Source organism: Ascidia mentula, chromosome 4, assembly GCF_947561715.1.
Source record: "Ascidia mentula chromosome 4, kaAscMent1.1, whole genome shotgun sequence".
Lineage (NCBI taxonomy): Eukaryota > Metazoa > Chordata > Ascidiacea > Phlebobranchia > Ascidiidae > Ascidia > Ascidia mentula.
The window spans coordinates 9,735,448-10,002,500 of record NC_138569.1 but is presented as its reverse complement, the minus strand read 5'-3'; the positions used below and the strand labels follow the sequence as shown (position 1 = coordinate 10,002,500).

Genomic DNA, 267,053 nt, shown 5'->3' with positions numbered 1-267,053 from the left:
AGCTTTACTTATCTTTGTGTTTGCTAGGCTCATTCGATATGTCAACTTATGCAATATCCACTTTTAATTTTGAAGGAAACTTGCATCCTGCCACGTCAAAACCTTGATTTTCCTTCCAACACTCCCGCTAGTCACCAAAGTTGTCAATCCACAAACGGATGGAAATCGCTAAAAGCGCACTGTGAAGATTTTCAAACCGACCATGATGTTGTAAATTCAACAGATATGACAATACTGGATATGGAATGCAAGTTGAATTCATTTGGTGAGAGACAAAACTCGGAGACAAATAAACGTGTATAAACTTTAAACTTTTGACTCTTCTTCAGGACAAATGAACAAAAACCCACTTTCAATGACTCAAATATCGAAATTCCAACCCTTGCTGTCAGACTCGCTGTTGGTGATTGAGAAATTGAGCAAAGTTACTGAGCTCGTGGGGCGTTCGCTAGTTTTACTGAATAATCACAACAAACCCTGTGTACATCAACCTACCCAGGCAGGCATGAAATCGGATGAGGCCCAAAAAATCTCAGAGCTTAATCCGAGCCCCGCCATAGAAATCACCGATAGAATTGAAAGCAATTTACATGAAGACAAGGAAGATCCTGCAACAGGCGATAATCAAAGCGAGAATAAATGCCTGGAATCTCGCAATGCAGAAAAAACGCTTTTTGACTCATCAACAGAAGGATGTTTTTCTTTGGACAGAAAGGAATTTCCTTCTTCCGTTCCATCCAGAAATATGGTGAGTATTTTAGGAATATTTGAAATTAAATAATAGGATCTACGCAAAATGTCATGTTTGAATTGATGTACGAATGGTCATTTCGTTTTGTTGGGTTTTGCTTTGACTATGATTTAGCAAACTTATTTTGCGAAGGAAAATCCCGTTCAACGGCATATGAAACCTGAAGAAAATATCAGCGCACCACTGGAAACCGACACACTTATATCCATCTATAATACCTTAGGTGAGCATCTAAAATACAAGGTTATGTAATAAATTATTTGTGAAAAAGCCCTAATAGTAATTTCCTTGCAAGGTTTTCACTGGAAGAATGCGGCTGACATAAAAATCCCTACAGTGGCAGATTTTCTATGTCAAGATAGCTGGTTTACGAGTAATGTTCAATGCAGGAATGGTATATATATAGCTGTTATCATGAACCAAAAAATAACAAAATACTTACAACCGTCATACGTTTTTTCAGGACATGTTGTGTATCCACCATTAATAAACATGTTCCAGATCCAATCGGTTTGGAACCAACCTATATTGTTGCCGATGTCGTTGGTTATATTCTGGCAGACTGGGCGCCCACCCCGACACCCGGCCATGTTACTCACATCCGAGTTTTTCGGCGAGCAAATGTTTCGGATAATATCTCCGATAATTAGGTGGAAACAACGATTCCCACATCGATTAATATTTAAAGTTCGAAAAGCTGATTTTGATGAACTTGAACCCGATGGCCAGAGACTGATGGATGAGATTCCCGTCCCCAGGTACTTGATTGAAAAAGTGTGCGTAGAAGGTGCAGACCTCATGAAAAATGTCCAAATTCTGCTGAGGAATCGCGACAAACTCTGCGTGCATCGATCCACGCAGACAAACGAAGTTCAACTACATTCACGCACCAATAGCACACAGACGTGTGACAATTTACAGGTCTTAATTGCGCACCCTGCGTCGATGGCTGGTTCTGTTCACCACAAGAAATGTCTCCTACACTGTAAATCCCGTACTGAATCAAACCACATAACGGCAGCTGATGATTTCGCTGAGAACAAACATGAAGGAGGAGTTGTGACTCATCCGTTATGCTCAGTCCATATCCCACTGAATTGGGACCAACCATTATTGCTGCCAGTTTCATTGGTTGTTTTCTATCAAACGGGACGACCAACCCGACAGCCGACTATATTTATTAGACCTGAATATTTCGGCGAACAAATGTTTGGGATATTATCTTCGATCATTAGGAAGCAACAACATGGATTTACCGACGAATTTTCTGTTGAACCGAATCGAAATAGTTGGCTAGAGGAGGTTCTTGTTCCCAGGTACTTGGTTGGAAAAGTGTGCAAAGAAGTTAAAGAGCTTATTGGCCACGCCCAGGTTTTACTGATTGATTGCGATAAACCCTGTGAGCACCAATCTACACAGACAGATGATGGTGTGACAACGATAGACAACAATGTGCAGTTTCACAACATTTGTACGCAGACCTTGATGGGTGACGCGTTACAAGAATTCCGAGATGTTAGTGCGAAACTATCGAGTGTTTCTGTTGACGATGAGGCTTGTACTTCATGTGAGCAAGATACTGAACAAAAGGGTTTTCCAAACAACTTCACAAAAGTGTTACAGGTCGAAGCAAACACAACAAACCAAGTTACTACACAAGAGTCTATTGCTGAGCAAAAACACCAACTTGGCAACTCCTTAATCGAAATGTTGAAAGATCCACTCGACATTGCAATCGCTGACAGAACTGAAATCAATCTGCATGAAGACGATGTTACTTCAAGCGGCCCACGTGTTCAACTTAAATCGCCACGATCTGTTTCTGTTGATACTAAGGGTTTATCATACAGAAAGTCGCCTTCTGCACAGAATGTTTCTAAAACGAATCTCAAAGCAGTGCCACTTGCAGAAGCAAACAAGTCAAACCAACCTACAGTCAAAGAGAATATTGTCAATGTCATTTCTGAAGTTAAGCACTTCAATACCTCTAGTTTCAATACACTGCCAAAAATGTTACATGATGATGGAGCCAGTGATTGGGAACGAGGCTATCGTAAAGCGGACGAATGTTGGCCAGGATATCGAAAAGAGAAGATAGTTCTGCAGCTTTCTTACCCATCAACAGCAGTATGGTTCTGGCCACGACCAAAAGAATTATCTTGTCTTGCCTCGTCCAAAAATAAGGTAAAGTATTTATCGAAATGTTTGAGTGAAAATATTATTTGCAAACGGATTGTGAGGTGTTAAAATCTTTTTCGCAACAAACTCTAAAAAAATTATAAAAAACAGAGAGGATTAAAATTATAAATATATTTTTTTTGTTTTATCTTGTAACTTGTTTCAAATTAAACCCATTTATGCACATGTAAAGGAAACTCACGTTCAAAAACAGGAAGGATTTGAAAATAATTTCGGTGCTTTGGCAAATGACACCCTGCCTTCTGACTTTAACAATTTTGGTAAGTAAAATAATCTTACATTTTAGAGAAGGTTGTTAAAGTAAGCAAAATAAAAATCACGATGCTTGCAACCATTATATGTTTGTCAGGGCAAGTTGGGAATCAACAAAAGAAGAAAAACAAGTTTCTGTTTCGACTGCTTTGGAACCAACGTTCATTGCTGCCTGTTTCTTTGGTTGTGTTTTATCAGACAGGACGTCCACCCCAACAACCGGTCATTTTTATTTCCAAGGAGTTTTTTGGCGAGCAAACCTTCGGGATATTATCGCTGATCATAAGATCGCAAGAAGAATTTTCAAAACCATTGACATTAAGTGGAGTTCTGAAACCTGATTGTCATTCAGCTGAATCTAGTGGTCTGAATCCCTCAGATGATGAGGTCCTGGTGCCCACGTACTTGATAGATCAAGTTTGCACGCAAGTTGCAGAATTTATTGGAAACGTGGGGATTCTGTTAAGTCTTCGCGACAAACCCAGTTTTCATCAACATACACAGACAACTGATAATATGACGACGACAAACCTCGTTAATTGTAAACACAAGTTACGACTGGGCCATTCTCCGATCACAATTACCAGCTACCCACACCCGGTGAATATCAATACAGCTTCCAACGATAAAAGTTACAAGGCCAACGAAGTTCAACAAACTTCGGATACTTCGTCCGCAGGATGTAGAAGCTCCACGGTAAAGAAACAATCGCGTCCCATTTTTTCCAGAAAATTGATAAAATATTTCCCGAAACGTAAATGTTAAGTGCATTTTGAGATGTTTTTGGTTACAACCAACAACTTTTCTATTCTGTTAAACTTATTGCACTAAAATTTTGATCTACACCAGAACAGTTTTACATTATACTGTTTACTTAATGTTTTTTTTCAGCAATAATGATCATTTTGATGTGGTCTTTTTCAGAAAAACAAACACATTTTATTGGTAAAGGAAACTCGGGAATGTGCACAACGTGAAGAAAATATCGCCATTCAATTTGTATCAGAAACTTTTCTTTCTGTTTACAACACTCCCGGTAAGCAGCCAAACTACAATATTCCGATATAAATTAATGACAATACCGCTAAGTAATTTACAAACCCGATTAGGGAATTCAAGTGCTTCGGGTCACATTTGCGTACAAATAAATTCAAACCACAAACACATTACAATCATTTTGTATTTCGCAGAACATGCGGTGTCCCAGAAAATGGGCCGAAACATGTTGCAGCTTCCGAGGCCCTGGAATAAACGTTTACTGCTGCCAGTCTCGATGGTGATTTACTTTCAGACGGGAAATCCAACCCGACAACCCGCCATGTTTATTATACCCGAGTTTTTTGGGGCGGAAACATTTGGGATGATTTCTGCGATCATCAGTTCACAAGGGCAAGGATTTTGTAAAGCATTTCAACACCGAACAATCGCAACGACTGACAGTTGTCATATCCCAGTGGGCGAGGTTCGAGTTTCCAGGCGCCTTATTGATGCATTGTACACACAAGGAATGGAGTTTTTAGAAAACTCTAAACTTCTGGAAAGTGAATTTGACAAGCCCAGTGAGAACAAATACACTCAAACGTGTGAAGTTCCTCATAGCTTCCCTGGGAAACAAGTGGAAGGGTCACAAGACAAACTCACTCTACTGTCATCTAGTGGCGCAAGCACGTCAAACCACCTTTCTGCTACAAAGTCGTTCCCAAAGCTGAAACTCAGTCGATCTCCAACTAAAATTGTCAGTTACGTACCTTGCGTAAAAAGCAACAAGATTTTTAAACCCCTAAGTCCTCGGAGTTTGATGGCAATGATCAAAAGAGTTGGATCAAAGACTGAGGAGAAGGAAGAACGATGTGGAGGTCCAACCGACGAAGATTGGTTGGAATATTTTAAAGCGGAAAGAGCTCGACAATCTTTAAACACAGAAGCAGGTCCATCAAAATTGTGGGGCGACGCGACTGTTTGTAAATCTTCGCAGCGAAAAGAAAAACACTCCGCGAAGATTGTCAGAGATAAAACACGACAAAAGAAGAAAAGAAGTGTGCGCTTCACACTCCCTTCTGGTCAAGTCGTGGCCCCTTGCAAAACCAATTTCTCACATGACTCCCAGCTGAAGATAAACCCAAACAAAGCGCGGAAGGCTGGTTACGTTGAGAAATAGGAAGAGTTTGCTGTTGCAAGGATTTGATAATTGTGATCGAAAACGTGTGCAAAATAGCCATAATGTTACGTCGCTGGCGACGACTGTGCTAATGCTAAGGCAAACGCAGTAGTGCTTCATAAGCTGTTCACACGCTCCGCTGGCTATGCCGTTTTCTTTCTATCGTTCGCTTTGCAAGGCTTGTGATTGGCATTTTATTCTATTGGTTATCACGTCAACTACATTTCGATTGTATTCCTTGCCGCGTCTAATTCTATTCGATCCGCTTAACACGTTCACTGCTGACTGGAAGAGATTGAAGTTTTAACGTTGCCTGCCTTAGTCCACATTTAGGACCGGGGTGAGGCATAATTTGAGAAAAGACAGTAATTTGTTCAGCAAATTATGCCTCACTCCGGTCCTTAATCTGGACAGAGGCAGGCAACGTTTAAACTTCAGTCTCTTCCAGTTGGCAGTGAACTTATCAAGCGAATGGAATAGAATTAGACATTGCAACGAATCGAATCTAATAGTAGTTGATGTGAAAACCAATAGAATAGAATGCCAGGCACGAGCCTCGCGAAGCGAACGATAGAAACGAAATGACATAGCCAGCGGAGTGTGTGAACAGCTTATGAAACACCAAATTGTGACTGCCTTAGCATTAGCACAGTTGTCGCCAGCGACGTAACATTATGGCTATTTTCCGCACGTTTATGATGATAATTATCAAATCCTTGCACAGTCAAAACTTTCCGCATAAAAAACACTCGTTGAAGTTTCGGCGCAGACAACAACTTGCGTGAAACTACATTTACCTGATAAGCATAAAATCACTCCGTGTGATGAGGACAAAAACATGTGCTGTGTAACGTTGCTATCTTTGTGCAATTTTACTCGCCTTGTTCTGTTTCGAAATAATAATAAATGTACTTTTCAGTTTACAGGAATTCCCCTCATTATAAGCATTTCGTTGTACACAGTGCTTAAAAATAAAAAAGATTGGATCAAAATAGTTAAAGCTGATTGTTACAATGTAATGACATACAGTTGACACAAACTGAAAATGTGCCAACAACATTGTCACAAACCACAATTATGACAGGCGGCGTTTTTCCCAAAATATTGGACTCCCAATCGTAATTCGTGCGCAGGAAACTGAGATTTCAATCCCGGAGCGGTAAAAAGTTAAATTATGAAAAAATAACAACTTCCCTAACCCTTATTTTTGTTTATTATACCCGATCAGGCAGAAACACGCCTAAACAACTAAAACAAATAAATTCTGCAAATACCGTGCGTTGCTTTACGCGTGCCATATTTTTCCTGTTGTGATTGGACCGACTTGATTTGTTAACTTCCTTTTTTCTGCGATCCTTCTCTTTGCCAAGTTTTGCCGTTTCCTTTGATTCTATTTGAATAAGGTCAACGGGGAGCTCTTGAATAAGAATTTGCATAAGGTTATAGACATCAATGCAATGGCACCTCAATCTGTTGCTGCTTTGTCCGTCAAAGTGGACAATTTGCTAACTGAAGTGTTAGGCAACAAACAACTTATTCAAGAAAAGTTAAACACAGTTCTCACAGAACTTGGAAGCATTAAAGAAAGTCAGCTGTATTTGTCAAAGAAATATGATGAACTGGAAAAAAACTAAACAATAAAGAGGAAGAAATAAACCAAAGAGACGCTAGTCGACAAAACTTTTTTTCCAGTCGACAAAACTTCAAACGCACATAACTCTGCCGTTTCTCAATGGATTCCGATAATTTTTTTGGCAAGATTCATAGATTGACACAAAATTTATGGAAATGTAAAAAGAAATATTAATTTCGAACGAATTTTGTAACGCATATTAATATGCATGGTCATAAATCCGCTATAACTTTTTTCATAGGTCGACAGGAAAGATAATTCTACCACTGTTGGAAAGCTCATTAAAATCCCTTTACAGCGATACCTAACTTGTGCGCGATTTCTTGGAGGAAATATGTTTACCGACCGAATATTAATTATGACCGTCATAAAAAAATCAATCTTTCACTTGTAACTTTGGCTACAGTTCGACAGGAAAGACAATTCTACTACCATTGCAAAGCTTACACAAATACCTTTCCAACGATACCAAACTTGTCTTTTCATTCGTGGGAGAAATATGTTTACCGGGCGAATATTGTTCATAACCACGGCCCCCAAAAAACAGTTTTTCGCTCATAACTTTTTTTCTAGGCACAGCAGGAAAAATAATTACACCACCATTGCAAAGCTCATTGAAAAACCTTTCCAACGATACCAAACTTGTCTTCTCATTTGTGGGGGAAATATGTTTACCGACCGAATATTAATTATGACCGTCATAAAAAAATCAATCTTTCACTTGTAACTTTGGCTACAGTTCGACAGGAAAGACAATTCTACCACCATCATTATATTTGTGTAATATGTATAAAAGTTTTATTTCTGCAAAAATATTTATGTAACTTGTGTGTAGCAAAGTTGTTTTTGAAGCACGTACTTTTTCGCTTGCACCTTTCACTCAGCAAGGATGCCAGCGATGTCGGCAACGTGAGTGATCGGCCTCATTACCCGCAGACTTGAGCGGCCGCGCATCTGATCGGAGGTGAAAAGGCTCAAAGTCGTGCGGCAAGTGTTCCAATCAGAGTTAATCAACTATTTTTTTGTTTTTTTAAGAAACTCTATATAAACCTAGGCAAAATGCTGCTTCGATCCATTTCGTTTTTACAACGAAGTACTGCCAAAGTTTACAGCAATATTCTTTGCAAGTTTTCGAAAAAGTTTTGAAATGTCTTCTTCCATGTTCAATGGTTTTAAGATCGTCTGCAGCCAGAGAAAGGTATGTGATATGCTTAATCTTTTGTTGATAAATTGTTGCGGTTGCTGACGTTGGATCGTTTTACAGTCTTGTGGAGTCGAGAGGTACAAAACGGGTATCTCTGGCAAGCAGACAAAGTGGAGGATTCCGGAGAAGAGTGTTCGGAATCGGTTGCTGTTCCTCTCGGACAGCAACGCCAGGCGGTTTGTATCTCCGTATACAGTTAAACCAAGCGATGACTTTTGTTTAGACTTTGCGGCTCTGAGTATGCCCGGAGGAAGGATTGACCACGCGTTCGTTGAGTTATCCAACACTCCCATTGTTGAGGATGTCGAAGCTGTCGTCGTAAGCTTCGGTACAAACAACATCCTCAACATGCACGGGAGCTACCAAAGCATTGCTCAAGTCGTGGAGCTCACAAAGGAGCTCATGAACTTGGTTAATGTTCTTTACCCCAAGGCCAAAGTAAGTTTATAGGCTATTAATGAACTTTGACATTGTTGTTGTTTTGCTTTGTAACTTGTTGCAACCAAATGAAAACAAACTAATCAAAAAAACGATCTTCTAACAAATGATTTTATCGTCTAACTACAAAGGAAACCTCTTATCACAAAACTTGTGGGACTAATGTGTTTAGTCTTATCGCCGTCGTCCGTCACAATATTTATCTCCGCTATCGGTTATGGTAACTACAAGGATAAGTATAAAGTTTTAAAAAAAACGTATGGGGAAAGTGGATAAGTATATGAAACATATTGATGGGTTGATTTTGGTTTTAACTATTTATCTGTATTTTACAGGTTTACCACTGTGGTATACTGCCACTTGCTGGAAGACGAGGGTTTTGCGTTGGTGATTTGAACAGGAAACTGCAACAAATCGCCGCGGAAATGAACTTTACGTTGATAGAAACTGCGGTTCCAATGCATTTTCTTGCAAAGGATGGTATTCACTTAACAGAGGAAGGTTCAAAACTGTTTCTTTCACAGGTGGAGGAGAAAGTTTAAAGAGGCATTGTACGAGTTCCCGAGAAGAACGAGTTCCCGGCTTTAGGGTTTCAAGCGACACCAGTGGAACTTAAAAGACCGACGCTACCAGAGGTTGAGAAAAATGGAGGAACAGAGAAACATGAAGATGTTCCGAATGTGGTGGGTCGCGGTGTGTTTAAATATTGATCTAAAATGTACAACTCTTGGTATTGTTTAGAAAAGTGATCGTGGCTTCCTTCCTTCGTTTGCTGAAATTATAGAGAATTCTTCCCTGGTAACTGATCTTGTTTTGTGTGTACTGTCGCGTACAAGTGGCGGATGTGTTGCATATGTTTGTATGCAGGGGCCAAAAACGATACCATATACTCGCATGCGAGGAGGGGCTGCGGAAACGAGGTCACTCCGCATTTCTGCAACGCAAAAGCGTCAAAGAAACATCGAAGAGGGAGAAGCTCCAAAGACTAAATTCGGTCGATTTAGAAAGTGTCAAGCACCGTCACAAACACCACCACCGAATAACAAATCTCGGCCACGACGTGGAAAAGTCACCACTCTCCCATCAGCACTACGTAACACACAAAAACCTTCACCACCAGCACTACGTAACACACAAAAACTTTCACCACCAGCACTACGTAACACACAAAAACCTTCACCACCAGCACTACGTAACACACAAAAACCTTCACCACCAACACTACGTAACTGTAGCCAAAGTTATAAGCAAAAGACTGATTTTTGTTATGACGGTCATAATTAATATTCGGTCGGTAAACATATTTCCCCCACTAATGAGAAGACAAGTTTGGTATCGTTGGAAAGGTTTTTCAATTAGCTTTGCAATGGTGGTGAAATTATTTTTCCTGCTGTGCCTAGAAAAAAAGTTATGAGCGAAAAACTGTTTTTTGGGGGCCGTGGTTATGAACAATATTCGCCCGGTAAACATATTTCTCCCACGAATGAAAAGACAAGTTTGGTATCGTTGGAAAGGTATTTGTGTAAGCTTTGCAATGGTAGTAGAATTGTCTTTCCTGTCGAACTGTAGCCAAAGTTATAAGCAAAAGACTGATTTTTGTTATGACGGTCATATTTAATATTCGGTCGGGAAACATATTTCCTTCAAGAAATCGCGCACAAGTTAGAGATCGCTGTAAAGGGATTTTAAAGCTTTCCTGCAGTGGTAGAATTATCTTTCCTGTCGACCCATGAAAAAAGTTATAGCGGATTTATGACCATGCATATTAATATGCGTTACAAAATTCGTTCGAAATTGATATTTCTTTTTACATTTCCATAAATTTTGTGTCAATCTATGGATCTTGCCAAAAAAATTATCGGAATCCATTGAGAAACAGCAGAGTTATGTGCGTTTGAAGTTTTGTCGACTGGAAAAAAAGTTTTGTCGACTAGCGTCTCTTTGGTAGAAATAAAGGTTTTAAAAAAAGAAAATCAATCACTACAGCATGATGTATCACAAATGAAAAAGGAAACGATTGCAAATGAGGAACAATTGAACTCTCTAGAGCAATATGGAAGGCGTGAATGTCTTGAAATTAAAGGGATTCCTAAAACAGACACAGAAAATACTGATGACATTGTCATAGCTGTAGCGATTAATAAAAATGACGTAAGTATTTCCCACCGACTGGGAACAAAGTCATCACTCAATGGAAGACCTCCAACAATAATCGCCAAATTTACTTACAGAAAAATTAGAGATAATATATACAACAACAGAAGAGAGCTGTCCAAAAGCAAACAGTCTGAATCACAGAATTTTGTGTTCATTAACGAAAGTTTAACACAGCAAAACAGGAAAATTTTTAATGCTTGTCTAAAATACAAAAGGCAGCATGGTTACAAATACATATGGACAAAAAATGGTACGACTTTGCTCAAAAAAGATGAATCCTCCATGACATTGGCTATACACAACCAAGATGAGCTGCAAAAGCACAACATCCCAATGGACATATAGGTACACTAACTAAATATATTAAACTTGGCAATGTACTTCACTACTTTTAATATGTTCAGTAAGTTTTTTATGCCTGCCCTTATTGGTAGCAAATGTTTGGGTAAAAATGTAAATATTTACTTGTGTACATTAATTTTATTCCTGCAGTGTAATGTATGTCACTACAGCATTTCTTGTCCTGTTTCTTTATTTTGAAACACTATTAAGTCGCTATGACTAATGTGAAAGAGACCCAATACTTTGACACTAGTGAATTTACTTTTCTGCTAGAAAAAACAAAGGGACATGATCTAATAATGTTACATTTAAATGTGAGAAGTCTCCCACACAACTTACCCATTTTGGAAGAATTGCTTGCAGCATGTAAATCACCTCCAGATATAATAGCTATATCTGAAACTAGGCTTAGCACAAATACTTCCACCAACATTAGTATTCCCGGGTACAATTTCTTGCAAGACAATTCAGTGACTCATGCTGGTGGAGTGGGATTATATATTAGAGATTCTTTGCAATATTGCAGCCTAGATACATACCATATTGACATCCAAAAATGTGAAAATTTGTGGATAAAACTGTATGTCGACCATGGTGCCTCTGTTATAGTCGGTGTAATTTATCGACATCCTGACTATGATATTGAAACATTCTCCACAAAAATGGAAAATAACTTTTTCATGCTGAACAAGAATAAAGCAAAATATTACATACTAGGTGATTTAAACATTAACATTACAGACAACAACTTCAAAATTAGGTCATACAAATTAATGATTGAAAGCCTAAATGGGAAACACATTATCAACAAACCAACACACACAGCACCCTCGTCTAACATGTCAACACTCGACCACATTTACACCAATGATTTTTTACACAACATCACCCCAGGAATATTAACTTACGACATATCTGATCACATGCCAATATTTGCAATAGTACACACCGCCATCAAAATTATAACCAAACCATACAAATCAGTTAAAAACTACAAAAATTTTGACTTGGAACAGTTCATGCAAGACATTTATCACATTAGAGACACTGTATTATCCATATCAAATGTAGACACTCAATGGGAAACGTTTACTACCCACCTCAAAAACATAGTTGATCACCATGCTCCATATACAACTTTCAAAAAAGCACCAAAACTCCACAAACCTTGGCTGACAAAGGGAATACTAAAATCTGTGAAAAGGAAAAATCACCTTTACAAGCAATGCATCAACAACAACAACATAACAAGTAAATACAAAACTAAGCACATGAACTTAAAAACATTATTAGAGCTGCAAAACAACATCACTACAAAATTTGATAGAAACGCAGGGAATGCCAAGGCAGTATGGAAAATAATAAATAATCTCACCTCGTGCAACAGCAAGCAACCACAGTTCACATCTCCCATTCTTGACAACAATATTTTAATAAGCAAACCTATCGATATAGCAAATGCATTCAATGAATATTTCTCACATATTGGAAATGTTATGGCATCAACAATTCCTACCACCTTAAAATCACCATTAGACTACCTGAAAAATCCCATTTCAAACTCGTTTGTTTTTCTGGATATAGAAGAATTGGAGGTATATAATACAATAACACTATTAAACTCAAATAAAGCCACTGGTCCTCACGACTTGCCAATTAAACTTGTAAAATTAGCAGCTCCTGTGCTTGCACCAATTTTGTGCCAGCTGTACAACAACTGCATTGCCACATCTACCTTTCCAAATATCCTAAAAGTGGGAAAGGTGATTCCCCTTCATAAAGGAGGCAATGTGCAACTAAAAAAAAACTAACGGCCAATCTCCATTTTGCCAGTACTAGCCAAAATTTTTGAAAAGCTTATATATAAACGAATGATAAATTATTTGGAGAAGTTCAAACTGTTATTAAAGTGTCAAAATGGTTTCCGGGCATCCCACTCCACCAGCATGACCGTAGCAGAAATTCATGAACACTTGTTACAGCCAAAGACAAAAATTGCACATCATGCACAATTTTTCTTGACCTTGCCAAAGCTTTCGACACGGTCAATCATCAAATCCTCCTGCAGAAATTAGAGTTTTACAGATTTAGAAGCCACACATTCCAATTTTTCAAAAGTTACTTACAATGCTGACAACAATACACTATCATTTCTCAAGCTATGTCAAAAGTGCAAAAAATTTCTTGTGGTGTTCCTCAGGGCTCAATTCTCGGACCTCTACTGTTTTTAATTTACATCAATGATCTGCCAAACTCCACAAGCTTTAATACCAGGCTATTCGCCAATGACACATGTCTATGAATGTCAGGAAAAAACTTACAAATACTGCAAGAGTTGGCAAGCAAAGAAACGAAAAGAGTTGGTATTTGGCTGAAATCAAACAGGCTCTCACTTAATTGCCAGAAAACTAAATACATTTTATTTGGAAGCAACAACAAAGGACCACTACCTACCTTCCACCTCAATCTCAAAGGCCAAGAGCTAGAAGAAGTCGTAACCACCAAATATCTCGGAATTACAATTGACAGACATCTCACTTGGAAAAATCACATTGAATCGGTTAGTAGCAAAGTGGCAAGGAATACTGGTGTTCTGGCAAGACTTTAGTACATCTTCAATCAAACAACACTTCAAGCTGTTTACTATGCTCTCATTCATCCACACCTATCATATGGTTTATTATCATGGGGTCTTGCAAATAAGACACACTTACATCATCTTCAAGTTCTGCAAAACAGAGCCATTAAAATAGTAACGCACAGTCCTCAGACAAAAACGTTACAAATTGCTGGAATGCATCATTTGGAACTTGCAAAATTTGTTTAAAAAAAAATAAACGACTACCGGAAGTATTTGACAATTACTTTGCTCTTGCAATTGAGGTACATGGCCACAGCACAAGACATTGCACAGCAAATAACCTCTTCTTACCCCGTGTCCGGACCAAACGCGCCCAACGGACATTGCAATATTCTTGCGTTACTGTGTGGAATGACCTACCACAAAACATTAAATGTTTCAGTTTAATTGGTTTCAAACGTGCTGCAAGAGAGTACCTACTTTCGAAATTGTCCCACGTAATTTCCTGGTAAACAATTTCCGAGGTCTATTTACATTGTGCGACACCGTCCAATCCCAAACCAATTACTGCAACAATGCTTTGGGCGTCATTTAATTCTCCCTTCCAGACTATTTGCTTGCCTGGTTTTGCCAGTATAATCACGTGCTTACGCATTCACAATGATTGGGTAATTACAATTTTTGTCCATCGACATTGCTTTCCTCATACAATTCTGCTTACCGTATATTGCGTTTTCATTTTCATGTTCGTGTGTTTGACTTTTTACACATTACCGCTACATCCGACTTAGTTCAGCCTCCCATCCGGTCAGCTACTCGACAACCATTATTTGGTTCTTAGCTGTACAGTTCGTCTCACATATAATGTTTGAAAAATTGTGCAATTTATGATGACGAAAAATAAACAAATCTTAAATCTTAAAATCTCCTTTGGTCTGTGGACGTTGATTCTGCCTTTCTTGGTGATGATTTTTTTCCTCGTATTTCTTCTTTTGAATTCCTCTTGCTTCCTTTGTCTGGCAGCTTCTTTTCGAGCTCTCAGCACTTCAGGATTTTCAATGAAATTTTGGCAGTCGTGTTGCTCTGTCAAATTTCTTATTTTACAACTTTATATTTCAAATTTGTACCTTTTTGTGTTTCATTTTTAATGTCATATGCTTACAAAGCTGGTTTACGAGCTATATGGCTTTATGATGCACTACAATAGATTAAAGTGATTAAATATATTGTATGGATAAAATTTTTTTTCAAACGTCTGATATATAAGGACAGAGAACCACCCTGGATTACAAACAAATCAATGCAAAAACATTGTGTTTGAAAAAAAAACTGAGGATGCCAGTTCAGGCGAAATCGATTTTTTACTGATAAATCAGCTGACTCAATTCGAAACTTCTACTAGTTTCATTGAATTCTTAATACTAAATAGGAGATTGGTGTCGCTGATTAGTAAACTATGCCAACCAGAGGGCTAGATTCGGAAAAAACTAAGGGAACAGTGTTTGAATTTTTTGATGCTTTTTGTAGTTTTGTCAAATATCTGATTTCAAAGCTTATATTTCTTCATATCGAAGTCGTTGTCGCGTAATTGGGCAAGGCAAACAAACCCAGTGAATCGGATTACTTTTATGTTCTCCAGAAAGAGAAACTAGTTGCCAGACACAGCTTAGGTAGCAGACGTTTTGGTGCTCAAGGATATTTGCCTTCTAATTGCGCAGTTGACTACAGTTAAAGTTCATCGCAGTATAGTGGAGGGTATTTATGTTGACGACGTCAACGATAGTAATAAATCTGGTAGCTATTAGGACTTAAACAAAGAAAGAGACGCGCCACAAGTGTTTCTTTGGCGATAAGCTATTAATTAAAGATTACTTCTTACTCTGCTTCCATAGGCATTTGTAAGGTTTGAACCTCACCAGGAAACCGTTGTATCCGAATAAACAGTTTATTATCAGGCTGTGGGAATAAATCCCAAGCCGGCGAATAGCTTGTAGAGTCTCAGTAATATTAGCAGTGTAACAGTAATACGATAAAACAAGTAGAATTGAATAGAATCAAATAGAATCAAGCAGAATCAAATAGAATGAATCAGAATCAAATGGAATCAAATAGAATGAATTTACCGGTTTAACATGGGCTTTTTAACGCTTTCCATTATGAGAGCTAATTGGTCAATCATGTCACGTGATTTCATGAGGCGCTTGAAGTAATATATTACAAGAACATAGGCCTAGGTGTGATGTGACATTAGCATAGGAGAACATTTTATGTGGTAAACAGGATGTTGAATGACTCACTTTACTCGAGAACATTCGATGAATTTATCATATGGGCCGCAGTATGGGATTATGCAGTACATGTGCAAAGCGCTGGCCTCTGTGACGTATGTTACACACGCAAAACATTACGCAATACAAGCACTGTTTTCTGTGACGTATGTTACACATTCGCGTTTGTATATCAATATGTCCCAAGCCTTTTTATTTGTGCCTATATCGCAAGAAAAGTTGCAAGTTTGTATTTTTGGGATTTAGGAAAACGAAAAAACTCCCTAAAGGGTTACTTCAGGCTTGCCGCCGTTTGCATTAGTATACAGAAGTGTTTGTAACGAGATTTCAACTCACAATCCCGATACCAGAAAACACAATTATAAGTGGACTATTTTAAGCAACATTACTACAATTAAACTATATTGACAGCTCTGTTGAACAACTTTTTGTTTACCATAATATAAACTTCAACACCCTCCTGCGTATAACATTTCATACGATAATACACTTGTGTGCGATGTGTTTATCTTGTCAAGCACATTTAGAAAGGGCGCCGCGGATTACTAGGGAGACCAAAAAATGGTGTGGGTAGCAAATACGTTTCAAGTTTTTTTATGGTTAATTGCGCGGGGAAAACATACTCAGTCAAGCGGTTTCTCATGTCCTCCAGAAAGAGGAACTATTGTTGCCAGACACAGCATAGGTAGCGGGCGTTTTGGTGCTGAACATTTGCATTTTAATGGCGCAGTTCACCATAGTTGAAGACAATCGCAGCACAAAGGAGGATAATTATGAGGCAGTAACTTTCGTGCTTAAACGAATATTCACAAACGCGGTATAAGCTTTAGGCGAAGAAAAGTCACGACACAACTGTTACATATATTAGGGCTACTGATATCACTTAAACTTGTGTTTCACGTTGTCACTAGGCATGGCATGGCAACAGCGTTTGTTTTAGTTTTGTCTAAAAAATAAAATATAATAAAATTTTATACGATAAAACACTCGTGTTCGATGTGTTTCTCTTGTCAAGCGCATTTAGAAAGGGCGCCGCGGTTTACCAGGGAGACCAAAAAAGGGTGTGGGTTTAGTTTTGAGTAATTGTCGACGTTGAGCAAATACGTTTCCAGTTTTGTGGGGGACTTTATGATCAAATAGCGCGAGAAACTCCAGAAAGAGAAACTAGTTGCCAAACACAGCATAGGTAGCAGACGTTTTTGTGCTGGGCATTACACAACTGTTACATATATTTTGGACCCACTTAAACCTGTTTTGTCTTAAAATAAGATATATCAAGAAACTGTGCTTATTCTGTTGCTGAAAGTCAATGATGGCCAACAATCCCTGGGACACCGACGAAGATAGTAACAATTCCTACAGCGAAAGCCATGAAACTTTGACCACATTAGAGGAGATGGGATTTAAAGAACCGAATATAAGACAAGTTGCTAAAAACCTTGGTATAAAAGTTAACGTTTAGCGATATGCTATTGATTAAGATAACTCTTTGCTCCTGTTGAAAAAATGCGTCCTTGCGCATTCGCATAAATTATTCCAAAATACAAAAGGCATTGTCATTTGATAACAACTTTTATTTAATAAAAGTACGTCACAAACTTTTTTATTTGTGCCCACGCACCAAGCCTGGCATACCTCCGAATCAAACAGTAGAGCAACCGCTTTTCATCCCTTTGTTTCTTTTTTATCTTGGGCCTGACGTTACAATGTTGCGGGCAAAGATTGGCTGAAAATGCATCGGTTTAGATCAGTGGTTCCCAACCTTTTGTGGTTGGTGACCCCCTATATTGATTTAAACTAACTTGCGACCCCCACCATTTTTTTTCCAACAGCAATATCAATCAAAGTGCATTTTACAGTATATCATTTATTGGCAATCACTTTGCTCCATAAGACGGCTGACTTGCAACTTCATAGCCACGTTTGAAATCCGTGGTTGAGTATTTGACAACGCTAAAATCTGAAAACTACCTCCCAAGTCAAATCTCTGACGTTTCAAACTGGCTTCATGACGTTTGAAAGTGTTGGGGGTGCATGGTGTGTAAATGGCGGTTTAATTTAGACGGCTTGATTCAGCACTGCACCACGTTGCACAAGACACACGGAGGCTTTTCAGTGCAAGTGCAGATTATGCGGGTAAATCCAAACTTCAAATATTCTTCAACATATTTACGCTTCTTCTCCATGACCAGAGTTAAAGAAAAACACTGCACCTTGATATCTCACTGCTACTTACAACTGAACGCCCTAAACTGCTTTTTGATACATTCATTGTTGATGACAATAATTGCTGTGATGTTTCAATGACAATGCCTGTGCACAATGTTAGTGGCACATAGCCTACTGCTTATCGTCCCTGACAAGACAAAGCGATAGTAGGCCCAACTAGTTGTAGCCTACCGGTATGTGTTGTAACAAGTTATGAAAACATCACATATATGTCGCGACCCACAGATAGCCTTCCCGCGACCCCCTTAGGGGTCGCGACCCCCAGGTTGGGAACCACTGGTTTAGATAGATAGGAGTTATTTACTAAAACTCGTGTAGCGCAGCCCGAAATTCTTTTGCGGGAAAAAAATTGCATTTAGGCAAAACAGAAACTGTCGAAGAATGTAAGTACCAGGCACCAAAAATAAGATAGCATTGTGGCGTCAGACCAAATGTTAACGCTTGACAAAAAACGTAAAAACCTGATTGTCAGTTTGTGAGTTTTTATGTATGTTTGTTTTATATTGTATTGTTGTATGACTTTAGCGATATTAAAGATGTCTGCAAGTAAGCGAAATGTAGCAAACAATACTTTGTGTGACGAACGACTGATGATTTGCATAATAGTTGTTGACACTAATGTTTGTTGTGGGATGTCATAACACATCATGCACCAGCAAACAAACTTTGCTCATATAATGAAATATTATAGTCTAAAACTGCGATTATCCCTTGTTGATAGTCTTATGTACTGCCATGCTTTGTTGCTTCTTTACAACAATTGAATATGCTACTGCGTGTACAGCAATTATGCGTTGTAAAGGCAATAGTAATATGGTTGCAGTATCGTTAATATTTAATATTTCTGTTTTTAATGTTATATTTTATACCAGGTGTTGATATCAACAACTCAACTTTGAATTTACTCATTGAAGTGCTGAGTAATAGTGACATCGGACACATTCCAGGTAGATTTTAAAGACAATACAATGAATTGAGTTTGAGTGAGAAACTACCGGTAAGTTTCCCGTAAGCCTGAGGAAGTAAACACAGCGTACATTAATATTACAGGGCTCCCAGCAACCAGCAGTATATGTCACCATGCAAATTTGTTTCCACATCGCAATGTTGAGTCGTAAGATGTGTTTGGTAAATTTGTATTTGTATATCTTTTCTGTTGCCCTATCTTTCCAGAAAATTTGTTGCTCGTTTTTCAATTGGTCATTTTTGGATCATATGTTTAGGTTTGCCAAGATTCGATGGCGGTTCACAACAACCCATGCGCCACAAAGCTGTACAAATTGTTTCACCACAAATTGGGGGGAGAGGGTATTGCATTAACCAACATGAAATCCAAAACATCTTCGAACATCGAGATGTAGTCAATACACCTGTTGCAATTTATTCCGTTGCCGGGGCTTTTCGACAAGGAAAATCTTTTATTTTAAACTTTTTCTTACGATTTCTGTGGGCCAACAAAAAAGGAGCGGTACGTATTTTTTTTTTTGTTAGTAGAACTCATACAACTTTTACCATTTAATCATAGACTGATAAATGGCTGGATGCGAAACAGGATGAACTCAACAAAGGATTCGTTTGGCGGGGAGGAGCAAATAAACATACTCAGGGAATATGGATTTGGGACGAACCGTTTTTCATTGAAACGCCGGATGGAAAAGTAAAAAAATCTAGACTGTGTCTAATTAGTCGCATGAAGCATTAAACAAAATATTTCTGGATGTCTAGCTTTATCGTACATGTTCGTCCGTCTATAGCATGTATATGTAAGAGATGACTTCTAATTTCGAGTATGGGGACCAAAACCACATGTACAGATGATTTCCCAGCGATCAATGCCTCTTTAGTAATAGAATAATGCACACACACTACATAGGCCTATAACATATTTATCTACATAGTAGCGGGTGATTCTGTTTCAAGCGATGTGTGTGTGAATATATGTATCACTAAATGTTTTTTAAAGCACAACTGTTTCAATACTTTTGTTAATATTTTTTTAAAGGTGGCACTGTTTCTAATGGACACACAAGGGTCATTTGACCCAACGTCTAACGTAAATGACTGCTCTGTTATATTTGGACTCAGTACTTTAATAAGCTCTGTCCAAATTTACAACGTGTCTAAACAGTTGCAAGAAGACAAACTGCAGCATCTCCAGGTCAGTTCCTAGTTTATTTTGATATTTTCATCGGTGAAGCAGCAAGCATTTATTTTGCAGCTTTTTACTGAATATGGAAAAGCAGCCAAAAGAAATCCAAATCGTAGTGAAAAGCCATTTCAGGTTGGTACACCTTGTTACATTCAACAAGTTTATACCATTTGAAAGCCATTAGTTTCCGATTTTTTTGCCACCAAGTAACCTTTTATTCGAACATTATAAAATTGCACAACCATGCTGACATTGCGTTTTCACCGGACCACAAGGCAATAAAAGGTCCGCAGGCACCAATGAATTGGAATTACTCGTCTATATAGTCGTTTATCGACACTTTAAACAACTTATAACATATTGAATTTGCCTTATAAAGTAGGACCACTCTGACCAAATAGAATTTCCGTGTAGGTACATGCTGTTTTTGTTCTAATTTCAAAGTAGCCTACATTGAAATGCATTTAAGGATTTGATGTTCCTTATTCGAGATTGGCCTGATCCTTCTTACACATATGACTTCAATGGCGGTGAAAAAGTATTGAAAGATGTACTGCACACACAACTCGAACACAAAGATACAGAATCTGTTCGAAAAAATCTTCTTCAATCTTTTGAACGAGTTTCGTGTTGTCTGATGCCTTATCCTGGCAAGGAAGTTGCAGTTAGAAGTGAAGAACAAAAAAACTTTCTTCACTTAAAGGGTACGCGTATGCTCGTTATGCAAACAATTCAATCATTGATTAATTTTGAGTACATTTACTGCAATCTTTAGATATCGAAGAAGAGTTTTTGGGAGCAGTTGACATTTTGGTGCATACACTCTTCTCTCCCAAACAAATTGTGTTGAAAAAAATCAACAACAAAATTGTCACCGGTAGAGAACTTGTTGATTATACCCTTGCATATTTTAAAGTGTTTGCCAGTGGAGATATGCCTGAAGTTGGCACCATTTTGCAGGTTAGTTCTCAAAACCTTGCATAAGGTCAAAAAGATATCCCTACACATTCATATTTCTTTGATAAGTAAAGTAACGTTTGTGGTGTTGCAAAGGCAACGGCCAAAGCTGCCATCTTGACAACTCTCCAGGAGTGCAAAGCTGCATATAAGGATGAAATGAACAAGGTAGATCTATGTGGTATTATTTTTCTAACCAAACTGTTAACGTTGTTCTGATATTTATTGGATTTATGTTACTGTACATCATAAATTCATGTGTTTCTTTTAGAGATGCAAGGACAAGTTCATCAGTGAAGGAGACTTGAGAAAAACTCACAACGCTTGCCTGACAAAAGCGTTAGAAATATTCGACCAAAAACCCAAATTTGGGGACGAAAAGTTTATTCAGCAATATCGAAGTAATTTGAAAGAGCTCATTGAACAGGAGTTTGCTGTATTTGAACAAATCAACAAAACTCAAAAGGTTTAAAATTAGTTGTAACAACATATGAATATTTGCGTTGCATTATTATGAGGCAACATCTTCTAATGCCTATTAAATGATTATTGATTGATTCCATTTCAATAACACACTGACGATTGATTTACACGAAAGTCAACAGATTTTAACTTTTGAAATACATGTTTGTATAAATTCAACAATTTTGAAAGTCTATTCTGTACAAAGCAAGAAAACAATTATCATTTTAGGAACGAAGTAAATTTACAGCTCGAGAAGCTGCATCGGAAGCTGAGGAAATTTATGTGAAGGGTCTTGATGACGTAAGTTACAGATGATATTTATGTTATGTGATGCATAAATTTCCAATTGTGAATCGCTTTTTAGTGCAGTGGTGGTCAACACATGGACGAACAAACATTGAAGGAGATTTCTCAAACTTGCCGTCAAGAAGCTTTACAACTATACAAAGAAAAAACAAACGATCTTCCACTAGAAATTGTGGAAAAATATCGTGTAAAACTGCATGACTTGATCGCCCAAGCCCTGAGGAGGTTCCAGGAAACCAATAATCACAAAAAGGTCGGGTATACAATATACTAAGTGCTTTGTTGTGTGTAAATATATATGTTGTTTTTTGTGGATATTATTTTGTAATGCGATGTTTTGTATTATGCACAGGAAGACTTGAGGCGTCATCTGGAAAAAGAATCCCTTGTTGCAATTCGAAAATATATTCAATTAATGGATGTGGTGAGTGATATTACACTGTTTAACTAAATTTCTTGAAGTTTGCATCCCGAGGTTTTGATACTTCTGTTTTAAACAAATGACATGTGTTGAATTTGCGATATACATATGCTGTACGCGTAATACTAAACCAAACCAAACTGTCTATTTCTCTTCCCTTGGTGATAAATATTGGAATGATCTTCATTGCTGTTACTCTGTTGCGGTAATAAAACTTTTTCTCGTATCATCTTTCATTGGAAACAAAGTTAACAGCACAGTAAAAACTTAAGTAAAAAAGTATTGATTCTCCAAGAAATGCAATGATGTGGTGATGAGGAAAGACCAGTTTGATGAAGTCCATGAAATTGCCAAGACTGATGCTTTGAACAACTTTGACTCCAAATGTGATAACTCATCACGGCAAAGCAAAGAAGAACGAGATCTCCTGGATTCGAGAATTGAAATAGAGAAAACAAATTACAAAAGAGCCAACGACATGAACGAAGTAATCTTTCTTCGATATATCTAAGAATTTTGTGTTTGGTAGAGTGTTCATAACTTCGTCGAAATTTCAGAAATTTGCACAGACACAAACTCTAGAAGCCATGAAAGAAGCAAAAAGTATGTATAAGTCCGCTATGGAAGAGGTAGGTAATTATCAGTGGAATAGTTATGTGGTGTCGCTACTCATAGGTGTAGGATATTTACCTTTGTGCTCCGTTTAATGTTTTCCTTTTTACTCAACTTCATAATCCTGCGAAAACAGTTTTTTTTGATGACGCTGTGGCGTAGTTATGCATTATGTTGTTCTAAGGCTTTATTGTTTTGCTTGAAGTGGATAGAAACAGTACTTTACAATTCTTCAGGTGTGTGGTCATGGCTTTGTGGATGACAAAAATCTAAGAGAAGCACATGCTGACAGCAAGCAAAGTGCCATGGTTGTCATTTCATCGCTTGAACATCACAAAGAAATTGGCTTCGTGCAAAAGTGCCTATCTCAATTTGATGAATTTATGGAAAATGAGTACGAAAAGATAAAAAGGAAAAACGCAAATCGGAAAGTAAGTTTGTTTTTTGTTGGAATTGTCATCCATGCAGACAGACATATATTATGACTGAAAATTAATTAGTGAAGTCTCGGTTGATAATGTGACTGGTTATATCTGGTTATGTCTGGTTGTATTTTGTTGTGGTTTCGTGATGTGATTCGTTTTGCAGATAGATTGTTTGAATATGTTACATCAAAGAAAAATTGAAGTATACACAAATTATACTAAGGAAGTTGACAAAGTGAGTTGAAATGATAGTAATTCCAATTTAAAAATTATTTAACATTAATGGTAAATACACTTTTCATGTGGAAAGTTCTTTAACAGCATTTTCCTTAATTTTGAAATTTTCATGACATTGCTATTGTTTTTTCGTTGACGAATGGTTCGAAAATCTTTAAATTGTCGCAGGCAACAGTGAGATACGTGGATGAAAGTCGTCTAGACAGGTTGCATAGCAATGAAAAGGAAAAAGCAATAAACGACTTCAGTAAAACTGACACAAATATTCCGAAACAAGATCGTGACAATGTACTGAACAAGCTGAAAAATGATATCATTGATCATTACAAGTTGATCTGCGAAAAGAATGAAGAGCTTAAGGTTGGCAGCAATGAAAAATCAAACGAATAATTATTGTTTCTAGAAGTACAAATACGTGTCCCCCTCGAGGTATTTACAGTCTACAAAAGGATTTAATCAAAATTTTTGCAATCCTACTAAACCAAAGCGTGTTGCTATTCCACAGATGCAATTGCAACAAACAGCGGAAAAAGTTCTGCAGGAAATTAAAGAGGGCTACATGAAGCACATGACCAACGTGAGACCGATTTGTTTTTGTTTGTCCAAATGTTAAGTTTGTTTCACTAGGTATTTTTTTAATATGATTTCGGATTCCTATGCACAACTTTTTATGCTCTAAATTAGTGAATAACAACATAGTAGCGTTTTTTTAACTGTGATTTTGTTTGTTCGACTCATGTGCATTATTTAGGGAAATGCAATACTGCAGGTTGAATTTATTACCTAAATCGGAGCCTATGAACTATAGTTCAATAATACACAAACACAAGTATAGCAAGATTTGGCATGTTGCCCATAACCTTTGCAATGTCGATTTTATCTAACATGAGGATCATTACTTCCGAAACCCTTTTTCTTAAATGCTACTCACTCCTGTTGCTTAAACAAACAAGTGATATTTGCAAGCGCTGTGCGGTGAATGTCGATTTGTGGTTTTCTTTAGTTATGTGATGGGCAGTACGTTGACCCAGTGGCGCTGGAAAAAGAAAATGATTCCTTGTGTCGGGATATTCAGAGCAAGATTAGGGAAAACATTCCTGCCCCAGAAGTTGCCGATCGAATGTCAGACCAATTTCGGCAATACGCAAATGAAAGATTTCAATCCATTTCCCTCTTGAACGAAAAGAATAAAAATCTTTGGTACAAACAAGTTCTGCCTAAAATAGGCGAGGCTCTTCTCTATGGTGCAACAGCATTTTTTACCAACCTAAGCCACCCAAGACGTTGGATTATGGCCGGAATTTCAGGACTTTCTAGATTACTTACCAGCTTTCATGACGACAAAGAAGGTTCTTCACTCAAGCAAGATTGTGAAACTTTTCGGGACAAAAAATTTTCATTTCTTAGCATGCAACCTTCAAGTTCTGTTGATCCTCGTCCAAATCCTTCCCCTCCCCCAAGCCCTCCACCACCTTACACCAAAACAACCCCTAAAGAATGAAAGAATATAAGCGAACACCCTGTAGAAATAACGTTTGCAAGCCTTCTTATTTGCTTATTTTTTTTACATGTTACATGGAAAGCTTTGTCTACATTGAATAGGTGTATGTTATTTGCGTCCTTAGGACAAAAATACTGTTGTCCTTTAACTACTTTGCTACCTATGACACTTATATTGTTTACCAAATATTGCTTTAGTTGTGCGACCGTGGTTATGTAAACCCAGAAGATCTGGATCGTGCGCACGAGCAATGTAAATCGGAATTACTACAAAACATCCGTTTTCGGTCGTTTGGTGAAGATATTTCATTCCAACGAACACAAACATATGAAAGGGAAATGGAAGAAATGTTTAAAACAATAAAGAAAAACAACGAGGCAAAGAAAGGAGTTTGGGATTATGTTAAACAAGGGTGGAAGATTGTGCGAAGTCTTTTTTAACTGAATCTTTAAACCCTTTTCCTTCTGCATTCCACGCTTCGTGCTTCTGCAAAAATGTAAAATCATTGACAATCCTACAACTAGGTTTGATTATATTGGATTTGCATATAGTTGAATCAGAACTTTTACTAACTTGTCCCTTAAATGTGTATATTCGAAATCTGGCGTACTTTGACTCATGTGAACAAAACTGACACTTCGCTATAGCATTTTCTCTTTTTTATCACCAAACTTAATAATTTTGAAAACATTACGTTGATTATTGTGTTTAGGAATGTACTGTGTATTATTACTATATTATTCGTAGCATTTGTAAATAAACCCGCATAGCAGCATGACAAAACCCTTTGTGTTATAAATTGGTGTAAGTATTAGAAAACAGGATTCCCAGGACAGGAATTGTTTACATAACCTCGAATTACATCTAAAAGGGTAACCTGAATTTATTGCGTCACATTTACATTTGGCAGTTGTGTGATTCCAAGTACATTGACCCCAATGACCTTGACAAGGCGCACGAGCAGTTGAAGACACAACTCAAGAATAATTTTGCTCAACAAGCAGATGCAAATGAATATCCGTTTTGGGGAGAATTTCAAGAAACTTGCATGCAGGAACTGGACAATCTCTACAAAAACATACAAAAAAACAACGGTAAAAATAGGTGGATATGGGTACGTCGTATAGGTGGTGTGGTGGTAAATGCTGCGCTTGGTGCTGCGGCCGGATTTTTTTCGGGGAGTTATATAGGGGCGGGTATTGGACTTTTGGCCGGGATGTTTCGTGGCCTACAAACAAAATTAAGTGAATGACAAGTTTTAAATCGCTTTTCGATTGAGATGTCTCATCTGAAAAATTTATACATATACAATTTTGATTTAGAATTAGCAAGCGTAACCTTATCAGGCAATAATTTGACGTAGCCTATATCACGTGAAAAATAGATTTTAGAGAGAAAATATTATTACCAAACATGCAATGGTTTGCTGCACTTGAGTTAAAAATAAAAAGGTTGTTACAGTGCATATTGTTTTCATTCACTGCCTGTTTTCTCAATGTTTATTTCTATACCTGCAAATTTGCACTGATATCTGTGGCTTTAGTTTCACAATAGAAATATACTTGTTTATGATTACTGTAGCCTTGAAACTATAATTGTGTTGTGTTGCTTTGTCAAAGTCCTGCCTTTTTTTATCTATGCCGTCATTGCAGCAAACTTGCTCCTGAAAGTTTCAATGTGCCATATTTTATGCCATTCATCATTACTAATGCAGTTTGTGTTCGCAAATAAAACTTCTGAAGTCGCCAATTGCGTGGGTCATGTCTTTTCACAGATCGTCAAATATGAGGACGGACATGGACAGATATTTATTACAAAACAAAGTTCATACAAAATGAAACACACAGGCCTACATTTAAATCCAGATTTCAGTGCTAATAAAGTGGTTTAATTCAACAAAACAGTGAGCTTGGTCATCGCAATGTTTCGTTTGGAAATGCTTTGATCAACTGAGATGAGATGTGATAACTTAATCGAAAGAAACAATGGTGTAATAGGATAATCGATTATATATATCTATAATAATTCCTCACAAGATTAAGCATCTCAACAGCAATGCATGGTAATTGAATGAAACAGTTGTATAACCACAGATATTTCATTATAGTGTGCAGCTGATTTAATGAACGTTGCACAAACGACAAGACCCAAGTGTATATGTTGTTTTCATCTCATTACAATCCTATATTTCTTTTAGCAAAAATAATTTTTCATGTTTGAGTAACCTCTGAGCGTTATATACGTTAAATAAGTCATACGAGAAATAAAGTATGAAATCATTTCGATGGAGTTTGTAAGGTTTGAACCTCACCTCACCCCGATTAAACAGTTTATTATCAGGCTGTGGGAATAAATCCCAAGCCGGCGAATAGCTTGTAGAGTCTCAGTAATAATAGCAGTGTAACAGTAATACGATAGAACAAGTAGAATCGAATGGAATCAAATAGAATTAAATAGAATGAATTTACCGGTCCAACCTGGGCTTTTTAAAGCTCCCCATACTGAGAGCTGATTGGTCAATAATGTCACGTGATATCATGAGCCAGTCGAAGTAATATAATACAAGAACATAGGTGTGATGTGACCTGAGCATAGGAGAACATTTTATGTGGCAAACAGGATGTTGAATGAATCACTTTACTCGAGAATATTCGATGGCTAAATCATTTGGGTCACATTATGGGATTACGCAGTACATGTGCAAAGCTGCACGCAAAACATTACGCAATTCAAGCACTGGTTTCTGTGACGTATGTAACAAGGTACAATGCGACCAATGAGTTATGTCGTACAGGGACATAGTCCAATTCATACACAATAACATAACGAAACTAATTGGTTGTTTGATGTCAAACATACCACTTAACTTTAAAGCACACAAAGTGGCCCCTCTGTTGGCTATTTTCTTGGTGTCGGGCACAATATTGCACCAACACCAATATATATTTCACGCGATAACGTTGTGAGTAAACTTACAGCGTCACAGGAAAGTTTTATTGTCTGTGGACTCAGGAATAAGGTTTTCATTTCTCAAAAAATAGAACGATCACATTATAAATAGCATTTTTTGGTTGGTAACATAGTATCTTAATTTGTGGCGGACGCAGTTGTCTACAAAGTAGCACTACATTGCAGCATAGGGAAGGACACTTGATAAACTGTAAATTGCTCGCAGCTCGGCCTTTGACTTTAAGTAGGGTTATGAAACAAGCGTTACGTTATTTACGGATCCACTTAAATTTATGACAAGTTTTCTTGGAAGTGGTGGTTAACCTGCTATCGAAAGTCAATGATGGCTAACAACCGCTGGGACACGGACGAAGATAGTAACAATTCCTACAGCGAAAGCCATGAAGCGTTGACCACATTAAAGGACATGGGCTTCAAAGAACCGAATATAAGACGTGCTGCCGAGAGTGTTGGTATGGTGACTTACTGTATTAGTGATGCTGACAAATAATTTCTCAAAACTGTGTCTGTGAGCATCACAAATATCATTTGCGGGTTTTGTTTATCGATACTTGGCCAGTGTTGTTTTTATTTGTGTCCACACATTATACCGAGTAGCCCACACCAGCAGCACTGAATGAAAAAGTAGAGCCTTTTATCTCTTTGTTTATTTGTTAAGCAAACATTCAAAAACAGCATTTTGACTATTGTTTGTACAACGTAAAAATTTAATCACATTAACACATAATTAAAAGTGTTATAGCACATAAATAAAAGGACTTAATTATGCCCCAGTAAGTGTTATGAAGGCAATATAAACTATTTAGTCTCGGCTACTTAAGCATTGAAACAGAATGGTTTGTAACATTTTCTTCTACACCAGGTATCGCCATTAGCAACTCAAATTTGGGTTTGATTATTGACATCCTCAAAAATGTTGACACCGGATATATTACAGGTAGCACACAGTTTAAATGAAAGCTGGGTTTGTACTTTCAAATAAGTTTGTGAGCCTTGCTTTTAAATTGGTCCGTTTTAAATCATTTATTAAGGTTCGCATAGATTCGATGGCGGTTCACAACAACCCAAGCGCCACAAAGCTGTACAAATTGTTTCACCACAAATTGGGGGGAGAGGGTATTGCATTAACCAACATGAAATCCAAACAATCTTCGAACATCGAGATGTAGTCAATACACCTGTTGCAATTTATTCCGTTGCCGGGGCTTTTCGACAAGGAAAATCTTTCGTGTTAAATTTTTTCTTACGATTTCTGTGGGCGAGCAATAAAGGAAAGGTACGTATTGTATCACAGATCATATAAAACCTTACACAACTCCACTTAATCACAGACTGATAAATGGATAGATGCAAAACAGGACGAACTCAACAAAGGATTCGTTTGGCGGGGAGGAGCAAATAAACATACTCAAGGAATATGGATTTGGGACGAACCGTTTTTTATTAAAACGCCACAAGGAAAAGTAACTAGATTCTTAATATACGATTGTAAAATATTTTGCAACAAAAATTACTGTTGTTTTCTATTATTTTTTCAATATTTACCGTTTGTTAATAATTTAAAGGTGGCACTGTTTCTAATGGACACACAAGGGTCATTTGATCCAACGTGTAACGTAAAAGACTGCTCTGTTATATTTGGACTCAGTACTTTAATAAGCTCTGTCCAAATTTACAACGTGTCTAAACAGTTGCAAGAAGACAAACTGCAGCATCTCCAGGTCAGTCTCTAGTTTATTTTCATTTTTTCCATCGATGACGCAACATGTCATTTATTTTGCAGCTTTTCACTGAATATGGAAAAGCAGCCAAAAGAATGCAAAAACGTGACGAAAAGCCGTTTCAGGTTGGTACATCTTGATATTCAACTTTTTACCATTTTCCAAAATATTAGCTGTAACGTGCTTTTTCAACGGATCGCCGTCGTTACACGCTACACAGCAGTTTTGACCTTTAACCCAAATGTGTTAAAAACGCGTCCCAGTTCTCCTAGGTAGTGGCGAAGCCCGCAGAACACAACAGACACTTGTATTCAATACAACGAAAATGACCAACACAACACCAACGGAACAGGAACGGTTTCTATAAACAAAAAGAAACACAATTGTACATACGGTTTGCAAACATTCTAGTACTCTCACCAAACCGTTTGCGACCGATCTATCAGATGCCGGCAAAACTTCAAAATGTCACACAGTTTTCAGAGATAAACACAGCTATCAGACGTAAACACTACCCACGCCTTCAAATGTGATCCTTATTGAAATAGAATCAGGATAAAGCACATGAAAAAAAAAAACTGGCAACACACGTACAAGCAAACCTAACCACCCACGCGGTCTGCACGCGCAGAGCTACTGCGCAGCCTTTGTTATGAATGTTGCGTCAAACATAGAAATCACAACAATAACGAAAAGAAATAATCAATTTTGGTTTAGGAATCTACATTAGTTATGCAATTAATTTGCTGTTGATGGCCGAGTTAAGTGGCATCCAACGACCAATCGATTTCACTATGGCATTATATTCGAATTAGTCTATGTCCCTGTACAACAATCCGGATTGGTTGCATTGTACCTTCATTGACAAAAGTCCAATTCAATTTAAAACGCGCAGAAGCTTTTCCAATTAGAGAAACCCTATACAATGTGATTTGTATAGACATAGAAACAATCATCAAGTATCCATAAACATTGAGCTTTCTTCGGCAACCAACAAACTCTTACGGTGCCCTTTTCGAAAATAAATTGATCTACGTTTAAGGATTTGATGTTCCTTATTCGGGATTGGGCTGATCCTTCTTACACATATGACTTCAATGGAGGTGAAAAAGTATTGAAAGAAGTACTGCACACACAACTTAAACACCAAGACACCGAGTCAGTTAGAAAACACCTGCTTGAATCTTTTGAACGAGTTTCGTGTTGTCTGATGCCTTATCCTGGCGAGAAAGTTGCTGTTAGAAGTGAAGAACAAAAAAACTTTCTTTGTCTAAAGGGTATGCGTGCGATTTTTATGCAAAAATTATGAACATTAATATATCACTCATTATACGCTTCAAGACATCGGAGAAAAGTTTTTAGTATCTGTCGACATTTTGGTGCGTACACTCTTCTCTCCCGATCAAATTGTGTTGAAACGAATCAACAACAAAATTGTCACCGGAAGAGAACTTGTTGATTACACTCTTGCATATTTTGAAGTGTTTGCCAGTGGAGATATGCCTGAAGTTGGCACCATTATGCAGGTTAGTTCCTAAAACATTTACATAGCTGAATAATAACTGTATTTTAATGTTAAATTCAATACCACCGTAATTGTTATTGCATAGGCAACGGCAAAAGTCGCCATCATGACAACTCTACAGGAGAGCAAAGCTACATATAAGGACGAAATGAACAAGGTAGCATGGCTGGTTACATTTTGTATAACTAAAGGTTGCCTGCAGTGAAGGCCATAGTCTATAGACTATACATAATGTTGTTAGGCTACACATTACTGTGATGTTAATGTATTCATGTTACTGTACAACAAGATCCATGTTGCATTTATTTTAGAGATGCAAGAACAAGTTTATCAGTGAAAGAGACTTTATGGAAACTCACAGCACTTGCCTGTCAACAGCGTTGCGAAAATTTGACCAAAAATCCAAGTTTGGAGACAATCAATTTATTCAGCAATATCGGAGTGATTTAAAAGACCTCATTGAACAGGAGTTTGTTGTATTTAAACAAATCAATCAAGCTCAAAAGGTTTAACTTTTATACAAGTCCTGTCCTCGTAACGAATTTGCATCATATTTATCTGTATATTTTGACTGACAGTTGTCATGAAATATCATTTTAGGAACGAAGCAAACTTAAAGCTCGAGAAGCTGCATCGGAAGCTGAAGATATATATGTGAAGGGCCTTGATGACGTAAGTTACAGATGATATTTATGTTATTTGATGCATAAATTTCCAATTGTGAATCGGTTTATAGCGAAGTGGTGGTCAACACATGGACGAACAAACATTGAAGGAGATTTCTCACACTTACCGCCAAGAAGCTTTACAATTATACAAAGAAAAAACAGCCAAACTGCCACTAGAAATTGTGGAAAAATATCGTGTAAAACTTCATGACTTGATCGTCCAAGCACTGAGGAGGTTTCAGGAAACCAATAATCACAAAAAGGTCAGGTGCAATATGCAAAGTAGTTTTGTTGTGTGCTAATATATGTTGTTTTTTGTGGAAATTTGTTGTAATGCGATGTTTTGTGTTATGCACAGGAAGACTTGAGGCGTAATCTGGAAAAAGAATCGCTTGCTGCAATTCGCAAATATATTCAATTAATGGATGTGGTGAGTGATATTACACTGTTTAACTAAATTTTCTATTTACCTCGCTAAACAATGTAGTTCAAAGTTTGAGCTTAAGGAGATAGCGTGAATAAAAGACTTCCAGTTGCAGCGGTGTTTTGTGTGTATTTTATTGCTTTCATTATTACTACTACGTATTTTTTGCTGAAACTGACGATGCTGATGGTAACTTACATCTGCTAAATCGATTTTTCACAATAAAATCTGCTGACGTAAATCACAAGGGTGTTGCTTCATTCATTATATAAACCAACTAAAGTAATTTGCTGTCGCAGATAAATAAACAATGCCTGACCGAGGGTTAGATTCCTCTACAGCTATTAAGCAAGTCCCACCTTGTTTATTACTTTATTTCTTCTAGAAATGTAACGATATGGTGATGAGGAAAGACAACTTTATCAAAATCCATGAAATTGCCAAGAGTGATGCTTTGGACAGTTTTGACTCTAGCTGTGATAACTCATCACGGCAAAGCAAGAAAGAAGAACGAGCTTTCTTGGTTTCAAAAATTGAAACAGAGAAAATGAATTATAAAAAGGCCAACGAGATGAACGAAGTAATCTTTCTTAGCGAAAATCTAATGCGTTTGTAAATTATATAGCCAATCGCGTATTGAGAGCAGGTCACCCTTTGATACACACTGTCCACATCTACAACTTATGTTAAAATTTCAGAAACTTGCACAGACCCAAACTCTAGAGACTTTAAGGGAGGCAAAAAACTTGTACAAATCCGAAATGGAAGAGGTAATTAATTAGTAATATTTGGAAACAATATCAGAACTTCTCTCTCATACAACCAACAATTTTTCCATGAATTATACTTCAACGTTGTTTAACTATGCGTTGGGTTACGACTTTCAGGTCTGTGGTCGAGGCTTTGTAGACGAAGAAAATCTAAAAATAGCACATCGTAAGAGCAAGGCAATCGCCATGGTTGTCATATCATCCCTTGAACATCACAAAGAAATGGACTTTGTGCAAAAGTGCCGGTCACAATTTGATGAGTTTATGGACAAAGAGTACGGAAGTCTGAAACGACGAAATGAAACTCAACAAGTTAGTTCCTTAATTTTTGCATTGCTGGAACGATTTTTCACGCTAGCCGATGACGGTGAAAACATAAAATTTAAATACAAAAAATAAGAAAGTGAAATATGTGGGCCAAACTGTTTCGAAGAGATGCAACTATAATCGAATTTTGAAAAACTGCTTCTGAAGCACTGATGATAACTTTTTTCCAGAAAGATGCAGTTAATCGATTACATCGAAAAAAGATTGAAGTATACAAATATTACTCCAGAGAAATTGACAAAGTAAGTTGAAATACAGTATATGATTGGACTTTATCAATTTTCACGATTGCGTAGCCGTTAATGAAGTAAAATAATTGTAGGCATCAGTGAGGTACGTCGATGAAATTCTCCTACGTAATCTGCATACCAATGAAATGGAAAAAGCAATAAACGACTTCAGTGAAACTAACAGAGATATTCCGAAACAAGATCGTGACAATATATTGAAGGAGCTGAAAAGTGACATCATTGATCATTACAAGTTGATCTGCGAAAAAAATGAAGAGCTTAAGGTTAGCAGCAACGAAAAGTTAAACAGTCTAAGTAAAAAATGCCGAATTTAATGGATTTTTAGGTGTATAATTTATTATGTATATTCTTATTAAAACACAATATTTTTTTGCTTTCAAACCATTGCATTTTATGATTAAAAGTATCTGAGAAATATTCCCCTTCAAACTTGCGTATATCTGCCACAGATGCAAATGCAACAAACAGCGGAAAAACTTCTGCAGGAAATTAAAGAAAGCTACATGAAGCAGATGACCAACGTAAGACTTAATAACGAACTTTTCCTTGCGTAGTTTTTTTATTATATTTTATCACGCATAATTTACGGTCCGTTAAACTTCATACATTTTGTAAAAGAAATAGTGGCTGTACAAGCAATCTAATCGCCCACCTTTTACCGATACTTGAACGTATACCACAGATTGAGTAGCACCGACATAGGAGCAAATAATTTCCACCGAATATCTCCGGCAATTCTTATCGCACAATCAGCTGTTCTGCAATAAGTTTTGTGCGGCACAGCTAGCAAATAACATACAAAATGAGTACATACATAAAAGGTCTAACTGTATGTAAGTAATTTTGGCCACAAATATTAGGTTTTGTTTTAGATAAAACTTGTAATGTGATCATAGAATTATCAAAGTTACATTTTATCATTGTCGTAGACTTCTTTACACTTTAATGTGTGAAAATAAGTTGGTCAATTTTATTTCAGTTTCATGCATGTGTGGAAAGCGTGACAAAATAGTTTTACGCCTTTAAAGATAAATAATTTAATTTCGTGGCATGTATCTTTTGCTCATCTAAATCGTACCCCTTCCCCCAGCTTTCCACATCCTTACACCAAAAACTTGAATAATGTACCGCGCACCATATACACATTGTTGCTATAAGTAAACGTTTATAATTGTTCAAGCAAAGTTTAATACATAGAGTGCTGTAAATATCTACTTTCAGCGTATTTGCGTCCGTTGTCAAATCTTGTTTAACCGCTAAACATGCAGTGTTGTTATCAGTAAAACTGCTTTTGCTGCCTATTACACACTGTTCATATACATAAACTTACTTTAGTATTGCGACCGTGGTTATGTAAACCCAAAAGATTTGGATCGTGCGCACGAGCAATGTAGATCGGAATTACTACGAAACATCCGTTTTCGATCGTTCGGTGAAGATATTTCATTCCAACGAACACAAACGTATGCAAGGGAAATGGAAGAAATGTTTGAAACAATAAAGAAAAACAACGAGGCAAAGAAAGGAATTGTTGTGAAAGTAAAGGACGGGCTTAAGTCTGTATTGAAATTTTTACTTTAATATTTTTTCAATTTATTTGTTACACTGTACTCAAAAACTTTTCGGTTCTATACGAGGTGCCCACATGCAACTACAGGCGAACCCACAACTAATTGTTTTTATTGCATGTTTTTTTTTATTTTTAAGTGATTTTGCATCTGTTTACACGTATTCGCTGCGTAGAAAAAATTTGCATTCGACATGGATTAGTTTTTGACCCACAGATATATTTCCTTTACATGTACAAAGCTTGGTGCAAAGAACACCAATTGTTAAATTATTGTACACATTTTGTAATTGTATTGTGTTTTAGGAAAGCGCTGCATATTATTTCTACTTGCAATTTTTTTCCTATGTAAAGAAGTTTCTAATTTTCGACATCTGCTGATGTATGACTGGGATTGCAAACTGTTTTTCAAACGTTATTACAATTACAGCATGTACTGTGCAGTGCAAAACAAAACACTTTTGTGTTTAATTGAGTGATCATTTACGTAGATGATACCAGGCAGGAATTTTTTACGACTTCGTCATTCTTAACATACCTAAAATATTGAAATGTTAGTATTTTCGGGCATGGGATGATTTACTGCTGTTCACATTTCCATTTGGCAGTTGTGTGATTCCAAGTACATTGACCCAAAAGGCCTCGAGAAGGCGCACGAGGAGTTGAAGACACAACTCAAGAATGATTTTGCTCAACATGCAGAAGCAAATGAATTTCCTTTTTGGAGAGAATTTCAAGAAACTTGCTTGCAGGAACTGGACAATCTCTACAAAACCGTACAAGAAAACAACGGTAAAAATAGGTGGATATGGGTACGTCGTATAGGTGGTGTGGTGTTAAGCACTACCGCTGGTGCTGTGCGAGGACTTTTTTCTTGGGGACCTATTGGAGCGGGAATTGGCGCTATGGGCGGATTTCTTCGTGGATTTACAAATAACGATTTCTGTGATTAGGCTATTTCTAATTGATACTTTAATTTGTAATTTCTAATTTGTAACAAAACTCTTGAGAAGTTCAAGTTTTGTAAACTTACCGATGCACAATTTTCGTTTAGTGTTACCCAATCAAAAGGAATAATTTAACTATCATAAACAAAGATTTTCGTCTATGCGTCTTAACATCATTTATTTTAATTGCTTTGTACTGCGCTAGGAACTTTTATGCCTTTATACACTGACATTTCTAATGTCCGGATTATTTTGAAAATTATTTTAACGTTAATTTGGGCAATGTGTTTTTACACTTTAATAAAAGTACATTTCTGAAAAATATGCCTTGGCTGCGATGCCAGCGAACCTAATGATCTTGATACAATAGCTGATGTGATCACCGAGTATAAGGACCCATGCTCGGTGGGCGATCCTGTCTCGTCGATGGCATATAAAACACTTCTGTGTTACTTAATACTATTTACGTATTTTTTTGTTTCGTATGTGGTTTTAAACTGCATAAAATCTTAACCTTCCGTAATTGAGCTTACCCTACATGAACTCGCGAGTTAAACTATTCACTGTTTTCCTTGGGATGCATTGCATGCAACCGCTGTCGGACATTCTTTGGACTTTGACACACGGCATAACTTTCAAAAAGTGTTCTACTTTTTGTCAATCCCACATTGTTTAAGAAACTATGGAAAAAAATTTGATTGACAGGCTGTCGATATAACAGGGATTAGAAACCTTTTAAACATCGCGTGTCAGTTTTCAGATTGTATCAAAATTTGAATGACTTCACATGTCTTCATATATTTGCACACAAAAATATGTTGACCTTCTATAATCACCACAGCGGCTCTATGCCCCCATATACCGCTACCTTCCAATACTGCAGGTCGGCTTGGTCAATTCTTATAATACTAAAGTACTCAAAACAGAGCACGCGTTAAGTGTACCAATTATAGCATTAGAAAGTGGGTCCTACACTTTTGGAAGGTACCCTTCAGACCTGTTGTATTAGTAGGCTAGACCTAGAGCACGTGCAGTGTTAAAAGGCACCTAGCGCACCCATCCCACCTAGCGGACTACTAGAAGACCCAATAAACAAAGTTGTTGCTCGCTGCCGTATAACATAAAATCTGAACTGAACTTCTCTGGCTGAATTGTACTTCAGCCTTTTCTTTTATGGCTGAAGTACAATTGTCGACTGTACTCCAACATAAAAGTGTTTGTGCCCGTTCGAGATTTTTTCGCTAAAAATGTAACCTAGTTGGAAGGGGAGAAACTACACTTTCAGAAAAAAAATTCGTGAAACACATTGCAACAACTTTATCAAATAAGCAAAAAATACATTGAAAAATATTGTAAAAAATAAAAAGAACATTTCGATCAAATAACAGATCATATGAATACCTGACATGTTGCAAAGTTTAAAAACGTTTTTCAAAATTAAAACAAGGCACAACTTCAGTCTATCCATATTGCACATAACAATGATTTAGATGTTAACATTCTCCTTACATGGTAGTGAGGAAAAGACATGTTTACATTGAAACAAACTGGCATCACAGAACAGAGTAGTGAACTTTTAAAGAACAAAAAAAACAAAACATCTGAAAAACTCACAAAAAAGGTCAGAGAATTGCCAAAGAAAACAACCCACAAAGATACAGTTTGAAAAGGTTGTTATTGTCAAAGAAAAGCTTGGTAGTAAAAAAGCTTCAACCTTTTGTCACTTTTTTCATTCATGAGAGTTTTTTCGAAGTATCTCCCGTGACCTCATGTCTGCCTGCAAAAAATACAACAAGAATTAAAATAATCAGTTTTGACTCGCACCAAAATCATTGTACCTGTCGGATAGGTTCAGGTATTCGAAACATAGAGCACTTGAGCACAATTTTAACTGCAGTTTCAATTGAGCATTTGTTGCCTGCTGAAACATACACTGGGTTTTTACCATTTATGGATGTTCTCAAAGCCACAGCAATTGTTTCACCACCATTGGTGGTTATAGGAAATTGGTGACCTTTATCAAGCAGTCCTTCAATCTAAAAAAATACCACAACTGTAATAAACAATTTCTCTGAATCATCAGCAAAATGGCCACATGTTACGATGTTATCATTTACAGCATGATGTAGCTTATAAAGTAAAAGTTTACTGCAGCAACAAACAGATCACACCTTACTTTTGTGTTCTTCATCACGATTCACTCCCTCGTCATGAAGGCACTGCAAATTTTTTGCAACTCCAATCGTTGGAATGTCACATTCAACACCAAGATGAGAAGCAGAACCACAACGTCTAACATGAAACTGACCATTTCCATCAACAAGGAATACCTTCAGAAAACAAAAGCGAAAAGTGCCCAAATTTAAAATAAATGACAGCCCAGTCCCAGCAACACCCATGCATTGCAGCCTAGCTTGATCAGCCACTTTTTCCTGACAAATCTGAAAAAAGCTCCCGGTAGATTTAAACTCAACACCCTGGGCTAACCAGGCCCATTGCTCTACCAACAGAGCTACTGCGAATCCTGGTAACCTAATGATCTTAATACAATGGCCATGATCGCCAAGTAAGCACCTGTGCAGTGGGGCGACCCTGTCAATCATGCAATTGCATGAAACGTTACTACATTGTTTGATTATAGTGGTAGAGATCCCCTACGTACATGTGAAGGTTTGCCTGATAAGTTGTGCGTTGCACACAGTGTATCTCGACCACAATATGCCCAGTGAAATCGCTGAGCTTCTGTTGCTCAATCAGTAGAGTGATGGGCCTGGATGGCACACATTTGCAAGTTCAAACCTCCCTGTAAGCTTGATTTTGAAAATATGTCAGGAAAAAGCGGTTGATCCAGCTAGACTGCAAAACACAAACATATTTTCCCTTGAGGAATTATTACCTGTGGCATAATACTGGGCTTCATTTTAAGTTGTTCCACTCTTTTTTTGAACAGTGGCACTTCTCGGAATCCAAGAAACCCAGGTTTGTATGGGATAGTTAACTCTTCCAGTTGACTGTCTTCATACAAAACCTGTTATTTGATTTTTTAAATGTTAATTAAGCTCAAACACAAAAGATGTACTTCCAAACATCACAAAAGTTCATCAATATGAATTATCTATAAACTATGATTCATAAAAGTGTCGCTTAATTTCACCTTAAGTGACGCAAAATCAAGTACAACGAGTGTAACACATGCAATGTTTGAATCCCCATTCTTTGGTACTGATATGTCAAGTCCACCCACTCGAGTAATGTTACATAATAATTCATCATCAGTATTGCTAAGTTGTTGGCGAAGGTTGTTCTGCTCCCTGTAAATATGGAAGTCTTTATGTTTTGTTTTAGCCTACTGAAAACAAGTTCTTAATGTTTATTATGGCAGGATACTCTTCATTGTCTGCAGGGTGGATTGGAAAGTTTGCAATTTGTAAGGATGATTTCTTTCGAATGAATGCACGGATAATGTGTACATTACATTATTATCAAAATGTTCACATACAGGAAACATAATTTCTGAAATTTTTTGCACAAAAACATATTTGCTGCACAATTGTATTAGCATTCAACTAAGAATGCTTGGTAATTAATTAAGCATACAAAAGATAAACACACTTACTTGGCCCAATCTAGAAGCATGGTTTCTGACAATACTTTCGTCATTTCAGTTATGGCTACCAAACTAGTAGCAGATGAATAAAATCTTTGAATTTCTATTTTAAAGTGCCGTTTTCGTATCTATTTATTACCACCCTCATTCTGGCAGAATTCTGGCAGAATAATTTTGCAAATTTGCCACATTCTACAAGGCACAACAGGCATTTACTCAAAAATTGTTTTTTTGGGGATTAGAATCAAATTACAGAGATGAGCAAGCAGATCAAACCTCAAAAAACATTTAAACAACATTTTCCGCAGCTGTATCAATCAAAAAAATCGCGAATTAAAAAAATCGCCTGGTTTTGCGATTCAGCATAATGGCGGCATGCGAAAAACTAGTCTAATACAAAGAATTCTGCTCGGCGTTCTCGCAATAGGTGCCAATATTGACCAATATCAAGGGAACGGAAATTTAATGCTCTACAACATGCAATTAACAAATTTGAAATTAAGGTGCCGGATGACCTTCAAATCACCCATTGAAGACGACCCGCTTTGAGCGAATCAGCAGCATAATGGCGTAATGTCGGCATGCGAAAAACTTCCCTATTAAAACAATTCTGCTCGGCGTTCTAGCAATAGGTGCCAATATTGAGCAATATCAAGGGCACGGAAATTTAATTCTCTACAACATGCAATTAACAAATTTGAAATTAAGGTGCCGGATGACCTTCAAATCGCCGATTGAAGACGACCCGCTTTGAGCGAATCAGCAGCGTAATGGCGTAATGTCGGCATGCGAAAAACTTCCCTATTAAAACAATTCTGCTCGGCGTTCTAGCAATAGGTGCCAATATTGACCAATATCAAGGGCACGGAAATTTAATTCTCTACAACATGCAATTAACAAATTTGAAATTAAGGTGCCGGATGACCTTCAAATCGCCGATTGAAGACGACCCGCTTTGAGCGAATCAGCAGCGTAATGGCGTAATGTCGGCATGCGAAAAACTTCCCTATTAAAACAATTCTGCTCGGCGTTCTAGCAATAGGTGCCAATATTGACCAATATCAAGGGCACGGAAATTTAATTCTCTACAACATGCAATTAACAAATTTGAAATTAAGGTGCCGGATGACCTTCAAATCGCCCATTGAAGACGACCCGCTTTGAGCGAATCAGCAGCATAATGGCGTAATGTCAATAAAAACTTCCTTATTACAACAATTCTGATCGGCGTTCTTGTAGTAGGTGCCAATATTGACCAATATCAAGAGAACGGAAACTTAATCAGGTAGAATATCTATTCACAATGTAAAGGAGTTGTCACCCTGTTTCCTAATAGTGGGAAAGGTTTTCTATATTCCCAAATTATCGCCCGATACCTTTGCTAAACATGGACTACAAGATCTCCTTAAAAGTCGTCAACGCAAGATACGTGGTTTTCTATCGAAGGACCGACACGGCTTCCAACCGCACCGATATATAGGGTCAAATATCCGGTTGCTGTTCGACATTATTGACATTAGGGACCATTACCATGCATGTTTCCACATTGGCCTACATGCAAATTTTCGACACCATATTTCTTGGAATCGTTTGACATAGAACGTGGCCTCAGACAAGATGACCCACTCTCCTTAACTTTGTTCGTGGTCTGCATGAATAAAAATCATCCCTGTTTGCATTGTTTTTACAAAAGGTTCGGATACTGATTTCTCAAAAATCTTAAAAAAATAATTGAATTAAACTTTCTCCCTTCCCTGAAAAAGCCAACATAGTTATGAACCTTTGGGCGACCAGAGGAATAACCCTTATCGGGAAGATAACTATAGCCATAATAGGAAAGAAATAAAAGCGTTACCATATCTTAAATTTTGCATGGGCGGGGGTATGATAGATAATGAGAATCATATGTTGCCTCTTAATTTAAAGCGCTGTTATCCAAACCTTTTAACCAAACAAAACCAATCTCCAAACACGATTTCTGCACCAAAACAGATTTGAGGTGCTCTTAAATTCGTCGGTTGTTCCATAGCAAAATATTGAAGACTCTTATTTCTTTGAAAACCTTACATTGTGGTCGCCTATTAGCGTATTTGTTGGTCGCCTATTAGCGTATTGCATCTGTACATTACATGCCAACAACAACGAAGTGCACACTCAAAAAAACATTACAAAATAGTATGAAATACTATTTTACAATATCACAATATGACTATAGTAAGAATTAAAACCGTTTCATAGGCAAAAGACGCACGATACAGTTTTGCTAGCTTAAATTCCTTTGATTGTTTGTTGGTCATGATAGCCATGGGGTTCGGTTTAAATTGGGAGCTTATTAGTTTCCTCTCCACTGCAGCTTTTTTTGGAGATTAGCCTCCAGGGTAACCTATCCGCTAATAAGAAGTCCCATAAACCTTGTGCTTTGGCTGGATTTGTATTACCATTCTGCTGTAACCAAGTATAGAAGGTCTTTGTGTACCCAAAGTGTTGTAAGATATTTTAGACACGTATGTTGGCTTTTTTTGTTTGCGAAGGAACTGTGTCCCACTCCTCATGTAGACTTGCTACAAGCTTTAGAAACTTGAAGAAAAATGTTGTATTTGGCTCAAAACCAAACTCTGTAACGAATATACCAACAGGTCAACAAGAGCAAATACTCACTCTTCGTGAAAATTTTCTAAAAAATGGTTTACTGCGCTTTTTTATAATTTTGTCCAAGCTGTTGCGCATGTGGTTGGATTTTTGGCTGAGAATTGACATCGCCATACTTTTGACACACTGTAAGGTTTTCAAAGAAATAAGAGTCTTCAATATTTTGCTATGGAACAACCGACGAATTTAAGAGCACCTCAAATCTGTTTTGGTGCAGAAATCGTGTTTGGAGATTGGTTTTGTTTGGTTAAAAGGTTTGGATAACAGCGCTTTAAATTAAGAGGCAACATATGATTCTCATTATCTATCATACCCCCGCCAATGCAAAATTTAAGATATGGTAACGCTTTTATTTCTTTCCTATTATGGCTATAGTTATCTTCCCGATAAGGGTTATTCCTCTGGTCGCCCAAAGGTTCATAACTATGTTGGCTTTTTCAGGGAAGGGAGAAAGTTTAATTCAATTATTTTTTTAAGATTTTTGAGAAATCAGTATCCGAACCTTTTGTAAAAACAATGCAAACAGGGATGATTTTTATTCATGCAGACCACGAACAAAGTTAAGGAGAGTGGGTCATCTTGTCTGAGGCCACGTTCTATGTCAAACGATTCCAAGAAATATGGTGTCGAAAATTTGCATGTAGGCCAATGTGGAAACATGCATGGTAATGGTCCCTAATGTCAATAATGTCGAACAGCAACCGGATATTTGACCCTATATATCGGTGCGGTTGGAAGCCGTGTCGGTCCTTCGATAGAAAACCACGTATCTTGCGTTGACGACTTTTAAGGAGATCTTGTAGTCCATGTTTAGCAAAGGTATCGGGCGATAATTTGGGAATATAGAAAACCTTTCCCACTATTAGGAAACAGGGTGACAACTCCTTTACATTGTGAATAGATATTCTACCTGATTAAGTTTCCGTTCTCTTGATATTGGTCAATATTGGCACCTACTACAAGAACGCCGATCAGAATTGTTGTAATAAGGAAGTTTTTATTGACATTACGCCATTATGCTGCTGATTCGCTCAAAGCGGGTCGTCTTCAATGGGCGATTTGAAGGTCATCCGGCACCTTAATTTCAAATTTGTTAATTGCATGTTGTAGAGAATTAAATTTCCGTTCTCTTGATATTGGTCAATATTGGCACCTATTGCGAGAACGCCGAGCAGAATTATTTTAATAGGGAAGTTTTTCGCATGCCGACATTACGCCATTACGCTGCTGATTCGCTCAAAGCGGGTCGTCTTCAATCGGCGATTTGAAGGTCATCCGGCACCTTAATTTCAAATTTGTTAATTGCATGTTGTAGAGAATTAAATTTCCGTGCCCTTGATATTGGTCAATATTTGCACCTATTGCTAGAACGCCGAGCAGAATTGTTTTAATAGGGAAGTTTTTCGCATGCCGACATTACGCCATTATGCTGCTGATTCGCTCAAAGCGGGTCGTCTTCAATGGGCGATTTGAAGGTCATCCGGCACCTTAATTTCAAATTTGTTAATTGCATGTTGTAGAGAATTAAATTTCCGTGCCCTTGATATTGGTCAATATTGGCACCTATTGCTAGAACGCCGAGCAGAATTGTTTTAATAGGGAAGTTTTTCGCATGCCGACATTACGCCATTACGCTGCTGATTCGCTCAAAGCGGGTCGTCTTCAATCGGCGATTTGAAGGTCATCCGGCACCTTAATTTCAAATTTGTTAATTGCATGTTGTAGAGAATTAAATTTCCGTGCCCTTGATATTGCTCAATATTGGCACCTATGGCTAGAACGCCGAGCAGAATTGTTTTAATAGGGAAGTTTTTCGCATGCCGACATTACGCCATTACGCTGCTGATTCGCTCAAAGCGGGTCGTCTTCAATCGGCGATTTGAAGGTCATCCGGCACCTTAATTTCAAATTTGTTAATTGCATGTTGTAGAGCATTAAATTTCCGTTCCCTTGATATTGGTCAATATTGGCACCTATTGCGAGAACGCCGAGCAGAATTCTTTGTATTAGACTAGTTTTTCGCATGCCGCCATTATGCTGAATCGCAAAACCAGGCGATTTTTTTAATTCGCGATTTTTTTGATTGATACAGCTGCGGAAAATGTTGTTTAAATGTTTTTTGAGGTTTGATCTGCTTGCTCATCTCTGTAATTTGATTCTAATCCCAAATAAAAAAATTTTTAGTAAATGCCTGTTGTGCCTTGTAGAATGTGGCAAATTTGCAAAATTATTCTGCCAGAATTCTGCCAGAATGAGGGTGGTTATTTATTCTAGACTATTCACAAACATAAGGTGCTTTAGGTTTTTGGGACTTTGGGATGGGGCTTTCCCAATGATACAAGGCCATTTGGAAAAAGTGCGTGTTTTGTAACATAACAATAATAAAATATAAGTGATACAAAACCAAACAAGGTGAAACAACAGCGTATGGTTTCATGCTCGCATAAGATGTAGCTAACTGGTTAAGGTTTTTATAATTGAAAAAATAAATCCCACACCAGTCAGCCTAAAAAAAAAAAAACCAAAAATATTTTACAAAAGTGCGCTAACGGGATCACACGACTTTCGACAAAAACTTCTATTGCTAACAAATATACTTATTTCAGTGCGTAAACAAATTGAATACGGTAAACAAAGCATGGTGGCAAAATCGTACTGAACTACACAGTACACACGTACAAGTAGTGTCATGAAATGAACTCTATGACGTCACATTGGCCGAATATATCTCTTGGCAGCAGCCACATATATGTTGGCTACAAGATAGTGGTAATAATTTATCATAAAATAAAAATGATGTTCGCTTATAAGAAGTTAGTTTCTGCAATTGGGAACCTTGTTCCATTTGAAGGTATCAAATACCTCAAGGAATTGTTCGGCTTCACAAAACCTGAAGAAAAAGTCCTTGACTGCCGTCAATTTTCCAACTTGTGGCAGTGTGTCGCTCAGTACACTGGCGTTTTTGTCCAACCCGACGAACACGGCTTTGGAGCGACTCTTCACCTCGTTCTTGACCGCATGAGAAGTAATTTGGCTATCTATCTAGTTATTTTGATGTTGGGAATGATCTTATTGATCTTGGGCAAACAGATCTTCTTCTTTGTGAAAAGGTGAGCTGGTAACTATGAAAAGCTTAGTAGTTAGGGTTTAATTATTCACTTTTCCATACCGATATTCAGTTTCAGCGTAACTTGGATACATGTAGCCGACGCAATCGTCTTTATTGCGAAGTATGGGTCTGTTCACGTATTACATATCTGTGTTGAACTTTCGATAAGCACACCTTCAGTTTATTATCCAACGCTTGCCATGGTTGCATACAAGAGCCATGTTCTCATATTTACAATTTCACACAAAGAATTCATAAATTGGTGATCATTTCACGCACAACTGTGCCCGTTATACGTTTGACAAACCTTGCTATACAACCAACTTACATATTTCGTTGCGTGTTTTTCCCACGGGCAAAGATGTACAGAACCTAGCACCCATAAATATGCACTGGTACGAAAAATGATTACTTTTCTAGTATAAGGTTCACAGACTTCGCAGTTAAGGCATACCAGCCAAGCTGGATTTTTCCCGACAATTTGGCGCGATTTGCAAAATCAATCTCTCGGTATGGTTTGAACTCACGACCATGGGCTAACGAGGCCCAACACTCCACCAACTGAGCCACAGGTGCTCAGTGGTTTTACGCGTTAGGTATATTGTGGCCAAGGTACACCGGTGCGCAAACGCACAACTTGCCAGGCGACCTTCACATATATAGGGGATCTTCATGCATTCGCATAACAAGACATGATCGCCCCACTGCGCAGTCCCTTCATTTGCAAACCCTGTGAACTCTATGATCAAAGTACGGGAGATGAGATCGCCAAATAGAAACGGCCCGCGCAGTGGGGCCATCCTTCCTTGCTATGCAAAGACATGGTGATACTTCTGTGTTTCTTAGTATAACCTCATAAGTTAAGCGACCTGCGCAAAACCATAGCAAATCTCTAAATTTTAAAACAACAAAAACCTACAGTGCTTTTATTGCACCAACAACTACATTCATTTTAGATGAGTGTTGATCTTGAATCGTTTCAAACTGTACATTCGCATATGATGTTAAACGGATAATAGAATAATTGCCTTTACAGAAATATCTGGAAATTCTCGTTGGCAACTCAACTTGAAAATGCAGCTCCAGTAAATTCATCAGATATTCCAATACGAGATATGGAAGGCATGTGGAATTCATCAACCATATTTGGTGAGAGAATATGGCAGCAATCGGAGACAAAAAAGTGTATAAACTTTTGACTCTTTTTCAGGACAAGCAATGTCCCAGGAAATTCACAAAAATCCATTTCCGTATTTACAAACTTCGAAGTTCCAACCCTTGCTGTTAGACTCGTTGGCGGTGATGGAGAAATTTTGTGAAGTCACAGAACTCCTGGGGCGTGTGCAGATTTTACTGAATAATCGCAACAAACACTGTGTACACCAATCTACACAAACAGAGTCTAATCCGGGCCCCGCCATAGAAATCGCCGATAGAATTGATAACAACTTGCATGAAGAGAAGGAAGATCATGCAGCAGGCGATAATCAAAGCAAGGAAAATTGCCTGGGATCTCGCAATGCAGAGAAATCCCACCAGGCTTTTGACTCGTCAACAGAAGGATGTTTTTCGGTGAACAGCAAGGATTTACCTCACTCCGTTTCAGTCACAAACATGGTAAAGCATAAATGAATATGTATGTCCAAATTCTGCCAACTTTTGCCGCATTTAAGCTTTACTTATCTTTGTGTTTGCTAGGCTCATTCGATATGTCAACTTATGCAATATCCACTTTTAATTTTGAAGGAAACTTGCATCCTGCCACGTCAAAACCTTGATTTTCCTTCCAACACTCCCGCTAGTCACAAAATATGTCAATCCACAAACGGATGGAAATCGCTAAAAGCGCACTGTGAAGATTTTCAAACCGACCATGATGTTGTAAATTCAACAGATATTACAATACTGGATATGGAATGCAAGTTGAATTCATCAGCCATATTTGGTGAGAGACAAAACTCGGAGACAAATAAACGTGTATAAACTTTAAACTTTTGACTCTTCTTCAGGACAAATGAACAAAAACCCACTTTCAATGACTCAAATATCGAAATTCCAACCCTTGCTGTCAGACTCGCTGTTGGTGATTGAGAAATTGAGCAAAGTTACTGAGCTCGTGGGGCGTTCGCTAGTTTTACTGAATAATCACAACAAACCCTATGTACATCAACCTACCCAGGCAGGCATGAAATCGGATGAGGCCCAAAAAATCTCAGAGCTTAATCCGAGCCCCGCCATAGAAATCGCCGATAGAATTGAAAGCAATTTACATGAAGACAAGGAAGATCCTGCAACAGGCGATAATCAAAGCGAGAATAATTGCCTGGGATCTCGCAATGCAGAAAAAACGCTTTTTGACTCATCAACAGAAAGATGTTTTTCTTTGGACAGAAAGGAATTTCCTTCTTCCGTTCCATCCAGAAATATGGTGAGTATTTTAGGAATATTTGAAATTAAATAATAGGATCTACGCAAAATGTCATGTTTGAATTGATGTGCGAATGTTCATTACGTTTTGTTAGGTTTTAGTTTGACTATGATTTAACAAACTTATTTTGCGAAGGAAAATCCCGTTCAACGGCATAAGAAACATGAAGAGAGTATCAGCGCACCACTGGAAACCGACACTCTTATATCCATCTCTAAAACCTATGGTGAGCATCTAAAATACAAGGTTATGTAATAAATCATTTGTGAAAAAGCGTTAATAGTAATTTCCTTGAAAGGTTTCCACTGGAAGAATGCGGCTGACATAAAAATCCCTACAGTGGCAGATTTCCTATGTCAAGAAAAATGGTTTGCGAGTAATTTTCAATGCGGGATTGGTAAGAAAATGTCGCTGTGACCATGGACCAAATATAACCATGGATTTACAAGCATTGTTTGTTTTTTAGGACAAGTTGTGTATCCTCCATTAATCGACATGTTCCAGATCCAATCGGTTTGGAACCAAACTATTTTGTTGCCGGTGTCGTTGGTAATATTCTGGCAGACTGGGCGCCCACCCCGACACCCGGCCATGTTCCTCACACCCGAGTTTCTCGGCGAGCAAATGTTTCGGATAATATCTCCGATGATTAGGTGGAAACAACGATTCCCACATCGATTAATATTTAAAGTTCCAAAAGCTGATTTTGATGAACTTGAACCCGATGGCCAGAGTCTGTTGGATGAGATTCCCGTCCCCAAGTATTTGATTGAAAAAGTGTGCGTAGAAGGTGCAGATCTCATGAAAAATGTCCAAATTCTGCTGAGAAATCGCGACAAACTCTGCGTGCATCGATCCACGCAGACGAACGAAGTTCAACTACATTCACGCACCAATAGCACACAGACGTGTGACAATTTACAGGCCTTAATTGCGCACCCAGCGTCGATGGATAGTTCTGTTCACCACAAGGGATGTCTCCCATACTGTGAGTCCCGTACTGAATCAAACCACATAACGGCAGCAGATGATTTCGCTGAGAACAAACATGAAGGAGGAGTTGTGACTCATCCATTATGCTCAGTCCATATCCCACTGAATTGGGACCAACCATTATCGCTGCCAGTTTCATTGGTTGTTTTCTGTCAAACGGGACGACCAACCCGACAGCCGACTATATTTATTAGACCAGAATATTTTGGCGACCAAATGTTTGGGATATTATCTTCGATTATTAGGGAGCAACAACATCGATTTACCGACGAATTTTCTGTTGAACCGAATCGAAATAGTTGGCTAGAGGAGGTTCTTGTTCCCAGGTACTTGGTTGGAAAAGTGTGCAAAGAAGTTACAGAGCTTATTGACCACGCCCAGATTTTACTGATTGATTGCGACAAACCCTGTGAGCACCAATTTACACAGACAGATGAAGGTGTGACAACGATAGACAGCAATGTGCAGTTTCACAACATTTGTACGCAGACCTTGATGGGTGACGCGTTACAAGAATTCCAAGATGTTAGTGCGAAACTATCGAGTGTTTCTGTTGACGATGAGGCTTGTACTTCATGTGAGCAAGATACTGAACAAAAGGGTTTTCCAGACAACTTCACAAAAGTGTTACAGGTCGAAGCAAGCACAACAAACCAAGTTACTGCAGAAGAGTCTATTGCTGAGCAAAAACACCAACTTGGAAACTCCTTAATTGAAATGTTGAAAGATCCACTCGACATTGCAATCGCTGACAGAACTAAAATCAATCTGCATGAAGACGATGTTACTTCAGGCGGCCCACGTGTTGAACTTGAATCGCCACGATCTGTTTCTGTTGATACTAAGGGTTTATTATTCAGAAAGTCGCCTTCTGCACGGACTGTTTCTGAAACTAATCTCACTGCAGTGCCACTTGCAGAAGCAAGCAAGTCAAACCAACCTACAGTCAAAGAGAATATTTCCAATGTCATTTCTGAAGTTAAGCACTTCAATACCTCTAGTTTCAATACACTGCCAAAAATGTTACATGATGATGGAGGCAGTGATTGGGAACGAGGCTATAGTAAAGCGGACAAATGTTGGCCAGGATATCGAAAAGAGAAGATAGTTCTGCAGCTTTCTTACCCATCAACAGCAGTATGGTTCTGGCCACGACCAAAAGAATTATCTTGTCTTGCCTCGTCCAAAAATAAGGTAAAGTATTTATCGAAATGTTTGTGTGAAAATATTATTTGGACAAAGATTGTGAAGTGTTAAAATCTTTTTCGCCACAAACGCAAAAAAAAATTATAAAAAACAGAGAGGATTAAAATTATAAATATATTTCTTTTGTTTAATCTTGTAACTTGTTTCAAATTAAACCCATTTATACACATGTAAAGGAAACTCACGTTCAAAAACACGAAGGATTTGAAAATAATTTCGGTGCTTTGGCAAATGACACCCTTGGACACAAACAAAAGAAGAAAAACAAGTTTCTCTTTCGACTGTTATGGAACCAACGTTCATTGCTGCCTGTTTCTTTGGTTGTGTTTTATCAGACAGGACGTCCACCCCAACAACCGGTCATTTTTATTTCCAAGGAGTTTTTTGGCGAGCAAACCTTCGGGATATTATCGCTGATCATAAGATCGCAAGAAGAATTTTCAAAACCATTGACATTAAGTGGAGTTCTGAAGCCTGATTGTCATTCAGTTGAATCTTGTGGTCTGAATCCCTCAGATGAGGTTCTGGTGCCCACGTACTTGATAGATCAAGTTTGCACGCAAGTTGCGGAATTCATTGAAAACGTGGGGATTCTGTTAAGTCTTCGCGACAAACCCAGTTTTCATCAACATACACAGACAACTGATAATATGACGACGACAAACCTCATTAATTGTAAACACAAGTTACGACTGGGCCATTCTCCGATCACAATTACCAGCTTCCCACACCCGGTGAATATCAATACAGCTTCCAACGATGAAAGTTACAAGGCCAACGAAGTTCAACAAACCTCGGATACTTCGTCCGCAGGATGTAGAAGCTCCACGGTAAAGAAACAATCGCGTCCCATTTTTTCCAGAAAATTGATAAAATATTTCCCGAAACGTAAATGTTAAGTGCATTTTGAGATGTTTTTGGTTACAACCAACAACTTTTCTATTCTGTTAAACTTATTGCACTAAAATTTTGATCTACACCAGAACAGTTTTACATTATACTGTTTACTTAATTTGTTTTTCAGCAATAATGATCATTTTGATGTGGTCTTTTTCAGAAAACCAAACACACTTTATTGGTAAAGGAAACTCGGGAATGTGCACAACGTGAAGAAAATATCGGCATTCAATTTGTATCAGAAACTTTTCTTTCTGTTTACAACACTCCCGGTAAGCAGCCAAAGTACAATATTCCGATATAAATTAATGACAATACCGCTAAGTAATTTACAAACCCGATTAGGGAATTCAAGTGTTTCGCGTCACATTTGCGTACAAATAAATTCAAACCACAAACACATTACAATCATTTTGTATTTCGCAGAACATGCTGTGTCCCAGAAAATGGGCCGAAACATGTTGCAGCTTCCGAGGCCCTGGAATAAACGTTTACTGCTTCCAGTCTCGATGGTGATTTACTTTCAGACGGGAAATCCAACCCGACAACCCGCCATGTTTATTATACCCGAGTTTTTTGGGGCGGAAACATTTGGGATGATTTCTGCGATCATCAGTTCACAAGGGCAAGGATTTTGTAAAGCATTTCAACACCGAACAATCGCAACGACTGACAGTTGTCATATCCCAGTGGGCGAGGTTCGAGTTTCCAGGCGCCTTATTGATGCATTGTACACTCAAGGAATGGAGTTTTTAGAAAACTCTAAACTTCTGGAAAGTGAATTTGACAAGCCCAGTGAAAACAAATACACTCAAACGTGTGAAGTTCCTCATAGCTTCCCTGGGAAACAAGTGGAAGGGCCACAAGCCAAACTCACTCTACTGTCATCTAGTGGCGCAAGCACGTCAAACCACCTTTCCGCAACAAAGTCGTTCCCAAAGCTTAAACTCAGTCGATCTCCAACTAAAATATCCAGTTACGTACCTTGCGTGAAAAGCAACAAGATTTTTAAACCCCTCAGTCCTCGGAGTTTGATGGCAATGATCAAAAGAGTTGGATCAAAGACTGAGGAGAAGGAAGAACGATGCGGAGGTCCAACCGACGAAGATTGGTTGGAATATTTTAAAGCGGAAAGAGCTCGACAATCTTCAAACACAGAAGCAGGTCCATCAAAATTGTGGGACGACGCGACTGTTTGTAAATCTTCGCAGCGAAAAGAAAAACACTCCGCGAAGATTGTCAGAGATAAAACACGACAAAAGAAGAAAAGACGTGTGCGCTTCACACTCCCTTCTGGTCAAGTCGTGGCCCCATGCAAAACCAATTTCTCACATGACTCCCAGCTAAAGATAAACCCAAACAAATCGCGGAAGGCTGGTTACGTTGGGTAATAGGAAGAGTTTGCTGTTGCTAGGATTTGATGATTGTCGTCGAAAACGTGTGCAAAATAGCCATAATGTTACGTCGCTGGCGACGACTGTGCTAATGCTAAGGCAAACGCAGTAGTGCTTCATAAGCTGTTCACACGCTCCGCTGGCTATGCCGTTTTCTTTCTATCGTTCGCTTTGCAGGGCTTGTGATTGGCATTTTATTCTATTGGTTATCACGTCAACTACATTTCGATTGTATTCCTTGCCGCGTCTAATTCTATTCGATCCACTTAACACGTTCACTGCTGACTGGAAGAGCCTGAAGTTTAAACGTTGCCTGCCTCAGTCCACATTTAGGACCGGAGTGAGGCATAATTTGCTTTACAAATTATTGTCTTTTCTCAAATTATGCCTTACCGGTCCTTAATCTAGACTGAGGCAGGCAACGTTTAAACTTCAGTCTCTTCCAGTTGGCAGTGAACTTATCAAGCGAATGGAATAGAATTAGACATTGCAACGAATAGAATCTAATAGTAGTTGACGTGATAACCAACAGAATAGAATGCCAGGCACAGGTCTTGCGAAGCGAACGATAGAGAGGAAATGACATGGCCAGCGGAGCGTGTGGACAGTTTATGAAACACCAAACTGTAACTGCCTTAGCATTAGCACAGTCGTCGCCAGCAACGCAACAGCATCGCTATTTCCCACACGTTTTGATGCCAATTATTAAATCCTTGCACAGTTAAACCTTTCCTCACAAAAAAAACACTTGTTGAAGTTTCGGCGCAAATAACAACTTGCGTGAAACTACATTTACCTGATAAGCATAAAATCACTCCGTGTGATAAGGACAAAAACGTGTGCTGTGTAGCGTTGCTTATCTTTGTGCAATTTTATTCTTCTTGTTCTGTTTCGCAATAATAATAAATGTACTTTTCAGTTTACAGGAATTCTCCTCATTATAAGCATTTAGTTGTACAGAGTGCTCAAAATGAAAATCAAAAAAGTAAAAGCTGATTGTTACAATTCAATGACATACAGTTGAACAGAAACAAAAACATGTGCCAACAACATTGCCACAAACCACAACTATGACAGGTGGCGCTTCGCCAAAAATATTGAACACCCGATCGTAACTCGTGCGCAGGGAACTATAGTGTTTGAATCCTGGAGCGAGGAAAAGTTAAATTAGGAAAAAAATACAACTTCCCCAACCCTTAGTTTTCCAGCAATTTTTACTAACTGGCACAAATGAAGAGCTTAAGGTTGGCAGCAATAAAAAGTAAAACAGTCAAGGTTAAAGATGCCAAAATTAATGGAGCATGATATTTTAAAATTATATTTTCTATCTCTTACTTTTTTTTGTAATCTCATGAGATTTAATGCAGTTATGAAATCATTTCAAAATGTTTTGGTTTATTGCACGAAATTTTATCCCGGATCAATCACATTAAAAACAATTATTTTTGTTTTCAAACTATTGTGTTTTATTATCAAAATTATCTTAGAAATATCCCACCTTCAAATTCGCATAAATCTGCCACACATGCAAATGCAACAAACAGCAGAAAAAATTCTACAGGAAATTAAAGAAAGCTACATAAAGCAGATGACCAGCGTAAGACATAATAACATACTTTTCATTGCGTAGTTTTCTATTACATTGTATAATATGCGTAGTTTCTATCAAATAAATTTACGGTCCGTTAAACCTCACACATTTTGTTGAAGAAATAGTGGATATACCAGCAGTTTAATCGGCCACCTTTAACTTAGCGGTTTCAATTTGGTAATGATATCATTAGAATTATGAAAGTTACATTTTATCTTTATCGTATAGAATAAGTTGCGCAATTTTATTTCAGTTTCATTCATGCGTGGAAAGCGTGACAAGGTGGTTTTACGCCTTTAGAGATTAATAATTTAATTTCGTGGCATGTATCTTTCAAGACCTGTCGATATCTTTCAAGCCCTCATGTAAATCGTACCCCTTCCCCCCAGCTTTCCACATCCTTACACCCAAAACTTGAATAATGTACCGCGCACCATATACACATTGTTGCTATAAGTAAAAGTTATAATTGTTCTAGCAATGTTTAATACATAGAGTGCTGTACATATCTACTTTCAGCGTATTTGGGTCCTTGGCTAAATCTTCTTTATACTGGTAAACATGCAGTGTTGTTATCGGTAAAACTACTTTTGCCGCCTTTTACACACTGTTCATATACATAAACTTACTTTAGTATTGCGACCGTGGTTATGTAAACCCAAAAGATTTGGATCGTGCGCACGAGCAATGTAGATCGGAATTACTACGAAACATCCGTTTTCGATCGTTCGGTGAAGATATTTCATTCCAACGAACACAAACGTATGAAAGGGAAATGGAAGAAATGTTTGAAACAATAAAGAAAAACAACGAGACAAAGAAAGGAGTTTTTGTGAAAGTAAAGGGCGGGTTTAAGTCTGTATTAAAATTTTTATTTTAATATTTGTGCATTTTGCTTGTTACACTTTCCTAAAATAATTTTGGTTCTATGCGAGGTGCCCACATGCAACTATACAGGCGAACCCACAACTAATTGTTTTTATTGCATGTTTTTTTATTTTTAAGTGATTTTGCATCTGTTTACACGTATTCGCCGCGTAGAAAAAATTTGCATTCGACATGGTTTAGTTTGACCCACAGATATATTTCCTTTACGTGTACAAAGCTTGGTGCAAAGAAAAGCAATTGTTAAATTATTGTACACATTTTGTAATTGTTTTGTGTTTTAGGAATGCGCTGCATATTATTTCTACTTCAAATTTGTTTCCTATGTAAAGAAGTTTCTAATTTCCTCATTTTCGATATTACTGGGATTGCAAACAGTTTTCGAATATTATTACAATTACAGCACGTACTATGCAGTGCAAAACAAAACACTTTTGTGTTTAATTGAGTGATCATTTACGAAGATGATACCAGGCAGGAATTATTTACGACCTCGTTATTCTTAACATATCTAAAATATTAAAATGTCATCAATTTCATGCATGGGATGATTTACTGCTGTTCACATTTCCATTTGGCAGTTGTGTGATTCCAAGTACATTGACCCAAAAGACCTCGAGAAGGCGCACGAGGAGTTGAAGACACAACTCAAGAATGATTTTAATCAACATGCAGAAGCAAATGAATTTCCTTTTTGGAGAGAATTTCAAGAAAGGAATAATTTAACTATCATAAACAAAGATTTTCGTCTATGCGTCCTAACATCATTTATTTTAATTGCTTCTGTACTGCGCTAGGAATTTTGTGCCTTTATACACTGACATTTCTAATGTCCGGATTATTTTGAAAATTATTCTACGTTAATTTTGGCAATGTGTTTTTACACTTTAATAAAAGTAAATTTCTGAAAAATATGCCTTGGCTGCGATGCCAGCGAACCTAATGATCTTGACACAATAGCTGTGATCACCAAGTATAAGGACCCATGCTCGGTGGGCGATCCTGCTGTCTGAATCCTGTAAATCTAACAATGTTGATACAATGGCTATGATCGTAAAGTGAGGGCCTGCACAGTGGGGCGAACCTGTCAATCATACAATTGCATGAAACGTTACTGCATTGTTTGATTAGTGGTGGAGATCCCTACATACATGCGAAGGTTTACCTGGCAAGTTGTGCATTGAAATCTAGCTAGACTGCAAAACACAAACATATTTTCCTTTGAGGAATCATTACCTGGGGCATAATACTGGGCTTCATTTTAAGTTGTTCCACTCTTTTTTTGAACAGTGGCACTTCTCTGAATCCAAGAAACCCAGGTTTGTATGGGATAGTTAACTCTTCTAGTTGACTGTCTTCATACAAAACCTGTTATTTGATTTGTTAAATGTTAATTAAGCTCAAACACAAAACATGTACTTCCAAACATCACAAAAGTTCATCAATATGAATTATCTATAAAATACGATTCATAAAGTGTCGCTTAATTTCACCTTAAGTGACGCAAAATCAAGTACGATGAGTGTAACACATGCAATGTTCGAATTCCCATTCTTTGGTACTGATATGTCAAGCCCACCCACTTGAGTAATGTTACATAATAATTCATCATCAGTATTGCTAAGTTGCTGGCGAAGGTTGTTCTGCTCCCTGTAAATATGGAAGTCTTTATGTTTTGTTTTAGCCAAATGAAAACAAGTTCTTGCTTTTTATTACGGAAGGACACTCTTCATTGTCTGCAGGGTGGATTGGAAAGTTTGTAATTAGTAAGGATGATTTTTTTTGATGAATGCGCAGATAATGTGTAGATTATCAAAATGTTCACATACTAAACAACATAATTTCTGACAATTTTACACAAAATCCTATTTACTGCACAATTGTATTAGCATTCAACTAAAAATGCTTCGTAATTAATTAAGCATACTAAAGATGAACACACTTACTTGGCCCAATCTAGAAGCATGGTTTCTGACAATACTTTCGCCATTTCAGTTATTGCTACCAAACTAGTAGCAGATGAATAAAATCTTTGAATTTCTATTTTAAAGTGCTGTTTTCGTATCTATTTATTCTAGACTATTCACAAACATAAGGTGCTTTGGGTTTTTGGAACTTGGGGATGGGGCTTCCCCAATGATACAAGGCCATTTGGAAAAGTGCGTGTTTTGAAACATGACAATAATAAAATATGTAGGCCGCATCTCTGTATTTCTATGAAAAAGACTTTCCCGGTTGGGAAATGCCCTTCTCGAACTCTGTCCTGCGTAACAGAGTAAAATTATGTGTAACAATGCAATGGGTCATGCATGGGCGCCAGTGTTTTGGTTGAATGAGCGCAGATGAACAGCATGTTGCCAGGGCGATTTTCAGCGTGTTTGGGGCAGTTTTACTATGGTTTTCAGGGTTATTAGTCAGGCAGTAAATTGGTAGAGGGTGCTGTTGAACATGTAGCTGAAAAACTACCCAAATATTGAGGTTGATTTTGTGAAAAAATGAATCACAGAAAGTATGGTCAATTTGTGATTTTCTGTTAGTGCCGACCCTTGCCTAGAAATTCTGGCCAAATTTATAATCGAAATAACTACTTTAACTGCTCCCCCGGGGGAATTTTGACCCTCTGTTGGCCATCATTTTGGCCAAAAAAGCAGAAAAAAGTGTAGGTTTGTTTTGTGAAAAAATGAATCACAGAAAGTACCCTCCATTTGCGATTAAGTGAAGCCACCAACCCTCCTCTACACAATTCATTAAGAATTAGATGTCTTGTAACTGTCTTGGGGCCCCAGCGGGGCTGTTTGTACACCCCCTAGGACTGACAATTTAGCAGTTAGCCTTTGCAAACCCCCCAAATGTGCTGTCTTAATGCAGCTGCAATCAATTTTTTTTCTGTTCAGCAATAGTAGTCCCCCTTCATGAGTCATCAGACCCGGCAATTGTTTTTGGCAAACAAGAGAAACTGTAACCAGGTGCACAATGACAAATGACTTCTAAAACTCAATTTTTAGGATTTAATTGTGAGATGCGGCCTGTGGTGATACAAAACCAAACAAGGTGAAGCAACAGCGTATGGTTTCATGCTCCCATAAGATGTGGCTATCTGGTTAAGGTTTTTACAATTGAAAAAATAAATCCCACACCAGTCAGCCTGAAAAAACACCAAAAATATTTTACAAAAGTGCGCTAACGGGATCACGCGACTTTCGACAAAAATTTCTATTGCTAACAAATATACTTATTTCAGTGCGTAAACAAATTGAATACGGTAAACAAAGCATGGTGGCAAAATGGTACTGAACTACACAGTACACACGTACAAGTAGTGTCATGAAATGAACTCTATGACGTCACATTGGCCGAAAATATCTCTTGGCAGCAGCGACATATATGTTGGCTACATGTTAGCAAGATAGTGGTAATAGTTTATCATAAAATAAAAATGATGTACGCTTATAAGAAGTTAGTTTCTGCAATTGGGAACTTTGTTCCATTTGAAGGTATCAAATACCTCAAGGAGTTGTTCGGCTTCACAAAACCTGAAGAAAAAGTCCTTGACTGCCGTCAATTTTCCAACTTGTGGCAGTGTGTCGCTCAGTACACTGGCGTTTTTGTCCAACCCGAAGAACACGGCTTTGGAGCGACTCTTCACCTCGTTCTTGACCGCATGAGAAGTAATTTGGCTATCTATCTAGTTATTTTGATGTTGGGAATGATCATATTGATCTTGGGCAAACATATCTTCTTCTTTGTAAAAAGGTGAGTGGGTAACTATTATAAGCTTTGTAGTTTGGGTTTAATTATTCACGTTTCCAAGCCGATAGTTCAGTTTCAGTGTCACTCGGATACATGTAGCCGACGCAATCGTCTTTATTGCGAAATATGGGTCTATTCATGTATTACATATCTGTGTTGAACTTTCGATAAGCACACCTTCAGTTTATTGTCCAACCCTTGCCATGGTTGCATACAAGAGCCATTTTATGTTCTCATATTTACAATTTCACACAAAGAATTCATAAATTGGTGATCATTTCACGCACAACTGAGACATGGTGATACTTCTGTGTTTCTTAGTATAACCTTAAAAGTTAAGCGACCTGTGCAAAACCATACCAAATCTTTAAATATTAAAGCTACAAAAACCTAGAGTGCTTTTATTGCACCAACAACTACATTCATTTTAGATGAGTGTTGATCTTGAATCGTTTCAAACTGTACATTCGCATATGATGTTAAACGGCTAATAGAATAATTGCCTTTACAGAAATATCTGGAAATTCTCGTTGGCAGCTCAACTTGAAAATGCAGCCCCAGTAAATTCATCAGATATTCCATTACGAGATATGGAATGCATGTGGAATTCATCAACCATATTTGGTGAGAGAATATGGCAGCAATCGGAGACAAAAAAAAGTGTATAAACTTTTGGCTCTTTTTCAGGACAAGCAATGTCCCAGGAAATTCATACAAATCCATTTCCGTATTTACAAACTTCGAAGTTCCAACCCTTGCTGTTAGACTCGTTGGCGGTGATGGAGAAATTTTGTGAAGTCACGGAACTCCTGGGGCGTGTGCAGATTTTACTGAATAATCGCAACAAACACTGTGTACACCAATCTACACAAACAGAGTCTAATCCGGGCCCCGCCATTGAAATCGCCGATAGAATTGATAACAACTTGCATGAAGAGAAGGAAGAACATGCAGCAGGCGATAATCAAAGCAAGGAAAATTGCCTAGGATCTCGCAATGCAGAGAAATCCCACGAGGCCTTTGACTTGTCAACAGAAGGATGTATTTCGGTGAACAACAAGGATTTACCTCACTCCGTTTCAGTCACAAACATGGTAAAGCATAAATAAATATGTATGTCCAAATACTGCCAATTTTTGCCACATTTAAGCTTTACTTATCTTTGTGTTGCGTATCTGTTATTCTGTTTGCTAGGCTCATTCGATATGTCAACTTATGCAATATCCACTTTTAATTTTGAAGGAAACTTGCATCCTGCCACGTCAAAACCTTGATTTTCCTTCCAACACTCCCGCTAGTCACAAAAGTTGTCAATCCACAAACGGATGGAAATCGCTAAAAACGCACTGTGAAGATTTTCAAACCGACCATGATGTTGTAAATTCAACAGATATGACAATACTGGATATGGAATGCAAGTTGAATTCATCAGCCATATTTGGTGAGAGACAAAACTCGGAGACAAATAAACGTGTATAAACTTTAAACTTTTGACTCTTCTTCAGGACAAATGAACAAAAACCCACTTTCAATGACTCAAATATCGAAATTCCAACCCTTGCTGTCAGACTCGCTGTTGGTGATTGAGAAATTGAGCAAAGTTACTGAGCTCGTGGGGCGTTCGCTAGTTTTACTGAATAATCACAACAAACCCTGTGTACATCAACCTACCCAGGCAGGCATGAAATCGGATGAGGCCCAAAAAATCTCAGAGCTTAATCCGAGCCCCGCCATAGAAATCGCCGATAGAATTGAAAGCAATTTACATGAAGACAAGGAAGATCCTGCAACAGGCGATAATCAAAGCGAGAATAAATGCCTGGAATCTCGCAATGCAGAAAAAACGCTTTTTGACTCATCAACAGAACGATGTTTTTCTTTGGACAGAAAGGAATTTCCTTCTTCCGTTCCATCCAGAAATATGGTGAGTATTTTAGAAATATTTGAAATTAAGTAATAGGATCTACGCAAAATGTCATGGTTGAATTGATGTACGAATGGTCATTTCGTTTTGTTGGGTTTTGCTTTGACTATGATTTAGCAAACTTATTTTGCGAAGGAAAATCCCGTTCAACGGCATATGAAACCTGAAGAAAATATCAGCGCACCACTGGAAACCGACACACTTATATCCATCTATAATACCTTCGGTGAGCATCTAAAATACAAGGTTATGTAATAAATTATTTGTGAAAAAGCCCTAATAGTAATTTCCTTGCAAGGTTTTCACTGGAAGAATGCGGCTGACATAAAAATCCCTACAGTGGCAGATTTTCTATGTCAAGATAGCTGGTTTACGAGTAATGTTCAATGCAGGAATGGTATATATATAGCTGTTATCATGAACCAAAAAATAACAAAATACTTACAACCGTCATACGTTTTTTCAGGACAAGTTGTGTATCCACCATTAATAAACATGTTCCAGATCCAATCGGTTTGGAACCAACCTATATTGTTGCCGATGTCGTTGGTTATATTCTGGCAGACTGGGCGCCCACCCCGACACCCGGCCATGTTCCTCACACCCGAGTTTTTCGGCGAGCAAATGTTTCGGATAATATCTCCGATAATTAGGTGGAAACAACGATTCCCACATCGATTAATATTTAAAGTTCCAAAAGCTGATTTTGATGAACTTGAACCCGATGGCCAAAGACTGCTGGATGAGATTCCCGTCCCCAGGTACTTGATTGAAAAAGTGTGCGTAGAAGGTGCAGACCTCATGAAAAATGTCCAAATTCTCCTGAGAAATCGCGACAAACTCTGCGTGCATCGATCCACGCAGACAAACGAAGTTCAACTACATTCACGCACCAATAGCACACAGACGTGTGACAATTTGCAGGTCTTAATTGCGCACCAACCGTTGATGGCTGGTTCTGTTCACCACAAGAAATGTCTCCTACACTGTAAATCCCGTACTGAATCAAACCACATAACGGCAGCTGATGATTTCGCTGAGAACAAACATGAAGGAGGAGTTGTGACTCATCCGTTATGCTCAGTCCATATCCCACTGAATTGGGACCAACCATTATTGCTGCCAGTTTCATTGGTTGTTTTCTATCAAACGGGACGACCAACCCGACAGCCGACTATATTTATTAGACCTGAATATTTCGGCGACCAAATGTTTGGGATATTATCTTCGATCATTAGGAAGCAACAACATGGATTTACCGACGAATTTTCTGTTGAACCGAATCGAAATAGTTGGCTAGAGGAGGTTCTTGTTCCCAGGTACTTGGTTGGAAAAGTGTGCAAAGAAGTTACAGAGCTTATTGGCCACGCCCAGGTTTTACTGATTGATTGCGATAAACCCTGTGAGCACCAATCTACACAGACAGATGATTGTGTGACAACGATAGACAACAATGTGCAGTTTCACAATATTTGTACGCAGACCTTGATGGGTGACGCGTTACAAGAATTCCAAGATGTTAGTGCGAAACTATCGAGTGTTTCTGTTGACGATGAGGCTTGTACTTCATGTGAGCAAGATACTGAACAAAAGGGTTTTCCAAACAACTTCACAAAAGTGTTACAGGTCGAAGCAAGCACAACAAACCAAGTTACTGCACAAGAGTCTATTGCTGAGCAAAAACACCAACTTGGCAATTCCTTAAATGAAATGTTGATAGATCCACTCGACATTGCAATCGCTGACAGAACTGAAATCAATCTGCATGAAGACGATGTTACTTCAAGCGGCCCACGTGTTCAACTTAAATCGCCACGATCTGTTTCTGTTGATACTAAGGGTTTATCATACAGAAAGTCGCCTTCTGCACAGAATGTTTCTAAAACTAATCTCAAAGCAGTGCCACTTGCAGAAGCAAGCAAGTCAAACCAACCTACAGTCAAAGAGAATATTTCCAATGTCATTTCTGAAGTTAAGCACTTCAATACCTCTAGTTTCAATACACTGCCAAAAATGTTACATGATGATGGAGGCAGTGATTGGGAACGAGGCTATAGTAAAGCGGACAAATGTTGGCCAGGATATCGAAAAGAGAAGATAGTTCTGCAGCTTTCTTACCCATCAACAGCAGTATGGTTCTGGCCACGACCAAAAGAATTATCTTGTCTTGCCTCGTCCAAAAATAAGGTAAAGTATTTATCGAAATGTTTGAGTGAAAATATTATTTGCACAAAGATTGTGAGGAGTTAAAATCTTTTTCGCAACAAACTCTAAAAAAATTATAAAAAACAGAGAGGATTAAAATTATAAATATATTTTTTTTGTTTTATCTTGTAACTTGTTTCAAATTAAACCCATTTATGCACATGTAAAGGAAACTCACGTTCAAAAACAGAAAGGATTTGAAAATAATTTCGGTGCTTTGGCAAATGACACCCTGCCTTCTGACTTTAACAATTTTGGTAAGTAAAATAAGGTTACATTACAGAGAAGTTTGTTAAAGTAAGCAAAATAAAAATCACGATGCTTGCAACCATTATATGTTTGTCAGGGCAAGTTGGGTATCAACAAAAGAAGAAAAACAAGTTTCTGTTTCGACTGCTTTGGAACCAACGTTCATTGCTGCCTGTTTCTTTGGCTGTGTTTTATCAGACAGGACGTCCACCCCAACAACCGGTCATTTTTATTTCCAAGGAGTTTTTTGGCGAGCAAACCTTCGGGATATTATCGCTGATCATAAGATCGCAAGAAGAATTTTCAAAACCGTTGACATTAAGTGGAGTTCTGAAACCTGATTGTCATTCAGCTGAATCTAGTGGTCTGAATCCCTCAGATGATGAGGTCCTGGTGCCCACGTACTTGATAGATCAAGTTTGCACGCAAGTTGCAGAATTTATTGAAAACGTGGGGATTTTGTTAAGTCTTCGCGACAAACCCAGTTTTCATCAACATACACAGACAACTGATAATATGACGACGACAAACCTCGTTAATTGCAAACACAAGTTACGACTGGGCCATTCTCCGATTACAATTACCAGCTACCCATACCCGGTGAATATCAATACAGCTTCCAACGATAAAAGTTACAAGGCCAACGGAGTTCAACAAACTTCGAATGCTTCGTCCGCAGGATGTAGAAGCTCCACGGTAAAGAAACAATCGCGTCCCATTTTTTCCAGAAAATTGATAAAATATTTCCCGAAACGTAAATGTTAAGTGCATTTTGAGATGTTTTTGGTTACAACCAACAACTTTTCTATTCTGTTAAACTTATTGCACTAAAATTTTGATCTACACCAGAACAGTTTTACATTATACTGTTTACTTAATCTTTTTTTCAGCAATAATGATCATTTTGATGTGGTCTTTTTCAGAAAAACAAGCACATTTTATTGGTAAAGGAAACTCGGGAATGTGCACAACGTGAAGAAAACATCGGCATTCAATTTGTATCAGAAACTTTTCTTTCTGTTTACAACACTCCCGGTAAGCAGCCAAAGTACAATATTCCGATAAATTAATGACAATACCGCTAAGTAATTTACAAACCCGATTAGGAAATTCAAGTGTTTCGCGTCACATTTGCGTACAAATAAATTCAAACCACAAACACAAAACAATCATTTTGTATTTCGCAGAACATGCTGTGTCCCAGAAAATGGGCCGAAACATGTTGCAGCTTCCGAGGCCCTGGAATAAACGTTTACTGCTGCCAGTCTCGATGGTGATTTACTTTCAGACGGGAAATCCAACCCGACAACCCGCCATGTTTATTATACCTGAGTTTTTTGGGGCGGAAACATTTGGGATGATTTCTGCGATCATCAGTTCACAAGGGCAAGGATTTTGTAAAGCATTTCAACACCGAACAATCGCAACGACTGACAGTTGTCATATCCCAGTGGGCGAGGTTCGAGTTTCCAGGCGCCTTATTGATGCATTGTACACACAAGGAATGGAGTTTTTAGAAAATGCTAAACTTCTGGAAAGTGAATTTGACAAGCCCAGTGAGAACAAATACACTCAAACGTGTGAAGTTCCTCCCAGCTTCCCTGGGAAACAAGTGGAAGGGTCACAAGCCAAACTCACTCTACTGTCATCTAGTGGCGCAAGCACGTCAAACCACCTTTCCGCAACAAAGTCGTTCCCAAAGCTGAAACTCAGTCGATCTCCAACTAAAATTGTCAGTTACGTACCTTGCGTGAAAAGCAACAAGATTTTTAAACCCCTCAGTCCTCGGAGTTTGATGGCAATGATTAAAAGAGTTGGATCAAAGACTGAGGAGAAGGAAGAACGATGCGGAGGTCCAACCGACGAAGATTGGTTGGAATATTTTAAAGCGGAAAGAGCTCGACAATCTTTAAACACAGAAGCAGGTCCATCAAAATTGTGGGACGACACGACCGTTTGCAAATCTTCGCAGCGAAAAGAAAAACACTCCGCGAAGATTGTCAGAGATAAAACACGACAAAAGAAGAAAAGAAGTGTGCGCTTCACACTCCCTTCTGGTCAAGTCGTGGCCCCATGCAAAACCAATTTCTCACATGACTCCCAGCTAAAGTTAAACCCAAACAAAGCGCGGAAGGCTGGTTACGTTGAGAAATAGGAAGAGTTTGCTGTTGCTAGGATTTGATGATTGTGATCGAAAACGTGTGCAAAATAGCCATAATGTTACCTCGCTGGCGACGACTGTGCTAATGCTAAGGCAAACGCAGTAGTGCTTCATAAGCTGTTCACACGCTCCGCTGGCTATGCCGTTTTCTTTCTATCGTTCGCTTTGCAGGGCTTGTGATTGGCATTTATTCTATTGGTTATCACGTCAACTACATTTCGATTGTATTCCTTGCCGCGTCTAATTCTATTCGATCCGCTGAACACGTTCACTGCTGACTGGAAGAGATTGAAGTTTTAACGTTGCCTGTCTTAGTCCACATTTAGGACCGGGGTGAGGCATAATTTGAGAAAAGACAGTAATTTGTTCAGCAAATTATGCCTCACTCCGGTTCTTAATCTAAACTGAGGCAGGCAACGTTTAAACTTCAGTCTCTTCCAGTTGGCAGTGAACTTATCAAGCGAATGGAATAGAATTAGACATTGCAACGAATAGAATCTAATAGTAGTTGATGTGAAAACCAATAGAATAGAATGCCAGGCACAAGCCTTGCGAAGCGAACGATAGAAAGAAAATGACATAGCCAGCGGAGCGTGTGAACAGTTAATGAAACACCAAACTGTAACTGCCTTAGCATTAGCACAGTCGTCGCCAGCGACGTAACAGCATCGCTATTCTCCACACGTTTTTGATGATAATTATCAAATCCTTGCACAGTTAAACATTTCCGCACAAAAAACACTTGTTGAAGTTTCGGCGCAGACAACAACTTGTGTGAAACTACATTTACCTGATAAGCATAAAATCACTCCGTGTGATAAAGACAAAAACATGGTCTGTGCAAACGTTGCTTATCTTTGTGCAATTTTACTCGCCTTGTTCTGTTTCGCAATAATAATAAATGTACTTTTCAGTTTTCAGGAATTCTCTTCATTATTAGCATCTTGTTATTGTGCAGAGTGCTCAAAATGAAAAGACTGAATCAAAAAGTTAAAGCTGATTGTTACAATTCATACAGTTGAACACAAACTGAAAATGTGACAACAACATTGCCACAAACCACAACTACAGCTCTTCGCCAAAAACATTAAACACCCGACAGTAATTCGTGCGCAGGAAACTGAGATTCGAACCCCGGAGCGGAATCAGTTAAATTTGAAAAAAATTACCACTTCCCCAACCCTTTGTGTTACAACATTTTTTTACGAACGGGATAAAACAAATAAATTCGTCACATGCCCTGCATTGCTTTACGGGTAGCCATATTTTTCCTGTTGTGATTGGACCGGCTTGATTTGTTAACTTCCTTTTTTCTGCGATCCTTCTCTTGACCACGTTTTCCCGTTTCCTTGCTTTCCCCTTCGGTTTGTGGACGTTGATTCTGCCTTTCTGGTTGATAGTTTTTTTTCCTTGTATTTCTTCTTTGGAATTCCTCTTGCTTCCGTTGTCTGGCAGCTTCTTTTCGAGCCCTCACCACTTCAGGATTTTCAATGAAATTTTGACGGTTCATTTGGGATTTGTTAGACCTGTCAAACAAAAGCAGTTTTATGCAATAAAAACATTAGGTTGTATGTTAAATGTAGTGCAAGGTAATTTACTTCCTTTAGCGATCCTTTATCGTTCATTGTGCATATCTGCCAACATTTAAATTATGTATTAATTATGTACTTCCTAGTGCCAAGCATTATAGGGGTAGATGAAAATTCGCACCAGGATTTCAAACCTCACATTGTACTTAATATTACGTTCAGTTTAAGAGAGTTACGCTGCCAATTTTTGCTTCCCCAAAGGCCAAAAAGCAAAACCCAAGCATTGGGAACACTCACTGTTGTTCATCTGAGTCATCTTCAGAATCCTCTTGTCGCACCATTTGCTGTGCACGTAGTCGCCTTGCATGTAGATCATCAGCATTGTCCAGATCATTGGCGGCAACTTTTACATCGTCATAAGTGTCATCATACTCATCCTCGTACATCTCAGACTTAAGCACTGCATATTAAAAGCCATTGCAAAAGCATATTTTAGGTATAAAAATATCATAATTCAAGCAATGACTCAATTATGCACAATTAGTGAGCTGCAGAAAGTATACACTGATTATACCTAGTCGTCAACACCCTGGTCCGTCACCAGCTGTACAGATAGGATAAAACAGCGTATACTGTCTGAAGCTTATTTACTTAAACAACATTATTAAAACATAAAAAATAAAGTTTTACAAAGTGATGCATTGTACTTCATCAAAAACCTTTGCCTCAATTAATTTGGAAACTTGTCATATATATGTTACTGAATTATTTGAAAAAAACTGCTGCTTTTCTTTACCTGGAACAGAAAACTCTTCCTCTTCACTTTCCCCTTCCCTAACAAGATCATATTTGTTGTAGAGTTCCTTCAATCTTTCAAACTCAGCTTCTTCCCCCCAATGTTTAATATTGGAACTTTCCCGTTTGCCTCGGTGAATCCTTGAAGTTTCAAACACATTTTGTGCCTGAGGTGCCATTATGTCAAATTCATCATTGTCAAAAACATTTTTTCTTTCTGTTATGATGTCGCCCAATCCTGAAGTTCCAGGTATTTCCTCCAAATCATGTGGCTCCACTTCAATTTTGCTGTGATCTTCTTCGAGCACTACTTCAGATTTGCCGGTGGTGCTAAACACAATACTAAATTACACAAAAATTTAAACAAAACGGGTTAAAATATTTTTCTGTAAAATACCTTTTCATTTCTTGAATATCAGGTGGCAGGTTGTCATCCAGTATCATTTGAATTACCTTTTCTGGATTCATATCAAACCGTTTTAAACATGCCTCAATAAAGGGTGTTTCAAGGTCATGGAAAAGGTCTTGAACGGATGACACAAGCAACATCATTTGAATGTCTTTGTCCTTCTCTTCACCCAGAGATTCCTCTTTTGTTTTTGCTGCCGTATTTGTTTGCTTTGTCATTTTAGTTGCAGGTTTCTGTTTGGAAATCTGATGTTTTTCTTTGGGTTTTGGTGAATCTTCTTTGAGGCTGTTTAAAATGAATGTGGTTTGGGTTCCATTCATCTCCGGACAAGTCTATAAAGTTATATGTCAGATAGCACATATGAGCAATACAAGGCCAACCTGAATAACAGCAGTAACATCCTTCGACAAATCATATTTTTGATGAAGTGCTCGAATAAACACTTGCTGAGATAACAGAGATGTGAGAGCCTAAAAACAAATGTTTTGTAAATGCCTAATTGACAGATGTGTAAAAAAATCACAATGACAAGAAATCACGATCTCTATTTACAAAAACTTTGCAAGCAGAACGACCTAAGATTCAAGATCTGTTTATTTTTTTCATCATCATATACTACACACATTTTATAACAGTAACATAGGCCTATATGAAATCGGTCCAGGTCCATTGAAGAACCAAAAATGGTTATTGAGGACAATTTGGACAATTACTGGACAAAATTTACATCCACCTTAAATATTTATCAATGTTGTTGATAATTTAAACAAATTTTGTGTGAGCACAAACCTCAAAATATTTTTCAGCTAATGTTTCCTTGTTTTCTGGACTTTCTTTGTATGATTTTATTACTGGGTCAAGTAAGCACAGTTTAATAATATGGTAAACAATAGTCAGTATTGCATCTTCTGTCAATCGTATGTGTGTTTTGAGCTCGCAAAACACTGGAAAAGATATTGAAGATTTCCGTACACGCAGATTGGTCTTTAATGATTTTAAAACTTCACAATAAACTGTTGAAAGTTTGCCGATCAAGTCAACCTAGATCAACACAAACATCAAACCATTACAAAACACAAATACAGCATATATTATTCATAATTATTTTTACCACAACAAGCAATACCTCAAAAAACTTTGATGTTGATCGTGGATAAACTTCAACCATAAAGGATTTTAAGGTAAACATAATATCAGACAAAAACCTAATTAAATCAGCAAAGTCAAGATCAGTTATTTCTTCAAGGTGAGTTCCAGGCAAACCATCATTTAATGATGCTGGACTATTTTCATCTTTCCCGCCACAGCATTTCTGCTCAGTTTGCGAAAGAACCTTAAAACACAAATATAACATTGGTCTAAGCTGTGATAATGTTTTTTTGTTACCGATGTCACAAAAAGTAATTTATCACTATAATTAGCTACGTATAAGCGTAATGGTAACAAGTTAAAATAAACAACAGGAAGTCAATGCTTATCTAAAATCCTCTTTAATAATATGTACATTTTTTTACTGAAATACCGGCAGTTTGTTGAAGCACCCAAATAGTACATACCTCATGCATATTTAACAATGTTTATTGTTTATCATACAACTGTATACCTGGATGACTGTTTTTGCAGCCAGGCTAAGATCAGTCACATATGATGGCTGACTTTCAAATACAGAGTGTACAAGCTTTCTGACTAGCTTAATGTTGTTCTGGTTGCCATACAATGCACAGATATCCATCAATCGTGGAATGTCAAAGAGAAAGTTGTCATAGATCAGGTTACCAAAGTAGTCTTTGCTCATAAAATCACTTTTAGTTTCTTTTAAAGTTGACATCCTAAAAACATTTTTATTTTGAATACAAAATTGTTTTTAATTGCAAAGTTACAAAGATCTATAATCTTGTTAAATGTGTTTCAATCAAATAAAAAAACATTATCATACCTAAGAAATACCAAGAACACCAAGCGATGAACAAGGCTGTGTTTTCTCTGTAGGTTTTCTGCAAGGTTCAATTGTTTATATCTTGGAGCTCTCCTCAGGTAAGAATTCAGCAAAGCATGAACTGAGTCATCATTTACTACCTGTATAAATATATTGTAAAATGCACTGCCAAAAAAATTTAAGTAAGTCAAGTTTAATTTGAATAAGGCTGTAAACAATTCAGTACATATGCTCTATGTAGAGATATTCCATGTCAAACCACCCTGGCCTGAACCAGACATGGGCAAGCAAATAAAGTTTTGTCCACTTTGGACACACCCCTGGCCTAAACTCTCTTGGATTTTGAAAAAAACTTAGCATGTGTGTTCTGCTAAGTTCCCTCAGAGGCACATGCAAAACTTCAGCTCAAATGGACGATGGATGTAGAAATTACATCTCCCCAAAGTTTCAGTTCATATATGTTGAAAGAATCTTATCATTTTTTTTTATTGTTAACATCTTATTAGGTTAATTGGTAGCATGGAAACATATACACAAGTTTGTTGTTTTTTGTTTACCTGACACCAAAATTTAGCATGGTTGAGCATCAAGAGCCATTGAAGATCTGCTATGATGTCATCCAACACAGGAATGTACTGTTTAAGCTCAAGTGCATTTTCATTAAAATGGTGTGGAGGTGCATAATATTCAACACCAGATAGTGTCTTTACACAAAGCTCATGGTGCAATGCTTTGCGGTAAACTATCTCATCTGCACCAAATAGCCACACATTAAATCACTACCCTAGAATTAAAGCATCAGGTTTAATTCATGTTTTTCCATATCATTTGTTTATAAAATACATTGTTTTTTATTATTTTTTTACCGAATGGTGTGAAAGTCTTACCGGTTTTGGCATCAATTACAGGAAATTCCAGGTGTTCCAGGGAAATTGCTTTAGTCTTGGACATTATTTTTGTGGCCGAACAAATTAGTTTTACTTTTCTGCTAATCAGTACATTCCGTTGATGACGTATATTGCAATGATATCTCCACAACGGGGAATCCCCGTTGTTACCCAATAGTGATGCAACTTAATTTTTCAAAAATGTTGGGAATAACAAAAAGTCGCAAAACTTACATGGACGACGTAGTCTACATTGTCCTTTTTATTACCAGAGTATAGAGTATACTGTTTTATTACAGTTTATTTCCCGCCCGCAATGCCAAATCAAGGTTATTTAAGGTTTCACATAGAAATCAAACGTCCGGCACGTTGCCATTTTAATCGTTTTTGATCTTTATTTTACGGACAAATAAAATTGCGCCGATTACTTTTCGTATTCTCAAAGTGGTCAAGTGCGAAAACAACAGCAGCCAAAACAAAAAAAAATTCATTGAGGTTCGTTTGCTACGAAATATAAAGTGTGAAATTGAAATAAGTAGTATACATAAGTGCAGTCAAATCTTGCATTTTCAAATCAAATTTAGACCGTTGCATCTGGTAACTTGGGTGTTGGTAACATAATAACCCCGTAACAGCCACTTTTTGATATTACAACACACTCAATTTTATGCACATTCTTACTGTAGCAGTGGCTGGTGCCATTGGAAATGGGTATTTTGTATATCTGAAATGGAACGCTCCAATAACAACACAAGTGCAAACGTATGCTCGGCGTAACCTTCGAAACCTAAACAAAAAGTGTTTGGTCATGGCGGGCACATGTCATACAATGAATGATCAGTAGCACACAGGCTTACGTGCACGTTTGAACAAACCCACGCTTGGACACAATGCTTTACGCGAACCATTGTTGTCACGCAGACCTCGTGAAAACAAAGATGCTAAATCGATGTCAGCGGTGTACATTCACCTAGCGTTACTACTTGCGTATGAATAGGTTTTACGACCAAGAGCAAGGGTTTTATGGTGTGATTTGAAGTTATACATGACACTGCCTTGGTACAACGTTGGAGATTAAATAGTTGCCGCTTTCCGCAATTACAGCATGACGTCAAATATATTTTAGTATTGAACTTTATTCCTAAATTAATACGAGCAAAAGGGATAGAAAAAGAATGGATCCATTTTCGAAGAGCAAAGTTGGTAAGTAGACATACAAAATGTTTTTTTCCTGCTGTATAAGTTATAACGTGCAAACGGAAATGTAGCCTATTGTAACACCATATGTTGTCCGGAAACAGTCTGTTATTTTTGCACTGCAACAAGAAGCATGTGGAAAAAGTCAAGCAAATGTTCCTATTTAAATGTTCAATGACAGAGGCAGCTTAGCGGAATGTTGTCAAGAGAAAGGAAAATCATTTTTTAAAGAAATCGGTGACTCAAATAAAATGTTGGGTAACACGTACGAGAAATTGAAAGGAGGGATGAAGTAAAGCAAATATTTGTCTTGGATTTACAATCCGCCTATTATACTTGTAGGAGTGGCTTTTCAAACATTCAAACCGGTAAAACTTGCTGTAATTTCGCCTCGTGTCGGGTTGTGTAATTCGACACGTTTACCCTTTGTCCTGATTAGAAGCTATAATATACCGAACTGTATTGGATATAATCCGTTTTAGAATGTTATGTTTCAGTGAAGTTCCAACATTTTGATAAACGCCGGGTTGTACCATACTGGGTATGGTATACTGGGTCAAAAAAGAAAGTTTATGGAAAATTAATGTGGAAAGTCATAATAGTCTTGGAAACTATTTTTGGCAGAAGTATTGACACAAGTTGGAACATAACAAAGATCCGTGTTTCACGTTGTTATTCCTCTATACGCTAAAACCTTTCGATGGGTGTCAGTTATAATATAGGTAATCACCATGACAACGCGTGCCAACTCCAGCGCCGCTTTTTGTGATCGTTACGGTTGAATACTTTTTGTGGGCTATTGACGATGCGTGGCAAAACTGTCGCTGGAAAACGTACTGTATATCTTACTATAAACTAGGAAGCATATAGTGATATGTTTTGTACACCTATTACTATCAATTGAAATATGGTTTCCAAAAAAGTTTAGTTCTGGGAGCTTTGATGTAAGCTGAGATGTCTGTTTAAGCATCAAGGCATTCAAATTTCTGTAACTATAGAGGCTGTTAAGCAATTGAGTTGTTGGCTGGTTCTGTTTTACTATTTTTATTTATTTTGTGGCTATTCTTGGACTGTGGAAAAACATGAAGACATTGTAAAGTAGGGCTGTGTGTTGTTCTGAACAATGTTTAGCCACAAATACGATGCCGCGAATACAGAAAGTAATTCAGATTCCGATGAACAAAAGAATCCGAAAACAATCAACTTGTTCGAAAATCCTGAATTGACTCTGGGTGTTGGCGGCCAGAATCTTCCCAATTACGGAGCAGTTTCTGAAAGCCAAAAAGCCAATACCTCTGTAAGCGGAAACAAGTGGGCAGCGGAAAGGCCTTCTTCCCCCCAGGGTCCCTCCTCCAATTACCCACCCGGATTTTCTGAAAGTGGGGATTTCCCTCAACCTCAAATTTCGTCGCCGCATCTGCTTCCAATCACTTCAAGTCAAACTCAGAAAAAGAAGCGCAAAAGAAAGAAAGTGGCGCCTGTGGGCTCTCAAGGCCAAATCGAGAGAAATGAATGTAGGTGCCATTCACGCAATTTTCAAGTAAACCGTATCATTATTACCTATGTGAGAAAAGTCAAAAAGCAGTTACGGTTTAGAAATTGGCAAGGCAGGTTTGTAATAAACTGTGAGTAGTAATTTATTGTTGATCTGATTGTGGGGCATATATCTTACTCTGCTGTTGAAGGACTTTTGAATGGCCCTTAATTATGCGCTGAACCATGGTACTGGGTTGGATGACCGCAAGCGATGTATGAAAGTTATTGTGTTCATACTGCGATGAAATATGATTTTCCTGCCGTTTTGGCATAACCGCTGATGAGATAATAATTTAAAACAGTGGTTTGTGAGCTTTTTTAATTAGTCAAATGTGAAACCTGTGGTTTGTGTATAGGGTCGCATGAAACAGAAATAGTTGTTAAAACGAACTTTGAAAAGTAAAACAAATAACAAGAACGTTAAAGTAAAAAAAGTTTGTTGTGACTTTCGTCAAAATAATCAAACAATGCATTCACATTTTTGTTGATTGACAACATACTGTGCTCGAAATGCCAACAGTAGTTTAGAAATGCACCAACATGTTGTTTACGGAAACAACTGCGACAGTGCTGCGTTTCGAAATGTTGTTTTGATGATGTTTTTCTTCCGTAATTAGTAATTGTTAAACACAAAAGGCCAGAGCATTTCTCTTTTAAGGTCCTCGTTATAACATAACAAGGCATTGGGTAATTACTTGTACAATTCGTACCTCAGTATCAACGTATAATGAATGATTTCGCGTCAAGTGCATCAGGCGAGCAGTTTAGCATATAATGCTGTTGTAAACATTGGTAAATCATAAGTACATGCTTGATTGTTTAGGGCGCTCCTCTCAAAATGCTATGCACGTTTTCTTGATTGGTCGGGTAAATGTTGACTTTGAAATAATAATATTCCTTGAATAATTCATTGCTGATGTTGCCTGGCACATTTCTTTCTGGCAAAAATATTTGTAATTTTAACATTTCAGTTGCTATATGCAGCAACCTTCAGCAGGATATGAAATGTACAAAAACACAGCGTGTTATTGTCGTGGCGCATAAACTTTTTGTTTAAAGAGGTGCAAGGGCAGAAGTGTCGGTAAACTGCGGAAAACATCGTTTGTTGTTTGTCATTTAGTAATGACGCATGCGCATTTATGTTCAACGACTCCAAAAACATTCTTTTGTACCAATCAGTTTCTCAGTCTAAAATCACCACAGTTAAAAGTCCACTGTGTACTCCCGTTTTTGGTGAGTTAGGATATTGGCACATTTCGTTACATCCTGATAAATGCTGCTGTATAGCAACCAAAACGTTACAATTAAAATTATGTAGGCCGGAAGGGTAATTATAAGGGCCGTCTTATAATAATTCTATTCCTTTCAACTGATTGTTGTTTACTCCTTGTTACATCATTCCTCGGTCAACAATGGGAAGGGTTTCACAATCACGCTTTTAATGAATAACTATAACGACAAAGCCCGGATCTAGCACACGCGTTTGCGTTCGTGCACACAACGCATCCTTTCTTGCCTTGAAGGTGCGTGTTCCTTGTGCAAAGTCTTTGAAGGTAAACTTACCGCACATTAGTTGTAGTGTAAGTGTTGGGTGAGAAGAAATCACGCAGAAAAAGTTTATTTCACTGTTGCTGCTTCAGCAGACATAAACTTACGTTACTGTCAGAACATATTTCGGTAGATTCCGTAACCATTGAGAAATTTCCCATTTGGGTTTGAGTTTACCAAAAAAGAAACAATATTTGTACAAACTGCTATCATAAAGCAATAACGTTCTGTAACTAAGCAAGCATGCGAGCGCATAAAAAGCCGTAACACAAACCCACATTGCGTGCAAAACGTCAATTGCGTTTCCAGGTTAATATTTTACAATACAGGGATATTATAACGCCCCTGTCGAGAGGATTCGCAAACATGTGACAAGACATCAGTTCTGTTTTGTGGTTGTTACAGCAGAAATGTGATTTTTTTATTGCCTGTTTTTTAACAGAATAGCATCGTTTGGTACTTTTGTTGGGGTACATCAGCAGAGCAAATATGATTTAAGTTACAAGCAGCATACTGTATTTTCAACGACCGTGGAAACAGAACACAGTTGTTGAAGGTATCTGCGATAAACAGTGCACAAAGAGAGTGGATTAGTTTGATGCTAACCTTAAATACCACCTGCAAAACTACTTTGCGTATTGTTCGCATGCAAACTATAGTTTTAGGAAATTTACCGCGCAGAAGACATTTTACTGTATTTTTATTATTCAGCTCCCCTCGACGCGTCTGAAAACGAACTCACTGGTGCTGAGTACGCGCATCGCGCCCTCACGCGGCCAGATTACGTCGAACCACTTCCAAGGGCGTTGCCACCGATTAACGCAAAAACCGCAGCATTTACTGGAACAGCAACTGCTTTACTAGGTCCTGTTGTTCCCCAACTAGACGAGACAAAACGACCAAAGAACAACCACGAAATGTCGATTACCAACGTAAGTTTGATGCAAATTGACTTGCCATATTACTAAAATGTCAACGTCTTTGATGAATCATCTGCTAAAATGTAAAAAAAAATATCAGAATAATTAGCTGGTGTTTTCAACAAGGTTAAGAAAACTATAGCAGATGATGCATCTGATCAAAGTATACTGTACAGTAAACAAGTATGGATAAAACTAGGGCATATAGCTATAATAATTATAAATAAATTCAGTTTCTTTGCTTAATTGTCAATGCAAAGTATCGTTTAGTTACGTTGCTGTATCTTTTTTACTTCGAAACAACTTCCACGTATTTCTCACTGTGGATTTCGCGTTTATTCAATCGTTGGTCATGCCTGGGTGAACAATAATATATTTGTTTTCTGCAGGGAAATTACAATCCTGCATTTGACGGCACCGCAGGTTTTGTGTCAGGAATCGAATCTAGTGAATTAAAACAAGACAAACCAACTAATTTCAACGACGAATCACGTGACCAAATTTTTGTGAGTATGCCACGTGGGTGCTAACAAAAATTGTGGGTCGCTCTTGATACACCTACTCACAAAACCCATCTTGTTAGGCCTAGTGCGGATTTGTGAACCAAACCATTTCCAGTCGATCGAGGTTAAATTTGTAGATTCATTCATTTGTGTGGTGACTCTTCGGATGTGCCAGACCGACTGCAAATCCTCCATACCATGTGCTTTAATTTAAAATTTGCAACGACGCTTGGAATGGTTAGCATTAACGCACAAAACTGGCATCGCACGAAGCATTATGCGAACTTAGCCCACAAATAAGGAAACAAATTTCGCGTATTGCAGCGTACGGTGCCAGTTTTGTGCGGAAATCAAAACGGCCTGACCATTCCCAGTGTCGTTGCAAATTCAAAGTAAAGCACATTCGGTATGTAGGATTTGCTGTCAACAGATGTAGGTTCTACTTTTGTTTCCTTATTTGTGAGCAAGTAGAATTTAAGTCTCCAAGACGAAAATGCCAACTGTTCTTTCGTAGACAAACCTTTTTTGTGGTATATAGCACATCCCGAGTCATGGTATTTGTAAAACCTAAACCCTGAAAATGACAGTACTGGATTGAAGTAGTGCGTGACAACGGTCTTTGCAAAGATTTCATGTAATTACTTCCTGATTTGAGGCACACGCAAGTAATTGCGGTTACGTCATAAAGGTCGGAGTGTTCGAGGAAAATACGTTTTGTGTGGGGCCTGCTGTGGTTATGACTGAAAATATTGTTAAACAGTCGTAATTTTAGGAAAATCAAATTATACATTCATTCTTACCGTTTGCGTATCATCAATCAAATGTGCTTGTTCAAACACGGTATGTCAATACAGGAACGCTAGAATGTGGCAGTTACTGCTTGCTATAGTCGTTGAGATAATACAGGTTTGTTCGTAGCACTTATAGCGAGTAGTTGTAGTACATTTTACTTTCCGCAGGAGTGCTTGAGTCACTAGGATGGTCAGTCGATATTGCGCACAATGCTTTCACTCCCTGGGGAATGTACACTGAACCTACTACTTCGTCTGGTCTTAGAAATGCTGAAGAGGTTGCCAATTGCAATGTTACAGGCGCTTTATAGCTTTCAATTGCATTAAAGGAACGGTCATGAATGTACTTTAGAGAATATAATTATCATTTTATGAAAAGCAATGTCTACATGGAAAACGAAAAAGATGCTTTACATAAGAAGGCATTTCGTGTACAGTTTCAGGTATTGATTTTTTGAAGGGGCGGCTATCTAGCTTTCAGCATAATCGGACAGAAAGAAACATGCAGCCTATTTGTCAAAAAATGTAACCTTGTTGCAAAGAAAGGCGTTTTAAGGATACTGTGTTGCAGCATTTGTCAAACTGAGCCGCACAGCACACGTAACACATGTTTACATGAGTCTATTCTCGTATTCTGAGTTCATTTTAAATCGCAGTCTGCCTTTGGTCAGAAGAGAGTTGGTGTGTTGTTGCATAATGCATTGGAAAGCCAGGGTAATAAATGTGCTGTTTGTCAGTGGGAGTCCCGTCGTTCGTTACACCGTTACGTATTTGTAGCGGACAACACAACGCAAAACATTAAACATGAACGATATTTACATATATGCATTTTTTGTGTGAGGCCTGACTTGCCAAAGTCAATATTGGCAAGCAGAATGAAAGACAAGGATATTTATAGTTGTAACATAGGTATAGGTAGTCTGTTTTGAAGAAAAACACACGGTGATGTTGCTGTCAGTTGAGTTAAATTAGTAACTTAAGTTCTTCGAGTACATAAAATAGTTACTTTTTGTGTAAAGTTAAGTGCATTAATTCGATGCAGCAATAGTTATTCGGGATCGTGGAATGGATGTCAATGCTGAAAAAGTTAGTCTTCAAAATCACAGCGACATTGAACAAGAAATAAACGTTGAAGTGGAAATTTTACATCCACATAGTGTCGTTAAACAAGATAGTCCAGAGCTTTGTGGATCAACTACCAGTTTGGTGTCCAAAGGTGACCAGCCGGTCACTAAAACAGTAAGTAGATTTCATTAGTCGACACTGAATAAACTAGTAAATAGAGTACTCTGGAGTCAAATAAAGCTGTTAATGTAGTTACGAGTTTTCTGGTAGGCTAGTATTTTTTGCCATAATCCTTTGTTGCACACGAAACAGCACTGTCGAAATAGAAAAAATCCCCCCACGCAATCTGTATGTTGGCATCTCCGCGACAACGTAAACAAGGACTTCTCTAAAAGCATCATTACTAACAGATGACAATTATTGTGTCAGTCGGCCAATTGAAAGCTCCCCTGAGGAGCTAGCAAATGGCGGTGCCTGCAAATGCATTGCCACCATTCGCTACTGACAGGCGTGCGCAATGTGTTCACTGTGCCAGTTGTTTCATTCAGTAGAGAACGGAAATGCTGTGAAATGTTGTTCGATGTAGGAAGTGAATTGCTAATACAGCTGCTATTGCGAGATTTTGATGCATTTCGGACTACAGTATTTTGAAAACTGAGCAAAACATCATGAATGTGACATCTTACTACAAAATAGTAGAAGCATATTTGTAGAGTTTTCAAAGTGGTTTACATCTAGTCTAATAGCGGTTTTATTCCGCCCGAGTCTACGTATTTAAATGAGTTAGTTAAAGTTTTTGTTGCGTCCGGTTCATCTAGTAATGTACAAACCATTTTCCGCAATCTAAACTTGTTATGCGCCTTTCCTTTTGATACGTAATATGACCTTCAAGCTGTTGAAAGTGGAACATACGCTTTTGTCTGCAATAATCAATTGCAACCAAAAAATAGTTTACGGCCTGGAAAGGTTTAAGACTCCGTCAGTCATTGAGCACTGCCACTGCATCAGAGTTAGCTTGAAAAAACTCCGAAATAGTTACTAGTTATGATGTCATAACCGCTCGATGAATTGCAATCTAACATTCAACAATCACGCGCATTATTCAGTGTTATCGAGCTAGAAAGAGATCTGAAGTAAAGTTGTGTGTGCTAACACTTTTCAGCAAATGCCATGTCGAAGTTTAATTGTTGTGACTTTTTAGCAAGTCTGTGTCGCAACGTTGATGAAGAGGTATTGTATTTTAACAATATAAATATAGACTGTATAAAAGTTTAAACCGCTTCTTTTTGTCACAGGCCCCAAAAGCAACTCTGTACTTCAAAGATGGCGTTCACTACATTGACTACATAATCGCTTACGAAGAAGATGAAGAGGACACGAAAGCAAGCGAGAAAAGGGAAGTGTTTGAAAAAAATCTTCATAAAAAAGGATTACTATTGGAAAGAGAACCAAAAGAGGCAAGTACCTATGCTTAGATACAATGTCGTGTATTGCAGAGCCAGAGCGGCGTCTGTCAACGCCATTTAATTGGAAAAGCGCAGATGTTGTCACACTTCCGCACCGTCCTGCCATATATATCTGTCACGTGTGTTTATCTGTAATTAGCTGCATGAAACTGTTATGAAGCCTAAGATAACTGTACCCCAATGGAATTTACAAAATAAACTATTTTTTTGTTGGCAGCAATCCCAAGATCAGAAAACATGTTTCGTAAAGGTCCACGTACCATGGGAAGTGTGCCTGAAAAATGCAGAACGAATGAAAATGAAAATGCCACTTAAAGAAGACAGGATTAAGGAACCGGTTGAAAAGGAAGATGATGACATCGATTGCTCCTGTTTCACCAGAGCCTGGAAAAAACTTGTTGCGCCGTGCACTCTTAACAGTGCGGAAGTTGTTGAAAAAGTATGACATAATTTTGGTTTTCACATTTTTGGTATCAGTAAATTTAAAGTAAAACTTTCAGACAGAGCCTGACTGTTATACCGCCGAGTTTACGAAAGAAAAAATGGATTTTTTTGATATCAAAGATGAGAAAACATTTTTCAGCACATCTGAGCGTTCCAGAATCGTGAGTTCATATATATCACCCGGATTGCCAGTAACCCTTAATGAATCTTGTATATTAGCAAAAAAATGGACTAAGCTTCCAAAGATAACAATCTTTTTTAAATGAAACGGATTGTTTGTCTTTTCTATACGTATATACCTCTAAAAAAAAGTTTTGTTTATAATATAGACTTGATTGATGTCACGTATTATTTAGGCGTACCGCATCATGAGCGAAACGCGATTTGGGCCAAAACCTATTCAAGTTGGCATAATGCAACTAATCGGCGTTGGAGGTTACCAGGCCGCTTACCCATTGCACGAGGTGAGCAATTGCCGTCAGTCTACATCCCGTTAAGTCACTGGAAAATATGTGACATTGCCAATTTATCTGTTTTTATTCATTTACAAACATTGTATTGAAATGATCATTGTGGGAGCATAGTATTTTAAATAATAGACGCTTCCACATCTTTGTTGTTATTTATACATACAAATGAACTCCTTTACATGTAACATTCAACCTGGCTAACATCCTACCTTAGGATGTTGCCACACTTGTAATTTCGTTGCTACCGTTTCTGGTTAATTTGATAATTTAGGTAAATTAGTCGTTTGGTGTTGCAAAGTTTATTTATAAATGTATCAGGAGCTATATACACTTTGTTTAACGGAAATAATCAATCTGCATTAATATGAGTTACAAAAGTTGCAAACAGTGTTGTGTTTAATAAACGCAGGGCCAACATACAAGCAGTCAGTCTAAGTTGAAGACAGATGAAAATATGCGACGTCTTCTCTATTGGGAGTGGGCAAGATGGGGTCGTTGGTACAAATTCCAACCCCTCGACTTAATCCGGTATGGTTTGGTCCTTTGAAATTTAACTTGCTAATATACTTCATGAAACCTCTCTGAACGACGTCAATTACGGATTTTTAATAGAAAATGTAGCCTACATACATTCTCTCTTCGCGAAATAAAAGTTTATAAAAACACTATTTTGTTTCGATAAACCAAAGCACAAGAACACACTAAGTAAACAAAAAATAAGTTTTGAAAAACACAATTATATTGCACTGTAGTTAAACATTGACATCATTATACCATTCGCTTGCAGGCGTTATCTAGGCGACAAAATAGCTCTTTATTTTGCCTTCGTGGGATTTTACACCCGCATGCTGTGGGTAGCCAGTTTTTTGGGCCTGGGTGCCTTCGTCTATGGTCTGGTTACCCTCATAATGTGGGAGAATGTGAGGTAAAAACCGTCGAGCGCCCAACACGCTTTTCTTCATTTTAAGCTCACTGTTGGTGCTTTTAACAAGTGTTTAGTTGGTGGCATGTCGATCGGTTGCTCTTTGTTACGCAAAAGCATTTCTGTTTTAATCTGTAAACCAGTTTTCGCTGTAAAAGGATGTGTGAGACATGCGTAGGTGAAACATACTACAAGCCGGGGACTGCGACAATTCACTTTGTGAGCCAGCGTAAAAAACACGTATAAGTAGTTATGGCGAATTTGAATGAATTTGAAAAAATTTCATTCAAGACAAACAATGTTCGTTCACTTATGAATGCGTTGCCTACGTTTACACGTTTTTTGTAGACCAATGCATGTTTACCTATATCTAACGCGGCGCTTACTGTATTTTGTTGCTATTGGCGACCATCGACCGACCAATGAACAGCCAGTATCTGGGTGACAAGGTGGCGCTCTACTTTGCATGGCTGGGTTACTACACCGAGATGCTCGTCTACCCAACACTGGTGGGATTCATTGTGTTCATATACAGCATAGCCACGTTGTGGACCTACCCACCAACGTACGTGTTGTCCTGTTGTTTATTTGTTGCATGCAAGTAGTGTAGACTGCTGATATTTAACCACTAATTTTGTGTCGTAGTAACGTTCTGATTTTTTAACCACAAAAGGTGGCACCAAATGTCGATTAATAAACTGAAGCGAAACTGGAAAACGTATCACTTAAATCTATACAAGGAGTTGCATAAAGTGTCCTTGTGTATTTGGTGGCATCTTTTGAAACATTGATATTATCATTTAATATTAAACGTTTCTGACAAAATTAACATAGTATTTAGTTGTTATCTAACACTTTTGTTTTTACCGCTTACTTCACGATGTTGTGTAGCCGACTGTAAGTATGTGGATAAGGGTGTTTTTGTTGAGCACTTAGGCAGCGACATTTGCATCGATTTGCTGCTGCTGTGCATGTAGCGTTGTGCTTTACTTTGGTGCTCAAACGCATAATTGCTACCAAATTGATTTTGACTATTCTGGTTTCCTTTTTTTTGAGGTTTGCGTTTTAAAGAAGTCTTGATGGCTTGCGTTGGCAGTTTGAATCAAAGAGAATGATAAACGTAGCTTGTCCATAAGTTTGTGTTGAAATCTGTTTTGATGACCAATGTAGACCGCATTCTTACCAGTTTATTAACATTTTTATATTCTTATAAACGTTATAGCCAAGAAGTTTGCGATGAGTCCTATCCAACATACGCCGGTAACCTCACCATGTGTCCAGTGTGTGATAAAAATTGTGGTTATTGGCAATTGGGTTCAACTTGTCTGTCGGCGCAGGTAAGTGCAAACTTTTAAGCTTCTTTTTCACCCACAGAACAATCTCTTATTTTTGTTTACAGATAACCCACGTATTTGACAACGAAGCTACGATTTTCTTTGCCGTGTTCATGTCATTATGGGGTGAGTGTCCGCACTTTTTAACTTTTCCGCAATATTTTGAATTTTTCAATATTCTTTTCATTTTTCCAAAATCCTCTTGCAAAAAAACTACAATTTAATAGTGCTTTATTTTGATAAGATTTTCTATTTGCTAAGAGTTTTGCAACAAGCCTTTTGAAAAAAATAAGTGCATTTTACTGAAACGCATAAAAACGTCAATATCACTTATAACTTGCAGTGAAGCGTAAAGGTATCTATATATTTTTTACAGCAACCATGTTTCTGGAGCTGTGGAAACGGAAGCAATTTCGTCTGGCATACGACTGGGACTTGGTTGATTACGACGAGGACCGCGATCTCATTCGACCCGAATTTGAGGCTCAAGTAACCAGAGAAAGACTAAACCCCGTTACTGGGCAACGGGAACCTTACTTGTCGGCAAGGGATAGATACACCCGGGCCTGTCTCTCGATCACAACGGTTTTCTTCTGGGTAAATAGCTTTGCACAAAACATGTATTTTGTGTTAAAAGACTAATTCTAAATTGATTTTAATACGTTTTGTTTATTGGTCTTGTCTCAGGGCATAAAAAGATTGTTATTGTTAGGTGCTCGTCGTCATAGCTGCAGTGTTCGCCATCATCGTCTACAGATTGGTGATTGCAGCCGTATTCGCTTCCAGTGTCGACCTTTCGTCTCTTGGCTCCCTCTCATCAGTTGCAACACCTTCAATGCTGACCACGATCACCGCATCTCTACTTTCACTCGTCATTATTATGTGTCTTAACTTCGTAAGATTTTGAACAGTTTTAATGTTGACTAATGTAATTTAGGTGTTGATAAATTATTTGTATTTTGTACTTGACGTGCATTTCTTTGAATCTGTTTTTATTTGCAAGTTGCAGTGGTTTGGTTGTAACCGGTATGAGCAAAACGTTTTGAAAATACCTCGATTTAAAAACCCCAATTTAAACGTTTGTGATTTCAGGTGTATGAAAAAATGGCGTTACTTCTAACCAACATGGGTGAGTTGTCAAATGTTAAATCAAGAACAAAATTACGTTGTATGAATACGAGTAATAGAGATAAATACTTAAACCGACCATCAACATCACTCATACTCATGATATAAACTTTCAGAGTTGCCACGAACCCAGATCGAGTTTGACGACAGTTTTACCTTCAAAATGTTTTGTTTTCAATTCGTGAACTTCTACTCCTACCTTTTCTACGTTGCCTTCTTCAAGCAGACGTTCGCTGGTTATCCAGCGAACTACACGTACCTGTTCGGCGAATACAGATGGGATGAGGTGTGTATTTGTTTTCCAGTTGCTTATATAAGTTGTTAGTTGGTGCACACATATGTGCGGGTGCTGCTTGATGGAAGCCAGAACTTGTACATAAGCGAGTTCGTCCCAAAAGGTGAACATTTGTGTGCGTTGCCATAACATTTTGTATAAGGGCTGGGCGACACTGGTTCATAAAAGTTTGCACCACTGATGTAAGCAACAAAGTAAAACTGCAGAATGCTGCCTTATATGGACAAGACTAAAAGTAACTATAAGTACAAACCGACATCCATTAAAGTGCAACGGTCAATCAGGGTCCTGGTAATAGTATTGTTAAGACCGTATGTTACAGTGCGATGCGGGAGGTTGTATGTACGAGCTCTCCATTCAACTTATTATCATCATGCTGGGGAAACAAATATGGAACAACGTTCTGGAGCTTGTCATGCCCTGGGTGATCAATAAATACAGGTTATTGCCGATAATGATCAAAAACATGTTACAAATTGCAACAAAAATTACTCCTTGTTAAAAAATGTTGTGTAGACAATACAAATCAACCAAGGTTTCCGAGGAAATGGAAAACAATGAATACACGAGGTGGGAACAAGATTACGATTTAACTGCCTTCCGACAGATGGGACTCTTCTACGAATACTTAGAAATGGGCAAGTCTTTTGGCAATATCACATAAAATTGGAATTATCAGTTAAAAAGACCAACAGTTGTTGGTTTAAAGCATTATTGTACTTCAACTATATTTAGATTTGTTTAGTTTGTTTGGTTTCCTGAAACAAAGTTTTGTAACTGTTGATTTTGTTGTAGTGATCCAGTTTGGCTTTGTGACGTTGTTTGTTGCTGCTTTTCCACTGGCCCCTGTGCTGGCCCTCATCAACAATATTATAGAAATACGTCTCGACGCCAACAAGTTTATCTGCGAATTAAGGTTTTTTTCCTTTACTTTTGCTTCACGTAAGATACCTCATGAGCTTATGTAAATACACTCTTTTGTGCGCAGACGTCCATTGTCACAGAAATGTTCCGATATCGGTGCTTGGTATTATCTCCTGGAGTTTCTTGGAACCTTATCTGTCGTTACAAATGTGAGTTATGATATTTTGTGTCTGTGAAAGACCCTTTTTTTCCTAGTAGTAAGTGCGTATGACGGGCTAACATGCACAAATTCCTACTTACACAACTAGGAAATCACTTGGAATATAATTATAACCGTACAATGTACACAAATCTACAATAGGACAATAGCACAATGCCTTAAAGTAGGACAGTATTTTTTTCGTCAAAGTAAAATTCTGTTGTAGCTTTGGTTAAATAACATTCGTACAATTGCAGGCTTTCACCATAGCGTTCACTTCTGACGCCATTCCTAAGATGGTTTATTACTATGGCTATTCAGCAGGGACATATGGACACAACACTTTTCAGGTAACACAGTAAATATTGCTACATGTCAATGATTGAACAGTGTGCATACAAATGCCTTATTTTCCAACGTTCTTGCGTCGAAACGTAGCCTGCACGTTTAGCCCTGTGGTCGCACCAGTCTGCGCATTGACTTAAAACAACAATTGTGGGTGTGTGTGTGTGTGCGTGTGTATCAGTTAAGCCTAATTACCGGCTTAGTACGTAAGAGCAACAATACTATAGTAACTACAAAATACGTTCCTGAATTCAGTCATATGTTAGCTTGGTGATTTAAAATGCGAGCTGTACAACAGCCAGTATCCTATTGGCTAATGTCAACTAAGCAAACACAAGGTGCGCAATAACATGCCTGTCTGTGACGCCTGCACGTGTCGTCTCTGTGGCGCAATGGATTAGCGCGCTGGACTTCTAATCCAGAGGTTCCGGGTTCGAGTCCCGGCAGGGATGCCTTGTATTTTGGTTTTATATATTTATTGCCTCAATTTGTGGAAACATTTTTAACGATTTTGTTGTTAATAATGGAAAATAATCATATTTCACCCCATTTAGTTGAGGCATTGCTTTTTTACGTTTAAATGGTTTGTGACGCAAGAAATATTTGATGCGTTAATTTGCAACGACGTTAATTGTAAACAATCAACCCATAATGTTGCATCGAATTGCCAACTTCATAACTCTCCAATTTGTTTGGCAGGGTTTCACGAACAACAGTTTATCAGTGTTCAATGTCGCAGATTTCAACAACAGAAGCAAACCAACCGACCCGTCTGAAAGCATAACTGAATGCAGGTCAGACTTATATATGTCTCATCTTTGCCATAGATACGACATATTACTTTTTACACGATGTTTTTGTTACTTACGTTAGTTGTCTTGCATGAGTAAAAAATATTAGCCACTGAAGTTACAGTATCGCGATACTGATACGACGACATTACGTGTTTGCAGATATCGCGATTATCGGTCTCCACCTGATGCGACGCCACCTTATGAGCTTACATTACAATACTGGCACGTGGCAGCTTCTCGCCTTGCATTCGTTATCGTTATGGAGGTGAGTTGCTCGCGGTAATATCAACATTTTTCTGCCACAAGAAAAAAAACAGTCTTCTCCATTACAAACAAATAGCCCGTATACTTCTTTTAAAATGAAGGTACAACTTCATATTGTTGCAAAACACGGTGTTATGTAATCACTGTAGAATTTATTTGTTGGATGTTGTTCGACAGCATGTCGTCTTCTTCTTGAAACGGTTCATTGATTACATTGTTCCTGACCGTCCCACAGAACTGAAGCAGAAAATCAAACGGGAACATTTTCTTGTTCAACAGATGCTGTTGACTGGCGGTGAGTTTATTTTGGAAATAGAAAGATTTAAGTGGTTAATCGAAATTTAATGGACGTGTTTTGTAACTGCTCAGTCCTTTCTCCAACGTAAAGCACAACTTGGCTTTCCGTATAAGTATTCACATTATTTGCAGAGGAACTTTCAAGTTTACTCACTCCCAAGACGTCAAGTCCCAGCAAGACATCGAATAATACGTTCTTCGTGGTAGACGAGAAAAAGCAAGTGACTCCTCTATGACGTGGTGTGACGTAGCAAACCAACCCATAATTTTACCTTCGTCATATGTAAATTTCACCTTTAAAGGAATTTTCTGTGTGTAAGAAGGTACATTTTTTTGATGCACCATACGAAATGACCAGAACGATTACTGCACAGTGTATTTAATTTCTGTTTAATTTTGTGTCTGCCTATGTTGGAGAGTAAAGAAAAAAACAATTCGAGTACATGACCCTCCTTGTCGTATGTTATTAAAACCTTTTCTTATTTGCAGTTGACGTATGTTCAGCTAAATCGCACGAGCAATGTGCTTTTACTTCTATGTCAATGCTCAAACTGTTATTGCGGAAATGCAAATCTTATTATACTCGTTTATGTACGGGCCCAAACGTAGCGTTTGCGGATCCGGACAGATACTGTGATTAAACTGTACAGTGTACAAACGTCTATAATTGCAGTATGTCTTGCACGGCGTCCGTCCTAATTTGTTGCATTTGAAAAATTGCGTTAAGGGTCAATAAGTATTTGGCCGAACAATTTAGTTCACCAGTTAAGTAATCGCTTCTTCAGTTGCAAAGTTTATTGATCATAGTTAATAAATCATCTATAAGAAACTGTGATGGTGGTCATGTACAGATTATTAGCGCATGTTTGGAAACCGGCATTAGTTGCTAGTACTGTGCTAAAGAGATAAGCTCCTAATTGCTAAATTTTGTATTCGGCTTTTATAGCAGTGTTAGTTACCTAGTCATGTGGGCTTATTCTGAAACATTTAGGATTTTAACGGGCGTAGTTTCGAAAAACAGTTGCACAGAGTTCATTATAAAACTATTTGTTCGACAAAATAGTCCTCAGGTTGGGTTCGAAGGCGTTTTCCTCATTTATGTACAAAGTACATCAGAAGAGGGAGCCTCGTTTATCGTCACGGGACCACGGGTTAATTTCTCCGCCTTGTCAAGAAAAAGGCGCATTTCCTTACGTTTGTGGTGAGCGCGTGGAGGCGTCTTAAGACTTGTATGCACTTGACTGTGTTGCAGTTCTAGCGAAGAAAGCTGCTTAGCTATGATTATTAATCACCCGATTCCATTAATTGCTTAGCAAATCACGTGCGCGTTTACACACAATATAAGGCCGTTGGTGATATGTATGTATGCAGTCTGTTAGGAAAAGGTTTGAAATGTATTGAAAAGCAACTACAGGAAAACATATGAAGATTTGTTTATTGATCAGAGTTGTGCCTCGCACGAACCAATCCAGTTATTTCTGTTTCGCTTATGTTCAGCCCATATTTTAAGCCTATTACGTTAGTTTGTATATGTATTATGGATGTATGTTTGACATATTGCAGTTATCTGTGTGAATATTGTTTATGCGTACAATTTGCAGACTGTGCACATTGTAGTAGTTCACCATGAACACATCAGATTGCCAAAATCTAAGCATATTTGACTTCGGAATGGCGAAGTTTCTTCGAACATCAGGAAACGTAGCTGGACAAAACAAAGACTTTCGAACTGCCGCCATTTATTATCAAGAAAGTTTGGACATATGCGAGACCCTTGATGTAAAATCCAATGAAAGAAACAAGAACCGCAACCTGCAAATGCGGAACATTCTCGACTTGATCAAAATTCACCGTGCTTCTGCCAACGATGGTGAAATCGCAAGGTTGCTGATTCAAGCCTTGAAAATGCAACCGTACAGTTCGGAGTCAAATATTTTAACCAAAAAGCAGCCTCAAATATCCAGGCTTGCCGCAACGACTGCACACGTTGTCATGGAAATCGGTGACGTCAAAACAGCTATTAGGTATGCAAAAATGGCATTGGTGATTGCCGAAGAAAAACTGGACAACGAGTGCAGGAGCGCGATTCTCGTAGCGCTGGGCAGAATGTATTTTACCTCCGGTGCTACGCAGAAAGCAGTGCGGTATCACAAGGAAGCAATGGTTGCTCTTTATGGAGGAGAAGTGTAAGGAAATTGGTCAAAATCAGCGAATAAAAAACGACATGAAACGGTCTTGTTTGATTATTTTTTAATATATAACCAATGTTACAATTCGGTAAAGCTATCCCAGGTTCATGTGGTCCCACTGAGACTCGTAGTCATAGTATATTTTTATTGTCCGTTGCAAACAACATTTTTGTTGAGAAACCACAAAAAATCCTACCAGGCAAGTCATACAATAACTTTCAATTTTTATAATATATCTACCAACCATTTCTTTATTGCAGCGTAACTTTTTACAAGGCAATTATGCATTTCAACAGTAATACAAACATTAAAAAACAAAATGCGTTTAGTTACGTCCACAATGAACAGTTAACGACGAACTGAAAAACAGCAGGCCAAAATAGATAGGCATGCAACAAATAAAAAATCTTTTAATACGTCACAAGCCTTGCCTCCAGCCAGGTACAGCTCTGTAATCACAAATACAAATGTTCAATGAACAAATTTTCCCCAATAACCTATATTTATTTGCATTTCACACGTGCTGCAAAATTTTTTTTTTGGTCACTGATAACAAGTAAGGAGCTGACTCAAAAACGGACACTCTCGAATGCAAAACAAAGCAAAACACCGCCTGTCAGAAGCTTTAATTCAACGCGCCTCACCTGTGTGGCATGTTTAACACAGGGCCTTGATGCGTGTTGTCGCTTTCTCTTTGCCTTTTACGGTGAATCCAAGCATCGGTCGGTCGGTACAGGCGGTTGCGGTCTGCTTCCACATTCACCTTAACCTGGTGTTAATATGTACGATGAGTACGCTAAATAAACTTTTACAGTTGTGAACATAAGCATGGTACTGGAATTCTACCAGAGATGTCCCATAAGAGATATCTGTAGCAGGCAAGACGAACCAAAGTTATAAAATTTCACACATCTTTTCCATCAGGCTTGTTTTTATCGAGATATACTAAATAGTTTTTTACCTCTTTCTTGACTTTTTCCAGTCTCACTTCCTTCATTTTCTCGAGTTCTTCCTTTCTCACTTTCTCTTGCTTTTTCGATTCCAACATTTGATGATCCTATAACCAACATAAATGTAGAATTACAATATAAAATAACCTTGTGTCAAACGCATTTACAGTTTTGCAAACGTGAAGTTTCCACCTGTGTCACGCACAAGAAGTTGCGCTAGAAAAGGTCGATTTCGGAATGAAAATATTGAATGTTGCAACATAAATGTAGTACTATCAAAAAAAAGAGAAACTTGCAAGACACCAATTCAAAAAACATCATTAACCACTATTTAAGATGAGAAATATTGTTAAGCTATAGATGATACACAACTAAATATAAACATCTATGCTAATAAAAATAACTCCCAGGGCAGACATACTCAGCTGTTGTGCATAAACTGGTAAATACTGACCCGTAGCTGAAATCTTCCTATTTCACGGAGAGCTTGTTCATTTCTGACAGAACGAACTTCTTCCTGTTCCGCTTCAATTCTCCATCTTTCGCGTTCGCGCTCTTCTTTTTTGTCTTTCAGACGTGCACGAGCTTCATCACGAACTTGTTTCTATATATTAATGGCCAACATTAAGTATTCTTAAATTATTTTACATTAATTCCATATCCACCATCCTTGAATGCAAATCAAAGATTCTAACACATTTCCAACCAACCATTGTCAGTTGCTCTTTTTCTTTTAATCTTTGCTTTCTTATTTCTTCATTTTTCTTTTTTTCAGCTTCCTCCAATGCTTTCTGAGCCTTTGCAGCCTAATAAAGACATATTTCTTACCAAACCAACCTTACATATCAATTTTGAATGCATGGAAACATGTCTTGCCTTCCATTCGTTGAGTTCTTGTTTTCTTTTCTCCCTTTCTGCTTGCTCCAGTTTATCTTTTTCCCTTTTCAAAGCTTCCTGTTGTCTTGTTTCTTCCTTATTTGTTTCCACGCTTGCACAATCTCTGGCTTCCTGCTAAAAATAAAAAATGAATTAATTCACTACAAATTCACCCAGCAGTGCATACAGCTGGAGTTATATCCTTACTTCCTTCTTTAACTTCCATTCGGCAATTGCAGTCTTCTTGTCAGCTTGCAGTTCCAGAAACTTCTTGTACCACTTTTCATGTTCCAAAATATATTCCTTTGGTCTACCAGGTATTCCTTCCACTGCAGCTTTAATAAACGAGTCTTTTGCCTTTGGATTAGAATTGTTATAATTACACTACATATATATTCTTGTAAAATTGAATGACTTGACACTACCTTAAACTTGTTTCTTAATTTTACAAATGTACTGTGATCATAATCATCCCAACCACCTTGGGGTCCAAATTGAGCCAAGTATTTCTGCAAAAGTAAATAAATGATATAAATTAAACATATTTGGTTTTATCCTTACACAGAAACTCCTGATACAGTTATCAATCAATAACATGCCAGGGAAGCTTGGTTCAAACACAGATCCAGTGTTGTTTATATTAATCTTTTCATCTATAAATAAAACTTTAATAACAAAACTTCATGCTCTTACTAATGGTGTCCCCTTAAGATAAAAAAAGTGTTATTGGTGATGTTGAATAATAAAAATGCTGCTACATTACTTGTAACTTAGTTGCATTATACTTAAAACACACTAGCTAAAAGCCAAAGCTAAAAATCTGCTCATTAGCACGGCACTAATGCACATGTTTCAAACACAGTTACTTGTAACTGTGAGTTATGAACAAACAATACTACAATGTATATACTGTATTCACTGAAGTCAGTCAGTTTATTCCTGTTTACTGTGACATCAAAAAATTTAATTCACATCTGGTCCTACCTCAAAAGTTTTAACTTCTTGTGGAAGACTTGAGGAAGTATTTGCTTTGTATGGGTGAGGTTTGAAAGCAGTCGAAAGCGATTCATTAGCAGTTGCCATTGTTTCCAAACGATTTTGTATTATTTCTATGTCCCTATCAAGTCCTGTTTCATCTGTCAGCAATTCCTCAAACCTGTTCATATAATTTATGTCACGATTCTGCTTTAAAAATTGTGGTTAAGACATTGTTTTTACATTTTTCGCTGATCTTCTTTAAAGCTGCTGATGGTGGATTCAATATCTTCCATGATGGTCTTCAACTTTTTTACATCTAATTGTTAAACATCTCTGTTTTATCTTTACTTATATTTTTTTCAAACACAATCTTACATTCAGGATTAGGATCTGCATCTTTCAGTTGATTTTGAAATTTGTTAACTTTATCCTTCATGCTGTACAAATGTTGGTCAATTTTTAATCCTACATAAAGGTTTTTCCAAATTTTATCCGGTGAATACTTGATTAAGTAATAATAATAATAATATCACTACTTTTTCGAGCTAGATCACAATGTTAGATTTTTATCAACACAACATAACTAAGAGTATTTTTATTTATCAAATCTATTGAAACAATGTCCTCAATAAAAATACACTAAATTTTGATTAATGGTGTTTTTGTAAAATAACCCCAACATGCTAAAACACAGAATAACTTCCTGTAATAGAAATTTTAAACGTTCAAGATCAAAAAATAAGCTTTACATTTAAAGTAATAAATATGTTACAAATAGGAAAACAAGTTTTCGTTTCAATTTACTTTCTGCTTGTAGTTCTTCATTGACATTATTTTCAATTTTTTCCAGTTCAGCAAACATTCTTTTACTTTCTCCATTTTTCAAACGGATTTGGGTAGAAAGTTCTCGATTGATGGTTTTTGATCTGTAAAAATATCCATGTCCATAAAGCAATACATAGTACAGAACATTAATAGTTTTACACAAATAGACCACATCACATAGGCTACCACATGTAGAATTCACTGCTATAGTATTTTAGTAATGGTTCAGAATAGGCTAAGCCATAAAGTTAGACTGTTTAAAATTTTGCTTACTGAAACTTCAGTTGGTTCCATTCTTTTAGATATTTAATGCGTTCTGCTTTTTCAGCGCTCCTTTTCCATTTCTGCATTTCCATGCTGGACATATTTGTTAAATTTCAGACCCTTCAACCGCGTCACTTGGCGGTTGCCGTTGCTGCGGAATTTCCAACTTTGACGCATCACTTTTAAGGTTAGTATTTTATAGCATGCTCATTTTTTGAATATATTTCAGGAATTTAAAAATTAATTAGGCTTTCAGTCGCAAATATCAACGAAGCATATTCAATGACAAGGAAGTTTTTTAGTTTTAATTTGGTCAGCTTTCAGAAACGTTGTCAAGGTCGATGCCATGTTGTGTGTCTACTGAGTCATCATTTTTTTTCAACTTATTAAACGCTACAATAGAAACCTTGGGTGTGCTGTGCTGCTAGTTTTCTGGAAATAAGTCTGTTGCCAGCCCACAGCCACGGTGATCAATTATGATCACAGCAAAAAGGCACTCAATATACCGTCACTGTGGTCTGGCAACAGACTTATTTCCGGAAAACTAACAACACAGCTCAACCACGGTTTTTATTGCAGCGTTCAATTCGTTTTCGCCAAGGTACTATATATAACTAAAACAAAGTTTGCTTTGCGTGTTGTTGCTGCAGGCTACTAAATAGACTCTATGAGCAGACATATATTACTTAATAAAAAAACGTTGCAATTATCAGGCGGCGTAACATTAAATTGTCCCAAGCGCGAGAGCGGATTGAGACAGAATTGTGGTGGGTGCGCAACAGCGCGATGACGAGAAATGCCAGACTGATTGAGCGAGTAACTGCATTGCTAGTTCTAGTTGGCTTTCAAAGTCTAGTTGGGTGGCCGAGTGAAATACAAACGGGTAACACGTATTTATAAGAATTGTCATGATAAAGGTCTGTCGTCGAGCCAAATGTCGTTCTACAGGAAAGCCCAACTCCGTTTGCACCTTTCGTTCCGTCTGTGCTCCAGTTGAGTGAGGAACTAAATCGTGAAGGATGTTTGGTGCTACGTCACCTTTAAAAAAATTAACTTGCTGAAAGATGTTTTCAACCTTCGATCGGTATATATTGGCAGGGACACGGATTTGTGGTGTATTGTTATGTGGTGTAATGTGGAGTCAAAAACCTGTCAATATTTTATCCTATACTGATCTGCTTTGTAGTTGCGCTGGTTACTAACATGCTATGTATTCAAAATGAGTTAGTGGTTGTCCGACCAAATGCCAGATTGATTTAGAAGCGCTTTTGGAAGGTGGATCTGCTGTTGTTCAGGGACTTCGGCCAAAAATGTTTGTATGCGCCGACACCACTGGCAAATGGAGGTTTTTGAATAGTTTAATTTGAAATCGGACCCTGTGACAATGGTTAAAAGCCAATGAGAACTCCAAAACAATTAAAATAAACAAAGAGTACCCGTGTTTACTTCGACGCGTTGTGGTTTCCCAACAACATACAGGTTATAGGGTTACAAGCCGGCAACTGTGAAAAGTCAAAAGAGTTGATGACGTTACTTTATTTGTGTTCTTGCGCTAGAGCTTGGCAATATATTTAAAAATGTCTGGTCGGCATTACACTGACTTAGAGAATGAAGAAAAAGAAACGATTAAAAAACTTCAGGCCATGGGATTTTCTCTACATCGTATAAAAGAAGCTGCTTTGAGCGTTGGTAAATAAGTTGAAATTAAGTATTGTGAGGCAACGTTATTTGATTATAAAAACATTTCTCTTATTAAGGTGCTACAGTGAATGAAGACAGCTTTGAACTAATTGTTGACATACTGACATCTGACCCAACTGAAGATTACGACCGGGGAAACAGCAGTGGTAAATAAAATTGCTGAAAATGGTTGAAAACGCATTTTACTTTAGATGTGATCACATTATTTTCACATAATCTGTGCAGGATATTTTTTGCCAGATGACAACGATTCCCTGTCGGAAAGCGACCATAAAGCCGCACAAATTGTTCTACCAAACCCAAATGGTGGATATCGTATCCACGTTCAGGAGCTTGAACGGATTTTTAAACATGAAAATGTTGCCAGAAAACGAGTAGCTTTGTACTCCCTGGCGGGAGCATTTAGAAAGGGGAAATCATTCATGCTCAATCTCTTCCTTCTTTTTTTGTGGGCAAAGAAAAAAGGAGAGGTGGATTAATTGCACACAAAGAATTTTTTGAATACAAAAATCTCCATTAAAAATATTTTCTTATTATCTCATTTTTATCTTATGAAAACAAAATTACAAAAACTACCACATCAAAAAAAACATTATTTATTTCATAGTCTAAAAATTGGCTGAAATCGAAGCAAAAAGAATTGAACAAGGGGTTTGGTTGGCGAGGTGGATCAGAAAGACATACTCAGGGAATCTGGATTTGGGATGAGCCGTTTTTCTTTGATACACCCCATGGAGAGGTGAAAGAGATATGCTACACATTTACATATATCCTGTTTTATGCATGTGCTTTGTAATGCAGGTTGCAGTATTTCTCATGGACACACAAGGATCGTTTGACCCTGGCTGCAGTGTAAAAAACTGCTCCGTTATCTTTGGACTAAGCACTTTGATAAGTTCAATGCAAATTTTCAACGTTCACGGTCAAATACAGGAAGATACCCTACAGCACCTCCAGGTAGGCATATATGATACAAATTAAATACAAATATCAATGCTAGTATAGAACGCTCAATAACTTGTTTTTGGTCCAAGTTGTTTACTGAATATGGAAAGGCAGCCAAGCAAACTAAAAAGCACACAATAGGAAAACCATTTCAGGTTTGTTGCATGATTTTAAAAGTAAATATTTTTAAAAATGTTTTAAAACGCAAATATTTCAAAAAAAAGGATCTGATGTTTCTGATTCGCGACTGGTCTGACACCGACATTCCATACGGGCTACAAGGCGGTGAGCAAGTTTTAAAAACGGCTATGGAAGTTCACCTGCAACACGAAGATACTCGTTCGGTTCGAAAACACATTCAGAAATGTTTCGAAAACCTGTCATGTTGTTTGATGCCTTATCCAGGAGAAAAAGTCTCAGTTAGAAAAAAAAATCAAGGATGTCAATTACGTTTGGGCGGTAAGCAACACGACAGAACTACCTAAGACATGGGTAACTTAGAATCGGTTGTTTTGTTACTAAACTGACTTTGCGCCACCTTAACAACAATTTTGTGTTTGCTTTAGCTGATACATATACGCAACGTGACAAATGACATGGGATTCATGCAAACAAACAAAAGGCTTAACTTTTTAAAGCTATTTCTGATATTTTCATAATTTGATGTTTAGACGTAAGCGATGAGTTTCTTCAAACGGTCCATTCTTTGGTGCAAACACTTTTCTCTCGCGAAAGAATTGTGATTAAAAAAGTGAACAATAAGGAAGTGACTGGAAGAGATTTGGTTAACATTACTTTGGCTTATTTTCAAGTTTTTCAAAGTGGAAAAATGCCGGAAGTTACCACTGTATTGCAGGTGAAACAGTTATAGTTGTTAAAAAGTACGTAGTATATGGTCTAAAGCAGTGGTTCTCAACCGAGTACTATGGTGTAGTACATATGATATGATTGTCATGAGATTAACCACAGCAAGCAATTCTCTGTAGGCAACCGCCAGAGCTGATTTAATGACGTTGGTCCAACAATGCCGTGATTTGTACACTAGAGAAATTAACGAGGTACGTTCCTAATGCAAACAACGAATATTTACAGTTAGAAGTAAAATATATATTAGACCATATGGATCCTAAACCAAGAACCAACAATGCGTAGTCTAATGTGTAAATTGCCAATAGGCAATCACACCAAAATAGTAAAATGTGGGCTGGTTATTCTGATCAGGTCCTATGTATGTATGATACAATGGTATAGTCTAGTAATAAAGGGTGAAAATAATTAAATCCCAAGCGTTGTTGGTCTAGATCATGTGTTTCACATTTTAAAGGAAATACTAAATTGCAGAAATGTGCAGAAGGATTTAAAACGGATTGCGAACTACGAACAAATCACAATCAATGCAATCTTAAAGCAATTGAAAAATTTAATAAACAGCAAAAATTTGGTGATGACGAACTTGTTGAAAAATATTTGACAAACTTGACAAATGCTATTGATCAAGAATTTGACCGCGTTAAAGCTACAAACGCAGTCAAACTGGTAGGTTACTTGCTCTTGCAATTATTATTACTGAGAGAAGATTTGATGTTGTTTGATACGAATGCAAATAACAACTGATCCCATTTACACAAATTGAAACATAATTGGTGTAGATACGATCACAGAACGTCAGGACAGGTTGTATATCACAAAAGATATTTAAACAACTTTTAATATACCATGTAACAGTGATAGGAGGCTGTTTTTATATGAGTTTACATCAAGCACTCGTAATCTGACCTTAACACAATAAACAACTAATTACAACACCTTCCTCTTTTAGGAACAACTGAAAGTAATGATAAAAAACGAAGCTAAGAAAGCAGAAAAAAACTACACAAAGGCTCTCAAAGATGTATGGTGATTTTTTGTGTTACAGGTTGCGATAAATTAACTCAAAAACAAAAAATTGTTGACTTGAAATGACGCCCAAGAAATTTATTAAATTCATATTATGACTACATTACCAATTAAACGGAGAAGTTGTAATGGTCTACAATATATTTAAAAAAATTACAGTGCTGCGGTGAGGGCTACACGGATGAAAATTCCTTAAACGAAATTCAATCCTTGTGTCTTGAACAAACTATGAGTGATTTCAAAAATCAAACTTCGAAATATCCTCCTGACATCGTCCAGAAGAAAATAACAAAGCTGGAAAGTGATTTACAACAAGCATTTGAGACATTTAAAGGAAACAATACTAGAAAATTGGTAATCATTACGCATAACAACACTTTTTTCAATATCGAAAAACGACCTGATGATTGATACTTCTTCTTACGCTCAAATCGCAAAATGCTCGTATTCTGGTTTATTTCGTAACGTCTAATTTTATGATAGGATCAACTGAAGAGACAAATCGAGTTTGAATCTAATGCTGCTTTGCACAAATACAACAGCACTATGGAAAAGGTATGCATCACAATCTAATTGAATTAATTAAATAATTTGATGTCTGTATTCACGTTTATGATAGTTTTTCAGAGCAGCGTTTACCCGGGATATTAAAAAAAATTCTCAGAAGGGTGTTTTTCGTTCCAGAAATGCAGCAACAAATTTATAAACAGCAGAGCGTTTGATGAAGCTCACCGTGACGCCCGGGACGCAGCTATGCAACTGTTTAGGAGATCAAATGTTGGTTGCAACACCACTGAAAAGGCAAATGAGGAAAAAAATCTCGCCGCACAAATTACTGAGGCACAAAAGTCGTTCCTAAAAACCAACGAGTTAAACGAAAACATCACAAAGGCCAAACAGGATGCGAAAGACACTTACGTGTCAGCAATGAAACAAGTAAGCAGAGTTTGGCGAATCTTTAAGTTAAAGTAAAGGGAATTCCAAACTTTACTGTGTACAGGTATGTGGCGAAGTGTACGTGAATGAGGAAACGCTCGAGCAGGTTCACTTGGAATGCAGGAGACAAGCCGAAAAAGCATTTTTAGAAGCTAAGGGTATTAGTGATGCTGACAATGGTCACAATGACAGAGGTCAGATGGATGACATCATCAACAACGAATTTGATGCAATTAAAAGAGAAAATAAACTCCTAAAGGTATTTATTTGAATCAAATTTTACCTTTAAATTTTTTATTTTGTCTTTTCACAGAAATTTGCCATAAATCAACTTAAACAAAGGAAACAGGAGGCATTTGCAAAATACCGAGAAAACATTAAAGAAGTAAAATCGTGCGAGAAACAGCTTTTAACTCAAACTAACACTCAATCATTTTCAGGTAAGAAACAAATACGTGGATGAAAGCCGTTTGGAAGTACTACAGGAGGATGCGAAGGAGATAGCAGAAGAATATTACTGCAGTCCAAATGAAATTAACGAGCCTGAGGACGAATATACCTCGCTTAAAGAACAATTGGAAAATGAAATTGATGACTGTTATACAAGGGTTCGCAAAAGAAACACAAGCAACAAAGTAAGTCCAGCACAAACAAAACCTGTTATTATCTTATTGCCTTCACCCATGCCTCGTGTGAAAAATCGCACGACAAAGTCTACAGCTTCCTAACATTAATTATTAAAACAAAATAAATTTTTGGACAAAGCTGCTTTAATAAACGTAACAACACAATAACGTCCATTTATTTTGGTAATTTAATGGATTTTGCCACATTAGAGTTTTACCAAGACCCAGATACAACTTAAATTTTACATGCGGAATTTAATATTTATATGTAGAAAGAAGTGGAGGATGTGGCAGAGGGACTTTTGCAGAAACTAAAGGAAGAATATTTGAAGTACATGAATGAGGTGGGTTATAAAAGCTTTCCTGTTTGATAATGACCAACTTTTTAAACATTTCGCGCACACTGCGAAGAAAGTTCTATTTAAAGTATGCCTTCTCATTATTATGTTACCGTTGATACAGTTATTGATTTACTTAAAGTATTGTTTAACGCCATCGTAAAGTGAAACAAAACTGTCGTTTCGTTTAGTTGTGTGACGGAAAGTACGTTGAAACAAATGAATTAAGGAAAGGTCACGAAACATTCTGTGGAGAAATTAGAAGGAACGTCGAAAATCAGATTCAAATTCAAGAAGTAGCCAACCAAACATACCTAAGTTTCTTGGTATATGCGCAAGAAAAATTTGACGAAATTCAGACCCGCAATGAAAATAACAAACCATCGTGGCTTTGGAATCTGGCACCAGTATTACTGGATGGTGTAACCGCCTATATTACCAATCAAAACCACCCCAAAAAATTGTTGATTGCAGCAACGGCAACCATATCCAAATTTGTGACTATGTTTGGCAAGAAAGACCAACCAGAGCATTTGACAGCAAAATCCGAAATGTCTAGTTCTGTCGATCCTGAAGAGTTTCAGTGACCTTGTAGCGCAGAGTACGATTATAACCCAAAATTTAAAGCTCCACAAAAACTTTCACTTCACATACAGTGTGTTGCGTGTTATTGGATAGTTTTTGTGTAAAATATGATCCGGGCCTGAGGTCGGCAACCTTTGGCATGCAAAAACCCAGTTGCACTCTTTTTGCACCAAGCTAAAACCTATGTTGGTACGGATTATTTGACCCTTCATCGCACACATAACATAATCAGCACAACAATGATCTAATAAAGCCTACAGGAACAGCCGAGATCACTATAACTTTGTCATGTTTTGCATTTATTTACATCGCTGTTTTCTTTATGTGCTTGTCGTCTCTATGGAGCAGAGGGTGAAAGAGGTACGTGTGGCTTCAAAACCATAAGTTGCCGACCTCTGGTATAAACAATAACGGCCTTCTTGTTTTAAGTGCAGGTAACCGTAATGTTTTTGTAGGTAGTCTTTAGTAACTTTTTGCGTATTTTGTCCCATGTATTAGAACGTTTACTGTGATAATATTTGCGACTGTCCATATTATAAAAGTTTTGTACTTTGGTGAAAAGTCGAATTTTTACCCACATTGGCAGCGGTGCGACGGAAATTACGTTGAACCGGAAGATCTCGACACTCAACACGCTGAGTGGAAAATCAAAATTGCTGCAGAATTTTCACAAGATAAAGAACGCAACACTTTGAGGTTGTGGCATGATATCCAAACCCAATGCATGAACGAGTTGGATGATCTGTACCAAGTTATCAAGGAAAGAAACGCCAAAAACGAACCCACTGCCCTTGTGCGCTTTGGTGGAACCGTATGGAACGCAGTTACTGGAGCAGCCAAGGGATTTTTATGTTCTCCTCCCGGGTTTCAGCTTATTGGAACAGGGCTCGGGGCCATTTCTGGCCTTATACATGGTTCCAAAAAGTGAACAAAATATCGTATATCTGTGAGTCGCATGTGGCAACGATGCAAACAAAAAGTATTTTACATTCCATGTGCTTTTCGGACATTTGGTATTAATGACATAACAACTTGTTCAAAACATATAAATTCCGCTGCAAACACACAAAGTTGTATTTTTAATGTATATAGTTACCTAATACTTACATTAGCAATTTTGTTTGGTTGTGCGTTAGATCATGTAAATTATAGTGTATTGTCGTGTTGATTTTTCGAATGCTTCCTTGTGTATATTTAGAAATATAACTAAATTGCTTTTCTCCTAAAACCAGGTTCTGTCGTTCGGAGTTCGACAACTTTCCAACATGAGTTTGCTAAACAAATGCAGCATAGCTTAATATAATATTAATTATTCTTGTCTGGTTTCTTGGCATCCCGCGCTTCACAACAACATTCATCCCACTTGAATAATGTTGCAACACATTAAAATGTGGGTAGGTGATATTATTGTAATTGCAGTGCTATGAAACCACCTGCGGTTGAAATTTTTAAAAATCGGACTTTCTCAAGAAGTGACAAGATACATAAGCACGGGAGTTCAATTAATGTTACGCTACCAAATTCAAGAAGTAGCCAACTAAACACACCAAAGTTTCTTTCTATACGCGCAAGAAAAATTTGACGAAATTCAGACCCGCAATAAAAATAACAAACCATCGTGGCTTTGGAATCTGGCACCAATATTACTGGATGGTGTAACCGCCTATATTACAAATCCCAACCACTCCCCAAAAATGTTGATGGCAGCAACGGCAGCCATATCCAAATTTGTGACTGTGTTTGTCAAGAAAGACCAACCAGATCATTTGACAGCAAAACCCGAAATGTCTATAGTTCTGTCGATCCTGATGTGTTTCAGTGACCTTGTAACGCGGAGTACAATTATAACCAAAAATTTAAAGCTTCACAAAAATTATGAAAAAGGTACTTTCGTTTCACATATACGTGCGTAGTGTTGGACAGTTTTTCTATGTGAAATATGGCATGGACTACAGGTCGGTAACCTTTGCCATTCAAAAACCCAGTTACTCCCTTTTTGCAGTATGTTTGGAACCGTAAAACGCCAAGTTGGTAGGGATTATTTTTACCTTTTAACGTACAAAAATCAGAATGATCTTGCAAAACCTACAGGAACAGCCAGGTGCACCATAACTTTTTAATTTATTTACATTATAGTTGTTTTCTAAATGTGCCTGTCTCTATGGAGTTATAACAGAGGGTGAAAAAGACACATGTGTCTACGACATCATAGGTTGCCGATCTCTGGCATAGACTTTACGGCATTTTTGTTTAAATGTATGTTTTGGGGTAACCGTAGTCTTAAGCAACTTTTTGCGTCTTTCGTTTACTGTGAAAATATTTGCGACTGTCGATACTGTGAAACGTTTTATATTTTGGTGAAAATTCGAATTTTTAACCATCTTGGCAGATGTACGACGGAAATTACGTTGAACCGGAAGATCTCGACACTCAACACGCTGAGTGGAAAATCAAAAGTGCTGCAGAATTTTTACAAGATAAAGAACGCAAAACTTGGTTGGTTGTGGCATGACATCCAATCCCAATGCATGAACAAGTTGTCAAGAAAAGAAACGCCAAAAACGAACCAACTGCCCTTGGGCGCTTTGGTGGAACCGTATGGAACGCAGTTACTGGAGCAGCCAAGGGATTTTTATTTTCTCCTCCTGGGTTTCAGCTAATTGGAACAGGACTACGAAACATCGTCAAAAACTACAGTTTCGGGTTGCTCTCACAATTTTAATTCATTCATTGCTTAACAGGTAAACTTTACGAACTACACTTTAAATCTAATCATCTATGTTAAAGCAAGCTACACGTGGCACAAACCTAAACAAAAAACATATTGTTTCTGTTGCTGCCAGGGATAATATATTTTAATAGTCTGTTCTTCTGGCAAGTAAGTTTGCCAATGGTAGAGAGAAAAGAAGTTCTTTAACATTATGATGTCACATATGTCAAATTGGAATTGTGTTGAAGTTCAATCATTTATATACTTCATGCAAATACGAGTTTTAAAAATTGTGTAGATTTTATAAATAAGTTTGTATTTTGTGATGTTTGGTAGTTTGCTATACTCTTTAGAGCTTTCCCTTGTAACTTTCTATTTTACCAAGCAATTGCACCACGATTTCGTCATTTGCAAATGTTACACATACTCTGGTTGAACATTAACCGTTGGACAAATAGGTTACATTGCTCGATCAACAATGGCGTAATATCATTGACAGTTGATCTGCCACGACAATGGGTAATGTGTTTACTTTCCATGAAGTTCTTGCTGAAGACTATACTTGATTTGAAACTCCATGGCAGACTTGTTTATTAATCGAAAGGCACGATTGCAATTACCAGGTGGCTTAAGTTTAATTTGTTTCAAGCGCGTTTAACATGTGACTGAATTGCAGCGAATTAACAATTAAAAGAACGTGCGAACGTTTACAGCGCGATGGCGAGAATAACAACAGGGCCGAGATAGGTCGAGGAGAGTAGACAAGACTAGACTAGACTATCGAAGGATTACGAAATGGGCGTTTTATAACAAAGTATCAGAAAAAATGTGTTGTCTAGTAGGATGCCAGAAAGCTTGTGGGAGCTCCAGCAGGAAAGCTTAGCACCGTCTGCAGTCTTCGGGCCGTATGTGTTCCAAATGTGTAAAGAATTAAGTAGGGAAACATGCGTGTTGCTACACATGTCCCTTCCTTGTGAAGATTGACAGTTTCTATCCGAAATCCAATGTCGTCTTGACCTTTGGCTGTTGCGAATTGGGTTGCATTGAATTCGGTGACTTGTGGTGGTTATCGGCCGCATTATCGTCTTGGTTTTGCTGTCACGGTGATTCTTTTTTTTTTCTGTGTACAAAAGAAAACCGGCAGTAAAATGCTCAAACAATTTAAAATATTAAGCTTTTATGGAAATTGCGTGCTGCATGACAAATAAAAAGGTTTGTAGTAGTAAAAAAAATATGATTTTGGATTAGACAGCAACAAACACCATAAAACGTTAAAAGTGGTAGTTTAGTTTAAGATAAATTCATGTCACAAAAAAAATGGGCCAAAACTTAAAATCATACGTGAGTTAGGTTAATCAGCAGTTTCCTGCTTCAACCAGTCATAACAACCCTAGCTAAAATAGTGCAAGGATTTATCCTAAAGGAACGTCAGTCGTGCTTAACTAAATGCCATAGGCATAGAAGTCATGTCGTCAAGACCAGGGAAGGTCTAAGGTATTCTGACATAATAACTGAAAATTGTATCTGTGTGACCTTGCTACACGAAAGACGTCAGGTCCCTTAACTGCGCCGCGCCTCTGCTGTTGTGCATATGGAGGACTTTCTAAGCAGACAAAATGTTTAGGCTAGGGTCCACAATTCACCATTAAGTAACGTCAAATACGTATACCAATATAACTAACGTTTTAGTTACATGAGTTACTTCAACTAAAGAACCCCCTTCTCGAAACAAAAAGAGTATAATACACGCATGCATACTGACATAACCTTGAAGGATAGGCGTTTACTTGCATAGCATGCTGTTATAGACAAAACATGCTTTAGAGCAATTCGGCTTTTAAACGAAGTGACTTGTTAATATTGCGTTAAGACTTATAAGTTACAATTACAGTACCGGGTTATAAATGGTGTTCGGTCATTACGTCCAGCTCTTTTCTTGCGTCCGTCATGGTTATAGAGCGAAGATTCATTCTCTATGATCCACCACGAAAACAAGTAAAATTTCGTGAGAATCTTAAAGTATAATGCAATAGAATATTACCAAAAATAAACGGAACAAACCAACCTGGCATAAACAAAAGTGATCACGTCGGGGTCACCAGTGCAGCGTACAAATAGGATTCCCTGTGTCGCTGCTTTGCTGAATCTAAAGTCTGCTTGCGTGTTCTTGCTGAAGACTATACTTGATTTGAAACTCCGTGGCAGACTTGTTTATTATATTGAAACACACGATTGCAATTACCAGGTGGCTTAAGTTTAATTTGTTTCAAGCGCGTTTAACACGTGACTGAATTGCAGCGAATTAACTAAGAAAAGAACGTGCGAACGTTTACAGCGCGATGGCGAGAAGGTCGAGCGACTAAGAGAGTAGACAAGACTAGACTAGACTATCGAAGGATTACGAAATTGGGCGTTTTATTACAAAGTGTCAGAAAAAATGTGTTGTCCAGCAGGATGCCAGAAAGCCTGTGGGAGCTCCGGCAGGAAAGCTTAACACCGTCTGCAGTCTTCGGGCCGTATGTGTTCCATATGTGTAAAGAATTAAGTAGGGAAACATGCCTGTTGCTACAGTACTTTACTTCAAGTGCACTGTGAATTTATAGAGCACATAAATCTAAACACAGATATTTCGGGTTGCTCTCACAATTTTAATTCATTCATTGCTTAACTGGTAAACTTTACGAACTACACTTTAAATCTAATCATCTATGTTAAAGCAAGCTACACGTGGCACAAACCTAAACAAAAAACATATTGTTTCTGTTGCTGCCAGGGATAATATATTTTAATAGTCTGTTCTTCTGGCAAGTAAGTTTGCCAATGGTAGAGAGAAAAGAAGTTCTTTAACATTATGATGTCACATATGTCAAATTGGAATTGTGTTGAAGTTCAATCATTTATATACTTCATGCAAATACGAGTTTTAAAAATTGTGTAGATTTTATAAATAAGTTTGTATTTTGTGATGTTTGGTAGTTTGCTATACTCTTTAGAGCTTTCCCTTGTAACTTTCTATTTGACCAAGCAATTGCACCACGATTTCGTCATTTGCAAATGTTACACATACTCTGGTTGAACATTAACCGTTGGACAAATAGGTTACATTGCTCGATCAACAATGGCGTAATATCATTGACAGTTGATCTGCCACGACAATGGGTAATGTGTTTACTTTCCATGAAGTTCTTGCTGAAGACTATACTTGATTTGAAACTCCATGGCAGACTTGTTTATTAATCGAAAGGCACGATTGCAATTACCAGGTGGCTTAAGTTTAATTTGTTTCAAGCGCGTTTAACATGTGACTGAATTGCAGCGAATTAACAATTAAAAGAACGTGCGAACGTTTACAGCGCGATGGCGAGAATAACAACAGGGCCGAGATAGGTCGAGGAGAGTAGACAAGACTAGACTAGACTAACGAAGGATTACGAAATGGGCGTTTTATAACAAAGTGTCAGAAAAAATGTGTTGTCTAGTAGGATGCCAGAAAGCTTGTGGGAGCTCCAGCAGGAAAGCTTAGCACCGTCTGCAGTCTTCGGGCCGTATGTGTTCCAAATGTGTAAAGAATTAAGTAGGGAAACATGCGTGTTGCTACACATGTCCCTTCCTTGTGAAGATTGACAGTTTCTATCCGAAATCCAATGTCGTCTTGACCTTTGGCTGTTGCGAATTGGGTTGCATTGAATTCGGTGACTTGTGGTGGTTATCGGCCGCATTATCGTCTTGGTTTTGCTGTCACGGTGATTCTTTTTTTTTTCTGTGTACAAAAGAAAACCGGCAGTAAAATGCTCAAACAATTTAAAATATTAAGCTTTTATGGAAATTGCGTGCTGCATGACAAATAAAAAGGTTTGTAGTAGTAAAAAAAATATGATTTTGGATTAGACAGCAACAAACACCATAAAACGTTAAAAGTGGTAGTTTAGTTTAAGATAAATTCATGTCACAAAAAAAATGGGCCAAAACTTAAAATCATACGTGAGTTAGGTTAATCAGCAGTTTCCTGCTTCAACCAGCCATAACAACCCTAGCTAAAATAGTGCAAGGATTTATCCTAAAGGAACGTCAGTCGTGCTTGACTAAATGCCATAGGCATAGAAGTCATGTCGTCAAGACCAGGGAAGGTCTAAGGTATTCCGACATAATAACTGAAAATTGTATCTGTGTGACCTTGCTACACGAAAGACGTCAGGTCCCTTAACTGCGCCGCGCCTCTGCTGTTGTGCATATGGAGGACTTTCTAAGCAGACAAAATGTTTAGGCTAGGGTCCACAATTCACCATTAAGTAACGTCAAATACGTATACCAATATAACTAACGTTTTAGTTACATGAGTTACTTCAACTAAAGAACCCCCTTCTCGAAACAAAAAGAGTATAATACACGCATGCATACTGACATAACCTTGAAGGATAGGCGTTTACTTGCATAGCATGCTGTTATAGACAAAACATGCTTTAGAGCAATTCGGCTTTTAAACGAAGTGACTTGTTAATATTGCGTTAAGACTTATAAGTTACAATTACAGTACCGGGTTATAAATGGTGTTCGGTCATTACGTCCAGCTCTTTTCTTGCGTCCGTCATGGTTATAGAGCGAAGATTCATTCTCTATGATCCACCACGAAAACAAGTAAAATTTCGTGAGAATCTTAAAGTATAATGCAATAGAATATTACCAAAAATAAACGGAACAAACCAACCTGGCATAAACAAAAGTGATCACGTCGGGGTCACCAGTGCAGCGTACAAATAGGATTCCCTGTGTCGCTGCTTTGCTGAATCTAAAGTCTGCTTGCGTGTTCTTGCTGAAGACTATACTTGATTTGAAACTCCGTGGCAGACTTGTTTATTATATTGAAACACACGATTGCAATTACCAGGTGGCTTAAGTTTAATTTGTTTCAAGCGCGTTTAACACGTGACTGAATTGCAGCGAATTAACTAAGAAAAGAACGTGCGAACGTTTACAGCGCGATGGCGAGAAGGTCGAGCGACTAAGAGAGTAGACAAGACTAGACTAGACTATCGAAGGATTACGAAATTGGGCGTTTTATTACAAAGTGTCAGAAAAAATGTGTTGTCCAGCAGGATGCCAGAAAGCCTGTGGGAGCTCCGGCAGGAAAGCTTAACACCGTCTGCAGTCTTCGGGCCGTATGTGTTCCATATGTGTAAAGAATTAAGTAGGGAAACATGCCTGTTACTACAGTACTTTACTTCAAGTGCACTGTGAATTTATAGAGCACATAAATCTAAACACAGATATTGGATTAGTAATATTTGATTTAGTTCGCCTGTTATTTTACGCGGAAATGTATTTGAAAAGAAACCAACACATGTTGGTTTTGTTGGGCTACAGTGAGTCATTATTGGTGGATGTTTTATGTTATGGAAGTTGAGGCGAACGTTTGACTTCACGGAAATCTGTAACCGACTTACATCAAGTAAAATTACTAGATTAAAATTTGTGAAACAAAACTCTTTTGTTTACATCCATAATATGTCCACATGTTTTGTAGATTACACTTAACGATGGCTAAAAATCTGGAAAGCGAATTGTTAGTAAGTATTCCAATATATACATCCCTAGTCCAGCAGCAGAAGTATAGAGAGGCAAATGAATATGTTCCTACGATCAGTTGCAACATGAGCGAAACCAAGGTCGAAGAGCTTTGCCAAAACTATGTAAAGAAGCAAAACTTTGTTGAAGCCTTGCTGATGTACAGTTGCTTATTGAAGAAAAGCACCCAACTAGATTCATTGAAGAAACAAATGGAATCCTTGTCAAACACTGCTCAGAAAATGTACGAAACGGATCCAATAAACGCCGAGATAATATTGGAATGCGTGATACCAATGCTGAGAGAGGGGCTTAACCAAATGCTTAAACTGGCGTCGCCTAATGGCTGTCTAGAAATAGCTTGGTCATTTTTCTATCTACAGCAAACTGCGGGTTGCGTAAAAGACCTAAAACAACAGAAAACGTACTTGGATGAATGTCTTGCAACTATACAAAAACAATTTGGGGTTAATTCAAAAAAGATCCAACTGTACGTAAAATGCAAAAAGATTTTAGAAAAAATGCCCAGTGTTGACGAACCAGCTGGAAACAGTCAAACTTACGCATCAGCATCTTCTGGTCAAAGTATATATTTTGGCAGTTAAAAGTTCAAAAAGTACAGACTTTCAATGAAATTTAAATATTTTTAGTTGCTTCTGATCATGTTTACCAACGATTGGAAAATATATCTTTACAAGAAGGAAAAAAATATGTGGATCAACCGCCGGTACGGAAAAATTTAATGCAAGATGCGTCCTCGGCAAAACAAAACAGCGCACACACGAAGGTGACGCTCCCAAAATGTAGTGAAAAAAAAACACAATAAAATCTTTTGTAACAAGTGTTTTTGAATATTTGGGTGTTTTTAAATATTTGTGAAGAAAACAAAAACACAGTTTTTTTTACAGATGATTAAAGTTAGTCCACAAAGAGTTTCATCTATATTACCGTCAAGCAATTCACTTGCGTACCCAATGTATGATGGAAATGCATCCTTGTCATGGACATATCTTTGTGATGTAAAAAGAGGGGCTTTGGCAAAACCCACAAACTACCGTAAACTATCAGAAAATTCGTGGAAAACCTTGGAACGATGTATTTCCAAACAGTCAGTAGACTTTCATGGGTTTACGGATGAATGGACAGAGTTCTGGCCTGCAGTTTGGGTTTTTCATTTTAGCAGCTTTCAGCACTTTGATGCTCATAGTCTGTTGCTTTTCGACTCACGATTAAAAAACTATGCCAACTTTATTTTCGGGTTTTGCAATTCTCGCGTTCGTGGTGTCATGGAAATAATGTTCGGCCCAGGCACTGACATTCACTACAAATTAGAAAAGCTGCCGCATTATCTTCAGTGCCATGCATTCCAACACGGACCAAACGAAACTACGCACAGAATCTGCAAGTGGCTTAAACAAGCTAACGATCAGACGTTCAGCAAATTAATATTGGAAAGTTTACCTACAGACATTTTGTCGGATTGCCGTTACCTGCTGGATGCTGCGGATGAGGTAGTTTCATGTTAAATCAAAGAAAATTGTATTTTGAATTGAAAAAATGAAAAAAAAAATGGTGTGTAAACAAAAAATGTTTTTCTACATATTAAAAATGAAAAAACGTTTTAGGAACACCGGCACCAAAATCATTCTTCAGGTAAGAGCCATTCTACGTTTGCCATGAGCACCGATTGTTGATTTGTTTTTCGTTGCCATACAGAGAGGACAAGCGTGGGGTTTGATTACACAGAGAGTCGGGAAATATCTAAAGGAACCTATGGCGTTAGAATTGTCACGTAAGCCTAACACAAAACACAATTTCACAGCACGTACGAAGAGGCGCCATTGTACGGGTGTGCCAAAAGAAAATAGATTTGGATTCGAATACCTGCGCTCAGTATTCGGCCAATTCCGTACCGAATCCCACTTGATGACGCCATAAAGTTATATCCGGGCCATAAAAAATCACACGAGTCCCACGTTCGCTTCGTCTAAACCAATTTTCGTATATAAATGCGCGATTTCTAAGTATCATTGTTTAAATTTGCGTAAAACACGATAAATGTAGGATTCGAAGTGAACATTCGGATTCGGTGCCGATATTCGGATTCGGTACAGCACATCCCTACGACATTGAAACAATGTTTCCTTCTCCAAAACGTGCCATGTTTTCTTTTGAATTGTTGATGAACATCGCATGTAAATTTTTGTTTGCAGATGTCGAAGGCGCAATGACGGAAAATTGTTTGCGGTAAAAAGTATTGATCCACATTTTTACTCGGATGTGAAAAAAGAAATACTCAACCTTGTTAAATGTGATTCCCATTTTGTTGTAAGCTACGTAGGAACAATTCAAAAGGTGGAGTGCAACATGTGGTATTAGTTACAGGGTAATTCCCGTGTGTTTTCGCAGGAACGTTTCATAGACCTTATAATGGAACTGTGCAGTGGAGATGTTTCTCAGGTAAAAATTGCTCAAGAAATATATGTCGCTTGGAAAGAATTTGTTGCACTTGTTTCAGTGGGTATCATGTCGCATTGCGAGACTAGATGGAAAAGAAGCAGACAAAAAACCAATCAACCCAGACACCGGGTTGCAGCTTGATGTAGACTTTGTCAATTATTTCAATATCACCGCTCATGAAATTCTCCGCCAGTCGGTGAAAGGACTTAAGTACTTACATGACGTGAACATTGGTAAATATGATGTTGTTGATGGCAAACAAAGAATCAAAACTAAAATAAGTACAGAAATCTCTTCTGCCTTTTTCATTCATTTGCAGTAAAATTTAAGTTTACCTTTTATTTCCAGTTCATCGGGACATCAAACCAGCAAACTTTTTGTTGAAGAAAACAAACGACAACCGAACAAGAGTTAAACTTGGAGACTTTGGACTTAGCCGAATTATTATGAGCGGCAACTCGTCACATCACACAAGATCTGCAGGAACTGAATCATTTATGGCTCCTGAATGTCACAGTACAAACGATCAAAATACAGTCAAAGTGGTAAGACTTTACCTCTGAAAGTATTTAATAATAAGGCTTGACTGTACAGAGACCGATGTTTTTAAATCTGTTTCGAACCCAGTTAATCCTGGGCATGAATCCCCATCAGTTTGCGCCAAGCGCTTTGTGTATATTAATATAACTTACCTCCATCTTTTGTGTAGAAACCAAGTGGTGACATTTTTGCAATGGGTGGTTACATTTACTATGTACTTACCCTTGGCTGCTACTTGTTCGGCAAAGAAACTTATAAGCACCAAGCCAAAATTCGTTCGAAAAAGCCACCCACATTTCAATATTTGATTCCACACTGCACAAAAAGTCGGGTCATTGATTTAACGAAAGAGCAAATGATTACTGCCTGTGACCTGGTGAAGAAAATGGTTGTTTATGATCCTGATCTTCGTCCTACGATTGATTCTGTGGCCCGGCACCCGACACTATGGTTAACTGAAAGGAAAATTGCATTTTTAAAGGTATCGCGCAAAAACAATAGCGTATATAAACATCAGCTGTTTATCTCAAAGAAAACCCTTACATAAATAAGCTAAACAACAAATAAAAGCAGGTTGCACATTTTGACACGCTACATATGTAATCTTGAATATGTAGCTGTAAACTATTAAAATGACTGTTGGAAGTGATGCATATGCTTTGTTTCTATTGGTGGTTGGCTGCTTTAGACAACACATAATGTAAAGTATCAACAATAGTCATCAACCGCAACATTCATGATTGTTGACTATGCAGGAGGTTTCGGGTGTTTTGGAAATAACTGGAACTCGTTCGATTGACCGACGGATTTTCAACAAGTACAAAAGGACGTTTTTGGAAGACTCTCCATATGAAGGTCAATCAGAAAAGGTTACTTTCAATGTCGACGGTGTACTACCAACAACCAACACTCGTAGCTGGGGTGACAAAACTTGCAACGGTATTGAAGACCTTATTCGTATCATGAGGAACAAGGTTTGTTCAAAATACTTTTCATGCAATTTGGTCAGTTAACTATTATCCCAGTAGGACTCACGACCCTTTGATATATGTTACACTGCAATCATCTTTGTTTAAAATGCCGTAACACTACATGAACTTATCTCTTTCATGGTACTGCAAATAACTTAAAGTTGTAGTTTTGCTGAATTACATCGGTTTCACCAAACGTTATTGTACTATGTTGCATTTGTTTAGCACACTCATGTTGGAAAGTTGTCGAAGTCCGAACGACGGAACCTGGGTTTAGGAGAAAATGAAAGATTTTCTGATGGGTTCTTTCAGTTGTTTACAGAAAATGTTCCCCATCTCATCATTCACTGCCACGATTTTTTCTGCGAAAATAAGGAACTTCATCACTACTATGACTAAATTATCACACTGCTATATTTCAACGCTATTCACTGCTACTAAATATAGCAGGAATGTGCGGTTGTATTTCTATTCGTTCTTGACTAGAAACACATATAGCTGGTTTAAAAATTTTTTTGTTGACGTTCAAACAAAAAAATAGTAGAAAGGGTGTCGTAAACTTTTTAAAGCTTTGTTTTGCATCAAAACTTTTGAGTTGCCTTTTTCGCTTTTAGCAACGTAGATTTAAATTTTCATATGATTTTTTTCATACAATTTTTACATTTTTACTTTCCATTGGCCCTGGCACTTACACTTATTATGTTGTAGTTACACACCTGTTTTTCCACATGTTATGCCATTTATGCATTAGTTTTATATATGCATTAATTTGTTTCCTGCCTATACGCTATTTGTCAAATCTAGGACAAAGTTTCTATGAGCACTTATCGAACAACGCATGTCAGTGTGGATCTAGGGCGGAATCGTACGTACCTAGGTTCCAGACATTTAATAAATGCTTTCATTGAAGTAGATTTCGACTTGGAAACAATTAAAGACTGCAATAAACAGTTACAGCCCTGTGGCGTGACCAACAGGTTTAGTAAGCGTAGATTAGTGGCCCGTTACACTGCCCAAAACACCCAAAGCGACACACAAACGGCCTAATAAACCAAAAGGCAGTGACGCAGTCATGCGATAATATTTGCTAATTTGAAAAAACACACACAGAACACAAGATTGTGATGGCCATAAACGACGAAAGGGGCGCAAAATACGTCATTTTTTGCAGGGAAAACCATGGGCTGAATATTTATTGACGCCCTAAGATCATTTATACCAACCATTTATCCTCACAAATATCTAAAGAACCATTGGAGGTTCTTCGAGGAAAATTACAGTGAAACAATCTGCAATGTCCGGTTTGCTTTTGAATAAGATAGGGTGTACACTTTGATAGTGCTTTACCAACTCCATCTTATCCCCTTTGGACTCTTTGAAACTTCTTGTTCACCATGTGAAACGGTGAGAATGCCACCATATGCTAAATCGATTTTTGGTTTGGCCCACATATTGTTCTTTTGCACGTGGTACAGGTAGCCGTTATTACATTCATAATAAAAAGTTGTTCTGATATGAACTGATATGTAATCGAGTATTGTATATGCCATTATGATACTAGGTTACTCTGTAGACCACTACTAGACAGCACGGCACATTATTTGCGGATAATGATTAATTTTATTTTCACCTTTTTAGGCCTATTGTGTGATATGGAATAACTTCTCACGGCACAGCAGACAATATCTTGTGGCACTCTAGTGTGCCGCGGCAAAGTGGTTAAAAAACAGTGGTTCAACACACAACTAAAAAACGGTTAATATAAGGATTACATAACTATAGTTATGACTATAGTCAATAATGTGAAACTTTAATTGTCGCTGGTAGAAAAACAATGTCTAGTAAAGGGACAGATTCTCGGAAAATTAACTATATACAATTTTGAACTATATACATTGAAAATATAATCTTGGGTGTTGGCAGCGGAACTTATGTTCTGAAAAAGTTATGATGTAATTACTAACGTATGTCCGAAAAACCCATAAAAACATAAATTACCTTTTGTTTGCAGCATTGCCATATGAGACTTTCTGATATACGAACCATGGATCATACCAGAAACTAACCCTACTCCTGTTCCAATTAGCTTTAAACCCTGGAGGAGAACATAAAAATGCCTTGGCTGCTCCAGTAACTGCGTTCCATACGGTTCCACCAAAGCGCCCAAGGGCAGTGGGTTCGTTTATGGCGTTTCTTTTTATGACAACTTTGTACATATTATCCAACTCGTCCATGCAATGGGTTTTGATATCAACGTATTTTCCGTCGCACAGCTGTGGTTAAATTTACCGTTTGGAGATGCACTTAACGTTCGAAACACTTAAGTTTGTACCTTTCGACGTGTTTAAAATGGATCACTGCAAGTTAAACTTTCGTTTGTTTTTTCATTTGTTTTTATAACTATAATTATTGAAAATCAGTAAGTGCCAACATAAAATAGTTATTCGTGAGACACACAAAGATACAGGACTGGAAAGAATTTGTTTCATGCTCAGTAGTGACGTACAGAATTACCATGCACCATTACTCTGCTTACAAACGACGAATATCTTCACGTTCAGTCACATAGAAAAATATTTGGTTTCTTGGTGATTTGTCATGTGCTCAATTCGTTGCGCTTTTAATGTTTAAAAAATTTATACCCCCAAATGTCAGCGTAGAACGGTGTAAGCTTACGAATTCCTTGTCGTCGCGTGGAATTGCATTTACAGAATTCAGAACAGAACCTTTGAAATTTAACGAAACGTCAAGTCTCGGTGACGTTCCGCATGACAAAGCGCAAAAGGGAAGTCGCATTCCGAAAAAACGTCAATAATAAGCTCGTTTACATGAAGTGAGATGAATTGAAACATCCCAATCCAATCCATAATTCGCATGTGTTTACATGATGAGGTTTGGTAATTTTTTTGACTAATAAATGTAACGAATTTTATTGCCTCCACGTCACCTTACACTTTTGTTAGTTATTGTTTGTATTTCATTGTTTTCACCTTTCTTCCTGACACCTTATAATTTCACTGTTTTCTTTCGTTGTTACCACTTTATTTATTATATTGTTTTACCCACGTATATCGCTTTTAAGGCTCGCACTTCACTTTCACCACACTATTTTATTACCTTCGTCTCCCCTCCCTTCCCTATTATTTAACGCTCCACTTATGTTTGTATGCCCTGGATGTGCCGCTTGTCGGGAAGGCGCATCCTGATTGGTTGGTGCTTTTAGTGTAACGAACGATCTCCCTAAAACGGGCGAGTCTTCTTCTGGGCGTCGCGTTAGTAACACCTCTGGTACAGTGTTATCTTTGTGTAATCGAGATCTTGGCCAGTAACGTTTCGTATTGTTTTTATTCGTCTTAATTTAACACGACGTCCAATAAGTTAAATCAGCCTGGGTTACTTTGGCTTTGTGGTGAGCCGTTATTGCAGGGTTCTGGGCAGTACCAGAATTAGGGAGGCAGTTTTGTGCAAAGTACCGAATGAGGTAGAAGGGTTAATTGGGGGATAACATCGCCACCCAAAAACATCTAACCGCTTAATTGCAAAGCTGCCGAAATAATTTCGTAACAACTTGGCCAGCACGCCAGGACCCTGTCACCACACCCGGCTGGTTTTACTGGGAAGACTCCATACGTGTATTTTGGTTTTATGCTATTTTAAAGGTTGGTTTTTCTTAACAATGACTTTTAATGTTTTAATGCAACCTCCGCCTTTACGGCCGGGAGATGACCTAGGACCGTATTTTAATGTATTTGAGTCCGATTGTACGAGCGTCGAGGCCTCAGAAGAAATGAAACGACACCTGTTCCTGGCAAGCATTGACAACGACTTGAATGGGACAATACAAGAAAAAGACGCAAACTTGTTCGAGGTTTCGTACAAGGACCTCAAAGAACGCGCATTGCGCCAAAGGGCTACCGGTCAACACGCCGAGCGCCAACGCGCAGAGCCGATAAGGCGCGTGCAATTACCTGGCGAATCCGCACGCGAATTCGTTTACGGCCCACAGGCACTGGGCGATGGTGCCTACAGCAACTCCGCTGAAGCTGCCCTTAAAAATGAGGTTCTGTACATTACCTTATTGCAAGGCTTGCAAGACCGGCGCCTCGCGGACACTATCCCGAATACCATCAAATATGAGCGATCATTCAGAGCCGCAGCTCAAGTCGTTGTCAATACGCAAACACCGAGCTTTGTCCAAGTCGATACAGTAAACACAAAAGCATCAGAGATGGAATTAGTACTAAAAAAGTTAGAAGATATGGAGAAACGTTCCAAGGAAAAGAACGCACAACTCGAGGACACCTTAGCGGCGTTACAAGCTCAAGTGGATGCCATAAAGCGCGAACGACCACAATACAACAACGTGCGAGCACGGACTTGCTATGGTTGCGGTGGACTGGGCCATATGCGGCGCAACTGCCCGCATACGGGTATGCGCGCAAAGGACGTCGACACGAGGCGTCAAAACATACCATGTACACCTGCGTTTTCCAGATCGATTCGTCGCGCATCGGAGATAAAATGTCACTTCGACCAAAAACGTATAACTCGGGATGCACCCAAATGCTTGGCGCCAAAATCGGTACAAAAACCCTCTACACCCGCAGCGCCGTTGCGGTTTGTCAACTTACTGGTCGGCCAGACGAGGATGTGTGCGTTGTTGGACACCGGCTCCAGTGTCTGCTTAATTAATACCCTAAAGTGGCATTCCTTAAGCGCCGAGCATCACGACCGGGTAAACAGGTGCTCAAAGAAGAACTTGGTCGGGACCGGCGGAGAGCAATTGGCGGTAAAAGGCTGCGTCGAGCTTCCCCTCCGAGTGGGAGGATTGATGACTCACGCGAGTTTTTACATTGTAGACAATCTTACGCACGACCTTATTCTAGGATTAGATTTCCTCCAGTCGAACAAATGCCAGATCTGCTACGAAGCCAACGTGCTAACTATGCCAGATCTGCTACGAAGCCAACGTTCTAACTGCAGGGGGTGCAAGCGTGCCACTCTTGCATTCTCCGGTGCCGTTGCCACCACCTTCCGAGGTGTACGTCGTCGACGATGTCACCATCCCCGCGTTTACCGAGGTATGTGTAACAGCAAACTTTTGCCAAAAGCCGCACACCAGGGAAACCCCTTTTCTAACTGAGAAGATAGACGGGTTTGTGGAAAAATATGGGTTGTTGTCGGCTACGAGTATAACGATGGCCCAGAGTAACACTGTTGGGGTCTATGTCGCGAATTTGGGGACGAAGCGGTTGAAATACCAAGCGGGTCAAGGATCGCCCAGGCATCGCCTGTGTATGCCTTTTGCAATGTCGAATGTCCAATGTCTGGCGCATGTGTGGTAGTCGATGGATCGTCGGCGAAATGTAAACACCCGGATTGTTTTGGCGGCTGCGCAGAAATTTGTTCGGTGTCGCCACACGAAACGGCGGATAACCGTGACCCGTTTAAGTACATTATAGAGCAAGCTCAGATCGGAAACCACCTAACTGAAGAACAAAGAGAAGAGCTGTTTGCCCTTCTTCGCGCCAACCAGAACGCCTCAACATCTGACATTGACCTTGGACGCACGGACGTGGTGCGTCACGTGATCGACACAGGAAATAACGCTCCAGTGCGACAGCCACCCCGCCGCATTCCCCACCACAACAAGGCGAAAGTGGAAGAGATTTTGGCAGAAATGGACAAACAAGGACTGATCCGGCCGTCTAAATCGCCGTGGAGCAGTCCGATCGTGTTGGTTCGGAAGAAAACCGGTGTGACTCGTTTTTGTGTCGATTACCGCAAGCTAAACGAGCTAACTAAAAAGAACAGTTACCCGATCCCCCGGATAGACGACAGCCTTGACCAAATGTCGAACGCGGCGTATTTTTCTACGCTAGACCTGAAATCTGGCTATTGGCAGGTCGCTATGGATGCCTCTTCGCAAGAGAAAACTGCGTTTACCAGTCACGTCGGCCTGTTTGAATTTAAAGTAATGCCTATGGGTCTATGCAATTCGGCAGCGACCTTTCAACGCTCAATGCGCATGGTATTAAGCGGGATCGAGTGGCGGGGTGCCTTAGTGTATCTGGATGACACTATTGTTTACTCCAATACTTTCGAGCAACACTTAAATCGACTAGCTGACGTCCTAGAGAGAATTTAAACCCGCGGGGCTGACGTTAAAGCCGTCTAAGTGTTCGCTTTTCAAAGAGGAGGTGGCTTTTTTAGGTCACGTATTGTCGAAGGACGGAATACGATGCGACCCCAACAAAGTACAGTCAGTTTCCGAATGACCAACACCGCGTAATGTGAAGGAGATCCGGCAGTTTTTAGGCCTAACATCTTACTATCGCAAATTTATTCGTGACTATGCGAAGATCGCAGGTACCCTCCACAGGCAGACAGAAAAAGGAAGCGGTTCCAGTGGGACGACCAATGCCAGGAGGCCTTCGCTCAGTTGAAACGGTACCTTACGACCGCTTCGATCCTTTGCTACCCTAACTTCAATAAGTCATTCATACTTGACACGGACGCATCCGATACTGCCGTGGGATGCGTCCTTTCCCAGGAAGTTGACGGTAAGGAGTGTGTTGTGGCATATGGCAGCCGTACCCTAAATAGGTCAGAGTGCAACTACTCGACAACGCGAAAAGAGCTGCTCGCCGTAATATTTGCGACCAAGCTTTACCGATGCTATGTCCTAGGTCAAAAATTTATGTTTACGGACTGACCATTCCTCGTTGAGGTGGCTGTGGAAGTCAAAAGAATTATACGGGCAATGCGCGGGCTGGGTCGAACATCTCTCCGCTTATGATTTTGATATACATCACAGGGAGGGAAGCAAACATCGTAACGCGGACGCACTTTCCCGTCTAGACTCCCTGGAGGATGATCCAGAATGTCCATACAAGATAGCGGATGAAGGCCGAGGGATTGAACAGGTTAACGCCGTGGACTTGAAAGCAACCATCGGATATGAACAGAACGAGCTGCTGGAGCGGCAGAGTAACGACCCGGAGCTAGCTGCCGTAAGAGAATGGGTCAAGAGAGGTATACGCCCGAAATTTAAAGCGGTCAAGCGAGAATCCGCCGCGATTCGCCACTACTGGTCCCGCTATAGTGGCTTGTTACTGAAGGTGGACATTCTTTGTTGCCGCGGAAACTCCTCTTGGGAGGATGATTTAAAAATCGTTTTGCCGACAAGCCTTGTCGGGGAAGCGACGTCCAGCTTACATGATGATGTACATGGAGGGGGACATTTGGGCATTGCCAAAACGTTAGCAAAAGTTTCCGAGCGGTTTTATTGACATAAATGGCGCGAATCCGTCGAGACGTTTTGTCGCAACTGTATAACGTGCCAATACAACAAAAAAGCCGACGCAACATTTTCAAGCGCCGCTTATACCTTCGCATGAGGATAAACCCATGCAAAGGATTGAAGTAGATGTTATTGGGCCACTACCACTTACCCGTTCGGGTTATCAATTTATACTGGTTGCCTGCGACCTTTTCACCAATACGTTAGAGCGTGGCCGATGCGACACCAAACCGCAAATGAGACCGCTAGCTTGCTTTACCGCAATTGGTTTACGGTGCACGGCGTCCCGGAAACGGTCCATTCTGACAGAGGGACAAATTTTGAATGTCACCTGTTTTCCGAGCTGTTGCGCCTGATGGGCTGTAAGAAAAGCCGAACTACGTCATATCACGCGCCCGGGAATGGCGGTGTCGAACGCAACAATAAGACCATAATAACAATGATAAGAAACTACATACAGAAAGAAGAACGACGATGGGACGAGGCGTTGCCGGGAGTAGTCGCAGCTTACAACGCGAGCGCCCATGAAGCAACGGGGGAAGCTCCGCACACCCTTTTGACCGGCCGACCGTTGCGCCTTCCGACAGATTTAATGGGATCCCTCCGAGAAGATTCAAGACGATCTTACGGAGTGGAGATGGACCAGTTACGCGACGGCCTAGAGCTGGCCGAAGAAATTGTCAGGGAAAGTCTCACGACACAGCGCAAGCGTATGGAAGACCGCTACAACCTGCGACAACGGGGACAGCCATACTCGATGGGAGACTATGCGCTGTTAACGAACCCGGTCGTTCCTGTAGGTCGGTGCAAGAAATTACAGTATCCCTACAAAGGTCCGTATACCGAGTGGTCGAAGTACGCGGGCCTGTGAACTATGTCATTGAAGATAGGACTGGTAAACAACAGACTTTCCATTTCAATCGGCTTAAACCGACCACAGAAACATTCCCAATGCCCGCTGAGCAAACGGCAGAACCTCCGCAGGCTGAGGATCAACAACCTACGTTGGTGTATGTATTTAGGCCAAATACAACCCGAGTGGACAATGGAGAGGTATCGAGTTCACCGGATAATTTGGGCGGATGCAGAAGGTCTACACGGACCCGACGCCGGTCAGTTCGATTCTCGTCGGAGACACACGTGTAGTCCAATGGCCAACAGGAGTAGGACAATTCTTGGGTTGGGGGGAGTGTAACGAATTTTATTGCCTCCACGTCACCTTACACTTTTGTTAGTTATTGTTTGTATTTCATTGTTTTCACCTTTCTTCCTGACACCTTATAATTTCACTGTTTTCTTTCGTTGTTACCACTTTATTTATTATACTGTTTTACCCACGTATATCGCTTTTAAGGCTCGCACTTCACTTTCACCACACTATTTTATTACCTTCGTCTCCCCCTCCCTTCCCTATTATTTAACGCTCCACTTATGTTTGTATGCCCCGGATGTGCCGCTTGTCGGGAAGGCGCATCCTGATTGGTTGGTGCTTTTAGTGTAACGAACGATTTCCCTAAAACGGGCGAGTCTTCTTCTGGGCGTCGCGTTAGTAACACCTCTAGTACAGTGTTATCTTTGTGTAATCGAGATCTTGGCCAGTAACGTTTCGTATGGTTTTTATTCGTCTTAATTTAACACGACGTCCAATAAGTTAAATCAGCCTGGGTTACTTTGGCTTTGTGGTGAGCCGTTATTGCAGGGTTCTGGGCAGTATCAGAATTAGGGAGGCAGTTATGTGTAAAGTACCGAATGAGGTAGAAGGGTTAATTGGGGGATAACATCGCCACCCAAAAACATCTAACCGCTTAATTGCGAAGCTGCCGAAATAATTCCGTAACAAAAACGTGGTAAACTAAACAAACATCTTAAACTAAAAACAGTGTGCTGGAATCCATTACACTGCGTGCAATGCGGACGGTCTACACCTAAAACAACTTCGAAACCTGTCAATCACTTAACTTTTACTGTTTATCATTTCAACACAACAAAATTAAAAAAACGCTCACTGAAAACCCTTCGCATTCAAGCGAAGCGAATTCAATACACCTCCTTCGAACGGATTGAGCGCGAGAGCGATTGAGCGCTCCGTCACTCCTCTTACGCAAACAACGGGAGGAGCGATTGAGCCAAACCCATTCGAATTAAAAAAAATTGATTAAGCTGCACACCAGAGAACAAATCGTAAACTTATATTTAATTAACTGAAATATAGTTTTACGACAAACAGATACAGAAGATGACGAATTTTAAAAGGGCACAAATATATTTTCATTATTGTCCTTTCGTGTTGACATTTTACTGCTTTTTTCCTTTGAAAGTAGTTTCGTGTATTTCGCCGACTGCAGCCATACTTCCCTTAATAGTTGCCCCTTTTAAGTTGTAGTGCCCTCCAGCATGTCCAACATCACCTGAAAAAATGCCAAGGATATAAATAAAATTTAAGGTTTCGTACTTTAAAACACTGCAGTTACACTGACTTAGTTTTAAGTAAAGTTTAAGTATGAAAATGGAGCAAAAGGCATACAGGTTACTAAAACACATGATAAACTTCTCACCCCCACTTGAGCTACTTGCAGCCAGAAGCTCTGCAACAAAAATGATTTTTGTAAACAAGGATTATATGCATGCTATAGGAAAATGATTGCGTATGTGTTTTCGGTACCTGGGGTTACATCAGCACCATATTCGATCACCCGATTTGAAATTTTTCCAACAGCAACCTTGCAATTTTCGATGTTTGCGTTTTCCAAATTATACGTCTTATGTTGTTCACCTGCAAACACAATTTCAAGACATTTTGAAACGTAAAACTTTGATGTCAATTTCTATCAAAGAGAGGAATATATACAAATGTTTTGAAATACTCATGTGTTCAAACACTCATACATATAAATTAGATTAGTTAGAAATAAGTTTTATAGATAAGACTAGCACTTTATAAGAATACTTTAACTTGGTTCAAAGTATCTCGGATATGCAACGGAGATTTGTCGGTCTCAGTAAATTTATTGTATAATACCCAACGTCGGTAACAAAAAATATTACGGAATCGTTTTCATCAATGTGCTGGGAAACACAATGTTTTCGACAAAAGTGCAACTACATAGATCACATACTTAAATTTAATCCTTGAAGGTGGGAAACATGGAATTCTTTGCAGATATCTCCAAATTCTTCAGAAATGATTTGGAGATATTTTCCTGATTCAATTTGTTCCATCTTGCGTTTTGCTTCGTCCGGGGAGAACTCTATTGTGAAAGTTAGACTGCCCGGCCTGAAGTTGTAAGCTCTAGCACCAAGTCTGAAAACAGCGAAACAGACTGCAGCCACTGAGCCTCCAACTGTAACAAGCCTCTTAGGATCAAACTTTGAAAACAAATCAGTACATAACGGCCAAAGCCTGCCTTCCACGTGTAAACAGTATTGCCCATCTTTTATTTCAAGCTTGGCTCTTGCATCCCTAAATTCACCTTGAATTACAAATGGCGTGGCAACAACTTGCTCGGTGGCAGGGACTATTTGTTGTGTTGATTCGTCCATTTTGTAAAACCCTATACTTCTGAAAATGAAAAAGCGACATCAATTCCAATGAGAAGACTATGAACGAATAATAGGTATTAGTTTGAACGTTTGGTGTAAGCACCAAACACTCAGTTTTCACACTAAATATAGTTTGCATCAGGTGAAGAAAATAGAAAGACATGAGTACTATGTGTCCAACATATGCCTATAGCTTGTGTTCAACATAGTTGGATTCAGTGCGATCCAACGACCGAAACTCATAAAACAAGGGACACGCGTTTTGGTAAACTACAGGCCGCGCAAAATGTTAACATTGTTACCTCAGCAAATATAATAAATGTTTGTTTTCTCAGGTGCGAAGAGGGAAAACTATGTTCAGTCGACAAGATCGTCATATGTCACCAAAGCTGCACTAAAAGACCAAGTGTTGGTCAAAACAGTGGTAGGTCTGCAACAATTTTTAATATTTTTGACTCTAATGCTTGAACAACTATAACGTGCTGTAGGCATCGGAGGTGAAATATATTCCCAAACTTTAATGAGGATAGTGTACAATTAACTCCGGTTAATCATTGACACTTTTCAGGAAGTCTGATGGCATAAGGAAGTTTTTCACCATGGGCTTATCGAACCTGTACATTGAGTAATGGGTGTGAAGGTTTCTATCAACTTTTTATGATTCATTGCACGATAATTCGTATGTGGATTTGCTCACTCTCCCTCTTTTTTCTCTCCTTATTGTTACCGATAGCAGTACGTCCTATGCCTCCCTGCAGAAATCGAATGCCTACTGCACATACACATTGAAAGTCATATCATACAGCGGAAACAGTATATTATCAAAAAAAGGCAAACTCGAGATTGTTATGAAGCGATAATACTGTCCATCTCAACATTGAACATAATAAATTTACCACGCAACATTATGCCAATGTTATCTATTTACATACTATGGCTACACACTTGCTGACACCTGCTACAAAAAAATTACAGGTCGCCTTCTCTTGGTTGCACAAAAAAGCAATGAACTTATTGATAATATATCACAAGAATTACAACCCAGGCTAGTGTTTTTCGAATTTTTGTCTTCTGTGATTCAGATTTATTTTGGTGATAGCTGCTACCTCAATAGTTTGCGTACACGTTCTTTGTTAACATATTGTACCGCAGCCTGCTGGAAAACAACGCTATTGTTCATCATTACGCTATACAACACTGGTTTAGAAGCAAAGACCCAGACCAGCTACTTGCGTTAGGATTGTAACATTTTAGAGAAGCACAACAAAGATAATGTTTTTTGGGATGCTTGGGCACTCAAATACATCTTAAAACGTCAACCACGCTACTCCATACAACTAACAATCCGCATTTGTACAAAATAAGAACGTTACAACTAGGCATGCTAATCAGAACAAAAGTTAGAAATAAGCATATTAGTATTGTCTAAGACACTGCTTCCATAAATAAGCACAAATCTTATGACTAACCTCAGTATTTAGACAACCCTGCATATAACTAAGTACAAAATGAAGTTCGATCAAAAATGGGTCACCGCACTCCCGTTTGAAACAAAAACAGGTTCCATCAATCAAAAAAGTAGGCACCGAGTCAAAATAGAGTTCTCGTCTGCTTTTGAGATGGCGTTAATGAACGTTATTTGTATAACATATTGTATCGCGGCCGGCTGGAAAACAACGCCATTGTTCATCATTACGCTATAGCACACTGGTTGTGACGCACAGACACAGACCACAGCTACTTCCGTCAGGTACAAAATAACCACATTTTGAAACATGCCAATCAGAGAAAATTTAGAAACGAACGTATTTTTATTTCCGAAGTCACTGCATTAGAAAATTGCACAAATCTTATAAGTAAACTGAGTATGGAAACCCTTACATATAACTAAGTACAAAATCAACACTGATCACAAATGTGTCACTGAACTTCCGTGAAAACATTTCGTCTCCTATAAAATGAAAACTCAACTCGCAAGGTAAATGCGTTACGTCAAATTCCAACACCGCAGTCAAAATGGAGTTCTCGACTCGCGATCTCCGCATGTGTTGGACGCGACCTGTTTTCGAAAACGAATGTTTTGTTGAGAAATATTTTCCTTCAAACCCTTCAATACAACTTGTTTGAGGATCCCTGTTCTGACGAGTTCATGTTATTTGATAGATCATATTTTTTCGAGCCAAGCTTTAAAAATAGAAGTTGACAGATTAAAACATGCAGTATTTTTTTACTACGGTTGTGTAAATTCCGAGACCGCGATATTTTAACACATGTTGTATGTGTAAACGCTTTAATCTTTTGTCAATATTACAGAATGTAATGAATGTATTTTTTTTACTACATAGAGCGGACCAACCTGGCACATATGTCTCATGTCGGACTTATGTAACTATGTGTATTGCCTCGAAAAATACCAGTACAAGTAAGATCTGTGCAAAGGCAAAATGCGTGGTAATTTGTTTATTAAACCAATTTTGAACAGATAAATACAGCTGAATGGCAACATGCAAGTATAATTAAAATGACAAAGTTACAAAACGCAGATTACAATTTCATTTACTCGTGTGTCTCAACATTATGCCCGGGCAAAGTAACATTGGATCTCATAAAATATTACGTCCAGTGTTCGTGACAAAATCATGCAAAGTACACAATATAAAACAGATGAAACACACACCACGCCTCTTTTGTAATTACAACGCTACATTTGTACACAAGAGATTCGCCCAAGTGCTTTGAGACCAACATATCGTCAATCGACCGAGCGATGGACGCCGTAATCCGCGCGGTGGCGCTAATTGTGCCTTTATCATACCGGATTTTGAAAGGCTTGCTGCGAATTTATTAAACACGCTTAGATTTGCACCATTTTCATTGTTTTTCACTTAGGAACGCCCTATGAGCGCCAAAATTACATCACTTCTTATTAGAATTCATGTTCATTTATTCAGTTTGTCGATAGGTTTGTGATTATCTGCAAATAATGATCAAAAACGCCGCACAGTCGGAAAAACTGCATTTTGTAAAACCGCTGTGTTAAAATCTTCGCTCAGTTTTAATAAAACGTGCGTCCATCGTCTCGACCGAAGAAGCTTGTTTTGCAAGCGCATGTTGGTTTCGTGTATCTTCCGTTTCACTCATCCGCTCTCTCAGATGGTCGATGCTCCTTGGGCTCTCGTACCCCATCTAGCGTTAAATGTTTTTAAGTTAGGTATGACAAGAAAAACTGCAAAAGTGTGTAGAAAACAACAAGTTTGGAATGATTATGTCGTAAACTTCAGAGTACGTAAAGTAATGGCTTAACTAGCAGTAATGTAAGGTGATTGGACTGCCACCAGTTTTGTTTAAAAAACGAAACGAATTAATTGCTTTTTAAGTATAATCCTGTCCGTAGTCCGGACTAACATCGGCTTCAGACTAATAACCAAGAACACAGGATATTACCGACTCGTTAAAAATTCTGTAATAAAAGATCTTACGCAATGGTTCTGGAAGTTTCTGCAAAATACTTTAAATTAACTTCACAATGGTGAAGCAGATTTTCTAGGAATTCGGCACATAAACCGAAAATAGAAAGGATTCTTAGCAAATAAGCAAGATTATATGTTGTAGTCATCGTTGACGTCATGCTGTAAGTAAATCGTCATACTTCGTAGTAAATCGCAGAATATTAATTGTGTTAAGGATCAATGTAAAATGACAGCATATGTTATTGAGATCAAAGATTTTGCAAAGTTTCTGCAATGTCATGTGAAGCGGAATTTATCGGCGAGTGAATATGCAGCGGTGTTGCGCGAATCACAACAAGTGTAATAGGTTGTAGAAAAAGGTCCTGACATGTTGATCAACCTACAGGCTAACAGATAAGCGAATAAATACACATTCACAAATCAAACTTACATGTTGCTTTTAATATTGTGAGAAGTTTAGTCCTTGTCCCGCATAAGCTCTTTCTCCTTGGTAAGTTGAATCTTGTGAAAGAGCTGCGTCAACTTGCGACCTGAACTCGTCGCCCATGTAACTATCCTACATGGAGAATATTATGTTGTTAGTTGAGAATTCTAAACCCACACATATGTGAAGTTATTTTAGATGTAAAAAACACAAAACAAGAAAGACATATACAGTTCATTACAGTAGACGCGAACATTTATTGTATATACGGGTGTGGTAAGTATTTGCAGTTATCGTACTTGGGACAAATCCGCTTGAGATAGACCGAGTTGACTCATTCCCTGACTTATTGGTTGACTCATGGACAATCCGGCTCCGTAATTCTGCGTCAACGCCCCTGGAATTTAAACAAATCAACACACATAAAAGTTTTTGGTTGATGTGATTTAAATTTACATTTATTGGAGAAAGCTAACAGGGTTTTCCCCATGTTGATGATTTAAGTAAACTTGTCTGCGAAATTTAAGAACATTTTCCAGGAACATAATACACAAACACAATATTTGAAACCTTACTGATAATAAATTACAAACATTCCTAATGAAAGTTGAGTGCATTCTTAACTCTCGTCCACTGACGCCAGTTACGCTGGATGGCGATAGTGAGACACCTCTGACTCCAATTCACTTGCTGCGAGTGAATCCAGCTGCAGGTTTGCCGTCGACTATGACGAGCAGTCACGATTGCTTCGCCCGTCGTGGATGGCGTCACGTTCAGTACATGAAGATTGAAGATTGCGAGGATCGCGTCAATGACCAAGCTGCGAAGGGCACTTCCCATATACATTTCACGGACTGTGATGCGAGAGGCGGAATTGTAAATAGTTGTGTTATGTCGCATTATTGACGCTTTACGAAAAAGTGTTGTGAAATTGAAAGTAAAAAAAAAACTTGTCAAATTGGGGGGAGTGTAAGAGTTTCTCGTGCACTCGCTCCCAACTCAATTCAATAAGTTGCTAAATATGTCACACTACTTATGTTGTTTGTGCCCAGCTGACATCCTGTGCTTTGAATGTGTACTAGTTTTGTGTTTAACCCGGTTTCCACGAATTGAATAAATGCTTTCATTGAGGAAGATTTCCACTTGGAAACGAGTAAAGACTGCAATAAACAGTTACAGACCTCTGGCGTGGCCAACAGGTTTAGCCAGCCTTGATTAGTGGCCCGTTACACTGCCCAAAACACCCAAAGGCCTAATAAACCAAAAGGTAGCGACGCAGTCATGCGATAAAACAGTCCCTTTGAAATTCAATGAAACGTCAAGTCTCGATTACGAGACGTTCCGCATGACAAAGCGCTAAGAGGGAAGTCGCTTCAATCTTTTCGTTTTTTGAGTTTAATATCATATGTTGCTCACTTGGGCCAAACAACTTTAACATATTTATTCTATTTTATCACGTTACTAACACAAACACACATTACGGATCAGTTTGTTTCAACCACAAATGACAAAGCTTGTTCATTATCAAAAACAATTAACCAAGCTGCACACCAGAGAACTAAAACGTAAACCCATATTTAATCAACTGAAATATAGTTTTACGACAAACAGATTCAGAAGTTGGGCACAAATATATTTACGACAAACAGATTTAAAAGGGCACAAATATATATATTATTGTCCTTTCGTGTTAAAATTTTACTGTTTTTTTCCTTTGAAAGTAGTTTCGTGTATTTCGCCGACTGCAGCCATACTTTTTTTAATAGTTGCTCCATCGAAGTGGTATTGCACTCCAGCATGTCCAACATCACCTGAAAAAATGCCATTTTTACTGTTTCGAAGGATATAAATAAAATTTAAGGTTTTGTACTTTAAAACACTGCAGTTACACTGACTTAGTTTTAAGTAAAGTTTAAGTATGAAAATGGAGCAAAATGCAGGTTACCAAAACACATGATAAACTTCTCACCCCCACTTGAGCTACTTGCAGCCAGAAGCTCTGCAACAAAAATGATTTTTGTAAACAAGGATTATATGCATGCTAAAGGAAAATGATTGCGTATGTGTTTTCGGTACCTGGGGTTACATCAGCACCATATTCGATCACCCGATTTGAAATTTTTCCAACAGCAACCTTGCTTTTTTCGATGTTTGCGTTTTTGAAATTATACGTCTTATGTTGTTCACCTGCAAAACCAATTTCAAGACATTTTGAAACGTAAAATTTTGATATTAATTTCTATTAAAGGGAGGCGTATACCTAACTGTTTTTAAATACTCATGTGTTCAAACACTCATACATATAAATTAGATTAGTTAGAAATAAGTTTGTGGATAAGATTAGAACTTTATAAGAATACTTTAACTTGGTTCAAAGTATCTCGGATATGGAACGGAGATTTGTCGGTCTCAGTAAATTTATTGTATAATACCCAACGTCGGTAACAAAAAATATTACGGAATCGTTTTCATCAATGTGCTGGGAAACACAATGTTTTCGACAAAAGTGCAACTACATACATCACATACTTAAATTTAATCCTTGAAGGTGGGAAACATGGAATTCTTTGCAGATATCCCTAAATTCGTCAGAAATGATTTGGAGATATTTTCCTGATTCAATTTGTTCCATCTTGCGCTTTGCTTCGTCCGGAGAGAACTCTATTGTGAAAGCTAGACTGCCCGGCCTGAAGTTGTAAGCTCTAGCGCCAAGTCTGAAAACAGCGAAACAGACTGCAGCCACTGAGCCTCCAATTGTAACAAGCCTCTTAGGATCAAACTTTGAAAACAAATCGGTACATAACGGCCAAAGCCTGCCTTCCACGTGTAAACAATATTGCCCATCTTTTATTTCAAGCTTGGCTCTTGCATCCCTAAATTCACCTTGAATTACAAATGGCGTGGCAACAACTTGCTCGGTGGCAGGAACTATTTGTTGTGTTGATTCGTCCATTTTGTTAAACCCTATACTTCTGAAAATGTAAAAGCGACATCAATTCCAATGAGAAGACTATGAACGAATAATAGGTATTAGTTTGAACGTTTGGTGTGAGCACCAAACACTCAGTTTTCACACTAAATATAGTTTGCATCAGGTCAAGAAAATAGAAAGACATGAGTACTATGTGTCCAACATATGCCTATAGCTTGTGTTCAACAAAGTTGGATTCAGTGCGATCCAACGACCGAAACTCATAAAACAAGGGACACGTGTTTTGGTAAACTACAGGCCGCGCAAAATGTTAACCTTGTTACCTCAGTAAATATAATAAATGTTTGTTTTCTCAGGTACGAGGAGGGAATTTGTTGTTCTGTGATGATAATATAAAAGTCATGCAGATTTTTTTGGTATTACGCAATTCAAACGAACTTTACAATAATTTTAAATACTGAGATATACTGTTGTTATCAATGCATTGGTTTCTTATACAATATAATAAAATCTACGCGATTCAAACAGTAATTATACGTTTTTTAGGCAATAACAAAATCAACACTTGCTCAGTTTTTATTAAATTCATTTTCACAATAGAAGACAAAAACTATGTTCAGTCGGCAATATCGTCAAAAGTCACCAAAGCTGCACTGAAAGACCCAGTAGCTATTGGTCAAAACAGTGGTAGGTCTGCAACAATTTCAAATATCTATTGAATCTAATGCTTGAACAAATATAACGTGCTGTGGGCGATAATACTGTCCATCTCAACATTGAACATAATAAATTTACCACGCAACATTATGCCAATGTTATCCATTTACATACTATGGCTACACACTTGCTGACACCTGCTACAAAAAAATTACAGGTCGCCTTCTCTTAGTTGCACAATAAAGCAATGAACTCATTGATAATATATCACAAGAATTACAACCAGGGTAACCATAGACCCAGGCTCGTGTTTCTCGAATTTTTGTCTTCTGTGATTCAGATTTATTTTGGTGATAGCTGCTACCTCAATAGTTTGCGTACACGTTCTTTGTTAACATATTGTATCGCAGCCTGCTGGAAAACAACGCTATTGTTCATCATTACGCTATACAACACTGGTTTAGAAGCAAAGACCCAGACCAGCTTCTTGCGTTAGGATTGTAACATTTTAGAGAAGCACAACAAAGATAATGTTTTTTGGGATGCTTGGGCACTCAAATACATCTTAAAACGTCAACCACGCTACTCCATACAACTAACAATCCGCATTTGAACAAAATAAGAACGTTACAACTAGGCATGCCAATCAGAACAAAAGTTAGAAATAAGCACATTAGTATTGTCTAAGACACTGCTTCCATAAATAAGCACAAATCTTATGACTAACGTCAGTATTTAGACAACCCTGCATATAACTAAGTACAAAATGAAGTCCGATCAAAAATGGGTCATTGCACTCCTGAGAAAACATTTTGCCTCCCGTTTGAGACAAAACAGGTTCCAAAAATCCAAGTAAAAAGTATGCGTTACAACGACTCAAAAAGTAGGCACCGAGTCAAAATGGAGTTCTCGTCTGCCTTTGAGATGGCGTTAATGAACGTTATTTGTATAACATATTGTATCGCGGCCGGCTGGAAAACAACGCCATTGTTCATCTTTACACTGGTTCATTACATAGCACACTGGTTGTGACGCAAAGACGCAGACCACAGCTACTTGCGTCAGGTACAAAATAAGCACTTGTTAAAACTAAGCATGCCAATCAGAAAAAATTTAGAAACGAACGTATTTTTATTTCCGAAGTCACTGCATTCGAAAATTGCACAAATCTTATAAGTAAACTGAGTATGGAAACCCTTGCATATAACTAAGTACAAAATCAACTCCGATCACAAATGTGTCACTGAACTTCCGTGAAAACATTTCGTCTCCTATAAAAGGAAAACTCAACTCGCAAGGTGAATGCGTTACGTCAAATTCCAACACCGCAGTCAAAATGGAGTTCTCGACTCGCGATCTCCGCATGTGTTGGACACGCCCTGTTTTCGAAAACGAATGTTTCGATGAGAAATATTCTCCTTCAAACCCTTTAATACAACTTGTTTGAGGATCCCTGTTCTGACGAGTTCATGTTATTTGATAGATCATATTTTTTCGAGCCAAGCTTTAAAAATAGAAGTTGACTGAATAAAACATGCAGTATTTTCTCACCACGGTTATTACACAGTCCAGTAAATTCCGAGACCGCGATATTTTAAAGACATGTTGTACGTGTAAGCGCTTTATAAACTTGTGTCAATATTACAAAATGTGATGAATGTATTTTTTACTTCATAGAGCGGACAAAACTGACACACAAGTCTCAAGTCGGCTTTATGTAACTATGTGTATTGCCTCGAAAAATACCAGCACAAGTAGAATGATGAAAGAAAATGTCCAATTAATTGATCATCTTTTCCAGCTACCCTTGGCTTGGCGTCATGACTATCAAATTGTTCCGATAATTTGAAGATGGATCGTAAACGCCTCGAGTGCTTGAAGCTTCGTCTTGCAAAGGATGAAGACATACGCACAAGGTATGCAGAGCAAGTACAGGCGACCATCGACAAGGGTTTGGGGAAAGGCTGCAGCCCACTGAGTTGGTCGCAAACTGTCGAACTTGGTATGTTCCGCGTGGTTGCCGATATCGAGGCGATGTTTTATCAAGAGCGTGTTGCCCCTCGTGATCGGGACAGTCTACGTTTCCTTTGGTGGCCCGGAGGAAATTTGTCGAGATACCCGGAGTCTTATAGAATGAAGGTGCACCTTTGGAGCAACCTCGTCGCCAAGTTGCGCTGCCTTCTCCATGCGGCAAACTGCTGAGTACTTGAGTTTAGTGAGTAGTGAGTTTAAACCTGTAAGGATTACGTTCACAACTGACCAAGAGGGGTTTTCGTTTGACAAACAGCGCTGAAATCCTCAATAGCCTTTCAAAAGAAGAACTGAGCAAGTCAATGCAATTGCATCCGACAGATACAGAGTTGCAGGAGCGTTTTGGGGTGTGCATTTGAACGTGCACGTTTTCCGTGAATTTGCATATGAAACCCCGCACCCGTCGTGGCCTACTCTCCACGATGAAGGATCTCAGGAGCTGGGAAGGATGACTGACAGGGCTTGCCAAATTGCGCGAAGTCATCATTTCCCGTTTTTTCAAACTAACTACACACGATACAGAAAGTCCTCAATTGCATGTGTTTGGGCATTGACAACATGGGCATACTGACACAAAACATACATTACAGATCAGTTTGCTTCAACCACAAATGACAAAGCTTGTTCATTATCAAAAACAAATAACCAAGCTGCACACCAGAGAACTAAAACGTAAACCCATATTTAATCAACTGAAATATAGTTTTATGACAAACAAATTCAGCAGTTGACGAACTTCAAAAGGGCACAAATATATTTTCATTATTGTCCTTTCGTGTTAACATTTTACTGCTTTTTTCCTTTGAAAGTAGTTTCGTGTATCGTGTTAAAATTTTACTGCTTTTTTCCTTTGAAAGTAGTTTCGTGTATTTCGCCGACTGCAGCCATACTTCCCTTAATAGTTGCCCCTTTTAAGTTGTAGTGCCCTCCAGCATGTCCAACATCACCTGAAAAAATGCCAAGGATATAAATAAAATTTAAGGTTTCGTACTTTAAAACACTGCAGTTACACTGACTTAGTTTTAAGTAAAGTTTAAGTATGAAAATGGAGCAAAAGGCATACAGGTTACTAAAACACATGATAAACTTCTCACCCCCACTTGAGCTACTTGCAGCCAGAAGCTCTGCAACAAAAATGATTTTTGTAAACAAGGATTATATGCATGCTATAGGAAAATGATTGCGTATGTGTTTTCGGTACCTGGGGTTACATCAGCACCATATTCGATCACCCGATTTGAAATTTTTCCAACAGCAACCTTGCAATTTTCGATGTTTGCGTTTTCCAAATTATACGTCTTATGTTGTTCACCTGCAAACACAATTTCAAGACATTTTGAAACGTAAAACTTTGATGTCAATTTCTATCAAAGAGAGGAATATATACAAATGTTTTTAAATACTCATGTGTTCAAACACTCATACATATAAATTAGATTAGTCAGAAATAAGTTTGTAGATAAGACTAGCACTTTATAAGAATACTTTAACTTGGTTCAAAGTATCTCGGATATGCAACGGAGATTTGTCGGTCTCAGTAAATTTATTGTATAATACCCAACGTCGGTAACAAAAAATTTTAGGGAATCGTTTTCATCAATGTGCTGGGAAACACAATGTTTTCGACAAAAGTGCAACTACATACATCACATACTTAAATTTAATCCTTGAAGGTGGGAAACATGGAATTCTTTGCAGATATCTCCAAATTCTTCAGAAATGATTTGGAGATATTTTCCTGATTCAATTTGTTCCATCTTGCGTTTTGCTTCGTCCGGGGAGAACTCTATTGTGAAAGTTAGACTGCCCGGCCTGAAGTTGTAAGCTCTAGCACCAAGTCTGAAAACAGCGAAACAGACTGCAGCCACTGAGCCTCCAACTGTAACAAGCCTCTTAGGATCAAACTTTGAAAACAAATCAGTACATAACGGCCAAAGCCTGCCTTCCACGTGTAAACAATATTGCCCATCTTTTATTTCAAGCTTGGCTCTTGCATCCCTAAATTCACCTTGAATTACAAATGGCGTGGCAACAACTTGCTCGGTGGCAGGAACTATTTGTTGTGTTGATTCGTCCATTTTGTTAAACCCTATACTTCTGAAAATGAAAAAGCGACATCAATTCCAATGAGAAGACTATGAACGAATAATAGGTATTAGTTTGAACGTTTGGTGTAAGCACCAAACACTCAGTTTTCACACTAAATATAGTTTGCATCAGGTCAAGAAAATAGAAAGACATGAGTCCTATGTGTCCAACATATGCCTATAGCTTGTGTTCAACAAAGTTGGATTCAGTGCGATCCAACGACCGAAACTCAAAAAACAAGGGACACGCGTTTTGGTAAACTACAGGCCGCGCAAAATGTTAACATTGTTACCTCAGCAAATATAATAAATGTTTGTTTTCTCAGGTACGAAGAGGGAAAACTATGTTCAGTCGACAAGATCGTCATATGTCACCAAAACTGCACTAAAAGACCAAGTGTTGGTCAAAACAGTGGTAGGTCTGCAACAATTTTTAATATTTTTGACTCTAATGCTTGAACAACTATAACGTGCTGTAGGCATCGGAGGTGAAATATATTCCCAAACTTTAATGAGGATAGTGTACAATTAACTCCGGTTAATCATTGACACTTTTCAGGAAGTCTGATGGCATAAGGAAGTTTTTCACCATGGGCTTATCGAACCTGTACATTGAGTAATGGGTGTGAAGGTTTCTATCAACTTTTTATGACTCATTGCACGATAATTCGTATGTGGATTTGCTCACTCTCCCTCTTTTTTTCTCTCCTTATTGTTACCGATAGCAGTACGTCCTATGCCTCCCTGCAGAAATCGAATGCCTACTGCACACACACATTGAAAGTCATATCATACAGCGGAAACAGTATATTATCAAAAAAAGGCAAACTCGAGATTGTTATGAAGCAATAATACTGTCCATCTCAACATTGAACATAATAAATTTACCACGCAACATTATGCTAATGTTATCCATTTACATACTATGGCTACACACTTGCTGACACCTGCTACAAAAAAATTACAGGTCGCCTTCTCTTGGTTGCACAAAAAAGCAATGAACTCATTGATAATATATCACAAGAATTACAACCCAGGCTAGTGTTTTTCGAATTTTTGTCTTCTGTGATTCAGATTTATTTTGGTGATAGCTGCTACCTCAATAGCTTGCGTACACGTTCTTTGTTAACATATTGTATCGCAGCCTGCTGGAAAACAACGCTATTGTTCATCATTACGCTATACAACACTGGTTTAGAAGCAAAGACCCAGACCAGCTACTTGCGTTAGGATTGTAACATTTTAGAGAAGCACAACAAAGATAATGTTTTTTGGGATGCTTGGGCACTCAAATACATCTTAAAACGTCAACCACGCTACTCCATACAACTAACAATCCGCATTGGTACAAAATAAGAACGTTACAACTAGGCATGCTAATCAGAACAAAAGTTAGAAATAAGCACATTAGTATTGTCTAAGACACTGCTTCCATAAATAAGCACAAATCTTATGACTAACCTCAGTATTTAGACAACCCTGCATATAACTAAGTACAAAATGAAGTTCGATCAAAAATGGGTCACCGCACTCCCGTTTGAAACAAAAACAGGTTCCATCAATCAAAAAAGTAGGCACCGAGTCAAAATAGAGTTCTCGTCTGCTTTTGAGATGGCGTTAATGAACGTTATTTGTATAACATATTGTATCGCGGCCGGCTGGAAAACAACGCCATTGTTCATCATTACGCTATAGCACACTGGTTGTGACGCACAGACACAGACCACAGCTACTTCCGTCAGGTACAAAATAACCACATTTTGAAACATGCCAATCAGAGAAAATTTAGAAACGAACGTATTTTTATTTCCGAAGTCACTGCATTAGAAAATTGCACAAATCTTATAAGTAAACTGAGTATGGAAACCCTTACATATAACTAAGTACAAAATCAACACTGATCACAAATGTGTCACTGAACTTCCGTGAAAACATTTCGTCTCCTATAAAATGAAAACTCAACTCGCAAGGTAAATGCGTTACGTCAAATTCCAACACCGCAGTGAAAATGGAGTTCTCGACTCGCGATCTCCGCATGTGTTGGACGCGACCTGTTTTCGAAAACGAATGTTTTGATGAGTTTTTCCTTCAAACCCTTCAATACAACTTGTTTGAGGATCCCTGTTCTGACGAGTTCATGTTATTTGATAGATCATATTTTTTCGAGCCAAGCTTTAAAAATAGAAGTTGACAGATTAAAACATGCAGTATTTTTTTACTACGGTTGTGTAAATTCCGAGACCGCGATATTTTAACACATGTTGTATGTGTAAACGCTTTAATCTTTTGTCAATATTACAGAATGTAATGAATGTATTTTTTTACTACATAGAGCGGACCAACCTGGCACATATGTCTCATGTCGGACTTATGTAACTATGTGTATTGCCTCGAAAAATACCAGTACAAGTAAGATCTGTGTAAAGGCAAAATGCGTGGTAATTTGTTTATTAAACCAATTTTAAACAGATAAATACAGCTGAATGGCAACATGCAAGTATAATTAAAATGACAAAGTTACAAAACGCAGATTACAATTTCATTTACTCGTGTGTCTCAACATTATGCCCGGGCAAAGTAACATTGGATCTCATAAAATATTACGTCCAGTGTTCGTGACAAAATCATGCAAAGTACACAATATAAAACAGATCAAACACACACCACGCCTCTTTTGTAATTACAACGCTACATTTGTACACAAGAGATTCGCCCAAGTGCATCGAGACCAACATATCGTCAATCGACCGAGCGATGGACGCCGTAATCCGCGCGGTGGCGCTATTTGTGCCTTTATCAAACCGGATTTTGAAAGGCTTGCTGCGAATTTATTAAACACGCTTAGATTTGCACCATTTTCATTGTTTTTCACTTAGGAACGCCCTATGAGCGCCAAAATTACATCACTTCTTATTAGAATTCATGTTCATTTATTCAGTTTGTCGATAGGTTTGTGATTATCTGCAAAAAATGATCAAAAACGCCGCACAGTCGGAAAAACTGCATTTTGTAAAACCGATCTGTTAAAATCTTCGCTCAGTTTTAATAAAACGTGCGTCCATCGTCTCGACCGAAGAAGCTTGTTTTGCAAGCGCATGTTGGTTTCGTGTATCTTCCGTTTCACTCATCCGCTCTCTCAGATGGTCGATGCTCCTTGGGCTCTCGTACCCCATCTAGCGTTAAATGTTTTTAAGTTAGGTATGACAAGAAAAACTGCAAAAGTGTGTACAAAACAACAAGTTTGGAATGAGTATGTTGCAAACTTCAGAGTACGTAAAGTAATGGCTCAACTAGCAGAAATGTAAGGTGATTGGACTGCCACCAGTTTTGTTTAAAAAACATACGAATCATCAGGTACTCGAAAAGAACTAATTGCTTTTTAAGTATAATCCTGTCCGTAGTCCGGACTATCATTGGCTTTAGACTAATAACCAAGAACACAGGAGATTACCGACTCATTAAAAATTCTGTAATAAAAGATCTTACGCAATAGTTCTGGAAGTTTCTGCAAAATACTTCAAATTTGCATTGAAAATGATTGTAGAAAACAATCGAAACGTCTGCATGAAGTTCTCTACCATTGTATGGGCTATCTTGTTTATATTAAAGATGTACAAAACCGTGAGTAATGTTCCTAACTTTAAATTAATTTCACAATGGTGAAGCAGATTTTCTAAGAATTCGGCACATAAACCGAAAATAGAAAGGATTCTTAGCAAATAAGCAAGATTTTTATGTTGTAGTCATCGTTGACGTCATGCTGTGAGTAAATCGTCATACTTCGTAGTAAATCGCAGAATATTAATTGTGTTAAGGATCGATGTAAAATGACAGCATATGTTATTGAGATCAAAGATTTTGCAAAGTTTCTGCAATGTCATGTGAAGCGGAATTTATCGGCGAGTGAATATGCAGCGGTGTTGCGCGAATCACAACAAGTGTAATAGGTTGTAGAAAAAGGTCCTGACATGTTGATCAACCTACAGGCTAACAGAGAAGCGAATAAATACACATTCACAAATCAAACTTACATGTTGCTTTTAATATTGTGAGAAGTTTAGTCCTTGTCCCGCATAAGCTCTTTCCCCTTGGTAAGTTGAATCTTGTGAAAGAGCTGCGTCAACTTGCGACCTGAACTCGTCGCCCATGTAACTATCCTACATGGAGAATATTATGTTGTTAGCTGAGAATTCCAAACCCACACATATGTGATTGATTGTCAACCGGGTCAGATTGATTTGTTGAAGTTATTTTAGAATATAAAAAACACAAAACAAGACATATACAGTTCATTACAGTACACGCGAATATTTATTGTATATACGCGTGTGGTAAGTATTTGCAGTTATCGTACTTGGGACAAATCCGCTTGGGATAGACCGAGTTGACTCATTCCCTGACTTATTGGTTGACTCATGGACAATCCGGCTCCGTAATTCTGCGTCAACGCCCCTGGAATTTAAACAAATAAACACACATGAAGTTCCTGTGCGATATTTTGGTCGATTTTGGTTGATGTGATTTACATTTATTGGAGAAAGCTAAGAGGGTTTTCCCCATGTTGATGATTTAAGAAAATTTGTCTGCGAAATTTAAGAACATTTTCCAGGAACATTAAACAAAAGCTCAACATTTTAGAGGATGCAGCTAACTGCAATGTTATACTTAATTAAGATAAAGCTTGTAACAAGTTTATCATCAGTATTTCTCGTATTCGGGTCGATAGAAATAATGAACACTTTTTTTGGCATTGAGAAGTCCGCAAATGTTGAGTGGCAAAAGATCATTTACCTTGCGAGAAGTTCTGTGTCATGTCTTGAGATTGGGTGCCTTGTTGGCTCGCACCTTGCGACTGACGCTGGATGTTGCGACTCAAACGCGGAGCTCGGCCCTTTGCTGGTGGACGACCTAACATGATGTTTTAATAGTGGAAATTTTTCAAATATATTACAGAAAATACTACATAAGCAATGTACAAAGCTGCACTGATCGAACCCGGTTGGTTGAAACAGTGGCACTGCCTGCAGCTCACCAGAAAATACTTTTGAGCAAACGAAAAAACATACTACTTAAAAAATAAAAAAAGCACAAACAACACAACTGCCATCAAACTCATCAGTCTTAGTTTACCTTGTGGTTGTCCATTCTGGTAGTAGTTGGGTGGGATGGTCGGGTTCATGTACATATTAACAGGTACTGGAAGGTTGGCGACGGCTTGCTGAGCTTGCAAGGCTGGGTTGGCATTAATCATTCCCATCTGATCGTGGGTGCGAATGTATTGGTGACGCGGAGGCAAGTTTCCTGATGCACGAAAGAAATAAGTAAAAAATAAATCGTTCACGTTTCACAAAATTGTTTCATGTGAAAATTACAAATATTTTTGTATTGGTGACGTGAAGGCAAGTTTCGGGTTTGGGGGTTTACCTTTTTTGATAAAATTATTTTGACACGAGAAGAACGAAAGTTGTTTTGGATCAGTCATAATTCTATTAATAAGCATTACAGTTACGCTACCATGGCGATAATGCGTTGACGACTACAAACATGAGAAATTGGGGAGATCACCCGACCCACCATTGAATGGAGTTGCTCTGTCGTAAGCTCCACCGGGAATCAATGCCTCTCTCGCATCCCACATAGCATTGCTCATATACCTCCCGCCCTGGAGAAAATTTTATTATTCGCTTATTTAAATGCGTCATTGTACATAATAACTGGGTTGGATAAACACAAAAAAAAATACATACAAGGAACAGAAACAATATAAGATTGCCTAATAAGTAAACATTTTCTTCGATACCAAATTCCTTGCACTTACAGGGTTAAGAACGTTGGTGAGTTTACGTGGTTTTGAGAATTGCATGAGACTTTCCTTGAGGTTGCCGAGTGGGCCTTCAACCAAAGCACGCTGCTCCTTGAAATAAGTTAGGAGATGATTCCACAGCGGTTGTTTGGAAAGAGCTTTAGGACTTCCCACAATAATCACTCCAAATCTAAAGAAAAAATATGTTTGTTTTTTGCGGGTTTTTATTTCTGTAAAGTTTTTCAACTTCATATTTAGCAAAAAAAAGTTAAGGCTGTTGAGTTTTTTTCACGGCAAACCTAAAGTTCAAGAGATATTATTCTAATCAAATATCAAAAAAATGTTTTCACATACCGTGCCCGCGTGAGGGCGACGTTGAGACGTCTCGGGTCGTTCAAGAAACCAATTCCCTGATGTTCATTCGCTCTCACACAAGACAAGATGATGAAATCCTTCTCACGACCTTGGAATGCATCCACACTTGCTATCTCAACTTCCTAAAATCGAAAGAAATTATTTCGGGAAAGGAAGTCTAAATCGATTTCTGGAATCCATGTTAATTAAACTAAGTAAGTCTTTCTGTTGAATTCCTCCCAACTTACGCACTACATGCGCTCACACCCAAATTGGTTGGAAGTGTGAAAAGTGACACTTAATAATGTTGTTCGTTTGTTCGATTTGTGATGAAGAGTTTCAGCAAAATTTACCATTATTGTGTTGCAAATGTTTTTAAAACCACACAAACTTCAATAAGGTGTTACACTATGCCTAGAAGAAGCTATATGCGTTTTCCTGCATAATGAATTGGCCTTGGAACTGACTACTAGCGCATAGGCATTTACCATGTAGAGTTTGGAGTGTAGGGATCCAGAATACTGCATGTATTGTACGAGATATGACCTCTGTCCTTCGTAGGGGGTGATGATACCGATTTGTTCGGGTTTGATGCCCGACTTGAGAAACTTGGTCGTGATTCTTTCCACTACTGCCGCCTCCGTTCTGTTAAATATTAACAATGTTCGTATAATTGACTTCGTGAAAAACAAATTGGAATCCGTATCACTGTTTTATACGACTTCGTTAGCAAACCATTTGATAATAAGTGCTTTAAGTGTTACACCAACATTAGTAAAAACTATTCCGAAACATGTGTGCTGAGATTAATACATTACCTGTTGAGGTATGATGTACCAGAACTTGCGATTTCCTCCTGTCCAGATGTTTTATAGAAGAACATGGGTTTGTCCGGTGATGGCCAAGAAAAGCTTAGACCCTTTCTCATTCGCTCACCTTTTTGGAAAAGTACAAAGTTAAACGTTAAAATTATGCTAATTGAAACTTGTATCAGACAACATTATAAGGTATACGAACTTTTAAACATCTGCGCACGCACTTTTTAGTTTATTTTGTTTTGTTTTTAAACGGCGTAAATAACAAAATCGGATGAATTATGAATTTTGGACGATTTAATAGAATAAGCAAGCCAATATATATGAATCGTGTATAAGCTGCAGACTGCACTGATGAGACCTTTTAGGTCGAAACAGTGGCCATCTGTCTGCAGCTTATACACGATTTAATAGAAGTTAAGTGCAAGCAGATGTTTAAGTTTGTAAAGTACTTATTATTAAAGGCAAAAGATCAACTTAAAAACCAACCTGCTGTGACTCCGTTCTGGAGGGAACCCTCATAGAATATATTGGATGGGAAAGCAGACAGAGCGGGATGCATACGATACTGAACCTGCACAAAAACGATAATAAAATTAGAAGAACCGGAAATAGAAAACCCGACAAATGAAGTTTGCATCGAACCTGGAGTCTGATTGGTCTTATTCCGAGCACAACGAGACGTTCGAAAAGTGATTGAGCCAATCCAGCATTTGCAGCTTTCTTACACATCACTACAGGGCCAAGTTGACAGTGATCACCGACCAAAATGAGCTGAAATAAATGTGACATGATATTACAATGAATCGTTGAAAACAAATCTTTGTTTTTTCAAGTTGAGTATCTCGTCTTAAACGGGTGCATGATTATATTTAGCGATGCACCGAAACATCATTTTTTTTTATTTTGCCGAATAAACCGAAACTAATTTTGGAATCTATCTGTTTAAACGTATTAAATTTAAACAAATCATGTGCTGGATTGGATCTAATCCTATCATACAGCCTTTTGTTGGCACTTAAAAAATAACCCCGACTGCTGTACCACCTGCCTAAAGTTGATTTTCATCATTTCGGTGACAATAAACAAATAAAACGAACACATTCGTGCAGTTTGAACAATGATTCTAATCTATACTAAACTTTGCGTACCAGTGTTGCATGCAGTAAAAAAGTTCGGCCGAAACCCAATAATTATAAAAATCTTAGTTTCGGCCGAATAAATTCGGCAAACCCGAACTTTCGGTTCATCCCTAATTATGTTCACAGTCAAATTGTTTCCGAAGTTTTACAACATCATAGGAACAAATGCAATAAATCACCAAAGTTAAAACGACAACCAACGAATTTTGTAGTTAAGCAATCACTCGTGGGTTACCTGCTTGGCGCCCAACACCACAGGAACCATACATTCAGGTTCGGTGGCTTGTGTACTTTCGTCGATAAGAATTGATCGGAATCTGAACCTCACTAACCTCGGGTCTCCGGCACCAACACAAGTTGAACAAATTACGTCAGCATGCTGTTGACAAAAATACCCTTATTCGAGGATTTTCTCCGATTTAACACAAAAACCGTTTCACAAGTCTTGATCATTTTACAAATGGATGACCAATGTTTAAATAGCTGCAATTTTTTTTCGCGAAGTAATTTAAAACTGTAAATTTTGGATAATAATACAATGTTAAAACGTTACATTTAAAAATATCTTACTTGGAGTAACTCTCTTTCTGCATTTCTCTTCAGGGCTCTGTATCTTTTCTCGTCGTTGGAGGACAGTTCACCAGTTTCATCTTTCAATTGCTGCAGTTTCTGCAACTCTGGTAAACTGAAAAAAATTATCAAAATATATATTTTCAGTTTCTAAAGAGCCAAAATCTTGCCTCAAAACTGATTGCAAATTTATTTATTTTTAAGGTTTTGCAACTTTCTGACAGACAATCAGACATGATAATATTTAATACAATTGTAGTGATAAAACCTACCTGCCCATACTCCGCACTTGGTTGTGAAGAGAGAGGAAAGACACATTGGAGTCGATCGCCTCACGACTCTTGGCACAGAGTCTTACAACCTTCAAACCAGTTCGGTGAATTTTCTCTGTCAGTTGGTCCACAGCGATGTTACTCGGAGCACAAACCAACACTTGTCTGTAATAATAATGTTTTATTTAAATTAGTTCTTCCCAACCTGGGGCCCATGTGGTTCTGTGAGAATGGGGGCAGTGATTGGGCAATGTATCCTTCTCATTAAAACTTAAATATATTTTGTCCTGTAATTTTCAATAAATTATGGTTTCTTATCTCTTATACTTGTCAATATAAACTCAATCCTATAACAAAGAAATGATACACAGGGATACACAGTTTTTAAAATAGGGTCTGTGGCTACAAAAAAGTTGAAACCATCTGATTTATTGGACCTCCTTTCCCCATTGAAAAACGCCACTTTAGCTTAAGCCTAGCAATGTATATAAATATATGCTAAAATCTTGAGAAGTATCTCTGTATCTTCACAAAGGTTTTGTTGTAAACAGTGGCCCCCCAAAAATACCTACCCCTGTCCACAAGACTTGACCAGGTGGTAGACAATGGTGGCACTGGTGACTGTTTTTCCAGTGCCTGGAGGACCTTGGATCAAGCACAGTGGCCTTTGCAACACTGTCTTTACTGCATACACCTGAGAATGTAAAAAAGTCATGCAGCAGTCTGTTGTGTACCAAACATTTTCAAACAAAAACACATGAGAATGTTTAGCATTCACTAAACATGTACATTACCTGTGAGTGATTAAGTTCTGGCAGACCAGGGGCAGAAAATCTTTTTGGCAAATTAATTTTTAGTGTTTGTTCTTCTACTTCGTGACCAAGCAGTCGATGGTAGATGTAAGCAGACACAGATGCCTCATCCACTGCAAACGTTTTCATTGAACTCTGCATCCTGTGAACGAGAATCAAATTTAGATATCACAAATCTGCAGGTAATTCCGGTTTTGAACAAATTGCAACAGAAGCTGGCTAATTTTCTAAGTCTGTATGTAACTATAATTTTATCTGCAAAAAATACTCTCTAAAAAAATAAAGTTATTGAAAATTGTTTTTTAGGTAATATTACCTGTCAAAAGATGTGGATTTCCACACAAAGTCAACCTGAAAGTTTCTGGTGTGTTCTAGTGGAACTCCAGCAGATGAACGAAGTTCCATCGCAATTTCATCACTTAAGTCTTAAGTACAAAGTAAATATGTAGCAAACAGTTGAGAGTTGTAATAGCGCAGATACAATTTATTAGTTTGTGGTTTAAATATTACGTACTGTCAGGGACTTTGACAACATGACCCTTTCCTTCCCATGAGGTTCCCAGATGACGTAAGCTGATCTCATCACCCTTCATAAGCTTCATGTCTGCAAAAAAAAAGTTTATCAAATTGCTTTCATGTACCACCTTGAGATTGTGCACATGAACAACTGTACATAAAAAGAGTTGTAAATTTATCTATAAATGTTATTTATTTTTCGTGATAATCTTGCCCTTTTTTGTAAAGGAACTACTGACGATACAAGATCTTTCAAAATAAGATTTAGAATTGTTTACCTGAGTCTGTTTTAGGAAGTTGAAAGTGGGCAATCCTCTTCTTGTTAAGTCCAATATCCCAACGTACAGTGACATTGCCCTGGGTTTGTGATTCTTTCAACTTTCTGTCATAATCAGCTTCAAGTTTAACCAAAGGACCAAATATGTTCTGGTATTGATATGCATCTTCATATCTGCAAATAAGATCATCACAATTGTGTAACTTGTGAACAATCATCACAGTTCTACATGGTTTAATTGGAAAATATTGTTATTTTTAAACCGGTAGAATTTTAATGGGCAATTTGTTAACTGCATACATATATAGAAGATAAAAAAAACCTGAGCAGAACAGCTTGTGGTTCTTCATCCACTCCAGGTTTCTCGAGGTCTTCAATAGTTGCTCCTTCATTTTCCTGTATCAAAATGACACCATATTTTTTTCTTTTTAACTCTCCTTTTTTTATTTTTTAATCTACGTTATTGTGCTACAAATACATGCACACAAACAAACAAAAGATTCCTTTACCTTCCAAAGCTCTTCCAGTTTATTAATTTGTTGTGCTGTAATTTGCCTGGCCCTCATTTGTTCTTCCTCCGAGGGGATTTTTACAAGCCAAGAAAGGAAACATCTGTCCTGAATCAACGGCTGCCACTGAGTTGCATCCCTGATTTCAAAAACACAACATTTCAACAACCATGTACCAAAAACATCACATGTTTAAAGCTCTTGTCAAATGTTTGACATGATAAATCACATGTGTAATAGATAGTCTTTCAAAGACCATTGTATAATCAACATGGGATGATTGTGATTAATAAAGCACTTACCAGTTCATGTCCTTCAAACTGCTTTGGTTAGCACAAGGTTGCCTGCAAAAATAACAGGTTTTGGTGGTACAGTGCGTATGTTAATTATTCATAAAATATTCAAATGTGTAAACACAAAGCAATAACTATGATATCAGTTACATCAACACAAAACCAGACAATGCTGTGTCAAATATCAAATTGCAGTCCTTTTGTTAGATTCAGTACCTCAAACCAGCAACATGGCAACCAATATACAACAGCTCAATACAAATATAACTTAAATTGCATTGTATTTAAAAGAACTGTTCTTTTACAGTCTGACCTGCAATTATTGCAGTGCAATATATTTTCTTTTATTAAATTACAAACATTTAAGCTTAGTATTGCAGAAACTGCCTTCTGGTCATAAAAAATGAAGCTTCAAGCTCCTGTCACATTTCCTAAATTGAATTTAGATCCACAAAAAACCTTATGAATATAATGTTAGTTTACCTGCAAAGAAGCACAACCACTGAATCTGCCTTAGCTGGAATAAATCCAAGCAGAAAGACATTTCGACATCCACAGTTGTAACACTCAAGCACAGAATCACCCAGTTGTCCATCTCTATGAAGACTGACTTCTTTGCATTTAGCCCGGACCAGATGGTTTATGATGTGGCTGTGAATAGAAAACACCAATTAACAACTTTGAGTTCTCCAAAAAATGACATTTCAATACAAACCTTCCTGAGGTGTTGCCACGTCCATTACAAAACCATTTTCTTGTTGTGTTACACATTACTACACAGTTAGGGTCATGTATTCCACAGTATCTAAACATGGCAAAAAATAACATAATGAAAGAAAGCAAATTATTCTGCAGATGTAATATTTTACAGTTAAAACAGTTAAAATGACTGCTTTCCAACAGAACTAAATCAAGAAAAAATTTTAAAAGGAATAAGTCTCAAAACAAATTACAAATGAAGCACTTTGGCTTGACAATGTTTAAAGAAAAACAATGTATTTGTATTTTTACTTCATATACATAGATAACAGAAATTTGTGTGGTTTACCTGCAAGCATGCTCTGGCAAATCCTTTGTATAATAAGCATCTTCATCTTCTTCTTCCTCAAACCTCAGATCAGCAACCCCTTGAGTTGCAATGTGGATGCTTTCCTGTAATCCACCAATACCTCCATCCATTCCATCTCCACCTTCTTCATCACCAACTACATCTTGTGTCTAAAAAACAATTGCTGTTGAATATTTTTAGTGGATAATTTAAGGTAATATTGCTTCAGCACTCGGAAGATTGTCGTAAACATAATACTTTTGCTTTTATGTGAAGCACATTTTTTAATTAATAGTACTTGCGACATTTTGTTTGAGCAAAATTGTTACCTATGATGGCAATTTTGTATATAGATATATATATACATATGTATTTTTCATATGTGGAACACATGAAGTTAAGAATGATAGAAGGATCATAGTTATAAGTGGACCCAACAATTCAACAAAGAATGGTTGACATAAATAAATACAAACAAGATTTATTCATAACAGTCATGTTGTTTATTACAACCTGGCTATTGTCAGCAACATCTAGTTGACTTTGACTTGCTTGAGTTTGAGTCTGTGTTTGGGTTTGAGATGGAAGAGTGAAATCAGTAAACTCATATTCACTGGCCTGAAAACAATGACAAGTTACAATTTGCATTATCTGCACACTAGTAAATGGGGCATTTAATTTTTATACCTGTGTGTCTCCCCCAGCAACCAGCAGATCACCATCCTCTGGGTCAAGAAAAGTTAAAGTTTGTGAACTTGGTCCATAAGCATCTACACTGCTCATTGTTAATAGTTTCCAAATGGATTCTAATTGTTTTATTTCTAATATTTATCAGTAAAATCTACAAATGATTTTTTACAAAAACAATAGTAAAACACAAATAAAATTACAGTAAAAATGTATTCAATAATGATATTAGCTTTTAAATAAAATGGAGTCAATTTATTTTAATTGGCAGTAAGAATCTTTACATGGCTAGAAGCTAGAAGGCAGTTTTGCAGCATTGAAGACAAACAAATATGTACAATAATTAAGCTTTGGTTTGCAACGGTAGCAATAAAACTGTTCAAAGAGTTGAAATGTATTGGTTAGTTTTTTTCACACAGATTAGTTCCGAATATTCTCCTTTGATAGTTTTTCTGTTTCAGTTATCAACCTTTTACGAACATGCTGCACAAAACCAGCAAGGTTATTGGTTTCATTCAGCCTCTGTTCCATATCCTTCAGATTTTCCAAAGGTGGTTCACTGTCTAGTAATTCATAAACCTTGTTACTTAAGCGCATAATAACAAACATAATGACATTAGATTCTTCTGGAAAGACATTATGGAACAAAAACTGAACCCGGTTATCTCGTAGGGGACGAACTTCTAAGCCAAGGTATTTTTTCGTCAGAGCAATATTTTGAGACATTGATTTTTGTGTTTCACCATATTTGTTCTGCTTCTTCACCAAATCACCTTCAACAGCACTTTTTTCAGCTTTTAAATCTTCAACCAGCTTTTTAGATTGCTCAAGTTGTCCCTGAGCTGATTTAACCACGTCACGTAAAGAAATTGTTTCATCATTTAATCTTTTAATGTGTTCAGTAACCACAAGGTTGTTTTCATGTACTGAGTGAAGGTTTTTTCCACTTTTGTTGACAGCCAAGTACAACTGATTGTATGCATTTGCTTTATCCTCCAGAAGTGTTGTTATTTGTGCATTGTGATTTTTAATATCCTTAACCTTCAAATCAAGCCTTTCTTGGCACAATTCTGCCACAGAATCACATTTTTCACAGAAACTCTCATACAGTGACTGAAATTCTCTGTTGTCAGTTTCTTTCATACTTTTAGCTTGCTTACCGAAATCTGAGAAACAGTATAAAGTAGTCTTTGGTAAAGAGGTAAGATGCAGTAAAAGGACGCTGTAAAAACGATACCGCACTTCGCGCACCGCATTATACACAAAATAGGTTTCATTATGTTTCGCAACTTTTCCAAATAGCCTATACCTGACTATTAAAAATAACACAATAATCACATCTAATACCATAGAATGGAAAAACAAGTCCTTTGCAACGTACAAATGCTTACTAACAAAATGCAATATAAAAATAGCACCTCGTGCACAACACCCATCACACGTTTGAGCAAAGCTCCGAAAAAAATTGTGAAACAAGGACGACCAATAATTTGTAACACAATTTAACGTAGACACTGAAAGCTCCAATACGTAAGCGATTTCGTAATTTTAAATAACTACTACAAATTGTTTTTCAATGTTCTACAACTTACACTACAGTCACGAACAAAATATATTTAACTTCTAAAACAAAACTTGAATTATATACATGCTGTAGCCTACGACCAAGCAACATGTTGTTTAAATTTTGTTGTATTATTTTGAACGGTAATTTTTAGTTGGTTTGTACGTTAGTTATCCTGTTTAAACATTTCAGGGATTGAAGCACTCATTAACTCCAAGGATCATCATGCATTAACATTCACCGGACTTCAACTTATAGTAATTACGTTGTTAATTACCAACAATAGAAGAAGGGCTATCCTAATGATGCAATAAGTTTTAATGGCTGGAAAGGCTTTTTACGGCTCCTAGCATGTAGCCTATTGTCGGCATAAGTGTTTCCAGAATCGATTACAACCGAACATGTTTACGGAAACGCAAATGTTTAGTCTCCGAGGCAGTTCAGTTTAATTTCTAATACAAAACAAAAAATGGATGCACTGAAATCCACCAATTGTTTGTTTTTAGTTTTAGCGGGTGATGCAGACAAGAAAACAAGAATAGCGCACTATGTGTGGTAGCCATCAGTACCACGATAATGAGGTGTGGAATAAGTTATGAGAAATGTCATGCGGGAATGACTTTTTTACGTGCTCCAAGTCATATTTTTCAAATAGAAAATATATTAACCGGTTAATATGGGTCGCCTTTGTGAATAACAAATCGTTCGTTACAGCGACGTCCCACATTTAACCTGCTAAAACGCCAGCCATGCAATGTCTATTTCTTACAGTTCAGTTGTGCAGTATTATATACTACCGCATGTGTCGCACGTGATCTACTATGTTTTAGCCGCTGTGTAGCCTTCTGTTGATTTATTGATCATTTAATTCGAATTTTTGAAAATTAGATCATTGAATTCGAAAATTAATACTCCATAGCCAGCCTATATCGATTTTTCCCGATTTTAAAAAATCTCCTGGAAATCTGGTCAAGTAATCGTTTGCTCAGGCTTTACACCATGTCCACTGGGGCTTATTGCTTAGCATTTGCTCAGCAAACTTTAAATTTTTAGTTTTTTAATCGATGTTTAAAACATTTAATTTAAACTACGTAAGTCGTTAAAGTTAAGTAGGGTTTCAAAAGTCTTGTTTTATTTCGGAACGTAGCAATTGTAAAATTTTTCAAAAAAAAGCCAAATTAACAGGATAGTAGGGCTATATATCCAGCACAAGATGTGACCCACTATATGGTGTAATTATCGCCGCGTTGGCTCATTATTACTTCAGTAATAGGGATTAGTTCAACAATGCATTACGCAAAACATTTATGAGAAATAAAAAAATCTGGTATCAATAATTTCAAGACAGTGCCCCCAAACTGCAAAAAGAAGCAATAATGAGAACCAAATTCAACACAGCCGTTAAATATTAACACACTTATTTGGGCAACAATGAGTTTACAACCCTGCGGTTGACAATGCTTACAATCCAGTTTGTCTGTCAATTTTTGTCAATAAAAATCCTCACAAGAGCTTGTTATGGGTGCTAAGGTTAACTGACTTTAATCTTTTCATTTATTTTTAACAATGGCCCTAGTTACGGTGAAATGTGTCAGAATAAGCTGCGCCGAACCAAACAATACTTCGATTGTGGTTGATTCTGTTTTCTATACTATTCCTAATTGTTCTTTAAGACAGAGTTTCTGTATTGGCATGCGTCATAAGTGCAGGCTAGTGTATGACAAAAGTAAACTTCGTTTCGTTTTACTATAAACCTGCTGTAATAAGTTTTTTAAAAATCCTGAAAAAATGAAGTTTAGATAACAGGTTCTTCAATCAGAAAGTATTCGTATCGCAAAGGTTTATGCAGCCTCGGGCGGTGTGCGGCGTTAATGCTGTTTTGCAAACATATTCACATCTATCTAGATATTTAGGTCAGTGTTGGGTGTACCACAAGCTGTTGGTAAACCGATCTATCTAAACACAGATTAATAGCTGACAGCATTAATAGTAAAGTGATATTTTAAATTCTAGCATCAAACAGTTGAGCTCTAGGGTTTAGTTGCCATCATATGAATACAATTGAAATGACAACAGTCACGTCAGTACCACAGCAGAATTGACATGCTTAAATAAAACATCATAAACTTTAAAAGTTAGGGACTGCGGTTTGCATGTGCACTATGTATTCATATTTGTTTCAGTTGGTATTTGGTTCATCTAGTTACGTTCCTTGAAACCGCCTGATGGTAAATGGATTATATAGGTTGTAACGCAGTGCATGGAGTCATATAAAAAAATATTAGAAAACCCTGCGATGCAGCTGTTGATGCAGCAGTTGTTTCAAAAGCGATGATATGCTGTTATGGTAGACTAGAACAATTACCAACTCAGGCCTCCACTTCCGTTTAATCATACAACAATTGTCCGCCTGCCCCAACAATGTTCACACGTAGAGTGGACTGGTTGTAGTTGTGTTAACCTATCTACTGTTACACAGAGCAATGCTTCACTTGTTTCAGAGAAAAAGTTCCGAGAATCATGTCATAGGTGTCTCTCATGAATTGTCAAGGTGCTGTTATACTTGAGAGACCCAGAAACTGTGTAGAGGTGAAACTACAAATGAAGCGTTTGTGATTGAAAGAAGCTGCACAATGGGCATTCCCGTGAGGCATCAGGGATTGTGTATTTTGTTGCTTTTTGTACAGGGTGTGTTTGTGATGCTGTTTCTGGGACTTACCGAAAAATCAACAAAATTAAATCGTAAGTGTGCTTATATAAAATAACTTATATTTAATTACATACAGTTGTATAATATACTTTTCGCTACTTGCATAGAATTAACAGCTCATATATTACACAACGAAATAGTATTCTTCATTAAGGTCAGCTTTTGTCCAAAGCGACTAAAGAGGGCAATGGAAAAACAAATATTTCAGGCCAGTTTAATGAAAATCTGGTAATATATAACCGAGTTCCAAAATGTGCCAGCACTACAATGAGGTTGCTACTGTCTCAGCTTAAGAAACGGAAAGGTGGCAGTTTTAAGTTGATCCTGGAAAACTGACCGCATATAAAACAAGTGCTTGAGCCTCATGAACAGGTAAATATATCCATCCAAAATATATTGATAAATTTTAGTGAAGTATTGATAAATTTTAGTGAAGTAAGAAATTTTGCAAGAGCACTTATAAACCACTCTATTTAAGTTTCCTTATTCGACTTCAAGTTCCCTAAACCTAGTTTCCATGAATATATCCAAATAACAATGTACTATTTCAAAGCACAGTTGTTTATAAGGCGTAGATTCGGTCCGCAAACGATTAATGGCCTGTGTTGTTTGATGGTTTAGGATGCCTTGGCGCACAAATGGAAAAGGTATATGTCAAAACGGACAGTGGTTATTCGTCACCTGAGGTTTCTCGACTTCGAAAAGTGAGTTTTGATACAAATGCTGGTAGTGCACAAACACCCACATGTATTTGTGCTCGTAAACCTTTTTTTTGTGTGCGTACCGGTCATAAAATCCTCATAATATAATATGGATTTGACATTGTAAAGACGTTCGTTTCAGATTCGGACTTTCTAGACCGATGTACATCAACATGGTGAGAAACCCAATTGATCACTTTGTATCCAGTTACTATTTCAACAGATTTGGATTTGAAGGTTGGGATGACGAAAAGGTTAGCAAGTGGTTACAACTTTTACCAGACGAAGAAAGGTACATGGTGAGGAATTTAATTGGTATTGATAAGTTTGAGTCATATAAACTGAAATGTAATGATGTGTTAAATGCTAACTGTGGGTGCCGTGGGCAAGTTACCATAAATTTAAAGTTTTTCAGGGATAAATGAAAAACTTTCCACCTATACGTTTTTGTCGCAAGGAAATATAAAGTTATTCATGTTGAAAGGCTTTTTGACGCCGAACGTATTTCGTATATTTTGCTTTTCAGACAATAACCGATTGCATTTTGCAAAATGTCACACAGTGTTTGGAAAAGAACCCGGCATACATATTAGCTTTCTTCTGTGGTCACGATCCCCGATGCAGGTAATTTATGAGCTCCTTGTCATAACAGAAAATTGCTGCCAAGTTTCCCACACTTCTTGCCCTAAATTATTAATAAGCAAAGATCAATAAAGAACTGACACAAAGACGTGTTTGTGTGACCAAATACTCACAGGAAACCGTTTGTTTCCTTTTTAAACGCCATATCTCTACTTTTTCAAACAGTAGAATTTACCACTTAATCACACGCATTTCCACAACGCGATAATAAACATTTGCCCGTATTTAATTTTTGGCAATTTCTGTATGATTATAGGATAAGCAGCGAGTGGAGCCTGAACGAGGCGAAGAAAAATGTGGAGAAAAATTATGTTGCCGTGGGAATAGCCGAAGATCAGAAAAACACAGTCTTGCTTTTCGAAAAGACCCTGCCCCAGTATGTGCTGTCAAGTTACATAAAGTTCCATAAAACTGAATTTTTTTAGTGTGGCAGTCTATATTGTTTCGTACTATAGCCCCTTTTATATCCTGTTGCATTGTGGTTACAGGCACTTCAATGGCTTCTATCGACATTATGCAAAAATCAAAGGTAGGGAAATCGTAATCAAATGGTTTGTAAGGTTATTTTGATCATATGTTCTGTGTGTTGGTGATACTTTATCAGATTAATTATTTATTTTAGTTGAAATATGCTGGCCATGTAGCATTATACCAAGAGTTTATTTAAAAAATATTTTATCCCGCATAATAGCACATATGTATTACTTCTTGCACGTTAATGTTAACCGGCAGATAAGATTCCAAGCACGCGAACTGCAAAGAAAAGTCAACCCACCACAGAAGCGATGGAAATATTGTCGAAAGCACTTCAATATGAAATTCAGTTCTACAATTTCATCAAGAGTCGTTTTTATAGTCAGCTAATCGACCTGTGACAGTTTGGAACGAAAGACTTAAGCGCAAGATGTAACGAACTTACCCAGAGGGTGTACGAGTAGGCGACGCAGTTAGACTTTGCTGAAATAGGTAATGCGGCATTTGGTTCGAAACCATAAACAAACAATGTTGAAAGAACGACATCACCATGCTTTAAATTAAAAAATCACAATAAATATCAGTTTTTTCTATTTTTGTTTGGCAATTGAAGCAAAAACGACACTGAATGAGTGTACCCAAAATTACCATGCTGATGTGATCATATCGACGTGCACTACCATTGTGTGCAATAACTGCATTTCATGTGTGTTTTAATTACAATTATATTTCTTTAAATAAACTGGATTTAAATCAAGCATTAGTAAAATATAGAGCTCTTTTAATGGGTCCTGGTAACCCATTGAATGTCCTTGCCATAGGCGTTCAAACAGAGCAATCTCGTAAAGGCACAGGCGACATCTTAGCAGGTGCTATCTCCGACAATCAAGTTTTAATGTTCTTCGATGATAACTTTGCTTCAAAATAAACCGATATATGTTTAACTTTATGTGATTGGTGATCAGTTTAATTTATTTCCTCGTTCGTCTTCAAAAATGTCCAAACCCAAATGAAATAAACAGAGAATCAACAAAATCGCAAATGTTTATTTTCTGCCCAACGGTATCCGGCAACAGTGCAAAGGTTAAATCGCAGCATGCGCAACACCAGGGGGCGCATGCCAATATACACGATGATTGTGACGAAAACAAATGGAAAAATAGTCGCACAACAACACTTTTGCCACCACATCACAATACTTGAAACCGGCGCGGATGAATACGTGTCCAGCCGACAAATACAGCAAAAGCGCGGGGTTACTTGCGGTCAGCTCTGTTTGCCATTCGGAAACTAATTGTTTGTGTTGGTTACAAATATGACGGGGGAAGGGTTTGCATAATTGACAGCTTTCGTGGTGGGTAAAAGCACACAAGACTTGTAAAAATACAGAGTATTGAGATAACCACAAGTGCTGAACTCCACAATGAGTGTTCACAATCGTCAATGGATATTGTCACATACAACCCATGTTTTGTAGACGATGTGATGAAAGCACATTAAACAAAAATATACTGCGCTCTCTTATGTACGTAATTGTTAAAATAAATTTATGACATGGGTGAAAACAAAAACCAATACGTACTAGAGATAAATGTTGGCGAAATATCTGAAAAAAACGCGTTGGTTGCATTCACCAAAACGCCCCATAAATTGAAAATTGTTTAAGAAAATCGCAGTTCATTTTAAGCTCCACGGAAAGCAGTTCGCTGGGGAACAAAACCGACAGGCTAATATGTAGCTTTAATATTCATAGACATGTTTCACTCTGCTAAAAGACAAAATGCGAAGCAAACAAACTGCAAGGTTTCCTTGAAAGGGAATTTTGACGATGGAATACTTAATTACGTGGAATGTCGAGGTTTGCAGGAATCACAATGACGCTGGATGTCGAGATGGCACAACGTAAAGAGGGTTTATGCGAAACTAGGAATGCATTTCACGGGTAATATTTTGCCTTCAAACTTTGACCAGTTCACAGAAAAACCGTCACAACGACTTTTCCCAATAAGAAAGGCGGAGATAAAAGCGATATGTTAAAACAAAACTTCATACTGTAGATAGACAACTTCAACCGAAGTAAAAGCGCATCAAAAATCCAAACAAATGTAAAATAACGAAGAAACGAGGAACATTCGAAGTTTTCCACCATCTCCAGGCATTCATGCGTATCAAGGCACTTGTGACGTCATCAGAATGTCGGTGTTTAGATCAAACTAACGACGGCTCGATTGCCTTGCTTTGTGCTTGGAAGGCGACTGCTCTTGCCACTGTGCCCGCCTCGGCAGCTAATGCAGCCGCTAAGTGGACACTCGGTCGTGAAGCTTGTTGCCTAGGTAACAGAATTAAGTTATACCAGGTGGGAAATATTTAAATTTGGGTTTTTGTATTTTTTATTTTTATTTTTTTCACTTGTTGCTGTTAAGTTGCAGGATTCCACAACTGCTTACAACATATCAACTAGTGTTTGGATTAGAGGGCAGTTCCAAAGTACAGAAACTTAACAACATTACTCGGTTACCAAGCATAAGCCATGCACGACAAGGAAGTCGAGGTTAAAAGCTCACCCGGATCTAGCCAGCATGTCCTCAATAGCACGTATTTTCTTCCTCTTCATTTTCTCCTGCTCCGGACTCAGTGCAACATCGTCGTACTCCACGTAACGATCCGGGATCTCCACTTTGTCGGGGGTTAATAACTGCTCATGCGTAAAATTTAATAGAAAACTGAAGGACTAAGATCGGGCAGTTAGCACAGACATGCAACCACATGTTACGTCACGAGTTAGTTACGTCATTCATGCTCACCTGGTGCGTGACGTTGAGGTCAACCTCCACATCTTCCGGCTCCAAGTCTTCTTCACGGTGCGGCGAGCTTGGCATACCGTTCATGACGTCACCGTCAATTTCGTCATAATCGTTTGGCTGATCATCGTACACTGCGTCATGTTCGAACGAATCGATGTCGAAACCCTCTACGACATGCTTGGGTGTTTTTTCCGCTTCGGCGCGTTGCATTTCACGTTTCGCTCGTTGCAAAACCTGAGTAAAGATCCAGCATTTTTGAAATGTTTCAGAAACATTTGCCACCACTACACTACAAATAAGTACAATACTGTACGCAAAAATTAAAAAGGAAACCGCTAAATTCACTACTCAAACATAAGTTTCTACATAAATAACAATTAGGTTAAAAAAGTTTGCGAGGTTAATCCCACAGTTAGTTGGTTACCTTTGGCATTCGGTGGTGCTTGATCGCCTGAAGGTTTCAAAATGCAAAGGATTAGTTGAAACAGCAAAACGTTACATAAGTTTATCAATCAAACATAAAAGTTAAGATGTATAGGCAGGCGAGAAACCGCATGGAACACATTCACAGATTGAAACCACAAAATGACGTTCATTAATATAATGGAGTTGAAAACAAAATGAGTTATGACATGTGTAGAATGTGAAATGACCAAACCAAAAAAGGAGAGCAAGTTAAAATACATCTTGTCTGGTTATTAATGCATCGTGTAGATTACCATGTCCAAGATGCCTAAAATTACCTTTGCCAGTTATATCAACATACTGTATGCAAGAGCTTGGTTAGAAAAATGATATTAACGTTGGTGATTTGAATGAATAACGATTAGCACAACTATGACTCACATCCATGCATCTACAATTATCCAACACATAACTAAATCCACAACTATTCACTCACCATCTGAACGTCGATGCCCACTTGCATGGTTGTATCGTGGTGATAATAACGTTGGCTTGGTCGGCTTCGTTGGAATTCGTTGGTCAACGTTCGTCGGCGGTTCCTATGTAACAACGATTACGTGTCAATCACATACGATTAATTACAATCCTGACCCGCCTCTATGGCAAGCATCGGAAAAGGTGGAGAATCTATTTTTCTTGTACACGAGTCACGTGATTCAGTTATGTATGTGTAGCAATCGATATTGCAACAAAAAGGCATTACCTATTATGACTTTACACTACGAGTTTAAAATTTTTGTTAAAAGCACTGTAAAACATGTATGAAATATACTCACTGGTTGAGTTCCCGTTGAATCTTTTTAATCTCATAAGGATTCTGCGATGACAGGTTACCATGCGATCCGCGCAGGAGACGTTCGGCGGCAGACTTTGTTCGATGGAGGCTCCCCGTCCTTGCACTGTTTGGTCGACTCGATCGCATCAGTGTGGCTGCCGTGAGACTATCCACACTAGTGGCATGTGACACTACAAACAATTTAACAAACGTTTTCTAAATCGTCACATGTAATAAGTATTCGAGTTTAGTTTCACATGTTTTGACAAAACAAAAACAACAGGGGCGTAGTCATGGAAACCGACCTCCGTGAGCGGGCAGTGTGTGATATTTTCCATCGTGCGAGAGACTGCTGGAAGATGAAGCACTTCTCATGTGTGAAAATCCCCTTCCAGAAGATCTCCGTTCGGTCGAGATTCGCTTCACGTTACGGGGTGACCTTTAATATAAGATTCAATGTCAAATGAGCAAAAAAACAAGCAGTATCAAAAAAGCTTGTGTATGACAACGCAGCATGAAAACTTTCTGCACGGCTTAAAATTAGATAAGGGTAACTGCTACCTCTAGCACGCCCTACACAGAGCTGAAAGTCTGCCACTTACACTTACAGATAGGAGCGGTTAAATCATTGTTTGTATTTTAATATTTGCGTTGATTTTATTCAACTATTTATCCTGTGTTTGTTGTGTATGATCATGTATTTTTCATAAAAACTGTTGAACCAATTCAATGGACACCATACAGTGATGCTTGTTAGCAACGGAATTAAAACCTTCATCTTACCTTGCTTCCGTGCTTTTGGTTGAACTATTTCTTCCAACCGTGGAAGTAGGCGAAGTGCTGCTTTCATCTGTCGGAAAAAAATGAAACAAAGATCAATGGAATGTTTTTAAATTGTACAAGCTAACCCCGTGCAAACGCAATACCAGATTTGACACAAAATTGTGTTATAACTTCTGTTTTAAAGAGGTTATAAATATTTTGCTCTGAAAACAAACCAAGAAAAACACATTAAATACCTCTGAACCCTTCCAGGTTGGTGTCAAGGCCTATCTTGTTCCTACTGAGATTTTCCATCATAAGTTGAACTTTACCCAATTCCCATTCAAGCTGATGCTGGGATTCGGTGGATGGACTTACACTAAAAACCAACCAACATTTGGCGTTAGAGTAAAAGTCCTTGTAGCTTGACGCGATTTGGTCCGTTGGAAACTGTTTGCGGGGCATTATTGTTGTACCACAATATCAAGGGGATTTTTACCTCTGTCCGCGGTTCAATTGTTCAAGAAGTCGGGTTTTGTGTTTTCGAACTTCTCGCTCGAATTCTTCGTTTTCTTTCGACATTTCCTTCAGTTTCTGCACAAAACAACAACAAAATAATTGAATTGCTCTCGAATCGTTGTAAAGTACGTTAGATCAACGGCGTTAAAGAATGCAATTCTGTTTAATTGTAAACGTTAGATGAATAAGCTGGCCTCTAATTGTGGCAAAATCCAGTCCTTGATTGGACATTACCTTATTACCAGAGATAACAATTAATGAAGACAGGAATTTACCTGTTTGAAACAAAATGTTTCAGATTGAAGTCAGTTAGTTTAATATTAAAAGTGTTTCATCATAACAAACTGATGATAACAATGAAGGCTAAATCGATTATTCAATAATTTCGACAAACTATACTGACTTTATTCTGAAACATTTTGTTTCAAACAATTTGACGGTTGGGTGTTATATAACTGAAGTAACACCTTCACAACAATAAAATTTGTGACAATTATTGCATTAATAATGCTCGTGATTTTTTCATTGCGTTTTCATATCAAAACAAGACGTTGTTTTCACACTTACCACAGCAGAGTTAGAAAGTTGTGATTTTACTTTGGAGAGTTTTCCTTCCAGTTCAACTGCGCTGCCTTCACCTGAACATAACAAACAGGTTGTTGAAATATCCAACTTGTTTGGTAACGTTTTATAACAATGTTCTCACCTGAGAAACTGCTTCTGGCGCGAAGCAATGAACTTTCCAATCTCATCTTATTTTTCTGTAGACTGCTGATATCCTGTGTGAGGTTGTGAAGTGTGTGGTCCAACTCATTCAGACGATCAAGTTTGTTCTATACACAAAGTCACAATACAAAGGTTGGTTTACAAGATGATTGCACGGATTTTAACATCACGTTTATCAAACCTGGATGTCGTTTTCATTTGTTGAGAGCTTTTCAAAATTGTTGCTTAAATTCTGCGTCGCTTTCGATGGAATCTTAAAAAAATATACAAGGGTTAAGATTTTATTTGCAAGCGCACAACAAGCACTCATGAAATGATTTTTTTATTTTCATAAACTTTACTTAAAACCATCACAGGCTTTATAATGCTCCCAAAATAGCTTACCACGTCAGGTTGCTTCATGGAAACAGCGAATGCTCGAAGTTGGCCCTGCAAACATTTTTGTTTTTACGTTAAATTTAAAACATGAACAACACATTGTATTGTTACACGCTTACCTGTTTTCCCTTAACATCCATCTGCCTGATTTCGTATCCAGATTGCGGTGTGGAACCTTTAAGTAAAATATAATTAGAGACATGAGGCCAAATACATACAAGTGGTTTGAGGTTGCAGGTGGAACGCGCAATGTAGTTTGTACGTTTAAACACACGCACATGTATATTGTACATATATACAACAAATGTTGTATAACGATTTGAACAAACCTTTGGATTGTACAGAGGCATCATATTTAGGCACCGAATCAAACTGGAACTGCGGAGAGTTTGAGTAAGGGCTGTCGCTTAATGGCGGAGAAAATACGTCATCACCAGGCCTGAATAAATAAAGTTTCAATCGTTTTACAGCTGTTACGCAAGAAGGTATAAGTACTTGAAACTAGGTGCATATATAAAGTCCAATACATCGATCATGACAGGCAGCTATGTATAATTTTTTATGCTGCAAAAATCAATCAGGCAGACAGCTCTAAAGACGTTATCAGATAAATATATTTCGACAGCCTGTCAGTGTAGCATGGTTCACTGATCCAATACAGTTTGTATTATTTATTTTCATAAAGTTTGTTATTAAAAAGTTAAAAAAAAGTAAAAGTGAATTACTGAAAACATTAATACGAATATGATATCCGCACCGAGAGCAAACTAATTTTTCTTATAAAAAACTTTTCTCTCTATTAAGTAAAGATGTCAAAGTTTTCCCATGTCACTGTTCTCACCTTCTTGGAGTGTTGATGGAACTCGGGGTTTTCTGGGACGATGAGCGATACGATGGAGGCGAGCTTGCGGAGTTTTGTGGTATGTTGTAATCAGACTTGGTTCGCACTGGTTGATGTCCAACATCAGGTTCCAGGTAACTCGCACTTTTTGAGTTTTGGATCCGTCTTCTCCGCGAACTCGTTCTTTCGTCGAGTTCCTGTGACAATTTAATTTCATACATAGTTTTATTGTCGTCCGACTTTTCCACAGGCAATGTTGAAAATGTTAAACATGTCCGTTAAGGCGTAAATATTACATATTCTAGATTTCCACAAGCGTCAAATGTACAATAAGGACATCAAAAGTTATTTTTATACTGACCTGTGTTGATCTGGGTCTGGGCAGGGACATTACTCTATTGTTCCTGTACATAGGTGGAACGCTCATAATGCTTGACGCCACCTCAGTAGGATCCATGTAGTCATTGTACGAACCAGGTTTGTAACGCTTGCCGCTAGATGGCGCTTGTGGGTGGTGGGCACGGGATCGGTGGGAGTTGACAGGTTGGTAGAAGTAGCTGCAAAAGAGAAGAAAAATATCTCGGTTCTTCTCTGATATTTTGCTACTCATGTAGCATAAATTTCGACGCATATTGTCCTTTAATTAAATTACGCTAAAGTTTCTTAACGCAGGCCAAATAAATGACGGCTGATAACAACGTCACATGATAGACAGGTTAGGTTGTTGTTATGTTTGAGTGTGTTATTTCTGGTTACTATAGTATATTGCTGAAGCTAACATTTCAGTAATACAGTTAACTATACGAGCTAGAGATATTAAACAGTAAATAAAATGTACTGTCAGTAAACGATAATTGTACTAAGATACTGAAGCCGTGAGAATGAAATCTATGGTGAAGAGAGTGTATGTTGTTTTGAACTCACCCATTTTTGCGGTTGGGTGAACTCACAGAACTCATCTCACTCGCTGTGTCGTAAGCCGACCTGAAAACAACGCCAACAAATATTGACAAACACAACATACGACATCAAGCCAGTACGGAAACGAAAAGTAAATAAGATGGTTTTCGATGCAGGGCAAAGATACGGATAAGCTGTAATAAAATGTTATAACTGTTGCTTTCTTTTTATTAGGCTTTGGATTAAATACTGGAGATTTTATTTTCAAATATTAGTTTTTTGTAGGCGAGAATGTTCAAAAGCACACAAAATTATCCTTCTGTTCTGCATTTACTTTAGCGTACCTTCTGTGGGAGTTGAGTGTGTTGCTTGACGTCTGTTTCTGCTTCTGGTTGATCACCCAGTTCCCCAGTTTTGCCATCGAATCGTGACGTTTCACTCTGCTGTTCGTTCCTCTCCTTAACAACATGAGCAAAGTTTAACCACGTGGCGGCGCACATGTGCAACAAGACATAAATTTCGCTCGTCTTAGCCAATCTATTCAAATAATACTTTAACACAGCAAGTACATGTTTGTTGCATGCAAAACATAAACGCATCGTTGAAAGTTTTGCAATCGTCACCTTCCGTCGGGCGAAACGGCATCAGCGTAGGGTAAGTCCCCATTCCTATGACCATAAACCACAGCTTGATCGTAACTATTCACAACTCGTCTGTCGTGATGTGGGGGTTGGTAGTAGTGTTGGTGATGATGGGGATACCCCCGACCGGGTGGAGGCTCGGAGGTGTTTCGTCTCTTCTGCTCAACACTAGGTGTCGTGTTGGTTGTGTGAGTCCGACTGGAGGTGGATGATTTTGTGCGCTGAGAAGATCGACTCTGCTGCGAGTTCCGGCTCTGTTGCCTTGGTAACTCCTGTTGTTTCTGCTGCTGAACGTGAGGTTCGGACGCGGAAGAAGATGTGGAGCGCTTTGCGTTGTTATTGTTGCCATTGGCAACCTGTTTCGGGCTGGCAGGAGTGGGACTTGGTTCGTCGTGTTTGGGTTTAGTGTTAAAACCGAAGTCTGCGTCATCGTTCACTGGTTCCTTTGTCTGTTGCGATTTGCGAGACCCGCTTTTGCTGCAAAACATTAGATATTTATCAGTGTCACCAAGTATCTTGCTAAATAGGAGCATTTTGCGATTATGTACGATGATTTTTAAGCTATAAAATGGAGATAACGTAAAAGAAAGGAAAAGGAACAAGACTTTATAACAGTCTTATAACAGGCTGCGGAAAAGAAACAGTTATTTTTGAAATAGTTGTGCAAGCAAACCAACAGCTCGGAACTAAAAACAACGCGGATATGCAAACTACCTTGTGAAAACAAACCGTGAACAAGAATGCGGGAAACTTTAACACCACTATCCTTTAATCCCCTTCAGTGCTCGTCAAAACCGAGCAGGGTAATTAACAAAAAACCGGCGGTAAGTGAAGATGCCAAAACACGGCATTGGAAGTTGGTACAGCGCAAACGTGGGTGGGAAAGATGGATCGAAACCACCCACATGTAAGGGAGAAAATGGCCATTGCGCATGAGGCGGTTAAATGGTGAGACTCAAGTTCACAGCGTTGCTCTAAATGCGACAGGCAAATGCGCTTGAACGTTGAAAAGGGGAAGGAAATGGCCCGTTTAAGTGAGATGGGGTCGACCCCATGACTCCAGCCGTTTTGCTGCCTGTACAACAAGATGGTGGATTTCTTAAGCGTGAAGGTTGTGGCAGATTGGACGCAAAGCAGGAAAAGCGACTTGATGTTCTCGCGCACGTTGTTGCAACAGACAGTTCTTGAGCTGAGACCCTAAAACACTGTTTTGGCACAACCGTGTTGTGTTACCTATAAATCCAATTCAATTTATTTTCATGAAATCGAAAGTGATCATTCCACCAGTTACACCAACGAAATTCCAACATAACTGTAAAGATACAATAAAGCACACACAAGACATTTCAAAACGCTTTCCTGACGTTTGCCTAAAGTCAAATACAAGTGCTATTTATCCAGTGAATTTACGACCAGGGTTGAGCTACTGGTCGCACTCATTGCAGTTGCACAATTTACAACGCAAATCCCCACATCCTGTTTGACATAAGAATAAAAGTTAAGGTCCAGTATAGCAGTCTAATTCAAACGGTGCCATTTTATCGCATTGTAAGGTGATACGTTTATCGATACGACCTCGGGCGACGACACAATGGTGGAGTGTGCTGCTACAACGAGGCAGTTCGCAACGATTTTGTGACCCCGGCAGTGTTAGCAAGGATACACGGCGCGTTCTTTATGTAGAAGGGCGTGTGTGTTTACCGGCTCCTGCTAAGTAAACCCACCATTGTGTGAATTTCATACCTGGGAATTGGAACGTAATTGAATCAGAGAATAATACGGACATGTTTCCTGATTGACTTGAGATATGAAAGGAATACATAACATGCAAAAAATTAATAAACATATATTTTTTTCCCAACCACACATGGCTTTGAACACATGGCCAAGTAATAGAACACAATTTTAATCTTACGAATTAAACCCGTATGTCGCAGTGTTTTTTGACGTTTTGCTGAAACAGTTGCCGAATACTTTCATTAAATAAATCAAAAATGTTTTCATCTAATAACATCAAATGACAATATGCTGCAAGTACAAGAATCAAGATAAAAGCGGTGAGTGGTCGAACACATTCCATCAGCACTGGGAGGCAAAAACAAAAACTGCTTCGGAAATGCATATTTGTCAAACCGTGGGCGCCAATCTACCACTATTCTGTTCTTGTTGACAGCAAGTGACAGACGAGGTTGGACAACAGATTTACTTCTGAGCGAAAGGAAGCTACCATGGCCTCTAATAGGAAACGAGAAAAGCAGTTAGAAACAGTAACGCACAGTGGAGCGTGACGAAGTGGTGACAGAGGCGACTTTGCGGGTACAAAACTTGTCACGCACCCTGTGTGTGTGGGGCGGGCAACACAATATCAATCTACGTCTTGTTGTTAAGTCACCATACAACTTTAAAATTCAATGTGATCGGAAAGATGTCGGGGAGTGAAATTTGACATTTTTTTAATTCGTTGTACATTTGCATGTAAGGAGAAGACCTAAACGAGGTAAATTACAACTGAAACATTCGTTGATGTTCTTAAATGATGAGGGTGGACAAAACGTGAAATATTATACAAGAATAGTTGGTATATATGAAACGCGGGGTGAGAAGTAACTTGAGGGTAATATTTGAGCTATTATCAGCAGTTTACGCAACGCGGTTCGACAATTGTCTTGCTGTGAATAGTTTATGGGACACCGGGAGGCGTCTTACCCACATAAACAAACGTTTACTTACCGAAATTTGAACTTGGGGAGTTTTACGAGCATCATGAGGGCAATCACTTGAAACGCCGGCAGCAAAATATACAAAATCCGTTCGCGCGAACGCAAATATATCCACAACAACTGGCAGTAGGTTGTTCACAGGGCTCTCTGCTGTTGTGACGGCGTTCACATTCACATTAAATCCAACCCGCAATCACGAGCCTTGTAATTACTCAACTCTAATCACTGCACAAGAAGTTGCAAGTTCATCGGTCGCATTATTTATCGATATGAGTGCGTTTGACCTTGCAGGGTAGCAGGAGTTTTATGTTGGCTCACATTACTATGCTTTACAACTCTTCTAATATTCTTGTTTAGAGTGACTGATCCTTGCGTAGGATTGCCACCCTTAATTAAGACTGATGGTCCTTCGATCGTGCGAATCGACTTTACTTGCCACAGCCAAGACTGATCCAAGCAGATAGAACGTTTCACAAATTTCCTTATCTGATATATACGCGAAATCCTGTCTAAAATAAACTTACAATCCTGCATCGATTTTACCCAACAATTCTAATGGCAACAAGACAGTGGCCAGCTGGCAAACCAAGCAACAACGCTGTGTTGCAGAAAACCAATAGGCTCATAAACAACGTGGAGTAAGTTTTTTCAACTGCGTGAGAGCAAAGCAAACTGCCAGTCTCACCCTGATAAAAGAAAACACGTTGTGTTCAATTAAACCTTCACTGCGACGCAAGGCTGGCTATTTACCACAAAGCAAATGTAAAAACGACCAGTGTTTTGACACAATGCGCTGCCTCTCACAAGAACGTGCCTCGGCTCAAAGGGCTTTGATTCAAGCCAACACACAAGTACCGAATTAACCTCGTCCACCACACAGAACTAGACCTTGAGGCGGGGATTTAAAACCTGTATTTGTTGTTGAGAAATGAATGTGGCAAGCTAAAATCTGATTCACCTGAAGTCTCAGTGTCAACATTACAAACACAACTGGTGTTTTATGACATTACAGCGCTACGGTAGGCTAAGCATGCATCTGGCATACCCGGTAGTTACATTTCTTTACAACCTTTGCTTTACCCGAATATTAAACATCAGTCCTAAAATTAGCCTCTGCTGTAATACAGGTGAATAAATACATTTATAACAGCACTGTTTTCCAGCCGACGCAAGCTGATAAAGGGAGCCACCATCCAACCCAGCTCAACAAATACGATCATTCAAGCTAAGTACAACTACAAAAGTGTTCTGCACCTGCACCTTACAGGTCTTTGCCTTAATCTGAAACCTAATCCTCCTTGCCGCAAGAGACCTTTTTTCGAGCGAGTTCCTTCGAAAAACGCAATGCATCAGACCACGGAAGCAGAAGAAAAACTTCGACAACAACCCGCGGTTTAGGTTACGCTTGAGCGATGAAGCGCGAATTCCGGCCAAAGAAGAACACAGCGAGTGGCACATGCTGATGACTGCAGCAATTTCGAGTTGTTTTTCTCTCGTACACGATTTGGTAAAAGTCTTAGCATTTTTCAAATTGATAAAACAACAAACAAACGAAACGCACGAAACCCAAAATTTTCTACATCACGTAACGACGTGTATTAAAGGACAACAATTTTGATGAATTCAAAAACATAAATTAAACTTTAAAAAATGGGAAATTTACATGAAACTATTTTGGTAAAGCACTTTCAATGAGTGGAAAATTTTTCTCTCAGCTGGAAATATCAACTGTGCGGGTTTTTATGAAAACCTTCCCCGTCATTAACCCACAGACAGAGAAAGGAGGTTCTTCTGGACGTATGGGAATGTTGTTTTGGTGAACGACAAAGGAGGAAATACTGCGAATTCGCCACCCTTGCCAACTTCGACACTCCCGACGTAGTAACGGGACCGGCGACGTTGTGCATTCCACGGCACCAACAAAGCGTTCAAGTACAAGATCTTGTCTCCCAGAATGATATCGAGACTTGTAACTAGATAAATCCCAACATTCACCCCAAAACCCGTTCTTCCGATTTGATACAATTGACTGTAGTTTTGCCGAGAGATAGGAATTTATGCCGAAGTACCGAAAATGGCTGACACCGCAATAAAACACATTTCCACCGTAACATCGTAGGACTACTTTCAGTTTATCTTTTTTTTACTAAAGCGCACATTTGACCACAAATTTGAAACATACGCACCGCAGCATTTGGCGCTTAGAGCTGGCAATACCATCATGGAGTTGTTGAAATGACTTTCAACTTATTCGCAAAAGCTTCAATATTGAATCAATTTCCACATGAAGTGAATGTCATTGCTACTCAGATGCAACAAATTGCTTCCCGGCGAAATATTTATGACGGGCTAATTGACCAGCAAACGGCCTAAACGCCTCGGGCGAAATACAAAAAAACATGCATTGGCTTGCAATATGAACAGCGATATGCATGATAATTTAATAAAGTGAAGCTTGAGCTTGAGCGGAATAACATGATATGGCGGAATTCATGCATTATTGAAAGTTTGAGATAAAACGTGTGCTCATAAAAAATTTAGTATGGTGTTTGTGGCCATGGAAACCATGTCAAAATTAAATTGAGAACCAATGCAAGTCGGGCAAAAAATACTCGTACATATACTCAGAATACAATTATTACACAAATATTTCCATATTTCTCTTCAGCAGCAACGTCACAAAGTTTAATGTAAATATGAAAGTTTCATGTTTTGCCTACGTACAAATGTACAGTGCAATGTTTAATATACGTCACAGCAGTTCACGCCATCAGATCAATCAATAACAACACGACCTGGTTACTCATTGATAAACCACCCCAGACCGCAATACAAAAACTAGCTGCAATACATCCTCAGGCAAAAACAACCAAGTACTAAAATTAAAATGTATCAAGTTTGTGGCCCACAATGGTTTAACACGCGTATATACAAAATTAACCTGCTGTGGCCACTGCCATAATCTTTTTTAAAATGAATCTGAAAAATATTGCTATTTAACCGTGAGTATAAAATTAGGACAAATCGTAGGAGTCATGCTGCACTTTCAATTATACAACAAGGTTGATTTCAGATAAACTGTCAAATACCTTGCTTGTCAAGCTATTGCGATTAACATGCCAAGTCAATAACGCCACTGGTGTATGCCTCAACCACTTCTGATACGCGTTTGCCCACGGAATGTCAGCGACATTGAAATATAAACATATCGCAGCACAAGCCACTGATTAACTAACCTTGTTCTTATGCTTGTAGGGTGCGACCAGAGGTCACGGTGTACTGTATATGTGTAGCGTTGGGATCTACACGATACAATTACGGGCGGGGCGCTTTCAATCGTTCAATCTTGTAAGAACAAGAAAGTCGCTTCGTTTCCCATGTATCTTTTTGCGAAACGCGAGAGTCGGTTCAATTAGCGGAAACGCGACCCTTGTGGTGGAGTCAGTTAGCAACATTCCACATATTACGTAACTCGTTTTAATGCACGATGTTTTAGCACTTGTGGCAATGACTGTTTAAAAATACGAATGAAAACATGAAAGAAACGAAAGTTTTAATTCTGATTTTTTTTGGATGGACGCTTTAATACGGTTACCAACCAGATAGGAGAGTGCTGGAATATTTGAACTTTACACAATAACAAATTTACATCGTAGATGAAAGACACATAGACCGGCGCCCGCAAAGGTAAAAACAAAAGTTTCGTATCCCGTATTATTGCAAATACAACCAACTATATATGCAGCAGACCACTTGAGCGCACACCACAGAAATGCAATTTTCTGCACAACTCTGTAACTTGAGAATATCCCATGATCGGATCACGGTTTTTGTCGGTTTTGAGAGACCGAAGAAACCAGGTGTGTGGTAAGTGCTTGCACGCAAAACCTTTTAAGTGGGCATGTGACGACAAGTTTGCAGTCACAAGGCTTTGGTTGGAAACTAAGTTTAACTTCCTTGCTCTTTAGTACTAAGTGTGGAAGTGCAGGAGAACGTTATCGTGCCTAGCAACAGAAAAGGCATTGCAAAAACTAAATAATTGGGTTTCGCATGACAAATACAAATTCGGCAGAATCGACACTTGCGCGTTTCACGTATTAAATACTGCAATAGTTTATTGCAGCTATTGTTTAATAGTTTAAAGAATTTTGAAGTGCGCTATAGAACGATCTAAGTCACATTCCAACTATATCACGCCATTATACGTTCTTGCTGGTAATTAGTTCTGTAATTGCAATTTGGTATTTTATGAATGGAAAGGATGTTTGCGTTTCGGCGCATTTGAGAAGTTTTTTCGAAACCTATGATTCAGTCCATTCAGTACATCAATGAACAGACACTCATTTCTTAATTTTGACGTGGAAAGCGATGTTAAACACAGAGTCTGCTGTTAAGCTGCAACTAACGCAATGAATCCATTAACAAAATCCAGCATAATCGAAACAAGAACATGCAAGTTATTTGTACTTACCAACAGCCTTTTAAGGGCATTACGCGTCGCCTTTAAACCGTCGCAATGTTAATAGAGGCGTTGCATTAGCGGCTTAGCTGCCAAGCAGGGTTAACGGTCATGCTGCTAAGTTACGAGCTATATTCAGGAGCCGCAATTCACCAGTGCACAACTCCTACTTGGCTTATATGGCTTGCATGAGTTTGTGGTTATACGGTTCGCATAAAAGTGCCTCTAAACTTTTCGGTTTAACATTCTTCACGCCCATGTGCACGCAACAACTTTCGGCTTGCCGATTCATGAGAAAAGGGGTTGACATCGTCGTTCCAACATACAAGGAATCACTTAACAAACACTTTATTTGGAAAAATATGGATCGTAAAGTGAAATACAAGAACATAAACTTTGGCAGAACAGATCCTAAGCCTCCTAAGTCAATGACTGATATTTCTTAAACAGAGATGATTTATTCCATTCCACCACCTCATGCTGGAGTTGCTAATGAGAGTTGAACCACATAACGAACTGCTCGTCAATCGAGCAATTTATCACCTGTCCAAGCGGTCGGAACTGTTGCAGTGAAAGGGGGTAACATACAACCTGGGCTAATGCGCTGTTATATTGTACGTTAAGACAGGTAACATTAGGCGGGACATCGGAAGAGATTTGGCGTAGACGCAGATAGAAGACTCTTGTTTTAGGTACGAGTTCTCGAGTGTATGATGACAATCACCCCTTTGTCGTTTCCACACAAATAACCACGACATTTTTATAAACTTATTGTTATATCATTTGAAGCAACAGAAGGACTGCAGTAAATTGCTGTTGCAGAATAAAAGACAATGTTTAACCGACGGCCAAATTCTCATACAGTAAATGAGCCAGTATTATAAATTGCACCACATGCAGTATATGCCGTATACATATTTAATGTTTTTTTTTGTTTTTGTTTTTTATATATGCAGCTATATATAGGAAATGCTCGGCAATCCAATGAGTGTCCGCGAACACTAGGAAATGTACGTTTTGGTGCTACCTTAATTTTGAGTCAGATACACCATCGATTTTACGTAAACAAAAACGTCAGGGCTGGGTTGAAGGGTCGTGTTACACTTGCTGCAGTTTTCGAGACAGAAAAAATTTGCAAACGCTGCAAAAATTTCCATTTGACCCGCCATGACTTCGTCAACATGGAGTTCAAAAACTTGACAAAATTTATCGCCTTTTAGGATTTTGACATATATTCTGAAGAACGAAGAAGACTACCACTGCTTAAAACGTGGAAGAATTGAAATTTGTTTTCATTCTGGCCAAAGTCAAACCAATCAATTCTACGTAAATCTCAGTGCCTTCGAATAATGCAAATTTCCTAAAGCATAAAAAAATCTAAGCATAAATGAAAGGTATAATGTCTCCTAAGCAGTGATACTGATCCCAAAATTATGTTCAACATGTGCGGGTACAAACTACAGGAGCGTGCCGCAATCATGTTCCTGTTGATGAGCGGATTATCTGCCAAGAAAGTTACTGTCAATCGATCCGCCTCACTGCGTCTCGAGGGGAAACCGTCTGACATGACTCACAGCGCGTTGCTCCGCCTAGTGGAACTTATGTTCCAACAAGCGTTGCCATGCAGACAGAGTGATTTAAAAGATTCAAATAGTAAAATGAGTTGGCATGCAAATCAAAAACTTCAAAACATCTTTGGAAGCAAACAGAGCCGTAAATTTAACTTTATTTGGAAAAAAGGGGATCGTAAAGTGGAATACAAGAACATAAACTTGGCAGATCAGAACCAAAGCCTCATGGCATTGCAACCAGGCATTTGCCCTTAAAACCACATGAAGAAACTTCATTCGGGTATCGGTTGCTATTCTTGCACACCTGACGTAATGGCGAACACTGACGTCAGGGCGCTTGCTCCTAGAGTTCGCCGGAACAATGAACCGCTTTGTCGATGGACGGCCCGTCGGGGTAACCGGCCATGCGCGAAGGTAAACAATGGCAAAATGCGATTAACTTTCGCCTGGCCTCTGCAACAGACGAGATGTGTAGATTATAAGGTAGCAGTGAAATGAGGGATGGAAGGTGTCTTGGTGTGATGTTACACGCACACAGGCGGTCAGTTGCAAGCTGCGAGTGAAGTTGGGCCTTGTTGTGGGTGAAAGGTAGATGATGCGAGGTAAGTAATTGGCGCAGTTCAGTTGAGTGCCAAGAATCTCTGAAGAGGAAACATGACAAATGCATGCTGAATTTCGGGTTGGATGTTTCACAGAAGCCAACAGAGCAACAAAAAAAACCTTCATCCCAAAAATAAAATGAAAAACTCCAATATCAAGCAATCACTTAAGAAATAGTAATTCTTAATTTTGTTTCAAACTACACAATCAAGTATTACAGTTACACGCCAAATACTTCATGTTATAAAACGTGATAGACTGTTGCTAATACCAACATCTAACTTCTGCCGCTATCTAACAGTCACTCAGCCACAGAACCCGCCAAACAGCGCGACTTCCCGGTTTAATCTTGAACCTGTCGTTCCCAGCGAGATTGACTTGATTTTATCTTGAGGTCTGGAGTGAGATCACGTTCCACGGTTTGCCGAACAATGAACCGAGTCACTTGACCGAATGACCGGAAGGTCAATGTTTAGGGCAAACACAAGAGTCACGTTAACAGAAACCAGATAAGTGGGGATTTATCAGTTGAGGAAAAAACTGTGGTTTCATATTTGATTTTGGAGATGCACATTTCAAAACCCATGTCACTAGATGTAGTTACGATTACGAAGAGTACTTTTGCAGACAAAATGTTTATTTTTCTAAAAAATTCTTAGTTGGCAATAACTAACAAACTACATCATTGCACTATGTACAGTAACACCCAACTTTTGCGGTTAACATATACTAGACGCCCATTTCGTCGTCGAAAAGTCACGCGTGCGTGTATGAAACCGATTTAACCTTACGACCTCCATGGTTTCTGTGCAGAACGACCAAGGTTGGAACAAGGGAAGCAGCGAAATCCAATAAATCGACTTTCAAGTCGTGGATTGACTTTGTCATGCCATTCGCACGGGTTAAGGAACTTCCGTCGGTTCACTTGCAGGAAAGAGAAGAGCAAGTGGAAACCGGAGCGCACACCAGCGACCCCTTACCGAAACGCACACAGCTGCTGAAAGCGCACACACAACAACCTCATTCATTAACGACTCCACAGCTGACAACACTTGCCGCGGAACAGTTATGAAAATGTCACACAACGTGTGGAGAAACAGAATTGTGCCTAATTATCTTGATGAGCATAATAAAGTGTTTCACGAAAACATTTGATAAAATTCAAAAAATGTGCATCTCCACAATCCTATAGGCGGGATCACGCAATAGCAAGGGACTTCGTTTGGGTATTTCGGACAACGTTAATTAATACAATGATGACCTCGTGCAATCATTTATGAAGGTGGATCAAGGTCACTTGTTCCTGACAATTAATCTAATGAAAAAAAACCGCATTGCCATAGAAAGTGATATGAATTTATCGGGAAATAGTGACTACGGCCATTCTGCTGTAAGATAAACTCCAATCTACTGATTAAGAAATTACAGCAGAATTTCATTTCCTGTGAGCAAAACAAATATATATCGCTGTAGGGCGTGGTCAAGTTTTCTACAAGCACACAAATAACGTTGAGGCAATGAACAGCCAGCAACGCTTACATAATTAACAAGTGATGCCGACATCAGAAGCGGATGCGACAGCAGAGATCACATTGGTAAACTGATGTGACCAGAACTTACAAGAAAACTTGTGACTCACCGGCGTTGTGTGTGGCGAAGAAACCTTTTCCGCTCCATCAAATTTGTTTTGCAAAACATAGGCGTCCTTCTCACGAGCAAGGGGTCTTTGCAGTGTAACAGTATCCACGCATTATGCACTCAGAGCTACTACATACAACTTACAGGTTGCGGCGAGTGCCAAAACTAGAAAACGACCAACAGGACTCAGGAATTTTAATTCGGTGGAGAATGGAGAGTGTTATTGTGCGTACATGTCACATTTTCAATCAAACTTAAGCAATAACCACATTTATTTAAATTTACATCAGTTTAGTGAATTTGGCACGGATGACGAAAAAACATTTCATTATAATTCCTTCTGTTTTGGAAATTTTCCAGGGCATCAGATCAAACGTAACGTAACAGTGGTTAAAAAATGCAGAAACTGTCTTACCTGCTCTGCGTTTTATACGTGTCTTATCCTTCTGTTGCCACTTGGCACAGACACAAACAGTTACGGTACATATGCCACCATGTCCATTTGATACACAGATTAATAAAAATAGTATTTCCAAAAGACACTTTGCAAAACTTACGAATATTGAAACTGTTGTCATCATGCCTATTGTCTATCTTTGTCCTGACTACACATCAACGTTTGTGACTACAACGCCAAGGAACTCACCGCAACCCAAAAAAAGAAGGAACTGACTGCAGCACTCGAAAGACTGAAAAAGAGAGATGTCACAAACATCTTCAGCAACTCTTCAACCAAACCACCACCGCTCCCGTCGCCATTGGCTCGTTAATGACATCACGAAAAACCATTGTTACGACACACTCGCACAGTGAAAGGTGGAATTCGAAAAGTGGTACTTCACTGGCGCAGGGTGAAGTACGGTGTTATGTGCTGGGGGAGTACGATACATGGTGGGTGCTGTGTATTTTCACAGTTCTTACACGAAAACACAATCGGCTTTTAACCACCCTGTCCACAAGAGGCGTAGGTCATTAATTAGGCTTTTCAACAACTTGATTCAACCTTTAGCATAGGACTTCGTAAAACAGCCTCTAAAACTCGAAATTGAATTTTAGGTTTAGCAAGATATCAACGTAAGTATCACAATGTACAACTTTATAAGAGAATAACCAATTGTGGAAAAAGGTAAACAACAGTTACATTGTTCCTCGGAAATTAAACTTTTAAAGGAAACACTGGATATTAAAAGAAATATGGAAAAGACGACAGACAATGGGGCAAAACCCAACACTAAATCATACTTTGAATTTCGAATATTAAGTTTGAAAATCGCCATCGATGATATTTACTGCTAAGAGGAATAGTTTACTTTTTCCAGCAACAGCTGATGGCATACGTATCACTTTATTGTTGCTCGACTGCGTTTCCGGGTTTATTGAATAGCTCGCGTTCAATTCCCGAACACTCGGGGTGCTTTAAATTGCCCACATACTTAACTGTATTGTTGTTGACAGCGGAATGTCATACACGCAAACCAAAGCGCGACGAATTATTCAACACAAAGTGATCATAAAACAAATAATGAAAAGCAGAATTACGATCGATTGCACCCAGGGACATTTTCCCGACTACAACAACATTTTACAAGGCAGGCCTGATTTGCGGTCGCTTAAATCGCGGTTCGCCTTCAAAGGCAGGACGGCATGACCAATTTCATGCATCCCTTGGTCCAAATTGATTCGACTAAACCCACATACGAATGTAAGTACAGCTGAGCCTTGAATCTGAAAGCAACCTTAGTTTCAAAAAACTTGTGATCTGGGATTGTACGGCTACTGCCAAAGTGAAGAAAAATTAGCATAGTTTCGTCTTGTTGCAATCGAACGCGCTACTTTCTGCAAACAAGCATAGAAATATAACCCTAAAAGTGAATAACAAAGTAAGTCCATTGTGGTTTGGGTACAATTGGCCTACGCATACACAAATAAGAAAAAAAGTTGCATCAATCCCGTCCCACAGTCGCCGAATGCAAGTTGCGAGAAATACACTTGAAACAAAATACAATAAGGTTCTCCTGTGTAGGCGCCACAACTTCTCATAAAATACCCAAACCACACTGAATACCAAGAAAGAAAGCAATTTTGCTAGGCCCCTGTGAAGATGAGAGTGTGATACTGAGGAAATATGCTAAAAGGTTGGGAGCGTAATATGAGCTTTTCATACCTTGGGCTTGCCTGTGCTTGGCATGTATTAGTGAGAAGTGTGACCCACTCCGCCATGTCCTTGTACGACTCGGCGCTGATATAGTACGTCCTCATGCCCTGGTGCTCGATCTAGTGGTAAGAAATATTTTAGATCATGCATATGGTGTTAAAAAATGGCAGTAGATTACCGATGCAAGAAAAAGTATTTTGTGCGTAATCTGTGGCTAAAAGTCATGCAGTGAAAACATGTACTGTATGTTGTACAGTATTTACTTCTATACAAATGCCAAGAGACATATCCGAAAACCCAAGTGCCAATTGCCATGTTCGTTCACTTTTAAACATAAATATAATAAAAACAATTTGCAACTCGTAGATATACAAAAATCCATGTAACGTAGCAACATGTTTTTACCTATCAGCAGCATAACAGTCAGCATCAACTGATTTCTGCCTACATGTTTACAAGGCGGCTATCTATGATAACCTAAGGAATCCGTAATGCGCCCGCCTTGCGGTACATTGTATGCTTCGTGCACTACCACGGCATGTGTGGTACTTACTTTAAACGTGTACTTTCTGTTGATTTTGTCGGCTGGTGTGACGGTGGAAATATCGTAACTTGGAAGAACTATACTTCCCAACACTTCGTCCTCTTTCATGTCTGCAAAATAATTTGAAATATTTATAGCCCAGTGAGCAAAGATAAACATTTGTTAAAAACAAATGCAGGCACCACAACCTATGTCCAAAAATTCTTTGTTGTAGTTGGGCATTACCAAAATGTCACCATACTCTGTTTTGTTTTCAAAACTAATCAAACATTTTTCCAATTTTTTTTTATTAAATAAGTCAAATCAATGCTTTTAGAAACTCTACCTCTGTAGTAGAAGAGGCAAAAGTCGGATAGAACAAACCACCTCTTCCTCCAAATCTTCATCCCACCCATACCACTACTGTCTTGCTTGTATAACCAACCACTCCTTGACACCACAGAGTTTGGGTCTCGTCGAACAACTGTCATCTTTATTGCTTTGTTCAAACTCTGCGATGATCTTCTTGCAGAGGTCGGTCTCTTTTCCTTAGGCTTTAAATAAAAATATATTTGTATGTTGACCATCTGGTGGTTAAAAGTTTTTTTTGCAATAAAAAAATAAACAGAAATGTTGTAAACATTACTTTGTAACATTTAACAAATCACTTAAAATCACCAACCTCTTGTTTTTCAACTTTCATTTTGTGGCTTTTGCTCTGAAAATATGGAGAGATTTACTTAAAACACAAAGTTAAGGTAGTTTAACTTCTTTGGAAAAGAGCTATAATATTTTAACAATGAATTTTTATAGTAGCCAGCTGTAAATTCTTGTTTTGCACTTACACTGCTTCTCCTAAATATAGGTCTGGTCAGTGTTTCAGTGAAAGAGGGTCGGCGTTTTTTCTTCTTTAGAGTTGTGTCCCTGTCAATCAAAACAAACTTGTTTCAGTTATTTGTCAGTCTACCGTGACCCTAACTTTTTTTTATCCTTTTAAAGATGCCAAAGTGGTCACAAACCCCTTTGTAATTTTTTGTTTTTTTTGAAAAATAACCTATTGCTGAGAATAAGATTTAGGCCAGGGTTACAATACCCTTTATGTTTGCCAATAACAACATATCTCTATTGTAAAATACAAGAATAATTATTTTAAATCATGATTACTCAAACTCCAGTAGTGCATGTTGAGAAGTTTCCATGGAGTGATTGAGAACCACATGTGAACAAAATCACCACAAATTTAAATTGCAATATGTAACTATAAGATGTCAACTGAGTTATATGTGAAAAACAAACATTTTTTGAACACCTCCTTATCACCTTTCCATGTAAAGAATATTAGAGCCATGATCACTACACTCACTAAATGTAAAATATCATACTTTCTTCCCCTATGGGAGTAGTAAGAAGTTGTTTATCTTACACCATTAAATATGTGCAGAGTGGTCTGGCAAGGTACAGTCTAATGTTGTTTTAGCTGCACTCTCAAGTGCCCTTTACAGTAAGGACAGCTAAGCAGAGTGTGTAACAACACTTGCACCAATTCAACTTCAACTCCAACTAACAAGTTCGATTGTGTTGAGAACATTGCATGGATTGCGAACACACAACAAACTTTGCAACAAATTGCTCCAGGCCATGCTGGAAGGCATGTTTGTGGGTTACATTTATCTTTAACAACAAAGTCTGTGTATAAAAGAAAACCATATTTTAAACAATGCTTGGAACATAAAACAAATAATTTCTCCTACAAAATACCCCCCAAAAAGATTATTTTTTGGAAGTTTAATAGAAATACATTTTACCGTTTTTTTTTATTTTTTACAACACAACACCACATGTAATTTGCTTGAGGTTACAAACACATGTAGTGTAGGGCATATCTGGTAATATATATAAAATACTTTGATAAAATATAAAGTTAATCTTTTTTTAAGTGTCGTGTGAAATCAATACTTATAATCTCATGTAGAAGAGCCTTTATAAGTAGGATACATCTAGCATCACAAATATTCATTTGTAAATAATCCAGTGTCAAAAAAAACAGGGGCACACTTACTCAGGCTCAACATTTCCAATTTCGTTTGGATGTATGAAGGTTGTTGTTCTGTCGTTGTGACTGGGCAAAAAAATATATACATTGTTGAGTTTTGTTTTAAATAACATTTACATTTAAAACCCTATAAATTTAAACAAATACATCAATTACGCAAGGTTTGCATACTACTATGTTTTCATCACAAACCTAGTCTGGCCCACAAGACTAACCTTGCAATTACAAACACAGAAAATCATTGTGGGTTGTATCATTTCAAATCATAGTAACAAAATGGATATTGCCACAAAAGTTGTGTACTGACTGCAAATATATCAAGTATCAGAGTATTCATAATTATGTTTGTGATGACAAGTTTAGTCTTTCGAAAGGTCAGACGAAAGTTTGTAATGAAAACATAGTAGTGTGGCAAACCCTCACAAATGGAGTTGAATGGGAAGTCAGTTAAGGTGGAGTGAATGACATAACAAAGAACCATTATGGCCAAACAAAACACGCACTTCATTGTAGTACAACGGCTGGGCACAAATAATGTTGAATAAGCATTTGAAATTTCAGCCCAATAGATTGAAAGGATGGAATCTTGTACCACAATAGGAGAGTGGCAGATCAGAGTAATTACCCCCAATTAAAAACTGACAGGTTATCAACATACCTTGGTAAAATGACACCTTGGTAGCAAAACCAAACTGTTTTTGGAAATCAATATAAAAAAGTGGAAATTATCAACAGCTGAATTAAAATAAAGTTTATAAATCATGGACTTCAGGTGAAATTTACCGAAGTATTAAAACTTGTATTGAAATTCACACTGATTTACAGGCATTACAAACATATATAAATTGAGCCTTACGTCCAAATATGACAGGCATTCCAACAACATGCGTAACACACATCACATGAACTTTTTCAAACCAACTCTGTGCGCTAGCATCTCCTGGCATGAAAACAGAAATTAACATCTTGCAGACAACTTGGAATGCCCTAATGCTATCACTGCCACAATCTTGACATTCTCCCCAACATAACAGGCATAACAAGTTAAACTGCCTCAGGCATGAACATCGGGCTCTGTAGTAGGCATGTTTTTCCAAACAACACATTTTAAAGGAAAATTATACATTAAGGCTTAACCTAATTGTATCACAATCAATCCATCTTACAATCACCACATTTAAAAAAACTTTGATCAATACAATCCACATTTTGTGCTATAAAACCGAAATACCTTCGTATAACAAATTTTTGACAGCTTTATCTAAGAAAACTCTAGTATATACATATAATACAGCAAAGACTACAAGCTGAGTAACCCTTTCAGCTATTTGACTAACTGTATGATTGTAACAAGAGCATGTGCATTGAAGCAGCAAACACCAAGGTGTTTTGGCGCCACTTTTACCAGCTAAATTTAGTGAGGGAACTTTGCTTGGTTGTACCAAAAGGCAAAAGGGCAAACAATGGAGGCAAACATTGTTACACCCAAGCATTTGTTTGACCATTCAAATGTCAGCTTTAATGACTTTCCACATGGTTAGCACTGCTATAAATTAGCATTTATGTGTTGGCATCCAATTCACAACACTGCCTTTAGAAGTGTTCGAATCGAAGTTGATTGCCAACGTCGAAAAAAAAACTTATGACTTAGATTAAATATCCTAATGAAAACAGACACTAAATATTGGGTAGTAGATCATATTTTATTTATCACACTTTCATAAATGGAATACTCACTTTATAAAATACATAGGACCATCTGGGGCAAATCCTCTTTCCCAACCACTTGGCAAATCTATTTGTTCAAACACAAAAATTTAGGAACAACAAATGTGGGTAGTATTTTATTCTTAGTTAATATATAGTTAATATATTTATCATCAAATATTATAAATTTAGTTATTATATTTGTCATCCAAAAACTATTTAATAAATACGCACCCAGTGTCTTCTGAAATCCAGTCATTGCGGGCTGTCCTGTGTCTGGGTGGAGCCAAGTCGTGGTGTGTTCCTCATCACTGGAATTGGTGTTTTAGTTTAGTTGCACTACTATGGAACTGTTTTAAAGTTATAAAGGATGACAGCAAATCCAAGATACTGACAATAATTGGCATAACTACAACATATTTAAATGGAAAGACTGACAAATAAAATCACCTTACAAATGTCTAGACTGAAATTTTAAGCAACAATATTTGCTTGTGTTCTGTGGGTTTAAAGAAAAATTCTAAAAATAACATGGGCAATACAGGAAATAATACCACTTGAAACTTGCCAACAACTTCCAGTTAGCAATACATGATGGATGAGAATGAGAAAGTGCTAACATACTTAATGAAAAATACTCTTCCATCTTGAGTAACTCCAAATGTCCAAGGTTCTGGAAGTGGTTCTTTCAGAAGATCATCAGACATTGCTTAAGAATTGGGAAACTGCAAAGTATACACGGAGGCCCTACAATATAATCCTATATTCCAATTCCTATTGCATGCAAAATTTGTAAGGCATTTTGCAACCTACATATAACAAAATGGCATTCAGTTTATATGCTTTAACTTTAAGTATTAAACCACCCAATGTGTACAAACCCAAAGTTTACTTCCACAACTCTCAGTAACTCGACAAATGTAAACGTACTATACACAAATCGCACATTCGACATTCAAACTATTTAAACTACAAACTTTTTGTATTGCAAACGACATTACATACGATACGACACGACCGTCGTCCGTATGCGTGTAGTAACTGCATCGTCTCATTGCGATATAACTAAGGTGTCTACATTGGACGCGTCTTCAGGTATTTGTACAACGCCATCACATAAAGAATATCTCCCGCCCAGGCCATGATTGATTACAGTAATGTCCACCACCATAAGGTTTGCAAACGCTTTTATGTTTTCGCCGCTTCGCAGGTTTTGTTTGTTGGGTTTGTCATGGTTCATTGCACTCTTTGCTCAGTGATGCACTCTGCTGGGCAGTAAAGAGTGCATACCGTCGATAGTGAAAACAAACATTAAAAAAATTGTTTTTAATTTTCTGTAGATGTAATAACGGTTAGCGACACTATTTCGACATTATTTTGCTTTCGCAATTAAAATGAATGTACAAAACCAGGAATGGTGTTTTTGTATCATCAAATGATTTATTTAAAAAGGTAGCTTCCACCGATAAAGAAATTAACAACAATAAGTGGTAACCTGAAATCTACGCTTGGAACTGCAATAAACCAAATCTAAATTTACACAACAAGTGACGATGAAAGTACCGCAATAAAATTAATTTTTGTTGTGATTGTAAAATGAGCCAAGATAATCTATGGATGAAAATGATAACGATCACAATAATGCTTTAATAGGTTTGGGCTACGCCGTTGAGGTCTACCAAACCAGAAATAATTACGTGGCAATATAATACTAGAATCAGCGAAGACTATATATTCTTTATTTTATTTAATCAACTACTTTTTCTATTACCATTCCACATCATAACCCAACAAATCGAAAAGTTTCTGATTAAATGGTTTGTAATACTTTTTTAGTGTTTTTACTGCAATAGGTCCCGGAGTAGGCTTGCCTTTGCCTGTAGTTTTACTTTTCGAGGCGCCCATGCAATATCTTCTCCTACCAAACGCAAGACAGTAAAACCCAGTTGATTTGCTTAAGACGAAGTTTCGCTGCCTGAAAGTCATTGGAATTCCCAGGCTTTTCTGAATTTTCTTCATGACGTTAGCAGGGTCCTGTATTAATTCCTTGCCAGTGACAAACAGAATGTCCGAACGAGAGTAAAGAGAAAGAAATTGGGCGACATCATAAAAATATACACCACGGGAAACGATTGTTTGATCAAAAGTGCTGACGTCCAGCCTCAGAGTGTCCAGATATTTTCCGAACTTCTCCTCGTCTTTTACATAGGCTGGGAATTTGGCCGCTTTGGTGAGAGATTTAACTGAGTCACTAACTATTTGGGAAAATGATCGTTTCTTTAAGTAGGAGAACTGCGGAAATAATGAAAGCATGGTATATTTCTAGAGGTGGATATCTGTACGTATAAACTATGCATTTATATGTTAATGCGATGGTCCACAGGACCCAAGCCCAGTTTTGTCTTTCAATGCTTATAGGTTTATACATTTGTAATTTGTGTGTTTTAAGTTAATTTAAAATGAAATTATATGTAGCCCACGACAATAAAGCGCAGACAAAGAAGTTGGTTCATTATGTTTCAAAATGATGGACACATTTTTGCCGGTATGCAGTTTTATGTAAAAATAGAAAAAAACAAAAAAACATTACCCATCGCTGTACAATAAAGTTGTGGAAGTCGGAAAATGCTCGTCGAACTGGGTCACACAGTAAAATAACCAGCTTGTCTGGCCTCTCGTCGCCCATTGTAGCAAACGTCTCGGGTGCTGTTGTGCAACTGTGATGAGTGAATCCAATAGCTTTCTTCGGGTATTTGAGCTTGGCCGCTCGTATTTTCCTTCTACAGATGTAGCAAAACGTTTTGCAAATTAGTCAGACCAAACAAAAAATCGTTCTCAAGAAAACATCAAGATTCGTACGCGATTAAAGAAAATGTTTTTTTGCTCTTTATTCTAGTATGCCATACAGCAACAATTTGATCAAAATCCAGATTAAATATTTATTTAGTTTAATTAAAAAAATTATCTTTTACACGTCGCGCAAGTACACCAAAATATACATATTTAATTGGTAGCTATGACAACAAAAATAAAAAATAAATATATATTCATATTTAGGTTCATTCGTTTTTGGCTACAAGTAAGACTAGAAGTTGTTTACAAACTATTGCTTATTTACTATTTTGTATTCAAAAATATCGTTTGCCGTTACCTTAGTTTGGGAATGTCCATACAACCGTCCGTTTTTCGGATTAAATATGCAGATGGATGGTGTTCAACGAAATATTTCATGCAACCAGATCCGCACTTTTTTACAGAAATCAGCGCAAACTACAAAATTATCCAAACATACATTAGTAATATACCCTTTCTTGCAATTGCACGTCAAACTAACAGATTGATAGTAGTTGTTAATAAGACCGTAAATAATCTAAATTATATAACTTCCATTAGTACTTAATATTAAAAAGAGGTAAATTTAAATTCGTACCACAATTTGCGCTTTCTTTTTCCGTTTGCTCCCCATTTTCTTCACTTTGCTTGTTGTTGTGTGCCCGCTAATTTTCTTGCCCAAACTAGGAATCTGCAAACTGGCATCTGGAATTTTCACAGTTTTCTTTTTTGCAATTTGCGTTTTCTTTAGTGTGGTATTAGTGAACATGACCTTAGCGGCAACCACACGGCTTGCAGCTGTATTTTGCCTTTGTCCAACTTTTATCTTTGCTTTGTGAGGTAACGAGAGACGCTTCTCCGCTAAGAAATACCCAACCCCAGACAAAATTAATATGACGGACAGACAACTGCATTTGCTCAACATACTTCTGGTGGACTTTATCTTCAAAGTTTTACTGTTGTCGATTTTAATGGTGTTTCTACATTGTGGTGATAAAACAGCTACGTGATCAACAAAAAGCAAATTATCTCATGGGAACAATTCAAACAACAAGCATCACAAAACCTGCTTTGCTTCCGTTGTTGCAACGCGCAATGGCAAATACTCTACAAACCAAACAACGGTCTACGCGCAAAGTGACCATTATGTTGCCAACAAAATAATTCTAAAACTAAAATTTTACACAAATGCGTTAAACCTTATATTTTTTTGCATATATCTCGTAATTATTGCAGTAGTTTAAAAAAACATCTTTTGGAAAAAAATAAAGTGAAATTTATTCATCCATGGTTTATCATTCATAGGTTTGTGGGTGGTTCTTATGGTGCAGGAATTCAAACATGCAGGACAGGGGTTTCAAACATATTTAGTGCTGCAGGCCTTAAGCGGACGACTTTGGAAATAATAATAGAATCCTTACTTTTGTTCAATATTTTATTAAAAAATACAGTTTATTTGAAGCTCCGAGACCGTAAATCGTATTTTCACCTTATGACATCATAAGTCTTTGCAAATACAAAATTAATAAGGTGATCTTTTTTCGACTAACTTGTCCGGATTAGGCGAAATTCCGAGTGCTATAGGGTTTGTTTTAAATCCTATAGCACTCGGAAGATGCACTGTGAGTGTGAGTAACACGTATTTCATAGCACCGAAAGAACATTAAACGAATAGACTGTTGCGTCATACTCGGTACAATATAATGGAGATTATAGTCAATCAGTGGTACTATGTTGCAAAAAACATTGCAATTTAACAAGAACATATGTACATGTAAGTGAAGTACATGTACATGAGTGTGTAACTGAGATCTGATTTAGTGTACGAATGCATACTTAACGATCCAATTCGGTTTATGCGGAACTTTGCCTAATTCGTACGAGAAGTGCAAATTAAGGATTCTAAATCTTCTTCTTCACAAAAAGCTTCGGAAAATGCGAATAAAAGTTGCTCTTTTAACATCTCGTAATCTAGAGTTGGGTGATTAATCTTTCAGCATTAACCGAGTTTTACTGTAAGTCTATACTGCGTTATCATATCTCCAAATTTATTCTTTTGGACCGGCTGGTCATTTATTAGATGTATAATGCTGCATATTTCCTGTCATATTACTGCAAAGATCAATAAAAAGTATTAACATTGATTTTGCAATTGTTATTGCAAGCAAAAATCCTATACAAAATAAATATTGCAAGAACAACAAATATCGTTACATATTTTATGGGTTAGAAAATAACAAGTAGCACCATGGGAAATATGGTAAACCTGAGAGTGGCAAACCAACTTTTTCACTGATCACATCTGCCATTCGCGAGCAGTCCCAGTGGGGTACATTGCTTGAATATTCTTCAATATATTGTGACACTACTATTCTTGTTGAGTGTTTTACATCAACTCATTTTCTTGGTGTTGCATAGTGCATTGGTATCGATTTGACGTATACACGAAAGACGTTGAAAAGCTTTGAGTCTACACAAATTTTAAACGTAATCATGACGTCATTTTAATGACGTACAATTTACGTTGTTAATTTTCCCTCAAAAGACGTAGATTAGTGTTTGTAATTTACACCCATTTTAAATGAAGACGTAGATGAATCTTTGTAATCTACAACAAACAATGGATCAAATTTCAACGTTGAAAAACCATACACCACGATCACTATTTATACGTCGAAACGACGTGCATGTGCCCACTTGGTGGTAATGTAAATGTTAAGGCAAACAGTAAAGAACAGGCCGGGCGGTTTACCAAAGAGAAAATTTTGTTCCCCCCTTTTCTAATATCTGTGCCTTCTGTATTAATTTGTTTTAACACACACGTCCTTTTGTGCTGTTTTTACCATTGTATGCATCAGTCGGTCATAACATGGCAACCATAAAACCAAATAGTGACAGCTCTGCTACTCATAGGGATTTTTGTACGCTTCTTATAGTAAGGACATTATTTGCCAAGCGTTGCCATGAAAACGGTCGCATTCCCGCCAGCGCCGATATTAATTCGGTACATTGCTTTGCAGTCGTCCTTTTTTTCTCGCTTTGCTTTATTCCCGTTCCCGTTTCGGCTCGGTTGTTCCAGAGAAAAGAGAGGAAGAGTGGCCTTTATTCATTCTGCCTGGAGCGCATTCATCGACGCTCGTTGTTAGTGCTTTGTGTTTGGATAGATCGCGTTGAACAAATAACGCTCTCTCTCAGCCGTTGTAACTAAGTACCAACTCCACACAGGATTTTGGTTTGGCGTTTTGAGGGTAGCTACACTATCTCTTCAATTTTAAATTTAAAGGTTTTGTTTACCAATGCTTCTGTGATAGGCTGTCAGCGGCCACTGGTTTAACACGGCTTGTGCGCAAACATAGATTTATGGCGTAACGCGCACTTGATTGTCCCGTGTATGCGGCCAGTACAAACAATATTTTGTCCGTTTCATTCAAAGTGTTGAGAGCATGGCAACAGCTTCATGTGTGTAACAGCCCGAAGCTGATTTTAAGCACTTGTGCTCTGGTCTGGTGGTTTAGAGACTGCTCAGTGCAGATCACGAAAGTCATTACTGTTTATATTTTGCATCAATTGTTTTATACTTGGTGTACATTATGTAAGTAGATAATTACTTATTTGGGTATTTTGCCTCACAGTTGTTCTGTTGATTAATGAAAGCATTTTAGCAACAACAATTGATTTTGTTTTGTCAATACCAAAGAATCACATCAGAAATGGCAGACAATGATCCAAAGAGTGTTCAGGACCTGACGGCCTTTGTTCAACAAGTTTTACATGACATGCAAGGAAAGTTTCAAAACATGTCCGACAACATAGTAACAAGAATTGATGATATGGGTGGAAGAATTGATGACCTGGAAAAAAATATTGCTGAACTCTTATCCCAAGCTGGTGTAGATGAAGATGAATTAAGTCAAGCCGAATAACAAACCTAATATTTTTAATGTTGTTTTTTTGTATTCCAAGTAGATTAAGTCTTTGTGCTATGCGGTAGTTACAGCAGTATGAAGTCACCATTGTGCCAAAAAACTTGAAAGTGGGGTTGTTACAATTACTGTATAAATTTTAACTTGTGTGGTGCATCAAGTTCTCATATTTGTTGGTACATTAATGCTCTAATGAGAATTCAAAATACTGTAACCATCAGGTGGTGCTATTTCATGCTGTTATTAGTAAGTACGGTATGAACATGCAGTTATATTTCGGTTTGCTACTATGTACTTGTTGCCCAAAACATGGCAGGAGACATGCCTGTTATGGTATCCATCCAGCATACTTCTAGATTTGTATAATTGTACACATAACTTCACTTGCATACTTGATTTAAACAATCTCTTACACTTTGCACTGTGTTTTACAAATATATGTGAATACATTTTTATGACGTTGAGATAATCTGGCACAATTTATGGCTACAATTCCTGTTAGTGAGCAAGGGTGGAAAATTATAACAGAAGGCAAGTAAGAAGGTTTATAAAACACTTTAGTACCCAAGGATTTTGATAACTTCGCTTTGGCTGTAAATGTATACACTAGATCTCTGTGATGTGATCACATTACTATCAATGACATACTTCCATAGGACAGTTGCACTAGCGTTCATCATGTTTCCACAATAATCAACTTACTCCTATGAATAAAACATGTTTTGAATGCCAATCAGATAATTAAACAGCGTTGTGTTTCGTTTCAAAACATGCCCCAGCAAGGTGAAAACACTTTCCTTTTATGAAGACAGTGACACACTGGACATATTGCCCGTTGTTTTAAATCAAGAGACACGCATCCAAGCCATGAACGAATACGGTTCCTATCAACTGTTTAAGCTGCAACGAAATGAAATGCATTTATTTGTCAATAATGCACCCAAAACGCCCGCATTCCGCAGAACTTTCTTTGCTGTTGGCCAAATATGTCAGCAAAGAACAGCATCCTGCACATTGTTTAAAAAGTGTAGTAAATTTGTGAAACGGTATATTGGTGTACAATTCAAGGCTTCAATGTTGGTGACTTTTTTTCTACCACAGAAACACTAAGTTTACCTCTATCATAACTTGTAACCATCCACAAAATTTTGTTTAAGGAACTTTAACTTTAAAGGAACAAAAATTGTTCACAAACTGATTATACTGTACATACTTGGTACAAACGCGCTTTTACCTGAAGAAAACACAGAACTTGTAATTGACAGGATTTAATATCAAGCGAAACGGTCCGTAGAAGTGTTAAATCAAGGCGACAGGCATATACACATACTCGTTTGCCCACAAAGAGCACACAGCTGAAAAGAGTTTCGTGTAAGATGGGGGTCAACCACGAAGGTCCAGCGAACAAGGGCTGCGGTCACAAGAACATGGCTATAATAATTTTTGATGCAAATTATCGTACACATAAATACCACTACTGAATCATGGTTACAAACCTTTATCATACAAAAGAAATGAATTAGGATTTGCTTTATTTTATCACTCCTACTTCTTTAAGGAAGAAGATTAAAGTGTCTTTACCTCTATACAAATAAAAAATGTAACAATGTGACAGATAGGTTTCCGGAACATTACACACAAAACGGACGATTTGACAAACAGGTGCCAATTGTATTCCCAAAAATTGCGTCTACATTTCCATGCACGAACCAACAACCTTATTTGTTTGGTCGCATTTGGGCATAAAATTACACAATAAAGGTAATATATGTACAAAACTGACAATAGGCTTTCAATAAAAAACAATGTTGGAGATATTGGAAGGTGTGTGATTTTTTTCGCAAGAATGTTTGCGTAAACCCAAGAATGAAATTGTCAACCGCTCATCTCAGTAAACAAAATAAAACATCAATATTTAGACAGAGAAACAAAAAACGCTAATTACTGTTTCGAATACAAGAATAATGGCGGATTTAAGATAAAACACGAGAAGAAATGACGACAAAAAAGCAAGGTCAAATGTGGTTTGTTTAAACAAGTTTTTTCACCAGCTAAGCGATCACCCATTTATCCATTTCTATGTACCAAGATGCGAAACAGATCGAGCGAGGGGCTAAAAATGCTTTAGCCCATACACAATAAACGAACCCACACAATCACCACACGGTGGCGCAAAGGGGCAGGAAATGCAATTGCAGGTCACTGATTGGTCGACAGCTCTTCCCTTTGCTTTAGTCAACGCCCTCGAATCCCTGAGCGCTTTCAATTGCTAAGTGAAGCTTTTGTCGCAATTCGTCGAAGGATTGGTATGGGGGGAGGTCGAGACGGTTAAAACTGCGTAAAAATATTTGCCTGTCGTTAACCACGATTTCAAAACTGAAATCTGATAAAAATCTACCGAAACGTCGAATAAGGTATTTTTTTAAGCCAAATTAAACTTGCAAAGAATAAAATATCGGGACAAGACCTTAAAAACTTACAACACAAAAAACTGATGCACGGTTTCATGGCATTTGTCAAAACATTTCTTACCAAGTATGCGCCCTCGGTAATTTTTCGGGTGTTCCCCACTTCTCAATGGTGAACAACTGTGGACCGTTGCTTCCCCACAGTTCAGCGAATCCGTTCATTGGAACACGTGACGTACCAGTAACAAATTGTAAAAAGCGAACGCGTAGTTCCGGATCCATCAGTAAAATTGCCTGCACATAAAATGTTGGCATGTTGTTACGTGGTCTGTTTTATTGTTTGCTCTTTTAGCTCAGCAACAAACCAATTCTTAATAATATTTGAATGTAACTAAGAGTTAAAGGCACATATTTTATAATCAAAGTATGTCGAAAATGTTTGTTCAGTATTGATTTAAAGGTATGTAATTTCTTGTTGTGTCAAACACAAGATTCGGATTTACCTTCCAGAACCACTGGATGACCATGTGGTTTGCAGTGTATTCACCCTTGTAGTTGGTGTGTCTCCGCCAATCGTTGACGTCCACGTCACCCAAACCACACATCAGCAACTCAAGCTCGTTTTCGTCAAATATTTTCAGCAGATTGCTGGGAATGATTTCGTTGAATCCCTAAATTTTTGACAAATTGCACGTTAACATTTGAAGGTTGGGGTGAGGGAGGATTAGTTTCTCCTTACCTGCAAGAAACTCTTCATTTGCTCTTGAACACGTGAAACAAACCTCCACTTTATAACCAACCTAAAAACAAGCATCTTAATCAACAGTTCTTTTATCGTACGCTTTTTTAGCGATTCTGCTGAAACGAAAGTTCTAAAAATCGAAAACCAAACGCACAACGAAACGTAAAACTTTACAGCAATTACAGCTTTGGTGGAACGTTCACTTACTGTATGTATTCTTTTTTGTTCTCATTGGTGACCTTGATGTTGCTTCCGTTTTCCTTGAGGTCATTTACCTTCATCTGCCCGAACAACTCTTCATCCACAGTGAAGCAAAGTTCCAAGTCTTCAGGATCGTTCTCCAAAATCCACTTGAGAGAGTTGTAATATTCGCTGTCCTGCAACAAAAAGTACAAAAATCCTTTCATACATTCTGCAGGAAATGGGCCCGTTTTTATTGAATGCTGAAGTGGAACAAAATATGAAACTCCTCTTGCTGCCAGGCATATTGCAATTCAAAATATACTGCTTTTCTGGAATAAAATTAACGTACTGTGTTGTTACGACGATTCGTCTGCCATTCAGCGAGACATTTTTTAGAGCAAAATATACCATTATCATTCAGGATCGGGCACGTGAGGAAAATGGTATTGAAAAACGATAAAGTAACACAAATTTAGGAAAGGCGAACTCACCACTGCCTCCATATCCCTCAATGTGATTGGTTTTCCCAACATCATCTTGTAGAAAGGTCGAATGAAGAACGCTGAAAGAAATCATATGCAGTTAAATGATATGAAATTACACTTATTATTTAAATTAACCATTCGAACGGGTCGACTACAAACTCCCCAGAAGGTAAGTTTAAGGTATTTGCAATCAGGGTATGTCCACAGTTTGCTTTGCTTAGATAATTCATATTTGTCTCACCGTCAAGTAATTTTCCATGGAAAACTGCCATTCCCGCCACTCGCCCAATGAAGCGGAACCATTCGAAATGGTCGTCATTGCACAAACCTGAGTTAGGGTTGATCTGTAGCGTGTAATTGTCCCTGCAAACACATGTCAGTTCACAACCTACATTCAATGCAAATGACCTGGACTTGGTTTATTGTGACGCAATATGCGAAAAATTAAATAAAACAAAAAAATAATCACAAAATGATGACAAGTTTTCATCGTAAGTCGATTTTAGCTGGAAATAATACATGTTTAACTTGGTTTTAGTTTAAACCTTATATTGTTTAACACATCAGTTCTCAAAAACCAACTTACGTTGCTGAATACTCAAAGAGGCCGTAATACGGGTTGAACATTTCCTTCGATAGAAGATAAAACCACTCCCTCGCAACACCACCATAATCGAGGCCCTTCTCACCGCGGAATTCGATCCAGAGTCGGGCTTTCAATAAATCGGCCTTTTTAACTTTGCTAATGGCACGGTACGAGTCGTTGAGAATGGTTCGTCGATCCACCTTCATCTCAAATCGATTTGGAATGTCTCTCTGCACAAAATCAGTTATTATTCCTGTACCAGATCACAATGAAAGTTGCAAGCTGGTTATGTATTAGAAAAAGACACATGTGGATTTTGAAGTTAATAAATACGTCTATTTAGGGTTTGTGCATTTGTCACAAAACACTTCAGCACAAAGTATAACCTGACCCAACATTTTTACGTACGTAGACAATGGCACCATCACACCGAATATCTGTACACGCACATGTCATCTGTTTGCAACAGATTCGTCATTTTTGTTCCAGTTTTGTTGTATTGTTTATTTTATCCACAGGTGAAACCGTGTCATCATATACATACAACATTAACCTTCCTGTAACTGTTCAATGGCAGAGACTGTTTTGTTTCAAAACTAATATTTGGTTTGCGGGAGCAGCGTCCTATGTCAAATATAAATTCCCCCTCACATCGCTCAAACCACAAAACCCTCAGCATTCGGTTGTATGCGAAGCCGAAACCGAAACAGACTCGCCAAAATTTTTCGCCCAGCTTAGATTTTGAACCAAATCATCTTACCGGGACGGTCTTGCTTAATTTGCTCTTGAAGAATTCATACTTCTGTTTGTAGTCACGCGAATATGGAATTGCCTGGCAAAAAAAACGACTTTCGTCATCTTCACATTTGTACAAAATGGCTTCACCACCGCATATGTGCGGGTATTTCTGGCAATAGTAAAGTAATTTCAGTTTTCCTGGCACAAGGTAGGCAACAATACATACCGGTCCAGTGATTTCCGGATTCTGCAGCCTTGGATCTTCCCACTGTGTCCTGTGTTGAACTGCAAACAACAACACAACGTTACAAAACCAGTCGCAATGTGGTGAGAGAGATGATGCTGTCGCACCGAACCATGTACTCGATTTAAAGTTGTCACAGATCAGTGATTTACAGACCTCCCTCCAATAAAGCATGTATTATGTGCAAACCCATACAAAAGTTGGACCCTACTGACAGGCGTCGACTCGGGTTCGTTCTGAACCGAACTGGGTCTTGTTACTAGGCAACTAAATACAAACAACGCGGACAGCAAAGTCACGTGTACAGAAGTATGTGATATTTCAATAGTTTTTTCAATGATTTGGAAAACGCAAACGCGACGCTTTGAAATTTAACAATGAGAGGTTTCGACTAAAAATCAACGAAAAGCCACAAAACATTAGTTGCTAGACCTTCCTCAATGCCATAAATCAAAGGAGCAACTGGGCTATTTGGTGATCTTTGTGGACCTGTTTCAAATTTCAAGACCCATTTTATTTTTTTGTGATGTCCTGATACAAAAACGAACTTTACGGCTGAAAGTATGATTGTTTAATAAAGCCCTGTGGACGCCCAGTTGAGAAACCTGCCATAAACACATTATGTTGCCCAACAGGTAGATGTTATCAGTGTCCTTATTCAAGTTCTTTAAAAATAGGTCGGGTAACTATACCAAAAGTACATGCATGAAAATTTCTTCCTTTAACTTTTCAATATTTGTTGTCGTAAAGAAATACACTCCGAAACCCTGGGTTCGCAATAGCCGCGAAACATCCTGGTAATCAAAACAATGACAGGCGCTGTGAACATAAGCGTGGTGACAACGAGAATACGTGACGTAATCAGATGACATTACACGAGTCGTGACGTAATGTCAATAAGTAGGCAGTTAATTGGCGAAAAGCTGTTTTGTGTTCTGTCCCTAAAATCCGTGTGTCGCACTTTGCCAGTAAATAGTGCAAAAGTGTTATTATCACCGCTGACCAACAACCAGGTCAAAATTAAACCGCTGTCACGTCAGGGACCAAAGTGTTGTTTGTTTTTTCGTCGGGAGCATCGTTAAACACAGATATAAACCACAGACATTTATGAGTTGCCGGAATGGCATAGAGCAAACCCTTCCAAACTTAAATAACAAAGATTTGAGGACGTATGTGGCGAGGGGAATGATGAGTCACATTATATTCGTGTCAGTGAATATCATCAAACAGGTCTTCGATTTTTTCGCGTCGGTTCCCTAGTAACTGAGGTACAATATTTCTCTTTGTCGTGGACACAATGTTTATGGAGTCGGTGTAACTGCACTGTTTAAGAGAAAAGCAAACCAAAAAAACACAAACACAAAAAAACATAGACAGAGCAAATGTTGTCATTTTCGCACAAAAAAATTGAACTTTAGATAAAATGCAATTATTGAAAGATATGCGTTTTACAGCGGCATGTCAAAAAATGAGAAGTTAACACATTATGGCAGGTAAAAAAAAAACTAATTTTACTTTTTATGACCTTGCAAGGAAATCAATTACCGCAAAAAACTTAAAAGTGAACATACTGTGATCGACAAAGAAAATCCTTCCATCTGTGTGTATTCTTTCCTCCCAACCACCCTGTGAATAAAATACAAGCACGGTTGATTAATTATTAATGAATGGAATATGTTGAAGTTACTGTGGTATGCAGCAAGGAGATAGAGTTCGGTTTGGGTACTGAAAAAACAGGACTTGAATTGTATGGGAACTGTTTAGTCAAATATTTGCTTTTGTGGTTTATGTAAAATCACCATAGACGCCACATAATGTTGTGCAACCTTACAGAAGTAAAAGCATTCCTGTTCAGGTTTGGGTTTTAACAGAACTTGTTTTTTTTGGTGACAATGCCAAACAAATGGCAGTCTTAACTTTACTTGGTTTTCTTTCATGGAAATAATGTATATAAATACCTTGTCAACAAATAAAAATGCAAAAAAAGCAGAAAAGGTAAATACTGATGTACTTAAGGTGGAATCTTCAGTAAATAAAAGTGAACACTTACAGGTAGGGGTCCCAGATCATTTGCACTTTTTAAGGTTTCTCGGGACATTGGAGGACGTTTGCTTCTTGGGTCGTCCCATGTGGTGATTTTCCTATTATGATCGATAAAGAAAACCCTTCCACCAGGAGCAGTTCTAAACACATCACAATGTTTACATCAGTTTATTCATTTGGAAACTAGCCTCCATGTTCATGAACAATGGCTGCCAAGGATTTGGCTCTTACTAAAAAGCACTTTTTAAGCAACAATCAATCAGGTTTCTTTTAAAGACAAATAAATTTTGCTCAAACACACCATCAGTATTTGCCAAAGCAACACAAAAGTATGTTTGTCTTAAAGAGAACAGATGGAGTTTTGGCTTGAAACTGAATGTTGTTCCAAATATTTTTACATTAGGATTGATGTTTACGCAAAACATCAGAAATATTAGCAGTGGTCACAATATTTAAGATCCTCCCTCAAGTAAATTCAAACAACATGTGTGTCAGAATAAGCATTGAATTTTTTAAGGTTTTTTTGCAGAGCCTGTTCGACTGTAGCTCGTACATAAAAATCAATACTAATTGTGAATAAAAGAACTGCTTTTAATGTTTAGCTGAAGTACAGAGAAGAAATGGAAGGAGGATTGAAATTATTTTCTCTGCTGAATCTTGACTGAATATATACATGGATACACATCACATTAGATCTTCAAAACTGATGACTCACTTTACCAGGTAAAAAACTAACAAAATATTCGCTTACTTCATTTCCCATCCTGGAGGTAGATATCTGGAGGAAGAAGATGGTGACGAACCTGGTGATGAACTGTGTGATCGTAAGCTCTGATTTCGCTGAATAAAAATATCACATAAATTATAATTGGAAAGACAAGACAAACTGACAATTCAAGGCCTGAAATGGAAAACACAAAATGAAAATTTCACTGCTTCTTTCCTTATTTGCGTTTTCGACCAAAGAATCATACTTCTACACATTTTCAAGTACAAGTACAACAAAACGTGCCAATGTTTTACACTAGGTAAACAAATTGCAGAAACTATATTGCTCGCAAAGATTTTAATATTTTGTAGAGCCAATTAATGAAATTATAAAAAAAAGTCCCGAATTCACAAAGTTTAACAACATCACAATCAGTGGAATGTAATTGTCAGTAGAATTCAGATCTTGCAGTATATGACTTTAGCCTGTGGCTGTCCACAGTGGGACCCCTATATACATATATAAAACTCATGCAGGATACATTTGCCACCCACATACATTTGCATCTTGTGTTGGTTTGTGCCATGTCGTCTTCTTGTTGACATGATCCACATAATACTTGCGGTTCGTCTTGGTATCAACCCTTAGTTCCCAACCATTAGGAAGATCATCCCTACTTGGACCATCAGTGGTTGTTGTTGATGGACTGCTGCTACTTGCTGTTACAGATCCACCATCTGTCATGGGTTCTGTCAAAAAAACGTGTTTTTTCACATAAACAAAATAGGCAAATTATTTAGTTGAAAAAAAAAACAGAGGTGGGTTCTACACATAACAAACTTGGTATGATACAAAGGAAATTCACAACTATGCATTACAAAACATTTCAACAGAAAAGTATATTTTTTCCTAAAACCATTATTTAAAATTTTTTTTATGATCATCAAATACTAAGTATTCTGTCAACAATACTCTAACAATAAAAAAAAATTCAAATCTTCCATGCAAAATTAATGCTAATACAAAGCTATTGACACCATCGTTGTTAGTGCCACAACTGCACATTTCCCAATATAGAAGTGCACAATTTGAATTTTGAAGAAGAGTTTAGATTTTTCGACAACTACTAAACAAAAAGAAAAAATTACAATGAAATAAAATTTTATGCAAAACTGATCAGATATGATTTGTTAACACACAGTTATGTTTTTTATGACTGTCAACTTTTGCCAAGACATTAATAATTCTTCATATAATCTTTTAACTATTGTGCACACATTATTGTCGATTTAATACCAGAAAAACTTTTTAAAAAACTTATATATACATCTATATTGTGGTTCCAATATAATCCCGCAAATCAATGAACAAAAAAAATAAATAAACATCATTGCTTGCAGCGTATGGTGGCAAGAAACAAAAAGCATCTCACCCTGACATTTGTGGTAACAAGTGTCCGTGAGTTTGCATGCTCATTACACATTAGAACAAAGCAAATTTAACAGTAAGAGCAAAATACCATTTCTCCTTTTTCTAGTTGCTTTGTTGTTTGTTGTGGAGGTAGCAATCACTGGATACACACATATATATGTATATATATTCAACACATTAAGAAAAAACAGAAATTTGAGTCAATACTATGGTTTATTACCCACTGTGACTGTGCTTGCATTGTTACAACAACATCCACATGACTTCAAAAAGATTATAAATTACATATGAATTTCTGCAATAAAGCAAACTACCTGAAATAGGAAGACTTGCTGATCTTGGGATTGAGTTATCTGATGGTTGATCACTTTCTGATGCAGAACTTGACACAGTAGATGGCGGTGAACTTACATCCAATACTTCCCACTGACAAAAATGTTTCAGTTAAAAGTAATGTACACACCATGCAACCAATTTCCACAACACTAAACTGGAATCAGTAACATGGGGAATAAAAGTGAAACAAATATGCTGAGTTTGCTTTGCACGAACAACTTTTATAAAGAACTGATAATTCCATTCATCAGTGCAAAAGCAGCAAAATCACAACCAGTTGTTCAATAAAGAGCGTTACTTACATGAGTAGTTATTAAATATGTTTCATGTGCGAACTCCTTTCAGGCTACCTTGTTAATATATAAAATATTACCTATGGTTTTCTTTTAATGGTTAAGGATAAAAGATGGAGTTTGTGAATAACTATACTAGACTCCTATTGCACTCCTTTTCACTTTTGGACATTAAATGTTTGATAAATGAACACTATTGTTGGACAACACTGGCCAATACTGTTGTTGGTGATGTATAAAATAAACAATTAGTCTCAATTATCCAAAATTTGCTACTTGAAATAAAATCCTTTTCGCCTGATTTCAAACATTTTGAATTGAATTTAGTCTAAATGCAGTTATACCACAGAAAAAAAGTTAACTACAACTTTCCAGTTAAATTCAACATATTATTAATTTTTTTAACTGTTTAATTCTTTTTTTTCTTTTTAAATTAAAGCAAAATCCAGCAATTGTGTTAATCTGTAGGCACTGGGATCAGAAATTAAAATAACAAAAATGTTTCATTATTCAGCCAAGAAGCACAATACCAGCAACCAAGTTAACCAAAAAAACAAACTTACAGGGCTGTCATCTTGATTGGAAGACTGTTCAGACAAATCCTCACTGATGTGTCGGCGATTTCTGAACTGCCTTGCTGCTTCCGACACATTAGCTTCTTCCTCTGTACTTGGTGTAGCAGTTGTGTCTGAAGTATCTTCCATACTCTCCCTCCTAACTTGAGCTTGGGAAGATGAGGATGGCTGACTTGTGATTGATCTTGAGAAAAACAAAAAAATAAATAAAATATACAATTGAGTACTCATAATGATCAGTGTGCTGCAGACAGTGCAGGCTATATTGCCAGGCAAAGACTTTTCTACTTTGTGGTACTTTGCAGGAAATGCCAAAACCAGAACCTTTTCGTTCATTTTAAACTCCAGCATTTACAACACTGGCAAGCATAAATGATATGCAGTTTAGTTAAAATGTTCACTTGAATCTTACTCAGTTGGTCGTTGCCACTGTGTGGTTCGAGTTTCATGATAAACATAGTAGGTTCTTCCAAGGTGATCCTGCCTCTCCTCCCACCCTTCGGGAAGGGAAGTAGATTGATCGACTCTTGCTTCATCATCCACCATTTCCCAGTCCGCCTGTTCCATTCAATATAAAAAAGAGGGCAATCAAAACAAAATTATCAAAGAACTTTCAAGGAGTTTGGCTTTGACAACAACAGCTGTCATGGCTACAATCTGGTCAGAGCTAAAAGTAAGCGTACAAGACTTAGATATTAATATATCTTGGTCATGACAACCGAATAAAAAAAAAACAGTTACAAAACTGTCTACCACAATCTACCAAATAACTAACAGGCTGAATTTGATGAAAAGCTTGTTAAATAGAAAAACTTAAGCTTGCAAAACAAGTACAGTGTTTCTCAAATAAAACATTTTTATTTTCTAAACCACTGCACTATAAAATAAACAAGGTATGGTAAGCCTAGACATAATTGACCAAAACAAGTTTGCACCAAAATTCTGTAAGGTAGAAGGTAGTGTATACAAACCTCCGCAGGTGAGTCATCATTACTTTCTGCATTACTCGTGTTATCCACAAAAGCAAGCTTTATTCTCAAGTGTCCCTTCACTCTTGATTTATTGCTGAGAAAAAATCCAGAACAGTTTTGGTAAATTAACTCTCAAATTGTACATGCTGTACAGTATTGCACAAAACAATGAAATTGAATCTTCCCACCAAAAAATTATAAGCAACAAAGTGTTTACAGAACTACTACCTTCTTGGTCTCAAAGGAAACTCTGTGTGGCGTGTTGGAGTGTTTGGATCTTCATTCTAAAATATATAAAATTGGATAACCAAATATTTCCAAATATAAAAAAGGTTTGACCCACTTCTACATATGAAGAGGTGATAGGAACATCTACTTGACCAAGAAAGTCATCTCTGGTCTGAAAACAAAAATAAACATATTTAAATATAAGTTTGTGTTTTCAACAATTGAGTTTAATGAGTGAGTAAAAAAGTACCATATTAAAAAATAGATAAGCTTTAGCTATGATATGATGAATAGCAGGATATGAAATATATATTTCATTTGTGGACATTTCAACAAATCAATCAACAACAAATTCTTGGAGAAATATACACTCAAAAGTAAATTATAATTACTATAGTAAGTATGCAGTTAAAATTTATCACATATATCTTTTAGGTATCATTTGAAACTATCCATAGGTTTGGCTGATAATAATAATAAATCTTGTACATTTCACCATCGCAAATGAAAGGATTTAAATAATTTACAATACATTTCTGAAAAAGGTTCAACTGTGAATCGAGAAATGCAACAATCCCATTTACATGCCACACAAAATTCCTTTGCATTGCACAAGCCCATGTGAGTTTTTGGGAAAGCCTATTGTGTGTATTGATTATTCAAGTATGAACTGTGCATTTCCTAAACCCTGAGAAGAACTCTCAAAGAGAGAGGCAGATAGACTCAACTCCAAGAGAGTATGTAATAAATACACCTTGCTAAACCTAATTTTGATTAGTGGCAACAAAAGTTAGGAACACAACAATGCTTTTGATAATTGTCCTGCCAAGAATGCGGAAGTACCATGCAAGCATCGTTAACAAGTAGATATAGTGCGTATGTTTGGGTTTGAAAATGTGGCCCAAAAATGATCAAAAATACTCAGTTAAACACCTTATCTGGGGGTTTTAAGGTCACGCATTACTTAACACTTACGTCCCTCATACGTGAGTCAGAAGCAAGTGGAAAAGCAAATAGTCCGGCGTGCACGTGAGTGCTGTCATGTGACCGACAGAAAAACGCCAACGCAACGTAACTATCAAGAGTCGCGGCGGCGGCGTCCGTGGAAACTTTTGGGCTAATAACGGAACTCCAAGCGACTAACTGAAAATTTTCCACGCAACATTCAAGATTGGTAAAGATAATAAAGCAGTGACAAGGTATACTTTTATTGTAATGCATAACCCGTACTGCTGCTACTCGGTATTGGTGTAGGATTGCCACGAGTTCGGAATTTAGTGCTAAAATCCGTGTCCGAAGAGAAATGGTAAAAAGTGCCTAAATTTGTAGAATTTTGGAAGCACCTCTTAGAGCCCGTAAATTAAGCTAACATTCCTTGTTTGCGACGCACGACACGACCTCAAAAAACGGTATCAGCGAAACAGCGATAACCCGACCATAAAAAGCGTCAGAAAATTAGAGAACTAAAATTTGCCACCGTAACTGACATTACTCTGTCCGGAATTTCGCATTGACAAATATAAAAACCCTATGTAACGCATGTAGTTTTTCTTAGAGGAGGGAAAACACAAAAATGGCCCAGCAATGAACTTGGCAGACACGAAGTATATTCCAGTTGAAACTATTAGAAAACAATTAAAACATAAATAAACATAACTTTCGAATGCGATACTTTAGTGGGATCATATCAATATATGACTTGGTTTTATTTAAACCTATTGCTTAAGCAACCACGTTAGCTTACAATCAGGTTTGTTCGCTTATGACACATAATTCATTGATCGGATTTGTACGTCACAAGATTTGCTGACATCACTATCACGCCTGCTACCTGGCAGGATTTCACTCTGTGGAATTATTGCGTTTGCGTTACATTGCTGCAACAAAAAGCAAAATCGTCGCATGTTGCTACGTCACAAGCAGTGACAAAATGTTCTCGAATGCTATTAAAAAGCTTGAAACTCATAAATGTTATGAATCGCATGGAACTCAATGCGCTATTTGCTGGGTTAGAGAGGACTCATAGAGAAAGAAATTCATTCATTTTCCTTTGGACCACACATTAAAATGGGCTGGTAGCATGAAGGACACTTCCTGTATTTTTACACCACCCCGATAAGTTTGATTCACAAATGACCACACGATTATTTCCCCATGTCCTCATACACCCATAACCGGAAAAGCCGTGCAATCTGTTTTGACTACTTGGGTTGGTGGATTAAAACATGACATGAACATACAGACCAGACCTTTAGTTATGACCCATTTCACCCAAGGTTGCTTACCAGCCTCAAAATTTGGGCAGAATTCCAACATAAAAACAATTTATCTTTGGCCTTTTGAGTAATGGATGAGCTAATATCTGAACAAATACTAACTTTTTTGAAGCAGTAATTTACCAAAGCACTTGAAAATTCAACAAACATGTTCTACTTGGACATTAAACTTACCAAACGGTTTTCATCAAACACTTCAAACAAAAGGCGATTTTCACGAGGTGCGACCTGTGGACACAATACAATACAAACTTAGGAAATACTGTCAATAGTGAGCACCAATTTAATTGTTTTCAAAAGACAATTTACAAGGTTTAGTTTGTTTTTGTGAATATTAAGTGGAAGCGAAAAACTTCAGATAAAATTTTGTGACAAAACTCAAAATTTGCATAACCAACTTTATAATAGTTCAAAAGATTACAAACAGCAAGTTGAAGGGCACACTATCAAATATCTACCTACAAGACATTTACAAAATTACCGGCCACTTGAAGTGAAATAGATATTAAAAAGTACAAAATTATGTTATAGATAAGGTTGTTTTACAACACAACAATGTTTATAATTCGACCAACTTACTCTGAAGAGAAACTGTTCATTCCATGTGGGATTTAATGTCTACAAGACAAACATAATACAAGTAAAGCATAGCTACATAGCATAATATGCAAAAATTATTGTACAACAAGCACATCCATCAACTAAGCATAGTTAACAAGAAATCTCTGTTCATACAACACTGAAACCAACACATTCTATATATACATGTTGAACATTTTCACAAAAATAGTTTTACTTCCTTGTAATAATTTGATTTATGGATCAACTGTTTGTATTCATTTTTGTTTTAAAAAAAAAAAAAAAAATGTTTTTAAGCATTTGTTTGTAATAGACACACCCCACAATATAAGTGATAAAATGTAAGAAACTAATTAAAATTTGTAAAGAAAAAGTCAGGTGCAAAGCAGTTGTATATACACACCCTTTTCTTTGTTTTAGTATTCACTTGATCAACTGTTCTGTTGTTTCCACCTCTGCCTGTTTTGTACAGCGAAACTGTCACATATGGATCACTGCAACATAAGTCAAACATAAACCAAAATGGCAGTATAAATAAATGGTGTGCGTAAACACCCATTGCAAAGTATATATCTTTACTCCAGAATGGAAATATTATAATTTTTGCAGAGGATGTTTTTCAACATCCATTGATTATGATGCAGACAATGTACACAAAGGAAATGTTTTTAAATATTAATGTATATATTGTTTATTTTTTTGCCTTGATTATCAACAAAAATCTTTTATAGAAGTTTGTGACATATTTTCCAATCTACTTGGATTGGCATGAAAAAAACATTTAAGGAGAAGTGCATACATGTACATTATTCCTGATAATACAACCATGCCTTAAAGGTCTTGCAGTCAAGTATACTGTCAATGGGTGTCATAATGAAAATATTCAGTTTCCGTTAACAAAAAAACACAATGAATTTTCCAGTGTTGAAGATCGGATTGACACTCCCACATCAAGTCAGGATCTACAATAATTTTCACTTACCTAGCTCCGAATATGTCTTTTTTTGCCAAACTATGTCCTGACAAGATGTCGATTTTTACAACTCGATGACCGGCCTGAATAAATATGTATATTATTAAAATAAATGAAAGCAAAATATAATTGTGTTAGTTTAACAACACATAATAACATGTACTTACAGCAGGGGTACTATGTCCATGGACTGCCATTGACCTAACATTCTCTATAGCCATTAACTACAAGACAAAAATCTCAGTTAAGCACAAAAAAACAACTAAGTACAGCCTGACTAAATGTATAAACTGTATGCAACATGGCACATTGGCACTTTATTTATAAACGTGCAGAACATAAATTGTAGCAACAGTCCTGGAAACACAGCTTTTTTCGTCTAAAATTTTATAGTTTAATTTTTGTTCCACTAAATTATTTTCGACTCATGACAAAATGATTTCCTCATCCTTCCAAAAAGATGTTGCAAAAAACTGTTGATTCGTTTCATCAACTCCCCGCCCCAAAGGAAACAAAAAGAACAGGCAGGTACTTAACCACTAGCGCCACCAGTTGTTGTAAACACAACATTTTCCGCTGATACGCCTGAACAATTTTAGGAAATTTTATGTTTGTTTTTTTTTATTGTAGATTTTTATAACTATAATAAACAGAAAAACGGCACTAGTCACTTAAGCAAGCATCGAATAGTCCACAAGGTAAGTTCAAAAAATGCTATAGGCCTAAAATTCTGTCAAAATGGAGAAATATTAGATTGTCTGTGGTGTAAGAAGAGAAGTACTCTTCTGGGGCACTGACAAGAACCTGTATGATTTTCGGCTAAGGTATTTGCTGTTAATGATTGCAGGGTAAAACGGCAATTATTCTCGCTGCCTCCTACAGTACTAACTCTTTAATTTAAAGTATTTTCATCAACAGAGAAAAGGCAGGGCGATGAGAATCTTTATGTGGCGTTGGACAAGCTTTATATGCAATGGGAGACGATTTCCTAAAGTGTCAGTATGTTGTTGCAAAAATTTGTTTTTGGTTTTTGGTCTAGATCCACAAATAAAAGAACACAATGTTTGAAAAAGGGGGTGAAAATAAGGAGTCGGCAAATTTTAGGCCTACATCATGTGGAGGTCGTTTGTGTCTGAGTCAATGCGGTAGAATTCCCTCAGTTTCAAATACGTCTGTGCTTTGTCCTCAGTTAAGTGGCTGCAATGGCTGGCCAGTTTTGCTCTTTTTTTTGCAACTAAACGAAAGAAAAATATGACGAAAACGTTCACTGAATATTTATTCGAAGGAACTTCGCCGAACTTCTGAAGGGCCGCAACCATCAAACCCTGAAAAGGTGTGCGATCGAACTTTGGTTGACCACCACTGATTTAGCGGAAAGCACTAATACACGGGGGCACGCAGTTTTCGCCAAACTTGATTCACATATAAAAATCTGTGCTAATATTAACGCTATAATTAGTGTAGTAGTTTAATTCAAATGTGTAAGCAAAAATAACAAGCGGTTACCCTGTTCACACCTAACCATTAAAATTTGCATATATTTCTATTTTACACATATTTATGTATGGATCAAGTTTTAAAAATATTATAGCGGATTCACTGTGGTAGTAGTTTGTGGCAAACTTTAGCTTTGTGGTTGCTAGAGAATATTACAATGTGCGTTTCTGATGAAACAATCCACTGAGATATGCAATGAAGCTTTCTGTTTTTGTTGTTGGTATTTTGGTCTGGAAGCACGGGTTTTCGTTACTTGATGCAAAAATGCATAACATTTCAACATTTAACGTGTAAACTGTAAAAATTAACCTGGATTTACATATTGAAAATGCCTTGTTAACATTTTTTTGCAGCTATTCCGTTAATGTGTAGGTATTTGTATGCGACTAATTACTCATCCAAAAGGTGTTTGGTTTTAAAAAAGGTTGGAAATGTGGCCTGTATCAAGGGTTGTTTTCAAGTCAACTTTGTGGAGAAGTGCTGCACAATGTTTAGCTGAGCAACCACCTCAGCAACATCAAACGCTTTTAGAAGGAACGAAACAGTTCGTACCAATGGTAAAATACTTATTTACTTTGGTGTAAACATAGGTCTATATCAAAGTCTAAGAAGTATATGCTGGGTTGCTCTAATAAACCAAAGAATATCCTCAAGATCTCTAATGAAAGCATTTGTTCGGTGGTGGTGTTTTTTCTGGGCATATATTATGAAAAAATTATGTATATAACCATTCTAACTTTGGCAATATGCACACAAAGCACTAGCTTTAAAAACAGGATCAGTCTGACTTTTTTTTAGAAATATTATATATTTTACCTGCGGCCATCATCAGTTCCTTCATAGTAAACAACAGCCAAAAAATGATGTAAAAAATGTTTGAAAAAAAGTAACAATAAATGGACTAAGGATTAAAAACAACTTCAACCTGTTGCAACAGTTCTGTGACCAGGTTAGCAAAGGGCACTTCACTGTGTTGCAAGCAGTGCAGGAGAAGGCATTTTTGAGAATTGCCTACACATTTTTGTGCATATTGATATTACGGAAGGTACACTGATTGCCATGCCAGCATTTGCAATCTATGGTTAAGAAAGATCCAAATTTTTTAATATTTGAAGTCATACCTAACATTTGTTTTCTTTGTCTAGGTGTCGACTGCTAACCGTTACTACTCCAAGAAAGGATTTTTGGAAAACCTAATGGACAATATAAAACAAGAATATAATAAAGACACTGAATTAAAAGAAACAATTCAAAAGTTCCGCAAAGAAGCCCAAGAGTTGGAGGATTCTGAGGCTCTAAAGGCTGCACGTCAAAAGTTCAAGGATATGGAAAAAGAAGCAATTCCTGAAGCCTTTGAAAAAGTTAAGACAAAAATATCTGAGGTATTTCAAAACTTTATTTCTTGATGGTCGCAACACTAATACTATAGACACAACTCAAAACATACATCAAAAATTGCATAAATCATGCTTAGGCAAAATTAAACTTAGGGGTTTAGAAGTAACAATTTAAGAAAAATATATACTGTTGTTTGTATTCACTCTCAAGTGTCAACATGTGTTTTACAGGAATAAAGAGTATAATTTTTGTAAAAGTTAGTAATCCATTGGAAATTAATTAAATCTACGAACTATGTTTAAACCTGAACATTAAATTCCAGTTACCTCAATAAGGAAGAGCACAAACATCAAAATTCCTTAGACTTTTGTTCTATCAACAGACAGCCGAGGGTCTTGGAAAGACAGAATTCGGGAAAGAGTTTGGCAAAGTTGCGGGAAAGTTCACTGATGGCATCTCTGGTGCTGCCAAGCAAGCAGCAGACAGTGAAACATTAAAAAAAGCACAAAGTATGTTGTCCAAAATTGCGGAAGGATCTGGAGTAGCGCCTGATAGTCTTTACAAACGACCAGGTGATATATTAGAAAAGTTATTATATGTTATGTTGACATGTGATTGCTTTTTAAACAGAATAAATAAATATATATCTCTGAAATGCTGATATTTGGCAAAATGTAACCTTGTTGTACAGGCAATATTTGAATAGTATTGTATATCGACATTCTACATATATATGTTAACAATGGAATCCAATTGTATAAGGTTTACGTTTCCTTCATGATGCATTTAAAGTAAGTGTTGGTATTATTTTTTTTAAAGTAAAGTTAAGAAAAAGAAAAGAAAATCCATTTGGTGAGGTAGAAAGAGAAATAGAAGCAAATACAGATGCGACAAACATTGTTATGCACAAAGATTCTGTGTGGAATCAACAATGGGAATCATTTAAAAACAGTAAAGTTGGAGAGAGTAAGTAGATCTTACTTGTGTTTTGGGTAAGATCTATAAAGAATCTATCTTTGTTACACAACAAATCGAAATGTCACCATAAAGTAAATTACAAATTATCACTCTAATTTTTCTGACAGTTGTAAAAATAAACAAGATAAGATTTTGGATGAGCAGAAAGTACTGATCAGTCAGTGCAACAAAAAATCTACATCCTAATTTTTTTTAACTTTCAACAGGAATTTCCGAAATGAAAATGCAGTTTGATGAAAGTGACAATGTTTTCATTCGAAGCTCCCGTTTTGTCACTGATAGAATATCATCTATGGCTGGTAAGTAAATATGTACTATGTACATCATACAGTCAGAAAGTAGTTCTGGCTTCTAAACATAAAACCCAGCATTTTGATAAAAAAGAGTTGACAGCATATTTATTTTTCAGGTGGACTGTTCGGCGGAACTGAAATATCAAAAGTTATGACTGAAATTATTAAATCTGACCCCAATTTTTCTGCGCAGGGGTTTATTGAATTCTGTAAAACAGACATAATTCCAAATATGTTGGAAGCAATAGCACAAAATAATGAGGAAATCATTAAAGACTGGTGCAGTGAAGCTGTAAGCAAATTTACTTTTCAACTCTATTATTGCTTGTGTGTTTTAAGGTTGGTGCAAACAGCTGTGTGCAAAACATAATCTGTGTACCTATAATATGTTTTAGCCTTACAATCAAATAATATTTCCGGTGAAGCAAGCTGAACAGATTGGTTGTCGTTACGAATTAGCAACAATTGATGTCGATCATATCGATATTGTCGGTGCAACAAAGGTGGACCAAGGACCTGTACTGGTTATTAGTTTTCAAACGCAACAAATTATGGTTGTACGAGATAAGAAGGGAATAGTTATTGAAGGTGACGAGGTAGGAAATATTTTTGCATAATTCCAGTATTTTATCCATGTTTAAGTATTTTTTTGTCCATATGATATGAGCATTCGGGCATTATGTAATCTTCAGGGTTTACAAGAGGCATATTTTTTAGAATCAAATTATGCGAGTGCACCATGTTTGGGCATTATGTCGTGATGTTGAAGAAATTGACCCCAGAGCTGCTTGGAAAATTATTGACCAATCTATGTCTGCAACACCCATGCTTCTATAAACACATCATGCCTTGGCAGATAATTGTTTGCATTTCTGGCCAAGAGAATTTGGGTTGTGTAGGCGAATTACTACTTTTATGCAAATAAATTTGATTTTTTTGTCTTTAAACCAGCCTGTTGATTGATATGTTGTGCTTTTAACTACTGCAATTCTTGAAATAACAGTAAATCCTGGAAGTTGTAGGAAACTTTAGTCAAACTGAAACTTCAAGTCAAATTTTGTTATCTTACTGGTGTCTAAAACCTGTTTACAAGAAATGGACAATAATTTGTTCTTTCTGTGAAGAAACAGAACAGGTTGCAACTGCCTCACAGACCGGATCTTGATGCAAAACATATGGCAGCGACAAGGACTTTTGAAAAGATCACAAAAACATTTGTGATAATAGGTAAACAACAAAAAATTTGTCTTGTTGCGAAAGATAAAGGTTTTGTTGTGATCATGTGGCAATAGTGTCCTTGCAAGTAGCAGACCAATTTATTGTTAAAATCGGATAATGAACAGCTATTGTTATGAAATAGAGTGAGTACAGTCACACGGAAGACAATGAAACTAAATGAGCCGAACAAACACTGTTAGTTCTATAGACATATTTGCATTGGTAAACCACAGTTTGTTTCGCACACTAATGAGACAGTCCTGAACATTCCACCACTAAGTTACTGTGACTTTAACAAATATATGTGACTCTTTTTAGATGTGTACAGTAGTGTTTACTCTACAAAATATGCAAAAAGAGATTCAGGCAGGGGTTGCAAGATGTTTAAAAATCATTAAAATTAATCAAAAAACACTGTCATATGCCAACCTTATTTCTGCATGGACATCTTCAAAATCAAGCAACAATATTCATAAATCTTTTAATAAAAGGGAAATCACATAAAACAAGAAATTATGTACAGAAGGGAAACTGTTGGATAACATTGGACAGTTTACAGCTTAAAGTCAATTAATGAAAATGTTCGGAGTGCAGTGTGGTGTGCTTGCTGGAACAAAAAACAATGTGAGAGTAATGTACATGGGTGTCTGTGTAAGTAAATGCTTGTCATCAAAATTTTAAAACCTATATTCAACCAGTTACAACTGTCTGTTTATAACATATGCTTAACAGTCATTCATAATGATGCATTTCCTGTCCGGCAACGTATTGAAGTGCCTGCAACACTGCAGTTCAAACATTTGGTCACACAAAATGGTGAAATGTCACATATTTGGTATGATTTACCTCCGACATTCTGCAGAAATGATTGAGGAAATGAAAAATATCAAAGTCAGAGAACAATAAAGGAACATAATACTGAAAGCTGGTAACATGAGTACCCTCAACACAGGAAGGTGACATACTATATCCTATACAATAGTAGATGTATATATATGTGTGAAAGGTTTTCTCCAACATAGAAGGTACCAATTTAAATGACCTATCCCAACCCCAAGTGTCTGTGGACAACAGTAATCCTAGGGCACCATAACAGGGTAAGCTGTACCAAATTCTTCATTTTCCAACTCCATACTATCTGTTTCTGTCCCAATAAACCCACTGTCATCCTCTCTAAATGCGCTCATGGACAAACTTTCAGCTTTGCATGTGAAAAAGATAATTCGCTTCATCTTGCGGTTATAAAGGAAGAAGTTGAAGGACCACAAGCACCCATCGTCACCATAAGGATCAGAATCTAGATCAGGGTTATAGCTGTACACATCACAGTCAGCAAAATTGATCTCCTCATCCATTGTGGACCAAAGCATACCACTCAACCTAAAACAATGACACAAAACATTTTTAACATGTTGAGTATTTTTAAAAGATCACATATTATATATATACTATGATCATTAAATTATAGGTATTTAGTAGTGGATCTAGGAGGGTGTGTAGGTGACGGACTTTTTCAATACTTTTTGGATGCAAAACTTGTCCTTTCTGCGTAACTGTGTATCACACAATCTTGCAGAATTAACAATGCCTGTTCAGTGATATGATTGTTCAGTGACATAACGATAAAACTGTTATGGAGAGGGGTTATTTTTTGTGATGCAAATGTTAGCATTTACAGTGGCTAACAACATATCCTTTAAAAACCGAGTCAATAGTATTCATTAAAGTATTATCGTTTTGCCCACGCCTGGTACAAGATCGGTAATGTGTACCCAAACCAGAAACCCCTTCATAATTTTTCTAGGTCCGCCACTGTAGGTATTGTATATGGAGTAAACAGTAATTTTAACAAACATACGTAAGGGATTGTTTAACACTGTCACTTTTCGACCGGACAATGCAACCAGACAATATACCCAGGTAATGTGTGATGATCATAATGTGCTATAAGGAGTTCATCCATGTTTATTTTTACGCAAGTTGTTATAAAACACTTTTCGATACATAACATTTATCACAGCATTGTTTAGTTTACACATTCTACACATAATGTATGTGATAAATATATAGAATGCAAAAACTACCTTGGGTACTGAACTAAAGTTTTAAATAAAGCACACACATGTATATATATATGTACCCACCTGTTGTACCTTACTCCAAGGACTGCGGCAAGTGTGCTGTCTATAAAGCTCTTTGCGTAATCCACGCTTGGTTCCCGACTAAATTCATCACTTTTGGCATTACTGAAGTCATAATCTGGTCGAAACGAGGCATTTAAAGTAGAGATCAAGTAGTATAGAGTTTTTCTACTGCATGTAGATCCCAAGGGGCTTTCCATCTCATCTGCACTACTGTAGCTTCGACTCAAATTTGTTCCAGGACTAACTGAAAGCATGGTTTGCGGTGGAGAAAGTACTGCAAGGTTGTTTATTTGGCCATCATTGGAAAGATGCTTAAAGAGTCTCTTGTCTTCACCTGCCATTTTGCATGAGTAGCTTTCAACTCGACCAATAACTTGACATTCACCATTGTCAAATGTGAGTGCACTGTTCAGTGCTTCTAGTTTCGAGTTTTCCAAAAACTTCATTTTTCCAAATGTTCGTGACAAAACAAAATGTTAAACAAAACCAAGTACAAAAGTTTCACAGTGTAGAAATTTTGTGATAAAAGTGTTTAAAAGCTGAAGATATTTAACAACTAAAACTTCTCAAACTCGGATAGCAAATGTTTCTTTGAGGATGGGTGAAAGTTGTAGAAAGTCTTATAGAATAGCAGTTGTCACAAGTTTGGTTTCTTGTTTTAAAAGCCTCCATTGACACTTTTGGCATCCAGTAAACAGAATTGATGATATTCTAAAATATAAAAACGGTAAAAAAATGTTTCTGAAGTAGCCTATCCACAAAACTAAATGATGTTGTTTAAAGCTAAACTTTTAACCAAACATTACATTCATTAAACACAAATTTGAAAAACTGTACCTTTTTGCCTTGATGCTTTTGTCAAATATACAAGTTGGACGCTTTTTCTTGAGAAAGATCCAAATAATCCAACAATTAAACAAAGATAAAATTTTGTTTACGTTTAACGTATACTAGTATGTTGCACCACACCTGCACTGCAATAAAAATGCCCAAAGGTTTTTGACAACTTTTTCCGTGTTATTTTAATACGCGCTACTTATGACTTCAAAGCTTTGCAGCTTCAAACAACCTTGCAATTGCAAATGCAAATGTAAGTTCCGCTAACTATCTAACGAGAGTGTCAAGACAATAACAAAACCATCAACCAATCAGGAGCTGTATAAAATAGTCTCAAATCAGCTGGTCGAATGTAAAATATTTTTTTCAGCACATCTTCCAATATTTAAAAACAATTAGAATTATTGGTGTTTCTCTGTTGTATTCTTGTATGTATTTACAAGTTATTTTGCTCAGCTTTTCGCAAACTCAGGAAAAAGTGAAGGGAATTCGTCTAATCATACTTCGAAAACCCTTTTTGGTTCACGGTCAATCCTTGGGTGTCAAGGTCAAACACAATTCTCGCACTAAGGTCCTTCGTCGCGTTTAATTTGAATGTTTTGTTTTTTTGAGTAAGAAATGTTAACAAGCCACGTTGGTTTGTGGGAGCAAAAAATTGATTTGCTAGTTATCTCGCTTGGGTGTCGCGTGTTCCAACTTGCCCTACGTACTTCTTCTAGCCTAATCCAAATATCTTTTTGTTGCAGTCTCGTCTCTGATATCGTCCTATTCCATTCGCGCTTCTTTGCACAAATAAACATATCGTAGCTTTTGGTCTCACAGATCAGTCCAAATCTCGGTTTTGGTCTCGGATCATACTTGGGTCCGAGAACGGACCATCGGCGACGGAACCTTTAGTGCAGCCAGTTTGTTGTCAGACTAAGACTCCTTTGACTTGATGTTGGGATGAGGTGATGTAATTTCGTCAAAACCTTCCGACAAAACATCCGCGTCTTTGTTTCTTGATGTCGGATTTTGGGCGATGGAAGACCCTCAAAATCATATCTTCAAAAGTTACTATTACCCAGAGAGTCGAACCTGGCCTAAACTCGAACTATAAAAAGATTAAACCTCAGTTTAAATATGTTGCAAATTAATGTGTCTTTGCGTTGCTTTTGCATAAACAGTCAAATACAGTCAAATAAATCACGTATTAGCAAATCAGGCACCATAAAAGAGGCCTAAAACGTCTGATAACCACAATAGACATAAACGTGATCGTCCATTTTGCACAAGCATATATCGTCTAAATTTGATCAATTGCCCCAAAAGGATGTTTCTGGCAAACGTGATGATTGTTCTCTGGACACCGACAGCAATTATATGCTATTCGCATTTTAACCCATTTTGCTTTGATAAAGGTATTGTTATTATTTGTTTGTGAAATTAGCTTCAACTGTCCAATAACTCATTAAAAAGCTTACCAGCTGTAGGCTAATGGTTGTTTTCCCCCAGCGCACAATGTCGTCTTTGCCCAATTACGTAACTGACCGTCTTTATAATACCGGTATTTGTGATTATTCTACTGCTCCATTGTATTCCTTTCCTATCGAATTGATTCTACAGTCTACACTGTTTCGATATACGTCCGTTTCTGAGACCGACTCACAAACAGTGGCGGAGATCCGTGCAAATTATTGGATATGAAACGTAATTTAAACAAACTTTTTTCCTGTTACAACAAAATGACGTTTTGAAACGCGCCTTCTGACTGTATTTGAGCAAATTATTGGTATTTAGTGAATTAGGCTTACCAACTGTTTAAGAACCGGAAGATTGTAAGAAACAAATATAGCCTCAGAAATCACTGAAGCAGACTCAAGGATACAAGCAATATGAAACCCAAAGCGCTAGTATGACGTCACAAACTATGCTTACGAAAGCTACGTTTGGCGTCAGCGCACTTAATTCACCACACTTCCAATGGGTTCAAATACACGAAAACACAACAGGCTATACTGTAAGCACGTTGACTTCACGTAGCATTTCAAACAGGACAATTATTGTTCGGCGCCATGACATCTAAGTCGTCGTAGTAAAATCTATGCCAAGTATAGTTCACTTGTTTTCGTAGTTCAATAGTGGCTGACTCCAATTCGAAACATCTGGTTTTAAGCAATTTAATTTAATTCAAATTTCAACATACTGATGTCGCTAGTAGAAGAAGCAACCAGCAATTCCTGTCTGTGTTCCAGTTAATTTATCGTCAACTTTCTTTGGGGCATTTTGTGTGTTTGCGTCTGTAATAATTGAGCTGTATTTAATGTGAGAAGCACGGATTGTTAAGCTTTGTAAAGACATAATTGCAAAGCAACCCTAATCTTACGTATGTCACCCAAAAGTATCATGTTTTTTGGTTTGACCGCAATTGCACAATACTTCTACTTTTCACGTGACACTCTTTCATATACGCATTAATAAGTTATATCGTATTAATGCCGTGTTCTAACACCAACGCTCAAGACAAAAACCATCGTAATAAAAATGCGAGAGCATCTGCGTACGCAGCTGGTCAACATTTTTTGCGTACATGTTATGGTTTTATTTGTCGCTTTGTGAAAATTCAGTATATGCAACCCATGTACGTTGTGGTTATTTTTTAGATGTGTTGGTATAACATACGACAACTGTGTTGCTTATTACCTCCCTAATTTCCTGTATTTACAATTGTAATTACTGTGTTTGTGTTTGCTATTTGTTTTTACGGAAAATCTTACGTAGGCCTACATTTACATCGCAGCAATTTATTAATGTTACAATAAATGCTCATGCTCGTACCGTGAACGAGGATTGCGGCTAGAAAATTCATGCAATACATTTTGAAGAGTATTTTAGACCCGCTATATCGTTGTTAGTTGCTATGGTACGTCGCCACTGTAGATTTGTTGAAACTTGTATTGTGGCTGTACGAATCAGATTTCATGCTATACGTAACCTCATTACAGTAACTTCCATAGTAAATGTAGCCAGGTAGCAGCCCAATGTTGTTAGTGCACATTTTGTATGTAACCACAGGTCGGGGCATCACTCATCAAATTGGGCCACTGTATATTCTTTGATTATCGACATAATATAGGTCGGGGTAGGTGTGTTTCTCCAATAGCGCATAACGCCCAGTGACGTAAGTTTGGTGTAATGTCATAAATTGGTGCCCATCTTGTGGTTACGTAACTTTCAATGATTTCAAGAACAGTTTCGTACAATTGTACCCTATAAGACCACAGCAGTTACAGTTTTGATGATTTAGTTCATAAAGCTAACAATACATATAGGTATAAACCGGCTCACCAATATTATTCTATGCAACAAAGAAATGCATGACGACTGACGCATCACCGCGCTCCACGGAAGTAAAACTCGAAAAAAACTAAACCACGTTGTGTTTTCAAATAAAATCCGCAGTTATTTATTACGTTACATACCACAATAGATTACAACACATAGTCTTGGATAAATGTGACATTAATAGAAATCAGCAATTACTTGGATATAACATGTAACACAGTATTAATATAGTTCAGGTCACCAAGAATCAGTTGTGATCAGTTACTTCTCTTGGTTTTTATCTTTGGGGTTTTCAGCACTTTTCTCGCCGAATGTAAATTCTCGCATGCTGCTGACACCAACTACACCTCCTTTGATGACTGCTCTTTTGAAGTTGAACACTTCGGTACCACCTGAACAACAAATAGGATTAAACCTTCATAAGCAAAAACCTATATTGCATGCAATCGACGTATTGGTCTGTATAAACAGAAGACGGGCAACAAAGGTTTGTTTCATATTAATGAAGGCTGTTTACAGGCGACACGGTCCAAGCATTCAAATATGTCGCATAAAGCTTTTACATCCAGGAATTGTGCCAAAGTAGTCTTGGCACCAATGTAGATATGCTATTAACATTATGCAGCGCACTTAATAGTGATTATCAATGTACATTTTAGGTATTTTTATAGGCATACATTTCTTTCATATTCGATAGCACACGAGTTTATATTACAGGAGGTGACGTCCAGGAACACGCTAAGTCGGGCGCAATGGACTTTCCCCATATATTTTGGTAGAGATGAGCATTCGGTTTTGTTATAATTCCATTTTCGCAAAACAACAACACATCAAATGGGCCGCCGCAATATTTTCCTGTTAACTTTGTTGTAATTTGCTGTATTGAGTTTTGTATTTTCTTGCACAAGTTTTATCTGCGTTTGTTATAAACTCCGGAAAAATCTAGTTAAGTTTTCAAAAGAAAGGTTTGTTTTTGCTTCTTACCAGTTGCCGATTTGTTTGCACCAGCAATAGTCCTCATTATTTCTACAAAAAAGTGAATGATAATTTTGGGTGAAGATCCCGGTTTTGACTTTTTGTTTACAGTGTAGTAGACCACCAACAAATGCAACTTATTCAAACCTGCATCTACAGCAGCTCCCGACTTCACATTAACTTTTGTGAAGTCGCGAATCCCAGCCTGTGCATTTACAAGATTCGCCTCTTGCAAGTTAAAAGTGGTCTTGTCCTCATCTGCGTATGTTTGTAAACAATTTGACAGCGAATGACCAATATATTTTGAAGTAAAAACAGTTAATTTTTGTTCTAAACATTCTTACCAACAACAGACACGGACTTAAACTTCAAGGCATTCAAATATAGCATGAAAAACTCCAGGGCAATTTCCATTGCGTATTCCAAAAGCTCGAATCTTAGTATTCCCGAATTGGCTTTCTCCATAATCTCAGTTGCCTGTTTCTTATCCACGTCAGCAGTGAACGCTATGCTACCGGGACGAAAGTCGTAAGCGGAGATGCCCATCTTGTGAAAAGCAAAGCAAACCACAGCTACATAGCCACCATATTTTACTATATCCCTCGGTTCGAATTGCGAAAAGAGAGAAGTGCCAACATCACGGAAAGCGCCATCCACTTTCACCGCGTAACGACCGTCGCGAACTTGGAGAAAAATTTCGGTGTCGCGATATTCCATTTCAACTTTGAACTTCAGGCTTCTTCTTTCCACTTCTCCAGATGCTTGTTCTGCTTCCATCATAGTTAATTACACAATATCTTAGAACAACCTGTAGCGTTACCAACTGCAAATTAAATTGGTAAGTATTTCCAACAGAAGTGCAGTCGATATAATTTTTTAGCGTAATAATTTATAATGTTGCCTTGTTTGGGTCCGAAGTACAGAACATTTGTCAAAAGCTGCGTGAAGTATAGGCCCACAAATCTATTGTATGTTAAAAACGATTCCACTTCTGGCACATGCATTGACGGCCTATGTGTCATCGACAACTTTACTTTCATGAATAGGTGGCTTTCTGAGGCTTGGTAAATTGCAGACTGGGACAGCTAGAAATATAAATAGTTCACAGTTTAATTGTTGCAATGTTTCTACGTAACCGCAAAGAAAAATTCTGGCCAACATAGTCATGAAACATTATTGTGTCCCCAAAACCGATACAATTTTGCTGGCCTGCCCACCAAACCTTTTTCCTCAAGTAAAATGCAAGACAGTTTCTTAAATCACGGGATGCAGAAACTATATTTTTTACATTATATATCAGTTCTATGACATGGACATTCATCACTCCTGTTCCATGTTGCAAATTATTGTGTCCTGCTTTGCTTTTGCATAAACAGTCAAATACAGTCAAGTAATTCACGTATTAGCAAATCAGGCCCCATAAAAGAGGCCTAAAACGTCTGATAACCACAATAGACATTAACGTGATCGTCCATTTTGCGAAAGCATATATCGTCTAAATTTGATCAAATATAATGAAATCTCCCTTTGCCCCAAAAAGATGTTTCTGGCAAACGTAATGATTGTTCCCTGGACACTGAAAGCAATTATATGCTATTCGTATTTTAACCCATTTTGTTTTGATAATGGCATTGTTATTAATTTTTCGTAAAATCAGCTTAAACTGTGCAATAACTCATTAAAAAGCTTACCAGCTGTAGGCTAATGGTTGTTTTCCCCCAGCGCACTGTGTCGTCCTTTCCCAATAACGTGACTGACCGTCTTTATAATAAAGCGTTCGCTACCGGTATTTGTGATTATTCTACTGCTCCATTGTATTCCTTTCCTGTCGAATTCATACTACAGTCTACAGTCTACACTGTTTTGATATACGTCCGTTTCTGAGACCGACTCACAAGCAGTGGCGGAGATCCGTGCAAATTATTGGATATAAAACGTAATTTGAACAAACTTTTTTCCTGTTACAACAAAATGACGTTTTGAAACGCTCCGTCTGGCTGTATTTGAGCAAATAATTGGTATTTAGTGAACAACATTAGGCTCGCCAACTGTTTAAGAACTGGAAGGTTGCAAAAAAACATATGTAGCCTCAGAAATCACTGAAGCACACTCAAGGATACAAGCAATATGAAACCCAAAGCGCTAGTATGACGTCACAAATAATGCCTACGAAAGCTACGTTTGGCGTCAGCACACTTAACTCACCACACTTCCAATGGGTTCAAATACACGAATACACAACAGGATATACTGGTAGCACGTTGACTTCATACGTAGCATTTCAAACAGGACAATTATTGTTCGGGACAACGACATCTAGGTCGTCGCAGTTAAATCTATGCCAAGTATAGCTTACTTGTTTTCGTAGTTCAATATAGTGGCTGACTCCAATTCGAAGCGTCTGGTTTTAAGCAATTTAATTTAATTCATATTTCAACATACTGATGTATCTGGTAGAAGAAGCAACCAGCAATACCTGTCTGTGTTCCAGTTAATTTATCGTCAACTTGCTTGTGGGCATTTTGTGTGTTTGCGTCTGTTATAATTGAGCTGTATTTAATGTGAGAAGCACGGATTGTTCAGCTTTATAAAGACATAATCGCAAAGCAACCCTAACCTTACATATGTCACACCAAAAGTATCATGTTTTTTGGTTTGACCGCAATTGCACAATACTTCTACTTTTCACGTGACACTCTTTCATATACACAGAAATGAGTTATATCGTATTAATGCCGTGTTCTAACACCAACGCTCAAGACAAAAACAATCGTAATAAAAATGCGAGAGCATCTGCGTACGCACCTGGTCAATATTTCTTGCGTAAATGTTATGGTTTTATTTGTCGCATTGTGAAAATTCAGTATATGCGACCCATGTACGTTGTGGTTATTTTTTAGATGTGTTGGTATAAAATACGACAACTGTGTTGCTTATTACCTCCCTAATTTAGGCCTACCTGTATTTACAATTACTGGCCTGTTTGTGTTTGCTAATTGTTTTTACGGAAAATCTTACGTATGCCTACAGTACATTTACAACCCAGCAATTTATTAATGTTACAATAAATGCTGAACGAGGATTGCGGCTAAAAAGTTCATGCAATACATTATGAAGAGTATTTTAGACCCGTTATATCGAGTTGCTATGGTACGTCGTCACTATAGATTTGTTGAAACTTGTATTATTATGGCTGTGCAAATCCGATTTCATGCTTTACGTAACCTCATTACAGTAACTTCCAAAGTAAATGTAGCCAGGTCGCAGCCCAATTTTGTTAGTGCACATTTTGTATGTAACCATACAGGTCGGGGCAGGCTATGGCATTAAACATGAAATAAGTTGACGGTGTATTTGCTTTGATTATCGGCAGAAGATAGGTCGGGCTAGATGTGTTTCTTCGAGAGCTCATAACGCTCATTGACGTAATTTTGGTGTAATGTCATAAATTGGCGCCCGCCTTGTGGTTACGTAACTTTCAATCATTTCAAGAATAAGCAATGTGGAGCCAATAATATGAAATGTGTATAAGCTGCAGACAGATGGCCACTGTTTCGACCTAAAAGGTCTCATCAGTGCAGCTGGTGTGACTATCAGACGACTTTGGTGACCAAACGGCCAAGCAAAGACTTCCACTTTGTGGTGACTATACAATCACCGTCATCCGTTGGGCACCAAACTAGGTGCAACCAAAACGGAGAAAACAAGGTGGAAACACTATGGCCAAGCAAAGCTCAACCAATAGTGCCGTCAGGCCCCGTGTCACAATAACCAGCTGCACTGATGAGACCTTTTAGGTCGAAACAGTGGCCATCTGTCTGCAGCTTATACACATTTCAAGAATAGTTTCATACAATTGTACCCTATAAGACTACAGCAGTTACAGTTTTGATGATTTTGTTCAAAAGGCCAACAATACATATAGGTATAAACCGGCTCACCAATATTATTCTATGCAATAGAGAAATACACAACGACTGACGCATCACCGCGCTCCACGGAAGTAAAACTCGAAAAAAACTAAACCACGTTGTGTTTTCAAATAAAACCAGCAGTTATTTATTACGTTACATACCACAATAGATTACAACACATAGTCTTGGAGAAATGTGACATTAATAGAAATCAGCAATTACTTGGATATAAGATGTAACACAGTATTAATATAGTTCAGGTCACCAAGAATCAGTTGTGATCAGTTACTTCTCTTGGATTTTATCTTTGGGGTTTTCAGCACTTTTCTCGCCGAATGTATATTCTTGCATACTGCTGACACCAGCTACCGATCCTTTGATGTGTGCTTTGTTGAAGTTGTACTCTTCGGTACCACCTGAACAACAAATAGGATTAAACCTTCATAAGCAAAAACCTGTATTGCAATCGACGTATTGGTCTGTATAAACAGAAGACGGGCAACAAAGGTTTGTTGCATATTAATGAAGGCTGTTTACAGGCGACACGGTCCAAGCATTTAAATACGTCACATCAAGCTTTTACATCCAGGAATTGTGCCAAAGTAGTCTTGGCACCAATGTAGATATGCTATCAACATTATGCAGCGCACTTAATAGTGATTATCAATGTACATTTTAGGTATTTTTATGGGCATATATTCTTTTCATTTTCAATAGCACACGCTTGCCACATACAACGCCACGAAATTTACGTTTGGCATCAAGTTCTAGACGTTATGGTTCAAAAGTTTATATTACAGGATGTGACGTACAGGAAGACGCTAAGTCGGGAGCAATGGACTTTCTCCATATACTTTGTCTCATGGTAGAGATGAGCATTCGGTTTATTATAATTCCTTAACCCCCAAACACCATAGTTCACAACACGTCATTGGTCCCGCAATAATTTGTTGTATTTGCTTTATGGGGTTTTGTATTTTCTTGCACAAGTTTTATCCGTTTGTTATGAACTCCTGAAAAATCTAGTTATATTTTCATAAAAAAAATTGTTTTGCTACTTACCAGGTGCCGGTTTGTTTGCACCAGCAATGCTTCTTATTGTTTCTGCAAAAAAGTGAATGATAATTTTGTGTGAAGATCTCGGTTTTGACTTTTTGTATAATCTGTGTATAAGAAACAGTATAACAGCAGAAACAACACATAATATATGAAACGCATTTAAGTCAAGAAATTCGTTGTGCTATGTGAAGTTGAAATATTTTAGTAAGGTGTAGTAGACTGCCAAGAATTATTTATTCAAACCTGGATCTACATCAGCTCCCGACTTCACATTAACTTTTGTGTAGTTGCGAATTCCAGCCCGTGCATCTTCCAGCTTCGCCTCTTGGAAGTTAAAAGTGGTCTTGCCCTCATCTGCGTATGTTTGTAAACAATTTGTCAGCAAATGACCAATATATTTTAAAGTTAAAACAGTTAACTTTTGTTCTAAACATTCTTACCAACAACAGACACGGAGTTAAACTTCAAGGCATTTAAATGTTGCATGGAAAACTCCAGGGCAATTTCCATTGCATATTTATAAAGCTCTAATTCCAGTCTTCTCGAATTGACTTTCTCTATAATCTCAGTTGCCTGTTTCTTATCCACGTCAGCAGTGAACGCTATGCTGCCGGGGCGAAAGTCGGAAGCGGAGATGCCCATCTTGTAAAAAGCAAAGCAAAGCACAGCTACATAGCCACCATATTTTACGATATCCCTCGGTTCGAATTGCGAAAAGAGAGAAGTGCCCACATCACGGAAAGCGCCATCCACTTTCACCGCGTAACGACCGTCGCGAACTTGGAGACAAATTTCGGTGTCGCGATATTCCATTTCAACTTTAAACTTCAGGCTTCTTCTTTCCACTTCTCCAGATGCTTGTTCTGGTTCCATCATAGTTAATTACACAATATTTTAGACCAACCTGTAGCGTTACGAACTGCAAATTAAATTGGTAAGTATTTCCAACAGAAGTACAGTACATTTCACATTTCTGCGTAAAGTATAGGTCCACAAATCTATTGTATGTTAATGCATTACCATCTTTAGAAAATGTCCTAATCACAATGAAACTGCAAACAATTCAAATTTCTATCTGTCCCAGTCTCCAATTTACCCAGCCTCAGAAAACTACCTATTCATGAAAGTGGAGTTGTCGATGACACATGGCACGTCAATGCATGCGCCAGAAGTGAAATCGCCTTTAAGCCTGCCAAATCGACTGGATATCATATGTATCCTCACAATGTGGCGCACTGGTACGTGGTTGGTAACCGATAAAATAGACAAATGTTTTTCCAATGTGATTTACACACACACATGTATCGTTTTAGTTTAAACATGTAACGTCGAGACTAAAGTTTGGTAACCTAGAAACTACAACTGTTTAAGTGATAGGGAGCAAAACCTATCCATAACAATCCCAAACAATTCATTTAAACATCTTTATGTTTTCGATACACCTGATATGTTTGAAGTTGTCACGAGATAAAGTGAAACAAACCAAAATGTCAGGTTTCAAAATTAATCTATCTTACCCTGAAATCGGGAAAGTTGCTGTTTCAATTCTTCGCCCCCAATTGCCAACTGCTCCTACTTAACAGCAAAGAATAATTCAGGCCACCATAGTATCGGTAGTGGTTGTTTACCTGCCTATTTGGTATTTCTATCCACCCCCATACATGTATAGACTGTATTTATTTACTAGAATCCGCAAGAGACGTTATATATCAGCACATTATCATGTGACATGGACATTCAGCCTTCCTGTTCCACGAATCAAGAGACACAAGCAATAACGACATAAAAAGTACAACCTGGATCTAAAAACTTACACAAAAATGATAAACAATGCATTTACCATAATAAATATTAGGTTGTATGTCAGTTTTGCGACTGTAATTTGGTGACAACAAATTGGGTCGCAGTCCATAGTTGTAAAGCCCTGATTTATTCCAGAATCACTAGTTAATAATTGGTTTAATCAAGTTAAACTCCAAGGTAGAACCTGGGACACCATTTGTCAGTCATTAATCCTATAAAATGCCAAATGCGACCAACAAAGACTGTTGTTTTACAGTTAATATTTAACTACAAGCTTCCGAGAACAGCAATGAACGGAACAGTGACCCGTCAAGCCTTGCATCCTGCTCTTTTTAATTAAACACCAGTCTTCATGAAAGCGGAAGTTTAGCAGGCTAAACAAAGCCCGACGATGAAGGTTGTGCACTTGGTAGAACTAAAACGCAATCATGCGTGTCGAAGCGATAATTCCAGACAGCTCTGTATATTTTTGTACAAAAATATATTTCGATACAAAAGCATCATTAGTGTCTACAAAAACTTTATGTACTTTAGGAAACTTCTAATGCCTTTACGAAAATTTAGCGAAATGTATTTTTCTTTATAATCAACATTTACAGAGCTGTCTGCTATGATCGCTTATAATAAGACTGCAAGATATTTTTAAAGCGCTCTGTTTACTTTTGTAACATCTAAATTTCGTTTGGTGTGATTATCAAATAAACTCTCACTAACCAACCTAAACCTGTGAAAACTATATCTTTGATATTGCGCATGTAAATTTTTAATGATACCTATATAGCATGCCCCCGAAACCTGTTTCATTACGCAAAAAGTGGAACAGTTGTTTAAACCATGGGATCCAAAAACTATTTTTCTTAGCGGGGATACCAAACTCCCCAAACAATGAAGTTGTTCCTGTTTCCTGATACACCCAATAAAAAAAAGGACAAGGAACAATGGTGCGCAAGCGCAGGATCGCCAAAAAGATAGATTACGTTATAATTGAACCGAGGTTGTTAAAACGTTTTGTATACTGACGCTAAAATGTAGTGTTTTGATTTGGAATGATTTGGAAATCAACAGAAATTCATTGTTATCGTTCATGCTGTAGTAGCGAACACTGTGCTATCGCTTGTTTCTATTTTGTCGTTGAGCTAGTTGATAATCCCTGCTTGGAAAAAAGACAAGGCATAATCCAGACCATCTATATAACTTTGCGACAAAGGTTCACAACTTAAAAAGGTCAAACGGTCTGCATTGCATAAAAATATTCCTTCACAAACTTGACTTCGCAGAATACATTGGTTAGTATGTCGCTGTATTCCAGTGTATTTACCAGAGTGTCGATCCGGAACTGAACCCGCAAATGAGAACCGGTTTGAACGGTTTATTTTCATGAACCGGGGCTGAACCCGAAGCAGTAAAGTGAAATCTGCAAAAACCCGAACCGGAACTAAACCGGATAAAACTCCCCTTTTTGAACTGAAACGTCTTTGCCTTCCGAAAATGCTGAAACAGTAGTAAAGAGGCCCTTAATCTAAACCTTTGATCCCCATGAGCGTTAATTTGGTTGAACCGGATCTGAATCCGTACCCCTTGCGTATAAATTTTACAACGCTAACCGGAACAGGACCGGATGAAAAACTTTTGAAACCCAAACCGGAGTTAAAGGGGAAAACAAACAAATTAGAAACCCGAACCGGAACTGTATCCGTATGATGAGCGGTTCGACTCCCTGCGTTTTACTCGTATTCTTCGTGAGCGTGAAGGAACGCAGAGATTTGAGCGCAATATATGTGTATTTTCATGCCACTTAAGATTTGCCTTTGGGAAGCGGAGCACTGCAGCACTTGTTCCACCCCCGAACTCCAGGTTTCATACGTTCGTTCAACTGACCAACTCAAAGTTTTTCTTTAAAAAGTGTTTCTTTTTTATAACACAAGACTGTTGGTGACATCTAAAACATATGGAAATAACGATTGTCGTTACATCACAGTAATCACACAGTTGTAGAAAGAAGGTTGTACGCCTGCGGATAAAATACCCCTGTTTGACATTGCACGACTTCTGTCTCTGTGAATTCCCGCACGTAACCACCATCGCTGCAGCTGTTTGGAACAGTCCAGAAACTTTATCACCGTTTGTTGTCGCCCCTTGTTTTTTCCTCTGTGCTATAAAACTTCGTTTTCACAAGTGCCGACATTCATTTCACAATGTCGATGAACCCTAATAGTTGTTTTGCCATGTGAGCTCGGGCGTGGTGCAGATTATATTAAAGCCACGTTTTTATTTTTCAGTCCATATATAGGAAACTGCTGAAATGTTGCGTGCGTTTTCCAAATCTCTTTCAGTGGGTCGTTCGTTTACTGCACCATTGATGTCAAGGGCTATGGCCTACGATGGCTCCATTAAGGACGAAGGTGGCAAACTTGCAAAGAAGGCTGCAGCTGATGAGAGCCAGTACATCCGACAGATCGAGAGGGAATTAGTTGACGTTGTATTTGCTTTGATTATCGGCAGAAGATAGGTCGGGCTAGATGTGTTTCTTCGAGAGCTCATAACGCTCATTGTCGTAATTTTGGTGTAATGTCATAAATTGGCGCCCGCCTTGTGGTTACGTAACTTTCAATCATTTCAAGAATAGTTTCATACAATTGTACCCTATAAGACTAGAGCAGTTACAGTTTTGATGATTTTGTTCAAAAGGCCAACAATACATGTAGGTATAAACCGGCTCACCAATATTATTCTATGCAATAGAGAAATACACAACGACTGACGCATCACCGCGCTCCACGGAAGTAAAACTCGAAAAAAACTAAACCACGTTGTGTTTTCAAATAAAACCAGCAGTTATTTATTACGTCACATACCACAATAGATTACAACACATAGTCTTGGAGAAATGAGAAATTTAATAGAAATCAGCAATTACTTGGATATAAGATGTAACACGGTATTAATTTTGTTCAGGTCAGCGAGAATCAGTTGTGATTAGTTATTTTTCTTGCTTTTTATCTTTGGGGTTTTCAGCACCTTTCGCACCGAATGTATATTCTTGCATAGTTCTGACACCAGCTACCGAATCTTTGATGACTGAATTGTTGAAGTTGTACACTTCGGTACCACCTGAACAACAAATACGATTAAACCTTCATAAGCAAAAACCTGTATTGCAATCGACGTATTGCTCTGTATAAACAGAAGACGGGCAACAAAGGTTTGTTTCATATTGATGAAGGCTGTTTACAGGCGACACGGTCCAAGCATTTAAATATGTCGCATCAAGCTTTTACATCCAGGAATTGTGCCAAAGTAGTCTTGGCACCAATGTAGATATATGCTATCAACATTATGCAGCGCACTTAATAGTGATTATCAATGTACATTTTAGGTATTTTTATAGGCATACATTTGTTTCATTTTCGATAGCACACTCTTGTCACATACAACGCCACGAAATTTACGTTTGGCATCAAGTTCTAGACGTTATGGTTCAAACGTTTATATTACAGGATGTGACGTACAGGAAGACGCTAAGTCGGGAGCAATGAACTTTCTCCATATATTTTGTCTCATGGTAGAGATGAGCATTCGGTTTATTATAATTCCTTGACCCGAAAAACAACATAGTTCACAACACGTCATTGGTCCCGCAATATTTTGTTGTATTTACTTTGTGGGGTTTTGTATTTTCTTGCACAAGTTTTATCCGCGTTAGTTATAAACTCCGGCAAAATCTTGTAATTTTTTCATCAGAAAAATTGGTTTTGCTACTTACCAGTTGCCGGTTTGTTTGCACCAGCAATGCTTCTTATTGTTTCTGCAAAAAAGTGAATGATAATTTTGTGTGAAGATCTCGGTTTTGACTTTTTGTATAATCTGTGTATAACAAACAGTATAACAGCAAGAACAGCACATAATATATGAAACGCATTTAAGCCAAGAAGTTCGTTGTGCTATATGTGAAGTTGAAATATTTTAGTAAGGTGTAGTAGACTGCCAACAATTATTTATTCAAACCTTTATCTACAGCAGCTCCCGGCTCCACATTAACTTTTGTGTAGTCGCCAATTCCAGCCCGTGCACCATCCAGCTTCGCCTCTTGGAAGTTAAAAGTGGTCTTGCCCTCATCTGCGTATGTTTTTAAACAATTTGTCAGCAAATAATCAATATATTTTGAAGTTAAAACAGTTGTATAAAAAAATACTGGAGCAGTAGTTGCCAAAAATGTCAGTGAAGCAACAAAAACTGTTGCTATTTTTCTAAACTTTCTTACCAACAACAGACACGGAGTTAAACTTGAAGGCATTCAAATACTGCATGGAAAACTCCAGGGCAACCTCCATTGCATATTTATAAAGCTCTAAATCCAGTTTTCCCGAATTGGCGTTCTTCATAATCTCAGTTGCCTGTTTCTTATCCACGTCAGCAGTGAACGCTATGCTGCCGGGGCGAAAGTCGGTAGCGGAGATGCCCATCTTGTGTAAAGCAAAGCAGAGCACAGCTACATAGCCACCATATCTCACTATATCCCTCGGTTCGAATTGCGAAAAGAGAGCAGTGCCCACATCACGGAAAGCGCCATCCACTTTCACCGCGTAACGACCGTCGCGAACTTGGAGACAAATTTCGGTGTCGCGATATTCCATTTCAACTTTAAACTTAAGGCTTCTTCTTTCCACTTCTCCAGATGCTTGTGCTGGTTCCATCATAGTTAATTACACAATATCTTAGACCAACCTGTAGCCTTACGAACTGCAAATTAAATTGGTAAGTCTGAGAATAAGCAGACTGGCCCATATTGTTATTAACATTGTCATGTTTAAAAAACGTTTCGGCAAAAACTTATGCCATCATCAGTTTGATTGGTAAGTATTTGTAACAGAAGTGTATTCTATGTAATTTTTTGGCGTAATAATTTGTAAGGTTGCTTCGTTTGGGGTCCAAAATACAGTACATTTCACAAAAGCTGCGTTAAGTATAGGCCCACAAATCTATTGTATGTTAATGCATATAATCAACTATCTTCAGGAAGAACATGGCCTAATAACAATTAAACTGCGAACATTTCAAATTTCTATCTGTCCCAGTCTCCAATTTACCCAACCTCAGAAAACCACCTATTCATGAAAGTGGAGTTGTCGATGACACATAGCACGTCAATGCATGCGCCAGAAGTGAAATCGCTTTTAAGTATGCAGAATCGACAGGATATAAAAACGCATTCATGTGTATCCTCACAATGTGGTCCCCACTGGTATGTGGTTGGTAACCGGCAAAATTGACAAACGGTTTTCCAATGTGATTTACTCACACACATGTATCGTTTTAGTTTAAACATGTAACGTCGAGACTAAAGTTTGGTAACATAGAAACTACATCTGTTTAAGTCATGGGGCGCAAATCCTATCTTTACAAATTCCAAACAATTAGTTTAAGCAAAGTGGAGCCAATAATATGAATTGTGTAAGCTGCAGACAGATGGCCGCTGGTGTTACATCTTGTTTGCCAGTAATTGCCGATTTCTATGAATGCTCATTTTTCTCTACACTAATGTGTGTTGCAATCTCATACGGTCTATGACGTAATAATAATAGACCAAGTTTTAAGTGATAACGTAACGTGGTTTTGTCCTTTTTGTGTCCGACAACTGTGCATCACAGTGCTACGTCATTTTATTCTGCAAAGGGTTTTTTTTGTGTTGCAAGCGAGCAGGTCTGGTGAGTCTCTTTGTACATATGTGTGTAACGTAATGTGTAAATTGTAACATTGGCAAATTTAACTGCGATGACTTAGAAGTCAGTTTGCTGAACAGTATATAGCTGCCCTTGTTTATGTGTTGACGCTGTCTTTGTACTCACAGTGTCTCTCTTGCATTTATACACACGTGAAGCATGGTGTATTCAATCTTCGGTCGCCCAAAGTTATCGGTAAGCATTGTGTGTGTTACGTCATAGTGGCGCATTGTAGTTTATGTTGCCTGTTTCGTTTAGGTGTGCGACAGTAACTGCTTGGACCGTCTTTGTGGTCCAGAGTTTCCCGGTTCCCAAATAGTTGGTGAGCCTTATGCTGTAATTAACTACGTGTGAAGTGTATTTGTTTGACACATTGCCTTCTGTGTAGAAACCGTGTTCTAAGGGCCCACGTGTCCTACGTGTCCTTCCGTCTCCTCCCGACGTCTGTATCGTCTACACTTCGAATACATTCTATCTTGCGTACGAGTGCGTACTGCACATTCGATAACAAGAATAACATCAACTGAGTGAGCGAGTTTGAGGCCCATTAAAGATACGCGTTTTAACTGCGGGAATTCTCCGCCTCGTGTGACGATCCGCGCCAAGAACCGGGGCGCGTTCAACGGACGTTACATGAAAGTTTCAGCTGTTTGTTGAAGGAAGGTTCAACTGTTCGTTGAAAGCAAGTTTCAACTGTTTGTTGAAAGCAAGTTTCAACTGTTTGTTGAAAGCAAGGTTCAACCTTTTGAAAAACAAGGCGACGAGCCGAGGAAGAAAGGCTCCAAAGGGACGACATTGAGATGGTACAGCTGCAGCATAAATTGCAGGCAGCCGTGGTTGAAGAGAAGGTTTGGGACGAGATGTCAGGAAACACGGAGTATACGTGACGGTCAAGGATGGTTCTGGAGGAACGCCTACACCACCCCCGGAGCAGCCGTTTGAGGAACAGCGTCGCGTTCAGTTCACGTATCCGCCTGTCACGTCGCAGCAAAGACTTCCGGACCAGCAGTATGAGGTTGATTATGTAACCCCCACTTTGTCTCCGTCGCCATATGTTCCTGATAAGAAATCCTCGTTTGACGGGCGAGATTACACGACTCCAATAAATCCGAGTGTAAGCCCTAAAAATGAACCTGCCAAGCCAACAAACGTGCATGATAGTGAAATTGCATCGCTTGTGAAACACATAAATAGACCCAAACCTGAAGTGATTATTTTTGATGGCAATCCAATGGACTATTGGAAGTTTGTTCGCAATTTCGATTCTCGTATCGACGACAAGGTCGATGACGAGGGAGCCAAACTATCGTACTTGGTTCAGCATTGCGAAGGAAAGGCCCGAAAGCTGATAGAATACTGCCACAGACTGAGGGAAAACGGGTACCGGCAAGCGAGGCAGTTGTTGTACGATCAATATGGCAAGTCACACATAATAGCCCATGCATGCGTAAGGTGTGTCGTCAACGGCCTAGAATTACGGCCAAATGACGCTGGTTTAAGCGAAATGGCGCAGTCGCTGCGCGATTGTCTACTTACTCTTTTAGACATTGACGAGCATTCTGAGATGAATAACTATCCAACGCTAATTGCTGTTGCAAATCGTCTTCCATTCAAGATGCAGGAAGCTTGGAAACGACGTGTTGCAAAAATAATCAGAGAGACTGGCCGTGAACCTCTGTTCGAGCATCTCGTTGACTTCGTGGAATCTGAGAATCAGATTGCGAATTCGCTCTTTAGTCGTATGTTGGACGAAAAGCTAAAGGTAAAGCTAGTCACGTAACGGCCTCTAGTCATGTCGCTGTAAAGTAAGAAGAGTCTAAACCCAAGGCTCGAGCTTGACCTTCCCAAGTTCCAGCAGTCCCTTTGTGTCCGTGCTGTTCAGGAAGGCACGGTCTTGTAAAGTGCGAGGAATTTAAATCCCGGTCGTACCGTGATCGTTTGCGCGTTACTCGACGCCGCAGACTATATGACAACTGTTTCGATTTGGACATTTTGCTACAAAGTGCAACAGCCCCAGGGCGTGCACAGTGAAGGACTGCATAGAAACTCATCATACATTGTTGCATCCACCGGAGAAGAGAGAAGACGAATCCTCCCCTGTTATAGGAACCGCACACCGGAACGGACTGTCTGTTCGGTTGTGTCGGCAAGTGAAAGGGACCGCCATGCTTCTTCTGGTCGCCAGAATGTCAATCTGATGATGGTTTCCGTCAAGGTCAATGCCAACGAAAGGTGCGTAAACACGAACGCTCTTTTGGATACTGGTTCTGGTGCCATTTTGTGTCACAGGAAGTTAACTGAAAGGCTTGGGCTGAAAGGTGAACCGAGCAACGTGACGCTGAAAATGGTCAACGGAGACAGTCGCAGGCGCGAAGGCAAGATGGCTTGCTTGACCGTTGCTTCGCTTGATGGTGCTGCAACTGTGGAACTCCTGGAAGTGTTTGCCGTTGATTGTTTGCCCATTTCCGCCAACAAGTTTCCGACAAAGATAGAATTGAACGGACTGCCTCATATCAAGGATCTGTCATTCCCGCGTGTTGACTGCAGTGAAGCTTTGCTGATGATTGGTTTGGATGTGCCAGATGCCTTTTTCATACAAGAGGTACGGTAAGGAAAACCGAAGCAGCCTATTGCATTTAGGGTTCCACTTGGATGGGCCTTAGCGGGACCTGTCTGCAAGAAATCAAACGATTGGTTTGCAGTGAACTTTACCCAAGTTGCCGATGATTCGCTACAGGATAAGCTGGAGCGAATGTGGAAGACCGACTTTCAGGATACCAACTGCACAGAGATACCTATGTCCCGTGAAGACCGGTATGTTTTAGATAAAATGAAGTACGGTGTGAAATTCCAACAGGGACATTATGAGTTGCCGTTGCCGTGGCGTCCGAATGCGCAGCCGTTGCGCAACAACAGGGACATGGCACTAAACCGTCTGAGATCTTTGGAACGCCGCCTGATGCGTGATGACTTTCTGCGGGACGCATACATCAAGACGGTCCAGGGTTACATAGCTAAAGGCTATGCAGAGGAGATTCCTAATGAGAAACAGACCAAAGACGTTGTGTGGTATCTGCCACATCATCCTGTCACAAATCCGCACAAGCCAGGAAAGGTGCGGGTGGTTTTCGACTGCGCCGCCAAGCATCGCGGGCAGTCGCTGAATGAAGCTCTCCTTCAGGGCCCGGACCTGACCAACTCGTTGGTTGGTGTCCTTTCAAGATTCCGGATGGGACAGGTGGCTCTCGTGGCCGACGTGGAAGCCATGTTCCATCAGATACGTGTACAACCGACTGATTGCGATGCACTTCGATTCCTGTGGTGGCCCGGAGGCGATATGTCAAAGAAGCCCACGGCACACCGGATGCTGGTTCACTTCTTCGGGGCGGCTTCCTCCCCCTCATGTGCGAGCTTTTGCCTGAAGCAGGCTGCTGAAGATTTGCAAAACGAGTTTCCAAGTGAGGTCGTCGAGACCATAAAGAAGAATTTCTACGTCGACGACTGTCTGAAGTCTGTATCAACTGAAGCAGACGCTATAAATCTTGTCCAGAGTATTTGCACACTTCTTAAGAGGAAGGGATTTCGTTTGATCAAGTGGGTTAGCAACAGCGAGCGAGTTCTCGCGTCCATTGATGAAGAGGAACGAGCAAAATCGGTCAAAGAGCTGAATCTAGATGGGTCGTCGTGCGAGAGAGTTCTCGGAGTTCGGTGGAACATTTGCTCGGACGAGTTCGGGTTATCCGTTGACGTAAAGCAGCCGAAGTCCTTTATCAGAAGAGTCATACTGTCAGTGGTGAGTTCGTTGTATGATCCTCTTGGGTTTGCAGCGCCCGTGATCGTGGTGTCAAAGACGATGCTAAGAGACCTCTGCAGGAAACAACTTGGTTGGGACGACGTGCTTTCCGATGAGGATTCCGAAACGTGGAGGAAATTGTTGCAGCAACTACCGCGCTTAAAAGATGTCGTTCTACCTAGATACGTGAAGCCAAGCAGTTTCGGTAAGGTGCTAAAAACGGAATTGCACCATTTCGCAGATGCGTCATCTACAGCTTATGGTGCGGTGACGTACCTGAGGCTGGTAGATGAGCGAGGACGCATTCACTGTTCGTTTCTGGTGGGTAAAGCACGTGTTGCCTCACTGAAGACGTGTTCGATTCCCCGCCTGGAGTTGACGGCCGCCGTTGTTTCAGTCAAGTTGGATCAACTTGCGAGGAAGGAATTGCATCTGGTCGGATGCCAATCTGTGTTCTGGACAGACTCGACTGCCGTTTTCCAAAGCATTCGCAACTGCAACAAGCGCTTTCCCGTGTTCGTAGCAAACCGCTTAGCTAAAATTGAAGAGGCATCTCATCCAAATCAGTGGAGGCGTGTAAGCACAAAGGTAAACCCTGCTGACGAAGCGTCACGTGGACTTGATGTGAACAAATTTGTAAGATCTAGCCAATGGCTCAGTGGACCCCAGTTTCTTTGGGAACGAGAAGATACGTGGCCCTCTTCCCCCGACCTGTCCAACGTGCCGATCGAGTTTCTTCAAATAAAGAAGGAAGCTCAAACTGTTTGTCTCGTCGCCAACGAGTCTCCCACTGATCGACTTAAGTACTCGTCCTGGAATCGGTTAAAAAGGGCTGTCGGATGGATTCTCCGATACAAGTCGATGTTGCTAGCCAATGGGTTTCCGTCGTAGTACAGGGTGCCCAGTGGTCAAGTGACTGTCGTCGGACTCAAAGCTGCTGAGCTTGCAATCGTGAAGTACGTGCAGGGGCGCAGTTTCCCAGACGTCATTACTACAGTGTCAAAGGCAAAGGACGGAACTGTTTGTTTGCCAAAGAAGAAGAGAGCATTGGGAAAGCTCAACACAATTCTTGTTGATGGAACTCTAAGGGTTGGTGGAATGTTGGAGCGTGTATTGATTGACTTCGACGTGAAGCATCCGATCATCCTTCCGTACGACCATCGAGTTACAGACTTGGTGATTATGCAGCAGCATGATGAAGTTGGTCATGCTGGAATGGGACACACCTGGTCGTCCCTTAGGCAACGCTACTGGATTGTCAAAGGAGGTATGGCGGTTCGAAGCGTGCTGGGCAAGTGTCTCTCTTGCCGACGACGAAACGGTTCCTTGGGGAAGCAGATGATGGCAGACCTTCCTGCTGCGAGGCTGCAGGCCAACAAGCCACCATTTTCAGTGGTGGGTGTCGACTACTTCGGACCCTTCCTTGTGAAGCAAGGGCGAAGTGAGGTAAAGAGGTTGCATCTTTAATTGTTTCTCCACCAGGGCCGCACATATCGATATAGCCCATTCATTGTCGACCGACGGTTCATCGGTCGTCGTGGACGTCCAAACCAGATTTTCAGCGACAACGGCACGAATTTCGTCGGAGCCGAGCGTATCCTGCGCGAAGAACTGAAGAAGAGGAACCAACAGCAGATTTACGAATATCTGCAACAACGCGAAATTGCATGGAGCTTTAATCCCCCCACTGCCAGCCACATGGGTGGGGTATGGGAGCGCATGATACGCTCTGTGCGCAAAATTCTCAACGCCCTGCTCTCGGAGCAGACGTTGTCTGATGAGCGATTGTGCACTCTGATGGTAGAGGTGAAGGCAATCCTAAAATCCCGTCCCTTGGTCCCAGTGACGTTCGATCCGAAGGATGAGGAGCCCCTTACTCCCAATCATTTACTGCTGCAACGTACAGCGCCGAATATGCCCCCAGGACTGTTCGCGGGGAAGGACTGTTACCATCGAAACCGGTGGCGTCAGGTGCAATACCTGGCCGATCAGTTTTGGAGGCGATGGTCTCGCGAGTACCTGCCTACGCTCATGCCCAGATCGAAGTGGGCAAGTGGACATTCGAATTTTATGGTCAATGATGTGGTTCTTGTGGCGGATGACAACTAGCCCCGGAGCAAGTGGCTCAATTACTGTCCGATGTTTGTTTGTTGTGTTGAAATGTACTCCTTGGATTCGTACATTGTGGGGGGGTATGTTACATCTTGTTTGCCAATAATTGCCGATTTGTATGAATGCGCATTTTTCTCTACACTAATGTGTGTTGCAATCTCATACGGTCTGTGACGCAATAATAATAATAGACCAAGCTTTAAGTGACTACGCAACGTGGTTCTGTCCTTTTTGTGTCCGACAACTGTGCAGCACAGTGCTACGTCATTTTATTCTGCAAAGGTTTTTTTGTGTTGCGAGCGAGCATTTTCTGGTGAGTCTCTTTGTACATATGTGTGTAACGACTGATAACCGAAATGTGTAAATTGTAACATTGGCAAATTTAATTGCGATGACTTAGAAGTCAGTTCGCTGAACAGTATATAGCTGCCCTTGTTTATGTGATTAAGTTTACACACGGTGTTGACGCTGTCTTTGTACTCACAGTGTCTCTCTTGCATTTATACACACGTGAAGCGTGGTGTATTCAATCTTCGGTCGCCCAAAGTTATCGGTAAGCATTGTGTGTGTTACGTCATAGTGGCGCATTGTATTTTATGTTGCCTGTTTCGTTTAGGTGTGCGACAGTAACTGCTTGGACCGTCTTTGTGGTCCAGAGTTTCCCGGTTCCCAAATAGTTGGTGAGCCTTATGCTGTAATTAACTACGTGTGAAGTGTATTTGTTTGACACATTGCCTTCTGTGTAGAAACCGTGTTCTAAGGGCCCACGTGTCCTACGTGTCTTTTCGTCTCCTCCCGACGTCTGTATCGTCTACACTTCGAATACATTCTATCTTGCGTACGAGTGCGTACTGCACATTCGATAACAAGAATAACATCAACTGAGTGAGCGGGTTTGAGGCCCATTAAAGATACGCGTTTTAACTGCGGGAATTCTCCGCCTCGTGTGATGTTCCGCGCCAAGAACAGGGGCGCGTTCAACGGACGTTACATGAAAGTTTCAACTGTTTGTTGAAGGAAGGTTCAACCGTTTGTTGAAAGCAAGTTTCAACTGTTTGTTGAAGGAAGGTTCAACTGTTTGTTGAAAGCAAGGTTCAACTGTTTGTTGAAAGCAAGTTTCAACCTTTTGAGGAAAGAAAGTTTAAGTATCTTGGCAAGTTCGCCTTTCAATATAGCAGAACCAAGCGTTTCTCCACCGACACTTCCTGATGCTGTCGTTGATCGTCTTCGACGACTCAGTGGACAATACATCATCGCCGAGTGTCTGATGAAGGATCGTCGCAACTTGCAAGTGCTTGAGACGGTCTTGGTTCTTTTAGAACAGCTTTTTATTGATGCGGTTGACGCCTACAAGGCGCATCCCGAGCTTGCCGATGATCTTGCAAGCGTAAAGAAAAACAAAACTGAATTTGACGACCGAGTTGCCCACTGGGTTTGTGAGGCAAACTCGCAATCTTGTCGTGATTTACCTGGGCATGCAACCAGCCCAGGTGGAAGCGGTGACGGTAGTCTGAAGGACAACAACTCGTCCTGCGGACGAAGTATACGCTCTAGTTCTTCGACAAGTAGTAGAGCTCGCGTCAAAGCGACTACTCAGCTCGCGCGTCTTGCAATTCAACAGACTGCGCAAAGACAGGCGCTGGCAAAGCAACATGAAGAAAGAAAAATGACCGAAACAAGGCGACAAGCTGAAGAAGAAAGGCTCCAAAGGGACGACATGGAGATGGTACAGCTGCAGCATAAATTGCAGGCAGCCGTGGTTGAAGAGAAGGTTTTGGACGAGATGTCAGGAAACACGGAGTACTTGACGGTCAAGGATGGTTCTGGAGGAATGCCTACACCACCCCCGGAGCAGCCGTTTGAGGAACAGCGTCGCGTTCAGTTCACGTCGCAGCAAAGACTTCCGGACCAGCGGTATGAGGTTGATTATGTAACCCCCACTTTGTCTCCGTCGCCATATCCTGATAAGAAATCCTCGTTTGACGGGCGAGATTACAAGAATCCAATAAATCCGAGTGTGACCCCTAAAAATGAACCTGCCAAGCCAACAAAATGCATGAAAGTGAAATTGCATCGCTTGTGAAACACATAAATAGCCCCAAACCTGAAGTGACTATTTTTTATGGCAATCCAATGGACTATTAGAAGTTTGTTCGCAATTTCGATTCTCGTATCGACGACATAAGGTCGATGACGAGGGAGCCAAACTATCGTACTTGGTTCAGCATTGCGAAGGAAAGGCCCGAAAGCTGATAGAATACTACCACAGACTGAGGGAAAACGGGTACCGGCAAGCGAGGCAGTTGTTGTACGATCAATATGGCAAGTCACACATGATTGCCCATGCATGCGTAAGGTGTGTAGTCAACGGCCTAGAATTACGGCCAAATGACGCTGCTGGTTTAAGCGAAATGGCGCAGTCGCTGCGCGATTGTCTACTTACTCTTTCAGACATTGACGAGCATTCTGAGATGAATAACTATCCAACGCTAATTGCTGTTGCAAATCGTCTTCCGTTCAAGATGCAGGAAGCTTGGAAACGACGTGTTGCAAAAATAATAAAAGAGACTGGCCGTGAACCTCTGTTCGAGCATCTCGTTGACTTCGTGGAATCTGAGAATCAGATTGCGAATTCGCTCTTTAGTCGTATGCTGGACGAGCATCGCAACGAAGCCAAGAAAGCAAAAGGTAAAGCTAGTCACGTAAAGGCCTCTAGTCATTTCGCTGTAAAGGAAGAAGAGTCTAAGCCCAAGGCTCAAGCTTGACCTTCCCAAGTTCCAGCAGTCCCTTTGTGTCCGTGCTGTTCAGGAAGGCACGGCCTTGTAAAGTGCGAGGAATTTAAATCCCGGTCGTACCGTGATCGTTTGCGCGTTACTCGACGCCGCAGACTATATGACAACTGTTTTCGATTTGGACATTTTGCTACAAGGTGCAACAACAGTGAAGGACTGCATAGAAGCTCATCATACATTGTTGCATCGACCGGAGAAGAGAGAAGACGAATCCTCCCCTGTTAGGAACCGCACACCGGAACGCACTGTCTGTTCGGTTGTGTCGGCAAGTGAAAGGGACTGTCATGCTTCTTCTGGTCGCCAAAATGTCAATCTGATGATGGTTTCCGTCAAGGCCAATGCCAACGAAAGGTGCGTAAACACGAACGCTCTTTTGGATATTGGTTCTGGTGTCACTTTGTGTGACGCAGGGGCGAAGGCAAGAAGCTCTTTTGGATACTGGTTCTGGTGTCACTATGAGTCGCAGGCGCGAAGGCAAGATGGTTTGCTTGACCGTTGCTTCGCTTGATGGTGCTGCAACCGTGGAACTCCCGGAAGTGTTTGCCGTTGATTGTTTGCCTATTTCCGCCAACAAGTTTCCGACAAAGATAGAATTGAACGGACTGCCTCATATCAAGGATCTGTCATTCCCGCGTGTTGACTGCAGTGAAGCCTTGCTGCTGATTGGTTTGGATGTGCCAGATGCCTTTTTCATACAAGAGGTACGCAAGGAAAAACCGAAGCAGCCTATTGCATTTAGGGTTCCACTTGGATGGGCCTTAGCGGGACCTGTCTGCAAGAAATCAAACGATTGGTTTGCAGTGAACTTTACCTAAGTTGCCGATAATTCGCTACAGGATAAGCCAGAGCGAATGTGGAAGACCGACTTTCAGGATACCAACTGCACAGAGATACCTATGTCCCGTGAAGACCGGTATGTTTTAGAAAAAATGAAGTACGGTGTGAAATTCCAGCAGGGACATTATGAGTTGCCGTTGCCGTGGCGTCCGAATGCGCAGCCGCTGCGCAACAACAGGGACATGGCACTAAACCGTCTGAGATCTTTGGAACGCCGCCTGATGCGTGATGACTTTCTGCGGGACGCATACATGAAGACGGTCCTGGGTTACATAGCTAAAGGCTATGCAGAGGAGATTCCTTATGAGAAACAGACCAAAGACGTTGTGTGGTATCTGCCACATCATCCTGTCACAAATCCGCACCAGCCAGGAAAGCTGCGGGTGGTTTTCGACTGCGTCGCCAAGCATCGCGGGCAGTCGCTGAATGAAGCTCTCCTTCAGGGCCCGGACCTGACCAACTCGTTGGTTGGTGTCCTTTCAAGATTCCGGATGTTCCATCAGATACGTGTACAACCGACTGATTGCGATGCACTTCGATTCCTGTGGTGGCCCGGAGGCGATATGTCGAAGAAGCCCATGGCACACCGGATGCTGGTTCACCTGTTCGTGGCGGCTTCCTCCCCCTCATGTGCGAGCTTTTGCCTGAAGCAGGCTGCTGAAGATTTGCAAAACGAGTTTCCAAGTGAGGTCGTCGAGACCATAAAGAAGAATTTCTACGTCGACGACTGTCTGAAGTCTGTATCAACTGAAGCAGACGCTATAAATCTTGTCCAGAGTATTTGCACACTTTTTAAGAGGAAGGGATTTCGTTTGACCAAGTGGGTTAGCAACAGCGAGCGAGTTCTTGCGTCCATTGACGAAGAGGAACGAGCAAAATCGGTGAAAGAGCTGAATCTAGATGGGTCGTCGTGCGAGAGAGTTCTCGGAGTTCGGTGGAATATTTGCTCGGACGAGTTCGGGTTCTCCGTTGACGTAAAGCAGCCGAAGTCCTTTATCAGAAGAGTCATACTGTCAGTGGTGAGTTCGTTGTATGATCCTCTTGGGTTTGCAGCGCCCGTGATCGTGGTGGCAAAGACGATGCTAAGAGACCTCTGCAGGAAACAACTTGGTTGGGACGACGTGCTTTCCGATGAGGATTCCGAAACGTGGAGGAAATGGTTGCAGCAACTACCGCGCTTAAAAGATGTCGTTCTATCTAGATACGTGAAGCCAAGCAGTTTCGGTAAGGTGCTAAAAACGGAATTGCACCATTTCGCAGATGCGTCATCTACAGCTTACGGTGCGGTGACATACCTGAAGCTGGTAGATGAGCGAGGACGCATTCACTGTTCCTTTCTGATGGGTAAAGCACGTGTTGCCCCACTGAAGACGTGTTCGATTCCCCGCCTGGAGTTGACGGCCGCCGTTCTAGCCAATGGCTCAGTGGACCCCAGTTTCTTTGGGAACGAGAAGATACATGGCCCTCTTCCCCCGACCTGTCCAACGTGCCGATCGAGTATCTTCAAATAAAGAAGGAAGCTCAAACTGTTTGTCTCGTCGCCATCGAATCTCCCACTGATCGACTTAAGTACTCGTCTTGGAATCGGTTAAAAAGGGCTGTCGGATGGACTCTCCGTTACAAGTCGATGTTGCTAGCCAATAAGTACAGGGTGCCGACTGGTCAAGTGACTGTCGTCGAACTCAAAGCTGCTGAGCTTGCGATCGTGAAGTACGTGCAGGGGCGCAGTTTCCCAGACGTCATTGCTACAGTGTCAAAGGCAAAGGACGGAAGCTTTGGGAAAGCTCAACCCAATTCTTGTTGATGGAGTTCTAAGGGTTGGCGGAAGGCTGGAGCGCGCATTGATCGACTTCGACGTGAAACATCCGATCATCCTTCCGTACGACCATCGGGTTACAGACCTGGTGATTATGCAGCAGCATGATGAAGTTGGTCATGCTGGAATGGGACACACCTGGTCGTCCCTTAGGCAACGCTACTGGATTGTCAAAGGAGGTATGACGGTTCGAAGCGTGCTGGGCAAGTGTCTCTCTTGCCGACGACGAAACGGTTCCTTGGGGAAGCAGATGATGGCAGACCTTCCTGCTGCGAGGCTGCAGGCCAACAAGCCACCATTTTCAGTGGTGGGTGTCGACTACTTCGGACCCTTCCTTGTGAAGCAAGGGCGAAGTGAGGTAAAGAGGTTGCATCTTTACTTGTTTCTCCACCAGGGCCGCACATATCGATATAGCCCATTCATTGTCGACCGACGGTTCATGGGTCGTCGTGGACGTCCAAACCAGATTTTCAGCGACAACGGCACGAATTTCGTCGGAGCTGAGCGTATCCTGCGCGAAGAACTAAAGAAGAGGAACCAACAGCAGATTTACGAATATCTGCAACAACGCGAAATTGCATGGAGCTTTAATCCCCCCACTGCCAGCCACATGGGTGGGGTATGGGAGCGCATGATACGCTCTGTGCGCAAAATTCCCAACGCCCTGCTCTCGGAGCAGACGTTGTCTGATGAGCGATTGTGCACTCTGATGGTAGAGGTGAAGGCAATCCTAAACTCCCGTCCCTTGGTCCCAGTGACGTTCGATCCGAAGGATGAGGAGCCCCTTACTCCCAATCATTTACTGCTGCAACGTACAGCGCCGAATATGCCCCCAGGACTGTTCGCGGGGAAGGACTGTTACCATCGAAACCGGTGGCGTCAGGTGCAATACCTGGCCGATCAGTTTTGGAGGCGATGGTCTCGCGAGTACCTGCCTACGCTCATGCCCAGATCGAAGTGGGCAAGTGGACATTCGAATTTTATGGTCAATGATGTGGTTCTTGTGGCGGATGACAACTAGCCCCGGAGCAAGTGGCTCAATTACTGTCCGATGTTTGTTTGTTGTGTTGAAATGTACTCCTTGGATTCGTACATTGTGGGGGGGGGTATGTTACATCTTGTTTGCCAATAATTGCCGATTTCTATGAAGGCGCATTTTTTTCTACACTAATGTGTGTTGCAATCTCATACGGTCTGTGACGCAATAATAATAATAGACCAAGCTTTAAGTGACAACGCAACGTGGTTCTGTTCTTTCTGTGTCCGACAACTGTGCAGCACAGTGCTACGTCATTTTATTCTGCAAAGGTTTTTTTGTGTTGCGAGCGAGCATTTTCTGGTGAGTCTCTTTGTACATATGTGTGTAACGACTGATAAGTGTACATATGTGTGTAACGACTGATAAGCGAAATGTGTAAATTGTAACATTGGCAAATTTAATTGCGATGACTTAGAAGTCAGTTCGCTGAACAGTATATAGCTGCCCTTGTTTATGTGATTAAGTTTACACACGGTGTTGACGCTGTCTTTGTACTCACAATGTCTCTCTTGCATTTATACACACGTGAAGCGTGGTGTATTCAATCTTCGGTCGCCCAAAGTTATCGGTAAGCATTGTGTGTATTACGTCATAGTGGCGCATTGTATTTTATTTTGCCTGTTTCGTTTAGGTGTGCGACAGTAACTGCTTGGACCGTCTTTGTGGTCCAGAGTTTCCCGGTTCCCAAATAGTTGGTGAGCCTTATGCTGTAATTAACAACGTGTGAAGTGTATTTGTTTGACACATTGCCTTCTGTGTAGAAACCGTGTTCTAAGGGCCCACGTGTCCTACGTTTCTTTTCGTCTCCTGACAACAAGAAATAACATCAACTGAGTGAGCGAGTTTGTTGCCCATTAAAGATACGCGTTTTAACTGCGGGAATTCCGCCTCGTGTGACGTTTCGCGCCAAGAACGGGGGCGCGTTCAACGGACGTTACATCTGGTATGTTTTCTCCGTACGGTTGCACCTAGTTTAGTGCTCAACGGATGACGGTGATTGTATAGTCACCACAAACTGGAAGTCTTTTTTTGGCCGTTTGGTCAGCAAAGTCGTGGGATAGTCACACCAGCTGCACTGATGAGACCTTTTAGGTCGAAACAGTGGCCATCTGTCTGCAGCTTGCACAATTAATTTAAACTTCTTTATGTTTTCGGTACACCTGGTATGGGTGAAGTTGTCACGTGATAAAGAATTCCGCCCAAAACAATGCATGTGAAACAAACCAAAATGTCAGGATTTTATAATTAACCGTTCTTATTATCAAATCTAATGAGTTGCTATTTCAATTCTACTCCCCAATTGCACACTGCTCCTACGAAACAGCAAAGAAAAATTCAGGCCACCAAGTATTGGTAGTGGTTGTGTACCTGCCTATTTGGTATTTCTATCCAACCCCATACACGTGTAGACTGTATTTTTTTGTTACAATCTGCAAGAGACATTATATGTCAGTTCTATGACATGGACATTAATGACTCTTGTTCCATAAATCAAGAGACACAAGCAATATCGGCTTCAAAAGTACAATCCGGATCTTTAAACTTACACAAAAATGATAAACAATGCATGTACTATTACAAGTCTTAGGTTGTATTTCAGTTTCGCGACTGTAAAGTTGCATTTGATGACAACAAATGGGGTCGCAGCCATTAGTTTGTAAAGCCCTGATTTATTCCAGATACACTTTTTAATAATTGGTTTGATCAAGTTTGGCACATCATTTGTCATTAATCATATGAATGGCCAAATGCTGCGAACAAAGACCGTAGTTTAACGGTAATTGTAAACTCAACCTACGTCAAACTAGAACCTTTAGTGGTGTCATGTTTCAACTATTCGTGTGCAACAGGCGCACTACTCCTACTTATAAAAACATTGACATTTTAAACCTGCTTTACACTGTTGAAAGCATATTCTTAATTGCCAAATTAAAATTGAAGTACGGCCATATAGAAAATTGTCGGAAACGATTCTGTCATTGACCATTCAAACAGTAATAGTTAAATAATGTTGCTTTACAGCGACAGTTGTTATCTTGCTGACATGCTGAGATTTGTTTGTTACCTTTTACAAAATCCTGCCTACGTGACGTATAACATTTAACTGAAAGATATTAAGTCAACCCCAGGCACTGATGAAGATTACCGGTTATCACACTCACAAAACATCCAAATCCTGCTTCTGTTTAACTTTTAACAAAAGTCACACAAATAGGAACTTATATTCTACCCCTTCTATGCTTTGTAACAATCTGACAATATCCCCTGGTTTAAATTTCATCAGAGCCTGCAATATTTTCGGCCTTTCATCGTGCTCTTTGGAATAAAGCACCTTCTTCCTAAAAGCGGAAGTACCAAACAACGAGATGGGTTTGTGAACTTGCTAGAGCTAAAACGAAATCACGTGATCGAAAGTATTCTTGCAGGCTGATCTTTATGCCAGACAGATCTGTAGATTTTTACAGAAAAATATATTTCGCCTTAAAGTCATCATCAGTTCCCATAGGAGCTGTATGTACTTGTGGAAACTTCTGATGTCTTTACAGCAAAATATATTTTTCTACATAATCAACATTTACAGAGCTGCCTGCTATGATCGCTAATAAGAAGACTGCAAGATTTTTTTAAAGCGCGCAGTTTACTTTTGTAACATCTAAATTTCGTTTGGTGTGATTAGGTAATAAACACTCACTAACGAACTTAAACCTGTGAAAACTATATCTGTGACATTGCGCATGTAAATTTCCAATGATACCTACAGCATGCCTCCGAAACCTGTTTCATTACGCAAAAAGTGGAACAGCTGTTTAAATCATGGGATTCAAAAACTATTTTTCTTTGCGGGGATACCAAACTCCCTAAACAATGAAGTTGTTCCTGTTTTTGATACACCTAATATCGGTTGTCGCGTGACCGATTGTTCCGCTTAGCACAATGGATGTGAAACCACATATACGACCCCCACAAAAGGAAAGCAATTGTAAATCCAACCTACGTCACGCTAAAACCTGTTGATATCCAAATTGTTACTGACGATGCCAGGCATGTTTCATTGCTGAATTCTGCTCTTCTTGCAAACTTTATTTTATCGACGTTTCGGCTGTTATGCAGCAGCCTTTATCAGGAGGTATGAAATGTAAATCAAGCAATGTGGACAAAGCACATAAACAAAGAAAAAACGCTAAAGCTCCTGTAGCTCAGTTGGTAGGGCGTTGGGCCTGGTTAACCCAGCAGGGTCGTGAGTTCAAACCTCACCGGGAGCTTGATTTTTCAGATCTCGCTCCGACTTGTCGGGAAAAGTGGCTGATCCAGCTTGGCTGCAATGCCTTGGCAGCAAAGCCTGTGAACCGTATGATCAAAATACTTGAGCTAATGTCGCCAAATTTTTAAAAGGGCCTGCGCAGTGGGGCGATCCTGCCTTGCTATGCAAAAGCATGGTAATACTTCTACACCAATGATTTATCACATATGATTTACGAACAAATGTGTGTTGGTTTACCATACATATATATATATATATATGTAACTTATAATAGCAATGCGAAATTTGAATAATTGTAAGTCCATTTAGAGTGCAACTTGTTTGTTCGTAAAAGCTTGATAGAACCAGTGATGTGCAGCCAATAAAATATTGTCTGGGCACTTCCACTTGACGTTTCTGATGGGTAAAGCACGTGTTGCCTCACTGAAGACGTGTTCGATTCGCCGCCTGGAGTTGGCCGCCGTTGTTTCAGTCAAGTTGGATCAACTTGCGAGGAAGGAATTGGATCTGGTCGGATGCCAATCTGTGTTCTGGACAGACTCGACTGCCGTTCTCCAAAGCATCTGCAACTGTTCGTAGCAAACCGCTGGGCTAAAATTGAAGAGGCATCTCATCCAAATCAGTGGAGGCATGTAAGCACAAAGGTAAACCCTGCTGACGAAGCGTCACGTGGACTTTGTGTGAACAAATTTGTAAGATCTAGCCAATGGCTCAGTGGACCCCAGTTTCTTTCCTGGAATCGGCTAAAGAAGGCTGTCGGATGGATTCTCCGATACAAGTCGATGTTGCTAGCCAATAGGTTTGTGGAAACGTGTGGTTTCACACCGTCATGGCCGATTGTTCAAACAGTTACGTCAACGTCGCGTATACATAAAGGTCGCGCCACCAATAGTTTCGGTTCCTCTAACTTAGTTCCCTTTTATGAGACATATTTTACAGTGAACCTTATAATTTATGTAACTTTATGTTTTATAAAGCGAGAACTCACCACTATAAAAATTTAATTTGCCAAACCATCAGCGAAAATAAGGCGCTATAATGTATGATAACGCAGATTACATCACACGTTAAAAATACCTCCAAAGTTGTGACTTCCTGCCACAACATCCATAGTAGCGTTCTTGATAATTTCGTCCTTGAAGTTAATTTCCAACGTGTTCTTGCCATTGTCGCTGCCTAAAAGCCGTCCATATTCGCAGTTACACGCACATTACGATATACCATGGGGAAAATACAGAAAATATCTAAACAGTTTTTCTTCCTTGCGGGTTGACCAGACCCGTGTAAATCACGACCTGAGTCCATAATTGCTTTTATTCTGATCAGTCTAGTGTTAATTGTTCTATAATCTTGTTATAAATTGACTAAACCAGTCACAGATTGGTATTATTTTTTTATTTGTTTGTGTGTCACAAACGATATTTTTATGTGTCACAAACTTAATCGAAGAGCATTCCTCTATTCCAAAGTTCCTAAAGTAAAATCAATTTTAATTCCGTTTGCAATATGAAGCTTGAACAAAGCTAACCGTGCAGCTGTGTTATGTGGTGCTAAAGCGACCTGTTATTGAAAGGTGGACGTCAAGGGAGAAATGCGGCTTGCAAATACAAGAATACCTTGAAGCAAGCGTTATCGCAAAATTGTAACAAAGCAATTTTTTCATAAGGTTCACAGGCTTCGCAGCCAAGGCATTGCACACAAGCTGGATCAGCCACTTTTCCCGACAAGTCGGAGCGAGAACTGAAAAATAAAGCTCCCGGTGAGGTTTGAACTCACGACCCTGGGCTAACCAGGCCCAACGCTCTACCAACTGAGCTACAGGAGCTCAGTGGCTTCACGGGCGGTTTAGTGTGGCCAAGGTACACTGGTGCGCAAGCGCACAACTTGTCAGGCTTATGAAAAAAATGTTTTTTTCTTTTGCAACAGATGAATACATCTCGGGCAGAATGCAAATGGTATTATTGATCATTGCGGGATCGTTTTGTTTACAAAAACGACCTTAGTTTTGAGATTGTTCGCACGTATAAGACCCTTGTGAAAAAATGCTGTCTGTTGGTATTATTGAAAGAGTTTAAATGTGAGGGGTGTATGCTACGGGCACAGCACAGGTAAAACTTCAACGCCACTACCTCGCAAGATCGTCAAAAGTTTTGTTGCGTACCACCTAGTTGAGCATTAAAAAGTGACCTAGATATGAAGTAACAAACATTTTGAGATAACCAACGAATTTTTAAATTAGAACCATATCCGCAAACTATAGAAAGTTGCTCGAGTACCACCTGGAATGCCCCCGCGTACTACCGGTTGGGAAACACAGGTTTAAAGCGTTAAAACTTCAAAACACATTTATGAATTCAAAGTCCTGAGTCAAAATGTGGAACTGCACAAGAAGTCTTAATGGGGTTTTGTATTTTCTTGCACAAGTTTTATCCGCGTTTGTTATAAACTCCGGCAAAATCTAGTTTATTTTTTATCAGAAAAGTTTGTTTGCACCAGCAATGCTTCTTATTGTTTCTGCAAAAAAGTGAATGATAATTTTGTGAGAAGATCTCGGTTATGACTTTTTGTGTACAGTATAGTAAACCGCCAACAATTATAATTTATTTAAACCTGGATCTACATCAGCTCCCGGCTCCACATCAAGTTTTGTGTAGTTGCGAATTCCAGCCCGTGCATCTTTCAGTTTCGCCCCTTGGTAGTTAAAAGTGGTCTTGTCCTCATCTGCGTATGTTTTTAAACAATTTGTCAGCAAATAACCAATATATTTTGAAGTTAAAACAGTTGTATGAAAAACTCTTGGAGCAGTAGTGGCGAAAAATGTCAGTGAAGTAACAAAAATTGTTGCCTTTTTTTAAACTTTCTTACCAATTTTTTGTTTTTGTAATGTTGCTTTGTCTGGGGTCCAACGTACAGTACATTTGTCAAAAGCTGCGTAAAGTATAGGCCCACAAATCTATTGTATGTTAAAAACGATTCCACTTCTGGCACATGCATTGACGGGCTATGTGTCATCGACAACTTTACTTTCATGAAGTGGTTTTCTGAGGCTTGGTAAATTGGAGACTGGGACAGCTAGAAATATAAATAGTTCACTGTTTAATTGTTACAATGTTCCTACGTAACCGCAAAGAAAGATTCTGGCCTACATAGTCATGAAACATTATTGTGTCCCCAAAACCGATACAATTTTGCTGGCCTGCCCACCAAACCTTTCTCCTCAAGTAAAATGCAAGACAGTTTCTTAAATCACGGATGCAGAAACTATATTTTTCACATTATATATCAGTTCTATGACATGGACATTCATCACTCCTGTTCCATGTTGCAAATTATTGTGTCCTGCGTTGCTTTTGCATAAACAGTCAAATACAGTCAAGTAATTCACGTATTAGCAAATCAGGCCCCATAAAAGAGGCCTAAAACGTCTGATAACCACAATAGACATTAACGTGATCGTCCATTTTGCAAAAGCATATATCGTCTAAATTTGATCAAATATAATGAAATCTCCCTTTGCCCCAAAAAGATGTTTCTGGCAAACGTAATGATTGTTCCCTGGACACTGAAAGCAATTATATGCTATTCGCATTTTAACCCATTTTGTTTTGATAATGGCATTGTTATTAATTTTTCGTAAAATTACCTTAAACTGTTCAATAACTCATTAAAAAGCTTACCAGCTGTAGGCTAATGGTTGTTTTCCCCCAGCGCACTGTGTCGTCCTTTCCCAATAACGTGACTGACCGTCTTTATAATAAAGCGTTCGCTACCGGTATTTGTGATTATTCTACTGCTCCATTGTATTCCTTTCCTGTCGAATTCATACTACAGTCTACACTGTTTTGATATACTTCCGTTTCTGAGACCGACTCACAAGCAGTGGCGGAGATCCGTGCAAATTATTGGATATAAAACGTAATTTGAACAAACTTTTTTCCTGTTACAACAAAATGACGTTTTGAAACGCTCCGTCTGGCTGTATTCGAGCAAATTATTGGTATTTAGTGAACAACATTAGGCTCGCCAACTGTTTAAGAACTGGAAGGTTGCAAAAAAACATATGTAGCCTCAGAAATCACTGAAGCACACTCAAGGATACAAGCAATATGAAACCCAAAGCGCTAGTATGACGTCACAAATAATGCCTACGAAAGCTACGTTTGGCGTCAGCACACTTAATTCACCACACTTCCAATGGGTTCAAATACACGAAAACACAACAGGCTATACTGTAAGCACGTTGACTTCATACGTAGCATTTCAAACAGGACAATTATTGTTCGGGACAACGACATCTAAGTCGTCGCAGTTAAATCTATGCCAAGTATAGCTTACTTGTTTTCGTAGTTCAATATAGTGGCTGACTCCAATTCGAAGCGTCTGGTTTAAAGCAATTTAATTTAATTCATATTTCAACATACTGATGTCGCTGGTAGAAGAAGCAACGAGCAATACCTGTCTGTGTTCCAGTTAATTTATCGTCAACTTGCTTGTGGGCATTTTGTGTGTTTGCGTCTGTAATAATTGAGCTGTATTTAATGTGAGAAGCACGGATTGTTCAGCTTTATAAAGACATAATCGGAAAGCAACCCTAATCTTATATGTCACCCCAAAATATAATGTTTTTTTGGTTTGACCGCAATTGCACAATGCTTCTACTCTTCACGTGACACTCTTTCATATACGCAGTAATAAGTTATATCGTATTAATGCCGTGTTGTAACACCAACGCTCAAGACAAAAAAAATCGTAATAAAAATGCGAGAGCATCTGCGTATGCAGCTGGTCAACATTTTTTGCGTACATGTTATGGTTTTATTTGTCGCTTTGTGAAAATTCAGTACATGAGACAAAAGTAAATTGTGGTGATTTTTTTGGCGTGTTGGTATAACATACGACAACAACTGTGTCGCTTATCACCTCCCTAATTAAACTGTATTTACAATTGTAATTACTGTGTTTGTGTTTGCTATTTGTTTTTACGGAAAATCTTACGTAAGGCCCACAGTACATTTACATCGCAGCAATTTATTAATGTTACAATAAATGCTCATGCGCTCGTACCGTGAACGAGGATTGCGGCTAGAAAGTTCATGCAATACATTATGAAGAGTATTTTACACCCGTTATATCGTTGTCAGTTGCTATGATACGTCGCCACTATAGATTTGTTGAAACTTGTATTATTATGGCTGTACGAATCAGATTTCATGCTTTACGTAACCTCATCATAGCAACTTTCATAGTAAATGTAGCCAGGTCGCAGCCCAATGTTGTTAGTGCACATTTTGTTTGTAACCACAGGTCGGGGCATCACATCTGAAATTGGGCCACTGTGTATTTTCTTTAATTATCGACAGAATATAGGTCGGGGTAGGTGTTTTACTCCAATAGCGCATAACGCTCAGTGACGTACTTTTGGTGTAATGTCATAAATTGGCGCCCATCTTGTGGTTACGTAACTTTCAATGATTTCAAGAACAGTTTCGTACAATTGTACCCTATAAGACCACAGCAGTTACAGTTTTGATGATTTAGTTCATAAACCTAACATTTCATAGATATATAAACCGGCTCACCAATCATGTTCTATGCGATATAGAAATATGCAACGACTGACGCATCACCGCGCTCCACGGAAGTAAAACTCGAAAAAAACTAAACCACGTTGTGTTTTCAAATAAAACCAGCAGTTATTTATTACGTTAATGCCACAATAGATTACAACACACACTGTAAATCAAAAACGTGGAGTTTACCAACCCGAGGGGTGGTCCCATAATTCCAAGCTACGATGCATAATTCCACCCCTAGGGTTGGGGTGGAAAACTCCACGCCTCAGGATTAACACCGCCAGTGGTGGTAATTTCCACCACTAACCTGCGTTTACCCACCCACTGCAACCTACATATTTTACTGTTACACCCTTGCGTGGTCTTTTCCACTCCTACAAAACTGCACAAATGTAGCAATGGAAATGTATTACAAAACAAGAAATGAAAGAAACAATCACTGTAAATGAAATATTTATTCAAAATTAGCCTCTTTAGTGGTCAAGTTTTATAAAAATGTTTATAGCTAGCATATTTATCAGAAGCAATGTTTCTTACACAAAACAGAAATGTTATAATAGTGGTTACAAATCTTGAAAAGAAAACAGTGGTAATTAGATTGCATACTGTGGCAGCATAAAGGTAGTAAAGTTTTAGGAAAACAAAGATCGGTGATCAGCACATTCAAAGGATAAGAGAGTTCACAATACATATGTTGTCACCTTTACAGAATATTTCTTTTTTGAAGGTGTTTGCATTACATGATGACTTCACAACAGTCTGATAAGGTGTTGTTGTTTCGCTTCAACCTGCAAATTATGATTTATATATAAACTAAAAATATTTGGAACGAACCTGCTAAAAATATACTTCTGAAGCCTTTACTTTGACGAAAAATCACAACTATACAGTTAAAAGTTTGGTGCAGTGCATTATTTTAGGAAATTAGTAGGAGTTGCAAATATTTTTTATAAGCAGGCACTTTATGTCTATTATGTCAAGCAAGTGCATGACAATATTTTCTAAAGGAGCAGATTAAATGCTGGAAAACAACAAAATCAAAATGGCCCACAAATGACTGCACTTTAGTTTAATGGTAGTAATTTTTGCTGTTTTTTGAAAAAGCTTTCCGGACCAATTTGGGTTGCTTAAGGAAAGAATAAGAAACATAATTTTAACGTACAACAGATCAAAATAACACGAAAAATATGCTTTAACTTACCTCACTGTTAATATGCATGAAGGAAGTTTTTCATCCAACAAAACTGACAATTGCTTTATTATTCCATACAGCTCCTACAAAATACAGACAAATAACTTGAACAAACTTTACGTAGGGTATCAAAATTGGCATGAAGAAGAATAAATTTTTGGTTGAGCAACTTTTTTAGCCTGTCATCAACGATTTATCGATATTTGTAATAAAATTGACAATAACAAACCCAATAACAATTTTGCTCCTGAAGTGCAAAGATTTAAGAACTAGGTACAATTTAGTATATAAACACAACAAAGAATAATAAAATGACTTACAACAAAAGAAAACTGAAGGACTGGAGATGTTTATCTGTGTCATCAACTGTTAATCGGGCATATACGACATTTTTATAAATGCTATGATCATCCATTGACCCAAAGTAAAATTATTAGGATCTGAAACCTGAAGAAAATCAAACAACCATAGCATTAATATGAAATAAAATCAAACTAAAAAATGTTGTCAAATCAAAGGCAATCACCTGTTAAGAGGTTGTCTGGTTTTCTCAAAAGAGTGCACAATTTTTTTTCATTGCCATGACTTTAATTGTTTGCATGTCCGTCACACCAGACTGTGGCCTGGTGAGGAATGTTTGTGCAAAGAATAAGCTGAAGACAAGAGATGAAGGTTAACTTAAAAACCAAATTATAGGTCAGCACAGTATGTCAGTCGCTGGACGCTGGTTACAGTTGGAAAATATTTCAATATTTTCAAATATTTATACATATATGATTCGACATTGAATTGACTAAGCTTCTTTGAGCACTGTCAACCAATTTAACATTTGTGCTTGCTGCTACCTTTTATTTTATTTTTATATAGAAGTAAAGCTGGTGATTGACATCACAGTTGGTAACTTAATTGCTTGCTGAATCTGGGTTGTTTTGTCCGACATGGTCATTTATCTTCATGTTCTGAAACTGTTCAGTTATCACACTTTTACCTCTTTCTTAAGAATGTATTTTATACCAGTATTAAAAGAATTATTAGTACATTAAGGAAGCATCAGGATTAGTACTTCAATGTCTGAATCTGTGGAAGTTGTTGTTTAATACACAAACTGGTACTGGTTTAACACACAACCGCATAAAAATGGTATAATTTAACGTGGGTAGCAAAACTAAAACATAATTACCTACCTTAAGTTTTAACAAGCAGCTTTCCTTCCAAAACGCATCGTTAACTAAATAAACTCTAACAGCAAGTCAACTTTAGCCAAGTATTTTTCACATGCGGATACAGACAGACCAGTAACCATAATTTTATCCACTAAGTGGCTCTATTTTTTCAGCAATTTTTTTTAGTTGGGGTGCAATCTGTAAGATCGCGAAAACTTTTCTTGGAGTAAAAAATTAACAAACATGTACAAAACACATTAAAAAAAAATACTTTCTGCCACTCCGAACTGCATGGTTGAATTAATTTTCTTTTGCAATTTATTACACGTTCCGCCATTCTTAGCGCTGCGAAACTCACCCAAACGTCTGTGAAAAGTTACTTAAAAACTATGGCAACCTTAACAAGTTGTTATCTGATGTCGCATACATAAAAAAGCAGAACAAGCATTTCCACATTTAAACCCTGCAACTGAGCTATATGTCAATTTTTGCCTCATATGGAACTTACATTAAAGTATACAACTGTTGTGATACTAGCCACGCGTATTTCTGTCTCAACTTACTGATTACCAGGAGTGTAGCGTTAATTTTTTAACCGACCAATCAGTTGGTAGGGTAGATGCTAAAGAGCCACCCCACAGATAGGCGGGAATCAACCTTTACTTACAAGATATTAGTTGTTGTTTTGCTATTAGTTGTTAGTTCGGCAAATGTTTTCAAATTAATTGAAATTTGTAGAGGTGCCCTCAGGCAACAATGGAGCTTTACAAAACCCCGCGTAACTCCTATTTCTTGTGATAACTTGATTGCGATACAAAAATCTCTCACTGTCTATTGTCACTGTAATTCATGTGTGAGAAAACAATCCAGCCTTTGTTTGGGCACAATTGGCATATAGCTCAGTTGCAGAGTTTAAATATGGAAGTGCTTGATATGCTTTTTTATGTATGCGACATCAGATAACAACTTGTTAAGGTTGCCATAATTTTCAAGTAACTTTTCATAGATGGTTGGGTGAGTTTCGCAGCGCTTAGAATGGCGGAACGTGTAATAAATTGCAAAAGAAAGTAATACAACCATGTATTTCGGAGTGGCACAAAGTTTTTTTTAATGTGTTTTGTACATGTTTGTTAATTTTTTACTCCAAGAAAAGTTTTCGCATTGAAATGGATGTCGATCTCAAGGAATGCACCCCGACCAATAAAATTTTAAAAAAGTTGCTGGAAAAATTGCGCCACTTAGTGGATAAAATTATGGTTACTGGTCTGTCTGTATCCGCATGTGTATTTTTCTTCCAAATTAACGAGTTTCGAAAATACGCGGCAAAACATAAAAATGTTATGCGAATATATTTTTTCCTTTTATTTGTACAATCTTCTTTTGGGTAACGTAATGCTGGTTAAACAACGATATATCGCTTAATTTATTTTTGTTTTTAAACACTCAATGCAAAACTGAATGTTAATTCAAAATTTTCAATTAATCTGGTCTAATCGGGCAAATATACGTTGATTGCAAAAAAAGCTCCATGTGGGGCCGTATCTCACAAGTCTCGAAAATTGAGCGTTAGAGGTCATTCGTTCATGCACCTGGTGACAGTTTCTCTTGTTTGCCAAAAACAATTGCCGGGTCTGATGACTTATGAAGGAGAACTACGACTGGTTAACAGAAAATAGTTTTGACCAGAATTCCCAAACAAGGGTCAGGACTAACAGAAAATTACAAATTGAGCATAATTTCTGTGATTCATTTTTCCACAAAATCTACCTTAATATTTTGGTAGTTTTTCTGCTAAATGTTCAACAGCACCCTCTACCAATTTACTGCCTGGAAACCATAATAAAACCGCCCCAAGCTCGCTGAATCGCTCTGGCAACAGCCTGTTCATTTGCGCTCACTCAATCAAAACACCAGCACCTATGCATGGCCCATTGCATTGTTGCACACAATTAACTCTGTTACGCAGGAGTTCGAGAAGGGCATTTCCCGACCAAGAAACTCTTTTCCACAGAAATACAGAGATACGTCCTCCAGATGGAAAATTTAGTTAGTTCTACCCATAAGTCATTCTCCATCAATGGAAAACAATTTACAATTGCAATGATCACCGAGCCTACAAGGGTGGAACTACAACAACCACATGGGTGTAACTTTCCACCGACAATTTATCAATACGTGGCAAAGCACACGCCAAAACTTTTGAGGTGGAAAACTACAACAAAGGGGTGGATTTTAACACGTAAAGGTGGTAAAATTCCACTTCGGGGTGGAAAAGTCAAACATAGGTTGGAAAATTCCAAGCTATGTTGGTAATTACCACCTTTTTTCCACCCTAAAAATTTACAGTGCATAGTCTTGGATAAATGTGACATTAATAGAAATCAGCAATTACTTGGATATAAGATGTAACACAGTATTAATTTTGTTCAGGTCACCAAGAATCAGTTGTGATCAGTTACTTCTCTTGGTTTTTATCTTTGGAGTTTCCAGCATCTTTCTCGCCGATTGTATATTCTTGCATACTGCTGACACCAGCTACCGATCCTTTGATGACTGCTTTGTTGAAGTTGTACACTTCGGTACCACCTGAACAACAAATACGATTAAACCTTCATAAGCAAAAACCTGTATTGCAATCGACGTATTGGTCTGTATAAACAGAAGACGGGCAACAAAGGTTTGTTGCATATTAATGAAGGCTGTTTACAGGCGACACGGTCCAAGCATTCAAATACGTCACATCAAGCTTTTACATCCAGGAATTGTGCCAAAGTAGTCTTGGCACCAATGTAGATATATGCTATCAACATTATGCAGCGCACTTAATAGTGATTATCAATGTACATTTTAGGTATTTTTATAGGCATACATTTGTTTCATTTTCGATAGCACACTCTTGTCACATACAACGCCACGAAATTTACGTTTGGCATCAAGTTCTAGACGTTATGGTTCAAACGTTTATATTACAGGATGTGACGTACAGGAAGACGCTAAGTCGGGAGCAATGGACTTTCTCCATATACTTTATCTCATGGTAGAGATGAGCATTCGGTTTATTATAATTCCTTGACCCGAAAAACACCATAGTTCACAACACGTCATTGGTCCCGCAATATTTTGTTGTATTTGCTTTGTGGGGTTTTGTATTTTCTTGCACAAGTTTTATCCGTTTGTGATAAACTGCGGCAAAATCTAGTAATTTTTCATAAAAAAAATTTGTTTTGCTACTTACCAGGTGCCGGTTTGTTTGCACCAGCAATGCTTCTTATTGTTTCTGCAAAAAAGTGAATGATAATTTTGTGTGAAGATCTCGGTTTTGACTTTTTGTATAATCTGTGTATAAGAAACAGTATAACAGCAGAAACAACACATAATATATGAAACGCATTCAAGTCAAGAAATTCGTTGTGCTATGTGAAGTTGAAATATTTTAGTAAGGTGTAGTAGACTGCCAACAATTATTTATTCAAACCTGGATCTACATCAGCTCCCGACTTCACATTAACTTTTGTGTAGTTGCGAATTCCAGCCCGTGCATCTTCCAGCTTCGCCTCTTGGAAGTTAAAAGTGGTCTTGCCCTCATCTGCGTATGTTTGTAAACAATTTGTCAGCAAATGACCAATATATTTTGAAGTTAAAACATTTAACTTTTGTTCTAAACATTCTTACCAACAACAGACACGGAGTTAAACTTCAAGGCATTTAAATGTTGCATGGTAAACTCCAGGGCAATTTCCATTGCAAGTTTATAAAGCTCTAATTCTAGTCTTCTCGAATTGACTTTCTCTATAATCTCAGTTGCCTGTTTCTTATCCACGTCAGCAGTGAACGCTATGCTGCCGGGGCGAAAGTCGGAAGCGGAAATGCCCATCTTGTGTAAAGCAAAGCAGAGCACAGCTACATAGCCACCATATTTCACTATATCCCCCGGTTTGAATTGCGAAAAGAGAGCAGTGCCCACATCACGGAAAGCGCCATCCACTTTCACCGCGTAACGACCGCCGCGAACATCGACACAAACTTCGGTGTCGCGATATTCCATTTCAACTTTAAACTTAAGGCTTCTTCTTTCCACTTCTCCAGGTGTTTGTGCTGGTTCCATCATAGCTAATTACACAATACTTTAGACCAACCTGTAGCGTTACGAACTGCAAATTAAATTGGTAAGTATTTCCAACAGAAGTACAGTACATTTCAAAAAAACTGCGTAAAGTATAGGTCCACAAATCTATTGTATGTTAATGCATATAATCAACCATCTTCAGGAAGAAAATGTCCTAATAACAATTAAACTGCAAACAATTTAAATTTCTAGCTGTCCCAGTCTCCAATTTACCCAGCCTCAGAAAACCACCTATTCATGAAAGTGAAGTTGTCGATGACACATGGCACGTCAATGCATGCGCCAGAAGTGAAATCGCCTTTAAGCCTGCCAAATCGACTGGATATCATATGTATCCTCACAATGTGGCCCACTGGTACGTGGTTGGTAACCGATAAAATAGACAAATGTTTTTTTCCAACGCGATTTACATTCACACACATGTATCGTTTTAGTTTAAACATGTAACGTCGAGACTTATATAAGTTTGGTAACCTAGAAACTACATCTGTTTAAGTGATAGGGAGCGAAACCTATCTTTACCAATCCCAAACAATTTATTTAAACTTCTTTATGTTTTCGATACACCTGATATGTTTGAAGTTGTCACGAGATAAAGTGAAACAAACCAAAATGTCAGGTTTCAAAATTAATCTATCTTACCCTAAAATCGGGTAAGTTGCTGTTTCAATTCTTCGCCCCCAATTGCCCACGGCTCCTACTTAACAGCAAAGAATAATTCAGGCCACCATAGTATCGGTAGTGGTTGTTTACCTGCCTATTTGGTATTTCTATCCACCCCCATACATGAGTAGACTGTATTTATTTATTAGAATCTGCAAGAGACGTTATATATCAGCACATTATATATCATGTGACATGGACATTCAGCACTCCCGTTCCATGAATCAAGAGACACAAGCAATAACGAAATAAAAAGTACAACCTGGATCTAAAAACTTACACAAAAATGATAAACAATGCATTTACCATTATAAATATTAGGTTGTATTTCATTTTTGCGACTGTAATTTGTTGACAACAAATTGGGTCGCAGTCCATAGTTGTAAAGCCCTGATTTATTCCAGAATCACTAGTTAATAATTGGTTTAATCAAGTTAAACTCCAAGGTAGAACCTGGGACACCATTTGTCAGTCATTAATCCTATAAAATGCCAAATGCGACCAACAAAGACTGTTGTTTTACAGTTAATATTTAACTACAAGCTTCCGAGAACAGCAATGAACGGAACAGTGACCCGTCAAGCCTTGCATCCTGCTCTTTTTAATTAAACACCAGTCTTCATGAAAGCGGAAGTTTAGCAGGCTAAACAAAGCCCGACGATGAAGGTTGTGCACTTGGTAGAACTAAAACGCAATCATGCGTGTCGAAGCGATAATTCCAGACAGCTCTGTATATTTTTGTACAAAAATATATTTCGATACAAAAGCATCATTAGTGTCTACAAAAACTTTATGTACTTTAGGAAACTTCTAATGCCTTTACGAAAATTTAGCGAAATGTATTTTTCTTTATAATCAACATTTACAGAGCTGTCTGCTATGATCGCTTATAATAAGACTGCAAGATATTTTTAAAGCGCTCTGTTTACTTTTGTAACATCTAAATTTCGTTTGGTGTGATTATCAAATAAACTCTCACTAACCAACCTAAACCTGTGAAAACTATATCTTTGATATTGCGCATGTAAATTTTTAATGATACCTATATAGCATGCCCCCGAAACCTGTTTCATTACGCAAAAAGTGGAACAGTTGTTTAAACCATGGGATCCAAAAACTATTTTTCTTAGCGGGGATACCAAACTCCCCAAACAATGAAGTTGTTCCTGTTTCCTGATACACCCAATAAAAAAAAGGACAAGGAACAATGGTGCGCAAGCGCAGGATCGCCAAAAAGATAGATTACGTTATAATTGAACCGAGGTTGTTAAAACGTTTTGTATACTGACGCTAAAATGTAGTGTTTTGATTTGGAATGATTTGGAAATCAACAGAAATTCATTGTTATCGTTCATGCTGTAGTAGCGAACACTGTGCTATCGCTTGTTTCTATTTTGTCGTTGAGCTAGTTGATAATCCCTGCTTGGAAAAAAGACAAGGCATAATCCAGACCATCTATATAACTTTGCGACAAAGGTTCACAACTTAAAAAGGTCAAACGGTCTGCATTGCATAAAAATATTCCTTCACAAACTTGACTTCGCAGAATACATTGGTTAGTATGTCGCTGTATTCCAGTGTATTTACCAGAGTGTCGATCCGGAACTGAACCCGCAAATGAGAACCGGTTTGAACGGTTTATTTTCATGAACCGGGGCTGAACCCGAAGCAGTAAAGTGAAATCTGCAAAAACCCGAACCGGAACTAAACCGGATAAAACTCCCCTTTTTGAACTGAAACGTCTTTGCCTTCCGAAAATGCTGAAACAGTAGTAAAGAGGCCCTTAATCTAAACCTTTGATCCCCATGAGCGTTAATTTGGTTGAACCGGATCTGAATCCGTACCCCTTGCGTATAAATTTTACAACGCTAACCGGAACAGGACCGGATGAAAAACTTTTGAAACCCAAACCGGAGTTAAAGGGGAAAACAAACAAATTAGAAACCCGAACCGGAACTGTATCCGTATGATGAGCGGTTCGACTCCCTGCGTTTTACTCGTATTCTTCGTGAGCGTGAAGGAACGCAGAGATTTGAGCGCAATATATGTGTATTTTCATGCCACTTAAGATTTGCCTTTGGGAAGCGGAGCACTGCAGCACTTGTTCCACCCCCGAACTCCAGGTTTCATACGTTCGTTCAACTGACCAACTCAAAGTTTTTCTTTAAAAAGTGTTTCTTTTTTATAACACAAGACTGTTGGTGACATCTAAAACATATGGAAATAACGATTGTCGTTACATCACAGTAATCACACAGTTGTAGAAAGAAGGTTGTACGCCTGCGGATAAAATACCCCTGTTTGACATTGCACGACTTCTGTCTCTGTGAATTCCCGCACGTAACCACCATCGCTGCAGCTGTTTGGAACAGTCCAGAAACTTTATCACCGTTTGTTGTCGCCCCTTGTTTTTTCCTCTGTGCTATAAAACTTCGTTTTCACAAGTGCCGACATTCATTTCACAATGTCGATGAACCCTAATAGTTGTTTTGCCATGTGAGCTCGGGCGTGGTGCAGATTATATTAAAGCCACGTTTTTATTTTTCAGTCCATATATAGGAAACTGCTGAAATGTTGCGTGCGTTTTCCAAATCTCTTTCAGTGGGTCGTTCGTTTACTGCACCATTGATGTCAAGGGCTATGGCCTACGATGGCTCCATTAAGGACGAAGGTGGCAAACTTGCAAAGAAGGCTGCAGCTGATGAGAGCCAGTACATCCGACAGATCGAGAGGGAATTAGTTGACGTTGTATTTGCTTTGATTATCGGCAGAAGATAGGTCGGGCTAGATGTGTTTCTTCGAGAGCTCATAACGCTCATTGTCGTAATTTTGGTGTAATGTCATAAATTGGCGCCCGCCTTGTGGTTACGTAACTTTCAATCATTTCAAGAATAGTTTCATACAATTGTACCCTATAAGACTACAGCAGTTACAGTTTTGATGATTTAGTTCATAAACCTAACAATACACAGATATATATAAACCGGCTCACCGATCATGTTCTATGCAACAAAGAAATACACGACGACTGACGCATCACCGCGCTCCACGGAAGTAAAACTTGAAAAAAACTAAACCACGTTGCGTTTTCCAATAAAACCAGCAGTTATTTATTACGTCACATACCACAATAGATTACAACACATAGTCTTGGATAAATGTGACATTAATAGAAATCAGCAATTACTTGGATATAAGATGTAACACGGTATTAATTTTGTTCAGGTCACCAAGAATCAGTTGTGATCAATTACTTCTCTTGGTTTTTATCTTTGGGGTTTGCAGCACTTTTCGCGCCGAATGTAAATTCTCGCATGGTGCTGACACCAGCTACACCTCCTTTGATGACTGCATTGTTGAAGTTGTACACTTCGGTACCACCTGAACAACAAATAGGATTAAACCTTCATAAGCAAAAACCTGTATTGCAATCGACGTATTGGTCTGTATAAACAGAAGACGGGCCACAAAGGTTTGTTGCATATTAATAAAGGCTGTTTACAGGCGACTCGGTCCAAGCATTCAAATACGTCGCATAAAGCTTTTACATCCAGGAATTGTGCCAAAGTAGTCTTGGCACCAATGTAGATATATGCTATCAACATTATACAGCGCACTTAATAGTGATTATCAATGTACATTTTTGGTATTTTTATAGGCATACATTTCTTTCATATTCGATAGCACACGAGTTTATATTACAGGAGGTGACGTCCAGGAACACGCTAAGTCGGGAGCAATGGACTTTTCCCATATATTTTGTCTCGTGGTAGAGATGAGCATTCGGTTTATTATAATTCCATTTCCGCAAAACAACAACACATCAAATGGGCCGCCGCAATATTTTCCTGTTAACTTTGTTGTAATTTGCTTCATTGAGTTTTGTATTTTCTTGCACAAGTTTTATATCTGCGTTTGTTATAAACTCCGGAAAAATCTAGTTAAATTTTCAAAAGAAAAGTTTGTTTTTGCTACTTACCAGTTACCGGTTTGTTTGCAGCAGCAGCAATCCTCATTATTTCTGCAAAAAGTGAATGATAATTTTGGGTGAAGATCTAGGTTTTGACTTTTTGTTTACTGTGTAGTAGACCACCAACAAATGCAACTTATTCAAACCTGAATTTACATCAGCTCCCGACTCCACATTAACTTTTGTGTAGTCGCGAATCCCAGTCCGTGCATCATCCAGCTTCGCAGTTTGGAAGTTAAAAGTGGCCTTGCCCTCATCTGCGTATGTTTTTAAACAATTTGTCAGCAAATAACCAATATATTTTGAATTTAAAACAGTTGCACGAAAAATTCTTGGAGCATTAGTGGCCAAAAATGTCAGCAGTGAAGTAACAAAAACTGTTGCTATTTTCAAAACTTTCTTACCAACAACAGACACGGAGTTAAACTTCAAGGCATTCCAATATTGCATGGAAAACTCCTGGGCAATTTCCATTGCGTATTTAAAAAGCTCTAATTCCAGTCTTTTCGAATTGGCTTTCTCTATAATCTCAGTTGCCTGTTTCTTATCCACGTCAGCAGTGAACGCTATGCTGCCGGGGCGAAAGTCGGTAGCGGAGATGCCCATCTTGTGTAAAGCAAAGCAAAGCACAGCTACATAGCCACCACATTTTACGATATCCTTCGGTTCGAATTGCGAAAAGAGAGCAGTGCCCACATCACGGAAAGCGCCACCCACTTTCACCGCATAACGACCGTCGCGAACTTCGACACAAATTTCGGTGTCGCGATATTCCATGTCAACTTTAAACTTGAGGCTTCTTCTTTCCACTTCTCCAGATGCTTGTGCTGGTTCCATCATAGTTAATTACACAATATCTTAGACCAACCTGTAGCGTTACGAACTGCAAATTAAATTGGTAAGTATTTCCAACACAAATGTATTCTATATAGTTTTTTGGCGTAATAATTGTTAATGTTGCTTCGTTTGTGGTCAGTACATTATTTACACAAATACAGTAGATTTGACAAAAGCTGCGTAAAGTATAGGTCCACAAATCTATTGTATGTTAATGCATACCCATCTTCAGGAAGAAAATGTAATAACAAAAACTGCAAACAATTCAAATTTCTAGCTGTCCCAGTCTCCACTTTACCCAGCCTCAGAAAACCACCTATTCATGAAAGTGGAGTTGTCGATGACACATGGCACGTCAATGCATGCGCCAGAAGTGAAATCGCTTTTAGGCCTGCCGAATCGACTTGATATCATGTGTATCCTCTTAATGTGGCCCACTGGTAGGTGGTTGGCAACGAACAAAATTGAAAAATGTTTTTCCAACGTGATTTACTCACACACATGTATCGTTTTAGTTTAAACATGTAACGTCGAGACTTAAGTTTGGTAACATAGAAACTACATCTGTTTAAGTCATGGGGATGGTTATCTATAACAATCCCTAACAATTCATTTAAACATCTTTATGTTTTCGATACACCTGATATGTGTGAAGTTGTCACGAGATAAAGTGAAACAAACCAAAATGTCAGGTTTCAAAATTAATCTATCTTACCCCAAAATCGGGAAAGGTGCTGTTTCAAAACTTCGCCCCCAATTGCCCACTGCTCCTACTTAACAGCAAAGAGTAATGCAGGCCACCGTAGTATTGGTAGTGGTTGTTTACCTGCCTATTTGGTATTTCTATCCACCCCCATACATGAGTAGACTGTATTTATTTGTTAGAATCTGCAAGAGACGTTATATATCAGTTCTTATATATCAGCACATTGTATATCATGTGACATGGACATTCAGCACTCCCGTTCCACGAATCAAGAGACACAAGCAATAACGACATAAAAAGAACAACCTGGATCTAAAAACTTACACAAAAATGATAAACAATGCATGTACCATTATAAATATTAGGTTGTATTTCAGTTTCGCGACTGTAAAATTGCATTTGATGACAACAAATGGGGTCGCAATCCATAGTTGTAAAGCCCTGATTTATTCCAGAATCACTAGTTAATAATTGGTTTAATCAAGTTAAACTCCAAGGTAGAACCTGGGACACCATTTGTCAGTCATTAATCCTATAAAATGCCAAATGCGACCAACAAAGACTGTTGTTTTACAGTTAATATTTAACTACAAGCTTCCGAGAACAGCAATGAACGGAACAGTGACTCGTGCAGCTGCGTTGTGTCTACAAAGTGATGGGAAATAAACGATGTTGTTTCGGTGTCATTACATTCGAAACAAAATATCTGTGTACGCACATTCAAACCTCACCAAAAATTTCAACACATTATACTTGCAAATTTTTAATAAATGGTTCAATAACACATAGGGATGCCAAACCCACAAGCAACAAAATGAACTTCTTGGTGTTTTCGACACACCTGGAATGGATTAAGCTGTCACATGATAAAGTTTTCGACCGTAATAATCCTTCCTCAGAAAGCGAAAGTAATTATAAACTCAACCTACGTCAAACTAAAACCTATAGTGGATTCTTGTTTCAATCATTCGTGTGCAAAAGGCGCACTGCTCCTCTCAAGTATTGTTTTGTTTCGTGAGGTAAACCTTGTATCACTCTTTACAGAGTAGATGGCTGCTTATGGCGGTAAAGCAATTACACTTGGTTCTGCCCTAAACGCTGCTAACATATGGACTTTTATATCCTTAAAGTGCAACAATTTTAAACAGTTTAGAGAATCGCAATTTATTTTTAGACCTAGAACCATCCAACAGCAGGTATATATCGTTTGGACCAAATGTTTTTCATTGCATAGTCATAAAATATTATGGCGTCCCCAAAACCGATTGGGAATTTGATTGAAATTGATAATAAAGAGTGTTTATAGTAGTGATGTGTAAAACACACAATTTTGGTTATTTTATGATATAAATCGGATATACATACCTTAAAAAGCATTTATCTTTTAAACCTGCTTTACACTATTGAAAGCAAGTGGTCATACTCAGCCTACGTGACGTATATAAGATTTAACTAAAAGATATTTCCAAAGTCAACCACAGGCACTGGAATGAAGATTACAGGTTATCAAACCCACCAAAACATCCAAATCCTAGCACAGTTTTAACTTTTCTGATAATATCCCCTGGTTTAAATTTTATCAATATGTGTTGAGTAAATAGCCTTTATTATTGTCAAGCCTTGCATCCTGCTCTTTTTAATTAAACACCAGTCTTCATGAAAGCGGAAGTTTGGCAGGCCAAACAAATCCCGACGACGCAGATTGTGCAACTAAAACGCAATCATGCGTGTCGAAGCGATAATTCCAGACAGCTCTGTACACCTTTGTACAAAAATATATTTCGATACAAAAGCATCATTAGTGTCTACAAGAACTTTATGTACTTTAGGAAACTTCTAATGCCGGCAGAAGATAGGTATAGGGGTAGTTGTGTTTCTTCGATAGCACATAACGCTCAGTGACGTAGTTTTGGTGTAATGTCGTAAACTGGCGCCCATCTTGTGGTTGCGTAACTTTCAATGATTTCAAGAACAGTTTCGTACAATTGTACCCTATAAGACTACAGCAGTTACAGTTTTAATGATTCAGTTCATAAACCTAACAATACATAGATATATAAACCGGCTCACCGATCATGTTCTATGCAACAAAGAAATGCATGACGACTGACGCATCACCGCGCTCCACGGAAGTAAAACTCGAAAAAAACTAAACCACGTTGTGTTTTCAAATAAAACCCGCAGTTATTTATTACGTCACATACCACAATAGATTACAACACATAGTCTTGGATAAATTTGACATTAATAGAAATCAGCAATTACTTGGATATAAGATGTAACACAGTATTAACATAGTTCAGGTCACCAAGAATCAGTTGTGATCAGTTACTTCTCTTGGTTTTTATCTTTGGGGTTTCCAGCACCTTTCTCGCCGAATGTATATTCTCGCATTCTGCTGACACCAGCTACCGATTCTTTGATGACTGCTTTGTGGAAGTTGTACACTTCGGTACCACCTGAACAACAAATACGATTAAACCTTCATAAGCAAAAACCTGTATTGCAATCGACGTATTGGTCTGTATAAACAGAAGACGGGCCACAAAGGTTTGTTGCATATTAATGAAGGCTGTTTACAAGCGACACGGTCCAAGCATATTCAAATAGGTCGCATAAAGCTTTTACATCCAGAAATTGTGCCAAAGTAGTCTTGGCACCAATGTAGATATGCTATCAACATTATGCAGCGCACTTATAGTGATTATCAATGTACATTTTAGGTATTTTTATAGGCATACATTTTTGTTTCATTTTCAATAGCACACGCTTGTCACATACAACGCCCTGAAATTTACCTTTGGCATCAAGTTCTAGACGTTATGGTTCAAAAGTTTATATTACAGGAGGTGACGTACAGGAAGACGCTAAGTCGGGAGCAATGGACTTTCTCCATATACTTTATCTCATGGTAGAGATGAGCATTCGGTTTATTATAATTCCTTGACCCGAAAAACAACATAGTTCACAACACGTCATTGATCCCGCAATATTTTGTTGTATTTGCTTTGTGGGGTTTTGTATTTTCTTGCACAAGTTTTATCCGCGTTAGTTATGAACTCCGGCAAAATCTAGTAATTTTTTCATCAGAAAAATTTTGTTTTGCTACTTACCAGGTGCCGGTTTGTTTGCACCAGCAATGCTTCTTATTGTTTCTGCAAAAAAGTGAATGATAATTTTGTGTGAAGATCTCGGTTTTGACTTTTTGTGTAATCTGTGTATAAGAAAAAGTATAACAGCAAGAACAACACATAATATATGAAACGCATTTAAGCCAAGAAATTCGTTGTGCAATGTGAAGTTGAAATATTTTAGTGAGGTGTAGTAGACTGTCAATAATTATCTATTCAAACCTGGATCTACATCAGCTCCCAAATTCACATTAACTTTTGTGAAGTTGCGAATTCCAGCCCGTGCATCTTCCAGCTTCGCCCCTTGGAAGTTAAAAGTGGTCTTGCCCTCATCTGCGTATGTTTGTAAACAATTTGTCAAAAACGATATATTTTGAAGTTAAAACAGTTAATTTTTGTTCTAAACATTCTTACCAACAACAGACACGGAGTTAAACTTCAAGGCATTCAAATATTTCATGGAAAACTCCAGGGCAATTTCCATTGCATGTTTATAAAGCTCTAATTGCAGTCTTCCCGAATTGGCTTTCTCCATAATCTCAGTTGCCTGTTTCTTATCCACGTCAGCAGTGAACGCTATGCTGCCGGGGCGAAAGTCGGAAGCGGAGATGCCCATCCTGTGTAAAGCAAAGCAGAGCACAGTTGCATAGCCACCATATTTTATTATTTTCCACGGGATGAATTGCGAAAAGAGAGCAGTGCCCACATCATGGAAAGCGCCATCCACTTCCACTGCGTAACGACCGTCGCGAACTTGGAGACGAATTGCAGTGTCGCGATATTCCATTTCAACATTAAATATAAGGCTTCTTCTTTCCTCTTCTCCAGATGCTTGTGCTGATTCCATAATAGTTAATTACACAATATCTTAGACCAACCTGTAGCGTTACGAACTGCAAATTAAATTGGTAAGTATTTCCAACACAAATGTATTCTATATTGTTTTTGGCGTAATAATTTTTAATGTTGCTTCGTTTGTGGTCAGTACATTATTTACACAAATACAGTAGATTTGACAAAAGCTGCGTAAAGTATAGGTCCACAAATCTATTGTATGTTAATGCATATAATCAACCATCTTCAGGAAGAAAATGTCCTAATAACAATTAAACTGCGAACAATTCAAATTTGTCCCAGTCTCCAATTTACCCAGCCTCAGAAAACCACCTATTCATGAAAGTGGAGTTGTCGATGACACATGGCACGTCAATGCATGCGCCAGAAGTGAAATCGCCTTTAAGCTTGCCGAATCGACTGGATATCATATGTATCCTCACAATGTGGCGCACTGGTACGTGGTTGGTAACCGATAAAATAGACAAATGTTTTTCCAACGCGATTTACACACACATGTATCGTTTTAGTTTAAACATGTAACGTCGAGACTTAAGTTAATATTGAACTACAAGCTTCCGAGAACAGCAATGAACGGAACAGTGACCCGTGCAGCTGCGTTGTGTCTACAAAGTGATGGGAAAACAACGATGTTGTTTCGGTGTCATTACATTCGAAACAAAATATCTGTGTACGCACATTCAAACCTCACCAAAAATTTCAACACATTATACTTGCAAATTTTTAATAAATGGTTCAATAACACATAGGGATGCCAAACCCACAAGCAACAAAATGAACTTCTTGGTGTTTTCGACACACCTGGAATGGATTAAGCTGTCACATGATAAAGTTTTCGACCGTAATAA

The 267,053-nt window shown here is 38.4% G+C and overlaps 27 protein-coding genes, 2 long non-coding RNA genes, 2 other non-coding genes and 6 pseudogenes across 43 annotated transcripts; 14 read left to right on the top strand and 23 right to left on the bottom strand.

Moving 5' to 3' along the window:
* Positions 1–10,986: 10,986 nt before the first annotated feature.
* On the bottom strand, positions 10,987–14,315 carry LOC145898987 (uncharacterized). Of its 5 annotated transcripts, XR_014402453.1 has the most exons (11): positions 14,196–14,315; positions 14,000–14,131; positions 13,849–13,862; positions 13,589–13,799; positions 13,456–13,505; positions 13,261–13,379; positions 12,510–13,196; positions 12,235–12,328; positions 11,674–11,817; positions 11,474–11,614; positions 10,987–11,104 (listed from the first exon to the last, which is right to left on the bottom strand). It is a non-coding gene; the product is annotated as an uncharacterized LOC145898987 (long non-coding RNA). The 5 variants fall into 5 exon arrangements; XR_014402454.1 differs by having other exon boundaries at positions 12,510–12,671; positions 12,784–13,196; positions 13,261–13,799; XR_014402452.1 differs by having other exon boundaries at positions 13,261–13,799.
* A 4,829-nt stretch (positions 14,316–19,144) lies between these two features.
* Positions 19,145–25,645, top strand: LOC145898057 (uncharacterized). Its single transcript, XM_082986499.1, has 20 exons — positions 19,145–19,179; positions 19,283–19,360; positions 19,456–19,700; positions 19,758–19,889; positions 20,235–20,390; positions 20,451–20,513; positions 20,851–21,085; positions 21,157–21,341; positions 21,435–21,547; positions 21,612–21,804; positions 22,032–22,103; positions 22,168–22,362; positions 22,462–22,533; positions 22,826–23,017; positions 23,088–23,159; positions 23,379–23,573; positions 23,731–23,802; positions 23,973–24,164; positions 24,310–24,381; positions 24,808–25,645. The coding sequence occupies exons 3-20, from the start codon at positions 19,491–19,493 to the stop codon at positions 25,303–25,305; spliced, it is 2,919 nt and encodes a 972-aa protein (XP_082842625.1). The 5' UTR covers positions 19,145–19,179; positions 19,283–19,360; positions 19,456–19,490; the 3' UTR covers positions 25,306–25,645.
* Positions 25,646–37,759: 12,114 nt separating this feature from the next.
* On the bottom strand, positions 37,760–40,232 carry LOC145899088 (endonuclease V-like). Its single transcript, XM_082987802.1, has 6 exons — positions 40,092–40,232; positions 39,630–39,786; positions 39,372–39,503; positions 38,647–38,805; positions 38,314–38,511; positions 37,760–38,252 (listed from the first exon to the last, which is right to left on the bottom strand). The coding sequence occupies exons 1-6, from the start codon at positions 40,133–40,135 to the stop codon at positions 38,205–38,207; spliced, it is 738 nt and encodes a 245-aa protein (XP_082843928.1). The 5' UTR covers positions 40,136–40,232; the 3' UTR covers positions 37,760–38,204.
* Positions 40,233–54,682: 14,450 nt separating this feature from the next.
* Positions 54,683–57,224, bottom strand: LOC145898056 (endonuclease V-like). The gene is made up of 4 exons (XM_082986498.1): positions 57,181–57,224; positions 56,728–56,884; positions 56,471–56,602; positions 54,683–54,799 (listed from the first exon to the last, which is right to left on the bottom strand). Exons 1-4 carry the CDS (start codon positions 57,222–57,224, stop codon positions 54,683–54,685), a joined length of 450 nt encoding a protein of 149 aa, XP_082842624.1.
* Positions 57,225–66,508: 9,284 nt separating this feature from the next.
* LOC145897574 (activating signal cointegrator 1 complex subunit 2-like) lies at positions 66,509–71,206 on the bottom strand. The gene is made up of 11 exons (XM_082985920.1): positions 71,080–71,206; positions 70,750–70,943; positions 70,193–70,332; positions 69,860–70,085; positions 69,383–69,589; positions 69,046–69,297; positions 68,637–68,726; positions 68,245–68,588; positions 67,849–68,177; positions 67,350–67,512; positions 66,509–67,049 (listed from the first exon to the last, which is right to left on the bottom strand). The coding sequence occupies exons 1-11, from the start codon at positions 71,141–71,143 to the stop codon at positions 66,755–66,757; spliced, it is 2,304 nt and encodes a 767-aa protein (XP_082842046.1). The 5' UTR covers positions 71,144–71,206; the 3' UTR covers positions 66,509–66,754.
* A 910-nt stretch (positions 71,207–72,116) lies between these two features.
* Positions 72,117–88,278, top strand: LOC145899164 (anoctamin-5-like). Of its 4 annotated transcripts, none has more exons than XM_082987888.1 (24): positions 72,117–72,282; positions 76,072–76,292; positions 76,670–76,786; positions 79,935–80,096; positions 80,323–80,544; positions 80,606–80,710; positions 80,906–81,013; positions 81,429–81,547; positions 82,372–82,506; positions 83,164–83,278; positions 83,341–83,401; positions 83,652–83,872; positions 83,988–84,170; positions 84,368–84,404; positions 84,520–84,689; positions 85,021–85,139; positions 85,215–85,336; positions 85,494–85,614; positions 85,687–85,771; positions 86,019–86,111; positions 86,806–86,900; positions 87,060–87,165; positions 87,342–87,459; positions 87,594–88,278. In XM_082987888.1, exons 1-24 carry the CDS (start codon positions 72,255–72,257, stop codon positions 87,695–87,697), a joined length of 2,967 nt encoding a protein of 988 aa, XP_082844014.1. In that variant the 5' UTR covers positions 72,117–72,254; the 3' UTR covers positions 87,698–88,278. The 4 variants fall into 4 exon arrangements, with proteins under 4 accessions (XP_082844014.1, XP_082844013.1, XP_082844016.1 ...); XM_082987887.1 differs by lacking the exon at positions 72,117–72,282 and adding an exon at positions 73,359–73,790; XM_082987890.1 differs by lacking the exon at positions 72,117–72,282 and adding an exon at positions 75,804–75,916.
* Positions 86,485–86,558, top strand: Trnar-ucu (transfer RNA arginine (anticodon UCU)). Its single transcript has one exon. It is a non-coding gene; the product is annotated as a tRNA-Arg (tRNA).
* Positions 88,279–89,805: 1,527 nt separating the features above from the next.
* On the bottom strand, positions 89,806–93,685 carry LOC145898842 (coiled-coil domain-containing protein 112-like). Its single transcript, XM_082987476.1, has 13 exons — positions 93,553–93,685; positions 93,259–93,380; positions 92,830–92,919; positions 92,695–92,770; positions 92,461–92,632; positions 91,902–91,985; positions 91,684–91,833; positions 91,477–91,611; positions 91,311–91,406; positions 91,055–91,204; positions 90,612–90,707; positions 90,295–90,419; positions 89,806–90,099 (listed from the first exon to the last, which is right to left on the bottom strand). Exons 1-13 carry the CDS (start codon positions 93,642–93,644, stop codon positions 90,069–90,071), a joined length of 1,419 nt encoding a protein of 472 aa, XP_082843602.1. The 5' UTR covers positions 93,645–93,685; the 3' UTR covers positions 89,806–90,068.
* A 1,414-nt stretch (positions 93,686–95,099) lies between these two features.
* Positions 95,100–101,792, top strand: LOC145897779 (uncharacterized). 3 transcript variants are annotated; one of them, XM_082986218.1, is made up of 19 exons: positions 95,100–95,232; positions 95,301–95,390; positions 95,470–95,714; positions 95,852–95,983; positions 96,046–96,201; positions 96,279–96,344; positions 96,414–96,648; positions 96,861–97,045; positions 97,176–97,247; positions 97,531–97,725; positions 98,009–98,080; positions 98,245–98,439; positions 98,569–98,640; positions 98,770–99,021; positions 99,086–99,280; positions 99,335–99,406; positions 99,462–99,656; positions 99,920–99,991; positions 101,157–101,792. In XM_082986218.1, the coding sequence occupies exons 1-19, from the start codon at positions 95,121–95,123 to the stop codon at positions 101,496–101,498; spliced, it is 2,955 nt and encodes a 984-aa protein (XP_082842344.1). In that variant the 5' UTR covers positions 95,100–95,120; the 3' UTR covers positions 101,499–101,792. The 3 variants fall into 3 exon arrangements, with proteins under 3 accessions (XP_082842344.1, XP_082842343.1, XP_082842342.1); XM_082986217.1 differs by having other exon boundaries at positions 95,485–95,714; positions 100,177–101,295; XM_082986216.1 differs by having other exon boundaries at positions 100,177–101,295.
* Positions 101,793–108,814: 7,022 nt separating this feature from the next.
* LOC145898055 (serine/threonine-protein kinase/endoribonuclease IRE2-like) lies at positions 108,815–113,212 on the top strand. The gene is made up of 9 exons (XM_082986496.1): positions 108,815–109,427; positions 110,468–110,495; positions 111,056–111,197; positions 111,252–111,302; positions 111,361–111,535; positions 111,651–111,847; positions 112,012–112,230; positions 112,598–112,816; positions 113,039–113,212. Exons 1-9 carry the CDS (start codon positions 108,815–108,817, stop codon positions 113,210–113,212), a joined length of 1,818 nt encoding a protein of 605 aa, XP_082842622.1.
* Positions 113,213–116,489: 3,277 nt separating this feature from the next.
* On the top strand, positions 116,490–120,105 carry LOC145898054 (uncharacterized; annotated as a pseudogene).
* Positions 120,106–120,471: 366 nt separating this feature from the next.
* On the top strand, positions 120,472–121,262 carry LOC145898053 (uncharacterized). Its single transcript, XM_082986495.1, has 2 exons — positions 120,472–120,866; positions 121,034–121,262. Exons 1-2 carry the CDS (start codon positions 120,472–120,474, stop codon positions 121,260–121,262), a joined length of 624 nt encoding a protein of 207 aa, XP_082842621.1.
* A 1,036-nt stretch (positions 121,263–122,298) lies between these two features.
* On the bottom strand, positions 122,299–125,132 carry LOC145899276 (uncharacterized). The gene is made up of 5 exons (XM_082988010.1): positions 125,126–125,132; positions 123,233–123,675; positions 122,779–122,889; positions 122,672–122,701; positions 122,299–122,524 (listed from the first exon to the last, which is right to left on the bottom strand). Exons 2-5 carry the CDS (start codon positions 123,654–123,656, stop codon positions 122,412–122,414), a joined length of 678 nt encoding a protein of 225 aa, XP_082844136.1. The 5' UTR covers positions 123,657–123,675; positions 125,126–125,132; the 3' UTR covers positions 122,299–122,411.
* Positions 125,133–126,101: 969 nt separating this feature from the next.
* On the bottom strand, positions 126,102–128,821 carry LOC145899547 (putative regulator of nonsense transcripts 1). The gene is made up of 3 exons (XM_082988388.1): positions 127,850–128,821; positions 127,557–127,682; positions 126,102–126,842 (listed from the first exon to the last, which is right to left on the bottom strand). Exons 1-2 carry the CDS (start codon positions 127,910–127,912, stop codon positions 127,566–127,568), a joined length of 180 nt encoding a protein of 59 aa, XP_082844514.1. The 5' UTR covers positions 127,913–128,821; the 3' UTR covers positions 126,102–126,842; positions 127,557–127,565.
* Positions 128,822–128,962: 141 nt separating this feature from the next.
* LOC145899546 (uncharacterized) lies at positions 128,963–130,543 on the bottom strand. Its single transcript, XM_082988387.1, has 4 exons — positions 130,080–130,543; positions 129,627–129,737; positions 129,520–129,549; positions 128,963–129,361 (listed from the first exon to the last, which is right to left on the bottom strand). The coding sequence occupies exons 1-4, from the start codon at positions 130,501–130,503 to the stop codon at positions 129,249–129,251; spliced, it is 678 nt and encodes a 225-aa protein (XP_082844513.1). The 5' UTR covers positions 130,504–130,543; the 3' UTR covers positions 128,963–129,248.
* A 3,148-nt stretch (positions 130,544–133,691) lies between these two features.
* LOC145899067 (uncharacterized) lies at positions 133,692–135,263 on the bottom strand. The gene is made up of 4 exons (XM_082987778.1): positions 134,825–135,263; positions 134,372–134,482; positions 134,265–134,294; positions 133,692–134,117 (listed from the first exon to the last, which is right to left on the bottom strand). The coding sequence occupies exons 1-4, from the start codon at positions 135,246–135,248 to the stop codon at positions 134,005–134,007; spliced, it is 678 nt and encodes a 225-aa protein (XP_082843904.1). The 5' UTR covers positions 135,249–135,263; the 3' UTR covers positions 133,692–134,004.
* A 2,426-nt stretch (positions 135,264–137,689) lies between these two features.
* Positions 137,690–148,515, bottom strand: LOC145899543 (regulator of nonsense transcripts 1-like). Its single transcript, XM_082988385.1, has 28 exons — positions 148,356–148,515; positions 148,182–148,286; positions 147,669–147,838; positions 147,336–147,425; positions 147,104–147,271; positions 146,630–146,671; positions 146,328–146,466; positions 146,141–146,214; positions 145,820–145,992; positions 145,540–145,629; positions 145,342–145,450; positions 145,008–145,167; positions 144,786–144,907; positions 144,214–144,378; positions 143,942–144,056; positions 143,607–143,750; positions 142,875–143,003; positions 142,719–142,803; positions 142,233–142,350; positions 141,903–142,059; positions 141,415–141,557; positions 141,076–141,250; positions 140,832–140,919; positions 140,388–140,558; positions 140,049–140,165; positions 139,612–139,709; positions 139,289–139,414; positions 137,690–138,430 (listed from the first exon to the last, which is right to left on the bottom strand). The coding sequence occupies exons 1-27, from the start codon at positions 148,449–148,451 to the stop codon at positions 139,298–139,300; spliced, it is 3,360 nt and encodes a 1,119-aa protein (XP_082844511.1). The 5' UTR covers positions 148,452–148,515; the 3' UTR covers positions 137,690–138,430; positions 139,289–139,297.
* Positions 148,516–149,517, bottom strand: LOC145899544 (kinetochore protein Spc25-like). Its single transcript, XM_082988386.1, has one exon. It carries the CDS (start codon positions 149,496–149,498, stop codon positions 148,776–148,778), a length of 723 nt encoding a protein of 240 aa, XP_082844512.1. The 5' UTR covers positions 149,499–149,517; the 3' UTR covers positions 148,516–148,775.
* A 3,035-nt stretch (positions 149,518–152,552) lies between these two features.
* Positions 152,553–154,847, top strand: LOC145898052 (uronyl 2-sulfotransferase-like; annotated as a pseudogene).
* Positions 154,848–155,478: 631 nt separating this feature from the next.
* Positions 155,479–181,486, bottom strand: LOC145897189 (uncharacterized). 3 transcript variants are annotated; one of them, XM_082985377.1, is made up of 30 exons: positions 181,308–181,486; positions 180,918–180,994; positions 180,714–180,771; positions 178,983–179,042; positions 177,769–177,847; positions 177,606–177,641; positions 177,270–177,477; positions 176,954–177,054; positions 176,410–176,519; positions 163,240–163,734; positions 162,961–163,074; positions 162,641–162,700; positions 162,078–162,273; positions 161,717–161,913; positions 161,205–161,314; positions 160,995–161,050; positions 160,882–160,926; positions 160,679–160,750; positions 160,478–160,604; positions 160,339–160,409; positions 159,752–159,846; positions 159,510–159,631; positions 159,274–159,340; positions 158,796–158,929; positions 158,492–158,681; positions 158,152–158,254; positions 157,675–157,701; positions 157,251–157,484; positions 157,011–157,141; positions 155,479–156,775 (listed from the first exon to the last, which is right to left on the bottom strand). In XM_082985377.1, exons 1-30 carry the CDS (start codon positions 181,388–181,390, stop codon positions 156,655–156,657), a joined length of 3,579 nt encoding a protein of 1,192 aa, XP_082841503.1. In that variant the 5' UTR covers positions 181,391–181,486; the 3' UTR covers positions 155,479–156,654. The 3 variants fall into 3 exon arrangements, with proteins under 3 accessions (XP_082841503.1, XP_082841505.1, XP_082841504.1); XM_082985379.1 differs by lacking the exon at positions 157,011–157,141; XM_082985378.1 differs by lacking the exon at positions 157,675–157,701.
* A 964-nt stretch (positions 181,487–182,450) lies between these two features.
* Positions 182,451–184,440, bottom strand: LOC145898051 (heparan sulfate glucosamine 3-O-sulfotransferase 6-like). The gene is made up of 4 exons (XM_082986493.1): positions 184,114–184,440; positions 183,835–183,953; positions 183,274–183,463; positions 182,451–182,975 (listed from the first exon to the last, which is right to left on the bottom strand). The coding sequence occupies exons 1-4, from the start codon at positions 184,438–184,440 to the stop codon at positions 182,451–182,453; spliced, it is 1,161 nt and encodes a 386-aa protein (XP_082842619.1).
* A 2,711-nt stretch (positions 184,441–187,151) lies between these two features.
* LOC145898560 (heat shock factor-binding protein 1-like) lies at positions 187,152–187,907 on the top strand. The gene has a single exon (XM_082987065.1). The coding sequence runs from the start codon at positions 187,226–187,228 to the stop codon at positions 187,436–187,438; it is 213 nt and encodes a 70-aa protein (XP_082843191.1). The 5' UTR covers positions 187,152–187,225; the 3' UTR covers positions 187,439–187,907.
* A 789-nt stretch (positions 187,908–188,696) lies between these two features.
* LOC145899292 (E3 ubiquitin-protein ligase NEDD4-like) lies at positions 188,697–203,498 on the bottom strand. 2 transcript variants are annotated; one of them, XM_082988024.1, is made up of 26 exons: positions 203,406–203,498; positions 203,248–203,321; positions 202,669–202,759; positions 202,266–202,304; positions 201,861–201,914; positions 199,526–199,582; positions 199,411–199,466; positions 199,183–199,276; positions 198,624–198,769; positions 198,200–198,395; positions 197,322–197,433; positions 197,096–197,146; positions 196,135–196,325; positions 195,619–195,707; positions 194,875–195,007; positions 194,396–194,450; positions 192,807–192,865; positions 192,603–192,674; positions 191,843–192,072; positions 191,498–191,619; positions 191,263–191,333; positions 190,796–190,965; positions 190,586–190,646; positions 190,350–190,517; positions 189,971–190,140; positions 188,697–189,772 (listed from the first exon to the last, which is right to left on the bottom strand). In XM_082988024.1, the coding sequence occupies exons 1-26, from the start codon at positions 203,457–203,459 to the stop codon at positions 189,670–189,672; spliced, it is 2,718 nt and encodes a 905-aa protein (XP_082844150.1). In that variant the 5' UTR covers positions 203,460–203,498; the 3' UTR covers positions 188,697–189,669. The 2 variants fall into 2 exon arrangements, with proteins under 2 accessions (XP_082844150.1, XP_082844151.1); XM_082988025.1 differs by lacking the exon at positions 197,096–197,146 and having other exon boundaries at positions 203,406–203,497.
* A 1,594-nt stretch (positions 203,499–205,092) lies between these two features.
* On the top strand, positions 205,093–208,239 carry LOC145898707 (mitochondrial import inner membrane translocase subunit TIM44-like). Its single transcript, XM_082987284.1, has 8 exons — positions 205,093–205,292; positions 205,881–206,117; positions 206,456–206,645; positions 206,893–207,039; positions 207,258–207,350; positions 207,461–207,636; positions 207,740–207,940; positions 208,062–208,239. Exons 1-8 carry the CDS (start codon positions 205,167–205,169, stop codon positions 208,179–208,181), a joined length of 1,290 nt encoding a protein of 429 aa, XP_082843410.1. The 5' UTR covers positions 205,093–205,166; the 3' UTR covers positions 208,182–208,239.
* Positions 208,240–209,027: 788 nt separating this feature from the next.
* LOC145898482 (repressor of RNA polymerase III transcription MAF1 homolog) lies at positions 209,028–211,704 on the bottom strand. Its single transcript, XM_082986951.1, has 3 exons — positions 211,544–211,704; positions 210,707–211,417; positions 209,028–209,942 (listed from the first exon to the last, which is right to left on the bottom strand). The coding sequence occupies exons 2-3, from the start codon at positions 211,150–211,152 to the stop codon at positions 209,642–209,644; spliced, it is 747 nt and encodes a 248-aa protein (XP_082843077.1). The 5' UTR covers positions 211,153–211,417; positions 211,544–211,704; the 3' UTR covers positions 209,028–209,641.
* A 3,340-nt stretch (positions 211,705–215,044) lies between these two features.
* Positions 215,045–216,657, bottom strand: LOC145899280 (uncharacterized). Its single transcript, XM_082988013.1, has 4 exons — positions 216,187–216,657; positions 215,990–216,100; positions 215,852–215,893; positions 215,045–215,259 (listed from the first exon to the last, which is right to left on the bottom strand). The coding sequence occupies exons 1-4, from the start codon at positions 216,620–216,622 to the stop codon at positions 215,129–215,131; spliced, it is 720 nt and encodes a 239-aa protein (XP_082844139.1). The 5' UTR covers positions 216,623–216,657; the 3' UTR covers positions 215,045–215,128.
* Positions 216,658–219,890: 3,233 nt separating this feature from the next.
* Positions 219,891–221,730, bottom strand: LOC145899205 (uncharacterized). The gene is made up of 4 exons (XM_082987938.1): positions 221,256–221,730; positions 221,059–221,169; positions 220,819–220,860; positions 219,891–220,172 (listed from the first exon to the last, which is right to left on the bottom strand). Exons 1-4 carry the CDS (start codon positions 221,689–221,691, stop codon positions 220,042–220,044), a joined length of 720 nt encoding a protein of 239 aa, XP_082844064.1. The 5' UTR covers positions 221,692–221,730; the 3' UTR covers positions 219,891–220,041.
* A 3,704-nt stretch (positions 221,731–225,434) lies between these two features.
* LOC145899033 (uncharacterized) lies at positions 225,435–227,358 on the bottom strand. The gene is made up of 4 exons (XM_082987744.1): positions 226,880–227,358; positions 226,624–226,734; positions 226,382–226,423; positions 225,435–225,729 (listed from the first exon to the last, which is right to left on the bottom strand). The coding sequence occupies exons 1-4, from the start codon at positions 227,313–227,315 to the stop codon at positions 225,599–225,601; spliced, it is 720 nt and encodes a 239-aa protein (XP_082843870.1). The 5' UTR covers positions 227,316–227,358; the 3' UTR covers positions 225,435–225,598.
* Positions 227,359–227,729: 371 nt separating this feature from the next.
* Positions 227,730–232,925, top strand: LOC145898050 (uncharacterized; annotated as a pseudogene).
* Positions 232,926–232,992: 67 nt separating this feature from the next.
* On the top strand, positions 232,993–233,677 carry LOC145899532 (uncharacterized; annotated as a pseudogene).
* Positions 233,678–233,829: 152 nt separating this feature from the next.
* Positions 233,830–237,260, top strand: LOC145898048 (uncharacterized; annotated as a pseudogene).
* Positions 237,261–237,490: 230 nt separating this feature from the next.
* LOC145898047 (uncharacterized) lies at positions 237,491–240,709 on the top strand (annotated as a pseudogene).
* Positions 240,710–245,740: 5,031 nt separating this feature from the next.
* On the bottom strand, positions 245,741–245,814 carry Trnat-ggu (transfer RNA threonine (anticodon GGU)). The gene has a single exon. It is a non-coding gene; the product is annotated as a tRNA-Thr (tRNA).
* A 4,149-nt stretch (positions 245,815–249,963) lies between these two features.
* Positions 249,964–252,004, bottom strand: LOC145899231 (uncharacterized). The gene is made up of 5 exons (XR_014402473.1): positions 251,600–252,004; positions 251,281–251,407; positions 251,075–251,201; positions 250,764–250,837; positions 249,964–250,350 (listed from the first exon to the last, which is right to left on the bottom strand). It is a non-coding gene; the product is annotated as an uncharacterized LOC145899231 (long non-coding RNA).
* A 1,813-nt stretch (positions 252,005–253,817) lies between these two features.
* Positions 253,818–256,063, bottom strand: LOC145899181 (uncharacterized). Its single transcript, XM_082987910.1, has 4 exons — positions 255,590–256,063; positions 255,393–255,503; positions 255,153–255,194; positions 253,818–254,503 (listed from the first exon to the last, which is right to left on the bottom strand). The coding sequence occupies exons 1-4, from the start codon at positions 256,023–256,025 to the stop codon at positions 254,373–254,375; spliced, it is 720 nt and encodes a 239-aa protein (XP_082844036.1). The 5' UTR covers positions 256,026–256,063; the 3' UTR covers positions 253,818–254,372.
* A 3,752-nt stretch (positions 256,064–259,815) lies between these two features.
* On the bottom strand, positions 259,816–261,554 carry LOC145899228 (uncharacterized). The gene is made up of 4 exons (XM_082987961.1): positions 261,081–261,554; positions 260,823–260,933; positions 260,686–260,727; positions 259,816–260,087 (listed from the first exon to the last, which is right to left on the bottom strand). Exons 1-4 carry the CDS (start codon positions 261,514–261,516, stop codon positions 259,957–259,959), a joined length of 720 nt encoding a protein of 239 aa, XP_082844087.1. The 5' UTR covers positions 261,517–261,554; the 3' UTR covers positions 259,816–259,956.
* A 2,833-nt stretch (positions 261,555–264,387) lies between these two features.
* On the bottom strand, positions 264,388–266,553 carry LOC145898994 (uncharacterized). The gene is made up of 4 exons (XM_082987699.1): positions 265,765–266,553; positions 265,573–265,683; positions 265,333–265,374; positions 264,388–264,678 (listed from the first exon to the last, which is right to left on the bottom strand). Exons 1-4 carry the CDS (start codon positions 266,195–266,197, stop codon positions 264,548–264,550), a joined length of 717 nt encoding a protein of 238 aa, XP_082843825.1. The 5' UTR covers positions 266,198–266,553; the 3' UTR covers positions 264,388–264,547.
* Positions 266,554–267,053: the final 500 nt, after the last annotated feature.

Bases quoted from the DNA above. Each gene is read 5' to 3' on its own strand.
- LOC145898057 (XM_082986499.1), top strand. From the start codon at position 19,491: ATGCGCCACAAAGCTGTACAAATTGTTTCACCACAAATTGGGGGGAGA. The intron at 22,363-22,461 runs GTCGGGTATACA...TATTATGCACAG, and splicing joins AAACCAATAATCACAAAAAG to GAAGACTTGAGGCGTCATCT. The intron at 23,574-23,730 runs GTAAGTTTGTTT...TTCGTTTTGCAG, and splicing joins GGAAAAACGCAAATCGGAAA to ATAGATTGTTTGAATATGTT.
- LOC145899088 (XM_082987802.1), bottom strand. From the start codon at position 40,135: ATGACGAAAGTATTGTCAGAAACCATGCTTCTAGATTGGGCCAA. The intron at 39,504-39,629 runs GTGAAATTAAGC...ATCAAATAACAG, and splicing joins TTGATTTTGCGTCACTTAAG to GTTTTGTATGAAGACAGTCA. The intron at 38,512-38,646 runs GTGTGATCTGTT...GTATTTTTTTAG, and splicing joins ATGAAGAACACAAAAGTAAG to ATTGAAGGACTGCTTGATAA.
- LOC145898056 (XM_082986498.1), bottom strand. From the start codon at position 57,224: ATGGCGAAAGTATTGTCAGAAACCATGCTTCTAGATTGGGCCAA. The intron at 56,603-56,727 runs GTGAAATTAAGC...ATCAAATAACAG, and splicing joins TTGATTTTGCGTCACTTAAG to GTTTTGTATGAAGACAGTCA. The intron at 54,800-56,470 runs GTAATGATTCCT...TTTTACTTATAG, and splicing joins AGCCCAGTATTATGCCCCAG to CAACAATGTGTATATGGTGC.
- LOC145897574 (XM_082985920.1), bottom strand. From the start codon at position 71,143: ATGTCCAAGACTAAAGCAATTTCCCTGGAACACCTGGAATTTCCTGTA. The intron at 70,944-71,079 runs GTAAGACTTTCA...TATTTGGTGCAG, and splicing joins TGTAATTGATGCCAAAACCG to ATGAGATAGTTTACCGCAAA. The intron at 67,513-67,848 runs GTAAAGAAAAGC...TTTAATATGCAG, and splicing joins GGAAGAGTTTTCTGTTCCAG to TGCTTAAGTCTGAGATGTAC.
- LOC145899164 (XM_082987887.1), top strand. From the start codon at position 73,400: ATGTTTAGCCACAAATACGATGCCGCGAATACAGAAAGTAATTCAGAT. The intron at 83,279-83,340 runs GTAAGTGCAAAC...TTTTGTTTACAG, and splicing joins CAACTTGTCTGTCGGCGCAG to ATAACCCACGTATTTGACAA. The intron at 84,690-85,020 runs GTGTGTATTTGT...CGTATGTTACAG, and splicing joins GCGAATACAGATGGGATGAG to TGCGATGCGGGAGGTTGTAT.
- LOC145898842 (XM_082987476.1), bottom strand. From the start codon at position 93,644: ATGTCCAGCATGGAAATGCAGAAATGGAAAAGGAGCGCTGAAAAAGCA. The intron at 92,771-92,829 runs GTAAGATTGTGT...TTTAACAATTAG, and splicing joins TGCAGATCCTAATCCTGAAT to ATGTAAAAAAGTTGAAGACC. The intron at 91,612-91,683 runs GTAAGGATATAA...TTTTATTTTTAG, and splicing joins AATGGAAGTTAAAGAAGGAA to CAGGAAGCCAGAGATTGTGC.
- LOC145897779 (XM_082986216.1), top strand. From the start codon at position 95,121: ATGTCTGGTCGGCATTACACTGACTTAGAGAATGAAGAAAAAGAAACG. The intron at 96,202-96,278 runs GTAGGCATATAT...TTTTGGTCCAAG, and splicing joins ATACCCTACAGCACCTCCAG to TTGTTTACTGAATATGGAAA. The intron at 99,992-100,176 runs GTGGGTTATAAA...CGTTTCGTTTAG, and splicing joins ATTTGAAGTACATGAATGAG to TTGTGTGACGGAAAGTACGT.
- LOC145898055 (XM_082986496.1), top strand. From the start codon at position 108,815: ATGGCTAAAAATCTGGAAAGCGAATTGTTAGTAAGTATTCCAATATAT. The intron at 111,198-111,251 runs GTGGAGTGCAAC...GTGTTTTCGCAG, and splicing joins ACGTAGGAACAATTCAAAAG to GAACGTTTCATAGACCTTAT. The intron at 111,848-112,011 runs GTAAGACTTTAC...TCTTTTGTGTAG, and splicing joins ATCAAAATACAGTCAAAGTG to AAACCAAGTGGTGACATTTT.
- LOC145898053 (XM_082986495.1), top strand. From the start codon at position 120,472: ATGGGCTGTAAGAAAAGCCGAACTACGTCATATCACGCGCCCGGGAAT. The intron at 120,867-121,033 runs ATACTCGATGGG...GACTTTCCATTT, and splicing joins CTGCGACAACGGGGACAGCC to CAATCGGCTTAAACCGACCA.
- LOC145899276 (XM_082988010.1), bottom strand. From the start codon at position 123,656: ATGGACGAATCAACACAACAAATAGTCCCTGCCACCGAGCAAGTTGTT. The intron at 122,702-122,778 runs GTACCGAAAACA...TTTTTGTTGCAG, and splicing joins TGGTGCTGATGTAACCCCAG to AGCTTCTGGCTGCAAGTAGC. The intron at 122,525-122,671 runs GTGAGAAGTTTA...GCATTTTTTCAG, and splicing joins TGCAAGTAGCTCAAGTGGGG to GTGATGTTGGACATGCTGGA.
- LOC145899547 (XM_082988388.1), bottom strand. From the start codon at position 127,912: ATGAGTCAACCAATAAGTCAGGGAATGAGTCAACTCGGTCTATCTCAA. The intron at 127,683-127,849 runs GTACGATAACTG...TTCTCCATGTAG, and splicing joins CTCAAGCGGATTTGTCCCAA to GATAGTTACATGGGCGACGA.
- LOC145899546 (XM_082988387.1), bottom strand. From the start codon at position 130,503: ATGGACGAATCAACACAACAAATAGTTCCTGCCACCGAGCAAGTTGTT. The intron at 129,550-129,626 runs GTACCGAAAACA...TTTTTGTTGCAG, and splicing joins TGGTGCTGATGTAACCCCAG to AGCTTCTGGCTGCAAGTAGC. The intron at 129,362-129,519 runs GTGAGAAGTTTA...GCATTTTTTCAG, and splicing joins TGCAAGTAGCTCAAGTGGGG to GTGATGTTGGACATGCTGGA.
- LOC145899067 (XM_082987778.1), bottom strand. From the start codon at position 135,248: ATGGACGAATCAACACAACAAATAGTTCCTGCCACCGAGCAAGTTGTT. The intron at 134,295-134,371 runs GTACCGAAAACA...TTTTTGTTGCAG, and splicing joins TGGTGCTGATGTAACCCCAG to AGCTTCTGGCTGCAAGTAGC. The intron at 134,118-134,264 runs GTGAGAAGTTTA...GCATTTTTTCAG, and splicing joins TGCAAGTAGCTCAAGTGGGG to GTGATGTTGGACATGCTGGA.
- LOC145899543 (XM_082988385.1), bottom strand. From the start codon at position 148,451: ATGAGCAGTGTAGATGCTTATGGACCAAGTTCACAAACTTTAACTTTT. The intron at 146,672-147,103 runs GTAAACTAACAT...TTATTTTTGCAG, and splicing joins GTGGTTGTGCTTCTTTGCAG to GCAACCTTGTGCTAACCAAA. The intron at 140,166-140,387 runs GTAAACTAAGAC...ACATCATGTTAG, and splicing joins CCAGAATGGACAACCACAAG to GTCGTCCACCAGCAAAGGGC.
- LOC145899544 (XM_082988386.1), bottom strand. From the start codon at position 149,498: ATGAAAGAAACTGACAACAGAGAATTTCAGTCACTGTATGAGAGTTTC.
- LOC145897189 (XM_082985377.1), bottom strand. From the start codon at position 181,390: ATGTCTGATGATCTTCTGAAAGAACCACTTCCAGAACCTTGGACATTT. The intron at 177,055-177,269 runs GTAGAGTTTCTA...ATTATTTTGCAG, and splicing joins TTGCCTCTTCTACTACAGAG to ACATGAAAGAGGACGAAGTG. The intron at 162,274-162,640 runs GTGAGTTCAAAA...TCTCTTTTGCAG, and splicing joins TCACCCAACCGCAAAAATGG to CTACTTCTACCAACCTGTCA.
- LOC145898051 (XM_082986493.1), bottom strand. From the start codon at position 184,440: ATGTTGAGCAAATGCAGTTGTCTGTCCGTCATATTAATTTTGTCTGGG. The intron at 183,464-183,834 runs GTAACGGCAAAC...CTACATCTGTAG, and splicing joins ATGGACATTCCCAAACTAAG to AAGGAAAATACGAGCGGCCA. The intron at 182,976-183,273 runs GTAATGTTTTTT...TTATTTCCGCAG, and splicing joins ACTTTATTGTACAGCGATGG to TTCTCCTACTTAAAGAAACG.
- LOC145898560 (XM_082987065.1), top strand. From the start codon at position 187,226: ATGGCAGACAATGATCCAAAGAGTGTTCAGGACCTGACGGCCTTTGTT.
- LOC145899292 (XM_082988024.1), bottom strand. From the start codon at position 203,459: ATGGCTATAGAGAATGTTAGGTCAATGGCAGTCCATGGACATAGTACC. The intron at 199,583-201,860 runs GTAAGTTTAATG...TTTTGTTTTCAG, and splicing joins TGTTTGATGAAAACCGTTTG to ACCAGAGATGACTTTCTTGG. The intron at 190,647-190,795 runs GTAAGTGAACGT...GCTTGTTTTTAG, and splicing joins AACAAAAAAGAATACATACA to GTTGGTTATAAAGTGGAGGT.
- LOC145898707 (XM_082987284.1), top strand. From the start codon at position 205,167: ATGTGGCCTGTATCAAGGGTTGTTTTCAAGTCAACTTTGTGGAGAAGT. The intron at 207,351-207,460 runs GTAAGTAAATAT...TTTATTTTTCAG, and splicing joins TAGAATATCATCTATGGCTG to GTGGACTGTTCGGCGGAACT. The intron at 207,637-207,739 runs GTAAGCAAATTT...AATATGTTTTAG, and splicing joins AAGACTGGTGCAGTGAAGCT to CCTTACAATCAAATAATATT.
- LOC145898482 (XM_082986951.1), bottom strand. From the start codon at position 211,152: ATGAAGTTTTTGGAAAACTCGAAACTAGAAGCACTGAACAGTGCACTC. The intron at 209,943-210,706 runs GTGGGTACATAT...TCATTGTTTTAG, and splicing joins CTTGGAGTAAGGTACAACAG to GTTGAGTGGTATGCTTTGGT.
- LOC145899280 (XM_082988013.1), bottom strand. From the start codon at position 216,622: ATGATGGAAGCAGAACAAGCATCTGGAGAAGTGGAAAGAAGAAGCCTG. The intron at 216,101-216,186 runs GTAAGAATGTTT...AAACATACGCAG, and splicing joins TAAGTCCGTGTCTGTTGTTG to ATGAGGACAAGACCACTTTT. The intron at 215,894-215,989 runs GTTTGAATAAGT...ACTTTTTTGTAG, and splicing joins GGGAGCTGCTGTAGATGCAG to AAATAATGAGGACTATTGCT.
- LOC145899205 (XM_082987938.1), bottom strand. From the start codon at position 221,691: ATGATGGAACCAGAACAAGCATCTGGAGAAGTGGAAAGAAGAAGCCTG. The intron at 221,170-221,255 runs GTAAGAATGTTT...AAACATACGCAG, and splicing joins TAACTCCGTGTCTGTTGTTG to ATGAGGGCAAGACCACTTTT. The intron at 220,173-220,818 runs GTAAGTAGCAAA...TTTGTTGTTCAG, and splicing joins TGCAAACAAACCGGCACCTG to GTGGTACCGAAGAGTACAAC.
- LOC145899033 (XM_082987744.1), bottom strand. From the start codon at position 227,315: ATGATGGAACCAGCACAAGCATCTGGAGAAGTGGAAAGAAGAAGCCTT. The intron at 226,735-226,879 runs GTAAGAAAGTTT...AAACATACGCAG, and splicing joins TAACTCCGTGTCTGTTGTTG to ATGAGGGCAAGACCACTTTT. The intron at 226,424-226,623 runs GTTTGAATAAAT...ACTTTTTTGCAG, and splicing joins GGGAGCTGCTGTAGATAAAG to AAACAATAAGAAGCATTGCT.
- LOC145899181 (XM_082987910.1), bottom strand. From the start codon at position 256,025: ATGATGGAACCAGCACAAACACCTGGAGAAGTGGAAAGAAGAAGCCTT. The intron at 255,195-255,392 runs GTTTGAATAAAT...ACTTTTTTGCAG, and splicing joins GGGAGCTGATGTAGATCCAG to AAACAATAAGAAGCATTGCT. The intron at 254,504-255,152 runs GTAAGTAGCAAA...TTTGTTGTTCAG, and splicing joins TGCAAACAAACCGGCACCTG to GTGGTACCGAAGTGTACAAC.
- LOC145899228 (XM_082987961.1), bottom strand. From the start codon at position 261,516: ATGATGGAACCAGCACAAGCATCTGGAGAAGTGGAAAGAAGAAGCCTC. The intron at 260,934-261,080 runs GTAAGAAAGTTT...AAACATACGCAG, and splicing joins TAACTCCGTGTCTGTTGTTG to ATGAGGGCAAGGCCACTTTT. The intron at 260,728-260,822 runs GTTTGAATAAGT...CACTTTTTGCAG, and splicing joins GGGAGCTGATGTAAATTCAG to AAATAATGAGGATTGCTGCT.
- LOC145898994 (XM_082987699.1), bottom strand. From the start codon at position 266,197: ATGGAATCAGCACAAGCATCTGGAGAAGAGGAAAGAAGAAGCCTTATA. The intron at 265,684-265,764 runs GTAAGAATGTTT...AAACATACGCAG, and splicing joins TAACTCCGTGTCTGTTGTTG to ATGAGGGCAAGACCACTTTT. The intron at 264,679-265,332 runs GTAAGTAGCAAA...TTTGTTGTTCAG, and splicing joins TGCAAACAAACCGGCACCTG to GTGGTACCGAAGTGTACAAC.